Here is a 219789-nt window from a genome sequence, read left to right on the forward strand (position 1 = left end):
CCCAGCCTTCCTCCAGGGGCCTAAATGACTGCCCCTGGAGTCTGCCTTCTCCCTCTTGATATGCAAACAGCCCTGGGCCAGGCCTCCAGGTCTAAGGAGCCTGTGGAAGGGCCCTTCTGCTGTCTCTGGGAGTGCTCTATGTTGGGGGCCCCACAAGGCCTTCAGCCACACAGACTGGGAACTTTTTAAAAAGACAAAAGCCCCAGTGACAGGACGGGTCCAAGATGACGCCAAATGACCTATAAATGTTGTGAGAGCCTGGTCAGGGCTCAGAGCTGGAGTCTGCTCCCCTCCGGGCCTGCTGGAGGGAAACAGAGTCTGGATTCTCCTCTCCCAGCGCTGCTGGTGTTTCTCTGCCGTCTGTTTCCTGCAATGTTTTGGTTCCCTGACCGGAAGTGACAATCACCCTGGCCCCTTGCGCCACTGGTGTTGCTGGCTGCTTATGCCGGAGTGTGCAGTGCCCCTCAAATCAAATGAGATGACGGCACCCGATAGCTTTGGGGTCTCCTTCGCCTGGGGGACTCCCTGGAGAGTTGGACCAGCACCCACAGTGGTCAGGATACAGATAAGTCCTGGGACCTGAGGCCTCAGTCAGGCCTGTCCGTAGGACGGAAGGGGAGCTTGGTCACCTCCGTGCCACCTGCTGGGGAGCCATCAGTATCAGGGGCTCCCACGAGGGAGCTATCAGTATGGGGAACCCAGTGGAAGACAGTGTTTAGAAGTCCTGAGTGTGTGTGTGAGTGTGAAACTATTGCGGCTTCACGGCGTGTGCTGGAGTCCAAATGAGCCCTCACCTGCAGTTCCCGGTGACTTTGTATAGCGAAATGGCAATTCACCCCTGGGATGGCACCTCTAACTGGGCCGAGGTTTACATGGGTGCGCCTTCGGCCTCTTAGTTCCTAAGCTTCCCTCAGGGACACGGCCAGGGGGCGTTTTGTGTGACCTCCTCTTCTGTGTGCCTTGGGACAATGAAGTGGGGGGAACAGAAGAAGAAAAACAAGGTGTCACCTGAAGTCCAAGCTGCTAGGGGACATTCAAGCCTGTTTTCTCCTTTCTTGTCCTCTAGGGTTCTGTCTCTCAGCAAGTTCCTCCCTAAATGATCTCCTCCTCTCTCTCCATACCGCCCAGGGAAGGAAAATGGAGAGATGCCCAAATGGGCAAGTTTTCTTTTTCTTGGGACTTCACAGACTCCCACGTTCTTTAAATACCTGGGCTGACCGTGATCTGACCTGAAGGTGCCCTCTGGTCTGATACAGCTGTTCTCTGTGTGTGCCCTTTCTGTAGTCGTCATATTTTTCTGAGCCCAAGTTTATTTTTTATGGTAAATTCACCTTTTCTCCTGAACCAATTAGCCTTGTTTTGTGTAACTGAAGTTTATTGCCCTCTGTTTTTCTTTACGCTGTGTCTACTCAGAAGCCAGTTGTTCAAGGGTTAACTTTCACTAGAGGAAGGGTCCCAAGCAGGAAAATAAAGAGTGGTAATGGGCCAGTGAATCGGCCTCAGGAAGCCAGCTGAACCTTGGCATCCACCATGACTGTCAAGACTTTATTCCCAGGGTTCAACTTCACAGCTCTATTTTAATCTCGAAAGCACTGAATCTGACAGTCTGTATAATAAACCCATATAGCTTTTTTGTATCCTACCTGTGGAAGTCATACCTAGCCAAAAAACCCCACAAAACTATAAAATCTTTGTTTTCTGCTAATTTCAGGTACATGTGTGCACACTTGTGTATTCTAAGTTGTGTCTACATGTGTGCTTGTGTCTACATATCATGCACCTGGTACCAAAAATTGGCATTAAAGAGTGCTCATAAAATTAAAAATATGGATCCAAATACATTTTAGCTCATGTGACTTAAAGTGGTTAAAGAGACAAAAATTTTATAAAAAGTCTTTGAAGTGACTAACCCACACATTTTTTCCCAGGGGATTAGCCAGAGAAGGGTATTGTTTTCTATAAAAATGTTTAAGTACAATGTCCATTGCTTCTAGGATTTTTCTTGAACAGAAAAGAATGGCTTACAATGTTAACTAAATTTGGTTTTCATGGGAAACTTAAGTTAAAAATGGGTAAATCAGATTTAACATAAATGGGATATACTTTATAAATGTGTTTTTTAAATTGTTGGTCAATGGAAAGACAGATTAAGATTGCTTTGTTTCTGGGTCTTCACTAAAAGCAAAATGATTAAGGGTCAAAATTCTACTTTCATGTATTGTTCTAAAACAAGCATTAAAAAAATAAAAACTCAAAAGATGACAAAATACCGTTGTTTATTTGGGTCCAAGTATTCTGACTCAAACTTCAGGCGGCCTGAAGGCCAACACTCCTGGACTTCCGACTCCAGCTGATGCCAACAAGGAGGGTGAGAGAGGAATCAGAGCCGGTGCCAAGGCTCCCGCTCCTGCGCCCGCCCAGATCCTTCACTGCCACTGACGGAAGGAACTGGGGCAATGCCAAAGAGTATTCAGATTTGATTTTGGGGGAAAAATAAGGAATGATTTGAAGGACAGCAATAACCACTTGGGAATAATTATGTCCATGTCATTTTTTATTCAAAACCTCTGTCTTGTTGAGTCTCAAGGTTTCTACGGTAAACTCACATTTGGTCCTGTGAGCCTAAATTAGTACATTTTGTTCCAATTAGTCTTGTTTTGCCCAACTGAAGTTTTTAATCCTGTTTTTCCTATTGTCTTTGTGCAGAGGTCAATCATTCAAGAAAAGCTATAAAATCTGTTTCCTGATCATTTTTAAATATTTGTGTACATCTGTGTGTATGTTGTGTTTATATATATATATCACGTGTAGTATCAAAGTTGGCTTATAGATAAATGAGCACTCTTAAATTTGATAAATGAATCCAAATAGTTTTTAGTCCATATGTCTTAAACATTTTTTTAAAAGGTTCAGTTTAAATTGGTTAAACAGATAAGAATAAAAATGTCTTTAGAATTACTAACCCACACATTTTTCTAAGTGGTCAGTCAGTAGAGTGTTGATTTCTATAAAATGTTTGACGTGTACTATCCACTGCTTCTAGGTCTTTCTCTGGAAGAACAGAGGCTAGAACTGTTACCTACAATTGTCCAATGTCTTGGTTTATGGATAACCTAAAATTAACAATTAAAATCGAGTAAATTGGATTAAACATAGATGAGATTGTGGGGTAGTATTTGAGTATTATCTGCATTTTTATCAGTTGGTAAATAAAATGAAAGATGCCCCTAACACTTCCAAGGGAAGCCACAGGTGGCCAACAAGACCTGGCCCCTCCTGGCAGATGGCACATGGTGAAGGAGACCAAACCTCCCTCTGTGTGACCCATGTATCCAGTAACTGGATCAAACCAGAAAACGACATGGAACTTGAGTAACTATTGTTTACAAACCGAGGATACAGGAAGATTATAGAAAAGGTCACAGAGGTCATGTGGTAAGCATTGCCCATGTGCCTGTGCAGACTTGGAAAAATGGGATCCAGAAACCCTTTTTGGAGGGTGGTTCTCCTGGGTAAGAGGAATTAAGATGATACTTGGCGTGACTGCGGCTGTTTGCTAGGTGCTTGCTTATTCCTTGCTCTTCCTAAGGAGTTTCCTAAAAACAGTGGTTAACAAAAAGACAGCCTCTCGCGTGTTACTCAGGAGAGGAGACCAACGTGGTAAGGACGGTGCCGCTGCAGGCTGCAGGTGTTCCCTGAGCATCAAGAGGTGGGAAAGGAAGCACAACTCCTTCCCAAGGTGCCCGCTCTACCTGTGTTGATAGCTGAGAGCTCCTGGGCTGTGGTCTGTCATCAGGCAGCTCAGCCGCTACGGCGGGAAGCAGAGCTGCTGGAAAAGGAGGGACGGCAAGGAGACTCCCCCGAGAAAGTCTGGAAACCCAGGAGTTCGCACTGTGAGAGTCCCGAGGACAGAGAGCAGTGCTCTGTCTTTGGAAAAGACGCCCCTGAGCCTGCCCTGGCTGGATAGATCTCGCATTTCCACGCCTCCCAATCTGCTTGTCTCTTTCCAGTGCCATGATTTCTCGAATTTCCATGGCACCACTGGTCCTAGGGCCACACTCTGAGACTGCAGAGCCTGGTTCAGTGACCATTACTACCCCTGTCACAACAATCCTAAAAAATCAAATCTCAGGAAAAGGGAGAGTAAATATCTTCAACCTCGCTTTGGAAACAATCTTAACTCCAATTCTGAAAATACATATCGAAAATACCTACTTCATGTGTTTTCTATGTATAAGCCCAAGAGCAATGAGCATGTCTGCCCACTAAGATACACGTACAAGGATGCGCTCACCAGACTTTTTGACAGAACCCTCCGACTCAACTCAAATGTCTGCTGACAGCAGGAGGGATGCACAAAGTTCTCTGTGTCCACACAATGGAACGTGGCCCAGAAGGGTTTTCAACAAGAGCTTGTGCTACGTGTGCTATGGGCAAGTCTCTCGGTGTCGTGCTGAGCCACAGGAGCCAGACGAACCCGCACACACTTAGAAAGTCTCCGACAGGCAACACTGAGGAGCGCGGGGAGGACTGATGGGGATCGGGGGACCCTGTGTGCATGCTGACACGTCCCTCATACTCCGTCAGTCTTGGCTACACGGGACCATCACTGTAAAAACCCCCAGAGCTACTCCCTGAAGATCCGGGTTGAACCCCAGGACAGACTTTCCCATTAGGCACAAGAAGCCCAGCACTCGGGGTCCATATGCCACAGGGACCCAGGACAATGCTTTAATAACTTCTAAGATCAAAGAGAAAACAGGAACGTGGTCCAGCCTGGACTCACTGTCCTCTACACAGTCATGAAGTACAGTGTCCAGTGCTGTCATGGGGAAAGGGTCCAAATGGCAAATGTCCCTGTGCAAGAGTCACACACAGCCCTGCCCCCACACGTGAAGTCCCTCAGCCCTGCCCCCACACGTGAAGTCCCTCAGCCCTGCCACCACATGTAAAGTCACACACAGCCCTGCCCCCACACGTGAAGTCCCTCAGCCCTGCCACCACATGTAAAGTCACAAGCAGCCCTGCCACCACACGTGAAGTCCCTCAGCCCTGCCCCCACACGTGAAGTCCCTCAGCCCTGACCCACACATAAAGTCCCTCAGCCCTGCCACCACACGTGAAGTCACACACAGCCCTGCCACCACACGTGAAGTCCCTCACAACTGCATGCACTTTCCCACATCCATGTGGCCATGGAAGACCTGCGTCTGGCCCGTCGCCAAGGGGCTCCAGTCTCGAGCAGCTTCTGCTCGCTGTGATGACGCTCTAAGGACTCCGTGACGCCCTACCCACGTCAGATCAGAGGGGCTGGAAGGCTGGGGCAGGACGCGCTCCCTCTGCCTGGAGGTGGAGAGGAGGGTCCGTCTGAAAAGCGTCAGATTAGAGGGCTTTTGAAGTAGGTTGGCCTGGGCAGGAGCTTCAGGAACACTGGGAAGATGAGGCACTGTCTGTGCCACCTGGTCCCCCGACCCCAGAGAGGACAGCAGTGACAAAGGGATGTTGGAGGACAGACAGAGGTTCCCAGATCAGGTGGCTCTGGGCTTTGCAGTGACTCCGTGGGGCAGTGGGCTTGGAGGAGAGGCCCAGGGTGTCTCAGATGTGCTCCCTACCGCCCTGGCCTACCGCTGGGAGGCAGGCCCTCTGAGCACCTGACGTCAGCCAAGCCACCTCTGCTGGCACGTGGAAGACTGCTCAGGGTCCCTCAGATGTCACCATCCAGCTGCTGGGGAGGGCGCACACATGAGAGCAGGGAGACTTCAAGGGCTCAGCCAGTGGGCAACTGGGTGGATGCTTTGGGAAGAACAGATCCAAGCAGGCCCTTGGGATTCTCTAAAGCTCTAGTCAAAGTATAAAAAATGGGATGGGACTCAGAGGTGGGTCACCAACTCTGCCAACGTGACCTCAGGACCTCAGAGCAAACAGTGCATTTCAGCCCTCATTCTGGTCCTAGGCCATTGTGCGACTGCATAGGCAACTTAGCAAGGCCCAAGGCAACTTGGTGAGACCCCGTCTCATGATTTAAACTATAAATAAGTAAAAAGGGCTGGGACGGAGCTCAGTGGTTCAGTGCACCGGGGTTCTATCCCAGTTCTCAAACACCCCCACACAAGACTAAACTAACCCACCGGGTGGGGCCAGCAGGTCCTGGTTCTCTGAGAGACTTCTGTTAACCGTGGTTCACTCCCTGCCCACCAGGGGGCACCATAATGAGTCTGGGCTCTCAGGACCTGACAGGGTGGAGTCCTCCCGGGCCTCAGGACTGGCCTCCTTTCAGGCTCACCTTCCAGCAGACATGCAGCTTTCTGGATTCCCTGCCCCTCTCAGGGTCTAAACCAGGGGAAGGAAGTCCAACAGGAGAGGTGCTGTTATGCTCAAATTCGGGACCCCCAAAGACCACCAGAGACCCAAGATCGATGTAAGCAGCAAAGAGGTGTTTATTGCGAGCTAGCTCGGTCCTCTGCGCGCACACACAGCAACTGGTGACGCTGAGAGGCCCCGAGCCCAGGTTTGCAGTAGTTTTATACATTCTTTGGAGAGGACAGGGACTTCACATACATCATAGCAAATCATCACACACCGCGGGAAAATCAAATAACAACTCTAAAACATGATTAGCACATTCACTGGCGGGAACAAGTTGGGTCGGGTGATTGGTCAGTACAAAAGGGGTATTCATTTGAACTGATTGGTTTAAGCCATGAGGGGTGTACGTGCTGAACTACATGGATTCCCAACATGTTATCAACCACCATAAACTACTGGGAGGGTCATCTGGCATCCCAGGTATTTCCCTGTCTCACGCTGATTGGTGGCTGCTAGGGGGTTGCTATGGGTCCCTCCTAGCCTGACTGAGTCAGGGACACCTGGGGCAGCAGATATCTCCTGTTATTTGTAGATAAACAACTTAGCAGGGTGGGGATGTGCTTAGGAGTGCTCTGTGGGTTTTTCCAAGGACAAAGGCCATGTTCCTTCCTTGGACAGGCTTGGCTCTGAGATAGAGGCTGGTTTTTCAGTGCCGCCCCCAGCCCCCGATTCAGGAGTTCTGCGTGGTCTGCACCAGGCCTGGGAAAAGCTGCTCAGGGCTCTAAGAGAGAATGTTCTGGAGTGGCTGGAGTCACTCCCCACGATGAGAGTCATTTCGATTCAGGCCTGGAAAATGATGTGGAAGAAAGGAATCTCTTGTTCCTGAGTTGGACATGAGACTATAGAACGTGTGGGATGCCTCTGCCATCTCCGATTTTAAAATTAATTGTATATGTTAGCTATGATGCTCACATATTGGCCAAATATTACTCTGGTAATTACTCTGGTGTTTTGGGGTGAGATTTACTTTTGAATCGGGGACTTTTAATTAAATAGATTGCGTTCTGTAATGGAGCGAGACCTCACCTTGTCAACTGAATGCAACTGAAAGCAACAAAAAATCCACCTCTCCCAGACAAGAGGGAACTGTCCAGTGAACTACCTTTGGATTTCAACTACAACATTGATTCTTCGTGGGAGTGCCTTTGGACTCAAACTAGGACACTTTCCTGTATCTCTAGCTCCTCCCAGCCAACCCTGCCCAATCCTGTGAGCCAATAGCTGACAGGCAAGTGCAGGGAAGAAGCAGAGGCCCTGCAGGGGGTGAGTGTGCTACTGGCTGCCAGCCCCCGGTCAAAGCCCAGGACCGGCTTCTGAGTTTAGAGGCAGGGAGGGATGGTTGGTATTGGTGGAGCCCCAGGAACCTCGCGCTGTGAGGAATTCTGAGCGCTTGGGTCATAATTGACCCTAGCAACGCTGGAGGACGTTCGGGGCAGAGAAGTGGACGGTGATGGACGCGGTGTTTGGAGCTGGTCCGATGGATCACTGAAGTGGCGGCGATGTCGTCCTGGTTTGGAGGCCTGGTCTCAGGCTTGGGCCACTTCTTGGGTCAGGTGGGGAGCAGCTTGGCTTCCCTCACTGGCCATATCTCCAGCTTCACCAGGGAAATACTTCTGGATGACTTAGGAGACCCAGAAGCAGCATTACATCATTGCTGGGAAGAGGAAATGGAAACTACTGATTCCACACTAAGATGTGAGAATGAAAGACTGAAAAAGGATTGTACTGATCTGGAAGAAAAGCATGAAGCATCAGAGCTGCAAATAAACCATCAGTCTGTAAGTTACCAATATCAACTGCAACAGAAAGAGGTAGAGATCAGCCACCATCTTAAAGCAAGACAGATTGTACTGCAAAATCAAGTGTTTCAACTACAGGCAGCTGCTCAATGGGTACCTTCAGGAGCTGGTGGCGTACCAACAACAACTGCTCTGGCTCCATTCGGTTCCGGGATCAGTAGTCATTTTTCCGCCTTCCGTGATGATGACATGGATTTTAGTGACATAATTTTATCACGACAAGAAACAAGCAGATTGTCAATTAAAGTTGCAAGATATGAACCTGAAGTTGGTCACTCGAGGCAGATTGCTGAGGCTCAGGGAAAATATCATTCTGACACAAGTGAAATCTGCAAAGTACAAAATGCTATCAAGACTCTTCAACCAAACCAAAGTCCAGACATAGATGATCATCAGCATGAAATGTCAGTTTTGGAGCAGAGTTCTACTGTGGCAGAAAAGGGAAAAATCCTTCCTCAGAGTTCAGCAGTGGAAGAAGTGTTCAGGCTAAAACAAGCCCTGGCTGATGCTGAGAAGGAAATCAAGAGACTAAATGGCTTAAACCAGGATAACCGTCTTGCTGAAGACAATCTGAAACTTAAAATGCATGTTGAAGCTTTAGAAAAAGAGAAGTCATCATTGAGTCAAGAAAAAGAGGAACTTCAGATGTCACTGTCAAAATTGAGCTGTGACCATCAAGTCATGAAAAACAGAGCTTCAACAGACATGAATTTGAATGTACGATTACTAGACTTACAAGTTCACTTGAAGGCAAAGGAGGAAGAACTGAATGAGACTATCAATGAAGAGAAAATGCTGATAGCTGAATTAGAAGAACTGGATCATCCGAATCAGGAAGCTACAAAGCACATGATTTTGATAAAAGATGAGCTATCCAAACAACAAAATGAAGGAGACCTTGTCATCAAGAAGTTGGAACAAGAACTAGATGATGAAAAAAAGAGAGTTCATCAACTTGAGGAAGATCAAATGAACATATCCCAAGAGTTGCATGTGCAGAAGGAGAAGTTGACTGGGAATGCACAGAGCCTCAGTGATTTGCATTTAACCAAGCAGAAGCTTGAAGGTAAAGTAGAAGATTTAGTAGATCAGCTAAATCAGTCACCAAAAAATAGTTTAAACATCCAGCAGGAAAACCTTGGGCTTAAGGATCCCATTAGACAAATTGAAGATGAGCTGTCTGGATTTAAGAGTAAGTACCGAAGTTCTCTGAATGAAGACTCTAACAGTCATTGTAAGGATGACATGCTTAAAGAACGGGAAGCTGAAATTGGCAACTTAAGGCAAAATCTTTCTGAAGTAGAACAGCTCAATGAAAATTTAAAGAAAGTTGCTATTGATCTCAAAACAGAAAATGAAATGTTGATTTTAGCACGTGAAGATGTAAGGCGTAAGTTGGAAGAATCTATTGCTGCTAACAATCAAATCTCTCAAGAAAAAGACACTATCATGGAGACTCTAAAAAGAGACAAAGAAGAGATAGAAGCCAAACTTCACCAGGCAGAAAAAAGACTGTTGGAAGAAGCAAATAATCACAGGCAGACTATTCAGGAACTCTCCAATGCACATCATTTGAATACCTCTGCCTTACAGCTGAAACACGAGTGTGTAGTGCAACTCAATCAAGAGAAGGACTTTGAAATAGCAGGACTCAAAAAGAATATTGAGCAAATGACTGCTGATGAAAAAGAAATGGAGGAAATTTTGGCATCTTATATAGAAGACGAGGAGCAATTGAAACAAGTCCTAAATGAGAAAGAAGTTTTTATTGAAAAACTCGAAGAAAAAAATTCAGAACTACAAAAGGATTTAGATAAGTGTTCTCAGGCCTTAAGAGAAAATGAAACTTTAAGGCAAGTCATTGAAAGAAAGGACAGAAATCTTACCTACATGAAAGCAGAAAACAACTATCTGCAATTCGAACTGGAAACACTTAGGGAACAGCAAAATCAAGCTGTACCAGTGGCTGAGCCTAAAGCTCTTGATGCTATCACAGAACTAGAATTGGAGGTATCTCAACTGAATATAGTCAAAAATCATCTGGAAGATGAAATTGAAGACCATCTGAATATAATTGAAAATCAAAACCAGCGTAAAATGCAACTACTTCAGTCTTTACAGGAGCAGAAGGAGGAAATGGATGAATTGAAGTACCAATATGAGCAGATGAATGCTGCGCATAGCCAGTTACTTTTAGACAAAGAGGAGGAGATTAAGAACTTGCAGACAACTATTGAAAAAATAAAAGCCCAGTTGCCTGGAGAAAGAGGAGATGCTCAAACATTGAATTCTGATATTTTTCAAGAGACCAAAGTAAAATTCCTAAGAACAAAAGAGGTTCAACACTTACAGGACCAAGAATTACGCCTAAACCGGGAGCTAGAAAGGCTACGCAGCCAGCTCTTGGAATCAGAAGAGTCTTACGCCCAGGAAATATTGGCTGCGGAAGACAAAGAGATTCAACTGAGACAGAAAGTCACACTCTTGGAGGAGAAGCTAGCTACATCTTCTAAGGCAAGTCATCAAGCCAGGGTGCAGATAGAGTCCCTGCAGGAACAGTTGAGTCTGGTCTCTCAACAGAGGGATGAGAATGCACTGCAGCTTTCGCTCTGCCAGGAACGAGTAAGGCAGTGTGCCCTGTCATCAAGTAACCTAGAGCACTCCCAAGAAGAAGAGAAAGCTATGCATTCCGCTGAACTAGCCAAAGAAAAACAGTTGGTAGCTGAATGGAAGAACAAGGCCGAAAAGCTAGAAGGAGAAGTATCATCATTGCAGGAACGTTTGCATGAAGCAAATGCTATGTTGGATTCTGCTTCCAAACTGAGAGAAGACTTAGATCTCAAGGAAGAAGAGATGGAAGAACTGAAAAAACAAAACGAGCTCCGAAAAGAAATGTTGGACCATGCACAACAGAAATTGTCCACTTTGGTCAACAGCACAGAAGGAAAACTAGACAAGGTCCTCATGAGAAACCTTTTGATCGGTCATTTCAAGGCACCAAAAGGCAAACGTCTTGAAGTATTGCAGTTGATGGGGAGCATTCTGGACATTCCAAAGGACACAATGGAGCAGTTGTTGCATAAAGATCATGGTGGTGTCAGTAAGAGAAAGCAAAAAAGCGGGTGTATGTAAGTGTATAGGTACTAGGCATTTTATTTTATTTTTTGAGTTCTTGTTGTTGTGATTTTTTGCCATAGTACTTTTTTAAAAATTTGTTTTGTTTTTTGTAGCACTTTTTGTTTATAGAATTTTGTTCCAATGTAGCAGTTAATCATCACCAGTCATCAATTCTGATGTAATTTTGTGAGCAACTGTACAGAGCAGCATTCTTGAACCATTAGTTCCAACCTCTTTTTTTAAAAAAAGAATAATATTTCTTAAATTTAATGGCATTAAGATAAAAATGATACATGTAATTACAGGAAACAAGAACAATCCAACCCATAAGAAGGAGGTCTCAGATTTAGAGTACATGAAAACCAAATATAATGTTGCAAAAAGTTGAGAATATTTATTTTATCCAAGATAACATTGTACAACTACCAAGGGAAAATTCCAACGGGGAGGACCTAAACATGAAGCTTAGTGGATAAATTCTAAGATGCTTTGAATCCCAATTCTATGACCCCTATCCATTTTGCTTATTTCCACTTCTACAGAAAAGTCACTTCACATTAATCCAGTTTTCCAGATGTTAAATATGTCCAGAAGGAAGAGTATTTTTATGAGTCAACCCCAAAGTGGGATCACATGATCCATTGCCAATGCAAAAGTTAATTAGTAAGAATGCATCATTAAATATCTGGACTGTTTATCTACATACTATTGGGGGCTCTACAATAATTCTTATAAACACATTTTATACAACAGTAGATCAAAACAAGTTGGGGAGAGAAAGAAGCTAACAACAGTTTTTGAAAGATGAAAAGCTTAAAATAGTAGTAGTTACAAACTTTTGATAAATTAAGGTAAAAGATGAATCAAAAGTTTCTATCTTAAGTAGGTGAAATCAGAGAAGAGAAAAAGCAGATTGCATAGCACATACTTCTCTGACACCTGTCGTCTCTAAAACCACTCAGAACATTTTTATTAAAATTAATTTAAATTAAATTTAATATATTTTTAAATATAAATTATATTATCATTTAATATAAATTAATCGAATTTAAATTTACTTTATTAATTAGTATTGTTTAAATTTCTTTTATTAATACTATTGTTTGATTTACATTTATTTTATTAACTGATATTGTTTATTAACTTGAATTATAGTATGATTTATATTTAAAAATTCATTAAATTTCATTTAAATTAATACAATTTAACAAAGTAAATTTAAATAATATAATATAGATTGAATTATTTAATATTTACTCTATAATTTAATATACATGTCAACAAAGTTAATTTTAATAAAAATGCTCTTAGTTGTTTTAGAAATTACAGGTGGCAGTGAAGTATTAGCTATATTATCTTCTTTTTTCTCCTCTTTGATTTTACCTAACTTAAGATAGAAACTTTTGGTTTATCTTTTGTTTCACTTTACAAAAATAAAAAAAAGGAAGACAAAACACCCAGTAGCTACCCATATCAGCTTTTCCTTTCTTATTTCTAAATTTCACCTTAACATTTACATTATTTTACCAAAATTAAGATGCCATCAGTTGTTAGGCATGAAGAAAATCACTGAGACAACAACTGGAAGATGCATCCCAAAGTCAGATTGGCTAAGTATTCAAAACATATAAATATCTGAGAACTGATGACCTCTGAGAGTAAAGTTTCCAACCTATGGAAAGTTTCCAAATGCTATGGAAAATGATGACATTTCTTTTTTTTGTGTTTTTAAGTTGAGAACCTTCTAAGTACCAAGGTACGTTCTCAGAAATTGTAGGTAACTCAAGTCTTGAAATTTCTTATTTTTCCTGTACTATAGAAAAAGGGACTCACAATTCCTTGAGCTCTGCTAGCATTTTAGTGACAGGAAAAACTTCAATGATGCATAGTTTTTTGTTTGCATTCAATGTCTACCGATCTTACATACTTTGGGAAGGGTCACAAGCCACAGACCTTATGCCTTCTGCTCTATTTCGAAGCTTCCAGCATCAGTTGCAACAATTCTAGGAAACACTGGGAATACTCTATGGTACAAAATGCACAATTAATTTTTTTTGAAACCATCCCTAAGACATGAGTCATTAGGTGACTTTCTTGTTCTAAGTATATTTACTGAATTATTATTAAATGATAACATGTTAAGCCAAAATGAAAAATGAAAGCACATGCTTCACATCAGAGCAAGGAAGAAGGAAGAAGGTCTGATGTGTGGTAAAATGCATGAACATGCAAATATTATCCAGCCTTCTGAAGTCTAATTTTCTCCCTTTATAATTTATTTTTTGGAGGTTACATTCTTGCATGATATGCCTGGAACAACTTTTGGGGGGATACAATCAGAAATTCAGCACTAAAATCTGCCTTCCTGCAACATAACATGGCTAACTCCCGAGAAGAATATCAAAGTATATATTTTGCTTCGACGTGCCAAATTACTTGGAATCTTCTTCCAATAGACTTCACATGGTTGGGAAAAGCAGAGTTCAGATTTGTCAGGAGAGATTTTTATGTATTCTGCTCACTCCATTGTGTCTAGGTGAGCCTTTGGGTTTCAATGCCTGGAAACACACTTCTTATATTTCAGAATTGAAGAGCTCTTGGAAACAGCGACCTCACTGCATGCTTGAGAAAAACATGTTATATAGGTAGCCAGAAAATTACAAAGATTAATATAGATTCAAGATTTTTAAGACAGGGGTTTAATGGAGAAAACAGCAAGAGAGCCTTAGAAATTTCATACTCCCTGCATTCTTAGGAAAAGCTTCTATGTTGTAAAGAAGATAACACCAAACAGAAAAGTTCCTAAGAAAATATTGTGCTTTCAGTTTCCTTGTCTCATAAATTTTATTAAAGTTTCATTAAAGACCCTGAATTTGCTAGCCTTTTTATTAAATACTTATTTGAGATATTCTATTAATGTCTATCCCTGGATTTGATTTGGTCTCACATTAATGTCGCTCCCTGTGACAAAGGGTACACGGGAGGCAGGCAGGATCAGCCTGTCCTCTCCAAGGCACCAGCTGTGGGAACCACCCTCTGACAGAGGTAGTGAAGCACACTAGCTTCTCCTGGGCTGAGCTAGAGGGTAAGTATCTCAACCTGGCCTGCCACCCAACCTGGCCCACAATCACACTGAGTCGGGAGAGGAGACAACCAAGAAGGTGCAACAGTCTCAACTTTATTTTGTCAGGGACAAGTTTATATAGTGATAGAAGGAGGGAGTAGGAAGAGACAGTAGGAAGAACGAAGAAGGGGCAGGTACGTCACTATCACTAAGGGGCCTAGGAAGATTTCAGATTCAACCATTAGGCAGCACGAAGGTCAAAAGCCCATGCAGAGGCTAAAAGCCTGCGAACACCAATCCAGCCAGGTCATGTATACGGAAATGCTCTGGAAGAACCCATGAGGCCACCTCAGCCACCAACCAATAATGGCCTCGGTCCCAAGAGAGGTAAAAGGTTCCAACAATTAAAATGTGTCTACTTTTTATGAGCACAGATGAAATAGTATTTGAGATGATTTATTGCAAACCTTTAGTGCCACAGTCCGGCTGCAGCAAAATAACCGGGGTGTGAGGAGCAACTTGTGTACATTGATACAGCAGGAGTGGGAGCTGTTTATTGTAGGACAGGAGGGGTATATATACATTCCACACAGCTTATCTTAATCAACATAAACTAGATACAGCAGTCAACCAATAAGGAATCTCCACACTTATAGGCTCCCTGGCGTTCCTTCACAAACCACTCCCTCTGGCAAAATGCCAGGCGCCATCCTGACTTGTTTACAGACCCTAACACTTTAGTAGTTTATGGACATGGAGTGAGTATCAAATGATATAAAAAAATGGAGTTTCCTTTCATGTCTATCATAAGTCTTTGTTTCCTCAGTTGCTGGGGAGGAACATTAGGATGATTTGCTTAGAGTAAGAAAGACTAGACTGGACAGAAGGGACTGGAGCAGCTTTTCTGGTTAGCTTGTCCATTTGAAAAACTTTTATCTGGGACAGGCAAAATATAACAAAGACCAAAATCCATTGAACTGATCAAACCCTGCAACAGTTAACCAGAGTAGATTCCTCTTCTCTGCCCCCAATTTTGGAGCAATGCACTGTAGGAGATACTTTGAATGATCCTTGGCACTGAGGAACTGTCATCCAGCAATTTATTTCCTTTTTTCATGTCCTTCTCAGGGATGATAATAAGTGATTTCCAGACATGAGGAGAGGGAGGAGTAAGAGAAGGTACTGGGAAATCTAATAACCCAAATTAGGTTATGTGAAGGTACCAATGTGTAATAACAAAGGCCATTATTTTGAACAATTGTAATGCACCAAACAATGATGTTACTAAAAGAAACAAAAAGAATAATATGATTTCTATAACTTCAAAATAATCTGATCTTTAGGAAAACTATTTTAAAAATAGTTTGTGCTTATCTATCGGACTTTTTACCTGTTTATCAAGGCTTAGTCTTATGAGGACATGGATTAAAAAAAAAAAAATCTTGTAAACTTAGCAGGGTGTGGTGACAGATTCCTTTAATTCCAGGGGTTCCAAGCCAGCCTCAGCAATTTACAGACACTCTGTAACAAAATAAAATAAATACAACTGGGAATGTGGCTCAGTGGTTAAGCATCCCTGGGTTTAATCCCATACCTAAACAAACAAACAAAAATCATATAAACAATCTTTTTTTAAACCTATGCAATTGAGATTGATCACAAAGTCATTCAAATCACCAGTGGCACAAACACATAATGAATTTGAATTTGAGTTTTAGATACCAATGAATCTTATGCAAAATGACTGTCCTAACAAAAAATGTGTGGACTTTCATCTGTGTATGTGCAGAGATTCATGTATCTTCGGGTCTATAAAGAAATTCAGTAACCTCATGAGGCAGTTTTTCAACAATCTAATTTCACAAGTGCTAATCTCTTGCTGTAATATATGGGCTAAAAATAACATTTCTAACTCCATATTCTACCTGTTATGGTTTCCTAGAGATGCTGAGTCTATGTAATCTTATTTAGTCAGCTTAGTAACTACTTTAAAAAACAATGACAACTCTGAAGGTATGTTAATTAGGGAACTGGTTGGAAATAGTGCTGTATCCTTCCTATCCTGGTAGAGCAAGAGAAAGAGGTTCAATTGTTGCTTCTAAAGACCTAAGTTGGATTCAGGCTTAGGAAGCCCTTTGATTTACTTCTCTAGCAGCCACGCTGAGAGTTTCCAAGTCATTTATGTGAAAGTAACAGTACTGAAATTTTGATATAAAGTCATTTTATCCTATGTTGTATGATGAGGAAGTAAGAAAGGAAGGAAAACACAGATGTCTGCTAAACATAAATACACATTTAAATGGGTCGTAACTGCACATGTGCCATTTGTGTTTTGGTTCCCTTGACCTGAAACCTTTCTGCTTGTAGAGATCAAGGAAGGATTTAGTAGGCTTCCGATCTACCTCGTCTCTGACAGCACCACCACCATCTAGCGAGTGCCACGAGTGTGGGTGCGTCAGACTCTCCAGAGTGCTGTCCATCGAGGTCCACCTCACTGTTGGCTACTGAGTGCTGTCCCTGCCATCCGGATCTACTACTTCCATTACATTTAGAACTGTCAGTTGAGTGGTTGTGGCTACCCCTGGAAGGTCTGGTCTCCAGAAAAGAGTTATTACAGAGCTCTCCCAGCATGCCGGGGCTCCCCTCACAACTCATTTCTCAAAGGTACACCTTCTGGACCCTCCCAGTGTGGGCGAGTAGGTCTCACATGACAAATCCACTCCCATGCCGTGTTTCCTCAGCTCTCCCAGCTCAATCACCACAGGAGACTTCTGTGACCTTGACTGGTGTGGCGCCTTCTCCCACCCGCCAGCCAGCCAGCCGTTCTGCAGCAGTGGACACCCGTTCTGACACCTTCTACCTGGTGATAGAATCAGATCCCACAGGCTGAGGGCTGTGTCCCCCCCACACCCACCCACAATACACACTTCATTTGCTGCTCCCAGGCTCCAGGTTGCTTTTGATGTGTTTCTGACCCACAGCTGCCAATCAAGTTCCCACAACCTCACCTCAATTTCAGTTAATTTGCCCGAATGACTCACAGAACGCAGCAAAGCACGTTTACCAGTTTATTATAAAGGATGTAGATGGAGAGCCGCACAGGGCAAGGTGTGGAGAAGAGGGGCCGAGCTTCCACACCCACTCTGGCTCACCACTCTCCAGGGACTCCAGGTATCCAAAGCTCTCTGCGCGTCTGTGGAGAACTCATTTCGTATGCGCGATTGATTGAATCCTTGGCCATTCATGATCCTGAAGTTGCCAAGGGACTTCCCGCCATTCATTGACTCGTTAACTTGGAAAGAGTCTATCACTTTGGAGAGTCTAAGTATGTTCAGAGTTTCAGGCCAGGAAACAAGAGAAAGACTAAATATACATTCCGTGGTATCACACCTTCCCATCTTCCAAAGCATTGAAATCCCTTCATCTACAGGAAACCCAAGGAGATGAGTGTTTTCAGTTCACAGTGGGCCTTTTTGATTCGTGTTCCAGCCAACCAACCAAGCACACCGTCAGCACTCTGCCCACTCTCTAAGCCGTGATGCTAAATCCAGAATCCCTTCTTGGGGGCCCACAGGAGTAAACTTGGCCAATCCAAGTTCACGTTCCTCCCCTAAGTATGCCCATTCCCACATTCATTCCCTGGTTTCCATCTCTGAAAAAAAAGGAAGTCATTCTTTTGCAGAATAGCACACCTCATCATGGATCACGCTTGGTACCTTTCTCTGGGGACTTGAGGAACCAGAACTAGTTACAAGCCTAGAAGCCAAGAGAGATGGCAGTGGTCCTGAGGAGAATCCCTAGGGTCTTACAGGTGGGCACCTGAAGAGGTCATTACCATGCTCTCTCAGAGGAACTGGCAAGGTTGACCCACTTGGGGTGGGAAGGTCCTGTCCCAGGGGTTGGGGAAGCTGCTTCTGCTGGAAGCGGGGCAAATAATTCCACCAGCAAAGACTCATCAGAATTTAGGGGCTTGAGATCCCCAGCGTCATCAGGGTCTTCCCATACATTCCCATCCCAACTGGAAATGTCCTCTTCCTTCTTAATCAAGGCCCTCACTGAAACTGTGGCCCCTTCACCCAGCTGGGAGTTCAACTTGCTTGTAATTCATCCAAACCCCTCCAACGTCAGTCAGTTGGGCCTGCTATTTATTATTGATTTCTTTTCTTTTTTTTTTTTCTGTGCACTGGTTGGACAGGTGGGCTTCATGCTGAAAGCCAAAGGGGCACAGTGTAACCTCTGTCTTTGACTAGTGCCCACATGGCTAGCTCTAGGCCCACAGAGCAGGACTTCTCCCTGCCAGCTCCACATTCTTTCCACTCCTCTGGGCTGGCAGGTTCTCAGAGCACAAGGCCTGGAGGCATGCCAGCTCCTGCCAGACCAGGAAGACACACCCCAAAAGGAAGGACCCAGAAAAGAGTTCAATCAGGGAGGGTGTCATCAAGTCAGGATCTGATTGCCGCAAGATGGTTATTCTTGGTTTCAAAAATCTCAATCCAACAAGTACTTGTTGAGCTCCTTTCAGGGTGAGCACTCTCCTAAGTGCCACCAATCCATTCAGAACACAAGGATGTTCCAGGGGTGTCCTATGTGATGGGGAAGATAGGTGCACAAATAATCACACTTCCAAGTTCACGTTTATTTTCCCTTATTCAAAGCTTTGGTAAATGAGGTTACTTAGAGAGCCTGTACTAAGACCATTTAGGGTCAATTGTCTAACAGGGAATCCTACAGTGGAAAAATAAAATGTACATTTCAGGGTTGCACAGAAACTTTGTTACAGCCTGATTTGGTCCTGATTGTACCACTTGCCCCACCTGGTGGCCATTTGTTTGAACTGCAGAATCAGTTCTCCAGCAGAGGCCCTCCTAAAAGAGTCTGCAAATCTTAATGTATTTTGATAGGTTAGCAAATGCCCTAGAGGACTATCTACTCACTGTTGAATGGGACATCTTCCTCACTTTGGAACACAGACAACCTATCCCTGGCATTCTGCCGATCTTGGTTGAAATTGTGAAAATGAATACATTCGGACTTAGATTTCAGTGAACTGATGTCTAAGGAGCAGGGTTTCCTTCATGTTTTCCAACCATGTTTTGGTGGACCAAACTAACCAGAGAGGGTCGAGGAGGAAAGGGGAGAGATGGGGGGAATTAAACCTAATAAAACACAAGCATTAAAAAACAACACCAAAAAAACCCTCAGAAATATTTCTGAAAGTGCTAAATCTGAAACAGCACAAAAAGTAAAATATATCATCCCAATATATAGGGAAGGAATGTATATAGAGATCCCACTTTTTAACTACTTTAGAATACTATATATTCACCTGATAAAAATATGTTTATTATGTACTTTATTTAAAATAAAGTGAATTATGAAGATTGTGTTGATTCTGAAAGCTTAAAATAACAATGTCATCATTAAGAGTTACCACTATTCCAGGAGGGGGTGAAACCAAAAAACTCAGTGGTTTGTTTGAGGTGGTTACGTGGAGGCGTCAGCAGTGGAGGCCAGGAGCTGGGGCACGGGGAGACCTCGCTTGCCCTGCAGAGTGTCAGCCTGTCTCCATTCTAGGATGTCGACATTTGATATTTTCTCCCCAAATTCAGCCTCAGGTCCTGTCTTCCAACCAAATAGCTGCATCCAATTCTCTTCAATAGACATTCTGAGGCTATGGACACTTAGGCTTGGCCTTACACCTCTTCCAGAAGCTAGCCCAAGGTCTCCCCAGTGCTAGCTCTGTGATGTGAGTTTGGTCCCTGAAGAGGGCTGATGGTATCTAGTAGGAGGACTGAAGAACCCTCTGGCAGGTGGCGGCCACTTTGACAAGGTGCTCATCAACGGGGTGAGTGAGCTGGTTAATTACACTAGTGGGCCTCACAGACCTGCCAGTCACTAAACAAAGCAGCCCATTCATGGAGTCGAGCCACGTGGTCTGCAAGACTCCACACTAAGGTTGGTTTCCTTCAGCTGGAAATTCCATGCAGTTCAGATTTCCAATTCCCATGACCCTAAGACTTCAGCCCAAAGTGAGGTCAAAAAGCAGCCAAGATTCTAGGTGGGAATGCATAATTCATACGTAAAACAAAGCCTTAGTAGAAAGAAGGAAGGAAATCATCTGAAAGGGGTGGGTTGACTGTAGGGTCTATCAAAATGTAGCAAATAGCACCCCCGAGTGCAGCCACCTACAAGAACTAAGATGGGAAACTTAAAGACGGGTAAAGGAGAAGGTTATTTTATTATGCAGCAGAAAAAATTATCTCATTGATAGATGACAGATGTGAAAGCTAAATCAGATGGGCTCACAGACAGAGCAGAGCAGAGAACTGAGGAGAAAAGAGAGCGTAGCACATTCATCCGTTCAGTCATTCTGTTCAGCATTTATGTGAATGCCAAGTCCTCTGCAAGGCAAGAGTGATGGCCAAGCCAGACAGTCTCTGTGTTTGTGGACTCTAGGCTCAGGCCCAGGGGAGACAGGGTGTGTATGCTTGAAATCTCCAAACTAACTGGAATTTGGTTCCTACAAATGCAACCAAAATAATATGCAGGAAAGGAGGTGGAGAGGCAGCTTCCTCCTCTGTGCTATTTGAGCATAGACCATGGAGTAGCTCCAGAGGGTAGGCAGGAGGTTGGCTATTCTTGCCTTTGGGGAGGGGACATGTGACAAGGTAGATACATTTCTTGGCTCTTGGTCCTTTGAATTTTAGTCACATGTATCTCTTACTTGTTTTCAAAAATGTGCAAACTGTAAAAAAGTCTAGCACTAGTAGAGATGGATTCATACACTTTGGGTAAGGTATTTTATTTGTTTTGGCAGAAAATAACTTAGAACCTGGTGTTTTCACCAAGGGCCACCAAGCTGCCTTATTTGGGGGACCACAGGGCAACCTCCTGTATTTAAGACTTTACTATTTCTTTGTACCTAAATTGTTGGTAAGCTATTTTAAATTCTTTTGTAGAGACTGGAAAAAAAACTAAATAAATAAAATCTTATTTAAACTTTCTAAAACATTCTCTATCATCACCAGAAATATAAATGTATTCTCATCCGAATCAAAGTCTGCTCCATATCTTTCTAAAGAAGTAGGGGATTCTCGCTCTTTCTCATTTCTCAGTTCTACTGTAATGATGGTATATGGTATATGTTTTATTTTTGATAATTATTTAATTATACCATATTCAAATTCTCCAGTTAAAATAGAATACTGACAGGCACCGTGGTAATGGAAAATGCTGAGAAACATTCATGGCATCAGGAACAGAGTTTTGCTCCACTGCCCTTTAAAGAGGCATGGAACCTTGGAACATCATTCTGGGAGGAACATGTCACTTGCTCTGGGGGTAGCAACAGTGAGGTTGCAGTGGCTCAGTTACTCACTGACTGATGGAAGGTGTCTTATAAAGAGATGGTTGGACTGACTCTCCTTGGGTGGGATTCTAAGTGATTTAAAATATATGGACCTTCATCTCAGATATAACCTCCAGAGATTTAAGTTATTTGCAAGTGACATCAAAAATTAGGCTACAGATCAACATATAGACTGGGCTGTGGCCACACTGAGTCTGCTTTGACACTGGTGTGCAGGAGCAACTGGACTTCACTATCCCAACTGAGCTATATCCCCAGCCCAGATCTCCTCCGTTGTCTCACTTGAAAGAACCATTCATAAGGATCCAACAAGATCACTTTTTTTTATTAAACTTACCATTCTAGGGCTGGGGGTATAGCTCAGTGGTAGACAACTTGCCTCACATGCATGGGGCCCTGGGTTTGATCCCCAGCACTGCAAAATAAATAAATAAATAAAATAAAAATTTACCACATTTTACAAAGGAAATCATAGTCTGTAAACTGAATTTGTTACTTAGAAATACATAAACATCAGGGATCTCCTGTTGTGCCATTGAATGAGACACAGTTGAGGGTCTCTAAGTTCCCTTCTCTTAGTACTAAGTATCTTTAATTTCTGAATTGTGTCCCTCCAAATTCATATAGTCAAGCTCTAACCCTCAGCACTCCAAAATGTGACTATTTAGAGATAGGGCCTTTAAAGATGTCACTAAGTTGAAGCAGGGCCATTAGGGTGACCAATACACCCCGTGTCCTTGTAGGAAGGGGAATTTTGGGCAGACATGTGCATACCCAGAGGGAGGACCCTGTGAGGAGATGATGAGAAGATGACCTTCTAAGAGCCAAGGAGAGAAACCTCAGAACAAACCCTGCTGGTACCTCAGTCTTGGATTTCTAGCTTCTAGGACTGTGAAATAAATTTCTGCAATATCCAGGCAGTGGTATTTTGTTATAGCAGCTCTGACAGACTCATACACCTTCCAACACTAAAATTCATTGGTTGTAGAAACCCCTTTCCTAATGCAGTAAGTAGCACAAGAATATATTTTTACCTTCCTACTCATACACACAAAAATACATAATTATTTTTATCCAACTAAGAAACTACTTGAGAGTCCTGGCTGCACCTGGAATCTATGGGATCCATAAGGTTGTTCCCGGTTTAGATCGATACAGTATTATACCATCTTGGTACAGTCAGGATCCATTATAGGATCCTTTTGCCTTCAGGCTTGTTTTTGCAACTACTTCCACTAACAAGCAAGTAGGTGGAATAGCTTCAAGGAATGATAAAATATACAAATGTGTGTGATTGCATGGTAATTTCTGGAAATGACATTCCAATTTGATGTAAATGTATGAGGTATAAACAAGATAATATTCTTTGAGCAAACTCAATTGACCTTTTTTCCCTGCCTAAAAAAAAAAAAATAGATGTTTTCATATAGAATAGAAGGCAAAATATAAGAATAAAAATACTGCCAGTACAGTGGCACATTCATGTACTCACAGCACTCTGGAGGCTGAGGCAGGAGGATTGCAAGTTGGAGGTCATCTTTGGCAATTTGGTAAGACCCTGTCTCAAAAAAAAAAAAAAAAAAAAAAAGAGAGAAAAGAAAAGAAAATGATTGGGGATGTAACTCAGCGGTAAAGTGCCCCTGGATTTAATTCATACTTCTATATAGTTCTATATCTGTGGTTTTTCTATCTGTTCTTAGGCTCCAAAGAGGGACCTCAAGAATCTCTAGTAAAATGAGAGATACCAGATTGGCTATGTAATTCATTTGGGCTTCAAGTAAGATTTTTTTAAATAAATGATTACATTGCTAAATAATTTGAATCATGAATGCTCCCTATTCATTCATTTATTCTGTCGATAAACACTTGCTGATGCCTATTGTGGCAGGCACTACGCCAGGGGACTCCCAGCTCCTCTGTTTAAGGGGAATCCACTCTCAGTCTGGCTTTGGGATAAAAGATGACCCAGCAATAATGCTTCTTTATTGTTAAGTGTTTTAAATGGAAGCTACTATTGGGATTATTTTACAGAGGGAAATGAACTGAGGAGGAGCAAGTAACTCTCCTTGCTCCTACATTTTAGGTTAAGGTGCAAGTCTGGCTAGAAGATGAGCAATGGGAACAGTGGTGGGGGGGGTGCCTTGTGTCCGCCATGCTTTCTCTTTTGCCTTTAGGCAGGTGCTAGTGGCGGGTGGAGCTTCCTGGAGGTGGGGAAAGGGAAGTGGTGCCAAGTTTCTTCTCAGGAAGTTTGATAGCAAAACTGATGGAATCAATTCTGATGTATCTGCTGCCCAGCAGCCTGGCATTCCTAACCATGTCACACTCGGCAAGGTAAGGTCTTTTAAAAAAAGACCCAAAGTTTGAGTATTTTGGCTACTGTCTTTCTATCAGGAACTCAGGAATGCTGGGGCCTACATCATGTCTTTATTCTCTGCAGAGGGGGTCCCACTCACAGAAAGGAAGTCCTGTCTACGGAGAGGGATCTCACGCTGAGCTTCTGTCCTCATCTTCATTTTTGAATAAGAAAACAAAGATTGGAGAGGTTCCGTGATTTGCCCAAGGTCATGCAGCCTGAAGGTGGCTAACAGAAATTTAGTTGAAGAACACTGACTTGGGGTCCAGAGACATGGTCAGTGTTTTAGATCTGCCTGGGCAGCTGGTGAAGTCCACTTGTCAACTGGAAGTAGGAAGTTGGCTTCCCTGAGAGGTCCCTGAAGTTCTGTGCTGCTCTCTGATGGTGGGATGTGTGTCTGTCCATCACCACCTCCCAATGTCTCAAGGTATGGGAATTAGGACTACAGGTTAGTAATTTCCAGTGAGCTTTCATTTCTTTCCTGTAACTACAGACATAAGTACAATATAAGGGAATTATCAAAGTCCCTCAGTATTCCCAAACCTCCTTAAGCAATTTGTGCTGCTTAAATCCAAAATTAAGCTCTGGCTTTGTTCTGGGCTGTTGGCAAGGTTCCTAATTACAAGACGATGGGGATCTCCTTATGTCTTACGGAACTGCGAGCTTTACCTGCGATTCATTTCAGAGTGTGGGCAAAGAGCTGGTGTTCCAAAGGCTGAACACTGGGTGTTGTAGATACTTTGGACTTCACGTCACCACCTGAAGCCACCTCCACATTTCTTTTGGTAACCTTCCTGGCAAAATTTCTGATCCTACAAATGGACCTGTTCCCCATCAGTAATGAGATTCAGCTTCCTGAATTACTGAATTTTCATGGTAACCCACCCATCCACCAAGAAGGGACAAAGAAAGAAAGAAATACACTCTCAGCATCTAAGCTGTTTATCAAACCTGGGTGAAGAAATGGATTTGTTTGGGTGAGGCAGCCACCATCCTCCATTCCCTGGAGTCCTGAGTGCCACCTGTCCTCAGCAACACCCTCCTCTTCTCCTGGGACTACCATGCTTTTAGCATCCGCTGTTCTTCCTAGTTTTACTGGTGGCAATTGGTGTTAATGCCCTATTCAGCTGACAGAAGGATGAGCCAGAGGCATTTTAGTTGAAAGACAGTTCAGTTCTGTCAGGTGTGTTGGAACCCGCTGCTGCCCTCCCACTTAATTTCATTCTGCTGGAATCCAAGGGATGACAGCTCTGGATTCTCTGCTGCCATTCACAAGGGTACACTCTCCAGAAAAGAGAGAAGACTGCCCTCGGGCCCTTTGTTCCACGCAGATTAGGTGGTGAGGTGAGGGTCTGAGGAGTTCTCTGTTGCCAGACAAATGGGTGGTCAGCCTGACTGACGGGCAGGTGACGAGAGAGAGAGGAAGAAGTCGTCACAGACAACTAAACCTTAGATGGTACCCAGCCAGAATCAAAGGTTCCACTGCTCACCCTCCAACCAACACTCAGGAGAGGGAAGTTGGTGGAAGAAAACAGGTGTACTCAAGCCAGCCGAGGAAGACAGGAGACTTATGCCCCAAATCTCTACTTCAGGGGCTCTTTGGGGTGTGAACAACTTTTGTGAGAGGAAAGAGGGCACAGAGGGACAAAAGGCAGGAAACATGCCTATGGAGATCCAGCCAGGCTGGGATAGAGAATCACGCACGAATTCTGGTTTTCTACCCCGGCTGGTGCCTGCCCATGCAGTTTCTTAGTTTCTATTCTCAGCAGGAGGAATCGGGATCTAGAAAAACAGGCAATTAGGAAAAGAGAAGCAAACGAACAAACAAACAAACAAACAATTTGGGAATTTTAATTTCGTCTGAGCCCTACAGAGGTTTTTCTCTGAAATATGATCTGAGTGTTCAACTTCTTCCTTTCTTCAGGGATACCTGAATGTAGACTGGAATAAGTAGACACAAAAGAATAGGGTAGAAAAGGGACCAGCACATATTTTTGTTAGGATCACTTCTTCTAAGTAATATTCTAGGTCAGTGAGTCTCCAACCATTGATTTCTTAGGCCTTTGGGACACTTTAGGGAAATTGTTATTCTTTTGTTTTTTTTTTTTTCTTTTAGCCTTTGAAATCTTAATTTTAGCCTTTAAAAAAAAGTTGTATTAATTTTGAGATAATTATAGATTCATATACAGTTATTTGAAATAATAGAGAGAAATCCCATCTACCCTTTACCCACTTCCCACAATTGATAACATTTTGCAAACAGGATATTAATTTTTTATGATATGATTTTTAATTGGTGTATTATATTTATACATAAAAGTGGAATCCCTTGTGATATGTTCAGACATGCACATGATACAGCTTGGTGAATCTTACTCTGCTCCTCTTCCCTTTGTCATCTCTCTCCCTCCGCCACCTGCTTCTTCCTCTACTCCATTTGATCTCCCTTCTGTGGTCATGAGATTCCTCCAGGCCCATTTTTTTTCTTTTTTTAAAAATTTTAATTTGTTATATGTGACAGCAGAATGCACTACAATTCATATTACACATATCTTTTTTTTTTTTTTAAATTCCTCATTTCTCTCTAGCTTCTGCATAGAAGAGGAAACATTTGACTCTGACCTCTGACTTTCAGAGTGACTCTTGAGATGTATATTTATTTCTTGGGGCTACTATAACAAAGTAGCACAAGTTGGGTGGCTTAAAATGAAAAAAAAATTATTGTCTCACATTTCTGGAAGCTGGAAGTCTAAAATCGAGACATCGACAGGGCCATGTTCCCTCTAAAACTTGTAAAGGAGAACCTTGCCTTGTCCAGTTTTGGTGACAACTGGCAATCTTTGGGTGGTCCTTGGCTTCTATCTGTACCACCGTAATCTCTGCCTCTGCCCTCACATGACCCTAGGACAGAGAACTAGAAACTGCTTTTGCTAAGGCGCTGACTCATCATTGAGGCGTGCACATGCCCAGTGGGTAACTGAAAGCAGGCTAGAGCTTGGCATCTGTCTTCATTTTGGATTTCAGGAGCAGACAGATTACCCCATGATGCGCTCACTCCACTAAAGGGAAGCACCGACCCCACGGCAGGAACTGAGCTGCCCCCCTAAGCAGGAGCAGTGGTCTCCTGGGAACCAGATTGTCCCTCACATGACAAGGACTTGTCCAGAGCCACCTGAGATAACAATGACTTGCTCTTCCAACCATGCAAATCCCCAGGTATGCAAGCCCCCAGGTCTTGTCCGGGCATGTCCCTCTTTTCATAAAACTTCAAAGTTTCTCTCAGCCCCTTTCAGGCAGGTCACTGGACCCATTTGTCCATTGTTTCCAACGTGGCCAGGCTGACTCCATCTCCTCTCCTGCACTTTCCCACGGCTCCTCACTTTGATTGGCATATTGGGACAGGTGGGAGAGCCCGATGGGTTGGAACCACCACTGCTGGTTAAGATTACAGCGTAATCTTAATCTAATTACATCTTCAATGGCCCTGTTTCAACATAAAGGCATATTCTGAGGTATTGGGGGCTCGGACTTCAGCATACCTTTTTAAGGAACAGAGTTTAAATCATAATAAAAGAGATTACAGAATCCAAAGTTTCCTGGACTTATATGTCCAGTATGTCCAGAGAACTTTCTTTTTCTTTCCTTCTTTCTTTCTTTCTTTTTTTTTTTTTTTTTTTTTTTTTGAATTCAGGGGTGCTTAACCACTGAGCCATATCCCCAGCCCTTTTTTATATTTTATTTGGAGACAGGGCCTCACTGAGTTGCTTAGAGCTTTGCTAAGATGCTGAGTCTGGCTTTGAATTTGTAATTCCTGTGCCTCAGCCTCCCAATCTGGGATTAGAGGCCTGTGTCACCCCACCTGGTGTCCAGAGAACTTTCAGTTCAAAGAAAATGCAGGGCTCAGGGTTGTGGCTCAGTGGTAGAGGGCTTGCCTAGCATGCAAGAGGCACTGGGTTCCATCCATGGCATCACATTAAACAAACAAACAAACAAATAAACAACTAAAATGAAGGTGTTGTGTCCATCTACAACTAAGAAAAGATTTTTTAAAAGAATGCGGCGGCACTCCTGCCCCGTGGACCGCATGGCCGCTGCCATGCAGGCTCAGATTTCCCCAGAATGTTAGCACCAACGCTGCCTCCAGGTCTCCAAGGCTCTGACATTATTATGGTGCATTTCAAATTCCTGGGGAACCATGGCACTTGCCAAGCATGGAAATGCTCCTGCTGAGCTTGCCAACTCCTGGGATCCTCTCTAGATGTGAGTCTGCCATCTTGTGGTAGGGTCTGGATTTTTCTTTTTGTTTGTTGTTTTAAAGCAAAACAGAGCATGTTACCTCTGCTGAGGTTGATGTTGCATCAAAGCCCAAACTATCTGAGGTAGCTCTTGACTCTAGTTGCTCTCTGTCCTTCTGAGCATGCTCCAACCTCCATACTGGTCTCTCAAAGTCTAGCCTGTTCTGTCATGCAACTAGGGGTGTCTCTGACCCACTGAACACTCTGGGGCATTACACTCCCTCTGTTCTGTGCTGCTCTTAGCTCCTTCTTGAGACACCTTTTTCTGGTCCTGACACCTAACCAATCACCACAAGACCAGTGGCTTTCAAACTTTGGTGAGAAAAAATTATAGGAAGAAGTCTGCTTTTAATCTGGAATATATACAAAAATAGTTTAAGCTACATTAAGTGGCATGAAACAGTATTTATTCTTACAGAGTGCCAGGTCCAAAATTTTTTTTTCTATTTTATTCTATTCTCATCTGGCTATTTCACTTACTACAGCTGGCAGAAGACGCTACCGGTGTCCCTGATGTTTGGTCATTTTCAATGCCAATAACTAAGCTACAATGGTTCTCCCACACCTGGAGGCTGATGAATAATGAGCACCATTAAGGCTTATTTCAAATGTAAAAAAACCTTGAGATAATGTACTAAATTGTTCAGAAGGTTGTTTTCTTAGTGGAATGCTACAGGATTTTCTTTAGCCAGCATTGCCGGAGTTCCTGTCTTTGTCCCAGTGCCCATGAGGATGAGGGTGGAAGAATTTCCAGTGTTGCTGAGAACCGGACGAGACTTCGGATCAAGCTAGCTGCCTACAGAACTTACCTGGACTGTGATTTAAGCTAGCTGCCTGCAGAACTTACCTGGACTGTGATTTACCTGGACTGAGACAACAAACTGTAATCCACAACAAATTGTAACTCGGTATCTTTGCTAACGGTGTCATTGCTGGTATAATTTTTCCAAGGGCTTCTTGCATGGAGCCATCAATTGGCTTGGTATTGTGGCATTTTATATCCTCCCCTTCTGCTTGTAGCAGATTGTTTGTGTAAAAACCATTATGGTCGTTATTTAAATTAAACAAAAGGGGGAAATGTTAGGGTCTGTAAATAAGTCAAGATGGTGCCTGGCATTTTGCCAGAGGGAGTGGTTTGTGAAGTAACGCCAGTGAGCCATTAAGTGTGGAGATTCCTTACTGGTTGACTGCTGTATCTAGTTTATGTTAATTAAGATAAGCTGTGTGGAAAGTATATATACCCCTCCTGTCCTACAATAAACGGCTCCCACTCCTGCTGTATCAAAGTACACAAGTTGCTCGTCACCCCCGGGTTATTTTGCTGCAGCCGGACTTACAACTTACAAATGATAAAAAATAAAATTTGATTTACTGCCTATAAGAGGCTGCAGCTTACACTCAGAGAAGCAGTGTTGGGGATTAAGGCAGAGATCTTACATCTCCTCTTAACTTCTCTCCAGTCACTTTCTGCTCAATGGCAAGGGCGATCTTCACAACCTAAATTAGATCAGGTCTCTCAGCACTTAAAGCCTTCCAGCCCACTTAGAGTAAAGCTCAAACTCTTGACCATGGCCTGAAAGCTCATTCATGGAAAGATACTGTTAGTCCCGTTTTTGTTCCTGTGACCAAAATATTTGAAAATAACAATTTAGAGGAGAAGTTTATTTTGGCTCACAGTGTCTGAGGTCTCAGTTCATGGTTGGCCAACTTCACTCTGGGGCCCGAGGTAAGAATAACCTAGTGGAAGGGTGTATCTGTTCAGCTCATAGAAGGAGAGAGAGAGAGAGAGAGAGAGAGAGAGAGAGAGAGAGAATGAATTAATCCACTGATTAAGTTACAGCTCTCAAAATCTAATCATTTCACCCTCTGAACATCCCTGCACTGCCTAACATGAGCTTTTGGGGGACACCTCACATCCAGAACCTAACAGGCCCCCGTCTAACTTCACCTTATGCCACACTCAGCTTGGCTTTCTCTCCTGCAGTGGGCAGCCTCCTGTCACTCAGTGATTAGTCCCAAGGTCTTCTCAGAGAGGCCTTCCTGACCACTTGATCCAATTCTTGTTAGAGCTCAATAATTTACCTTAGTTTATGTTCCTCCTAGTATAAGTTGTCCCTCAGCATCCCTGAAGGATTGGTTCCAGGATCCCCCTCCCAGATGCTTGGATTTGAGGGCCCTCGAGCCCCCCGTGTAGAATGGTGTGGAATTTACACAGAGCCTGGGCGCATCCTCCCATATACTTCAATCATCTCTAGATTATTTACAATACCTAATACAATACAAAGGCTAAGCCTTAATGGTTCTGCAATATTGTTTAGTGGATAATGAAAATAATAAGGTCTGTACCAATTCAGTACGGGTAGGTTTATTCCCTGAATGTTTTCAGTCCATTGTTGGCTGGCCCCGGGATGCGGAACCCATGGAAATCGAGGGATGACCATGCTGACTGCCTTGTTTCCCTCTGGCTCTTCACTAAGGTGTCAGCTCCACGGGAGGAGGACTGTCCTAGGGCACAGACCTTGACCAGGTTGAGCTGCTGGGGTCAGCAAGTGAAGGGAAGGGAAAGCAGAACTGGGCAGAAGATGCTCCAGCCCCCTTACAGGGAGATCTGAAGTTGGGTGACCCTGCGGAGCTGTCCAGATCTGGGCTCAGGTCTGGGCCTTTTCATCTCTTTGGTGACCTATAGCTGGCTTCAGGCTGCCCCAGGAAGGGGACATGATGTGGACAAATCCCCCAGGTCTTCAGTTAGGCAAGACCCAGTAGGGGTGGCAGCTGGGCTGAGTGGCAGTAGCACTTCCAGTACCTGGAGGGGAACATGTTACACCTTGACCTGGGGTTCCAAACTAATTTTGACATGTTCCCTCCGCCACTTCAGTTCCCTATTTCCCATTACCAGCCTCAATATGCCCTTGCTCTCTCCAAGATGCCAGCATCGTCGCTTGAATGTGACCCTTCTCCCCTTCTAGGCACTAGCTTTTAAGGTCAGGAACAGATACTTCCAACACTTCCTCAGGCCCATGCTAGGATTCCTGGGCCTGCCCTTACCTCTCCCTTCCTACAACCTATAGCTCTTGGCTATGTAGTAGTTCCCTGATGTTTCCAGAAGGTGTCGCTGTTGCTTCAAGGGCAAAAGAACAGCATTACAATTAAGAGCCTAGTGGCTTTGTTTGGGACTCATTAACATTTTATTGCTCATGTTATATAATAATCGTACTACTTTTTAATAATAATGCCATCATGATAATGTTGATTCTACCAATGCACGTATTCCACAGACGGTCTACGCTGGGCAAGTCACTTCTGACACCAAATGCTATAAAAGAAGTTAAGATGCCACTCACTAGTCTCTTGCTTTACAAGCATGTAGCATCTCTCTCAAGTATGGTGAAGCGGGGGTCTTTGTGGGGGTGCGGGGATCAGTGGGGTGGAGGTAATTATAATTATAATAATCAGAAAGTGGCTGGGGATATAGCTCAGCTGGTACAGTGCTTGCCTATCATGCACAAGGCCCTGGGTTCAATGCCCAGCACCAGTAATAATAATAATAATAATAATAATAATAATAATAATAATAATATCATAATAATTAGAGTCAGAAAGTAACAAAAGATGACTAAGCACATGTCTTTATATAGGATTAATTGTTCAAGTGACTTCTCTTTATTCTCCTTTTCACTTTTAGTTCATAACACAAAGAAAACTAATGACTCAAAAATTCAATGTAAGTAAACAGTGTAGGGGAATCAAATGCTCACCTGAAAGCAATCAAAATTGTGTTTTGAAATCTCCTGATAATTCTCCTGAATGACTGACTTAACTTATCTGAAATTATTCATCATTTTATCCAACCAATATTTACTAGCACTCATGTGTCTTTACTAAGCTAGCACTGTGTAAGACTCTCGGAGTCCATGACACATAAAATATATTTGATGCTCTTAAGAGACTTAAAATAGAGTAGACAGAGACAAAATTGTAAAATGCTTAATGTTTCCTTAAAAATTTTTAAAAAAAGAAATGATCTCTGTGGTTCAGAAGGGTTAACTCTCTGAACTATTTTAAATATTTTCTTGATAATTCAAATTCATGACTAGAAAAGAGAAAGCAAGAGAAAGACGGAGAGATAGTAGTTGAAAGCAATGGTCTATACATAAAAGTTACTCAGGACATTTTGTTCATTTGCTCTATCATTTTCTCTAAATAAGGTGATGTGCTTTTGGCTAATGAAAATGGTTGTATCTATTGTGTACTGTATGTATGTATTTGCATGTCTTTGTTACTTAATAACTAACCAGCCCCACACATTGCACATAATGGTTTTATCAGTTACCTTTATAGTACTTTTCTTTTTTCATTTCCCATTTGAGATTTGATAATCAGAAAAATTCTTCTGGGATAAGCTGAAGAGTGTCCCTGCCCCAAATTAATATGTTGGGGTTCTAATCCCCAGTGCCTCTGAAGGTATCTGTATTTGGAGAGAACATTTTAAAGAGAGGATTAAATTAACACAAGATTATTAGGATGACTTCTAATTTGCTAGGATTGGAAATCTTATAAGGTGAAATTTGAATATAGATGTGTATAAGGGAAAGAATTTTTAAAGACACCAGGAGAAAATGAACATCAACAAGCCAGGGAGCCTGGCTTCAAAACAGAGCTGCTTATCTCATAAAGATATCATAGAGATAAAAAAAAAAAAAAAAAAAAAAAAAAAAAAAAAAAACAGGGAAAGAAAGATCTGAGGAATGAGATGTCCCCTTCTAGGGAATCAACTCCAATGACCTACCCTCCCATTGGGAGTTGGTAACAAATGTATGCCCTACTGCCTACAGTTTTTACCAACTCCCAATAATCCTGTCAAATTATAAACCCATCAGTGGATTGATCCACTGATGAGGTTAGACCTCATGATCCAATTCATCTTTCTGTGGAGCCACCTGGGCCACCAACTGCAAGTTACACTTCACCTGTCTTTTGTCCACCTTTCTATTTGGATTACAGATTAACACTCTCAGCTCTGAGATAGAAGCCAAAATTTATGTATCCGTTATACTGTTTAAACAACAACAGATAATATTTATGTCACTATAATATACTAAGCATTTACATAATAGATAAGAGAGCAGATGTCTTTTTTTTTGGGGGGAGTGGCTATTAGGGATTGAATCAGGGACTCTGGACCCACATCCCCAGCCCTGTTTGGTATTTTATTTAGAGACAGGATCTCACTGTTTGGTATTTTATTTAGAGACAGGATCATCAGGAGTTCAAAGAAAGCCTCAGCGATTTTGTGAGTCTTTATACAAGTTAGAAAGACCCTGTCTCAAAAGAAAAAGTTAAAAAAGGGTTGGGAATGTGACTCAGTGTTTAATGCCCCTAGGTTCAATCCTATATACCAGAAAAAAAAAAAAAATTCAACCTGAGCTACTCTAAATGCCTTTGATGCCTTGTCTTTTCCACTCCCCCAGCCTCCACTGGGATCTCAGATCTGCCTCCCTTTATTCTGACGTTCCAATCCACCCGTCTTGTTTCAGTTTGTCAATGCAGAAAAAACTCTTTCCTGATACAGTTCACACATCAGTTTTCTTTGCCTAGAACTATAAATTTCTTCATAATTTACCTGCTAAGCATACTTAATGCTGCAAGAAACAGATGATATTTCATTTACTCAGACTCTTTTTGGATAATCTATTGCAAAGCAAGCATTTCAGTTCTGCTTTCTTGCAATAATTGTACATTTTGAGTAGAGTATATTTTAAAATATGTACTTATTCATCTAGTTATTCACTTATTTATTCTTTCTTCTAAATTAGTTTTCTAATTGGACAGAACTTATGTCTGTTTGTTCCTCACGAATTCCTTTGCTGAGATAGTACCAAGAACCTTGTCAGTGTTAAAAGTATACTTTTAGAGTGAGGTAATAATATTGGCCGTATATAGTTGCACATTCTATGTATACTTTAGGAGAGCAAAGGAACACTATGAGGCTTATTTTCCAGATAAATAGAACACATGATTTTAAAGCACTGTTCCTATTGTGAGAACTTAGAAAAAGCATAAGAGCTACAAGCTATAAAGTGCCAGGCATTTTATATTCACTATAGTTAATTTTTACAATGACACTGAGCTCTACAGATGAATTAACTCCAGATTAGGGAAGTCAAGAAATCTACCCAAGATCAAGTTATGAATAATAACTTAGTCAAGATTCAAAACTAGACGTTTTATTTCTAAGACCTCCCTTTTCTTTGCACTACTATCCTGTATTGTATGCAACATCTGTTGATCTAAGAAATACTATTAATATTTTTACAAGTTTTACAAGTAATTTGTTTTATGGATATTAAAGTGACATTTCTTGCTTTGAACTTGATTTACAGTAAGACAGACATAAAATATAATTTCTAATTATAATATAATTTCTAATGTACGTGTTAAGCATACTTATGCTTCAAGAAACAGATGATATTTCATTGACTCAGACTCTTCTTGGACTATCTATTGCAAAGCAGGCATTTCAGTTCTGCTTCCTTGCAGTAATTGTACATTTTGAGTAGAGTGTATTTTATAATATGTACTTATTCATCTAGTTATTCACTTATTTATTCTTTCTTCTAAATTAGTTTTCTAATTGGACAGAACTTATGTCTGTTTGTTCCTCACGAATTCCTTTGCTGAGATAGTACCAAGAACCTTGTCGGTGTTAAAAGTATACTTTTGGAGTAAGGTAATAATATTGGCCCTACAGAGTTGCACATTCTATGTATACTTTAGGAGAGCAAAGGAACACTATGAGGCTTATTTTCCAGATAAATAGAACTCATGATTTTAAAGCACTGTACCTATTGTGAGAACTTAGAAAAAGCATAAGAGCTATAAGCTATAAAGTGCCAGGCATTTTATATTCACTATAGTTAATTTTTACAATGACACTGAGCTCTACAGATGAATTAACTTCAGATTAGGAAAGTCAAGAAATCTACCCAAGATCAAGTTATGAATAATAACTTAGTTGAGATTCAAAACTAGATGGTTTGTTTCTAAGACCTCCATATTCTTTGCACTACTATCCTGTATTGTATGCAACATCTGTTGACCTAAGAAATACTATTAATATTTTTACAAGTTTTACAAGTAATTTGTTTTACGGAAATTAAAGTGACATTTCATGCTTTGAACTTGATTTACAGTAAGACAGACATACAATATAATTACTAATTCACATTATTTTTCCAATTTATACAACTGAAGAAATATTCAAAATATCACCTTATACTAAAGCCTTAGATTCTGTGAACAAAACAAATTTTGTTGAGTTCAAATTATCACTGTAAATAAGCATGACCATAAGAATTGATGGGTGTGTGTTAGTTTCTATTTCTTTGTTAAGGTTGTATGGAAGGGTTCTATTCAATACTTTCCATAGTTCAATTCTTCTATACATTATAATAACAAGTCACTTTGGGGCATTAAATTATTTCACATAGAGTTGACAAAAATATCTGAATGTTTGATTAAACATCTGGATGATTGATTAAATCGGTGACTACTCTACTGGAACATTTGTACACTATAAAATCACACAAAGAGCTGTCATTGTCTTACTGTGCAAGACAGAAATGGGAAAAAAAAATCAACCTTTCCCTTTAAGACCTTTCTTCACCTGCCTAATAATCTAAATGTGTCTCACAGGGCCATAAGCATTGTGTGTGTTACATTCCTGTCTTCCCTAGAGGGGTGTTGTTTGTTTAGTTTCTGTGGCTGTAAATTGAAACAGAAACCAAGAGAATAACTTAGAAAGATTTTCAGAAAAACAATAGACTCATTCCACTCTTATTATAACATTATTTTCATTTAGCCTGTATTAAGCAGTTTGGCAATAGAAGCAAGAAAGAAATGATATAAAAACCTAGCACCCACTAGATTATAAATATTAGGAAAGAAAAATCAAAGAAAATGTAATGCATCAGTATAAAGTATATCTGCCTAAGAAAAAGTTCCATGATAAACCCATGAAATCAATGCAAAACAGGAGATAACCCAACCATATATCAATTACTGACTACCTTAATGTACATCAACAAAAACTCTCAAGGTAAGAATTAACACTTGTCTTGAACTAGTGATTTTTCACAGATTAAATTTAAATGACATTTTTTTTTCAAAATCACCAATTTATACATATATAAAAGGGAAGAGTCTCTGACATAAAGAAAATATTCAGAACTACTAGAAAGGAAAATACTTCATTGTTCCCTTTTCAGCATTCAGTATATGAATGGATTCTATAAATATGTGCTTAATGAGGATCAGGGTCCAAGGGTCCTCTTTTTCAGAGAGAGAAACATGGAAGGAAATGAGACAGAAGACCACAGGAGAAAGTTACAAGAGATAAAGTATGAGGGGAAGTAGGACTTGTTCTGTAGCGTGAAGGGGATATGAAGGAAAAGGCACTATCTTTGTTGAATGCTGACTTGAACCTTTGAGCAGCTCATCCTGACTACCTTGAAATCCCACTTTCACTCCCCATGAACCACAAAGATCATCAATAACCAACTTCCTCAGGTTTCATCCTCAATGTGCCCCTCATGCAGCATCTGACCATGTACACCAACCTTTGCCCCCACCCTCTTTCCTTTTGCCTTAATCACAAACAATATCATGATTTTTCTTTATCCATTTCTCCTCTCATGTTCTTTCTTCTTCAAATCCTTCTCCTCTTTTTTTTTTCTTCCAGTTCTTCTACTAGATATTCCAACCCAAATTTTTATACTAAATAAATAAAATACTGTCTAGGAAAGAACAAACCAATGCTGAAACATAATAAGCAATTGAAAAACTGAAGCTTCCTTTTCCTCCATGTGCCTTCTTTTCTCAGTGAAATCCTCCATCCTCATGACTTTAACAATCGCTTCCACATAGGCAAGACTTAACTTTCTTTATGATATTGGTGATTTATTTTGATCATTTTATACACAGCAGAACTACATTTAATTCTTTGTCCTAGTTATAAAAGTCACTAGATGCGAAAGCATCTAATTTCACAGTTTGTATAACATTTATGGACATTTTAAATTCTTTTTTAAAAAAATATTTATTATTTAGCCTTTATTGGACACAACATCTTTATTTTTTTTTATGTAGTGCCTTCTAAAACACACACACACACACCGACACCCAAACACAACCCCCCCCCACCACACACACACACACACAGGAGGAATGGTCAAAAGGGAGAAAAGGATACTTGGTATTGTTGATGGCTTCTTCAACAGTAGACACAGCTAGGATATAGCATGGATTCTCAACTTCAGCAGATGCTGAAAGGGGCTTAAATTTTTATATTAGTCTTTTATGAAGAAAGATTGACTAATACAGGCCTGATTTCTCTCTCAGATTTGGAGATGAATAAGAAAGACAAAGAAGATTTCCTTTTCTAGCACAAGACACAAATGCAGTCACTAGTTTCTGATAGCAATCTGAGGAATTATGTCTACTTGCTCTATCTTGAAGGCAAGAGACATTATGAGGTGATTAATATAATCCTTAGAATCTATTTAACCATTAATTTTCCTAAAATTCTTCATTCTTAAAATTTTATTTCTGCCACCTTGAGTATTTGCTCCCTGAATACACATATAGAAAGAAGAGCTCAAGGAAAAGAGTCTCCTGAATATGGGCTCTGGGAAGTGAGTAATGGGAGCAAACCCAAACCCCTTCTAAAGGGTAATAAGGAAAATGATCCTAAACAAAACAAAAAGCAAATATGAACAAAATGGCAGCAGGCTCTATTTGTTGGCCACTTTCTCTGCACCAGCCATCAGGTGAGAACTACACACTATGTTCTCATTTACTCTTCAACTCTTGCAAGTGAGAGAGGTTTTATAAATGCATTCTGTCAGTTTAGCTCCAAAATTGCTTTGGTCCCAATTGGTATGCCTGTTACATCCCATGTGCTTCATCTCTTTGCTTTGTCCCCAACTCTACAAAACTGCCTCTTCATTAACTTGTTGGAATTTAAACACCTTGGAAAGCAGGGCCTTATCTTAACTCCTTCTGATCCTTAACTTTAGGTATGGGATTTAAATTTAGGATTGTTCCTCCATAGTAGAAAATTTCTCAACTTTTTATTTCACTCTGCACTGTTCAAACCTGGATTATATTTGGCATTGATAAACAACAATAGGTTAAGTGAACATCAACCTTTTGGCTCAAAAACAAAGTTTCTTAAGTGCAATTGAAGTGGAATTTTTGAGCACTTAAATGAACTTCAATCAGAACTTACAAGGACCATATAATGTTAAAATGAACTCAAACATTTATAGATTAAGAGCAAAAAATTATTTTTGGAAAGGGTAAAGATGGTTCTTTAGTGACATTTAATCCATATTATAATCTGAATTCTGAGAATGATTAAGACTTTGTGATGGTTAATTTTATATGTTAAATAAAATTAACCATCTGAGCTATGATGCTCACATATTTGGCCAAATATTACTCTGGTAATTACTCTGGTGTTTTGGGGTGAGATTTACTTTTGAATCGGGGACTTTTAATTAAATAGATTGCGTTCTGTAATGGAGCGAGACCTCACCTTGTCAACTGAATGCAACTGAAAGCAACAAAAAATCCACCTCTCCCAGACAAGAGGGAACTGTCCAGTGAACTACCTTTGGATTTCAACTACAACATTGATTCTTCGTGGGAGTGCCTTTGGACTCAAACTAGGACACTTTCCTGTATCTCTAGCTCCTCCCAGCCAACCCTGCCCAATCCTGTGAGCCAATAGCTGACAGGCAAGTGCAGGGAAGAAGCAGAGGCCCTGCAGGGGGTGAGTGTGCTACTGGCTGCCAGCCCCCGGTCAAAGCCCAGGACCGGCTTCTGAGTTTAGAGGCAGGGAGGGATGGTTGGTATTGGTGGAGCCCCAGGAACCTCGCGCTGTGAGGAATTCTGAGCGCTTGGGTCATAATTGACCCTAGCAACGCTGGAGGACGTTCGGGGCAGAGAAGTGGACGGTGATGGACGCGGTGTTTGGAGCTGGTCCGATGGATCACTGAAGTGGCGGCGATGTCGTCCTGGTTTGGAGGCCTGGTCTCAGGCTTGGGCCACTTCTTGGGTCAGGTGGGGAGCAGCTTGGCTTCCCTCACTGGCCATATCTCCAGCTTCACCAGGGAAATACTTCTGGATGACTTAGGAGACCCAGAAGCAGCATTACATCATTGCTGGGAAGAGGAAATGGAAACTACTGATTCCACACTAAGATGTGAGAATGAAAGACTGAAAAAGGATTGTACTGATCTGGAAGAAAAGCATGAAGCATCAGAGCTGCAAATAAACCATCAGTCTGTAAGTTACCAATATCAACTGCAACAGAAAGAGGTAGAGATCAGCCGCCATCTTAAAGCAAGACAGATTGTACTGCAAAATCAAGTGTTTCAACTACAGGCAGCTGCTCAATGGGTACCTTCAGGAGCTGGTGGCGTACCAACAACAACTGCTCTGGCTCCATTCGGTTCCGGGATCAGTAGTCATTTTTCCGCCTTCCGTGATGATGACATGGATTTTAGTGACATAATTTTATCACGACAAGAAACAAGCAGATTGTCAATTAAAGTTGCAAGATATGAACCTGAAGTTGGTCACTCGAGGCAGATTGCTGAGGCTCAGGGAAAATATCATTCTGACACAAGTGAAATCTGCAAAGTACAAAATGCTATCAAGACTCTTCAACCAAACCAAAGTCCAGACATAGATGATCATCAGCATGAAATGTCAGTTTTGGAGCAGAGTTCTACTGTGGCAGAAAAGGGAAAAATCCTTCCTCAGAGTTCAGCAGTGGAAGAAGTGTTCAGGCTAAAACAAGCCCTGGCTGATGCTGAGAAGGAAATCAAGAGACTAAATGGCTTAAACCAGGATAACCGTCTTGCTGAAGACAATCTGAAACTTAAAATGCATGTTGAAGCTTTAGAAAAAGAGAAGTCATCATTGAGTCAAGAAAAAGAGGAACTTCAGATGTCACTGTCAAAATTGAGCTGTGACCATCAAGTCATGAAAAACAGAGCTTCAACAGACATGAATTTGAATGTACGATTACTAGACTTACAAGTTCACTTGAAGGCAAAGGAGGAAGAACTGAATGAGACTATCAATGAAGAGAAAATGCTGATAGCTGAGTTAGAAGAACTGGATCATCCGAATCAGGAAGCTACAAAGCACATGATTTTGATAAAAGATGAGCTATCCAAACAACAAAATGAAGGAGACCTTGTCATCAAGAAGTTGGAACAAGAACTAGATGATGAAAAAAAGAGAGTTCATCAACTTGAGGATGATCAAATGAACATATCCCAAGAGTTGCATGTGCAGAAGGAGAAGTTGACTGGGAATGCACAGAGCCTCAGTGATTTGCATTTAACCAAGCAGAAGCTTGAAGGTAAAGTAGAAGATTTAGTAGATCAGCTAAATCAGTCACCAAAAAATAGTTTAAACATCCAGCAGGAAAACCTTGGGCTTAAGGATCCCATTAGACAAATTGAAGATGAGCTGTCTGGATTTAAGAGTAAGTACCGAAGTTCTCTGAATGAAGACTCTAACAGTCATTGTAAGGATGACATGCTTAAAGAACGGGAAGCTGAAATTGGCAACTTAAGGCAAAATCTTTCTGAAGTAGAACAGCTCAATGAAAATTTAAAGAAAGTTGCTATTGATCTCAAAACAGAAAATGAAATGTTGATTTTAGCACGTGAAGATGTAAGGCGTAAGTTGGAAGAATCTATTGCTGCTAACAATCAAATCTCTCAAGAAAAAGACACTATCATGGAGACTCTAAAAAGAGACAAAGAAGAGATAGAAGCCAAACTTCACCAGGCAGAAAAAAGACTGTTGGAAGAAGCAAATAATCACAGGCAGACTATTCAGGAACTCTCCAATGCACATCATTTGAATACCTCTGCCTTACAGCTGAAACACGAGTGTGTAGTGCAACTCAATCAAGAGAAGGACTTTGAAATAGCAGGACTCAAAAAGAATATTGAGCAAATGACTGCTGATGAAAAAGAAATGGAGGAAATTTTGGCATCTTATATAGAAGACGAGGAGCAATTGAAACAAGTCCTAAATGAGAAAGAAGTTTTTATTGAAAAACTCGAAGAAAAAAATTCAGAACTACAAAAGGATTTAGATAAGTGTTCTCAGGCCTTAAGAGAAAATGAAACTTTAAGGCAAGTCATTGAAAGAAAGGACAGAAATCTTACCTACATGAAAGCAGAAAACAACTATCTGCAATTCGAACTGGAAACACTTAGGGAACAGCAAAATCAAGCTGTACCAGTGGCTGAGCCTAAAGCTCTTGATGCTATCACAGAACTAGAATTGGAGGTATCTCAACTGAATATAGTCAAAAATCATCTGGAAGATGAAATTGAAGACCATCTGAATATAATTGAAAATCAAAACCAGCGTAAAATGCAACTACTTCAGTCTTTACAGGAGCAGAAGGAGGAAATGGATGAATTGAAGTACCAATATGAGCAGATGAATGCTGCGCATAGCCAGTTACTTTTAGACAAAGAGGAGGAGATTAAGAACTTGCAGACAACTATTGAAAAAATAAAAGCCCAGTTGCCTGGAGAAAGAGGAGATGCTCAAACATTGAATTCTGATATTTTTCAAGAGACCAAAGTAAAAATCCTAAGAACAAAAGAGGTTCAACACTTACAGGACCAAGAATTACGCCTAAACCGGGAGCTAGAAAGGCTACGCAGCCAGCTCTTGGAATCAGAAGAGTCTTACGCCCAGGAAATATTGGCTGCGGAAGACAAAGAGATTCAACTGAGACAGAAAGTCACACTCTTGGAGGAGAAGCTAGCTACATCTTCTAAGGCAAGTCATCAAGCCAGTGTGCAGATAGAGTCCCTGCAGGAACAGTTGAGTCTGGTCTCTCAACAGAGGGATGAGAATGCACTGCAGCTTTCGCTCTGCCAGGAACGAGTAAGGCAGTGTGCCCTGTCATCAAGTAACCTAGAGCACTCCCAAGAAGAAGAGAAAGCTATGCATTCTGCTGAACTAGCCAAAGAAAAACAGTTGGTAGCTGAATGGAAGAACAAGGCCGAAAAGCTAGAAGGAGAAGTATCATCATTGCAGGAACGTTTGCATGAAGCAAATGCTATGTTGGATTCTGCTTCCAAACTGAGAGAAGACTTAGATCTCAAGGAAGAAGAGATGGAAGAACTGAAAAAACAAAACGAGCTCCGAAAAGAAATGTTGGACCATGCACAACAGAAATTGTCCACTTTGGTCAACAGCACAGAAGGAAAACTAGACAAGGTCCTCATGAGAAACCTTTTGATCGGTCATTTCAAGGCACCAAAAGGCAAACGTCTTGAAGTATTGCAGTTGATGGGGAGCATTCTGGACATTCCAAAGGACAAAATGGAGCAGTTGTTGCATAAAGATCATGGTGGTGTCAGTAAGAGAAAGCAAAAAAGCGGGTGTATGTAAGTGTATAGGTACTAGGCATTTTATTTTATTTTTTGAGTTCTTGTTGTTGTGATTTTTTGCCATAGTACTTTTTTAAAAATTTGTTTTGTTTTTTGTAGCACTTTTTGTTTATAGAATTTTGTTCCAATGTAGCAGTTAATCATCACCAGTCATCAATTCTGATGTAATTTTGTGAGCAACTGTACAGAGCAGCATTCTTGAACCATTAGTTCCAACCTCTTTTTTTAAAAAAAGAATAATATTTCTTAAATTTAATGGCATTAAGATAAAAATGATACATGTAATTACAGGAAACAAGAACAATCCAACCCATAAGAAGGAGGTCTCAGATTTAGAGTACATGAAAACCAAATATAATGTTGCAAAAAGTTGAGAATATTTATTTTATCCAAGATAACATTGTACAACTACCAAGGGAAAATTCCAACGGGGAGGACCTAAACATGAAGCTTAGTGGATAAATTCTAAGATGCTTTGAATCCCAATTCTATGACCCCTATCCATTTTGCTTATTTCCACTTCTACAGAAAAGTCACTTCACATTAATCCAGTTTTCCAGATGTTAAATATGTCCAGAAGGAAGAGTATTTTTATGAGTCAACCCCAAAGTGGGATCACATGATCCATTGCCAATGCAAAAGTTAATTAGTAAGAATGCATCATTAAATATCTGGACTGTTTATCTACATACTATTGGGGGCTCTACAATAATTCTTATAAACACATTTTATACAACAGTAGATCAAAACAAGTTGGGGAGAGAAAGAAGCTAACAACAGTTTTTGAAAGATGAAAAGCTTAAAATAGTAGTAGTTACAAACTTTTGATAAATTAAGGTAAAAGATGAATCAAAAGTTTCTATCTTAAGTAGGTGAAATCAGAGAAGAGAAAAAGCAGATTGCATAGCACATACTTCTCTGACACCTGTCGTCTCTAAAACCACTCAGAACATTTTTATTAAAATTAATTTAAATTAAATTTAATATATTTTTAAATATAAATTATATTATCATTTAATATAAATTAATCGAATTTAAATTTACTTTATTAATTAGTATTGTTTAAATTTCTTTTATTAATACTATTGTTTGATTTACATTTATTTTATTAACTGATATTGTTTATTAACTTGAATTATAGTATGATTTATATTTAAAAATTCATTAAATTTCATTTAAATTAATACAATTTAACAAAGTAAATTTAAATAATATAATATAGATTGAATTATTTAATATTTACTCTATAATTTAATATACATGTCAACAAAGTTAATTTTAATAAAAATGCTCTTAGTTGTTTTAGAAATTACAGGTGGCAGTGAAGTATTAGCTATATTATCTTCTTTTTTCTCCTCTTTGATTTTACCTAACTTAAGATAGAAACTTTTGGTTTATCTTTTGTTTCACTTTACAAAAATAAAAAAAAGGAAGACAAAACACCCAGTAGCTACCCATATCAGCTTTTCCTTTCTTATTTCTAAATTTCACCTTAACATTTACATTATTTTACCAAAATTAAGATGCCATCAGTTGTTAGGCATGAACAAAATCACTGAGACAACAACTGGAAGATGCATCCCAAAGTCAGATTGGCTAAGTATTCAAAACATATAAATATCTGAGAACTGATGACCTCTGAGAGTAAAGTTTCCAACCTATGGAAAGTTTCCAAATGCTATGGAAAATGATGACATTTCTTTTTTTTGTGTTTTTAAGTTGAGAACCTTCTAAGTACCAAGGTACGTTCTCAGAAATTGTAGGTAACTCAAGTCTTGAAATTTCTTATTTTTCCTGTACTATAGAAAAAGGGACTCACAATTCCTTGAGCTCTGCTAGCATTTTAGTGACAGGAAAAACTTCAATGATGCATAGTTTTTTGTTTGCATTCAATGTCTACCGATCTTACATACTTTGGGAAGGGTCACAAGCCACAGACCTTATGCCTTCTGCTCTATTTCGAAGCTTCCAGCATCAGTTGCAACAATTCTAGGAAACACTGGGAATACTCTATGGTACAAAATGCACAATTAATTTTTTTTGAAACCATCCCTAAGACATGAGTCATTAGGTGGCTTTCTTGTTCTAAGTATATTTACTGAATTATTATTAAATGATAACATGTTAAGCCAAAATGAAAAATGAAAGCACATGCTTCACATCAGAGCAAGGAAGAAGGAAGAAGGTCTGATGTGTGGTAAAATGCATGAACATGCAAATATTATCCAGCCTTCTGAAGTCTAATTTTCTCCCTTTATAATTTATTTTTTGGAGGTTACATTCTTGCATGATATGCCTGGAACAACTTTTGGGGGGATACAATCAGAAATTCAGCACTAAAATCTGCCTTCCTGCAACATAACATGGCTAACTCCTGAGAAGAATATCAAAGTATATATTTTGCTTCGACGTGCCAAATTACTTGGGATCTTCTTCCAATAGACTTCACATGGTTGGGAAAAGCAGAGTTCAGATTTGTCAGGAGAGATTTTTATGTATTCTGCTCACTCCATTGTGTCTAGGTGAGCCTTTGGGTTTCAATGCCTGGAAACACACTTCTTATATTTCAGAATTGAAGAGCTCTTGGAAACAGCGACCTCACTGCATGCTTGAGAAAAACATGTTATATAGGTAGCCAGAAAATTACAAAGATTAATATAGATTCAAGATTTTTAAGACAGGGGTTTAATGGAGAAAACAGCAAGAGAGCCTTAGAAATTTCATACTCCCTGCATTCTTAGGAAAAGCTTCTATGTTGTAAAGAAGATAACACCAAACAGAAAAGTTCCTAAGAAAATATTGTGCTTTCAGTTTCCTTGTCTCATAAATTTTATTAAAGTTTCATTAAAGACCCTGAATTTGCTAGCCTTTTTATTAAATACTTATTTGAGATATTCTATTAATGTCTATCCCTGGATTTGATTTGGTCTCACATTAATGTCGCTCCCTGTGACAAAGGGTACACGGGAGGCAGGCAGGATCAGCCTGTCCTCTCCAAGGCACCAGCTGTGGGAACCACCCTCTGACAGAGGTAGTGAAGCACACTAGCTTCTCCTGGGCTGAGCTAGAGGGTAAGTATCTCAACCTGGCCTGCCACCCAACCTGGCCCACAATCACACTGAGTCGGGAGAGGAGACAACCAAGAAGGTGCAACAGTCTCAACTTTATTTTGTCAGGGACAAGTTTATATAGTGATAGAAGGAGGGAGTAGGAAGAGACAGTAGGAAGAACAAAGAAGGGGCAGGTACGTCACTATCACTAAGGGGCCTAGGAAGATTTCAGATTCAACCATTAGGCAGCACGAAGGTCAAAAGCCCATGCAGAGGCTAAAAGCCTGCGAACACCAATCCAGCCAGGTCATGTATACGGAAATGCTCTGGAAGAACCCATGAGGCCACCTCAGCCACCAACCAATAATGGCCTCGGTCCCAAGAGAGGTAAAAGGTTCCAACAATTAAAATGTGTCTACTTTTTATGAGCACAGATGAAATAGTATTTGAGATGATTTATTGCAAACCTTTAGTGCCACAGTCCGGCTGCAGCAAAATAACCGGGGTGTGAGGAGAACTTGTGTACATTGATACAGCAGGAGTGGGAGCTGTTTATTGTAGGACAGGAGGGGTATATATACATTCCACACAGCTTATCTTAATCAACATAAACTAGATACAGCAGTCAACCAATAAGGAATCTCCACACTTAAAGGCTCCCTGGCGTTCCTTCACAAACCACTCCCTCTGGCAAAATGCCAGGCGCCATCCTGACTTGTTTACAGACCCTAACACTTTAGTAGTTTATGGACATGGAGTGAGTATCAAATGACATAAAAAATGGAGTTTTCTTTCATGTCTATCATAAGTCTTTGTTTCCTCAGTTGCTGGGGAGGAACATTAGGATGATTTGCTTAGAGTAAGAAAGACTAGACTGGACAGAAGGGACTGGAGCAGCTTTTCTGGTTAGCTTGTCCATTTGAAAAACTTTTATCTGGGACAGGCAAAATATAACAAAGACCAAAATCCATTGAACTGATCAAACCCTGCAACAGTTAACCAGAGTAGCTTCCTTGTCTCTGGCCCCAATTTTGGAGCAATGCACTGTAGGTGATACTTTGAATGATCCTTGGCACTGAAGAACTGTCATCCAGCAATTTATTTCCTTTTTTCATGTCCTTCTCAGGGATGATAATAAGTGATTTCCAGACATGAGGAGAGGGAGGAGTAAGAGAAGGTACTGGGAAATCTAATAACCCAAATTAGGTTATGTGAAGGTACCAATGTGTAATAACAAAGGCCGTTATTTTGAACAATTGTAATGCACCAAACAATGATGTTACTAAAAGAAACAAAAAGAATAATATGATTTCTATAACTTCAAAATAATCTGATCTTTAGGAAAACTATTTTAAAAATAGTTTGTGCCTATCTATCGGACTTTTTACCTGTTTATCAAGGCTTAGTCTTATGAGGACATGGATTAAAAAAAAAAAAATCTTGTAAACTTAGCAGGGTGTGGTGACAGATTCCTTTAATTCCAGGGGTTCCAAGCCAGCCTCAGCAATTTACAGACACTCTGTAACAAAATAAAATAAATACAACTGGGAATGTGGCTCAGTGGTTAAGCATCCCTGGGTTTAATCCCATACCTAAACAAACAAACAAAAATCATATAAACAATCTTTTTTTAAACCTATGCAATTGAGATTGATCACAAAGTCATTCAAATCACCAGTGGCACAAACACATAATGAATTTGAATTTGAGTTTTAGATACCAATGAATCTTATGCAAAATGACTGTCCTAACAAAAAATGTGTGGACTTTCATCTGTGTATGTGCAGAGATTCATGTATCTTCGGGTCTATAAAGAAATTCAGTAACCTCATGAGGCAGTTTTTCAACAATCTAATTTCACAAGTGCTAATCTCTTGCTGTAATATATGGGCTAAAAATAACATTTCTAACTCCATATTCTACCTGTTATGGTTTCCTAGAGATGCTGAGTCTATGTAATCTTATTTAGTCAGCTTAGTAACTACTTTAAAAAACACTGACAACTCTGAAGGTATTTTAATTAGGGAACTGGTTGGAAATAGTGCTGTATCCTTCCTATCCGGGTAGAGCAAGAGAAAGAGGTTCAATTGTTGCTTCTAAAGACCTAAGTTGGATTCAGGCTTAGGAAGCCCTTTGATTTACTTCTCTAGCAGCCACGCTGAGAGTTTCCAAGTCATTTATGTGTACACAGAACAAAATCAGATCAAGATGAATAAGCAAATGAGGGTATGGAATCCTGGAGTGCCCATCCACCTGAGGATGTGTGTGGGAGCCACAGAGAGTTCCTCTCATTGACAAGCAGAGGGAGTGCTTCATTGAATCCTTGGGTCCATCTGTGTTGACACACACCTTGTGGTCTTCAGGCAAGGACAATGATAGAGTTGACAACTGAAAAACTAGTCAGGTGACTTTAACTAATGGGACTTAAGAACCAACTGATAAGCTTGATGGAACTTTCACAGTAACTAATGAAATGTGGACTTATTCTATCTTATTTTTGGAGCTCTGGGCAACTTGCCAGACAACAATATTTGAACATATATTCACCACTGACATTTTAAGATGTTCTGGAAAATGCCAAAGCAACAGGACTTCAAACCAATATTTCTATCTATTTCACAGTGCCAATCTCAGCTCTTAGCTAGGGCTGGTTACATAAAGACATGAGCTAATGGTCTTTGGCGGTAATGTGTGTGTGTGCATGAGGATTAAGAGTAGTGGTGGTGGAGAGATGTGGAATGTCCATTCAGTAGTTTAATTACTTCAGGATTTTTGAGTGATTATACATGCTTTACCTGGCAATTTCCATTAACCAGTAAGAAAGGGATGATATTCTCCTTCCCATTGGAAGGAAATCTGGGTCACTAAGTTAAGAAATACATTTTCTATTTTATGTAAGGCTTAGGGCTAAATGCAGCTTTTATTTTTTTATACAAGAGTAGGCCAGTGCTGAGCACAGGGAGCATATGAAGCTGGAGGTGGCACTTACAGTGAGCAAGGCTGAGCCACACTAAGGAAGGCTAAACCACAGTAGTCTTTGGCCTAGGACCTTAGCTCACCTTGGCTACAAGAATAGTATTGTCACATGGCAACACATTTCTTCTCCTTTCATATTCAGGATTAATGCTTCTAAAGGAATTTGATGGTTTGGGTACAGAAGTAATAGCAACTTCATCTTGAATATCCCCCATACAGGCCACTTCATCCTCAGGATTATGGACTCTGGAGCTTTGTTCTCATGGAATTTATTAAGGGGCATATCATATCATGAAAAGAAAGACTGAAAAACAGCTCCAAGAACAATACAGCACTTTAAGCTCCATGTAAAGTACATAATACACTTGAAGCTAAAAGGAAAAGTATTTGTTGAAATAGTTTTGCTAAAATATATACTTCTGCACATAAGAATAGCCAAGAATTGAAGATGATAAAAGTAATAATATAAACGTTGCTTTATTATATACAAAGGGGCCTTAATAAGTTTTAATAAGTTTCTTACAGGAACACTTTTTATATTTTATCTCATAAAGACATTTAACAAATATATACAGAGAGAGAAGTATAAAAATCTTTTTAGAGCAAATGTTCATATGCAGAAATGTATAACAATTTAAGTGTTCTATCAGAATTCTCCTTGGGATGTTGATTTTTTAGTTTTTGTGAGAGACTGAAAGAATTTTGACAAATAAGGTGATCCCTTAGGCTTTATAAGGAAAAATCATAAATTAATTAGATTTCTTGGTATACAGTTGACAGTTTATTCTCTAAACTTGTGACCTAAGCCAAGTATCTCTAGTGGATAAATATCTCACTGTTTATTTCAAAAATTTTCCCAATCATCCCTGAATAGTGCTTTCTAGGATACTTTAGCACTAAAAATAGTAGTTAAAAAGTATATCCTCTGTATCACACTGAGAATAATTGATGGCTAGATATCTCAGATTTCAAGTCAAGTTTCTTCCAGACACATCTGTGCAACAAATGAAAATGCAAAGCATTTCATTGTATAGTGTTTCATTTGATTGGGGAATAAATTGAAAATTTATTCCTGTTTACTTTTCTGTTCACATTAAATATGTGATATAGAATATGAAAGCAAGTTACAATTTTGTAATGTCTTGAGTATAACCAACTTGTCAAAAGCGAAGATTTATATATTTCTAAAAATAGATAGCTATCACTACTTCAGCTATTTGATACAATATTTTGAATGTTTATCTTAAAAATAAATTTTCCTTCTATGTAAGCATATCTGTTTCCTGAATGAACATACTATGTTCTGTGTATTAATTAGCCTTATGCTTGAGTACAGAGATTGCAAAACTTTTTCTTCATAACATCGTATTTACTGTTACAAAAGCAGAAAACATTGCTGAGAAAGCTCAATCTAGTGAGTTTTGAAACCCACCAGAACGTAACAATGGTAACATAAAATAATGGAAAATTGCATTGAGGAAAGACAGAGAAAATAGTGTATTGCCTCTTTTAGAACTCAATTCAAGATGGAAAGAAATAAGTGAAGGGATTTTGTTGTTTTGAAAAATTATAGAGTCACAGAAAGTGTTCAAGGAAGTATAGAACAGTAGTATGTACCTTCCACTCGGTTTCCCCAATGGTTTCTTCTTATACAACTGTAGTGCAATATCAAAACTAGGAAGACCAACCAATGTTAGAACAATGTGTTGTAGTTCTACGACACTGTATCATCTGTGTAGTGACCAATACAAACCAGATAGAGAACTATTCCATTACCACTAAAATTTCTCTTTCCACTTTCTATTTTCTGTTGTGTGTATGTCTGTGTGTATGTGTAGAGTTTACATATGGTAATCATAGCATGTAATATATGTATACAGTGGCATTTCAATATATAAATACAATGTATAATAATCATGTCATGGGCATATCTCTCACAGAGGACATGCCAATTCTTTGTGTGGGGAACATTCAAAATTCTCATTATTAGCTGTTCTGAAATATTACTTATTGTGAGCCGTAGTTATCCTACATGTTACACAAAATAAGGAGTCATTCCATCCATCTGCACCCCTGCACCTATTAATCATTCTCTGCCTACACACCCACACACACCTGTCCCAGGCTCTGTTACCACTATTCTTTCTTGTACTTCTTTGAGATCACCTTTAGTTTCCACATGTAAGTGTGAACAGGCAGTATTTGTCTTTCTGTGCCTCACTTGTTTTGCTTAATATAATGTCCTCCAGTTCTCCTCCCTCTTGCTACCTTTTTACAACATCACTGCCAACACCACCCCCATCACTATCCACTAACTTTTTCTCCCTCTCCATAATTTTGTCATCTCAAGAATGTTTTATGAATGGAATCATGCACTATATGACTTTTTGAGATTGGCCTTTTTCCATGCAGCATGATATCCTTGGGATTCACCTGAGTTGCTGCATGGGTGAACATTTCATTCCTTTTTATTGGAATAAACATCCACCAGAGTCAGAGCTGGGCCCTGTGATAAGGGTAGGTTTACTTGTTTAAGAAACTAGTGACCTGTTTTCAGAGTGGCTGTACCATTCTCAGTATTCACCAGCAAGGTATGAGAGATCCAGTTTCTCTGCGTCCTGTATCATCTGTATCTGGTATTACCACTTTGGTTTTCTTTGTTTAACCTGTGAAGTGTGATGATGCCTCAAGATGGTCTCAGATTGCATCTCCCTAATGCTAATGATTTCCAACATCTTTTCAGATCGTTATAGTCATCTTTATATCGTCTTCAAAAAAACTATATGTCTTCTTATTTTAACTATATTCATAGGTACCGAGGCTATTGCCAAGCACCAAGTGATTTCTTCAAGTAGTAAGAGCATTTTTAAATTAAATGTTAGTTTTCCTACAGAGGACCCTTTAGCAAGATACCCTAGGAAGTGTATAGAATAAAATTACAATGCATATATACCATTCTATAGTTAATGATTATGAGTAAAATTTAAGAATCACTTTCAAATTGCCAAAGATACAAATAATATAAACTTCTCAAACAAAGTGAAACAGACAATTACATAACATTTTTCAAATTTTAAAATATTAGGTAAGATTATAGTTGTAGTAGAATACAATGGAAAGGATTATAATTTTTTTTTCTGGGTAAATCTGTATAGAATAATATCATGTAATGAATATGGTTATAATAATCAGAAAGTGGCTGGGGATATAGCTCAGCTGGTACAGTGCTTGCCTATCATGCACAAGGCCCTGGGTTCAATGCCCAGCACCAGTAATAATAATAATAATAATAATAATAATAATAATAATAATATCATAATAATTATAGTCGGAAAGTAAGAAAAGATGACTAAGCACATGTCTTTATATAGGATTAATTGTTCAAGTGACTTCTCTTTATTCTCCTTTTCACTTTTAGTTCATAACACAAAGAAAACTACTGACTCAAAAATTCAATGTAAGTAAACAGTGTAGGGGAATCAAATGCTCACCTGAAAGCAATCAAAATTGTGTTTTGAAATCTCCTGATAATTCTCCTGAATGACTCACTTAACTTATCTGAAATTATTCATCATTTTATCCAACCAATATTTACTAGCACTCATGTGTCTTTACTAAGCTAGCACTGTGTAAGACTCTTGGAGTCCATGACACATAAAATATATTTGATGCTCTTAAGAGACTTAAAATAGAGTAGACAGAGACAAAATTGTAAAATGCTTAATGTTTCCTTAAAAATTTTTAAAAAAAGAAATGATCTCTGTGGTTCAGAAGGGTTAACTCTCTGAACTATTTTAAATATTTTCTTGATAATTCAAATTCATGACTAGAAAAGAGAAAGCAAGAGAAAGACGGAGAGATAGTAGTTGAAAGCAATGGTCTATACATAAAAGTTACTCGGGACATTTTGTTCATTTGCTCTATCATTTTCTCTAAATAAGGCAATGTGCTTTTGGCTAATGAAAATGGTTGTATATATTGTGTACTCTATGTATGTATATGCATGTCTTTGTTACTTAATAACTAACCAGCCCCACACATTGCACATAATGGTTTTATCAGTTACCTTTAGAGTACTTTTTTTTTTTTTCTTTCCCATTTGAGATTTGATAATCAGAAAAATTCTTCTGGAATAAGCTGAAGAGTGTCCCTGCCCCAAATTAATATGTTGGGGTTCTAATCCCCAGTGCCTCTGAAGGTATCTGTATTTGGAGAGAACATTTTAAAGAGAGGATTAAATTAACACAAGATTATTAGGATGACTTCTAATTTGCTAGGATTGGAAATCTTATAAGGTGAAATTTGAATATAGATGTGTATAAGGGAAAGTATATTTAAAGACACCAGGAGAAAATGAACATCAACAAGGCAGTGAGCCTGGCTTCAAAACAGAGCTGCATATCTCATAGAGATAAAAAAAACAACAACAACAACAACAAAAAACCAGTGAGGGAAAGAAAGATCTGAGGAATGAGATGTCCCCTTCTAGGGAATCAACTCCAATGACCTACCCTCCCATTGGGAGTTGGTAACAAATGTATGCCCTACTGCCTACAGTTTTTACCAACTCCCAATAATCCTGTCAAATTATAAACCCATCAGTGGATTGATCCACTGATGAGATTTGACCTCATGATCCAATTCACCTTTCTGTGGAGCCACCTGGGCCACCAACTGCAAGTTACCCTTCACCTGTCTTCTGTCCACCTTTCTATTTGGATTACAGATTAACACTCTCAGCTCTGAGATAGAAGCCAAAATTTATGTATCCTTTATACTGTTTAAACAACAACAGATAACATTTATGTCACTATACTAATCATTTACATAATAGATAAGAGAGCAGATGTCTTTTTTTTTTGGGGGGGGGAGTGGCTATTAGGGATTGAATCAGGGACTCTGGACCCACATCCCCAGCCCTGTTTGGTATTTTATTTAGAGACAGGATCTCACTGTTTGGTATTTTATTTAGAGACAGGATCATCAGGAGTTCAAAGAAAGCCCCAGCGATTTTGTGAGTCTTTATACAAGTTAGAAAGACCCTGTCTCAAAAGAAAAAGTTAAAAAAGGGTTGCGAATGTGACTCAGTGTTTAATGGCCCTAGGTCCAATCCTATATACCAGAAAAAAAAAAAAAAAACATTAAACCTAAGCTACTCTAAATGCCTTTGATGCCTTGTCTTTTCCACTCCCCCAGCCTCCACTGGGATCTCAGATCTGCCTCCCCTTATTCTGACGTTCCAATCCACCCGTCTTGTATCAGTTTGTCAATACAGAAAAAAACTCTTTCCTGATACAGTTCACACATCAGTTTTCTTTGCCTAGAACTGTAAATTTCTTCATAATTTTCCTGCTAAGCATACTTAATGCTGCAAGAAACAGATGATATTTCATTTACTCAGACTCTTTTTGGATAATCTATTGCAAAGCAAGCATTTCAGTTCTGCTTTCTTGCAATAATTGTACATTTTGAGTAGAGTATATTTTAAAATATGTACTTATTCATCTAGTTATTCACTTATTTATTCTTTCTTCTAAATTAGTTTTCTAATTGGACAGAACTTATGTCTGTTTGTTCCTCATGAATTCCTTTGCTGAGATAGTACCAAGAACCTTGTCAGTGTTAAAAGTATACTTTTGGAGTGAGGTAATAATATTGGCCGTATATAGTTGCACATTCTATGTATACTTTAGGAGAGCAAAGGAACACTATGAGGCTTATTTTCCAGATAAATAGAACACATGATTTTAAAGCACTGTTCCTATTGTGAGAACTTAGAAAAAGCATAAGAGCTACAAGCTATAAAGTGCCAGGCATTTTATATTCACTATAGTTAATTTTTACAATGACACTGAGCTCTACAGATGAATTAACTCCAGATTAGGGAAGTCAAGAAATCTACCCAAGATCAAGTTATGAATAATAACTTAGTCAAGATTCAAAACTAGACGTTTTATTTCTAAGACCTCCCTTTTCTTTGCACTACTATCCTGTATTGTATGCAACATCTGTTGATCTAAGAAATACTATTAATATTTTTACAAGTTTTACAAGTAATTTGTTTTATGGATATTAAAGTGACATTTCTTGCTTTGAACTTGATTTACAGTAAGACAGACATAAAATATAATTTCTAATTATAATATAATTTCTAATGTACGTGTTAAGCATACTTATGCTTCAAGAAACAGATGATATTTCATTGACTCAGACTCTTCTTGGACTATCTATTGCAAAGCAGGCATTTCAGTTCTGCTTCCTTGCAGTAATTGTACATTTTGAGTAGAGTGTATTTTATAATATGTACTTATTCATCTAGTTATTCACTTATTTATTCTTTCTTCTAAATTAGTTTTCTAATTGGACAGAACTTATGTCTGTTTGTTCCTCACGAATTCCTTTGCTGAGATAGTACCAAGAACCTTGTCGGTGTTAAAAGTATACTTTTGGAGTAAGGTAATAATATTGGCCCTACAGAGTTGCACATTCTATGTATACTTTAGGAGAGCAAAGGAACACTATGAGGCTTATTTTCCAGATAAATAGAACTCATGATTTTAAAGCACTGTACCTATTGTGAGAACTTAGAAAAAGCATAAGAGCTATAAGCTATAAAGTGCCAGGCATTTTATATTCACTATAGTTAATTTTTACAATGACACTGAGCTCTACAGATGAATTAACTTCAGATTAGGAAAGTCAAGAAATCTACCCAAGATCAAGTTATGAATAATAACTTAGTTGAGATTCAAAACTAGATGGTTTGTTTCTAAGACCTCCATATTCTTTGCACTACTATCCTGTATTGTATGCAACATCTGTTGACCTAAGAAATACTATTAATATTTTTACAAGTTTTACAAGTAATTTGTTTTACGGAAATTAAAGTGACATTTCATGCTTTGAACTTGATTTACAGTAAGACAGACATACAATATAATTACTAATTCACATTATTTTTCCAATTTATACAACTGAAGAAATATTCAAAATATCACCTTATACTAAAGCCTTAGATTCTGTGAACAAAACAAATTTTGTTGAGTTCAAATTATCACTGTAAATAAGCATGACCATAAGAATTGATGGGTGTGTGTTAGTTTCTATTTCTTTGTTAAGGTTGTATGGAAGGGTTCTATTCAATACTTTCCATAGTTCAATTCTTCTATACATTATAATAACAAGTCACTTTGGGGCATTAAATTATTTCACATAGAGTTGACAAAAATATCTGAATGTTTGATTAAACATCTGGATGATTGATTAAATCGGTGACTACTCTACTGGAACATTTGTACACTATAAAATCACACAAAGAGCTGTCATTGTCTTACTGTGCAAGACAGAAATGGGAAAAAAAATCAACCTTTCCCTTTAAGACCTTTCTTCACCTGCCTAATAATCTAAATGTGTCTCACAGGGCCATAAGCATTGTGTGTGTTACATTCCTGTCTTCCCTAGAGGGGTGTTGTTTGTTTAGTTTCTGTGGCTGTAAATTGAAACAGAAACCAAGAGAATAACTTAGAAAGATTTTCAGAAAAACAATAGACTCATTCCACTCTTATTATAACATTATTTTCATTTAGCCTGTATTAAGCAGTTTGGCAATAGAAGCAAGAAAGAAATGATATAAAAACCTAGCACCCACTAGATTATAAATATTAGGAAAGAAAAATCAAAGAAAATGTAATGCATCAGTATAAAGTATATCTGCCTAAGAAAAAGTTCCATGATAAACCCATGAAATCAATGCAAAACAGGAGATAACCCAACCATATATCAATTACTGACTACCTTAATGTACATCAACAAAAACTCTCAAGGTAAGAATTAACACTTGTCTTGAACTAGTGATTTTTCACAGATTAAATTTAAATGACATTTTTTTTTCAAAATCACCAATTTATACATATATAAAAGGGAAGAGTCTCTGACATAAAGAAAATATTCAGAACTACTAGAAAGGAAAATACTTCATTGTTCCCTTTTCAGCATTCAGTATATGAATGGATTCTATAAATATGTGCTTAATGAGGATCAGGGTCCAAGGGTCCTCTTTTTCAGAGAGAGAAACATGGAAGGAAATGAGACAGAAGACCACAGGAGAAAGTTACAAGAGATAAAGTATGAGGGGAAGTAGGACTTGTTCTGTAGCGTGAAGGGGATATGAAGGAAAAGGCACTATCTTTGTTGAATGCTGACTTGAACCTTTGAGCAGCTCATCCTGACTACCTTGAAATCCCACTTTCACTCCCCATGAACCACAAAGATCATCAATAACCAACTTCCTCAGGTTTCATCCTCAATGTGCCCCTCATGCAGCATCTGACCATGTACACCAACCTTTGCCCCCACCCTCTTTCCTTTTGCCTTAATCACAAACAATATCATGATTTTTCTTTATCCATTTCTCCTCTCATGTTCTTTCTTCTTCAAATCCTTCTCCTCTTTTTTTTTTCTTCCAGTTCTTCTACTAGATATTCCAACCCAAATTTTTATACTAAATAAATAAAATACTGTCTAGGAAAGAACAAACCAATGCTGAAACATAATAAGCAATTGAAAAACTGAAGCTTCCTTTTCCTCCATGTGCCTTCTTTTCTCAGTGAAATCCTCCATCCTCATGACTTTAACAATCGCTTCCACATAGGCAAGACTTAACTTTCTTTATGATATTGGTGATTTATTTTGATCATTTTATACACAGCAGAACTACATTTAATTCTTTGTCCTAGTTATAAAAGTCACTAGATGCGAAAGCATCTAATTTCACAGTTTGTATAACATTTATGGACATTTTAAATTCTTTTTTAAAAAATATTTATTATTTAGCCTTTATTGGACACAACATCTTTATTTTTTTTTATGTAGTGCCTTCTAAAACGCACACACACACACCGACACCCAAACACAACCCCCCCCCACCACACACACACACACACAGGAGGAATGGTCAAAAGGGAGAAAAGGATACTTGGTATTGTTGATGGCTTCTTCAACAGTAGACACAGCTAGGATATAGCATGGATTCTCAACTTCAGCAGATGCTGAAAGGGGCTTAAATTTTTATATTAGTCTTTTATGAAGAAAGATTGACTAATACAGGCCTGATTTCTCTCTCAGATTTGGAGATGAATAAGAAAGACAAAGAAGATTTCCTTTTCTAGCACAAGACACAAATGCAGTCACTAGTTTCTGATAGCAATCTGAGGAATTATGTCTACTTGCTCTATCTTGAAGGCAAGAGACATTATGAGGTGATTAATATAATCCTTAGAATCTATTTAACCATTAATTTTCCTAAAATTCTTCATTCTTAAAATTTTATTTCTGCCACCTTGAGTATTTGCTCCCTGAATACACATATAGAAAGAAGAGCTCAAGGAAAAGAGTCTCCTGAATATGGGCTCTGGGAAGTGAATAATGGGAGCAAACCCAAACCCCTTCTAAAGGGTAATAAGGAAAATGATCCTAAACAAAACAAAAAGCAAATATGAACAAAATGGCAGCAGGCTCTATTTGTTGGCCACTTTCTCTGCACCAGCCATCAGGTGAGAACTACACACTATGTTCTCATTTACTCTTCAACTCTTGCAAGTGAGAGAGGTTTTATAAATGCATTCTGTCAGTTTAGCTCCAAAATTGCTTTGGTCCCAATTGGTATGCCTGTTACATCCCATGTGCTTCATCTCTTTGCTTTGTCCCCAACACTACAAAACTGCCTCTTCATTAACTTGTTGGAATTTAAACACCTTGGAAAGCAGGGCCTTATCTTAACTCCTTCTGATCCTTAACTTTAGGTATGGGATTTAAATTTAGGATTGTTCCTCCATAGTAGAAAATTTCTCAACTTTTTATTTCACTCTGCACTGTTCAAACCTGGATTATATTTGGCATTGATAAACAACAATAGGTTAAGTGAACATCAACCTTTTGGCTCAAAAACAAAGTTTCTTAAGTGCAATTGAAGTGGAATTTTTGAGCACTTAAATGAACTTCAATCAGAACTTACAAGGACCATATAATGTTAAAATGAACTCAAACATTTATAGATTAAGAGCAAAAAATTATTTTTGGAAAGGGTAAAGATGGTTCTTTAGTGACATTTAATCCATATTATAATCTGAATTCTGAGAATGATTAAGACTTTGTGATGGTTAATTTTATATGTTAAATAAAATTAACCATCTGAGCTATGATGCTCACATATTTGGCCAAATATTACTCTGGTAATTACTCTGGTGTTTTGGGGTGAGATTTACTTTTGAATCGGGGACTTTTAATTAAATAGATTGCGTTCTGTAATGGAGCGAGACCTCACCTTGTCAACTGAATGCAACTGAAAGCAACAAAAAATCCACCTCTCCCAGACAAGAGGGAACTGTCCAGTGAACTACCTTTGGATTTCAACTACAACATTGATTCTTCGTGGGAGTGCCTTTGGACTCAAACTAGGACACTTTCCTGTATCTCTAGCTCCTCCCAGCCAACCCTGCCCAATCCTGTGAGCCAATAGCTGACAGGCAAGTGCAGGGAAGAAGCAGAGGCCCTGCAGGGGGTGAGTGTGCTACTGGCTGCCAGCCCCCGGTCAAAGCCCAGGACCGGCTTCTGAGTTTAGAGGCAGGGAGGGATGGTTGGTATTGGTGGAGCCCCAGGAACCTCGCGCTGTGAGGAATTCTGAGCGCTTGGGTCATAATTGACCCTAGCAACGCTGGAGGACGTTCGGGGCAGAGAAGTGGACGGTGATGGACGCGGTGTTTGGAGCTGGTCCGATGGATCACTGAAGTGGCGGCGATGTCGTCCTGGTTTGGAGGCCTGGTCTCAGGCTTGGGCCACTTCTTGGGTCAGGTGGGGAGCAGCTTGGCTTCCCTCACTGGCCATATCTCCAGCTTCACCAGGGAAATACTTCTGGATGACTTAGGAGACCCAGAAGCAGCATTACATCATTGCTGGGAAGAGGAAATGGAAACTACTGATTCCACACTAAGATGTGAGAATGAAAGACTGAAAAAGGATTGTACTGATCTGGAAGAAAAGCATGAAGCATCAGAGCTGCAAATAAACCATCAGTCTGTAAGTTACCAATATCAACTGCAACAGAAAGAGGTAGAGATCAGCCGCCATCTTAAAGCAAGACAGATTGTACTGCAAAATCAAGTGTTTCAACTACAGGCAGCTGCTCAATGGGTACCTTCAGGAGCTGGTGGCGTACCAACAACAACTGCTCTGGCTCCATTCGGTTCCGGGATCAGTAGTCATTTTTCCGCCTTCCGTGATGATGACATGGATTTTAGTGACATAATTTTATCACGACAAGAAACAAGCAGATTGTCAATTAAAGTTGCAAGATATGAACCTGAAGTTGGTCACTCGAGGCAGATTGCTGAGGCTCAGGGAAAATATCATTCTGACACAAGTGAAATCTGCAAAGTACAAAATGCTATCAAGACTCTTCAACCAAACCAAAGTCCAGACATAGATGATCATCAGCATGAAATGTCAGTTTTGGAGCAGAGTTCTACTGTGGCAGAAAAGGGAAAAATCCTTCCTCAGAGTTCAGCAGTGGAAGAAGTGTTCAGGCTAAAACAAGCCCTGGCTGATGCTGAGAAGGAAATCAAGAGACTAAATGGCTTAAACCAGGATAACCGTCTTGCTGAAGACAATCTGAAACTTAAAATGCATGTTGAAGCTTTAGAAAAAGAAAAGTCATCATTGAGTCAAGAAAAAGAGGAACTTCAGATGTCACTGTCAAAATTGAGCTGTGACCATCAAGTCATGAAAAACAGAGCTTCAACAGACATGAATTTGAATGTACGATTACTAGACTTACAAGTTCACTTGAAGGCAAAGGAGGAAGAACTGAATGAGACTATCAATGAAGAGAAAATGCTGATAGCTGAGTTAGAAGAACTGGATCATCCGAATCAGGAAGCTACAAAGCACATGATTTTGATAAAAGATGAGCTATCCAAACAACAAAATGAAGGAGACCTTGTCATCAAGAAGTTGGAACAAGAACTAGATGATGAAAAAAAGAGAGTTCATCAACTTGAGGATGATCAAATGAACATATCCCAAGAGTTGCATGTGCAGAAGGAGAAGTTGACTGGGAATGCACAGAGCCTCAGTGATTTGCATTTAACCAAGCAGAAGCTTGAAGGTAAAGTAGAAGATTTAGTAGATCAGCTAAATCAGTCACCAAAAAATAGTTTAAACATCCAGCAGGAAAACCTTGGGCTTAAGGATCCCATTAGACAAATTGAAGATGAGCTGTCTGGATTTAAGAGTAAGTACCGAAGTTCTCTGAATGAAGACTCTAACAGTCATTGTAAGGATGACATGCTTAAAGAACGGGAAGCTGAAATTGGCAACTTAAGGCAAAATCTTTCTGAAGTAGAACAGCTCAATGAAAATTTAAAGAAAGTTGCTATTGATCTCAAAACAGAAAATGAAATGTTGATTTTAGCACGTGAAGATGTAAGGCGTAAGTTGGAAGAATCTATTGCTGCTAACAATCAAATCTCTCAAGAAAAAGACACTATCATGGAGACTCTAAAAAGAGACAAAGAAGAGATAGAAGCCAAACTTCACCAGGCAGAAAAAAGACTGTTGGAAGAAGCAAATAATCACAGGCAGACTATTCAGGAACTCTCCAATGCACATCATTTGAATACCTCTGCCTTACAGCTGAAACACGAGTGTGTAGTGCAACTCAATCAAGAGAAGGACTTTGAAATAGCAGGACTCAAAAAGAATATTGAGCAAATGACTGCTGATGAAAAAGAAATGGAGGAAATTTTGGCATCTTATATAGAAGACGAGGAGCAATTGAAACAAGTCCTAAATGAGAAAGAAGTTTTTATTGAAAAACTCGAAGAAAAAAATTCAGAACTACAAAAGGATTTAGATAAGTGTTCTCAGGCCTTAAGAGAAAATGAAACTTTAAGGCAAGTCATTGAAAGAAAGGACAGAAATCTTACCTACATGAAAGCAGAAAACAACTATCTGCAATTCGAACTGGAAACACTTAGGGAACAGCAAAATCAAGCTGTACCAGTGGCTGAGCCTAAAGCTCTTGATGCTATCACAGAACTAGAATTGGAGGTATCTCAACTGAATATAGTCAAAAATCATCTGGAAGATGAAATTGAAGACCATCTGAATATAATTGAAAATCAAAACCAGCGTAAAATGCAACTACTTCAGTCTTTACAGGAGCAGAAGGAGGAAATGGATGAATTGAAGTACCAATATGAGCAGATGAATGCTGCGCATAGCCAGTTACTTTTAGACAAAGAGGAGGAGATTAAGAACTTGCAGACAACTATTGAAAAAATAAAAGCCCAGTTGCCTGGAGAAAGAGGAGATGCTCAAACATTGAATTCTGATATTTTTCAAGAGACCAAAGTAAAAATCCTAAGAACTAAAGAGGTTCAACACTTACAGGACCAAGAATTACGCCTAAACCGGGAGCTAGAAAGGCTACGCAGCCAGCTCTTGGAATCAGAAGAGTCTTACGCCCAGGAAATATTGGCTGCGGAAGACAAAGAGATTCAACTGAGACAGAAAGTCACACTCTTGGAGGAGAAGCTAGCTACATCTTCTAAGGCAAGTCATCAAGCCAGTGTGCAGATAGAGTCCCTGCAGGAACAGTTGAGTCTGGTCTCTCAACAGAGGGATGAGAATGCACTGCAGCTTTCGCTCTGCCAGGAACGAGTAAGGCAGTGTGCCCTGTCATCAAGTAACCTAGAGCACTCCCAAGAAGAAGAGAAAGCTATGCATTCTGCTGAACTAGCCAAAGAAAAACAGTTGGTAGCTGAATGGAAGAACAAGGCCGAAAAGCTAGAAGGAGAAGTATCATCATTGCAGGAACGTTTGCATGAAGCAAATGCTATGTTGGATTCTGCTTCCAAACTGAGAGAAGACTTAGATCTCAAGGAAGAAGAGATGGAAGAACTGAAAAAACAAAACGAGCTCCGAAAAGAAATGTTGGACCATGCACAACAGAAATTGTCCACTTTGGTCAACAGCACAGAAGGAAAACTAGACAAGGTCCTCATGAGAAACCTTTTGATCGGTCATTTCAAGGCACCAAAAGGCAAACGTCTTGAAGTATTGCAGTTGATGGGGAGCATTCTGGACATTCCAAAGGACAAAATGGAGCAGTTGTTGCATAAAGATCATGGTGGTGTCAGTAAGAGAAAGCAAAAAAGCGGGTGTATGTAAGTGTATAGGTACTAGGCATTTTATTTTATTTTTTGAGTTCTTGTTGTTGTGATTTTTTGCCATAGTACTTTTTTAAAAATTTGTTTTGTTTTTTGTAGCACTTTTTGTTTATAGAATTTTGTTCCAATGTAGCAGTTAATCATCACCAGTCATCAATTCTGATGTAATTTTGTGAGCAACTGTACAGAGCAGCATTCTTGAACCATTAGTTCCAACCTCTTTTTTTAAAAAAAGAATAATATTTCTTAAATTTAATGGCATTAAGATAAAAATGATACATGTAATTACAGGAAACAAGAACAATCCAACCCATAAGAAGGAGGTCTCAGATTTAGAGTACATGAAAACCAAATATAATGTTGCAAAAAGTTGAGAATATTTATTCTATCCAAGATAACATTGTACAACTACCAAGGGAAAATTCCAACGGGGAGGACCTAAACATGAAGCTTAGTGGATAAATTCTAAGATGCTTTGAATCCCAATTCTATGACCCCTATCCATTTTGCTTATTTCCACTTCTACAGAAAAGTCACTTCACATTAATCCAGTTTTCCAGATGTTAAATATGTCCAGAAGGAAGAGTATTTTTATGAGTCAACCCCAAAGTGGGATCACATGATCCATTGCCAATGCAAAAGTTAATTAGTAAGAATGCATCATTAAATATCTGGACTGTTTATCTACATACTATTGGGGGCTCTACAATAATTCTTATAAACACATTTTATACAACAGTAGATCAAAACAAGTTGGGGAGAGAAAGAAGCTAACAACAGTTTTTGAAAGATGAAAAGCTTAAAATAGTAGTAGTTACAAACTTTTGATAAATTAAGGTAAAAGATGAATCAAAAGTTTCTATCTTAAGTAGGTGAAATCAGAGAAGAGAAAAAGCAGATTGCATAGCACATACTTCTCTGACACCTGTCGTCTCTAAAACCACTCAGAACATTTTTATTAAAATTAATTTAAATGAAATTTAATATATTTTAAAATATAAATTATATTATCATTTAATATAAATTAATCGAATTTAAATTTACTTTATTAATTAGTATTGTTTAAATTTCTTTTATTAATACTATTGTTTGATTTACATTTATTTTATTAACTGATATTGTTTATTAACTTGAATTATAGTATGATTTATATTTAAAAATTCATTAAATTTCATTTAAATTAATACAATTTAACAAAGTAAATTTAAATAATATAATATAGATTGAATTATTTAATATTTACTCTATAATTTAATATACATGTCAACAAAGTTAATTTTAATAAAAATGCTCTTAGTTGTTTTAGAAATTACAGGTGGCAGTGAAGTATTAGCTATATTATCTTCTTTTTTCTCCTCTTTGATTTTACCTAACTTAAGATAGAAACTTTTGGTTTATCTTTTGTTTCACTTTACAAAAATAAAAAAAAGGAAGACAAAACACCCAGTAGCTACCCATATCAGCTTTTCCTTTCTTATTTCTAAATTTCACCTTAACATTTACATTATTTTACCAAAATTAAGATGCCATCAGTTGTTAGGCATGAACAAAATCACTGAGACAACAACTGGAAGATGCATCCCAAAGTCAGATTGGCTAAGTATTCAAAACATATAAATATCTGAGAACTGATGACCTCTGAGAGTAAAGTTTCCAACCTATGGAAAGTTTCCAAATGCTATGGAAAATGATGACATTTCTTTTTTTTGTGTTTTTAAGTTGAGAACCTTCTAAGTACCAAGGTACGTTCTCAGAAATTGTAGGTAACTCAAGTCTTGAAATTTCTTATTTTTCCTGTACTATAGAAAAAGGGACTCACAATTCCTTGAGCTCTGCTAGCATTTTAGTGACAGGAAAAACTTCAATGATGCATAGTTTTTTGTTTGCATTCAATGTCTACCGATCTTACATACTTTGGGAAGGGTCACAAGCCACAGACCTTATGCCTTCTGCTCTATTTCGAAGCTTCCAGCATCAGTTGCAACAATTCTAGGAAACACTGGGAATACTCTATGGTACAAAATGCACAATTAATTTTTTTTGAAACCATCCCTAAGACATGAGTCATTAGGTGACTTTCTTGTTCTAAGTATATTTACTGAATTATTATTAAATGATAACATGTTAAGCCAAAATGAAAAATGGAAGCACATGCTTCACATCAGAGCAAGGAAGAAGGAAGAAGGTCTGATGTGTGGTAAAATGCATGAACATGCAAATATTATCCAGCCTTCTGAAGTCCAATTTTCTCTCTTTATAATTTATTTTTTGGAGGTTACATTCTTGCATGATATGCCTGGAACAACTTTTGGGGGGATACAATCAGAAATTCAGCACTAAAATCTGCCTTCCTGCAACATAACATGGCTAACTCCCGAGAAGAATATCAAAGTATATATTTTGCTTCGACGTGCCAAATTACTTGGAATCTTCTTCCAATAGACTTCACATGGTTGGGAAAAGCAGAGTTCAGATTTGTCAGGAGAGATTTTTATGTATTCTGCTCACTCCATTGTGTCTAGGTGAGCCTTTGGGTTTCAATGCCTGGAAACACACTTCTTATATTTCAGAATTGAAGAGCTCTTGGAAACAGCGACCTCACTGCATGCTTGAGAAAAACATGTTATATAGGTAGCCAGAAAATTACAAAGATTAATATAGATTCAAGATTTTTAAGACAGGGGTTTAATGGAGAAAACAGCAAGAGAGCCTTAGAAATTTCATACTCCCTGCATTCTTAGGAAAAGCTTCTATGTTGTAAAGAAGATAACACCAAACAGAAAAGTTCCTAAGAAAATATTGTGCTTTCAGTTTCCTTGTCTCATAAATTTTATTAAAGTTTCATTAAAGACCCTGAATTTGCTAGCCTTTTTATTAAATACTTATTTGAGATATTCTATTAATGTCTATCCCTGGATTTGATTTGGTCTCACATTAATGTCGCTCCCTGTGACAAAGGGTACACGGGAGGCAGGCAGGATCAGCCTGTCCTCTCCAAGGCACCAGCTGTGGGAACCACCCTCTGACAGAGGTAGTGAAGCACACTAGCTTCTCCTGGGCTGAGCTAGAGGGTAAGTATCTCAACCTGGCCTGCCACCCAACCTGGCCCACAATCACACTGAGTCGGGAGAGGAGACAACCAAGAAGGTGCAACAGTCTCAACTTTATTTTGTCAGGGACAAGTTTATATAGTGATAGAAGGAGGGAGTAGGAAGAGACAGTAGGAAGAACGAAGAAGGGGCAGGTACGTCACTATCACTAAGGGGCCTAGGAAGATTTCAGATTCAACCATTAGGCAGCACGAAGGTCAAAAGCCCATGCAGAGGCTAAAAGCCTGCGAACACCAATCCACCCAGGTCATGTATACGGAAATGCTCTGGAAGAACCCATGAGGCCACCTCAGCCACCAACCAATAATGGCCTCGGTCCCAAGAGAGGTAAAAGGTTCCAACAATTAAAATGTGTCTACTTTTTATGAGCACAGATGAAATAGTATTTGAGATGATTTATTGCAAACCTTTAGTGCCACAGTCCGGCTGCAGCAAAATAACCGGGGTGTGAGGAGCAACTTGTGTACATTGATACAGCAGGAGTGGGAGCTGTTTATTGTAGGACAGGAGGGGTATATATACATTCCACACAGCTTATCTTAATCAACATAAACTAGATACAGCAGTCAACCAATAAGGAATCTCCACACTTAAAGGCTCCCTGGCGTTCCTTCACAAACCACTCCCTCTGGCAAAATGCCAGGCGCCATCCTGACTTGTTTACAGACCCTAACACTTTAGTAGTTTATGGACATGGAGTGAGTATCAAATGATATAAAAAAATGGAGTTTCCTTTCATGTCTATCATAAGTCTTTGTTTCCTCAGTTGCTGGGGAGGAACATTAGGATGATTTGCTTAGAGTAAGAAAGACTAGACTGGACAGAAGGGACTGGAGCAGCTTTTCTGGTTAGCTTGTCCATTTGAAAAACTTTTATCTGGGACAGGCAAAGTATAACAAAGACCAAAATCCATTGAACTGATCAAACCCTGCAACAGTTAACCAGAGTAGCTTCCTCTTCTCTGCCCCCAATTTTGGAGCAATGCACTGTAGGAGATACTTTGAATGATCCTTGGCACTGAGGAACTGTCATCCAGCAATTTATTTCCTTTTTTCATGTCCTTCTCAGGGATGATAATAAGTGATTTCCAGACATGAGGAGAGGGAGGAGTAAGAGAAGGTACTGGGAAATCTAATAACCCAAATTAGGTTATGTGAAGGTACCAATGTGTAATAACAAAGGCCGTTATTTTGAACAATTGTAATGCACCAAACAATGATGTTACTAAAAGAAACAAAAAGAATAATATGATTTCTATAACTTCAAAATAATCTGATCTTTAGGAAAACTATTTTAAAAATAGTTTGTGCCTATCTATCGGACTTTTTACCTGTTTATCAAGGCTTAGTCTTATGAGGACATGGATTAAAAAAAAAAAAATCTTGTAAACTTAGCAGGGTGTGGTGACAGATTCCTTTAATTCCAGGGGTTCCAAGCCAGCCTCAGCAATTTACAGACACTCTGTAACAAAATAAAATAAATACAACTGGGAATGTGGCTCAGTGGTTAAGCATCCCTGGGTTTAATCCCATACCTAAACAAACAAACAAAAATCATATAAACAATCTTTTTTTAAACCTATGCAATTGAGATTGATCACAAAGTCATTCAAATCACCAGTGGCACAAACACATAATGAATTTGAATTTGAGTTTTAGATACCAATGAATCTTATGCAAAATGACTGTCCTGACAAAAAACGTGTGGACTTTCATCTGTGTATGTGCAGAGATTCATGTATCTTCGGGTCTATAAAGAAATTCAGTAACCTCATGAGGCAGTTTTTCAACAATCTAATTTCACAAGTGCTAATCTCTTGCTGTAATATATGGGCTAAAAATAACATTTCTAACTCCATATTCTACCTGTTATGGTTTCCTAGAGATGCTGAGTCTATGTAATCTTATTTAGTCAGCTTAGTAACTACTTTAAAAAACAATGACAACTCTGAAGGTATTTTAATTAGGGAACTGGTTGGAAATAGTGCTGTATCCTTCCTATCCTGGTAGAGCAAGAGAAAGAGGTTCAATTGTTGCTTCTAAAGACCTAAGTTGGATTCAGGCTTAGGAAGCCCTTTGATTTACTTCTCTAGCAGCCACGCTGAGAGTTTCCAAGTCATTTATGTGTATACAGAACAAAATCAGATCAAGATGAATAAGCAAATGAGGGTATGGAATCCTGGAGTGCCCATCCACCTGAGGATGTGTGTGGGAGCCACAGAGAGTTCCTCTCATTGACAAGCAGAGGGAGTGCTTCATTGAATCCTTGGGTCCATCTGTGTTGACACACACCTTGTGGTCTTCAGGCAAGGACAATGATAGAGTTGACAACTGAAAAACTAGTCAGGTGACTTTAACTAATGGGACTTAAGAACAAACTGATAAGCTTGATGGAACTTTCACAGTAACTAATGAAATGTGGACTTATTCTATCTTATTTTTGGAGCTCTGGGCAACTTGCCAGACAACAATATTTGAACATATATTCACCACTGACATTTTAAGATGTTCTGGAAAATGCCAAAGCAACAGGACATCAAACCAATATTTCTATCTATTTCACAGTGCCAATCTCAGCTCTTAGCTAGGGCTGGTTACATAAAGACATGAGCTAATGGTCTTTGGCGGTAATGTGTGTGTGTGCATGAGGATTAAGAGTAGTGGTGGTGGAGAGATGTGGAATGTCCATTCAGTAGTTTAATTACTTCAGGATTTTTGAGTGATTATACATGCTTTACCTGGCAATTTCCATTAACCAGTAAGAAAGGGATGATATTCTCCTTCCCATTGGAAGGAAATCTGGGTCACTAAGTTAAGAAATACATTTTCTATTTTATGTAAGGCTTAGGGCTAAATGCAGCTTTTATTTTTTTATACAAGAGTAGGCCAGTGCTGAGCACAGGGAGCATATGAAGCTGGAGGTGGCACTTACAGTGAGCAAGGCTGAGCCACACTAAGGAAGGCTAAACCACAGTAGTCTTTGGCCTAGGACCTTAGCTCACCTTGGCTACAAGAATAGTATTGTCACATGGCAACACATTTCTTCTCCTTTCATATTCAGGATTAATGCTTCTAAAGGAATTTGATGGTTTGGGTACAGAAGTAATAGCAACTTCATCTTGAATATCCCCCATACAGGCCACTTCATCCTCAGGATTATGGACTCTGGAGCTTTGTTCTCATGGAATTTATTAAGGGGCATATCATATCATGAAAAGAAAGACTGAAAAACAGCTCCAAGAACAATACAGCACTTTAAGCTCCATGTAAAGTATATAATAACCTTGAAGCTAAAAGGAAAAGTATTTGTTGAAATAGTTTTGCTAAAATATACACTTCTGCACATAAGAATAGCCAAGAATTGAAGATGATAAAAGTAATACTATAAATGTTGCTTTATTATATAGAAAGGGGCCTTAATAAGTTTTAAAAAGTTTCTTACAGGAACACTTTTTATATTTTATCTCATAAAGACATTTAACAAATCTATACAGAGAGGGAAGTATAAAAATCTTTTTAGAGCAAATGTTCATATGCAGAAATGTTTAACAATTTAAGTGTTCTATCAGAATTCTCCTTGGGATGTTGATTTTTTAATTTTGTGAGAGACTGAAAGAATTTTGACAAATAAGGTGATCCCTTAGGCTTTATAAGGAAAAATCATAAATTAATTAGATTTCTTGGTATACAGTTGACAGTTTATTCTCTAAACTTGTGACCTAAGCCAAGTATCTCTAGTGGATAAATATCTGTTTATCTCAAAAATTTTCCCAATCATCCCTGAATAGTGCTTTCAAGGATCCTTTAGCACTAAAAATAGTAGTTAAAAAGTATATCCTCTGTATCACACTGAGAATAATTGATGGCTAGATATCCCAGATTTCAAGTCAAGTTTCTTCCAGACACATCTGTGCAACAAATGAAAATGCAAAGCATTTCATTGTATAGTGTTTCATTTGATTGGGGAATAAATTGAAAATTTATTCCTGTTTATTTTTCTGTTCACATTAAATATGTGATATAGAATATGAAAGCAAGTTACAATTTGGTAATGTCTTGAGTATAACCAACTTGTCAAAAGCGAGGATTTATATATTTCTAAAAATAGATAGCTATCACTACTTCAGCTATTTGATACAATATTTTGAATGTTTATCTTAAAAATAAATTTTCCTTCTATGTAAGCATATCTGTTTCCTGAATAAACATACAATGTTCTGTGTATTAATTAGCCTTATGCTTGAGTACAGAGATTGCAAAACTTTTTCTTCATAACATTGTATTTACTGTTACAAAAGCAGAAAACATTGCTGAGAAAGCTCAATCCTAGTGAGTTTTGAAACCCACCAGAACGTAACAATGGTAACATAAAATAATGGAAAATTGCATTGAGGAAAGAAAGAGAAAATAGTGTATTGCCTCTTTTAGAACTCAATTCAAGATGGGAAGAAATAAGTGAAGGGATTTTGTTGTTTTGAAAAATTATAGAGTCACAGAAAGTGTTCAAGGAAGTATAGAACAGTAGTATGTACCTTCCACTCGGTTTCCCCAATGGTTTCTTCTTATACAACTGTAGTGCAATATCAAAACTAGGAAGACCAACCAATGTTAGAACAATGTGTTGTAGTTCTATGACATTGTATCATCTGTGTAGTGACCAATACAAACCAGATAGAGAACTATTCCATTACCACTAAAATTTCTCTTTCCACTTTCTATTTTCTGTTGTGTGTATGTCTGTGTGTATGTGTAGAGTTTACATATGGTAATCATAGCATGTAATATATGTATACAGTGGCATTTCAATATATAAATACAATGTATAATAATCATGTCATGGGCATATCTCTCACAGAGGACATGCCAATTCTTTGTGTGGGGAACATTCAAAATTCTCATTATTAGCTGTTCTGAAATATTACTTATTGCGAGCCGTAGTTATCCTACATGTTACACAAAATAAGGAGTCATTCCATCCATCTGCACCCCTGCACCTATTAATCATTCTCTGCCTACACACCCACACACACCTCTCCCAGGCTCTGTTACCACTATTCTTTCTTGTACTTCTTTGAGATCACCTTTAGTTTCCACATGTAAGTGTGAACAGGCAGTATTTGTCTTTCTGTGCCTCACTTGTTTTGCTTAATATAATGTCCTCCAGTTCTCTTCCCTCTTGCTACCCTTTTACAACATCACTGCCAACACCACCCCCATCACTATCCACTAACTTTTTCTCCCTCTCCATAATTTTGTCATCTCAAGAATGTTTTATGAATGGAATCATGCACTATATGACTTTTTGAGATTGGCCTTTTTCCATGCAGCATGATATCCTTGGGATTCACCTGAGTTGCTGCATGGGTGAACATTTCATTCCTTTTTATTGGAATAAACATCCACCAGAGTCAGAGCTGGGCCCTGTGATAAGGGTAGGTTTACTTGTTTAAGAAACTAGTGACCTGTTTTCAGAGTGGCTGTACCATTCTCAGTATTCATGAGCAAGGTATGAGAGATCCAGTTTCTCTGCGTCCTGTATCATCTGTATCTGGTATTACCACTTTGGTTTTCTTTGTTTAACCTATGAAGTGTGATGATGCCTCAAGATGGTCTCAGATTGCATCTCCCTAATGCTAATGATTTCCAACATCTTTTCAGATCGTTATAGTCATCTTTATATCGTCTTCAAAAAAACTATATGTCTTCTTATTTTAACTATATTCATAGGTACCGAGTGCTATTGCCAAGCACCAAGTGATTTCTTCAAGTAGTAAGAGCATTTTTAAATTAAATGTTAGTTTTCCTACAGAGGACCCTTTAGCAAGATACCCTAGGAAGTGTATAGAATAAAATTACAATGTATTTATACCATTCTATAGTTAATGATTATGAGTAAAATTTAAGAATCACTTTCAAATTGCCAAAGATACAAATAATGTAAATTTCTCAAACAAAGTGAAACAGACAATTACATAACATTTTTCAAATTTTAAAATAATAGGTAAGATTATAGTTGTAGTAGAATACAATGGAAAGGATTATAATTTTTTTTCTGGGTAAATCTGTATAGAATAATATCATGTAATGAATATGGTTATAATAATCAGAAAGTGGCTGGGGATATAGCTCAGCTGGTACAGTGCTTGCCTATCATGCACAAGGCCCTGGGTTCAATGCCCAGCACCAGTAATAATAATAATAATAATAATAATAATAATAATAATAATAATATCATAATAATCATAGTCGGAAAGTAAGAAAAGATGACTAAGCACATGTCTTTATATAGGATTAATTGTTCAAGTGACTTCTCTTTATTCTCCTTTTCACTTTTAGTTCATAACACAAAGAAAACGACTGACTCAAAAATTCAATGTAAGTAAACAGTGTAGGGGAATCAAATGCTCACCTGAAAGCAATCAAAATTGTGTTTTGAAATCTCCTGATAATTCTCCTGAATGACTCACTTAACTTATCTGAAATTATTCATCATTTTATCCAACCAATATTTACTAGCACTCATGTGTCTTTACTAAGCTAGCACTGTGTAAGACTCTTGGAGTCCATGACACATAAAATATATTTGATGCTCTTAAGAGACTTAAAATAGAGTAGACAGAGACAAAATTGTAAAATGCTTAATGTTTCCTTAAAAATTAAAAAAAAAGAAATGATCTCTGTGGTTCAGAAGGGTTAACTCTCTGAACTATTTTAAATATTTTCTTGATAATTCAAATTCGTGACTAGAAAAGAGAAAGCAAGAGAAAGACGGAGAGATAGTAGTTGAAAGCAATGGTCTATACATAAAAGTTACTCAGGACATTTTGTTCATTTGCTCTATCATTTTCTCTAAATAAGGCGATGTGCTTTTGGCTAATGAAAATGGTTGTATCTATTGTGTACTGTATGCATGTATTTGCATGTCTTTGTTACTTAATAACTAACCAGCCCCACACATTGCACATAATGGTTTTATCAGTTACCTTTAGAGTACTTTTTTTTTTTCATTTCCCATTTGAGATTTGATAATCAGAAAAATTCTTCTGGGATAAGCTGAAGAGTGTCCCTGCCCCAAATTAATATGTTGGGGTTCTAATCCCCAGTGCCTCTGAAGGTATCTGTATTTGGAGAGAACATTTTAAAGAGAGGATTAAATTAACACGAGATTATTAGGATGACTTCTAATTTGCTAGGATTGGAAATCTTATAAGGTGAAATTTGAATATAGATGTGTATAAGGGAAAGAATATTTAAAGACACCAGGAGAAAATGAACATCAACAAGCCAGGGAGCCTGGCTTCAAAACAGAGCTGCTTACCTCATAGAGATAAAAAAAAAAAAAAAAAAAAAAAAAAAAAAAACAGTGAGGGAAAGAAAGATCTGAGCAATGAGATGTCCCCTTCTAGGGAATCAAATCCAATGACCTACCCTCCCATTGGGAGTTGGTAACAAATGTATGCCCTACTGCCTACAGTTTTTACCAACTCCCAATAATCCTGTCAAATTATAAACCCATCAGTGGATTGATCCACTGATGAGGTTTGACCTCATGATCCAATTCACCTTTCTGTGGAGCCACCTGGGCCACCAACTGCAAGTTACCCTTCACCTGTCTTTTGTCCACCTTTCTATTTGGATTACAGATTAACACTCTCAGCTCTGAGATAGAATCCAATATTTATGTATCCTTTATACTGTTTAAACAACAACAGATAACATTTATGTCACTATACTAAGCATTTACATAATAGATAAGAGAGCAGATGCCCGATATAGTTGCACATTCTATGTATACTTTAGAAGAGCAAAGGAACACTATGAGGCTTATTTTCCAGATAAATATAACACATGATTTTAAAGCACTGTACCTATTGTGAGAACTTAGAAAAAGCATAAGAGCTACAAGCTATAAAGTGCCAGGCATTTTATATTTACTATAGTTAATTTTTACAATGACACTGAGCTCTACAGATGAATTAACTCCAGATTAGGGAAGTCAAGAAATCTACCCAAGATCAAGTTATGAATAATAACTTAGTCAAGATTCAAAACTAGACGTTTTATTTCTAAGACCTCCCTTTTCTTTGCACTACTATCCTGTATTGTATGCAACATCTGTTGATCTAAGAAATACTATTAATATTTTTACAAGTTTTACAAGTAATTTGTTTTACGGATATCAAAGTGACACTTCTTGCTTTGAACTTGATTTACAGTAAGACAGACATAAAATATAATTTCTAATTCTAATATAATTTCTAATGTACGTGTTAAGCATACTTATGCTTCAAGAAACAGATTATATTTCATTGACTCAGACTCTTCTTGGACAATCTATTGCAACACAGGCATTTCAGTTCTGCTTTCTTGCAGTAATTGTACATTTTGAGTAGAGTGTATTTTATAATATGTACTTATTCATCTAGTTATTCACTTATTTTTCTTTCTTCTAAATTAGTTTTCTAATTGGACAGAACTTATGTCTGTTTGTTCCTCACGATGTCCTTTGCTAAGATAGTACCAAGAATGTTGTCAGTGTTAAAAGTATACTTTTGGAGTAAGGTAATAATATTGGCCCTATATAGTTGCACATTCTATGTCTACATTACGAGAGCAAAAGAACCAGAGGCTTAAATTCCAGGTAAATATAACACATGATTTTAAAGTGCTGTACCTATTGTGAGAACTTAGAAAAAGCATAAGAGCTACAAGCTATAAAGTGCCAGGCATTTTATATTCACTATAGTTAATTTTTACAATGACACTGAGCTCTACAGATGAATTAACTTCAGATTAGGAAAATCAAGAAATCTACCCAAGATCAAGTTATGAATAATAACTTAGTTAAGATTCAAAACTAGACGGTTTGTTTCTAAGACCTCCCTTTTCTTTGCACTACTATCCTGTATTGTATGCAACATTTGTTGACCTAAGAAATACTATTAATATTTTTACAAGTTTTACAAGTAATTTTTTTACGGAAATTAAGGTGATGGTAATTATTTTTCAAAGTACATGTATGAAAATATGAATTGGAGTGAATAAACTTTGCATAGAACCATAGATATGAAAAATTTATGCTCTATATGTATAATATAAATTCTAATTCATTCTGCTGTTATATATTAATTAAAAATCAATTTTAAAAAGTTCAAATGAGAATTAAACATTATTGGCTGAGCTGCCAAATTTGAATGCTTTAAAAAAAGATATGGACTAGAATATAATACAGTGTAATTTATCTGCAAGTTTTTCAATTTATTAAATGTATTTTATGTACCTAGAAGTTTTCTTTGTAAGAAACATTTGATAAATATCACATTCTCAACAGTGCAATAAAAATTAAAAGTTACAAATTTCTTTTGGTAATCTCAAAATTGGAGAATTATATTTATAAACTATTAAAATAAATAAGTAGTGTGACAAAATGGTTTCCCACTGAAATTTTTTAACTAAATGCTCTGAGGGAGATAACTCAGAAAAAAAGACAATAAGATATAGTTCAAGATAAATTAAAAGTAAAATGGTTATTAATGTTATTAAATCAAAACAAAGTAGGCTTGTTCAACAACATCAAAATTTTGTGCTTTCAAAAAGATCAATATAAAAAATGAATCATGCTTATGCAATTTAACATTATAAATGAGAATATCATAGTAACAGGAGGAGTATCGAAAATATCATCTGACTTCTTGCTGTCTACAATAATTATGTTGTAGAAAAAAAGAAGATAAGGAATAAACCATTTAACCTAAAGATGCCAAGTCTTGTAAGTTTTAAAATAAATTAATAACTTTTAATTTTTTCAGGTTTTTTTCTCTGAGAGCAAATGATTCTAAAATTAAGAAATGGCTTTGGACAAAGATCAAATTCAGATAGTGAAGGAAAACATAGTTTAAAGATTAAGTTTATGTGCACCATTCAACCCAGCTATCTCACTCCTTGCTTTATACCCAAAGGACTTAAAAACAAAATACTACAGGGACACAGCCACATCAATATTTATAGCAGCACAAGTCACAATAGCTCTGGAATCAACCTAGATGCCCTTCAGGAGATTAATGGATAAGGAAACATTGGTTTATTACACACAATAAACATTACTCAACATTGAATATAAAATAATGGCATTTGCCAATAAATGGATGAAGTTGGAAAATATAATGCAAAGTGAAGCAAGCCAATCCCCCAAACCAAAGACCTAATGATTTCTTTGATATGAAACTCATAATGACGATGTGGGGGGAGCATGGGAGAAATGGAGGAACTTTACATAAGGCAAAGGGGAGGAAGGGAAATGGAGGGGAGAAGGTAGTAGGAATGATGGTGGAATGAGTTAGACATCATTACCTGAAGCACATGTATGAAGACACGAATGGTGTGAAAATACTTTGTGTACAATCAATGACTTGAAAAATTGTGCTCTGTATGTGTAATATGAAATGAATTGCATTCTGCTATCATGTATAACAAATTAGAATAAATAAATAATCAAACAGAAAAAAAAGATGAAGTTCATATGAAGACTCCCAAATAACTAAAAAGGACATCTCACAGATCCTTTCAGAGGCAAAAGCCCCTGTAAGGATCTTAAGGTCATGTCTATCCTACCTCTGTGACTACACAGTAGGATATCTGAGAATCTTAGAGGTGATGTTCCTTCTGCAGGCTTACAAAGATTGCAAGAAACAAGGATTTATTTTAAAGAGTTTTCTGGGTGAATTAAATAAAGGATTCTATTACAAACTGACATACAAAACTTTTGAAGTTTTCTAAAAGAACCACACCAGCTTGGACTAAAAGAATCTGGGAGAATACAAAAGTAAAAGAGGACTTTGAGATCCTTTTTCTATGGGTAGGATGCATAATTCAAGACCTCTTCTACCAAAATTTAGGATAAATTTTATGTAAAAGGTAGGGTGACTCAGAGGTAAATCTGAGATTACCTTAATTTTTGAGGAGAAATTTTATAAAGTAGACCAAGTGCAGAATATTTAGGTAACAATGTCAATAAAAAATAAAATCAGCAAATGGCATTTTCAGTGTACTTTGAATATATTTATCTCTTAAACAGTTATTTGATTTCAGTATTAGAAATAAGAAATCAGTTAATACACTTGAATTCAATTACACAATGATCATTCAAACCACACAGTCCCCAAATAGATAATAGTTTTCTACCAGGGTAGGGAATAAAATTCTAGTCTCCTCTGTCAATTTAAACGCCTTCTTTTAAGCTATCTGGGGCTTTTTTACTTTTCCCAGCCTACTTCTTCTGTCTTAGTAGTACCAAAACACCTGTTAATCATTCAAAAAATACATACTGATTGAAGAGATGAATTAGCACTGATAGGCTAGGGTGCCACACTTGAGTAACCTAGGATTCTCATCCACAAGAACCAGCATCTCAACAGAGTACTGAATATTTTTAAGGAATTTATCTTTTTCTGAATTATCAGAGCTGTCAACCCTTTTCATAATATTATTTCAATGTTTGGTGATAACCCAGTTTTCTTACCAAAAACATCTCTTAGAAGGACAAAAATTTCTTCTGAATCAACTTTGCAAACTTAAAAAAAAAAAAAAAAAAGAATGTTCATTTCCCTCCTCACAATATGCTTGACTTTATTTAATGGTAAATATCTTATGTATTTTACATTTTCATACAAATGAAGTCTCGTTTGAAGTATCTATTTTGTCATGTCTAAAAATAAGTAAGTAATATAGTTATTAGAATTTTTTAAAGTAATTCTTTGTGACACACTACAAGTCAGACTATCACCACAGAATCTCAGATTACAATAGTTTGGCCTTCTACTGAACATGCTCTATAGATAAATGAAATATTTTTATTTTAACATATACCATGCTAAAATGATCAAGAAATAGAAACCCCCAATATAGTGACTGGTTTCACTACTTTCCAATATTTTTCTTTTTGAAGCAATCCTGGGAGTGATTGTTTATCTTCACATCAGGTACAATTTAGAAAGTTGAGGAGTGAAAATCTTTCAAAATGACAATTTGTGGTTTTTAAAGCCTTTATAAATATAACATGGAAATAATCTCCTTAGAGTGGATGGTCTCCAGAATACCCTGGTGACATACTCTGCTTTGCTTTTTGAAGAAAATATAAAATAAAGTGTTCAATAAATTGTTTTAAAATGTATTCGTATGTTGCACAGTAACAAACAAATTCATGATTTCACTAATACAGCACAGAGGGCTGTTTTAAATTTCTTCTGTATTAGCTGCTTGGTCTGCTATACTAAAATGCCTAAACTGTGTGGCTTAATAAACAAATTTTCATGTAGTCGGGAGACTGGAAGTTTGAGATAAGGGTGCCAGTACAGTCAAGCACTCTTGAGGACTCCTTCTGGCTTACAGATTATTCTCTCATGTGATGAAGGAAAAGAGCAAGCTCTCTAGTGTCTATTTTTTTTTTTTTTTGTAAATAAGAATACTAATCTCATAATGATCTCTTCTAAACTATATATCCAAATATATCTCCAATGTATCACACTGAGGCTTAGGGCTTCGGTGTATGAATTTAGAGGGTGATATAATTCAGATGTCTTATTCCACCATCTTCTACAAATCCTCTTCTATTGATGATGTTTTAACTCCATTTGTACTATTTCTTAGATTTTTTTCTAATATGTTATTTTTTCAAAATTTGTTTGAAAATGTTAACTAACTCTTTTGATATACATTTCATGAAGTTATTTGTTTAAAAGTATTTTTTTTCATTTGGCTTCTTTCACTGATTTTGACCTTTGGATATACTTAAAAATTCTAAAATTAGCCAATCATTTATTTACCTTTATACTTTTTTCTAATTTCTATACTTTAAAAGAAATTTAAGGTTTCTAATCATCTAAATTAATGTGGACATAATATATAAGGTTAAGAGTTAAAATTTTTTTTCCAAGCTGCTAGTAAATTTCTTTAGGATATTTGTGAATAATCTTTGTCTAATATAAAATGTTTTCTTTGTCTTCACACACACACACACACACACACACACACACACACACACGGAATCTCTTTAATGCTGTTTATTTAATCTTAAGGCAATAATACCCCCCCCAAACACTGAGTCACATTCCCAGCCCTATTTTGTATTTTATTTAGAGAGAGGGTCTTACTGAATTGCTTAGCACTTTACTTTTGCTGAGTCTGGCTTTGAACTCACCATCCTCCTGCCTTAGCCTCCTGAGCTGCTGGGATTACAGGTGTGCGCCACCAAGCTTCCCTAGTCTCTTACATTCTTTTTTGACACACTTCTTATTTTATGTTCTTGGAATGAACAGATTTGAAATGGGAAGTTTGGAATTATAACTACTAGTCTGGGAAGTTCAGTGAATAAAAGCATGACATAGATCTTACACCGACACTTGATCTCCTTGCTCATCAAAGAAAAACAAAATTGTATTGTTCTTAGCAGATCTTTTGGATGACCTCCTGTTTCCTGATATAAAACAGATGTCTTCCCATCGTCTCTGAAATTGGCTTCACCTTAAAATTCTCCTTCCCTGACATTTTCCCCAGTCTCCTCTTTACTAGCTCATTCCATATATGATGCTTGGGCCCTAATATTAGTTATTTTATATTTCCTAAGAAGGTAAATATCCTTAACAAGCCATTTCCTTCTTAATTACCTGATGATCAATTCAAAGAGGCATGCATTTCTTTTTGGCCATATCCTATCACTTCCCTAAATTCCAATGTCATACATTTCATTTCCTATAAATAATTCCAGTTGGCTATGCCATAGACACATGAAACTACACTGTACAAAGATATCTCTTGAGCTCCTCCAATACCCTCATTCTCACAGTCTGTTCTTCCTCCTGTGTTCTGTGTTTCCCTTGATATTCCAACAAGAAGCCCAAGAGTCCTTCCTATCTCATTGTCATCTCATCTCATTGGCAACATCTTAATGTTCATTTCTACTGACTTGGTTCAAATCCTCATTTTTTTTCTTACTGAATTTCTTTATCAGATTCCTTGTTGATCTCCTTCCTTCAGTTGCTCCTTCCTGAAATCTTTACACTGTAGAGTACCATCAGGATATATCATTTTGGTACCTTCCCTTACACTTCCCAATTCCTCATATAATTTTCCATGTACAAAGGCCCCCTGATTTACAATGAAATCGCTTCCTGAGAAATCCATCATAAGTTTAAAATCTTCTCATCATAAGACAAAGTATTTAATACAATGCATCTACCAACAGTCAAGCTTAGCAACACAATACACTACAGAGTATTGGTTGTTTGCCCTTGTGATGATACAAGTAGCTGGGAGCTGTATCTTAATGCCCATGCCCAACATTGAGAGAGTTTCAGGTTGCATATAGCTGCATAAATTGCATAAACTGCCAGTTTAATTATGTATAATGACTCAAAAAGTAAGTAACCTACTGAATGCACATTCCACATCTCTCCACCACCACTACTCTTGATCCTCATGCGCACACACACACACACACACACACACACACACACACACAAACACACACATTACCACCAAAGACCATTAGCTCTTGTCTTTATATATTAAAAAAAAAAAATTTGAGAGAGAGAGAAAGAGTAAGGGCCAGAAACAAGATATACCATTCCAGGGCATATCCTCAGTGACCTACATCTTCCAACTAGGTCCTACCTCCTACAGTTTCTACCACCTCCCAATAATGCCATCAAATGTGAATCTTGCATTAGATTAATTCACTGATGAGGTCAAAACCATTATGATCCAGTCACTTTCCCAAATCTCTACCCCAAATATTGCTGCAGTGGGGGAATAAGCCCTTAACATGTGAGCCTTGGGGGACATTCCAGATCCAAATCATACCACCATGTAATTAATAATGAATTCATATCTCCTTTACAACTCCTTCACCAAAATGGTTGTCTTTGCTACTTTACAGGGCTTCCTTGGACAGTCTTCCAGAACCAGGGGGAATAAATAAAAAGAGAATAGATGGATCCTGAGACTCTTCTTATATTAGCCCCAGAATTGTATAGAAAGAACATCTTTGGAGAATGTATTATTAACTCAGCTGGGGAAAGGTGTGGAGACATTTCTAAAACCCACCCAGTGTTCCTTCCACCTGGAACCCATATCATTATTTTGCCTGAGAGACCAGCCTGTTTCCTGTTTTATTCCTAATCTATTGCCCTGCCAGGGTCTATACAGGCCTATCTGTCACCCTAATAAGCTGGATAATGTCTGCATCCTGGGATAGATTTTTGCTTTCTCAAAGACACTCTATTCCAAGAATTATAATGCTTTTTTATTAGTTTTTGAACAGTAAATGTATGTACTATTCATAGAGCATGCCAAAATAGTTTAAAAATGACACTATGGAAAATCATTAGCCAAGCACTTTGCAACTTTTTAAGACAGAATTTAAATGCACTTTCAGGCACTCTCATAAAAACAATCTTTTTCTTTTTCTGACTGTGACTGATTTTGACTCTGCTAGGAAAATCTCAAGGTGGAAATTTCCTGAGCTGACAGCAGGTCACACTAAATTAGAGCCATCACTCTTGGGGGGAGGCAGGAGTTAAAGAATATAACTGAATTTATTTCTCCTTAGCTATACATCCATGAAAGCATTGACCAGTAACTTTCTAATTTCCCAGTTTTAAAAATAGTGGATTAGATCTTCCATTCAGCTTCTCCTGTCAGGATGGGAACAAATAGATAACTCACAGTGAAGGTTTCTCACAGTACAGTGCAGAAAACTTTTTTTTTTCCCAAGACAAGATCTTTTCCTTTTATTTCTTTTCCAAGTTTATATTATTTTTCCATGGCACGTGATTGGAATATAAAAACCAGATACACTATACTCTGTAAATGGATCTCTAACATGGAAACCTGATTGAGGGGCACACAGACTTTCACCAGAAGTAGTGATTCATGCGGACTGAATCACAGCCCATGCATTCCCACCCTTCATCTCTCAAATGTTCTTTAGGAAAAATAGACTATTCCTCTGCCTCTAGATAGCTTTTATTTCCTAGTCACATTAATGGACACCCTAAACACTAAAATTTTAGTATGGGTAGATAACTATGAATTTAATCCAGTGTTTGAGAGATTTCCAGGAACTGAAGGCAAAGGGAACACTGGTTTCTATTAATGACTTTCATCCTCCCTCAACTTTTAAAAAGAGAGGTTTTTTCCTGTGCATCTATCCTGACATCACTCTAAACTTTGTTTTTTCTTATCTCTTCTTTTGGCATGTATTTTGTTCCCCAAATCCAAGGTAACTCCATAATCAGCTATAGTGACTAGAACAAACTATACGAAAGTTTAATGCATTGTAGCCCAAAGTATTTGCTTTTCCTTCCTTGTGTCTGTGGTTTGTCTGGGGTGACTGCTGCAAGCTGAAGTTGGGCTGTGCTTGGTCCCAGCCTTATATCGTTTCAAGTGGACTCTGTATGAATACACATACTCCTAAATCCAGAAGCTACACAAAGCACATTCTCAAGGTGGCTTAGAGGAATTCATGAAAGCAAGCACAAATCTATGATTCCTCTTAAGACCTACAGGCCTGTTTAGTTCTCTTTTCAATTTGAATCAACAACAGAATATGACTATGAATAGATAATTATTTTTACTGAAACATTTATTAATAAAAAGCTGTTTCCTCAAATAAAGGAAACAATTATCCTAATTTGTTCTTGATAAGTCAGTGTGAAGTACTACATTAAGGTTATGTCCTCAACTTTTAACAATTTAAGAAAACTATTAAAAATTTGAACTATACACAGAAAAAAGACATTCAAAAAGATGACTTAATTGGAAACTTGTTTATATGAAGAAAAATTGAAAAAAAAATAAAAGGTTTCTATCTTAAATAATAGAGATAATGATTATTTGATGTTTCTTAGTAAGTTTTTAAAAGATAACTGCAGTCCGGTTATTATCTTTGCTATTATTGAGGCCAAAAGTTGGAACAAAACCAGAATCAACTGTCTTTTGTATAGGTATAACTATTATTACTGATGGTTTAACAAGGGAATAGATACCTATATACTTGATATCTCTTTTCCAGGAAATACTCAGGAAAAGTTGGATGGTTTTCAAGCTTATTTGCAAATTAAAATATTAGGATATAATTCTATGCTCTAACGTGTCTAAAGAAAGATGCATAAGTTTTTACCCTTTCATTTACTTATTCATTTTCTTTTTAGTTTAGCAAGCGTTTTTTATTATAGCAAAAATGGAGAAAAACAAAACCTTCATGAACCTTACATTCTAGTGAAGAAAAAAGATGATAAATTTGTCAACAATTTCAGGTTGTGATAAGTTCTATTAAGAAAATAAGTGTTGGACTGGGAATATAACTCAGCAGTAGAGTGCTAACCTAGTATGCTTGAGGTACTGGGTTCAATCCCCAGCACCACCACACACACAGAAAAATTTAAAATTATTTGTTTCAAGAATGTTAAAAGTATAAGTTTTGTTTTTGCCTTTCTATCTCCAACTTCATCAATTTCCATTATCCTTAATTTCCATGGTCAAAACCAAATATTGAAGTCATGATATGGTAAAGCAGAGAAAGATATATAACTATGTACTAGACAAATCTGGTTTCCTTCTTGACTTGACCATTTACTAGGTATGTGATCTTAAATAACTTAGCCAGTTTAACCCTCACTTTTTGCTATAGTTTGGATGATGAAGGTCCCCAAGGGGTCAAAGCTTGGTTTCCAGAGCGATAGTGTTGGGAGGGGATATGGATCTTCAAGAAGTAATGTTTCATGGGAGCCATTTGAGTCACTGTTCTGACCTCAACCTGTCATCTTTCCTTCTGCTTCTCACCTTGAGATATTAACACTTACTTCAGCATATGCTTACATCATTATGTGCCATTTTCTCCAGAAATTAAAAATTTTCACATTAGGAACTGATCAATTTTGGATATGAACCTCCAGAACCATGAGCCATAATAAATCCTGTATGCTGTTTCAGGTATTTTGTTATAGTAAAAAGAAGTTGACTAATGAATTTTCTGTATAAAATGTGGGGAAACTGATACCAGTCATACAAGGATAAAATGAGATGACATGTGAGATAGCTACCTTTGTTGATAGCTATTTTACTGTAGTTCTCCCCACCCCATGTCCCTCCATCTTTCCCTTCTCTTGCCTCTTTCTGTCAACAGAAGGCTGACCCCCAGGGAGCACATCTCCTGTTTTCCCTTATTGGTTAACATTCACTTCAGCTTAGTTGAGGAATCACTCACAAAAGATTGGGATATGTGAGGAGAGAGGTCAGGGTATTTGTTCCCTGTTGAGTACATGCCTTGGCAGGTGTATTAGTAATAGCTCCAACCTTTCAAAACCAAGCCTTCCACAAGGCAGCCTCCTCTTTATAATTATAGTTCTCATTGGGCTCTTCTGGATCAAAAGGTCACTCTTTGGTAAGTGGTATGCATTCCTACTGACCTTTGTCTATGGATGACTTACTATCCTGACACCCTATACACATATTCATAAGTAATCCATTATTAAAGCTTCTTCATTTAAACCATCTGAGTAAAATTCTGTTTCCCATAGGGATTCTGACTGATAAAGGACTTAATACCAAAAATAACCACACAAAGTAGATCCTCAATTTGGTATTCTGAGACTGTGTTTGTTAAATTATTTGATAAATGCATGCTCTTCTTCAAAGAAAATGCTATGCCATGATGTAAGAATTACTCAGATATTACCAGTGTCCACATGGCACAGAAGGCCAGATATCATACATTTTGCATTTGGTTTCTATGGCAATATAAGAATTTAAAAGACTGTAGGAGTAGTGTTGGGATTATGGCTCAGGGGTAGAATGCTTGCCTAGCATGTGTGAGGTACTGGTTTTAATTCTCAGCACCACATATAAATAAATAAAATAAATATCCATTGACTTTTAAACAATATACAAAAAGTTTGACTTTAAAAAAAAAGACTGTAGGCGTGACTGTTTATGACTATTCTGGAGAACTTAACCTAAAAAAGAGGAAGTAAAAAACAAAAAGGATAAGTGGAAGAACTTACTTTAAAAACCAAAGCTTTAGTAGAAAACTATAAAACTCCTATAATGACCTCAAAAGAATCCATTTATATTAATAACTACAGGACAGACATGACTGAGAATTTGCCAAAAATATAATTGTGCCAGTGGTAGAATTGCTACATTTGGTAAACACACAACACTAACAAGGCCCTTTTAATAAAGTCAGAGCATTGGTTGAGAGGTTGCACTGTGAGACTTGTGATGAAGATATCTGGGTTGATTTGAAAATGTGAACTTTAATTTCCCACATCAACCCAAGATCATTTTGCAGAAGAAGTAGCCTCTCTTCCCTGTATAAGAAAAATAATCTTAGAGGCTGGAGTTGTGGTTCAGTGGTAGAGCCACAACTCTTGCCTGGTGTGAGGCCCTGGGTTCCATCCTCAGCACCTCATTATAAATACATAAATAAAATAAAATAAAATAAAAGATCCATTTACAACTAAAAAAAATTAAAATAAAAAAATAACCTTTATATACATAAAGATGCTTCAATGACCTCATTTGGTATTCTGACTCACAAAGAAATACCAGATCTTCTGAAGACACATCTCCATCAGCTCTCAAGAAAGCTAGATCCCAGCATCCATCAGTTGGAAAATTACTAAGCCTATTTCCAGAGGAAACAAAGTATGCCTATTAGGATTGAAAAAATCTTTCAAAATTGCATCATCAGGAACCTGATGAATTGTGTAGGAATGTTTTCTAAAAGAGTTAAACTGGAATAGATAAAACATATTGAAGAACTGAGCCAAATTTTCCATGGAGATATACTTACCCAGTATTCTGAATTTAGTGTACCATCCCAAACAGTTTTAAGCATCTCTAGTGTTTTCCTTTGTTGGTTACTCAATCCTGGATTCAAAGAAAACCAATATTTCATGAGGTGAAGATGCTAAAACTTCCTTGTTCTTATGTGAAAGAAGGTATCCAGTAGCTTAGAGAATTGAGAACCTCCAGGTAGATTTATTATAGACAACATGTCCATCAGGAATTGCCAAAAAACAGACAATCTCTCAGGGTAATATAGGAGACACTATCCTAGAAAAGCTCTATCTATGTTAGCTTTCTTCAGTGAATTGAAAATAAAAGTGGGATGCTAACTTTTTATTAGGATCTCTCATTTTAATGGGAATAATTTTGGAGTGGGAAAGGCCATGTGGTAATGCTTAACCTTCAAAGCAAAGGTGGTTGCAATTACCATAATTAGCCATAGAGGTGGATGGCAGTCAATGTTTTGACCTGCAGACATCTGGTTGTTTAATGACAATTCTACAGAATAAGAGTAGATGGGCAGCTGACAACTATTACTTGGTCTGTGTAATTGGAAAAAAATATATGTCAGGTTAACAGAAATATAACTGGAATCACCAAAGGGAGAGTTCACAATTTGTAGCCTCCCACTCAAGTTTGCAGACCTAGGAATTTCCTGAAGAAGGACTATGCAAGTCAGCCCCTAGTAATAAGTTTATATGGATCTTACAGAATTATTATGAATTACCCAAAACTTTCAATAATTGTAGCAACTATTCCAAATATATTGGAATATATTGACTGGTGAAAATTATCATAGCCTCAGTTTCCTAGCATAGAAACTATTAACATGACAAAATGTTTTTTTCTCAGTCTCTGGAGATGCTATATGAAGCCATTGAATTTGGGGACAAGAAACCATCTCCGTTTGAGAAGCAGATTTCTGGAGCATTGTTTTCACTATAGAAAGTTGTTAATGCATGGAGAAAAGATTTGTTTCCTTTTTCATTGCAAAATTTTTTGCCAAGACCCCTGGAAAAAAAAAAAGATTAACAAGAGAAAAACTTAAATATTTATTTAATATAGTTTTATTTTTCATGAGCCCCTTCAGAAATTAAGACCCAAAGATAAAGGAAAAGTGATTTTTATGGACAATTGTACAGAAATACGATTGAAAGCAAAAATGGTATGATCTAATGGTAAGACAACTTGGGGGAAACCTTACGAAGGCCTGCACTTTTGTTGAGATTTTTTTCTATGACCTTCCTCTCTTTTAGGCATAGGAAAGACCACTCTAGATTGAGGTTCTTATGATCTATTTTAGAGGAAGAGCAGAGAATTCTTTTATAAACTGCTTCAGAAGGAAAGGTGGAAGGAAGCCAGACTGGCTTGCCTGGTTCTGCTGTTTTCTCAAATGCCAAAAGCTGTGTTTTGGGGTAGTGTATCCTAAACTCCATCACTAAAATCTATTTATAGACATCTAGCTGGAAATCATACTTATCATTTTCTCTTTTAGGTAGGTCTATCCTACAGACAAACTTGTATAGCTATGCAGAAACCCATCTTCCACCCTGCAGATAAGGGTAATACACAAGAGGTTACAAATGCTATGTGAGTCCCTACATAGCCACTGGAATACAGCTGGCCTACCAGTCCAGACTGGTCAAGGTTTCATGAAAGAAGAGATAGAAATAGAGATAGAGATGTGGGGGGGGGGCAGGGAGTAGGGGAGGGGGGACAGAGGGAAGGAGAGAAAAAAAGGAGAGGGGTTGAAGAAGGGAGGGGAGGGAGAAGGGTTGAAGGAGGGAGGGGGGAGGGGCTGAGACAGAGAGCTTACAAACTATTTAAGCTTTTGTATTTGGGGGTCGCCTTTTCCAGCTAAACATTACCTTAACTACTATACTTTGAAAACTGAATGTTGCTGTTGCCCCATGCCCCCTTCCCCTTACTGTTCCTAAATTAATTCTTTATAGCTCCTTCAACTTAACTATTAATCAAATAGATACAAACTAAAGCTTCTGCACATCAAAGGAAACAATTAAGAGCATGAAGAGAGAGCCTGCTGAATGGGAAATCTCTGCCAGCTGCTCCTCTAATAGGGGATTAATAATCTGAATATATGAAGAACTCAAAAAAAAAAAAAACACCAAAAAACAATCAATTAACAAATGGCCAAAAGAACTAAACAGGTACTTTACAAAATAAGAAATACAAATGGCTAACAAATATATGAAAAAGATGTTCAACATCTCTAGAAATCAGAAAAATACAAATCAAAACTTCATTGAGATTTCATCTCACTCCAGTCAGAATGTCATCATAAATACAAATAATAATAAATGCTGGTGAAAATGTGGGGAAAAGGTACACTTATGCACTGTTGGTGGGACTTCAAATAACTACAACTACTCCGGAAAGAAGTATGGAGATTTTCAAAGAACTAGCAATGGAACCACCACAAGACCCAGCTATCTTACTCCTTAATATTTCTAAAGAACTGAAATCAGTATACTCTAGTGTTTCAAGCCAAACTTCAATATTTGCAACAGTGCAGTTCACAGTAGTCAAGTTATGAAACCGGCCCAGGTGCCTGTCTGCAGATGAATGGATGAAGAAAATGTGGCATCTATATACAATGAAGTCCTATTTAGCCATAAAAAAGAATGAAATTGTAGCATTCTCTGGTAAATAGATAAAACTGGAGAACAACACACTAAGTGAAATAAACCAGACTCAAAAAGTCAAGGGTTGAATGTTTTCTCTCATATGGGGAAGTTAAAATAAGGGGAAAAAAGTGGATATGAAGAATACAATAAAAATAGAAGGGAGATCAGTGGAGTAGAGGAAGGGGATAGTGGGACAAAGAAAAGAGAGGGGTAAGCACTGGGGACTTAAATGAAGCAAATTATATTCCATGCATGTATAATTATAAAAATGAACCACAATACTATGTATAACTATAATGTACTTATAAAAATATATAAAGAATGTGATGTTTTCATGTATCACTTTATAAAAAACTAATAATATTCACTGAAAGTGCAAATGTGGAAAGTAGCACTTACTAATTGATGGTGGGTTGACAAACTGATACAAGTTCTTTGGAGGAAAATTTGACATAATTAATAAAAAGTATGAAAGCACAGACTCTTTGATCTAACAATAATATCTCTAGGAAGCCATACTATTTATACAGAAAGTTCTGTTTATAAAAACATTCATTGTAGCATTATTTTCAGTGCAAAAAAACTTAAAGCTATTAATAGGAAGAGCATAGATTAGTGTTTGCCTGTATTTTGAAATTCTATACCACAATTAAAATGAGATTGGTCCACATAGAAGAATTGAATAAGTAATATAAAAATGTCCGGAGCTGGGGATGTGGCTCAAGCGGTAGCGCGCTCGCCTGGCATGCGTGCGGCCTGGGTTCGATCCTCAGCACCACATACAAACAAAGATGTTGTATCCGCCAATAACTAAATAATAAATATTAAAAATTCTCTCTCTCTCTCTCTCTCTCTCTCTCTCTCTCTCTCTCTCTCTCCTCTCTCACTCTCTCTTTAAAAAAAAAAATGTCCATAATATCACATGAAACAAATAAGTATTGGTGTGTGAGGACCCAACATGGCGGCCGGCGAGGAGGCAGCACTTTCAATGCCTCTGCAGTAACGGGATCAGAGAAACCCATTCATACACCTACATGTGACCTGCTGAGAAACTTCTAGCAAAATTCCGCTGAAAGGAGACCTGCCGGGAATTACATCAAATAAATTAATAGGAGTAAACAGTAACTCAGCGGTCAAACAGAACAAGAAGCAACATGAGCAGCACGAAAAAGCAAGGAAGAAAAGGAATACAAACAATGCAGGACAGCCTAAATATTCAGGAGGATATAGAGTCATCAGAAAAAATGGTCATATAAAGAACTCAAGGAATACCTTAGACAGATGGAATGGAACCTTAACGAGGATACGAGACAGCAAATTCAAGCAGCGAAAGAACACATTGAGAATGAATTACATAAACAGATAAAAGAAGAAGTTAAGCATCTTTATCAGAAGACAGAGATTATAAAAAAGAATCAAACAATAATCTTAGAAATGAAGGAAATTATAAACCAAATTAAAAACTCAAATGAGAGTATCACTAATAGAGTGAAGCAAGTAGAAGCCAGAACATCAGATAATGAAGACAAAATATATCATCTTGAAAAGAGTCTAGCCAACTCAGATAGGCTGGTTAAAAATCATGAGAGAAACATCCAAGAGATATGGGATAACATAAAAAAACCAAATTTAAGAGTCATTGGGATAGAGGAAGGAATAGAAATTCAAACCAAGGGAATGAGTAACCTGCTACATGAAATAATTACAGAAAACTTTCCAGAAATAAAAAAGGAAACAGATATACAAATTGTAGATGCATACAGGACACCGACCATACAAAATCACAGTAGACCAACGCCAAGACACATTGTTATGAAGATATCCAATATACAGAACAAAGAGAAAATATTAAAAGCTACAAGAGAAAGGAGGCAGATTACATTCAGGGGTAAACCAATAAGGTTAAGAACGGATTCTTCATCACAGACGCTGAAAGCGAGAAGATCCTGGAACAACGTATTTCAAACACTGAAAGACAATGGTTGCCAACCAAGAATTCTGTATCCAGCAAAATTAAGCTTCAGGTATGACAACGAAAGAAAAATCTTTCATGATAAACAAAAGCTAAAAGAATTTGCAGCCAGAAAACCAGCATTGCAAAGCATCTTGAGCAAAACACTACACGAGAAAGAAATGAAAAACAATAACCAAAGCCAACAGTGGGAAGTACCTCAGTAAAGACAGACGGAGAGGGGAAAGCTAATCATGGAGAAACAAACTAAATTAAAAAAAAAAAGAGAGAGAGAGAGATAAATAATCAAACATGGCTGGAAGTACAAACCATATATCAATAGAAGAAACTCTAAACATTAATGGTTTAAACTCTCCAATAAAGCGACGTAGGCTGGTAATATGGATTAAAAAAACAAATCCAACAATATGCTGCCTCCAGGAGACACATCTGACTGGAAAAGACATACACAGGCTGAAGGTGAAAGGCTGGGAAAAAATATACCACGCACACGGTCCTCGCAAGCAAGCAGGGGTGGCCATCCTCATATAGAATAAAATCAACTTCAAGACTAAGTTAACCCAAAGGGATAAGTAAGGACATTATATACTGTTAAAAGGAACCATTCACCAACAAGATATAACAATTATCAATATTTATGCACCAAATAATGGTGCTGCGACATTCATAAAACAAATTCTCCTCAAGTTCAAGAATCAAATAGACCACAACACAATAATTATGGGTGACTTCAACACACCTCTCTCACCATTGGACAGATCCTCCAAACAAAAGTTGAATAAAGAAACTATAGAACTCAATATCACAATCAATAACCTAAACTTAACTGACATATATAGAATATATCAACCATCATCAAGTGGATATACTTTTTTCTCAGCAGCACATGGATCCTTCTCAAAAAGAGACCATATATTATGCCATAGGGCAACCCTCAGTAAATATAAAGGGGTGGAGATAATACCATGCATTTTATCTGATCATAATGGAATGAAACTGGAAATCAATGATAAAAGAAGGAAGGGAAAATCCTATATAACATGGAAAATGAACAATATGTTACTGAATGATCAAGGGGTTACAGAAGACATAAAGGAGGAAATCAAAAAATTCTTAGAGATAAATGAAAATACAGACACAACTTATCGGAATCTATGGGACACAATGAAAGCAGTTTTAAGAGGGAAATTCATCGCCTGGAGGTCATTAGGCAAATCCACTCACCAATACACATATATTTAAATATAAATTTGATGAAAAAATATTAGTGTTCATGAAAAACTGAAATTCAATGTAACTATTATACTAATAATTCTTGTTTAAAAAAAAACCCTACAGATGAAGGTGTATTTTAAGTTAACATTTAATCAAAATTGTGTTTTCTGAAAAATATTAAAGTACATATTAAAATACATGTCTTCTTTTATATCAGATATTCTTAAAAGGGGTATGCATTAGAGACCCCAATAAAAATGTTTAAAACACATATTTAAACTAAACACTTAGATTTGAATTCTCCTATATTCAACCTTCATTTGCACACTGATTAAAAAAAAAAAAGAAGAATCTATTTTGACTACAGACCAAAGGCTGCAATTACTATTTATTTCTGCTCTAAGTTTGCTCCACTAGACCCAGATCCTGTCAGTCACAGACCTATTTTTAGTTCAAGGGCCTTCCAAATAGGAACAAGCTGAAGCTCTCCCCCATCTTCCCATTAAAAAACCTGCAGCTTAGAGTCCATTTACTCATAAGTAAAAAATAGCTACCTTAATTATTTTTATATTTCATCTCTTATTAACAAATGAAAGTTGATATGCAAACATTAAATCAGAAGAACACATTTTAGGTTCAATATAAAATCTAAGAGTCATTTTACAGCATTATGTTAATGATTTTATTTTATTATGGTAATCATTATATTACGATTTTATGCAGAAACTAATAATGGCATCCACTGAAAAATCTTTTTGAATTCTTAATTGGGTCAAATTATTTAAAAATTAACTATGAATATTATAGTAAAAAGTAAGGGGAAATCTCCCACAAAACACAGACTGTTTTATAATAATAATAATAATAATAATAATAATAATAATAATAAAAAGAGGTAAGAAATTGGCTAGTGTATTAATTAAGCTCCCAAGAATAAAGTATCTCAAAATTGTTATGCCAGGTAAAAGCTAATGAGATATTATATGAGAGTATAGAACAACCATCATTATCTATGAGAAATGTTTCTGCTGTTGTTAAAAAGGATATATAACACTTGGCTTAATTTGGTAGTCTTCAAAATTTTACTTTTGTGTACTTAATACATAAAAAACTAAGATCAATTACTAACTACTCAACAGAGGTTTTTTGTGTTACACACATTACTCATTAAACAAATGCAAATGATAGTCACAAGGAAAAGAGCTTCTTACCTCTCAAATAACTTGTTGCTGCTTTGCATGCTTTGCTCTTAATTCAGACACCTCCTTCCAAAGGGACTCATTCTCACTATTATAATTTTAAAAAAAATAAAATAAATAAAAAGATTTAGTCAGAAAACCAAACCCCAGTATCTTTAATTAAGAATACTAGAGAATTAAAAAACACAAACCTAGAGAACTTAACTGTGTTTGTTTTCAGTATGATATGTATTTTTATGAGACCAGAAAGCTGGTTCAATAATACAGGAATGACAACTATCAACACAACTCCAGAATCATTCCTTCTTTTTTTTTTTTTTTTATTTTTAAAATGTGTATTGGATAGTATCCTTATATGACTTTCACAGTGAAAACAGACAGGAATAACACACTTCTGTGTTAAAAAAGGAGGGAGACAGAAGTGGAGTTTTCCAGATGTTACGTGGTATGATACCACAACCAGCGGTGTTCCATTAATCAAGCATTAAAAAGATCTGCAGAAATACAAAACAATGTCACGCTTGCCTAATATGTCACTGTGTTAACGTGGAGTCAGTTTGTTGTTTTTTTGTTTGTTTGTTTGTTTGTTTTTTACAAAAACAAGATACAGCCGTCTTCAGTTTCCTTAAAGTCTGAGCCTGAAAGTGGAAGTGTCAAAATATGGCAGAAGAAATTTAAACCAAGCTGGGTGTGTTTTTACGTGATTTAAAACACGAGCAAAAAAGAATTTCTGAGCACCAACTTCTGCATGATAAATTAGAATGAGTTTTTAATTTCGGGATGGCAGTCTACAAGGATGATCCACCGACTACATGAAACTTGTTTGCAGATTAAAATTATACTTCAGAAAGTAACACTTGCCTGAATTCAACCAGCAACCCAGTGTCCGGAGAGAGAAAATAATTCCACATTATCAAGCCCCCTTCAGAAGTACTGTGCTCTCTGCCCTCCTTTGAACAGATCTCTGCTCGCCACAGTCCAATCAGCTTTGAATCAAAAATTTGTGTACTGAAAACAAGCTTGAAGTGGGACAACACACAAAGCAGGCCAGAATCATCCCTTTGGTTTCAGTTTTCACGATGCACCCTTGAGACTAGGCATGCTGATTCAACACAGTTGGACAGCTTCAACCAAACTCACTAAATATCACACCGATTAACTGTGCCCAGGCAGAGATGACCTGGCAAAAATCTCAATATCTGTCCCGAATCCGTTCTCCTAAGTCCCGGTGACGAAGTCTCTGGGGCAGAAGTCCCGAACATTCAGAACCGCAGGCTTCCTCCCCTCAGGACTCGAGTCCCCGCAGCCCAGGCAGTAGCCGTGGCGGCCCTGCCCGGCACCAGCTGAGCTCTCCCGTTAATCCTGTCCAATTCTGCCGCTCCCACCGCGTCCCGACAGCCTTCCAGCTCTGCGGACCCCACAGCACAGAGCAACAGGGCCAGTCGGCCCTTCCCGCTCAGTAGAGGCCGGCGGGACCATCAGGCCACAGAGACAATGGGGCTGGCGGGCCGGGGGCGGCAGGCGCCGAGGCCGGGCGGCGCCTGCCTCCTTCCCTCTTCCGCCCACGGCCCGCCTTCCAGCGCCCACAGAGTCCCCACTGCCCCGGCACGACCCCATCGCAGCCCCAGGGCCGCAGCTCAGCAGCAGCTAGGCGGGAAGCGCAGGGGAGGCCGCGACATGCCAGGGCCGAGGAGGGGGCATGGGCCGCCACCATGTCTGCCCGCCCCTCCCAGAAGGTGGGTGCCCGGCAGACAAAGCGCTGCGGCGGCGCGGGCGGAGCGGGCGCCCAGGCCGACCCCGTCGACCCCCAGGAATAAGCGGGTCCTGGAGCCCCGGAAACCGGCGCCTAATGCAATAAACAGGAAATCGCGGGGATGATCTTATCATTCCTTCTTAAATGTATTATCTGCTATTCATGGCAAAATAAAAAAAAAAAAACCTTAAACACACTTCTACACCATCTACATTACACAAATGGCCCGATTCCAAAGAATACGTTGCCATTTTCTATTTAATGTTTGAAAAAGCCATTGATGAGCCACAGCCTGCGTTTGAACGTCTACCTACTCCCCTGACAGCTCTCCTCATAAAAGATCCCAGATGCAACGCGCGGGGTGTGTGCGGGTGGTCAGGTCCTAGGGTTCAGATTGCCCCAGCCAACCCCGCGCCCAGAGCCCGGCCGGGATCTCCGGTTCCCATCCCTCCCCAAGCCGATGGAGGACGAGTGGGCAATAACGTGGCCCCCGCGCCCTAGGTACCTCCTCTGCCTAGGCTGCGCGGGGCCGGTTGGAACGCGACCCGGCGGGACCGTTACGGGCCGCCCCTCCCCCACCGAGGCCCGCGGGGAGCGCACGGTGCGGCCAGGCCCAGGCCCCTCGTGAGCGACACCAGGCTCCTCCAGAGGCTGCGCCAAGGCCGCGCAGTGCCTCACAGCCGCCGAGCGCCGCGGGCCGCGAGAGACAACCCCGCGGGAGGGAGGGGGGAGGCGGTTTGGAGGCCGCGGTGCCCCGACCATACCTGGCTCCAGGTGACGAACTCCTTGCTGTGGGCTTCCTCCACAGCTTGCTGAGGAAAGCCGCACGTTCCAGCTCTGCCTCCATGTTAACCGGAGGCGGAACGCAGCGCGGTGCTGGGGCAGGCGGTGCCAGGCGGTGCGGGTCGGAGGCGGTGCGGGGCAGGCGGTGCCGGGGCAGGCGGTGCCGGTCGGAGGCGGTGCCAGGCGCAGGCGGTGCCCGGTGCAGGCGGTGCCGGTCGGAGGCGGTGGCGGCGCAGGCGGTGCCCGGTGCAGCCGGTGCCGGTCGGAGGCGGTGGCGGCGCAGGCGGTGCCGGTCGGAGGCGGTGCCGGGGCAGGCGGTGCAGGCGGCGGTTGCTCCCCGAGACCGCCCACCACGCAGGCGCAGTAGCTCTCGGCCCGCCCCCCACCCAGCCCCGCGGGGCGCTCAGCTAGGCTGGCAGGCCCGGCTACCGCAAGATTACTCAGCAAATACTTAGGAGATTGTGTTTCTTTATTTTTGTATTTTATCCAATACTTTGTTTAACTAGTAATTTGCTTTTGAGGCAGCATCATACAGGCATTTGTCAAAACATTGACCATTGCAAGATATTAACCAGTTGCTAAATTTTAGATGTAATTCAACCAGAGGAACAAATATTTAAACTGAGGGTCAAAAGAACTAGGAAAAATTGTCACATAATATCCTCAAATTTACCAAGACCAGAGTAGATGTATTTACAGAGAATTCGTGACTTTCAGGACTCCTCACACATATAAATTCTCTTTAGAGTTTAAGTCAGGTATAATGACATAGATGAGGCAGCAAAAAGGCAAAAAAAGTACAAAAGTAAACAACTAGTAGTAGGGTGGGTTTGCAGGCTTCCTTCCCCGTACTTCCCCATCCCCATCAATGGCACCCAGGGTGGCCAACCCCACTCCTTTTCAGGCTTATAACTATGCATTGTGCAATCTTCAGGGATTCTGAGATCTTTATGCAATGTTAGTGCTGCCAGAATATGCTCTCTTGGGTTGGTCTTAAGCCATGAGGGATATAGGATTCATATTCCTGTTTAAATATGAACATTCTTCTCTTTTCACCCATGGGTCCCTTCCTTGTCTTTCTTGGTGAGGTGGTATGAGGAGGGCACCATGCAGTCAACGTTACTAGACGATGTGCTGTTCTGCATATATTTTGTAAGATTCTGAAAGATAAATTTAATGTGGCCCATAAATGAAGTATTGTCCAGATTTCCTTCCTCCTCTGTATAAGACAATATTTGTTAATCATCATTATTCTTTGAGAAGAAAAATCAGCAGCTGGATGAAAATATCCATGGGCAGTATGAGGGATATTTCGGAATCATCAGTAATGATGTAACCAGCATTCAGCAAATGGTATTAGGGAGCTGCATAGGTAAGATGTGCATTGTTTCAACACAAACAGGTTCTGATGAGCCATGACATTGGATAATAACAGTCTCACAGTAGGAGATAGTGAAATTAGCACAGTTGAGAACAAAGAACATAAGAGGATGGTTCATAGCTCTGAACAGTAAGAGGTGACATCTGGACAATGTGAGACTTCACATGACTAGATAATAAACATACAAATACTTCTTTTCTACCCATTATTATAATCTTCATCAATACCTTGCTAATTTTACAGTGACCTATTAGATCTGCAATTAATTAATTAATTAATTTGATGCTGAAGACTGAGCCCAGGAGCGCTTGACAACTAAACCACATCCCCAGCCCTCTATAATTTATTTGAAGTCAAATTATTTAGATAGGAATTCTACAAAAATATTTTCCAAGGTCTCAAAAAGCTCACAGGGGTTTACAATTATGTAAGTACTTCCAGTTGCAATTTCAGACTTTTTTCCCCCTAAAGTTTTGATATAATTAATTTTAATACTTAGGAGAGAATAATGAATCAAACAAAATGGGAAAGATAAACTTTGCTGGGCTTCCCTATAGCATGTTTTAATCAGTGCTGAACTTTGGAATTAGGAGTTGGAACTTGAAATTAAGATATAATTGGGTGAGGCCTTAATTCTGCTATGTTTGTGTAATCCTCAGCAAGTCTCTAACTGCAACAAGTCTGTTCCATTTTCCTCATAAAGTTGTTTATGAAGATGGAATAAAAGAATTTTATAAGCAACTAACAGTGTTTTTCAATATTTTCATAAACCATTAAATGGAGAAGACAATGCACCAAAATTGTATGCTAAAGATACTGTCATAATTAATTTATAATTTTTTGTTATATGAAAAAATTTTTTTTGAGTTGTAGATGGACACAATGCCTTTATTTTATTTGTTTATTTTTATGTGGTGCTGAGGATTGAACCCAGTGCCTCACACATGCTAGGCAAGTGCTCTACCACTGAGCCACAACCCCAGCCCTTTTTTTGTTATTTTTTAACATAAAGATAGATAGTAAAATTTTTATTTGTGCTCTTAAAAATAAAAAAAAATCTACTAATATTCAGTAAATCCGTAATTGTTATTATAATTAATCTTGTACTCAGAATCATCACGGGGGTTGACACATAGGTACAATCTGATGTTCTTGTACTTCAGGTAGTGAGTGTAAGAATGAGTCAGTGGAAAAGTAGAAGGAGTCTTTTCACCATCTCTTACTCCAAAAACTTGTAGCTAATTTGAAGGAAAGCAACACTAACTGAATCCCATGCTTCTTTTCATTTAATTCAGATTGCTTGTAATGGATGATACCTTTTTTGAGAGGCTAGGGTTGACCAACACTTTAAGTCCCTTTATATTTCTGGGATTCCACACATAATTGCAGTAGGCCCTCCATATCTTACAGTAGGCCTTTCACATCTGTGGATTCAATCAACTACACATAGAAAATATTCGGAAAAAGGAAAATTGTATCTATACCAAATATATAATGACATTCTTCCTTGTTATTATTTCCCATACAACACAGAATAACAGCTACTTTGATAGCATTTTCATTGCATTAAGTACTATGAATAATCTAAAGATGATTTAAATGTCCAGGAGGATGTGCATAGGTTATATGCAAATATTATGCCATGTTATATAAGGGCCTTGAGCATCTACAAATTTTGGGTTCCACAGGGGGCATGAAGGTGGGATTGTGTGTATAGAGGTGTCCTGGAAGCCAACCCTGTGGATAACAAGGGGATAACTATAGTGTTGGTGACAGATAGAATCTGTCTTGTATAATAGATATTCTCATACTTGATATTTGTATCCCCAGAGATATATGATGTGAGCACATAACCTTTATTCTACAACCTAGACAAATACAGAACCTCTTCTAACTTTTTTCATGTTTCATATTAATTATTCAGAATATTGCATTTCATTGTGGCATATTCATAATGCTTATAACATAGTTTGCTCAGATTAATTTCCTACTACCACCTTTTACTCTCTCTTATACCTCCCCTTTCTCTACAGTTAGTTTCCCTTTTACATTCATGATGTCCCCCTTCACCTCTTCCTTTAAATTTCTCATATGGGAGAAAATATATAATACTTTTGAATCTGACATTTTGCTTAGCACGATGGTCTTCATATCCATCCATTTTCTTGTAAATGACAGGATTTAATTCTTCTTTACAGTTGAATTAAACACCATTATGTATATATACATCATATTTTCTTTATATATTCATTTCTTCACAGATATCTAGACTAATTTCATATCATGGTTATTCTGAATTGTACCACTATAAACATAGGTATGCATGTATCTGTAAAGTATGCTAACTTTGATTCTTTTGTGTAAATGTCTGGATTGGTATAACTGGATCACATGGTAATTTTATTTTTAGTTTTTTGAGGAACCTCCATACTTGTTCTAATTTGTATTCCTACCAACTATGTTTAAGAGTTCATTTCCCCCCCTATCCTTGTCAACATTAATTATTATTTGTGTTTTTGATGACTGCCAGTCTGGTTGGAATGATAACCTCTTTTGACTTTGAATAAGAAGTTACTGATTCAAAGGAGTAAGATTTGGAGAAAATCCATTTTGGAGATGAATAGTGTCAGCAGAAGTGGCAGTAATACTGTTTCTAGCAGTGTTACTATGGTTTTACTACAATATTACTATAGCAGTATTACTATGGCTTTCGATGTTCAGTGCCAAAAGCTATGGCAGACCTGTCTCCAACCTTTAGTGACAGAAGCAGTGGTGACTTTTATGGACTGGTTCTGGAAGTTGGCCTTGCTTTGTTGCCCTCATTTCCTCCTGCTCTCCAATGCAAAGAATTGTGAACAACATTGTAAGTTCTCAAATAATACCCATTTTCGCAAAGTCGGTGTTGGTTTCTGTTGTTTGCAACTTCAAACCTTCTGATGATGAAAGTTCCATGCTGCTTTAACTATTGTTTTATTGTGATACTGGAACCCTTCCCTGATTTTCTTTCCATTTAGGTATCTACTGAGGCTCTTCTCATTCTGATCTCACATTTTTTTTCTGATCTCCTCTCCCACTGGAAGATGAAAACAGTGTGATATTCTTTATTGTTGAACATTTTACATTGGAAATTAGTCCTGTTGCTTCCTGGAGTCAACTTTCTAGAACAGAGGTTGTTGAATGTTGTAGAAAGAAGAGGCCACTATATCTGAATAGATTAAGCTCATTTATAAGTCTTTATCTTTATATCAACATATTTTTATATTCTTTAGCAACTTCATACTTGAGATGCAGAGATTTTGTCATTAAATTATGTGCACTTATTTTTAGGTAATTTTCACTTTGTTGCATAATGAAACTTCCATTATTTAGAAACATAAAATTTCAGAATACTTTTATTGACATCCCTTCCCCCTTCTCTGAGAATTTAAAGATTGTGCATGTATGGGGCCCAATTCCTGATGTTTTTCATTGCAATATTTGTACTGATTCCTTCCAACCAAGATTATAACTAATTTAGAGTTTATTAAAAAGTTATTATGCTGACATTTAAACTTATTTTGGTGGTAAATGTGGCAGAACTTTCTTTAAATACCACAAGGAGAAAAATTTTAACAAAAAAAATCATTTTATAGGTTTTCAATTAGTTTTTTTTAAAAGCACTAATGGTGACACATTCTGAACACATAAAAAACCAACAAAATTTCACACTTAAAAGTCGACTCTACTTAATTAGTTTAAGTAGTAAATCTTACTCTAAAATAAAAATGAAAATCACTAATTTTGAGTACTTTTTAAACAAATTCCAGATGCTCAGTTAGTGCAATAAAGTATATTATATTGTCATACACATGCACGACTGACTCTTACATAAAATGAGTTTCCTTATAGTTTTGAAGCTTGAAAATAAAGTAGCAATTCAGAGGACAAAAGTTTCACTCAAATCTTATCTAATTTTTAAAAAGAGAAACTCATGATATTATGTAGACAATTTGAGTTAGCTCTTTATTCAGTAAAAACATGTGGTATGGAGAATCTATTAGTTTTCTATTGCTTCTATAACAAATTACCACATATATTGGATTAAAACAACTCAAATATGTTATTTTACAATTCAGTAGAAGTATGAAATGAGTCGCATTGAGCTAAAATGAAGATATAAGTAGGACTGCATTCCTTTGTGTAGGCTGTGGAAGAAAACTGGGTTCTGCTTGTAGTCCCAGCAGCTCAGGAGGATGAAGAAGGAAGATTGCAGGTTCCAAGCCAGCTTAGCAATTTAGCTAGACCCTGTCTCTAAATAAAATATAAATAAGGGCTGTGGATGTGGTTCAGTGGTTAAGCACCTTTGGGTTTAATCCCCAGTATCAAAATAAATAAATAAATAAATAAATAAATAAATAAATAAATACTCGGTCCTCATGTTTTCCAGCTTTGAGAGGCTGTCCATATCCCAGAACTACTCCATTGTGTAGTCTGTGGGTAAAAATCTGGGCATCAACTTACAAGATCATCAGAAAGGCAGATTCTTGGGCTTATCACATACCCACTGATCTAGGATCTGCAGTTTAAACAGGATCCTCAGGTGAGATTCATGCACATATTAAAAGTATGTAGAAAATCAATCTCTTCCTTCCTTCCTTCTTTCTTTCCTTCTTTCTTTCTTTCTTTCTTTCTTTCTTTCTTTCTTTCTTTCTTTCTTTCTTTCAATCCAGGTGTATTTACCCACTGAGTCACATTCCTAGCCCTTTTTATTTTTATTTTGAGACAAAGTCTTGATAGGTTGCTTAGGGCTTCATTAAGTTGCAGAGGCTGACTTTGAACTTGTGATCTCCCTGCCTCAGATTCCCAAACGTATGGGATTACAGACATTCACCACCATGCTGTGATGTATTCCTTTTATGCAACCAGAGGCACTTCAATCTTGTCTTCTTCAGTCATTGGACTACCATTAAGTACTAGTAAGTAGTCTTTCATTTGAAGAATCATAAGGGAACTGAAAGGAATCTGAAAACCTCAGGTGTGACCATGCAGAAGCATCTCCTTTCAGCCATTTCTGTTCTCACTGTGAGCCTGTCTTCATTTTTAGCATTAGTAAGTGCCTAGTTCCATAGGAAGAATCATTATTTTCTTGCTAATTGGGAGAAAGGGGAAGGATGGGGGATGAAAAGTGACAGAAATCTGTGAATCAATGGCTTAATTTCCAGAAGATAAAAAGAGGGAACTTGGAAACAATAGACCTGAAAACATAATCTCAATACCTAGAAAAATTATAGAGTGAAGTAATAAAACATTTGTGAGTATTTAGAAGAACTTTGGAGAACTTGACATCACAATATGAGTTTACTGAGAACAAGACGTAAGAAACCTTATATTCATTCATAATGGAATCTTTAACGTGGTAAATCAGAAAAATATGCTCACAGTGTATCCTGAGTAAAGCTCTTGGTATGCTTGGTGAAGCCCTTGATATGATTTGTGAAGCAACTGATACTATGTTGGGTGAGTGACAGCAGTGATGTGTTCTGATCTGGTAATAACCATTGTGCCCACCATGACTTAAGGAGAGCAGAGAGGTGTCTGTCCCAAATGTCCTATTTGCAAAGGCCATTCAAGAAAAAAAAAATAGAACTTTTTTTCTCATCCTCATACAAGTTGAAAGGGATAACAAGCAGACTATATAGTTTGGAAAAGGAGAATAAATTTCCCATTAAAAAAGGAACATTGTGATTAAAGTCAGTGAACTTCACAGTTTGGGAGTAAATTTCTCTGCATAGCAATGTATAGAGGTAGTGATCAGCTTGCAGAAATACATATGCAGAAGTACTAATCATAAACTCTCATGAGTTAATAGGGCAATGCAGCTGTAGGAGGGAAGGAAGGAAGCCTTCTTTGATTTTAAATTCCCAAGGCCTAGCTAAAACTTAGCATTTAGTAGGTACTTGGTGAATCATTTTTTTATACTGTGCATTGAACCCAGGGGTTTTATAACTATGGAGCTATACCACAGCCCTTTTAATTTTGAGATGGAGTCTTGTTAAGTTGCTTTGGGCTTCACTAAGTTGATGAGGTTGCCCTCAAACTTGTGATCCTCCTACCTCAGCCTCCTGAGTTTCTGAGATTACCGGCATGCACCACCATGCCCAGTGATAAATATTTGCTAAATGAACAATCCTTGAATTATACAAGCGTTAGAATTGTGTTTGGTTGCAGTAATAGAAATTTAAAGTCTATGGTATATAAAATGGCTAACATCCAAAATATTACATCTGCTTCTGAGTACCATATTTTTAGTGTTACACTGACAAAATGCTATGCTGTAGGAAAACTTGGAAACCTCTTTGGAGAAAAAAAACTGAAAATTATCTTCTGGGAAATGTTTTAGTGAAGTAAAAAAGTAAAAGGGGATATTTTAATTTTTTGCAGTGCTGGAGATGGTATTCAGGGCCTAGCACATGTTAAGCAAATGCTTTACCACTGAACTGTATCCCCATCCCCTAAGGGGATATTTTAAACAGGCAATAAAAATCCTTAAGTAAATCTAAGGATGGGCTTGTTGTTCTAATAGACACAGAGCAAATGTAGGAAAGCTACAAAGTAGTAAATTGAATTCTAACATAATTTTCTAACCAGTAGAGCTGGCTAATGATGGAATAGGCCTCCCTTGGTGGTGATGCATTTTCTATTTTTGGAGGCTAAATGATCATTGGTTACAGAGATGCTAGAGATAGGAATCTTCATGGCAGGATTTCTTAAAGAAAATTATGATTCTTAAGCATGTTCCTTCATGGGATTCAGATTTTTGTTTTTTTTTTATTCTACTATATTATTCAGGAAACATTTATTGACTTTTCATTTGTTAACTTGTAGAATTAATATCTTCACTTTACTTCTGTCATTTGAATGAGACAAAGCGAGAGATGATGGTGGGAGCAGGGCATAGAAATTATAAGAAACAGGACTCTCTAAGACATTTAGAATATTTACATTTCTAGGTAAACTTCTACTTGCTAGATTTCTTTGCAATTCTTGTATTGATTTCTTTCCTACAGTGAATAAAAATTTTTTTTGATATGTTAATAAAGTAGAAATTTCTCTGAATTTCTTTTAATTCCTAAGTAACTATGGCAGATTTGTATTGTTGGAAAATGTTTTTCTCAGCTATTCACTGATTTTAGGAAGATAAAAATCTTCAGATATCACCCAAAGAATGTGAGGACACAAAACTTACATTTATAAGAGAAAAATGGATATTTAAAGTTCATGGATGTGACGATCATTGCCACTAAAAGTGTTACATTGTTAAAAACAGCTTTGCTTTTCATGTGATATGATAGTGAAATGTTATCATTGAGTGATTTCCTAAGGGAGACAGATGGATATACAAAGAAAGCTTGGCAGGTATAATGGCTCATGGGCTAGGACACTCCAGGAAGGTGAATTAGATGGACCTTATAGCTTAGTGACAAAACCTCTTAAAAGGAGATGAGAAATAATTGGCTCAATATCTAGGTCAATAGTTTCGGCTGATCACACTGAGTCAAAGAGCAAATGTTTTGTGTCACAAGCAGACCACATAAAGTTCTAGAAAAGTTCTTTGTAATGAAATTGCTAAAAAAAAGAGAAAGAAAAATGCTGCAAAATTACATAGAAAAACTAAACAAAAACACTTGAATTGATATTTGTCACAAACCACCCCCTCTGCTTGTCCCTGGTAAATTTGAGGACAAAGCCAGTATTCTGGCTAAACAAAAAGATTGTTTGGGGCATGACAATGTGAAATAAAAGATTTTTTGTCTAATTCTTCCCATATGCTGGACAAACTAAGTCATTGTTCAGAGTACTTTGATGAGGAAAAAAAGTTAATGAAGTAAAAACAAGAAATGAATCCAGCAAAGTCGTTATAATCTTGAATGTCCCACTGTCATATGATGCTATTAGTTGTTATTAACATTGCCATTTCTCTAGGGTAGGACCTACAAATTTTGTCTATGTATAACTCAGTGTTTTTTCCCCTTAAAAAGTTATTTGTAGGCTGTATAATAGGATAAAAAGCAAAAATCTGAATCCCATGCTGTAACACACTTAAGAATCAGCCTACAAATTTTTTTGAACATTTTTGCTTTATAATCACTAAAAATAATAATTGCTACATAAGACTAGGAGTAACATATATTTAAGATATAAAACATATACCACATAATGCACATCAAAAACTTATCATTGCAGTTGACCATACTCTTTTCCAAAGTGGTCATTTTGATTTACTCTTTCTGTCATGTATGCATTGCAGTTGATCCTTCTCCTCTCCAATATTTGATATTGTTAGTCTTCTCAACTTTTGCTAATTGAGTTAGGTTATATTATAAGTGTCAAGATTTATAGACATTTTTAAATAAAAGAGATATTAATAAAATGATAAGTCAGTGAAAAATTGACATTGCTCATTTATTCACCAAATATTGTGTGCCTCATAGTTACCTATCACTAAGAAAACCATTGAAGCATATAAAGAATATTTTTAAAAAAGAAGATACAAATGCTCTTACCGTAGATTACAATATATGCAAAATTGAAGCATTCAAATAGTTCAAAATGACAGTATTATCATTTTTCACTTTTTGGTTTTTCTTCTTCTCTCCCTTCATAGTTTGTTTCTATACCTTTGGACTTTCCAGGAAAGAAACCTAGAAATGACCTCTAAGTCTGTTTATTTTTGTTTTATTCCTGCCATTCATCCTGTTAGCGCATACTTTGATTGCCAGTAATGTTAGTTCTCAGTCGTTATTTAAATACCTGAGGTAATAACTTTATACAGAGTAAAGATTGGCTCAATTGCTTTTGTACCTGTGGTGAGGCTGTACTTCATGGTGGGGTACACATGGCAAAGAAAAGCTGCTTACCTCTCTGGGCATGGTGGTGCTTGCCTGTAATCCCAGCAATGTGGGAGGCTAAGGCAAGAGGAGCTATGATGTTAATTTTATATATGTTAGCTATGTTATTTATACTTTTAAGTTGCTGTTGGAGACTGGGCTTCTCTGCATATCTCCTCCTGATTTTCCAATATCCACTCTGGGTCATTGAGTGAAGTGTGTGGGAGGGAGCACTGTCCAGCACTATCCTAGGCTCAGGGAGAGTAGGGGGTGGCCTCCAGCAGCAGGACTGACCCCTCTCGGCTTCATCCTCCAGGCCATGTCCGTCCACCCATGAGGCTCACTCAGCTCACGACAGGCCGCCCAGAGCATCAGACGTGTCTGTGGGCTCCCCGAGCGTCCCTTAGGCGAGGATTGACAAGTCAGGCTGCCAGATTCGGCTCCTCCCGACCAAGCTCCACGTGTAGGAGCCACGGTCAGTCAGGGACCTTACAAACGAGGGTGCGTGGGGGGGCCTGCATGGGATGGCTGAAAGGGGAGAGCAGAGGTGCTGGGAGGGAAGGAAGAAACGTCTAAGAGAAATTCTGAGGATGAGGTTTGGCCGGGTTTGGCCTAAGGGGGCATCTGATCACTCAGACCTGGTGCTTCCTGGGCAGGAGTCCAGACGGTGAGCGGTGGACAGGAGAGCCCTCTGTGGGCTTGGGCTGTAGCACGATCCTCTTGTTTAGTAGCCCAGGTTGCAGGGAAAATGGTAGGTGTAAGACCAGTGAGAGGGCAGGCGGGCAGGAAGTGAGCAGAGGGGCCCTGCAGGGAGCAGGGAGCCCGAGGCCACCCCACGGGCCGGAGGAGAGGGAACCACAGCTCATGGCAGGTGGCACAGCCAGGCTGAGCCTGGAGACAGCAGGAAGAGCTCTGCCTCCCGGACACGAGGGACACGGGGAATTCTGCAGGGGGGGGTGCCAAGCTCAGCTTGGGGAAAAGTGACACTCCAGGGGCCATGAACGTCCCGTGTGGCAGTGCAGGATGTATTTATTTGCCTGTGCCCTCTTGGCCAGTGCTGGCTGGAGAAGGAAGGTCCACCCCAGCATCTGCCCTTGTTTCATCTGCAGACAGAGGCCACCATCTGTCACGGGGCTCAGGGAGCACTGGGGAGGGGACCATGGATGCAGGGAGCCCGTGGCTGGAACGCATCAGGGCTCTTGGGATGGCCTTCTCTCCACTTGCCATGGCGTGGCAGCTGCTGGAGGGCACACTACACGCTGGGACGCCGAGTTCCACTGGAGACGCTCCTGCCAACCGTGTGTGATGGCGTGGTGAGCCGTCTGCACAGAGGGCACCTGGAGCCCGGGCACAAATTCAAGGGGGCAGGGGGCGGGGCCTGGGCAAAGGTGAAAGGACACAGGACTACTGGGACCAAGAAGGACAGTGTGGAGAGAGTGTGGACAGCATTGCCCGCGGCAAGGAGGAGACACGTAAGGGACAGTGCACCCAGGAAGGAGTGACAGACACCTGTGTGCCCAGCTCAGGCATGGCAAGGTCCTCTGTCCCTGCCCAGTTGGAGGCATTCTGGATGATTCCGCTGGTCTGCAGCACGCCCAGTCACTTCCCCGATTGTCACAACACACGACTAAACATTCAGGGTCCTGCAGGTGAACTGGGCTGGCACGACGCAATGACAGAGAAATCTCTTTCTTTGGGTTCAGCGATGGCCTCTCTGACCCAGCTCCCACCAAGGAGGCAAGACAGGCAAGACAGAGGGGGAGCCTGCCTCAAACCCGGGTTTTATTAATGGGGGGGCTAACCCATGGAACATTCTATCCACAAAAGGGCAAAGGATAGGCTGACAACCCACAGGGGGTGTGATTCAACCCCATCGGGTGACGCCCACCCCCAGAGCTGCACCTTTCTATCCAGGCGGAGGTCAAAACCCCTTGCACTGCAGGTGCAATGCAGTCCAGCACCTCTTTACCCAGGAGGTCCAGGTGTGTGCATGGCCCTGTTCAGGGCGGCCCAGTTCCTGATGGTGTGGGAGCCTCTGGGAGATAAGCATCGGACAGGAAGCAAGTGCTGAATCTGCCATGTGAATGTGGAGACCCTCTGTGGGCTCAGGAGGCTGCCTCCCTGCGTTCAGCTGGCTCGCCGCACCCCTTTGGAACTCGGGTGGTGGAAGTCCCTCACCATGGCCCACTGCTGTCACATCGCTGTCCCCGTCTCTTCCTCCACTGCTTGGCTGGTCTGTGTGGCCGTGAGGGTCTTGACCGGGCTCCTGGATTCCAGGTACTCAACAGTCCCGTAGGAGACCATGGCCACTGCCAGGACGCCCAGCAGGATGTAGAGCTTGACACTGACACAGAGAAAGGAGCTGTAGCCGAAGGCGGCGACGAAGCCCAGGGCCTCCCATATGCGATAACTGGCGAAAGCCGCTTCCTTGTTCCTCGCGAACAGGGTGCCAAAGAGAGCTGCAAGGGGAGGCGGCGTGAAAACCTGCGCCGACCCAGCGCCCGGAGGACGTCGGCGACAGAGCGCTCTGCCGCTGCCCAGTCCCCTCAGAACTGGACTTTCCGACCAGCCCTCCCTACAGACCAGGAACCCCAGCCGACAGAGGGGGCTGCACAGCCAGGCCTGGCCAGGGACAGCACCCTCCCCAGCCAGGAGCCAGCGAGGCCGGGCCCAGCCTGGCTGCTTCACTCAGGGACCTTCTGGGAAGCTGCTGAGGAGCTGGCCAAGCCAGGACCGAAGCGCTGAGTTTTCAGAGGGCAGCAGTAAGGCGACTCCTACATCTGGGATTTTCATTCCAATCCTTGGAGGATTTTTCCCTTTAAGTCACTCTTTTTCTTAACATCTTAAGTGTTTTTTTTAATTTATTCTATGAAAGTTTTATTTTATTTTTTTGGAGGGAGGTAACCAGGGATTGAACTCTCGGACACTCAACCCCTGAGCCACTTCCCAGCCCTATTTTGATCTTATTTAGAGACAGGGTCTCACTGAGTTGCTAAACACCTCACTTCTGCTGAGGCTGGCTTTGAACTTGCGATCCTCCTGCCTCAGCCTCTCAAGCCACTGGGATCACAGAGGTGCGCCACCCCGCCTGGCATGATCTCATTCTTAATGGTCACACAGAAGTAGACATGTTTGGGGGTTATCCTGAGAACTTAGAGCAGAAGAATTCCACCAACAGATCCGGGGTGGAAGGCCCCTGGCCTGGTGAAGGAGCTCGTGTGGATAGGAGGTCCTCACAGGACGGTGCTGATGAGAAAGGCTGCCGAGGATCGGGATGGGGTAACGTGGCTCCCTGGATGGGGATAGGTCACGGTGTCCTGGTAGGATGGGGGTAGATTGATCAATACGAATCCAGGAAAGCCTCATTAAAGTGGCCTCACAGGACCGGTGCTGATTAAGGGCCCCACGGGGCTGGTATAGATCAGAAGGGCCTGACTAGGTGGATGGAGACTACGTTGTCTTCCCAGGCTGGGACCACTTAACCTCTCCCTGGATCCTTATTTTGAAGTCCTAACCCAAGTAGCTCAGAGTGTGCTCCTATTTGGAGACAGGGTCTTGGCAGAGATTACTAAGTTCAATGAGACCACCTAGGTGGCCCTAATCAGACATGGGCAGTGTCCTTACAGCAGAGGAAATCAGGCCACAGACTCCCAGAAGTATCACTTTGAGGACATGGGGAGGGAGGCCATCTGCAAGCTCAGAGATGGGCCTCAGCGGGCAGCAGCCCTGACCACACTGGCTGTCCAACTCAGGCCCCCACAAACGTGAGTGCTGTCAAGTCCCCTGGCTACGGTGGGACTGGCAGCTGCTGCAAACTCACGCAGTCTGATAAAAGCTTGCAGATGAAAGTCAGCCACTCAGCTTCCTGTCCCTCTGGGTGTGATTTTGGACACACCTACATGAGGTCTGCTAGAATCCCATCTCTGGACAGGACAGAGGAGCAGGTGCCTCTGGGAGGCCAGCTTATAAGATGACATGAGGACCTGCCCCAGTGTCTCCAGGTCACTGTCCAGCTCTGCCCAGCCTGCTGCTTCTCCCACCCTCTTCACAAAGACCACCCTTAGCCCCTGAGCTGCCACTGCAGAGCCTTCCCAGTATGCACGAGGCCATCCTGACAGCCTCGACACCTCCCTCCTCCTCCTGCCTAGACACATTCTAGTCTCTCTGCCAGCCCTCCCCCTCCCCCTGCTCCTCCCCCTCTCCTGATATTCCCACGCAGATGGGAGTCCCCACCCGCATGGAGAAGTTGGGTCTTCCCAAGCCCTGTGACAGGGTGTTGCTGAGATGCTGAGGCTGCCTTGAGCTGGTGATCCTCCTGCCTCAGCCTCCTGAGATGCTGGGAATATAGCTGTGCACCACCTTGGATGGGGGGCTGTGCCTTCTAGAGCAGGGCAAGGTCTGGGGAGCTCAGGGGAGCTCAGGGGAGCCAGCAGCAGAGATCCAGAGTTAAAATGCCTCTCCTGGCCATGACGGCTACCTGCAAACACACTCCGGGAGACATCACCAAGTACATGAGAATAACTGTTCTCCCCTAGGAGTTACGTCTTGGGAAAAGAAAACAATGTACCCTACTACAAAATACAGAAGTCATTCCACCTGAAACTACCCCTTATCCAAGGGTCCCTTGTTCTAGTCATTCACTGGACGTCAGCATTTGTTATGCCTGGGCTCTTAGTAACTTTGCCCAATTTTGACTTTTTTTTTTTTTTTTTGCCTGAAAGTATGTTCTATGTCAATATAAAGAAAGGAATTAACACAATTGTTTGTGTGCCTCAGGGAGGAAAAATGCAAACATTCTCACTACAATCCTGTTAAACATCTAGGGAGTGACAGTATGGAAGCTGTGGAGCTGTTTAGCCAGTTCCTTCCTTGACTTGGAGTGCAGAAGTATTTTAGAGGATGCTCCTGCCAGGTGTGGCGGCACATGCCTGTAATCCCAGTGGCTCAGGAGGCTGAAACAGGGGGATTGTAGGTTCACAGCCAGCCTTGGCCACTTAGAGAGGCTGTGAGCAACCTACTGAGACCCTGTCTCAAAGTAAAAATTTAAAAATTTAGATGTGACATGATTATGTCACTCAGTAAATCACATTTGTCTCTGTGGTGCTGGTTTCACCAAAGTCACTGCCTCCACTGAGGTCGTAGGGAGGGTCAGGAGACCAGCTCCGAAGCCCAGGGCTGGCATTGAAGCTGCTCCGTGAACAGGAAGAACATTCGGGTCATGGGAAAGGACCTGTCCTGGGGTCCAGTCCAGGATCTGAGGGGACTGTGTACTTTTATACCAAGTGTCAGGGGAAAGCCGTCCCCTACCTGGCACACTGGGGTGTAGCTGGTTTGCAGATTTTCTTTATTGAATTTCTAATGCCCCAGTGTCTCCTGGGTAAGGGTGGAACAGTGCCGTCTCAAGGTCTTCCCTTGACAGGGCTTTTCTGAGCCATGTCCCTCCAAGGGGCCCTATGATCCCATCACTGCAAGATCTGCCAGACACAGTGCTGTCTGCTTGGGGCACCCTCCTTCCCTGAGGTGGAAATGCAGGCCAGAGGGCTCCCTGCCCTTTTCAGCCACCAGCCAGACATACACCCCTGCTCCCACCCCTATCGCCCAAGAACATCTGCTTCCTGCTCTCCCGAGTGCCCTCCCTGCAAACCTGCTCACTCTCTCTGCAGGAAGCAGAGTCATCCAACTGCACAGAGGCCCACACCCCTGACCTCAGCTGCCACTTCCCCGGGAGCCTCGCCAGCACTACTGCCTGGGTCAGGACACCACTGTCTGGGTCAGGGCTCCACTGTCTGGGTCAGGACACCACTGTCTGCGTCAGGGCTCCACTGTCTGGGTCAGGACACCACTGTCTGCGTCAGGACACCACTGTCTGGGTCAGCACACCACTGTCTGGGTCAGGGCTCCACTGTCTGGGTCAGGACACCACTGTCTGCGTCAGGGCTCCACTGTCTGGGTCAGGACACCACTGTCTGGGTCAGGACACCACTGTCTGCGTCAGGGCTCCACTGTCTGGGTCAGCACACCACTGTCTGGGTCAGCACACCACTGTCTGGGTCAGGACACCACTGTCTGGGTCAGGGCTCCACTGTCTGGGTCAGCACACCACTGTCTGGGTCAGGACACCACTGTCTGGGTCAGGACACCACTGTCTGGGTCAGGACACCACTGTCTGGGTCAGCACACCACTGTCTGGGTCAGGACACCACTGTCTGGGTCAGGGCTCCACTGTCTGGGTCAGGGCTCCACTGTCTGGGTCAGGACACCACTGTCTGCGTCAGGGCTCCACTGTCTGGGTCAGGACACCACTGTCTGGGTCAGGACACCACTGTCTGCGTCAGGGCTCCACTGTCTGGGTCAGGACACCACTGTCTGCGTCAGGGCTCCACTGTCTGGGTCAGGACACCACTGTCTGGGTCAGGGCTCCACTGTCTGGGTCAGGGCTCCACTGTCTGGGTCAGGACACCACTGTCTGGGTCAGGACACCACTGTCTGGGTCAGCGCACCACTGCCTGGGTCAGCACACCACTGTCTGGGTCAGCACACCACTGCCTGGGTCAGCACACCACTGTCTGGGTCAGGGCTCCACTGTCTGGGTCAGGGCTCCACTGTCTGGGTCAGGACACCACTGTCTGGGTCAGGGCTCCACTGTCTGGGTCAGCACACCACTGTCTGGGTCAGGGCTCCACTATCTGGGTCAGGACACCACTGTCTGGGTCAGGGCTCTCTCCATAACCATGGGGGTGGGGACCGAGTTAAATTTCCACTCTCCACGCTGCTTCCCCCGACCCCAGTCCTGCCACCGAACTGGATGAGGACTTAGGCCTGTGACTCCTGCCATCATCATGGGTGTTCTACTTCCTCCCAGTCACCAGTCCCCCAAGTACATCAGGGGTCCCTGGGGACAGTTCTGTGGGGCTGCACCTGGACCCTGTCACCTCTCCTTGGCATTCTGGTCCTGTCCCACATCTGTGCCCGGGTGAGGGGCGGGACCACCAGTGTCTGCCTCACCATTTCCCATGGCCTGGCGTCAAGGTCACCCATCCTGTGATCTGGTGCCTGTATCTGGCCCACTCTCTGAACCCTGCAGGCCTCTCTCCTCCTCCCCCTCTGCTCAGCTTCTGGTCACCCAGGGACCACCAGGCCATGCAGGTGGCTCACCCTGCACAGCTGGAGCTGAACAGACACTCAGAGACATACTGCAGACCCAGAGCTCGGTGAGAAGCCCTCACAGTCCGGGCTCCCTCTCCCTTCCCCCACGCAAGCACCTGGCCTCTGACGGAGCCTTGGGCTGGCTGGGGTCTGGCGGCCACACCAGCGGCTGTCCACTCCCCTGCCATCTGCCCAGTGACTGAGCAAGGGGGCCAAGGGGCTGGGCTCTGCTCACTCACCATTGTTCTGCGTCTGCCAGACAGCGTCCCCCATGCCCCAGAGGCCGGGGAGCAGGAAGAACACTGCCATCTGGGAGGAGCGTGGACGCCACAGCAGGAGGGTCATGATGCAGGAGAGGTGGGTGGCTGCACCTGGGACAGAGGGAGGGGCCAGGACACGCAGTGCTTAGACCCCAGCAGAGGAGCCACATTTCCTCCTCTGCCCCCTGCTTAGCCGTCACCACAGTGTGAGGGGACCGCAGGTCTCTTGAGCAAGCTGGGGCATTGTGCCACCTGATCCGGGTGGACCTCTGGCCTCCAAACCTGCCTCAGAGAACCTGTCCCGTGGACTGCAGCTGCCTCAGCCTGGGGGGTTATAGGCTGTCTTCTCTGGACCTCAGGTGGCTCCTAAGCTGAGGGGACTTAGACTCAGTGACTGCAGAGGGGCTTCTCATGAGGGTGAGCCTAGGGCCCCTGGTCAAATGTTTCTACGGAGTTCCTGGGCCTCCGAGCTACTGGGTGGCACCTGTGCCATCAGTCCCCACCCCCTGTCTGAGCAGTCCCCCCCTTCCACTGCCGAACTGGGAGGGGGCCACCTACCCAGCATGTAGATGGCTCTCCTGCCCGTGTAGTGGGAGAGCCTCCCAAACAACAGAGAGCAGAGCGCAGTGGACGCAGAGAAGCAGATCATCACGTAGCCCACAAACTGGATGCCCAGGACGCAGGTGACGAAGGACTGCAGGAAGCACAGGGGGCCGTCAGCAGGGCCCACGCTCCTCTGTGGCTCCAGCCCCACTCCCTGTGCTGCTGAGAACCACTGGCCCTGGGACAGCAGGCACACTCCTGTCTGCAGGCCCAGCACAGGGGACGACACTCGTGACGTAGGGATATCCCCCCAGGGTCACAGCTGAAAAGAGAGCGAGTGGACAGACTTCTACGTGGAGTCCTCCCCGTTCTGTGCCCGGTGTCACCGTCTAGGCATCGACCCACGGCACTGGGAGGGACAATCGTCCACCAACCCCATCACTTCCTACTGGCCCTAAAGACAGAAGAAGATGGTTTGAAAATGGGGGTCTAGCAGGAGAGGCCAGGAGCTGAGATGCTGCCCTGCCAGTCACAGGAAGTCCCTGGGCACCCTCAGCACACACTGCCATCCTGGGCAGGACCAAGGCAGACACCCAGGAGAAGGGCCGGGCTGACGGCAGCCCACATGGAGACTGCTCACCTGGGCTGGGGCACGGACAGCCCTGATGGCTTTGGGGTGTCCAAAGGCCAAGTGGACTTTGGGTTGTCCTGTTTGCCTCTTTGGAACCTTCGAGACCCTCCCTCCACACCGGAGACTGCCCTCCGTATAGCACTGACACACGCAATTCACCACACCAGACAGTCCTGGGGCACACTCGTCCCTCAAGGATGCTTGTCCTTGATCTGAAATTCAGTCTGAATGGGCAGCTGCCCCAATGGTGCTGGTAGGCAGCTCGGCCAGGGAGGCGGGGTGGTGGGAATGAGGCAGGAGGACCAAGCCCTGGAGGGCAGGCCTAGGTGACCCAGACTAGCCAGTCCAGCCTTGATTGTGGCCCTCTCAAGGTTACATAATGCCCAGAGTGTGGTGGGGACAGGGATGTCAACTCCCACACAGGACCTGAGAGGGCCTGTGGGTCTGAAGGTACTTGGGGCTGAGTCACACGCTCAGCCCTGCCAGGGCCAGGACCTCTGTGGGCTGTTCCCACCCTGGACCTGGGTAGGTGGCCCTGGGACCCTGTGTCCCTTCAGGTGCAGACGGGGCAGGGGCACCAGTCGGGCGGTGACTGCATGAGCTGCTGCAGGGCCTACCCTGGTGTACTCTCCAGAGAGGAACCCCTGCTGCAGTCCACTGTACATCGGCAGCAGGGTCAGGAGGCACAGGCGCTTGTCCCTGAAGAGCTTGAAGGTTGACAGTAAGGTGGACCCAAGGCGTGGTGGCTTCGTCTCGGCCTCGTTCTGGGATTCACTGTCCTCTGTGGCTTCCAGAAACACGGCTGTCAGCAGGATGGCCAGGACGCCAATCGCTGAAAGGGGCAGAGGGGCTTCAGTGTGGACAGGACTCACCCAACTGCTTCCTGCCTTCCCACAGGTTCTCCCAGTCTAGACGCAGGTGCCATCAGACACACCAGACCTCAGCCAAGCCTGGGACCCCACGTGCCTAGCCACACAGACACACATGTTGCTCGTGGTCAACGTGGGGCCTCCAGGCTTCCACGGGGAACCTGCCATGGACCCGCACTGTCTTCACGGGCACAGGAGACACAACAGCTGGAGAGACCCCAGGCCACCGTCTGTCTGAATTCCTGCAGCAATGTCTACCGACAGCAGACTTTTTAGGAAAACAAGTCCCATCAGGGTACCATGTGCTACACTCGTGTTTATTTTGAATCTTTTACCTAAAATACTTTGGTGGGAACTGGTTAAATGGAGTGGATGCCATCACAGTGGGTCACGTTCGCTGCAGGGGATAAGGACAGAACTCTATTACCCAGGTGGAAGAGGCCACCAAGATCAGTAAAGAAGAGACAAAGCAAGTGCTGAGCCAGGTGCTGACCATGCGCCACCCGTGCTCAGCAAGGGGGACATGGGGATTTAGTCCCTATGTGCCCTGAAGGACTGGAGAGAAGCAGACTGGGGCGGAGGGACAGTGCTGAGGGGCTGCACAGCCTTTTATCTGAACCACGTCAACGGGCTGCTGTGTAAACTGCTGTTTCTAACAGTGATGGGATCCGCTCCGAGGGAGCATCCTGGACCCCCAGGTGCCAGGCCTCAGGAGCCAATGAGTCCCCTCCTCCCTGCCTGCCCCTGGCCCGCCCTCCTGTGCCTCAGCCCTGCTCTGGGTGGGGCCAAGCTGCTGCAGGTGGTGTCTCTCCACAGAGTCCCTTTCACTCCCAGCCGGTTCTCGGCTTTCTGGCAACAGGGATGACCCCATGTGGGTGGCACAGGCTAGACGGAGGGAGTCTGGTCTTTCCCTTCCTCCTGGCACCGCTGGCCCTCAGAACACTTTGCAAGGACTCCTTCCCAGGGCGAGTATCTCAGACCTGCCCTCCTTGAAGTTGGTGTGAAGGATTCGTCTCCGTCTCTCTGACCTCGCCACCCCTCCCCTTTCATGACCAAGGGGCACTGGGGAGGCTCACCGAGCTCTGCAGCTGACCAGCCCTCACCAGCCACGTCAGGGCCTTCACCACTCGCCCAACCGACAGCTGGGTGTGGGGCACAGGAGCTCCCTGGCATCCCCAGCTGAACAGGCCCCTCCAGAGGAAGCCTGGAGTCTGGCTGCGTGTGAATCAGGGGGAAATCATGGTTTCCTCTCCTCTGCGGAGACGGGAGCTTGGGAGAGGCAGGTCAGCATGCAGAAGCCACACACCTTTGCTAGGAGCCAAGTGTGTGCAGACACCATGTGACCCAGTTCCCTCAAGGTGGTTGGGGATGTTGTGCAGGTAACGCTCTCACCCTAAAGAAACTGGCTGCCAGAAACTACTTCATGAGTACAAGGTCAGGGAGCCTGAGGTCACTAAGTCACCGTGCTCTGCAGGTGCCAAGTATCTAATGAGCAGCACCTGGGGCTAAGGCAAAGGAGGACTTGAAGGATAGCCTGAGGGTGCCACCCGTGCAGGGCAGGAGGGAAGGAGGGCCGCGAGCCATGGACGCGCTGAGGTGGTCTCCTGTGGTCTGTGCCACTCCTCTAGATCTGGGTCAGCACTCGGCCTGTGGCCACATCCTGCTACCACCTGCTGCCGTTACCGTTGACTGACCCACGTCTCTGGCCTTCCCCGGGTGAAGACAGAACGAGCAGTTTCTTGAGACCAGGGGATGCCAGGAGCCTAATGTCCACTCCCAGATCCATCTCTCAGGGTGGTCACCCCAGGTCTGGAGTCCTGGAGCCATGGTCTCTGCTCTTGGTTGTCCAACTAGAGAGTGCAGAGCAGGGACGTGATCTCAGCTCAGCCTGGACACTGCCGTGAGCTGGGCCTACCTGCTCCCGTGGGGGACAGGGAAGGAAATGCAGGGAAAGCGGAAAGCTCAGGCCTGGCTGACCTCTACCCCTGTCCCCAGCACCAGACCCACAGAACCTGGGAACCCACGGGAAAGCACAGGCCACAGCCCGCTCCTCACCGACTCCCTCCACACCCTCCACTCTCCTTCCCAGCCACTCATCGGGCCTCAGACACCTTGGAGGGTCACCAGTCTCTGCTGTCCAGCCATGCTCCTGAACCTCCAGGCTCTCGGTCCCTCTGACCCTCTCACACCCACTCCCTGCTGCTTCTGCTCTCTTGTGTGCTCTGACTCCCCGTTTGCTCTTCCGTCTTCTGCAGGGCTCCCATGCCCTGGCCAGCCTGTGAGCACTGAGTCGCCCAGGCTATGGACCGTCCTCCCTGAAGTCCTTCCTGCTTCTTCCTCCCTAAAAACTCATCTCCTCCTGAGATCTCAAACTTGGCCCCTAGATGCCCCCAGACCCTCTCCTGTATCTGGTCCCCTGTACACTCTGAAGGGTCACCTGCCCCATCAAGCCAAATGCCTGCAGGCTGGTTGGCCTCAGCCACTTCTCCCTGTGTCTGCACACACACCCACTGGTCTTGTCCTCACTGTCCAGATGCTGCCTGTGCCCCTCGCTGCTCCTCTGGGTTGTGGCTCCCTGCTGGCTGGTCACCACCCAGCTTTCCTGCATCCCCACATCAGGTGGATATGAAAATCTGCCCAGGAAACAGATCTGCCCTTGTCCTTGGGTCTTTCACAGTAGCCTTGACCAGTCTGACCACCTGTCTCAGACAGCCCACAGTGTCCCCCCAGTCGCACCTCCATCAACCCTTCCTGGCCTTTCAGGGTCACCTGGATGGAGTTGGTCCTCAATGCCTTGGTCCCCTGGATGGGGTCTGTGGTAGCTGCTCGCCTAGTGAGCTAGCTGTGGCCAGTGAGCTGGCCAAGTGTGGCTAGGGAGCCTTAGAAACAGACTTTGGGATTTAATTGGTTGGAATGTGGCTGATGGCCAGTCCATGGGGCTCTGGGGATGAGAAGAGATTTAAATGTCACGGGCACCCTGTAGGGTAGCGCTGGCCCACAGGCCTGCTTTCCAAAGAGAAGCCCCTGAAGACCTCCAGACCACACAGGGCAGGGGTGCTGAACGGAGACGGACCACTTAGGAGCTGGGAAGGTGCTCTTCAACCCAGGAAGAGGCTGGGCTTGGCCTTCGTGGGACTCTCTTGGGCTCAGGACACGTACCGGTGTAGATGCCCAGCAGTGTGTAGATCAGCTCCTGGGAGGGGCGGTGGGTGCTGTTGGTGGGTGCTGTGGCCATCAGGCAGTCGTTGGCCCCACAAGACTCGGGGTGCTCCTCTGGGGTGGCCTCTGTGGGGTCAGGAGTGTTAAGGTCTGTAAACAAGTCAGATTGGCACCTGTTATTTTGCGAGAGAAATGTTAAAGTCTGTAAACAAGTCTGGATGGCGCCTGGGCAAATGCCAGAGGGAGTGGTTTGTAAAGTAACAAGAGCGAGCCATTAAGTGTGGAGATTCCTGATTGGTTGACTGCTGTATCTAGTTTATGCTAATTAAGATAAGCTGTGTAAAATGTATAAATACCTCTGTTATCCTACAATAAACGGCTCCTATTCCTGCTGCATCAACATACACAAGTCATTCGTCACCACCACCCCCCCCCACCCCCCCGCCCGCTTATTCTGCTGCAGCCGGACTGCGGCAAGGAGCAAACAGCCTATGAGAGTCCTGGTGATAGAGAGTCCTGGGCGTCGGAATGGGAACAGGGCGCAGGGTGGTGGAGCCTCTGAGGCAGGACGTGGAAGGACCCAGATGTTTGACAAGGACCAGGGCACGTTCACCCTTAGGCACACCCTGATCTCAAGACCCCTCATCAGGGAGGGAGAGGGTCAAATCCGCTTTCTGCCGAGACAGGGAAGAGCACACGCAGCGTGGGCCTGGCTACTTCGTGCCCTCTCCTAACGCACCGCAGTCGGTGTCCAGGGTCTGCATGGCACAGCCTCGTGACAGTGACCTCGCAGCACTGTCTGGCGAGACGTGCAGCACAGGGACGGAAGGCCGTGAGAGCTGAGGGCACCAGGCAGTGGGTGCGGAAACCCCGCTGGCCCTGAGGATGTGTGCCCTGGGTTCCTGCCCTCAGCTCCCAGGCCTGAATGTCCAGTGAGCCTGCTGCTGCACTCGCCAGGGCCCAGACGTAGCCCTCCCTGCTGGGGGACAGCAAGAACCAAGCCCCTGTGGTTTCCCTGTGGGGATGCCAGTAGCCAGTGATGATGGTGCTCTGGAAAGAGCAGGAGGTTTGGCTACAGCTTCCCAAAGCTGGGCTCTACCTGGGAGAGCAGGAGCTGGGCCAGGCTGCAGGACAGGGTCAACCCGACAGCAGCAAGAGGCCAGAGCCTTTCCCCCAGGGCCGGCTCCTGCCCAACTCCTCTGGCCAGACTCAGATCCTCCACACGGTGGTGTGCAAGTCACGTTCCACATCACGGCTGGGCAAGGGACACTTAAGGCAGGTGACGCAGGGCTCCGCCATGAGTGCACCTCTTGTTACAGGAAGGACTGGCCACAGAACTTTAAAAAGCTGCCCATGGATTAATTCCATAGGAAATAGTCAGGCAAACCTGTTCTTTGCCCCCAAGGAAGCCATGACTCCATGGACCCTTGCTCCCTGGGAGGGGGCAACGTGTGGAGATGGATCTTCAGACCCTGACTGTCCTTGGAGGAGCAGGGTCCGCATGTGACTCTGCAGCTGGGGCCAGCTGAGGGCCTCCTCTGGGAACAAGGGCAAGTGCCTACGTGCTGTCCGCCCTCTTGGAGGTCACCAGGGACACCCTGTTCTTCCCTTACCTTGAGTGGGAGTCTGCCCAAACACCAGAGAGGAGATCAAGTTGCCCCACACCCCAGAGGACTGGAAGATGAGGAAGAAGATGCCGAAGTACTGGTTCACCACGTCCTCGCCGAGCTCGCCCACTTCCTGTGCATGCGTGTTCCCCAGGACCGTGAGGTAGGTGCACTGAGCAGACCACAGGGGGGCCGCTCCCAGCCCCAGCAAGATGGAGGTGGGGATCAAGGTGAACCTGCAGAAAGGGCAATGGGTGGCCCCTGCATCCCTGCCCTTGATGCTGGCCACGCCTCCCAGACTCACCCTCCTCAACTGAATTAGGTTCTTCCTGCCATTACTGGGGCCATGGAGCCCGTGGGGTGCAAGGGAAGCTGAGGGCCGTGGACAGATCCCAGGAAGAGGTCAGCACTGGAGGTCAGGAGGAAGAGAGGGAGCCATTGGGAAGGCAGGGAAGTCCTGGTGGGAAAGTGGGGAGGGGGCTGCCAGTCAGCCTTCCGCAGAACCTGAAGGGACCAGCACAGAGGAGCGCAGTCAGGTGCCACCAGAGTCCTGCAAACCAGAAGGTGGGGGGGGCGGGAGGGCGGGTACCAGCTGGCGTAGAAGTTGCCCAGGGAGAAGGCCACATAGCAGCACGTGGAGCCAACAATGGTCCACTTGCAGCCACATCTCTTGATGAGAATGGGTGGAAGGAACATGGAGGACAGGAGGACAGCGCCGTAGAGCGTGCCAAGCGTCGCCACCCCCATGCCGTCCTCGCTGTAGAGGCTGCTCTGTGGAAACAAGACTGGCCTGTCAAGGAGGGGGAGGAATAGGCAGGGGAGGGGTGTGGGTGCGAGGACCTGTGGGCTCAAGGCCACCTCAGGTCCCCAACCTAGCAACAGGCCCTCTTGTGCTAAGGACACTGCAGGTAAGTGGCATAAGGCCAGCAGCCTGTCAACAGCAGGGACGGGCACCCTGCTCCCTGTAAGTGTGGAGGTGGGGACACCCGCCGGCCTCAGCACCTGGGAGGAGGACCAAGAGAAGCTGCTGGAAGGCCTCCCTCTGCGTGGAAGCAGAGGGCCCTTCTCCCGATCCTCCTGCAGTGCTGGAGCAGTACTGAACTCTGGTTCAATACTGGGCATGCAGTAGGAGGCCACTTCTTGACCTGGTTGACAAACCATGGGAGACTGTGGTCATCACCAGAAGTTCCAAAACGGTGTCATTGTATGACAGCCCTGGCCACAAGGTGCAACACTGAGCAAACTGCTCTCAGGGACAGCGATGGCCTGCCTCCTGCCAGTCCATGGAACTCTCTGAAGGTCTAACTGCCAGTGAAAGATCAGACTTGAAGTCATGTCGACTCAACCCAGGTCCATGGCACCAGCACCAGAGCCTTCTGGAAACCATGGGGTTTTGTACGACTCGGACTCAGGAGGAAGCAGTCCATCAGTAGTTCAGAAGGAAGACTGTTCTGCCCAGGTTCACACTTTTGCTTAAAGGCAGCATGGGATCGATGAGGTCTAGCAAGGTTTGATAGATTGTTATTTCTGCACAGAGCACAAAGCCAGGGGCAGGGAGCCATGGAATTCAGGATTTTTCTTGTGTCTCCTTCTGACCACCAAAGGCAAATCATCCTCTAAAGCACTCTCTTGAGACACTGGCTCTGCTTGTCCAAGGGTCACACAGTGTACAGCCCGTGGAAATGTAAGTAGGACTGACGCTGTCAGGTTTGTATTAAAACACAGTCTGTTCTGGAGAATTCAGAGGCACGGGGCGAAGAGAGTCTAGGGTGCATTGACAAAAGAAACGGCCTTGCACTATCTGTTGCCTGTGGCTCTGGAGGCAGGACAAGCTTAGAGGTCAAGGTCATGTTCCAAGGCCCACACCTACCTGCAGGTTCTGCAGACCTCCGTAGGCTGTGAAGAGGAGGAGGAATCCAAAGGAGACCACGAGGACGTTCCTCAGGCTTCTCTCCATGGTGCCAGCTCAGGGTCCACTGGCAGTGGGCACATAGAGGTGGAGCTCCCTGCAAGAAGCAAGTCGGCACAGGGAAGCCACCTGAGCCAGGGTGCCGTCCTCCCTCTGAGTCACAGTGTGCTAGCTGTCAAGGCTGCTACTAGTTAATGAACTTGGTCACACTGGGCCCCGGAGCACCAGGGTGTGTTACTCATTTACCTTCCTGCATCTCACCTCGACCCCTTCCTCTGAGGCAGTGCGGGTGGCTCTTCTCAGCCAGTAAACGATGGCACTTTCACATTACTTTGGATAGGTGTGATCTTATGGCAAAGTGATACACTTCCTATTTTACATGTGCATGTTACCTACCTTCTACCTGGAAAGAAGTTGTCAACAGTGCTGAATGTGGAAGGTTCTTCTGTCCTAAAAAGCAAAGCATAAATGTCAACCCCAAGGCACCGAGTTCAACTTCTGAAAAGGAGCTAATATGAGGACACCCCAGGCCCAGCCTTGGCATTGCAAAGACCCGATGATCTTACACTGTTGAGGCCATTTAAGAAGATTCCATGAGTAGGACTCTTTACAACATGCAGAGCACCCCAATGGGCCCATTTCATCCACACAGCACTCTTCTAACTATCTAAGAAATCTAAGACCTGTTACACACAGGACACAGCTTCAGCCAAGGGGTTGGACATGTCCCTTCTCGAGCAGTGCTGGTTGGGTCAGCAGTCACTGGCCACATGCAACAGCTGAGCTCCTGACCTGCAGCAGGTGGAGCTGTGACACGGAACTCAGAGCTGCATTTTATTTAGTTAATTAAAATTCAAACAGCAGTTACTGAATTGGAGAGGGCAAGTCTGCCCCAAACCTCAGAGCCAAAGCTGGAAAAATCCCTTTGCTACTCATTTGTTAGTAAAGCTAGATGCTTGCGGACTGTTCCCAAAGCTCTGTGACCCTGGTCACCTCTACCTAGTGTGGATCTATGAAGTGAGCCTTCCAGCGTTGGTCAGGGACATGTGGTGGCAACTGTTGAGGGAAGCCACCATCTGAAAACTATGACCCTCAGTCAAGGGGATGAGGTGCTGGAAGCTTAGTCTGATGACAATGAAAGTTTGATGAGATAATAAGTATGTGGAGCACATGTGGGTGACGCTGCTCGTGCAGAACTGAGAGCAGCATGGTGCACAGGGCCTGACCCTGGAAAGGCTCAACCGTTCCCCCTGGTGGGCGTTCTCAGGTGGCCATGTCCTCTCTGCACCTCCACCTCCCTTGAAAAGGGAGGCTGCAGAAATTCAGAAAGTCCCCGCAGCAGCTGGGCGCCGTGGCACACCTGCAATCCCAGCGGCTCGGGAAGCGGAGGCAGGAGGATCACCAGGTCAAAGCCAGACTCAGCAACTTAGCGAGGCCCTCAGCCATTAGTGAGAACTTGTCTCAAAGAGAAAAACATTAAAAAGAGCTGGGATGTGGTTCAGTGGTAAGGCACCTTTGGTTCAGGCCCTAGTTCTGGAAAAAGTAACAATACTCAGCATCACATGGACTTTCCACCTCAGCCTTGTAATCAGTTAATGAACTTTGACCTTCTTTTCAGTTTTGCAAGCCACCTCAGTGACTTCGACTCTGGCCTGTGTATCTTATGCACAGGGCACTTGTCCTTGGTACTGGACGACTTCTGACCTTGTCTTCTGCTACTGCTGCTCTCTGGCCTGGCTGCTCAGGTTGACCTCGACCATCTTCTGGATGGGCCACCAGCCCTGGGAGCATCTTCAGCAGCTGCTTCCCAGCTCCCCACGGAGGACCTGGGACTCCTGACGCATTTTACGCCATGCAGAATCCCCTTGGCCTCCTGTTTCGGTCTTTGCAACCTTCCCCCTCCCTGTCCTGTCCCCTAGCTGGGAACTCACTTCCGACATCACTACTTTGGTCACATGAGCCTCTTCACCACCTCACCCCAGGCCCTGCTTCATGGAGGTTTGGAGAGACTTTTAAGATTATTTTTTATTCATATGTAACAGCAGAGTGCATTGCAATTCTTACTGCACATATAGAGCACAATTTTTCATATCTCAGGTTGTATACAACGTATATTCACACCAATTCATGTCTTTATACATGTACTTTGGATAATAATGTCCATCTCATTCCACCATCATTTCTAACTCTATGCTCCGTCCCTTCCCCTCCCACCCTCTGCCCTATCTATAGTTTGTCTATTCCTCTCATGCTCCCTCTCCTACCTCACTATTCATCAGCCTCCTTATATCAGAGAAAGCATTCGGCGTTTGGTTTTTTGGGGATTGGCTAACTCCATTTAGCATTATCTTCTCTAACTCCATCCATCCATTGACCTGCAAATGCCATGATTTTATTCTCTTTTATTGCTGAGTAACATTCCATTGTGTATATATGTCACTTTTTATCCATTCATCTACTGAAGGGCATCTAGGTTGGTTCCACAGTTTAGCTATTGTGAATTGTGCTGCTATAAACATTGATGTGGCTGTGTCCCTGTATTATGCTGTTTTTAAGTCCTTTGGGTATAGACTGAGGAGAGGGATAGCTGGGTCAAATGGTGGTTCCAATCCCAGTTTTCCAAGGAATCTCCTCCATACTGCTGTCCATATTGGCTGCACCAATTTGCAGTTCCACCAGCAGTGTATGAGTGTGCCTTTTCCCCACATCCTTGCCAACACTTATTGTTGTTTGTCTTCATAATAGCTGCCATTCTGACTGGAGATGGTATCTTAGAGTGGTTTTGATTTGCATTTCTCTAATTGCTAGAGATGTTAAACATTTTTTCATATGTTTATTGCTTGATTATACATCATCTTCTAAGAAGTGTCTGTTCAGGTCCTTGGCCCATTTATTGATTGGGTTATTTGTTTTTTTGATGTTTAGCTTTTTGAGTTCTTTATATACCCTAGAGTTTAGTGGTCTATCTGATGTGTGAGGGGTAAAGATTTTTCTCCCAAGATGTAGGCTCTGTATTCACCTCACAGATTGTTTCTTTGGCTGAGAAGAAACTTTTTAGTTTGAGTCCATCCCATTTATTGCCTCTTGATTTTTAATTCTTGTGCCAAAGGAGTCGTATTAAGGAAGTTGGGGCCTAATGCCACATGAGTACTACTTTTTCTTTTAATAGACGAAGAGTCTCTGGTTTTTTTCCTAGGTCCCTGATCCATTTTGAGTTGAGTTCTGTGCATGCTGAGAGATAGGGGTTTAATTTCGTTTTGTTGCAGATGGATTTCCACTGTTCCCAGCACCATTTGTTGAAGAGGCTGTGTTTTCGGTTTGGGGGGATTTTAAGAGTGTGCAGCGTCTTTACCTTCTGGGAGGCTCCTTACCACAGAAGCCTCCAGCACCCCAGATCCCCGAGGCAGGTTTAGACATGGTCACCCACTGGCTTCCTCGTGTCTTCCCAGACCCTGACAACGGCCCTCATCTGCAGCAGCAGCCCCACAGACATGTGCTTGAACAGGGAAGGGAATGGCAGACCTGGGCACCTAGAAGCTGTCTTGGCTTCCATGCCACTCCAGCATTATGGGCAGAGTGTGCCCAGGAGCTGGGACCCTGCACCAGGGCTACCCTACACAAGACCGAAGAGATTGACACAGATGACCCAAGGTACCCACAATCACCCCACTCCTGGAAACTGGCATCCAGGGGAGTTCCAGTACCTGGGATGGAACAGAAAGGACTTCCGAGGCCTTGAATGTTGGATAACAGATCAAAGGACAGGTAGCTCATCCCAAAGAAAGGAAATGGGTTGCTAACCACTAACCTCGGGATCCACTCCCCCACCCCAACAGCTGCTGACCCCCTGGAGATCCAGCCGCACCTCCCAGCACAAGGAGTGGCTGATGATTCCCCCTGGCTCTTCTTCCCCTGTCTTGGGCACACAGGCAGACAGAAAGAGGAGGAGGGTGGACCGGAAATCTGGGACCCACAAAGGGGCAAGTCAGACTCCTCTCAGGGGCAGCCAGCTGGGCCCTCACTTCTCTCCTGCTCTCTATCTCTGGTTTGTCTGTTTCTTAAATAAAACTGGCTTTCCATGCTCGCCCCTGTGATTCTTGGGGGTCTATCTTCAACACTGGGGGGAATGAGGACCCACCCCAGTTTCCAAGACTGGTACCAACTTCACGGCTAGGTGCCACTGTTTGCCACCACTGGTAGCCGGCTGCTCCCAGGAGTCCAGTGGTAGAGATCTCTGCTTAACTCAGCAGGCTTCCTGCCAAGAAGCTGGGGAGAGCTCTGAATTTCAGGGAAGTGCCGTGAGTGACCAGCTCTGCCCAGGAGAGCGTGCACAGAAGCCGATCAGCCTCAGTGTTCCTGACATGTACCTCTGAAGTCCCCTAGCCCTCATCTGACTCTGACCTGCAGAGGATGGCACTTGCAAGCACAGGGAGGGGCGATGGCTGTGTCCTGAGCAGCTGTCGCACTGGGAGAGGGCTGCACTCAGGGCCTGGGCAACCTTGGGAAGAGCCACGGGTACTAGCACAGCCATGGTGAGCAGAAAGGTTTTCTCTTAGCTGTTATTCCAAAGCACCCATGATCCCAGGACAGGTCGGTGCCAGACTGGACCCCCATGGGCATGTGTGGCCGTGACAGCTGGCACCCAACTGTTCAGATACCTCCTGAGTGGGTGGAGGGTTCACGGGACCAGCGTTTGTCCTCAGTGAGGCAAAGCCTCCAACTGGGGAAGGGGTTTGGGACAAGAAGGCTGTGTTGATCTCTGAAGCCCCTAATTCCACATCCCGCAGAGGGCAGGGACCGCTCAGGACAAGAGCAGAAGCTGCTGACCCTCTCCACTCTTAGGGGCAGCTCCCGGCCCACAACCTCAGAGCTCTCTTGTCCTGGGATTCTGGAGCTTCCTTTCTCTGACGGGTCCTTAGCACACACCTCCTCTGGGGACATTTGAGTCCCCACTAACCACCAGCCAGGCTGCCCAGCCCCCGGCACAGCATCCCACCTGCTGAGGCACCTCTGGGTTCCAGAGTGGGGGGCGTCTGAACCCTGCCTCCTCTCCCCCAGCGCAGCAGCCACAGTTCAGGAAACCGTAACTGCTTCACTCTCACTCCAGGGGTGACGGAGGGCCCTGGATTGGGACACTCATTCACACACACACTCATACCCACACACACACTCACACACACACACACACACGCGTGCGCGCGCACACACAAACACATGCACACGCACACACAAACACGCACACACTCATACACACACTCATACACACACACTCATACACACAGACTCTTACACACGCACACACTCATACACACACACACACTCTGCTCTCCCAGTGCATGGCTCCTTTCCCCTTTCCAATGAGCCCCCCACTGCCTTAGATGTGGAACTGACTCCTGCAGTGCCCGCCGTATTCACAGGGCCTGCCTGGGCCGGGTACTGCTGCCCACCTATGGTAGTGGACCCACCCACAGGATGGCCAGGGCCCCCGTCTCACGTGGCTGAATTCTAGGGGAGAGAACAGGCTGTAAACAAATGAGCAACAGAAGCCACACAAACTGAGAAGACGGCAAGTGCTAGACCAAGAACAAAACAGGCAACACCACCAGGGTGCACACGCCCATCCACACAGTGGGCACAATGGACACTCCCCAATCCACACAGTGGGCACAATGGACACTTCTCCATCCACACAGTGGGCAGACCACCACCCAGCCACGGAGAGCAGCTCTGCAACGCAGAGCTTGTCCAGGGTGGACGCAGGAGGACTGCTTTTCCACCAACGGGAACTGAAAGCCTGTTCTGCACCAGCAGAGCTCATGCTGCTAACAGGAGGGGAGGCTCTGTTTTGAATAAGGTGCAGTCCACCAGCAAGAAGCTGGAGCTGAGGCTCAGCCAAGGGCTGCTACCTTTCTGATCTGCCTGGACAGGGCACAGGAGGGAGTCTTCCAGGTGCTTCCCATCAAGCTGCAGTGAGGTTAAGTGGTGTTGTCAAAGCTCCAGAGATGATCTTGTGCTTTGCAGGAGGAAAGCCAAATACCATTGGCCTTGCGCTCTGTACGCACACGGGTTGGTGTGCCCTGTGTTACTTACCTGGCTGAGTTGCCACCTTCCTTCCTCAGGGTCACTCTTGGGGTGCTCAGCTCTTGAGTCTTGGAGAAGGACAGCGAGGTGTCTTCTAGGCTTGAGCCTGATGCACTACTGGAATGACCGGCTCTTCCCACACTGTGCCAGAGACCTGCTTGTGTCAGCAAGCGGCCAGGCCTGTTTGTTGAGTGCAGCTCTGTGGGGTGCCCTTGGACTGGAAGCCCAGAACTCTCCCTGGGGAGGGATTGGGGCAGGTTGCAGAAAGGTAGTCTGGGAAAGGGCTTCATGTAACTAACCTAGGCAGAAGTTTTAGAAAGGCTTCTATTAAATAAAATGTAGGACCTTCCCACTTTCATGAAGAATCATATGCATAATGTAAAGTGATGTGCTGTAATTCAATTCGTGCACACACGTGATGCACTAATTGTAGACAGTGTGCATGGGAGGACGTGAGTGAGCACACAATGGGTGGACACCTACACACATGACTCTCAGTGGACTCACACCAGGCCCTCCTCGGGATGACAGGAAAGGGGCATGTGTACTTTGTATTTGTTACACCTGTATGTGATTTCTACACTTCTAAGAAGAACATCTAATCTTAAGAAGAAACAAAAATTGAGAAGAAACTTTTATAAAGAAATTCTCTTATGTAGAACTCTAAAACTCAAAGAAAAACACCGACTTACTTCTGGTTACCCTGATTCTGCCTGGGCTTTCTCAGCAAATGGGAATGGGAAGAGCAGCCCTACAGCTTGGGCACTGGCCTGTGCTCTGGGTGGGTGGCCCCCAACCCCGCTCTCCCCCTCGCAGGCCTTGTTAGCCGTGCCTTTGGGGCAGGGGGTTCTGCAGCCGCGACACTGGTCAGTACTCACTGGGGCTCAGGCCAGCTTCCCCTCTGGATGGGCAACTCTGTTTGACCTGGTCTGTTTCTGAGAAGCTGGAAAGAAGGTCCTGGGACCCTGGACAAGCCCCAGCAGAGACCTGGGCAGACCAAGGGTGCACAGGACCGGAACTCTGTGCCCTAGACACTGGTGGCCTGTGACAAGAGCAAGCTGTGGCCCTGCCCTCAACCTGAGCCTGCAGGGCTTCCAGGCTGCTACCAGCTGCCCTTCTTAGGAACAGGCAACCCGACACCTGACCTTCCCACACACTGGCCAGGGAAGGGGCCGTCAGCTGTGGAGAAGATCAGGCTGACCGGTGCCTGAGAACCGGCAGGAGTGTGACTCCCAGGAGGAAGGGAGTCCTGTGCTCGGGAGGTGAGGGGGGTGGTGTTTGCCTTCGTCCTGGGTTACGCCAGCCCAGGCTGTGCTCGCCAAGACAGGGCCAGAGCCGCGTAGCCAGGCCCAGGTGTTCTCGCCCACTGAGCTGGGCAGCACCTCATGGGCCCACCTGCACCGAGCACTCAGCCTGGGGGCGTGGCTGGGGTGCAATCCCCAGACCCGTGTTCCTCCTGCCCACTGTGTTCAGTTGCTGAGATGGTGTTGAGGCCCAAGAGCTTCTGACCCCTCGACTGGGCAGACTGAGCTCTGCTGTGTGAAACAGAAGGGCAGCAAGGGCCCAGCGGGCAGGTGGACACTCCAGCCTTCCCACTGCACTCCTCCCCTTAGGCGCCCCTCCCCATCCTGCAAGGCATTTTAAAGTCGTTTCCAAATAACCTTCCCCTGCATTCAGGCTGACTTTCATTTTGTGGGTCTGACATCTGGACTTGTTGACGCATCAGGTCTTCACTGAGAGCCTGCTGTGTGTCACTGACTGCTGTACAGTCTCTGGGGAGCTCGAGACTCTTCATGGCCCATGGAAAGGCCTGTTCCGTAACATCAGTTCACATCCGAGTGCCTCCAGGGCAGCTCTGTGAGAGTCAGAGGCGGTCCCTGCTCTTCTCTTGAAACCCCCTCCGTCTGCAGGTCTGGGGAGCCTGGAGGGCTGCTCGGCAGGACCGCAGGCCAGGGAGGATGTGATCCAGGGCGGGCAGCCAGGCGCCTGGGACCTCAGCGCTGCCCTGAGCCTGCACTCGCTGGGATGCGGCAATTGCTCGTTGCTGGTAGTGGAAGCACAGACGCCTGCATCTGCGAGCTTCTGGTTCCCCGGGCAGTTGACATTCTGTGAGATTCTGTGAAATCATTTGCTGAGACAAGGAGTCAATTCATCTTTGAAAATTTTCTAAATGACTGTCCTTCCAGCACCTTTTATGGATTTTGCTTTGGAAAGTTCTTTCTCATGACTAACCTCTTTCGATAGCTGGGAGGGTATCATTTCTCTTTGAGCATCACGAGGGGTCTGTTACCTAGACTCTGTGATCCTGCAAACCCACCAGCAACGAAGGAACACCAAGGGGTGTGCGTGTGTGTGCGTGTATGTGTGTGCGTGTGTGTATGTCTGTGTGTGTGTATGTGTGTGTGTATGTGTGTGCGTGTGTGTATGTGCGTGTGTGTATGTGTGTGTGTGCATGTGTGTGCGTGCGTGTGTGTGTAGGTGTGTAGGTGTGTGTGCGTGTGTGTGTATGTGTGTGTCCGTGTGTGTATGTGTGTATGTGTGTGTGCGTGTGTATGTGTGTGTGTGTCCGTGTGTGTATGTGTGTATGTGTGTGTGCGTGTGTGTGTGTGTGCGTGTGTGTGCATGTGTGTGTATGTGTATGTGTGTATGTGTGTGTGTGCGTGTGTGTATGTGTGTGTGCGTGTGCGTGTGTGCGTGTGTGTGTATGTGTGTGTATGTGTATGTGTGTGTGTGCGTGTGTGTATGTGTGTGTGCGTGTGTGTATGTGTGTGTGTATGTGTGTGTGTGCACGTGTGTATGTGTGTGTGTGTATGTGTATGTGTGTATGTGTATGTGTGTGTGTGTGTATGTATGTGTGTGTGTGCGTGTGTGTGTGTGTGGCATACACGCGTGCAGGCCCGTCTCCATTCTGGCGTGTTCCGCGGCCCTCTCTAGCTGCCCGGCAGTGCTCGGGAGTGAGGGGGAAGTTCAGGGCTGGGATTGTGGCACAGTACCCTCCTGGCAAGCCTCCAACACACCTGGCCCCCTCACCCCCCCACTTTCATGTGTGGCGCCCACTTCTGCTGACATGTGGGGAGCAAGAAAACCAACGCTCAAGCCCCCGTCCCTGAACGTGTACCGTGACCTGCGTTGCTGCTCGCCGGCCATGTTGACGTCTTGCTCTAAGAAACGTGGCCATCGTGAGATCCCCCCACCACTCATTTCCCAGTCTCACACCCGCTTCTGTGTTCCAGGAAAGACTCACCCCAAGAAACGGCCTCCCCAAGCTGCTCACTGAGGCTCTCCTGCCCCCAGTGGACACTCGGGTGACCCCTTGGGTCGAGGCTAGACCCAGGCCCTCCAGGTCCCGTCCCTTGTCTCATGGTCAGCTGGTGGGGACTAGAGCATTTGACCTCCTGAAACTGGCAGGACCAGAGGAAACCACGTCCTCACAGCTGGTGCCCTGGGCCTTCCCGCCCCTGGACTCTAGATCACCCTCTGAATCACGCCAGCCCTACCCGAGAGGTTTAAGCAAAGTGGATGCTCCCATCAAGGGCCGTCCCCATCAAAGTCTCCTGGCCCCTCTGCCCTTGTGCAGGACTCCCAGGGAGAGGCCACCAAGGCCTCGGTCTCCTTTCACAGGGGAGGACAGCAGCCTCCGCCCGTCAGTGCCGCTGGGGCGAAGCCGTTTCTCCTCTGGGGGCTGCTCCAGCCTTTCTCTAAACCAGGAGCACCCCACATCTGCTGGGGGGAAGGCGCAGTGGGAGCCCAAGGACCGCAGAGGGCTGACCGAGGTCAGCAGCCCAGCCCAGGACCGGCCCGCGGAGGCGGGGTGTGGGTCAGCACGGAGGGTGCTTTAGCCAGTTTTTGCTGCTGTGACGGAAAGACCTGAGAAAAACAATCTCACAGGAGGAAAAGTTCACTTGGGGGCTCACCGTTTCAGAGGTCTCGGTTCATAGAAGGCTGGCTCCCTTCCTCGGGGCTCGAGGTGAGGCAGAACACGGCAGTGCTGTCCTTGCTGGGCTTCCCCCAGGGACGCTGGACAGGAACTGCTGTGGACCCTGACTCTGGACCCCCTGGGCCTTTCTGTGGGAACCTTGGCGGCCTCGGACCTGCTTCCTGAGTGCTGTTATTGGTTCTTGGAGCAATTAGGTATCAGGTGCCCGTGGTGCTGGGAGGTGACCAGAACCAGAGACAAAGCTGTGAACAGGCATGGTCCTGGCCTCTTGGCTCACAGTTGACGGAGAGATTTGGATGGTTAACGGGGTTTTGTGTCATGGCACAGACACCTTGACAGAGCGTGTACAGGTGCAACTGTGTCGGCCAGAAGGATGTGAGAGGAGATGTGGGGGCAGCACCTGGGAGAAAAACCTGCATAAAGCTGAGGAATGCTGGCTGGAATGAGAGGGTATCCCCAGCAGAGAAAGGTAGGGGACAGCAGAGGGGCCAGAGAGGCACAGCTCCCAGAGCACATGACACAGTCAGCACAGCAGGTTGCAAGGCAGGGATGGGAGTCGGGGTAGGAAGACAGATTGGGGACTGGAGAGGTAAGCAGGGGTGTGGAGAGCAGGCCGTGCCCGAACCTGAGGGACTCCATGGTGTGCAGGACAGCAGTCCTCAGGCTGTGCCTGCCCTGGTGACTCCATGGTGTGTAGAACAGCAGTCCTCAGGCTGCGCCTACCCTAGTGACTCCATGGTGTGTAGCACAGCAGTCCTCAGGCTGTGCCTGCCCTGGTGACTCCATGGTGTGTAGAACAGCAGTCCTCAGGCTGCGCCTACCCTAGTGACTCCATGGTGTGTAGCACAGCAGTCCTCAGGCTGTGCCTGCCCTGGTGACTCCATGGTGTGTGGAACAGCAGTCCTCAGGCTGTGCCTGCCCTGGGGACTCCATGGTGTAGAACAGCTGTCCTCAGGCTGTGCCTGCCCTAGTGACTCCATGGTGTGTAGGACAGCAGTCCTCAGGCTGTGCCTGCCCTGGTGACTCCATGGTGTGTAGGACAGCAGTCCTCAGGCTGTGCCTGCCCTAGTGACTCCATGGTGTGTAGAACAGCAGCTCTCAGGCTGTGCCTGCCCTAGTGACTCCATGGTGTGTAGAACAGCAGCTCTCAGGCTGTGCCTGCCCTGATGGACTCCATGGCATGTGGAACAGCTACTAAACAGGTGTTAGTAGTAAGACCTGACACTTGGAGGGACGCCGAGGTGCTCCGTCCAGGTGAATGACAGCGCTTTCAGGTTCACGACAGGTTTGTCACAGAAGCCCCTGGAAGCCTGGGAAGACCTTGAGCCCTGCTGGTTCCTGAGCAGAGGGGGTGCCAAGACCCGATCCCTGGCCCTTCCTCTGTCTCTGGTTGTGTCTGTCTTAACTCAGAAGCAGAGTCTCGGACACCAGTGGAATTACCCAACACGTTTTCCCCTGGTATTCATGGTGTGAATTAAATAAGAGTCTTGGCCACTTGTCAACACGATTACAGGCAGATTCACCTCATTGTAAGGCAGTAGCAATTTACCTGGTCCCCGCCCTCTCTTATCAGCAGGTGAATTGTTTCCAGCAAATCTAAACAAAATGTGAGCATATACCACCCCACAGCAGTTTTGAAAACGTGTGCAGGTGCCACAGAAGAAATCACAGGAGTGCATGGGTTGCTGAGCAGGCTCGTGTCAACACTGGACTTGGACCAGTGACCAGTCATCCTCTGAAGGTCACCCTGACTTACTCCAGGTCAATGGGGCTGGGCTGGGTGACGCCCATCAGCAGCATCTTCAAGACAGCCACTCCACTACATGAAAAGAGGTAGCCGCTTGCTTACTTCACATTTTTTTTAATTACAGGCAAGACCGAGCATCCATTTCTATGGATAAGTCATTTGATTTTTCTGTTCCTGTTGCTGAGAGCCATGGCTCTCAGCATCCTGTAAGTGGTTTCCTCCTTTCAGTCACGTCCCAGGAGGGAGTTTGGGTCGTGAAGAATGTGCCCTAATACCAGCAGGGTCAGAATGGGTGCCCTGGGCCTTTGGAAGTCAAAGCTGATGTCATCCTGTCCCGCTCCATGTCCAGACCAAGTGGCTGGGCAGCACAGCCATGGCGCTCCCAGGCATCTATGCAAGGGGCAGGTGCTCAGAGGGTAGAGTCCAGGGGCAGCCCATGCCATGAACAAGAATGGTCACCCCACGCTGGCCCACATGGGGTGGTCTGGAGGCTGCTGCCATTGCTGGTCACTGGAATGCCCACTATCAGTGCGGGAATGTGACAGTTTCAGCAGGACGTGAGTCTCTGAGAACTCTGGAGATGACGAGCCAGCTGGGGAGGCGCAGGAGGCAAGTGCTGGCCACAGCTCTGTCCTGGGGAGCAGCAGGGCAGCCTGCTCTGACTCACCAAGCCCAGGGGGCTCAGCGTCTTCCCCACCTGACCCTGCCCCAGAAAACGGCTTCACGTTAGTGAGGCTGAGAGTCAGACACACTGCAGTCATAAAGGGGTCTCAGAGGGTCTGGGATGTGGCTTGGATCTTCCTGGGATGCACTGGCTTTGGGAGCCCTTGGCACCCGAGAAGGAAGGGGAGCCCTCCTGGCCTTGGGCGTCCCTGCCCGGCAGGTGCTGCAGGAAGTCCTTGCAGGAGAGCTCGGAGCTCTCCAGGGAGTGAGTGCTCACACTGTCACCTTCTCTCTCCACTCAACAACAGATGGAAGTCCACGCGTCATTGTAAACATGAACAAGAAACACGATAAGGGGTCGGGCGAGTAAGTGCCATGTGGTGGCCTCGTTGGTTAGAACCCAAACCCCAGGAATGGCTTGGTCTGCACCGGAGCACTGCAGGGGCTGCGGCTCAGGTCAGCCGTGGCCAGCAGAGCTCACGCCAGCCATGTTTGCACACGGGATTGCACACGGGCTTCTTCTAGAAGGCACCTTGGGGAAAGCAAGAAGAAACAGCAGAAGTTAACTCAACGGCACATTTTATGTAGCCCAATTTATCCAACTATTGCCACCCTGATACGACTCGTTGCAAACATGAGCGAGAGGCTGCATCCTACGTTTCTGGATTCCTCCAGAGCCAGGACCTGTTGTACCTCATGCTTGACCTGGGCTTGACACTGTCGAGTGCCCATGGCACTGAGGCTGACTGGGTCTCCCTGCGGGCAGCTCAGCTCTAGCCTGCCAGCCGAGGGTCAGGCCAGCCTGCTGCTCTGAAAAATTCCAGTGCTGAGCCATGGCATGGGCCAGTGGGCACCCATTGGTGGGAGGGATGGGGACACTGTGACCCTCAGGCTGACTCAGCGGCACCCTGCCAAGATGCACCTGCTCAGCGTCCCCAGCAGTCAGGACGGGTCCCCTCCCCATGCTCTGCATGGGGTCGACAGTCAGATTTTGCATGTTGTGATTTGTATTTTTAATTATTAGTGAGCTCAACAGTTGTTCCCGGTTTAAAGGTTATTTTTATTCTTGTCTGTGAAAATCAAATTGGTGAATTAGAAAACGGCCAGATACAATGATGGGAGAGAGTGGGGGATCAACCAGGAAGCCCACTGTCCATCTTGCGCATGGGTAGACACATCTGGCTCCAGGCCCTCCCTGCCCCACACCCTGGGCCGGGTGACTTTGGCTCCCTAACTGGAGCCAGAGTGTAATTCCTGCTCCCATCCTTGCTGATCTTGGCCCTGTGAGAAGGGTGGACAGGGTGGGGGCCAGTGTGCTCCAGACTGGGCTTAAAGGATGTCTTGGTCTCTCCTCCGCTTTGAATGCCTCGAGGAGGACCTGGCCACCGTCCCTGCCGGCAGCAGCTGGAGACACTGAGGAGCAGGGAGTCACCAACCCAAGCCCATGGCCCGAGGGGACCAGGCAGCTCATGCTTTTGGTCATGCCAGAGGCTGGGGTGGCTTGTCACAAAGCACGAGTGTGGCCATACTTGGCAAGGCAGAGCAGACAGAGCTTGGAGAGGGCAGGCCAGGTGTGGATGGGGGTGGGGGTCCCTAACGCCAGCAGAGGCCGGGTCCTCCTGTGGCTGGGGGTGGGGGTCCCTAATGCCAGCAGAGGCCGGGTCCTCCTGTGGATGGCTGGGGGGTCCCTAATGCCAGCAGAGGCCGGGTCCTCCTGTGGATGGCTGGGGGGGTCCCTAAGGCCAGCAGAGGCTGGGTCCTCCTGCGGCTGGGGGTGGGGGTCCCTAATGCCAGCAGAGGCCGGGTCCTCCTGTGGATGGCTGGGGGGTCCCTAATGCCAGCAGAGGCCGGGTCCTCCTGTGGATGGCTGGGGGTCCCTAACACCAGCAGAGGCTGGGTCCTCCTGTGGATGGCTGGGGGGTCCCTAACGCCAGCAGAGACTGGGTCCTCCTGTGGATGGCTGGGGGGTCCCTAACGCCAGCAGAGGCCGGGTCCTCCTGTGGATGGCTGGGGAGTCCCTAACGCCAGCAGAGGCTGGGTCCTCCTGTGGATGGCCGAGGCAGAGCACTGCAGAGAGACACACACACAGATCCAACTGGAAAATCGTCTTCAGTCCAGGTAGAAGGTAAGGCTGTGGTCCTCCTGTGAGGGAGGGGTGACCAGGAGAGGAGAGAGAATCAGAAGTCCCAAGGGCAGCACTCAATTCGGAAACTGTGATTAGAGAGATTTCGAGGGAAAGAATGGCAATACGAGAATTTTACACTCAGCCAAATTATTGTTTGACATTGAGAGCAAAGAAAAACAGCTTACCGCCCAGGCACTTTTTCCAAAAACAAAAATGATTACTCAATGAAATCTACCACCCACATGAAAAATAAAACTCCCAGAGATGTAGATAGAATTGGAATCCAGCTGCAAATTCCATTCTTTTTCACTTCTCAGTGTTTTCAAAACATGCCCTGAACGGCATGAGCCTCACACAGTGGTTCCTTTTTTCTTTCTTTCTTTTTTTAAATTTTATTTATTCTAATTTGTTATACATGACAGCAGAAGGCATTTCAGTTCATAGTACACACACAGAGCACAATGTCCATGTCTCTGGTTGGACACAGAGTCACACCGTTCGTGTCTTCATACATGTACCCAGGGCAATGATGTCCACCTCACTCCACCGTCTTTCCTACCCCCTTTCCCCTCCATTCCTCTCCCTCCCCTTGGCCCTATCTAGAGTTCCTCCATTCCTCCCATGCTCCCCCCTACCCTCACCGTGTCCCCATTATGGATCAGCATCCACATATCAGAGAAAACATTTGGCATTTGGTTTTTTGGGACTGGCTTCCTTTACTTAGCATTATATGCTCCAATTCCATCCATTTACCTGCAAATGCCATGGTTTTATTCTCTTTTATTACTGAGTAATATGCCATTGTGTATATATGCCACAGTTTCCTTATCCATTCATCCACTGAAGGGCACCTAGGTTGGTTCCATAGTTTAGCTGTTGTGAATTGGGCTGCTGTAAACATTGATGTGATTGCATCCCTGAAGTTCTTTGGGTATAAACGGAGCAGTATTGAAGCTGGCCATGTGTCTGGACCAGCCCCATCCACGTTACAAGACAGCAAAATCAGAAACCCACATCCCTGTGAACACAAATGCATAAATTGTCAACCAGCTGTTTGAAAACTGGACCCCAAACCATGCAAAAAAGGCACTGTGTCTTGGCTGTTGTGGGCTGTATTGTGTCCCCAAGACAGATACGTTGTAATCCCCAGGATTGGGGACTGTGGGTTTTTACCTATGTGATTGGGTCACTCTGGAGGGAGGTGGGACCTAAATCCAGGACACCTGGTGTCCCTGTAAGAGGCGGAGAGATGCAGAGGACATCATGGAAGACAGAGACCCCTGTGAGGGCCACTCAGGGCAGAGGTAGAGACACAGCCCTGTGTCTGGGAGACAAGGAAGCCGAGGACGAGGACCGCTGGCAGCCGCCAGGAGCAAGGACACAGGGAGGGGACCCCGGCACCTTGAAATTCCTGTCTCCAGACCATGCTTCTGCTGGGTCCATTCCTAACCCTCATCACAGAAGACTCCGGAAACCAGAGCAGTGGTCCGTGGTGTTGATTCCACATTTGGTTTGATGTATGAAGAGCAAATAATACACCTCTCCGTAATAAGAGAGTAAGAGAAAATGTGCGCCCCCAGCAGATCCAGGAAAACACGTCTGACACGGTGGGTGAGTATGCCAACGGCACCTCTCAGCTCACCAGGGATCAAAGGCGCCTGGAAGGGGCGTCTGTAAGCAGCTTGCAGACAGAGCTGTCTCCAGGAGCAGCTTTCCCGGAGCCTGGACAAGCAGGTGCTGTCCTCACCGCCTGCAGGCAGCCACGCAAGCCACAAGAGGAGCGAGGAAAGCCCCGGGTCAGAAGGACAGCTGTCTCCTTGCAAACGTCTTGAAGGAAGGTTAGAACATCCTAAGGAAGGGCCAAAGCTCCTGGAGCTATCAGGTAACTTCAGCACATTCGGGGACCCCCATGACAAACGGCCCCTGGGGACAGAGGGGTGAACACCTCAGGGCAGAGAAAGAGCAAGTCGGCTCCCAGCCACACCAGAGCACGGGGTGTCGGAAGGTTCCGGGCCCCCAGGCCTCTGGGAGTGAGGCTCCTGGAGTGAGGCCCTGGGAGACGGGCGGCTGGGAAGGTCACTCATCCTTCTGCCACCGTGTGGTCCACAGAAGTGCCAGCTCTGAAGGCAGCAATGTCAGGGATTCCCAGACTGAGGGCAGCACCAGGTGGCAAGGGGCCAACGTGGGCGTGGCACCGTCACCCAGCAGTACACAGCAGCACCCCTGACTGGTGAGGCCCAGGAGCAGGAAGAGGCAGGGCAGCTGGAGCCCGGGAGTGTGACGACCTCCAGGGATGAGCTCCTGTCTGCCTAGATGCCGCAAACTGCACACCTCCCTCGGCCTGAGCCAGGCTGCGGTCTCTGCCCCCCAAGGCTGACCCCTTCTGCCCTGAGCTGGACCCTCAGTAAAGGTGCTGGGTTGAAGGCTTCTTTCCACAAGAACCCAAGGTCAGTAACACTGAGCAAAGCTGCAGGATATGAGGCCAAAATAGCAAACCTCTGTTGTGTCGCTGTACCCTGCAGTGCCAGAAATGCAAAAGAAATGTTAAGAAAACCCTCACAATGGCATAAAAACATGCTTAAGAAAGATTTTAATAAAATAAGAGCAAGACCTGAAAAGTACACAGCAGGCCCAGGGCACCGCTGTACGAGGTCACAGAGGACCTAATAAGTGACAAGTACCAAGTGTGCGGGTTGGATCCGTCAGGACTGTTGGGTGGCCATGCTCTCCCAGGGACACCGTCTATGCGTCCGCAAGTCATGCAGGCCCAAGAGGCTCTGGGCCAGCCCCTGGGCTGCCTGATGAGCAAGCCCCAGCCTGGACTGGCAAACGCAGGATTAGGACCAGATTGCCCTGGACACAGGGAGTCGAGAGGCCAACCAGCCTGCACCACAAGGGCTCCAAGGAGCCACTGCCCAGCCCCTGGCCACCCTCCTGCTTTTGCAGACAAAGGACTGTCAAAGGTGCCACTCTCCACTTCCTCTCACGCCCTCTCCCCAAAGATTAAACTTTTGCTTTCCCTCCTTCTTGCCAATCCAAGAAAAATTTAACTCTCATTGTGTAAATACGAGGGCCCACTGGACATTCCTAATTGGACAAACTTGAACCTGGGAGCCCTCTCCTCCCGGGCTGTCCTTCCCTGACTCCCAGCACAATAGACTTCAGGGGCTCTGCTGAGGCAGCCAGGAGGCTCCCAGCCCAGCCGGGCTCCCTGGGACAAAGGCCTGCAGCTCGCCTTTGTCTCCCCAGCCATCTTTTGTGGTGTGGCCTGGGAAAACCCTTAATGAGCCCGCCCGCTGCTGCAGAGGGTCTCCTCAGATAGAGGCAGCCCCCTTCCACCTGGCAGGGGACACGGAGGGGACAACAGCCCACATCTACTCGGTTCCCTGAAACAATGCCCCTTTAGCTTCCTAGGCAACGAGAAAACACGATACCACAAAAGATGGATTGGATGCAAGAAAACAGACAAGTTAAAGAGCCCAGTGCAGAGGCCGTCCTACAGGACTGCGTGGCTGATGGCAGAGAAAGATGCAGGAAGGCCCCAGCACAGGGCCGCCCAGGCCCCTCCAAACACTTCCTGAATGATGATGGACTTCATTTCAAAACCCGAGTCACTGCGCCTCAGCCGGCTCTGCATGACACAGCAGTAAAGTCATTCACACTGACAGGCCGGCAGACACACTCAGAAACCAAGTCCTACGCAAGGTAAATGGGAAAATGTCGACGCGGACACTTGGGCACACCTAAATAATAATATGTACAAACTGGAGACAAATGTCAAAGAGGTAAAACATTCAGCATTCACTGGGTTCCTTTCAAAGGTTGATAATTTGCTGAAATTTAAATAAAAATAATTGAGCTGTCGTATCTGTCAGCCTCTGGCTCACCGTGGGCTGGCGGGGTCCTCCCTGTGTTGGGCACCACCACTTGGTACATAGGGGCAGGATGCCACCCTGGTGGCTGCATTCCCGGAGATGGTCTCTGGGTCAGAATGCAAGGCTGTCCTTGACAGGAAAGAGCAGATTGGAAAACAAGCCCTGTCCCGGATTTGCAAGGCCTGGAGGTGCAAGGGAAATAATTCTGTAGGTAGCCTACAGAAGAAGTTACATTTTTGTGCCCTTGGTCTTCTGGATGGTGGTCCCTCCAGCCACGTCCCACTCCAGCTACTCAGGACAGACCACAGCTTCTCCAGCCCCTGGTGCTCCCACCACTCACGGCCGTGTTTGCCGAGTGAATAAGCGTTCCCGTCTGGATCAAGGCTCAAGCACAGGCAAGGGGTAGATGGAGATGAGCTGGTGGGGACACCAAGGGCATCCTGAGTGCCACACTGATCAGATGGTCCTCTCAGGCCTGCCAATCTGCTCTCAAAGTCCCACCAGAAGTGACAAGCTTGTGCTCCTTGACATCACTGTGAGGAGCTTGGCATTTGTAGACAGTCACCAACTTTCATCAGCAGCAAGTCTATCGCTAACAGGTTTATCTCAATCCCTGTCAATCTGTGTAAGGTTCAGCTCTTCAACTCCATGGCCCTCTGTCTCTTGACGAGAGACACTGAGAGAAGGTCTTGCAATTCCTCTTGTAGGAGTGGCCTTGTGCAGCTAAGCAGGGAGCAGAGCCCGCCCCGCCTGTCAGTCATGCTCCGGGAGCGCCCGCCTTCCTGGGGGAAGGTAGTGTGTGCATTCACCTGCAGGGAAGGCCCTCTCCTAGGGTGCTCTTCTCCAGGTGTCTCCAGCCTGCAGGACCCTCCGGAGCTCTGCCCAGCCCTTGCCGCCCTGCCCTGGCTCAGCACCTGGTCTCCCCCCTGCACAGAGCAGCCTCTCACTGCACCCAGTTTCCACCCTCTCCTGGCTCTGAGTCAGGGCAGAGCAAGGCTGTGAAGGCCAGCGTCTCACAGGAGCCTGGGCAGAAGCTGCACCAGCTGGGCTTAGTAAAGGGGGGTGCTGAGCTTCCCATCCTCAGGACTGGGCCAGGCCTGCCTGGTACTTTTGTGCCTCCCCCAGGCCACACAGCATGGCTGGACCTCTGTCGGCTTTTGAGGCTCGGTGCCTCTCACCACTTGAGATGGAAGGTGTCAGCCTGCCTTCTGGGTGCTCCTGGCTTTGGTCTCAACCACATCACCAGTTTCCCCGGCTAACCACCACAGAGTGCTGCTTCCTGCATCCTGTGGACCGCCCTCTGAGCAGTCTCTGCGAGGACACGCGGCTCAGAGCTCCTTCACTGAGGACGGTCCTGTGCCTCCTCATGTAAGGCGTCCAGTCACGCAGTGCCTCTGCACCTCACGGGCATTCCCGTGTTCTCAATGCCTCCCCACGAGGCAGGGCAACCTACCTCCTCGCTGTGGTTGGTGACAAGAGCCAGGGTGCAGGAGGGACAGGCACTCTGGGGAGACACTGCTTACGTTGGCCTTGGGAGGGAAGCATCCTGTGAGCCCCAGCCCATGGCCGCCAGTTCCCCGTGGCTGCCAGGTCCTCCCAGCAGGCCCCACTGGCCCAGGAAGCTGCCACGGCCCCAGCACACCTGGCACTGAAGGGAAATTGTGTGGGTGCAGGTCCGCCATATCCTCTTTCCACTGTGTCCTGGTCTCTGCTGCTTCTGACCAAAGGGTGACACTGTGGGGTGAGGCAAAGGGGCGGAGCTCTCCAAGGGAAAGCGGCAGAGGGATGTGTCCCCCAACAGGCTGTGAGCTGAAGGAGACCTGGCACCTGCTTTGATCACAGCTGGTTGGTCCTTGCTGATCTCAACAGATAGACACGCCATGAAATTGAAGAGCTGAACCCTGATGCAGGTTGTCGAGGATCGAGACAAACCCATATAATGTGACCTACTGTGAATGATACTTGGCAATTGTCTACAGATGCCAGGTTCCACGCTGAAGTCAAGGAATGCAAACTTGTCACTTCTTGTTGGGACTGTGAGAGCGGACTGGCAGACCTAATGTATATACAGGCACACACTTGTTGCTGTGCACGTATACAAGCACACACATACTCCAGGAGGTGGATCTGCACAATGCACATTCATGTCAGTACACATAATATGCACACTCATAGCTGTGAAAGCATCTGTATGCGCACACATGTACACACATGCACACATGCATGTCAGTGTACATTCACAGGAGAAAAGAGCAGGTAAGAGAAGGCCCAGCGCTGCTCATGGCACAGGGCAGGTGGTGCAGCCAGACTCACGCCCCCGTGGCTCTGCAGGATCACATCCGACCTGGGATGGAGGGGGTCATGTATGCTGCTCGGCTCCACCACCAGCACTCGGGGCTCTTCAGGGACACCACATGGTGTCTGCAGCCCAGATGGAGCCCATGTCCACCTGGAGTGTATCACAAGGCCAGCCTTCGGTCTTCAGGAGGACAGTAAGGAAACCTCCCCCAGGGAGGCCGTGGGCATCCAGGAATTCTTGGGTTCTTCAGAAACACACCACCCAGCTTCTAATGGGAGACCCAGCGGGGAGGGGATGGGGCGGCTCTGCCCGAGTGTGGGAGAGTCCACACCAGGACTCCTGCTGCCTGCTCAGTCCTGGTCCAGGAGCGACTCAGCAGGGCATCATGCCTCATGGGAGTCTCAGTGGTGGCAGCCCCTGGCAGACGCACCACAGGCTCTTTCCTGAAGCTGCACGGCCCTTCCCTGCGGGAGGCTTCACTCCTGGGGTCCAAGGTGGCTCCCCAGGGCCCTCAGTGTTGGGGGGATGCCTAGGGCCTTGAAGTCCCTGGGACTTGAGTCTGTGCCACGGCAGGACTTTGTGCACTGGCCGCGTGGAGTCCCACTGTCAATTGAGCCAGGGAAAGCGAAGGGCTGTCGCAGGAACAGGCGGAGGGCAGCGATCCTGCTGAGGGAGCTCAGCCACCCAGGCAGGGCCCTGCACTTCTGCCCCTCCCCGGCCCACAGGGCTGCTTTGAGGAGAGCCTTCTGTGAAGGTCCCTTTCAGAGGCAGGGAGCACCTTCTGGCAATAAAGGGCTGGAGATGAGGATGCTGGGGGGAGGGCTCCATGAGACCCCACATGACTGCTGGCTTGGCATCTGTGTGCCAGGCTTCCCTGGGACATGGTCATTGGCACTGTGGCCACAGGGCACCACATCTCCAGTCAGTGCTGGCTTCCTGCCCACCGGCCACTGAGTCCAGATGAAATCTCCAGGATTCCCTGGGAGCCCTGGTCAGCTGTGAGCTCCTACTGCTGGGCATGCCTGCAGCAGCCACCAGGGGGCGGCACCTGCTGCCAGTTCTGCACCAGAGCCTGGTGCAGAAGTCCTGCCCAGATCTGCCCCAGGTGTGGGCCACCTGCACAGCCTTGGGTGCTCTGCATGCTCCGGGGCTTTGCCTCTGAGACTGAAGTTACAAAAACGTCCTGTTTCACAGGGTGCACCGGGCACCCCAGGGGCCCAGAGACTCCCATGAACCCACTTCCTCCTGCAGACCCTTCCTGCAGGTGATCTCGAGAGGCCAGGAAGCAATCTCCTCAAAGCCCCTGGAGGGCAGCCATGCTTGATTCAGGCTCCAGGTTGGCCCACTCTGCCTGAGCCACCTTACTGCTGTGTAGGCAGAAGAAGCCAAGTCAAGGGGATTGTAAAAATGCAAATACCAGGGGCTGCCACTGCAGAGTGACTTCCAGCTCACAAAGCGCTTTCCTGTGTTGATCTGTGTGCTGAGTGTTTATGTCACCTGTCTGCAAGTGCCCGTGAGACCACCCTGACTCTGCGTCGTGCAAATGGGAAACTGGGGGGCAAGGTGCTGTTTAACTGAACCACCTTCCCCAGCTCAGTTGGAAGCACTGAGGCCGTGGACCACATGAGGTTCTTCAACCTCAACGACAGCAGACCCTGCCCACCACACAGGAGCCCATGGGACCAAAGGAAAGATGAAGAACTAAGCCAGGAAGGACAGGAAGCAGCCCATAGAGATGGGTGCAGGACCCCGCTTCTCAGTGCATGGCCCCAAATCTAGCAGTGCCCACCAGGGGGCTGGCAGACCTGCAGGGGAGGGGACGGACACAGGGGAGGGGAGGGACACAGCAGCAGGGGAGCAGAGGAGGGCTGGCTGCTGTGTCTCTTCCCATCTCTGGAGCCCTCTGTCCTCCACATCTAAGACACCCGGAACTTGGAGTGGGAAGGCCTGGGCTCACGTCCAACCCTGACACTAACTCCCAGGTGACCTGGGTACTGGGTCTCAACACCCAAAAATGAGGACAATAATGACATCCCACTGCAAGGGGAAGACCAGGTGTTCTCTTGGCCACAGGTTCCTCTGATGGACCCTCAGACCTGGAATGCGTGATTTTGCGCTAGTGGAAGTGTGTATGGGTCTGCTGGCGATGCTGTAACAAACACCAGGGACCTGGAGGTTAAGCAGCAAAATTCATTCAGCCTGGAAGTCCACCATCACATGTCCGGAAGGCTGGTTCCTCCTGGGCTTCTCTCTCTAGTTCTCCCTGGGTCTCTTCACACCATCTTCCTCTGTACCTCTGTTCATGGTTCTCCTTTTAATAAGAATACTAGTCATGGAGATTACGGCCTAGGTGGTGAGCTCCAACTCGACCACCTCTCTGAACAACCTACCTTCAGATCAGCGCACACCTGGCCATGCTGTGTGCTGTCTTCACTGTGACCGTCCAGCCTGGGTCTGCAGCAGTGCCTGGAAATCTTGGAAGCTATTAGAATAATTCACGGAGGCTGGGCACAGTGGTGCACACCTGTAATCCCAGCGGCTCAGGGGGCTGAGGCAGGAGGACAGCAGGATCCTAGCCAGCCTCAGCAACTTAGCAAGCCTGTAGGCAACCTCCTGAGACCCTGTCTCTACATAGAAAATAAAAGGGGTTGAGGACGCGGCTCAGTGGTTAAGCACCCTTGGATTCAATCCCTAGTATAAAAAAAAAAAAGAAAGAAAGAAAGAAAGAAAAATAGAATCATTCAGGGAGTTTTGGAAAACACCATAGGCCTAAGCCACCCCAGGTGAGTTAAACCAGAATGCTTGGGGTGGAGTCCGGGCTCGGCACCCTTGAGAGCGAGCACCCAAAGCCCCAAGGGAGGGACGATGAACATCAGGGGGCTGAAACTCCTCTCCTGAGGACTCCCACCTCTCCAGGGGCCTTTCAGGCCCATCCGAGTCTTGATTAGGTTTAGATGATCCAAAAATTGGAGTAAAGTTAGAAACATTTTCCATAATAAAGGAACAATCGCTGCTCAGCTCCCTCAGAGGCCTTGGAGAGGAGACCCTGCTCCAGCTTCCGCCGCAGGGAAGGCGCGTCGTCCCTGTGTGCCTGGCCCAGGACAGCTGCCCAGGTCAGCAGCACCTCCTACCTGTGTGGCCAGTGGGCGGGAGAGGGGCCACCTCACCAGGGCCTGTGAAAAGGGGCAGCTGCTGGCCTGGCTGAGGGACCTGGTGCTGTGAAGCCCAGGAGAAGAGACGGTCTCCAGCAGCTGAGCCTGGCCCCCCCTCACCTGGACCTCGGCAACTCCTTCTGAAAGACTCTGATGTCCACGACAGCTTTGCCAACCCTTAGGCGAAGGTCTCAAAGGAAAGCCGCAGGCTCGAGACCTGGAGGGGGCCACAGCAGGACAAAGAGAAAGCCCCTCACTGAAGGTGAAGCCCAGAGGACAAAGGTGGGGCTGCTTGGCCAGCCCTCCCTCCTCGTGAAAGTGTCTGTTGTCGGTCATTCACTTGCCTGTTCACCACCCACCCCCACTCACCCACCCACCCACTCACACATCCACCCCCCACCCACCCATCTAGTCATCCACCCACTCACCCACTCACCCCCACTCACCCACCACTCACCCACCCACCCATCGACTCACTCATCCACTCACCCATTCACACATCCACTCACCCACCCACCACTCATCCACCCACCACTCATCCACCCACTCACAATCCACCCATTCACCCCCCCATCTAGTCCTCCACCCACTCACCCACCCACCACTCACCCACCCCCCACTCACACATCCACCCACTCATCCACTCACACATCCACCTACACATCCATCCACACATCCAACCATCCACCCACCCATCTAGTCATTCATCCACTCACCCACCCCCCACTCACCCATCCACCCACTCACATATCCACCCACTCATCCACCCCCACTCACATATCCACCTATTCACCCACCCATCTAGTCATTCTTCCACTCACCCACCCACCACTCACCCACCCACCACTTATCCACCCACCCACTCACCCACCCACTCACACATCCACCTACACATCCATCCACACATCCAACCATCCACCCAACCATCTAGTCATCCATCTACTTACCCATTCACCCACTCACACTTCCACCCATCCACCCACCCATCTAGTCATGCATCCCCATATCCACTCACCCACCCATTCACCCACCCACTCATCCACCCACTCACCCACCCATTCACCCATCTACTCACCCATCCATTCACCTACCCACTCACATATCCACTCACTCACCCACCCATCTACTCATCCATCCCCACATCTACTCACCCACTCATTCACCCATCCACTCATTCACCAACTCACCTACCCACTCACACATCCACCCAACCACCCACCCATCCACTCATCCATCCACCCATTCACTCACCTATCCACTCACCCACCCACCCATCAACTCACTCATCCACTTACCCATTCACACATCCACTCACCCACCCACTCACTTACCCACTCACACATCCACCCATCCACCCACCCATCTAGTCATCCATTCACTTACCCACCCACCACTCACCCACCCACCACTCACCCACCCACCACTTATCCACCCACCCAATCACCCACCCACTCACACATCCACCTACACATCCATCCGTCCACTTACCCACCCACTCACCCACCCCCACTCACCCACCCACCCACTCACCCACCCACTCACACATCCGCCTACACATCCATCCACACATCCAACCATCCACCACCCATCTAGTCATCCAACCACCCACCCACCCACTCACCCACCCCCCACTCACCCACCCCCCACTCACCCATCCACCCACTCACCCACCCACCCACTCACCCACTCACTCACTCATCCACTCACCCACCCATTCACCTACCCACTCACACTTCCACCCACCCACCCACCCATTTACTCATCCATCCATTCACCCATTCACCCACTCACCCACCCACTCACACATTTACCTACTCATCTACACATACATCCACACATCCACTCACCCACTGACCTACCCACCCATCCACTCACTTATCCACTCACCCACCCACACATCCAGCTACTCACCTACCCACTCACACATCTACTCATCCTCCTACTCACCCACCCACCCACCCACTCGCTCAACCCATCTCCTCCAGAGCGTTCAACATGCCAAGCACTGCTCTGTACCCGTAGACACAGGAACTGCCCCCTCAGGGACATTTACTGGGACAGACACAGAAGCTGATGCACCACTCGACGGCAGCTTCGGGTGGTGAGTGTGCCACGGGGAAAAGCTGACGAGGCCAGCAGAGAGGGCGGGGAGCTGCTCTCTCTCTGGAATTCAGGTCATTTGGTATTTTCCTTGTCAACTTGATACTGTTGTCTGTGAGTGCTTACAGAATTATAACCTCTGATGCAATATCTTGAGATGATTTGAGATAATGCACCATCACCTCTAGGCTAGACAAAACATAAGACTGACTTCCAGTGTGATTCTGACCCCAATAAAATGAAGACTAAATAACTGTAAAATCATAGACGTTAAAGTTAAAACCCAGTACTTCTACTTAGGACTGGCAAAACTGGTCTGCTAGATAATTAAAGCCAAAACTTAGAGATTAAAGATAAAAAGGGTCAAGGAGCATAGCCAATATTTGGCGCTTGTCCTCTGAGGTCAGCTTGAACCCAGGGAACGATGGGGACTTCTCTAAGGGCTTTACAAGTCTGGGCCACATGACCTCTTCATCAGGAGGGTCAATGAGTCAGACCCTAGAGAATAGGGAGCCAACCAAGACACATTCTGCAAAGAGAAGGGTCACTGGGAAGGGAAATGAATGTCCCTAGCGCTTCCAAAGGAAGCCACATGTGGTCAGAAAGACCTTGACCTATCCTAGCAGATGGCCCTAGGGAAGTAAGAGGCTTCTCACAAGTTCCCAGGACTGACCCCCTAAGGAATTTCAGCTGATTCTTAGCAATTTTCACCAAGTTGGTCTAGAACACCTGGCGGAAGGTTTACAAAGCACAGCTGTACATGGGACAGCGTTCATAGCTCCGGTGGCACAATTGGTGGCAAAGACATTAGAGATCACCAGGAAGTTACAACTAAACAGACTGTAACCCACCTGCCCTGGACCAGTGTTGCCAGTTGCTCTGTGCATAATCAGACAGGACCCTCCCCGGGAGATCCTCTGTGGGAGGGCTCCTCTCCTTACAAGAAGTAAAAAGATCCAAAAATAAACATCATGTCACCCCTTTAAACCAGGAGATGCTAATTAGGTAAAAAAATAAAATAGAATGTCCAACTCCTGAAGCTTCTGTGGAGGGGTCCGTTCACTGTCTTTCTGTCCACCCTGCAGCAATGAAGAGGGACAGGCGGCCCCTGGGCTCATCACGGCAGGGTAAAACCAGCCTCTGATGGTTGGGAGTGCACTCCTGAAACACCCAGCGAACTGACCACCCAAGATAGAGGAGCTGCACCCCAAGAGGCCCCAGGACAAGAGCCCTCCAGTCACTCTGGACACTGACTATGGAGGGCAGAAGTCTGACTGCTAGCCCGATGAATGGGCTTCTCCTACTCCCCATATTGGTCTATTTCCTGGGGTACCCCCAGGCACTCCTGTTTGCTAACATACTGACCTGACTTGTCTCCTGCTTAGAGGCCATGAAATTGCACGTGGTCCTCCAGAGTCACCAGTGGTGTAACCAGGAGGACATGGACAAAAGTGACGTCCTTAAAAGGGTATAAAAGGGTCTCAAAATCAGGGGGTGGGATGTGATGGCAAAACCAGACAGCCTGCGCGTGCAGGGCTGCAGTGTGCTTCCGCGGTAATGGAATGGAGGTTTGCAAACTATTAAGGTCTGAACTCTGGGGGAGGGGACAGGTCGCCTACCCAGCACAGCCCTGAACCAAAACCTTTGCCGTCCTGCCTGGCTCTGGTGGCTGTGCTGCCCAAGGCCCTCAGTCCCTAACTCAGGCTCCCAGACTACGTAAAACCAAGGGCCACAAAATAAGAAGAGGGGAGTGAAACCAGGGATGGTACAGTGTTGAGGATAAATCAGGGTCCGGACCGTTCCCCCAGTTGGAGATTGAACACTGGAGAAACACGGAGGCGAGAGCAGAGGGTTAGGATAGCAGGAGAGAGCAGGGAGGGACGGAGACCCCCTGCAGAGGAGGGGACCAGGCTGGTGCTGGGGAGTGGGCCTCCTGCCCCTTTAGCCTCTCTTCTTGAGCCCCTCCTCCCCTTTCCTTGCCTGGGAGGTCAGAAGGGAAAAGCCTCCCAGGTGCTGCTCATCTGCCCAGAGGCTGGCAGGGGCCACAGGAGGTGCTTCCTGAACAGCTCCTGGGGAGGGCCACTCCCTGGAGCAGTCACCTTGCAAAGGGGGGGGGGGGCAGCTCTGCTGGTTTCAGCATTTTATGTCCTCTTGACTCATCCCCACCCCCATCTTCCTGACCCAACCATTCACCACCTACACTGACTGTCCTTTGTCCCCCTCGGGAGGGGGCATAAACCTGGCAGCTTTCACTTTACCAAAGAGGGACATTAGAGCTTTAGAAGGTATTACTGCCAACGTAAGCACCTTAGAGAAAGTTTTGAAATTAAGTTAAATTAAATTTATTTATTTATAGATACTGGGGATTGAACCCAGGCACACTTTACCACTGAGCCACACCCCCAGTACTTTTTATCTTTTAAATTTTGAGACAGGGTCTTGCTAAATTGCTGAGGCTGGCTTTGAACTTGTGATCCTCCTGCCTCAGCCTCCTGAGTCACTGGGATTATAGGTGTGTGCCACAGCATCCATCTCCTTAGAACAAATTGCAAGAAAAGACATCATCTCAGTCTGAAGGATAGTCTTTTAAAGTAAACATTTTTACTCATTTCTCATTTATTTAATCTAATTTTACCAAAAACTTTTGAAAAACCACTATTCTGGATGAAATTGGGTCCTCCCAACATTCAAACGTTGAGGTTCTGACCTCCAGTACCTCAGAACGTGACCTTATTTGGAAACAGCTTCAGTGCAAATGTAACTAGTTAAGCTGGGGTCACACTTCCGGAGTGTGGGTCCCAACCAACCTGGCCTGTGTCCTTATGGAAAGAGGAAGGAAGAATGGACACACACACACCATGTGCAGGTGGACGCCGAGCTCGAGGGACACTTCTAGAGACCAAGGTCACCCAGGAGGCCAGCCAACCCCCAGAGGCTGGGGCTGGGGCAGGGGCCCCTTGCAGCCCCCCACCCCACCCCACTTTTTAGGTCTGCAGGCCTCAGATCACACCCAAGAAACACCAACAGTCACAGAATCAAAGCAGATTCAGCATTTTGTGTCAAAGCTTGTATCTGCATAAATACAAAATTCTGAGACGTGGGAAATCCGGCCCTGGTAAATACAAATCACACCAACCACGCCTCTGCCAACCTGGGATTGCAGGAAAGACCTGATGATCCCCCATCCATTTCTCACCAGCAAATACTTGCAGGAGCACATTCTGGCACATTGCAGAGACAGCCCCCTTGAGCGCCAGGCTGGGACTGTGCCCGGCGGATTTCTCCAACCTGAGCTGCCAGCCTCAAGCGTGATGAGGCGTGTGCTGCCATGCGCTGGCCGTGGCTGTGGGTCTGCAGGAGTCAAGCAGGAGGACTTCGAGTCAACACGCCACATTTCCATTTGAGAGCAACTTGCTTGCTCTAACAAACTCAGAGAATTTTAGATGGAAGGCCATCACGTGTTTAAGCCCAAAGGAATTAATTATTTTCTAAACAGCAAGCCATTCACCGGAAAGAGAACTTGTTTGGCAGTCACAACTTTTTATTAAAAATGTAATGCAGAAAACAGAATTTTTAGTTCTAATTTTTATTGTTAACATCTTAATGTATTTCTTTCCACTTACCAAAGATAAAGTTTGGACAATATTATATAGTTTTGTATCCTGTACTTTTACATAACAAAAAAACTCACATGTGGAAAAAAACATTCTAAAATAGTTTTTACGATCTTCAAAAATAGTCTGTTGTCTTGATGCAAAGCAACGTTTTCAAACCAATTCTACATTGTCAGCCATAAATGGTTTTCCAAATTCTTAATCTCATAGTCTTCAAATCACAGTGCAGCGTGCATTCTTCTGTGTAATAATCTGGGTAAGCAGGTGTTGAGACTTGAGATGTGGGTAGCACTGTCAACCACTGGGCCACTGCTATGCAGCTTTGCATTCTGTACTTTGTGGCATTTGTTCTGGTGGAGAGTGTGAAGGAAGAACCTACCTTTCATATGCTCCAAAGGTTCTGTGTCCTCAGGGGTCAGTCTGGTCTGCATCTGGGACCTGCTTCTCCACAGGGGGCAGGAGCACGTGCCAGAGACCTCTTCAGCCTTCCACGGGCTGCAGCTGCAGGGTCCTCCCACAGCGACCGTGGCCCGTCCCTGTCCCTGTCTCCTCCAGCCTTCCCAGGGTTGTTTTTATCTGCTTGTTTCTTGCAACATTTTTTAAAATTGATTTTTAAAATCAGAAACTCTGTGCACCTCCAGGCTGTTTGTGTGAAGAGGTAGACCCTGGAGCTCCCTGCCCAGCTGAGTGACGGAGTGATCATGTTGCCTGCAACCGTCTACAGTCTGGGTTCTTCCTCCCAGTGGTGGTGCCAGGACTTCTTTCTCACATTTGATGGCCTTTCTAGAAGCTCCAGGACCGGGTGACGGCTGGTCGGTCACGGTCATAAACACAGTTCCTCCTGAACTTCAAAGTGTCCATAGCAGGTACCTCACTCTCCAGATGATGTCACCTGGCTAAAAGAGTCTTCTGTTGAGGAGAGTGTCCTTCTCTTCCAACTCTGCCAGAGGCTTGTATCAGAAAACATTTGAAACCTTCACAAGTAGCCGTAGAACAGGTGACAAATAACCACACAATGTCAAGCCTTGTCCTGTTACTCTAAGTTACTGGATTAAAGCACTGTCCCACAATGAGCCGCACTCATAATCTGGACAGAGTCATAGTAGATTGTTCTTTGAATACACTGAAGGGTTTTAAAAGCACATTACTGTACACAAATGTACAGTCTACAGCAGGCATGTGTACAGGGCATACATGTGTGTATGTGTCCATGCATGTGCATGCACCTGTGCAGGAATCAAGTGCATGTGGGTGCATGCATGGGAGTGCATGCACATACAGTCATGTGCATGTGAGTGAGTGTGTTACATGTGCATGTGTGTGTCCCTGTGCAAGAATGCATGCACATATACTCATGATGGGTGTGCATGTGCTCGTGTGTGCTCTGTTCACAGGGGCTTATCTATTCTGCAAGCACATGTGCACACAAGCCAACAGGACACAGCTCCATAGACAGTTCTGGAATCCTCTTGACTCAGGTTTTTTATTTTTATTTTTTTGGTACTGGGGATTGAACTCAGGGGCACTCAACCACTGAGCCACACCGCCAAACCTATTTTTTTTTTTTTTTTTGTATTTATGTAGAGACAGGGTCTCACTGAGTTGCTTAGCAACTTGCTTTTGCCAACAGGGCTTTGAATTCACAAGCCTCCTGCCTCTGCCCCCCGGGCTGCTGGGATCACAGGCGTCGACACTGCACCTGGTTTGACTCAGTTTTTATTTCACTTTATAAAAACAGTTTTGTATATGAGAAACTTCTATAAAATAAGAAGTTTTTAGGGAAATAAAACTACCACATTTTTTCCCAACATTATTTGGCCTGGGTCTGTCAGCTCTTCACTCTCTGTGAACACATTTTCACATAACTTTAACGACAGCTAGGCGTGTGCAGAATCCAGCTGTGCCCCTTTCCCTTGCAATTGTTATGCATGACTTTCAACCTTCATCGTGAGCCATTGTCCTCATATTTTAATTCTAAACACTGCATGATGTTCCATTGCTATTTTATACTGTAACTACATAATGTTCCCACTGTTAGCAAGTTTATTACTGCCTTAGAAACTTCAATTTCATGAGCATCTTTGTGTATGTAATTTTTTAAAGGTTTCGTTATGTTATTTGCTGAGGATAAATATCCAGAAGTGGATTGGTGTGTCAGAGTGTGGACATTTTAATGGCTCTTTGCAATTGCCAGCTTGTCCCCAAATAGGACTGTGCTGGTCCACTAGGTGTCCCTAACAGAACACCAACAGACAGTGTTTCCAGTCATAGAAACCATTCCTCAAGGTCCCGGAGGCTGGAAGTGGAGACCAAGGTGCCAATAGGGCTGGTTCCTTCTGAGGGCCTCTGGGCCGTGGACGACCGTAAGTCACCCTTCCATGAGGACACCAGCCGCTGGTTCAAGGCCACTCAAGTGACCTCATTTTACCTAATGACCCTTTTTGCCTAATTTGCCTTGCAAGGCTACATTCCGAGGAGCTCTGGACTGGGACTTCAGCACATGAATCCGGGGACAGGATTCAGCATGTGACCAGTACTGCGCACTGGTCATCTCGCCTCTGACTTCCACCAACGCACCTCTTCTGCAGGGCCTGGTCAGAGCTAGGGGGTTCAATGCAGCAGTAGAATAAACAGTAGAATGTTCCTTCCCATCAGCCCCCTTCCTTTTAGTCCAGATTTGGGGAAAGGCCACCAACCCCACGCAGAGCAAGGGCCCTCGGCAGTGGGGCCCCAGCAACTGCAGCTCCCGAGGCACCTGCCCCAGGCCCCTGTGTCTGGGAACGAGACACCTGCCTTCTCCTCACCTCCTTGGGGCCCAGTCCGAGAGCCTGAAGCTCACTTTCCAGAAGCTTCCCTGTTCCTACCCTCACCCTCGTCGGTTCCCTTGGGAGCATCCCTGTGCTGAGTCTGTGCGTCATACAGGTAGTGTTGGGGTCCCCTGGGCAGGGGACAGTCCTGGGGTAACAAAGGTGCCATTCTTTCTCCCCAGAAACTTCCATATGAATCCTGCGGCAGATACTCCCAGGAGGTGTGGTGTGTCCCCACATGGCAGAGGGCAGACCACCTGGGCTGGGAGTGGAGGCAGGGAGTGGAGGCCCGGCAGCAACGTCCAGCCTCCTCAGGCTCTGCTTGCCCCTCTCACTTCATGAGGGGAGACTGGAGGAGGACGAGCCTCTGCTGGCCTTGCAGCCCACTCTGGGGTAGAGTGACCCCAGCCTCCACCTGGGAACTGGGGCTGCAGGGCCATGATCCCCGAGCCACCAGGCTGCAGGATAGACGTAAGAAGGGCCAAGGAGGCGCAAGCAGGAGCCCAGCCAGGCGAGGGCACCTGAAAGGAACCTCAGGACACCAAAGCGCCGAGCACAGGTGTCCTTCCCAGACCCACAGCTTCCCGGCCCATCACGCCCAGACCCAGGTGGACTCCCAGCAAAGGCTGAGAGGTTTTTGTTTGTTTGGCCAAAGCCCCCTGCAGAGCCTGTGGAGTCAGGAATCAGCCACTGAGGGGGAGGGCACGGATGTCACTGTCCTCAGTCAGGGACGGTCTCCTCCAGAGTGGTGGAGCCTCTGTTCTGCCCTGCCCTGCCCTTGACCTCATCACATTGCTCTGACTTGACTTCAGCCAACTGCAGGGATTTCTCTGGGTCACTGAGCTGCACTCAAGCGCTGGGGGGAGAGGGGCCCACGTGGGCTATGCAAGGGGGGACCCAGTGCTTCCGGAGTTCGCGGAGCCTGATGACCGTGTCATCGTGGAAAGCATCGGACTCACTGGCCGGGTCTTCCACCGCTCTCCCCGCAGGTCCAACTGGTCTAGGAGCCTCTCTTGCCAGGCCCAGGGTCAGCAGGCACGTCCACACGTTGGACGTGAGGGGGACCTTGGTCCTTTGGATGCCATCCCACCCCTCTGAATTGTCCAGCTTTCCAAAGAGCACCCCTGAGTCAGGGCCACTGAGGTGGGGCCCCTCTCTGTGGTGCAGACAAGGGCAGCACACACGGGGCCTCTTGTGGGTGTCCCTCATGCTGCCCCTGGCACCCAGCTGTCACCCAGAGCACATGGGGGACCACAACATCCTGCCCCGGCAACCAGCCGGGACTGTGAGGCTGATGTTGGTGGAATAACGGGAGCAGAGGCTGTAACCCGCAGGCCACTCTCCACCTGCCCCTGGCCACGTGGCAGCCACGCTCCAGGTAGCACTGGGGGCTTGAGCCTGAGCCAGACCCTGCATGCCAAGGTCACTCTGAGGCCACATCACAGGGGGGTGGGGTGCCAGGACAAGGAGGCCAGCAGGCTGGACAGACGCGGGCCATGAGGCACCTCCCCAGCGCAGACTCCCGTCCTCCTTGGGCTCCTGGGAGGCTGCCACAGGCGGTGGACACCCACGGGGGAGCCCCCACAGCTGCCGGGGCTATCCCTGAAGGAAAACCTCCTCCAGGAAGCTGTGGCCTCCCCAGGCCTGTGACATGCTCTTGTTCCACGGTGACAGCCGGTGTGACCTCACTGCTCTCTCTGGCCCACCCCTACTGTCAACCAGAGGCCTCAAGATGTTTGATTCCAAAATAGTCCACCTATGTCACTCTTTAAGTCATTCTTCTGGGGAGTCCTGGAACCTGGCCCTGCGGGGCCCTCGCCGTGAGCTCTCCCATCCGCCCTTGGTCTTGGTTTTCTCAGGTGACTTTCTGTCTCTGCTCCTTCCTGCTGCCTCAGAGGGGGCTTTCACTCCTCCTCCAACCACGTGCCTCCCAGCTCTTCTCCTCCGCTCCTGAGAGTTCATGCCCCACAACTGGCTCTCTCCTGTGGTTTCCTGTTTTTATTTCGCAGTCGTAATGTCTTTTTAGCTGATTTGATATTTTATGATTATCTTAGATTATTGGCCGATTTATTTTGATGATTCTGCTTCAGATTAGAAGGCTGTCTATTTCAGGGTGGTGACCGCTGGCCCCATTATTACGACATACAAAGTCTTTCTGCATGAAGTATGCAGGCTAGATCACTAAACTTAGGAAAATAGAAAATTTTAATTTTAGTCACGGTAATAAACTCAAAGTCATATTTTATAATATGTTATAAAAATGTCTTGCTTTCATTAGCGTTCTTTAAATTCACTTCTTGGTTTACTGGCTTCAATATGACATTTTACAAGTTGCTCAAAATAATAATAATAGCAATAATGTTATTAATATTAATAATATTTTTAAACATAGTCCTTTCCTTTTCTTAAAATAATTTCATAATCTTTCCTTGATTCTCAGGGCACTGTGGATGTTGAAGTCTGCTTCTTGCTGAACTTTGTATAATGTTCGTTCTATTGGAAGCAGCGTGCCAGATTAGAGCTGAACAGAAAACGCTGAAGGTGGGTGGAGGTGTAATCTGGGCCATGTGGAGCCTGCAGCCTCCTGTCCTCAGTCTCCAGAGGAGCATGTGTGCATCGCCACACAAGTCCATAGCTGTCTTGCCAGAGCCCGAAAGCAAGGCCTGGGGAGGTCAGCTCAAATCCTGATGGATGTCCAGGGTCTGCAGCCACCCAGCTGGCGATGTGCCCCCTCCACCCCGCCCAGGCGCCCCGGTGACTATCCCTGACTGAGTCCTGTGAGGAGCCCTTTCTGGGTGCCATTGTCTGGATCCTGTGTCCCCCAAGAAATCTAGTGTTAAAGGCTTGGTCCCCAGCATGGTGTCTGGAGGTGGGGGACATTTAGGGGGCCAGTTGGCAGGTCTTTAGGTCCCTGGGGGATCTGGGGCCCTGCCCCTGCTCTGCTGTTTTGTGTGAGGCCAGCAGTTTTGCTCTGCCCTGAGCTTATGGGGGAAGGGTTGCCTGGCCACAGGGACAGAGCCGTGGGGCCCACTGGTCATGACCGCAACTTCCAGAGCTGAGCCAAAGTAAGTGATTGTCTCAGGTGCCTGTGTGGCCACGTGAAGCTGACCAACGCCCAGGTTGTTTGTGTCTGCCAGAGGCCTGCGGGAAGGAACTGGACCCTGTTGCAGCCCCTAACAGCTGTCTGTGTGATTTCTACATTGATGAACAAGACTGGGGACTCATTTACAGACCAGGGGCCAAGTTTCATTTTCTGTGACAAATCTAGGTAGGTTCCCCTGCTACTTTCCATCTCGCTTCCTCCAGATTTCTCCCTGATAGTACAATGAACCAAGAGCCCAGCACTGCGTTATTTCTTGCCAAGATTCTTGTGTTGAAACGATCGAGCCCCTGGGATTGGGACGGTGCCCCTTTGCTGGGTGCAGCAGAGCAAATGGTCGCACTGAAAACATTGCTGCTGGCCTGGAAAGAGCACGGGCTGGCATGGGCTGGGGGAGCCCAATGCCGGCCAACATCATGCCCTCTGCCCTTGGGCAAGCGCAGCCCCCAGCACTCAGCCGAGAATAAGACATAGTCCAGAAGCCTTTTTAACATGAAGGGTGTTCATTTCACACAGCCAAACGCAGCTGGTCGTTTGCTCAGAGCCAAACCCCACCTCAGGTCCAGCTCGATGGCCTTCCTGGGTTGATTTGCCAGGCGGCAGCAGAGTAGAAGGGCAGGTGAAGAGGGGAGAGGAGAGGTGCTGATTACCCACAGGCTAACAGTGGGGGAAAGACAGCTAGGGCAAAAAGAATATTTTTAAGAAGCAAGAGCCTCCTGGGGCCATTTGGGCGAGCACGTTCTGTGCAAGACACCCTGCTAACCTCTGAAGGCCTCGGAGCAAACTTGTGAAAATTAGCCCAATTAATGAAAGGGTTGATACCAAGTACCTGTGTGTGTCTGCCAGAGGCCTGCGGGAAGGAACCTGGACCCTGGTTGCAGCCAGGGGGATTGTGGGCCCACTCCTGCCGTCTCTCACGGACAGTGGCGGTTAAGTCCTGAGCCTGTGAGACTCCGTGTCCTGGTGGAGGAGTCGGTCAGTCTCCTGGGGACGCCTGAGACAAGCTTTCTGCTCTGGACACGAGGCTGGAGGTGAGCTCCATCTGGCTTGTTTCTGAGTCCCACGGAAGCTCAGACCCGGCCTCAGCCTGACGCTCCTCTCTGTGGCAGGACAATGAGGCTGCCTTCCCCACACGGCCACTCTGGAGCCCACCTCGGCCCCTGAGCGCAGAACTGGAGTTTCACTTGGAACCTTGCCTTTGCACCTGGGCACTTGCTGGGATCTGATGGTGTTGATGACGTCATTCTCAGCTGGCAGTGTCACCCTATGCCACCTATCCTATGGGCCAACTGAAGAGGTGAAGGCGGTACCCCTATCACAACCAAGGAGCCGCCAGCTCCGGAGCCATCCACTAGCCATGGAATCCTCTGACAGCTGACCGCTCAGCTCAGCTGGCCAGAAGCCAGGTCCATTCCTAGAAAATCCTGTCAAACGTCCACTTGGCCTGGGAGATATGGGGGCACCTGACTTGTGGTACTGCTGACAAATTTCTGCTGTGAGCCTGAAAATGAGGGAAATCAAAAATGGGCCTTTCCCCTCTAGCCTGCCCCCCGCCGACTCTTGACCCTGTACCAGCAAGCCATCCCAGGACTTCAGAACAGGCCCTTCCGGGACGCGATCACTTAGGGTGAGGGCACTGACCCAGGGTGGCCTTTTGTCCAGTGCGACAGCATCCCTGTCGGGGGGAAAGAGACACAGAAGGCCTTGGTCCTGGGATGAGGGAGGAGACTACGATCAAGACACCCGAGGCGGTGAGGAGCATCCTCCTGAGGACCTGGCAGGGAGCGCGCCTCACCACAGCCTGACCCCACTCCTGCCTGCAGCACACAGGGGTGTGTACTCCCGCTGCTTTAAGCCACCTGATTTGGGGTCCTTTGTCACAGCAGCCACAGGAGACTAATGCCATGTGCCACCAATTATAGTTTGCATCTGTGAGGTCAAAGCAAGGCTTCTCCCAGGACAGTAACTTAAAGAACCGGAAACTGTGGCTGGTTTCCCAGAATCTGAAGGGTGACCACCTCCCTTCCCAATTTGAGCAGTGCCCTCACCATCCCTGCAGCTTGGCCAAGCTGCCCACTTCCGCACTGCGCACAGAGGACCTGGACCTTGGGCCTGCATCCTCAGACCTGTCAGAATGGCCACAGTCTCCACTGCTCCACCCCAGGCGCCCAGTCCATGAGAACTAGTCTTGACCATCGAGGCCACCTGACCTTGCAGAGTGTTCTCGTTCTCTCCCTCTCTCTCTCTCTCTCTCTCCCTCCCTCCCTCTCCCTCTGTTTCTCTCTACCCCCCCACAACCCCCATCAGTGTCTCCCTCTTTTCAAAACATTGTTTGCAGACTCAGAAGTTTTCTCTAGTAGAAATCTATTTTTACTATTTTCCACTTACTATTCTAAATTAAGAGTTTGTGAAATCCTGTTTTATTAAAACCCAGAAGCCTGGTCAATAAACCTTTAAAATACTGAGGGAGATGGACCCGTCTGTCCCTAGGTGGACTCCCTTCCTTGTTTCATGGCTTCGGATGGCCACCGGCTCTTCCTGAAAGCCCTTGGCTTGTAAACAGGTCACTGCAGTCTCTGCTGCCACCACATGGCCCTGGCCCCCAGTGTTCAGGTTGGTTTGAGTGTCTCTCTGCTTTTAGGACACAGTTCAATAGAAATACAGTATACTACCATTCAACACGTAGCAATATCTTAACATAAACAACAACATTCTACGATCTGTTTTCATACTGAATCTTCAAAATCTGTTCCATTTACATGCATCTCAACTTGGACCAGTTGCAAATGTTCAAGAGCAACATGCGGCCAGCAGCCATTGCTGGGGACAGTGCCAACTTAGAGATAATGGAATACAGCTGGATGACAGCGGGGTTTAAAGGCCCATCTGTAAGTCCTTCGCTATCCCTCCCAAAGCCTGCACTCCGGGTGCCCCCCCGAAAGCCTGTGGGACTGGGACAGGTCCTGCTCCACCCGCGTAGATGACACAGCCCTGAGCATGACTCCAGGGGAGAGGGTCAGGAGGGCCAGTCCAGGCCAGAGTCCACCCTGGTCCTCACGTCCCCATGCTGCCCAGGGACCCCACACCCTGTCCTCAGGTCTTGAATGCCAGTCCCAGAGTCCCCGTGCCCTGTCTCTGTAAGCAAGGACATGGCAGCAAGCGGGGGTTCTCGTCCTCCTCCCTTGGCCTCTCGGACACTCCGATGTGCTCAGCCTCACAGCCGCCCGCCTCTCTCAGACATGGCTGCCCTGGTGCCTGTAGCAGGCAGCTGCTGCCTTCCTCCACCCCTTAGAAAATGCTGCCCTCTGACCAGGCACCCATTCCACCCCTAGTGATGGGTCCAGATGCCTGGACACTTAAGTGCCACCCGAGGGGCAGGTGACCTGGGCTCTCTGTCACTTGGCATGGTTCCTGGAGGCAGACCCTATCTTCTGTAGGTCCAGGAGAGGAGCTGGCCTGTCGACTCCGTCCAGCAGAGTCGAACAAAAGAAAGACAAGGACCCGATGGAACTGTGTCAGGTTTTATTGAAGGCGCAACAAGAGGAACCTGGTACCAAGAAAGTGCGTAGTATATATAGGACATAGGAGCCAATCACAGAGGAGGTCACATCTCAACCTTGTGGACACATAATAGGAAAGACAGGAAGCATTTACTGGGCCCGAGCTCTTGTGGTTTCTACCGGCCAATGGGGTGGACTTCCTGGTACAGGCACAAACTTGTTTACGCCAAAGGCGGCTGATTTGGCCCAAAACCAAGCCCCATCTTTCCTTGGACAGGGGACAGCCCTAGGCCACAGGAACTGTCCCCGACACTGGCCCCTCAGCGGCTCTGCAGTCCCTGTCCTGTGGGGGCAGGTCCTGCCCACGGCACTCCCACCTGCAGGGAAGGAGGGTGGCCAGCCAGGTGAACAGGGATGTGAATGTCACACCTGCTGACCTCTGTCCACAGCAGGGCTGACCCCTGTGGGACCTCTCCCAGCCCTGCCACTGCGGTCAGTTAGAAAGGCAGAGGCAGCTCCAGGGGCAGGACAGCCAGGGCTGTGGGGGGCCCATCCTGCTCGTGGGACCTTGGGTTGTCACTGGGGCCGAGGGGCCTGATCAGGTCTGTGTAGGCAGGAGACAAACACCGGGCCCTGCCCATGGCGCCGGCACAGTCCCTGGGTGGCTCTTTCCTGCGGGCAACCTCGTCCCCAGCCCCAAACGTGAGCCGCGACTCAGGACTGAAGATTGAGGACTCCCCAGCCCGGGGCTCCTGCACCCTTCTGGAAGGTCCTGCCCAGCCCGGAGGGTCCAAGGGAGGCGCGTGGGAGTCGGAGCCCACCCGCGGATGCCCCCATGGAGCCTTGTGGACCTGCGAGGTTGTCCAGCTCAGGTTAGGGCACCTGGTTAGTGCAGTCCCCACATGTGACCTGTCCTGTTGGCTGCTGCCCTCTTGGCATGGCAGTCTCAGTCCGCCACGGGAGTTCAGAGCACCCCCTTCCTTTGTCTTTCTGAAAGGTATTCCCGTGTTGCTTTTTCAAAGCCTATCCCTCATGGGCGTAAAGAACTGAGAAGCTTGAGTTCTAGAACATTCTCAGCAAGCCCATCTACAAGATGACACCACTGTCCAGAAGAAGGGAGAACTGGGTGGAGGAGGACTGAGTGCCCGTCTGGAAAGAGGCCTGGCATCTGCCTTGGCATCTCCATGTGGAGCCCCTCACACCTGAAATCCCAGCCGTGGCCAGTAACTGAACAAGAGTCCAGGGGACAGTGCACCCCGTCAGCACAGGGCTCCTGTGTCCCCACATCTGTGCACCAGCCAAGTTTGGATCAAGGATATTTGGGAAGCACTGCGTTTGGCCGGGAGGTGGAGGCTTCCTGGCCTCTCTTCCTAGCCCTGCGGTCCCAGCTATCGGCACAGTCACTCTGCATCAGGCTTTATAAGTCACCTCAAAGTGATTAGTTATTCACAAAATGAGTGCCATTTTAAGCAAGGAGCTTGACTGTCACCAACTTGGGGCTCTGGGCAGTGTGTGGAACCCGTTCCTGCAGATAGCAAGGCCAACTAACTGTACCTACAAGTGCTGTGGATTTGGGGTATCTTGCCATGTTTCTGTTTTCTCAAAGGACAGAAAGCTGTTGTCTTCTTGATGAAGTGTCCCCTGACTGTCCCTCAGAGGTGTTGCTGGGCTGTAGGGCATTCTGGGTAGCCCGTGCAGCTCTGGGTTCTGGGCCTGAGACATGCCACTGTGCTGGGGTCCATGGATTGTTTATCAGTGACGACACACGTTTCTCTTCCTTTTGGCTCGGAGAAGACACCACCTATGACACATGGGCACCCACACCCACCACAGGGCTCTGTGGCCGTCGACCACCCCCGCCCAGCCGTCCTGGCTCTCTCCCCATCACTACCTCCTGTGTTCCCACAGCCTCGGGGGCCTCCTGTGCTCAGACACTGCAGGAAGACAGTAGCTGCTTCCTCTGTGATGCTGCGGCAGGCGTCCGTCCACCTCCTGACCAGCATCCAGCCAGCAGTTAGCCTGAAGTGAGGATCAGAACCCAGTGTCCACCTTCCGGAGCAGTTGGCCTTGGCTGAAGGGACGCGTGCTCTCCTGTGACAAGGAGCCTCGCATTACCCTGCAGAGAAAGCAGGCCCGGGCGGGAGGGCTCAGCCTGAGTGCAGGGGGCGGTGGGCAGACATGAGGTGGAGCCCCCTGTCCCTGGGCCTGCTAATCTTCCAAAGCCCTGGATAGCCCTGAGGGTGCTGGAGTGTGGACCTCCTGAGACCAGCCAGCTGCCCCTTAGGACCCTCCTGGGTTCCTCCACCAGCAGCCTCTCGGGATCAGTAAGAGGGACTTCTCCAAGGAGGTCCTGAGACTCAGGGACGGGAAAGAGGCCCCCCAACCCTGGCTGAGGACAGAGGTCCACAAGCCAGGCCCATGGGTCCAAAATCTCCTGGACCTGAAATGCCCCCAGGGTTGGCTGCCCCGGCCAGTGGCCTCCGGGGCCTCTGCTAGTGCCTGGAGAGTCCACGGTGCCTCAGACTGATGGCAGAGGTCCCACTGCTGGCTTCTGAGAGTCCACACCCTCAATGTGCCTGCCATGGCCCACTTCTAGCTGTCCCGGCCTGCTGCAGGGGGCCGATGAGCTGGCTCTGGCCGGAGGAGTCCTCAGCTCCCAGCTAGCGGAACAGAAAGGGCCCCGCGGCAAGGTCCCTCCAGGAGCTGTGACTCCAGCACGTTCCTGGCTCTGGGGCCAGTACAAGCAGGAGGTGTTGTCTTGGGACTGGGGCACGTTCCTCTCCCATTGCCTCTTGTCCTCCTGGCCCTCCTGCTGCTCCAGTGACCAGGGGCCACCCTGGTTCTGGAGTCTATGTCCAGGGGTCTGTGTGGCCCCTCTGTCCTCTGAGAGCTGCAGGAGACATCTTGTGGTGCAGGGGTCCTGGCCCTTCCTATAGGGGCCACACAGTGGTCCCTGTCTATGGCCTGGAGTGGAGCTGCCCCTGCCCAGGTACAGTGAGGTGGCCACAGGACCGTGCATCCAGTCATCCTCCACACGCCCAGCTCACAGCCTGACCCTTGTCCTGCACAGCCACCAAGTTCCTGGCCCTTTATGGCGAGTGCCAGAGACACCAGCACAGAAGGCACAGCTGGGAGTGGGAGGGCCAGTGTCCACCTGAGCTGATGACCAGGGGAGACCAGAGACGGTGGTGCGGAGATGCCACCCAGAGGAGGCGGGGCTCCAGCCGCTCACTCCCCCTGGACAACCCTGACTCCTCTCCCCTACAGGAGCTTGGCCGGCAGAGGCTGGTCCTGAGAGAGGCTTGTATGCAGCCCAGTGGAGCCAACCCTGGGGACAGCAAGATGACCTCAGAGCACAGGGATGTCCTCGTGCTGCTGCCCGCCCAGAAGCAGCTGCGGCTGGCAGTAGGGGTGAGCAGGGCATGTGCCCAGGGGGTGGCCAGGAGAACAGTTGGGTTGTGTGTCCAGAGGGTGACTGGGGGACAGTGGGGACCACATGTCCAGAGAGTGATATGGGGACAGAAGGAGCTATGCACTGGGGGCACCTGGACTAGGGGAGACATCAAATGACCACTTCACTATGATGCGGGCCAAAGTAGCATGCTGGGGCTGAGAGCTGCCCAGTCCCCTTTAGCGTCCAGAGTCCTGGGCTGCCTGGCCCTCCCACAGCGTCCATGCCTCCCTGGGTTGACTTTGTCCCAGGGTACCTGTCTGATCCCTGGGTGTCCCTCCTGTGGGAGAAGCTGGACTGGAAAGGCTGATGAAGAAACGGTGCCTCGGGAGCAGGAAACTGGTGGCACAGTTCACCCGGGAAGCGGCCTCCCTCTGGAGGCCCTGGGTGGCTCTGCGTGCCCCCCCGCCCTGCCGCCCTCCGGTCCTGCCCTGTCCTCCACACTGGGCTTTAGTGAAATGTTGGCTTCTCCGAGTTTTCACTCCAGGGCCCCTCTGAAATCCCTGCATCGTCATCCGGCTGTGACTGTCACGGGCAGGGCCTCTTCCCCCGGGACCCCTGCCTCTCTTCCCACTCTGCAACCTCTGCCCCACCCTTCGGCCTCCCCCTCCACTTGGTGAGGACCCTCATGGCTGGACCATCCCCCTGGGGATGATGGATCACATTGTCACCCTCAGAAGTGGGGACGCCCTCACTGGCTGATAGAAAGCCCCTCCCCTTCCATCTGAGGACAGCGCCGAGGGCTGTGCCCAAAGTCACCAGAGTTACCAGATTCCCCTCAAGAGAGCGTCTGGTGAGAGAACTAAGCTAGGAGCAGCGCTTGCCGGCCCCAGAGGAGGCCTGGCCCGCAGGACAGAGCCGGCGTGGTCCAGGGACCCCGGACACAGCCTCCACAGACGGCTTTGGATCAAACTTCAGGTTGTGAAACCACACAGAGGAGCGGAAGGCTGCCAGAAGTCACTGGGGACCCTGTAGCTCTGCACAACCTGGTCACGTCCCGGCATTTAGGGTCTGAGAGGGACACTAAGAAGCAGGCCGTCTCCTTGGCACAGATGACCTCCAGCCAGCGCGTGACCCTTCTGTGAGGACTTTGGCATCCTGGGTGGATGCAGTCTCGACGCCTGCAGCTCCCCCCTGCGGCCCATCACGGGGCAGTGTGGCCAGGTCATGGTCCTCAGGTCACTGTGACCTGAGGGACAGCAGGGTCATGCAGTTTGCTGCAGACCCGGCCCTTCCCCACTCCCTGCCCTGGGGAGGAAGGGAAGTGTCCGGGCTCGGGCCCTGAACTAATCCAGACACTCACTGGTCCAGGTCCAGGGTCCCTGCGGTTGGCTTCCTTCTGGGGCCCTCTGGGCGAGCCGCGGCGGCCTAGGGGAGGCTCTTCCTCAGGCCGTCTGAGCAGGAAGAAGCTGTCAGTTCCCAGCTTTTAGCTGGACCAGGAGCAGTCCTTCCACCTTTGTAAGTGTGAATGGTGAAAATGGGGATTGAAATGCAGGTGTCTGACAGAGTGACAGGTCCCTCCAGGGGGAATTTGTTGAGGCTCCTTGTGGACAGCTTGGTGCTCTCTGAGGCAGTGACGGGCTGTGACATCACGGTTCGGGTCCCCTGGGAACCTGGTGTCTGCCTGGGGCTGCGTTTCCGTAGGAAGTGCTGGCACTTAGGTTTGTGGCAGTGCCCCAAGCACTGGAGTTCCCACCTGAGGAGGGGATGTCAGGGTCCTGGGGCCCTCTGAGGCCTGCAGTGGACGTGCTGGGGCCTCCTCCTGTGTGACCAGGACGTCTTCTACCTGTTTCCCTCCCTGAGCTGTACTGTGAGATTCAGCCGGAGGTTGCACCCAGAACACAGTGTGAGGTCACGCTCGGGGCTTCATGGAGCCCCGGAGGGGTGTCTCCTGCTCCTACCTCCCCTCCCTACCACCCTCTGGCCCCAGAGGGGTGTCTCCTGCTCCTACCTCCCCAGTCGGGCCCTCTGCTTGGTAAGGACACAGCTGGCCAGCCCTCAGGTGCGAGCCAGGCACTGTGGACCATGGGAGCCATCGTGGGCGTCCATGTCCCCCTGTGTGTGGCTCCACTGCAGTCATCAGAAGAGCGTGGGCTGAGAAGACCTTCCCAGTGCACGTCCCAGTCCCGGTGGCCCTCACCACGTTAACTGATGCTAATGAGCCAACCTTTCGGTAACTTGTCATCGAAAAGCAGGAACAGGCCGTGCCGCTCCGGTGACACAGAGGCACAGGTAGCAGACGGCCAGGCCACGGGGCTCTGGGTTTCTAGTGGAGGCCAGGTCAGGGGCCTCACAGGGGCCCGGGGCCACCGCCACACACCTCTACCATAGCCAGCTGGCACACACGGTGTCTCTGAGTCACCAGCAGGAGATGTGTGGCTGTCCCCTGGCCGAGAGGCGCAGGGGTGAGGACAGCACTGCCAGCCTGGAGCCGAGTCTGTCAGGAAGTTGAGCAGAAGCAGTGGCTGAGGTGCCACGGTGTTGTCCGCCCGCGTACACGGTGGCATCTGAGGGGATTCCACGCAGGAAGCTCAAGGTTGGATTGGAGCAGGGACGTCACCCAGGCCAGCACGGGAGCTTCTGTAGGCTTGGAGTCAATAAATAGGCATAAGGGGTTGGCACGGGACCAGGGGTTTGAGGAGATCGCTGTGAAGTGTCCGTCAGGGAGCCATGCTGGGACCACATGAAGCAGACCGCAGGACGTGCCATAAAGAGAGGCCTCACCTGCGCGCAGAGGAAAGCACCCTCCTGGGCAGCAGCATGGACACTGGCCCTGGGCGTGAGGCCTGCCCAGTGGTGTCTGGGGGTGCAGTGTAGGATCCCCCAGGGCCAGCTGTAGGAGTCGTGTGCCCAATGGATAAGCTGGCCGAGGCACAGACTGCACAGTGAAACATGTCCTCAGGGGCCCAGGGCCCGGCTCAGACTGTGCACGGGGACTGCTAGTTAGATCTGCAGAGCGCTGGGCAGGCAGTGTGTTCCTGAGTGTTGTCAGCCCCTCCTCGGCCCCCTCCCCTGAACATCAGGTGTCTTCCCCACCTACAGATGCCCATTCCCGGGTGGTCAGGGCCATGCTTTCTGGGGTAAGGAGGATCTAGCAGGCGGCCCCCAGGGGGTGCACATTATGGGGAGGGTGGAGGGTGCTCTGTCCAATCCAGGCGCACCCCTCCACCTCCCTCTCCCAAGCAGCTCTGTGGGGTTGGGAATGACCCTGGCCCTGAGCACAAGCCACTGCTCACGTCCTGAAGCGGGGTCCCCTGAGCCTGTCCAGGGCAGTCCTGGACGCCCTGAGCACCGCCCCTGTTGCAGGTGAGGGCCAGGGCGCGGGAGCTGTTCCAGCAGGTGTGCAGCGTGCTGGGCCTCCGGGAGGCCCGCTTCTCCGGCCTCAGCGTGGTCAGAGGTGAGCAGTGCTGCCGTCCCACCTTCAGGCCCCCCTGCTCCTTCCACCCCACCCCGTTGTTGCTGGGCTTCTGGGGTCAGGCTCTGGGCGGACAACCACAGACAGGGTGTTGGGTGTGTCAGTGTGTGTGGTGTGTGCACGTGTGCTGCAAAGTGGGTGGTCAGTAGTGTGCAGTGTGCTGAGTGTGCCGTGTGAGGTGTGCCTGTGGGATGCCTGTGGCGTGTGGCATGTGTACATGTGGTGTGTCCATGCGTGGCCTGTGGTGTGTGCTCGTGTGGTGTGGTCGTGTGTGGCCTGAGGTATGTGCATGTGTGACGTGTGAGCCTGTGGTCTAAGGTGGGTGGTGCTCACATGCGTGTGTGAGGTGTACATTTCTGTGCACCCGCACATTCAGATGACACACAGAGCTGCCCGCTCAGCTTGTTGGCCTCTGTCATGTGGGGAGTGTGACAGTTACGGGGCCAAGGCGGGTGCCTGTGCAGATGCAGCCTGATTTCAAGGACCTGAGGGTAGGGCCTGGAGTGCCGGGGCGGCCCCCCAGGAAGGAGGTGGCCAGTCACAGTGGGCAGGGGAACCCGCACATGCTGTAGGACGGGGTGCTTCTCCCTGGTGGCCCAGAGGTGCTCGGCTTCCTGCTGGTTAGGGACTCCCCAGGCCTCAAAGCGAAGAGTGAATCAAAGCCCTGGTGATACCGCGCTAGGCCCCGGAGGCCGCCCCTGCAGGGGGCCAGAGCCCGCAGTGTGAACACAGCCAGCAGCTCAGGACCTTTGTCCTTCTGATTGAGGCTCAAGGTCCATACCGTGAGCTGCCCACACCTTAGGGACCAGCTCACAGGTCTTCAGCATGTGTGTGTACCATGGAGCACACACCTGTGAGGTGGACGAGTGGGGTGAGCGGGGATGAGTCATGGGAGGCCCTCAGCCAGGCTCAGCCCAAGTCGAGGCCTTGCAGCAGAACTGCCGAGGGAGCCCCCAGCCTCTCCCCTCCAGCTTCCACAGGAAACCACTGTCCTGCCCCAGTGTCACAGCAAGGCTTCCCTCAGCAAAAGCGTCCCCAGCACCCTCCCAGCCACTGGGCCCACGGTGCACTTGGTGGTCGGCGTCTGTTGGCGTGGGCAGGCTATAGGGTCCCTCTTGTTCTGTGGCTGGGCCAGGGAGCCTGGGGTGCAGGGAAGGTCTGCGGGCCCCGCTGCTCATCCTCATGCCTCCCAGAAGGCTGAGAGTGCGCCAGCCCTCCCTGGGAAGGCCATGCAGGTAACCAGCAGCGGTTGACAGGGCTGTCCCCGCAGCCAGCCCAAGGGAGCAGCCCGCACCAGGTCAGCTAGAGAAGAAGCTGCCTGGCTCGAGGCCCTCGGGAGTGAAGGTGAGTTGCTGACGAAGCCCGTCCTTTCTAGACAATGAGCACGTGTTCATGGACTTGGAGCTCAGGCTCAGCAAGTACTTCTCAGAGGACTGGAAGAGAGGAACTCAAGTAAGTGGGCTGCAGGCCAGGCTGAGCCCGTGTGGGCCTGCGGCTCCCTGCTGGGGCCCCGCCTCATCTGGGCTTGTCTGGCAGGCACACTGCTGTCCCCACGTCCTCGGTGCCACACCCCACTTGGCCCTTCTCCCCGTAAAAGTAGGATGAAATACTGAGTGTCGCGGCTCCTAAGATCCTGGCGAAGGCCGGGCGCCGGGAGGTGCCCCAGGCCCGCTCTTCCTCACCCTCTCCCAACAGGGAGGCTGGAGGCCCCGCGCGCCCTTCGTCACCTCCCTCAGAGTGCAGTACTACGTGGAGCACGGGAGGGTCATGAGGTAACTGCTCCTGGTGTCCAGGACCTTGCCTGGAAGGACACCCAAGTCCAGGAGCCAAGCCATCTGCCTGTGCCTCAGAACAGCCATGTTGGCGCAGTGTGGGGCCTGACTGGGCCTTTACCTGAAGCATCTGTGCAGACGTGGCAGGAGGGGCTCCCGGGACAGGGGCGGTGGCCTCCCTCAGATGGCCACCTCGGAGCTGGCAGGACAACCAGGAACCCTGATGTTCAGCAAGACAGAGAGAGGGCTGGGGACCCTGAGAAGGCAGGTGGTCGCTGATCCCAGAGGGGGAGGGGAGGGTGCAGGTTTTGGGGAACCGGGAGGTGGGCTGAGGGCAGTGCCCAACTGTATTAGAAGACCTAGGGGAGGCCCCCTGGGCAGCCCGCCTTGTCCTGGAGCTGTGTGTGGCTGACGGCATTGGGCAGTGGGCTCAGGGAACCGGGTTCAGTGCCGCTGTGCCTGAGCCCTTGGGCAGGCCCTTCCCTCCGGGGTCCAGGCTGCTGAAGGCTGCAGCCAGGCCTGGCTGGGCCCCGCTGGGGGCAGCAGCTCTCTGCTCACGGAGAAGGGTGCGCCCGGCACTGCCCTGGGTCAGATCAGGCTGTGAACAGGGGAGGCTGGGTGCCCTGGACCAGGCTGGGGCGGGCGGCTGTGCAGACCCCATCCAGGTCCAGCCACTGGACCCCACCCAGCTCTGCTGCCTTCCAGCGACCAGGTGGCCCGGCACCTGTACTACTGCAGCCTGAAGGAGCGGGTGCTGCAGTCCCAGTGCGCACACAGGGAGGAGGCCTACTTCCTGCTGGCCGCCCTCGCGCTGCAGGCCGACCTGGGCAGCCACCGCAAGCCGCCGCACGTCGGGCGGTACTTCGAGCCGCAGGCCTATTTCCCACAGTGGGTAAGGACCCCTTGGCACCCTCCTGGGGGGTCACTGACACTGTCCCCAACAGGACTCTACGGGGTCCATGCAGAGGGGAGGCTGCAGAGCTGGGAGGGGCAGGGGGGGGAACCTGGGGGAGCCCAAGGCAGGCGTGTGGCCGCGTGGACCAGTACCCAGGGCCGACTCCGGTGCTCCTGCACACACTTGGCCAGCTGTGCGACCTGGAGCCAGGGGCTCTCCTCCTCTGAGCCTCTGGACCTGCCCAGCTGTGAAGAACAGCCCACCTGCCCCTTCTCTCCAGGTATCCCAGGGCCCTTTAGGGGCCACTCACGTCCGTGCTTCAGCCCTTCAGTGCCCTGGGAGGGGGGGTCAGGGAGCAGAGGAGTCCACCTTGTGTTCCCAGCCCCGGGCACTGTGCCTGGCTTCGTGGGGGCACTGAGCACTGGGTTGTCCCTCCAGGGACAGTGGCCCCTGCCCTGGGCAGAGTCCTAGTTTCCCTCCCTGTGGGCGTCTCCTTGTTCCTTGTCTGCCCCAAGCAGCTGGAAACTGTCCGCTCTGCACATTGGTCACTGTGCCCAGGGCTGGGTCCAGTCCTCCAGGTACCCCGTCCCTCTGGACATGGCTGGCCCTCCTCAGATGCACGTCCCTCAGGTTTCACCCCATGCACAGACGTAGCCTCCTCCTGGGCTGCTGGGAGCCCTACGGGGAGTCGTGGCTTGTTGGGCGCACACTGCCACCTGGAATCAGCTTGTTTCTGGGTCTCTGTGGTGGGCACTGGGGGGCCCAGAAAGAGAGGGGCTTTCCTTGGGTGCTTTGGGGAACTCCACACACTCATCTCTGTGTCCCCAGCTTGGACAGCAGGCCCAGTCCTCCCGCTGGACAGCTGCAGCTGGGGAGGTCCCCTGCAATGGCAGGAGGCTGGGAGGCTTCCCAAGAAGGAGGCCAACTCAGGGGAGGGGAGGGAAGGAGGGTGGAGCTGACCTGGGCCCGTCCTCAGGTCATTGCCAAGAGGGGTGTCGACTATATCCTCCGGCACGTGCCCACCGTGCACCGCGAGCAGCAGGAGCTGAGCCCCCAGGCAGCTGTGCTGAGGTTCATCAGGGACGCCTGTCAGCTCGAGGACGTGCCTGTCCACTTCTTCAGGCTGTACAAGGTTGAGCCCAGAGCGCTGGGGCCCAGGACAGGGGAGGGACAGAGCCCCCGTGCTGACAGCGTGCTGGGACCCTAGGACAGGGCAGGCAGAGTCCCCTGCAGAGGACACTGTAACCTGGATCCCAGAGCAGAGCTGGACCAAGTCCCCACAGGTGACGGTGTGACCAACCATCCTGGGGACGGAGGTCCTCAGGACAGGCTGGTGTGGTGAGGGAGGGAATGTGTTCCCTGGTGGCTGTCCAGAGGTGGTGTGCAGCGCTTCCACAGGGTTCCAGCGAACCCCGAGGGACTGGGGACCCGAGCCTGCTGGCTCAGCCACGGTTGTTCTGACTTGGGTCTAGTGCTGGGGCCTCGGGCCTGGACTCTGTGTCCACCCGGCCAGGCACACAGGTGACACAGCGCTCAGTCTTTGCGGAGAGGACTGGGTGGAGGTTTCTTGGGGCAGGTTAAGGGGTTCAGGCACGTTTGGGGAATGGAGACTGAGGCAATTGGCAGGGACAGCTCCAGCACACAGAGGGCCAGGGGAGGGTCCAGGACAGAGCTGGGTGGGGCATGGTGGTCTCTGGCCACCCCAGGCCCAGGGCCTCCACCTCTTGCACCTTTCAGGATAAGAAGCCTGAGCACCCCACTTTCCTCCTGGGACTCACCCTCAAGGGAATGCATATCTATCAGGTGAGAGAGGGACTCGCCCCTCCCTGAGACTCGCCCTGGCTGCCCTCCTGGACACAGTGCCTCTGTCTTGCAGGAGGTGAGCCACGCTCCGCAGCTGCTGCATGACTTGCCCTGGCCCTGCATCAGGAAGCTGGCCTTTCTGGTGGGTGTCTGCAAGGGCCCTCAACACTCTAGAGCCCCGGGGCAGATGCATCTCCGTCCTTCGGGGCACGTGCAGGCTCCCTTCCTGCTGGCTCCCGACAGCCCTGGAGGCTCTGGACATGCTCACCCTCGCAGCTGTGCTGGCAAGGCCCTGCCGGGACGGGGCGAGTAGCCGAGATGTGAAGGGAGGTCCTGATGCCCTTCTCATTCCATGTGACTCCTGGCTCCCGAGTGGGTCCTAGAGGCACATCTGTGCCCCTCTCATCCGGCTCCAGAGCTGTCACCCTGGGCCCCCTGTGACTGAGAGTGAGGGCCACTGGGTAGAATGGACAGGGAGACTCAGCCCTTTAGGTCCCACCCTGGACACTTGCACCCTCACCCAGCCAAGGCAGGGGTCTGCATAGAGGGCTGCCTTCTCATGGCTAAGGTCAGACAGCCTCCTGATCACAGTGACCAAGAGATCCGTTTGCTCACGGAAGTCAAATCTTTAAAGGGGACCTTGGCCATCGCCCAGTTAGAGGGCCATGTGATGTCTTTCCTATTGCTGGAAGGGTTTTTCAATGTATAAAGCCACATCTATTGTCCCTTCTGTCTACTCAGGGAAAGAAGCTGGAGATCCATCCCGCTGGGCTGCCCCCATCCCGGAAGCTGGTTTTCTACACGGGTTTTCCCTGGCGCTCCCGGCACCTGCTCCGGCTGCTCCGCTCCAGCCACCAGTTCTACCTCAGTGTGAAGCCCCTGCTGCAGCGGCTGCAGCTGCTGGATGAGGCTGAAGGTAGGCACCTCCCGGCCGGGGTCTGGGCACCTAGCAGATAGCTGCTCACCCCCTCTGAGGGGTGGCGATGAAGCAGATTGCCCCTAGAACTTGCCCAGGACCTGGGCCACCCACTCTGGGCTCAGCAAAAGGGTTCTCCCGTAATGGACAGTGGCCTTTCAGCTCCTGTCCCCCAGGCGCTCCGGGTGAAGTGTGGTGGTGACCTGAGCAGAAGCCTAGAGATGGGGGCGGGGTGCAGTCAAGGTGAGGGCTGCTCAGCTCTGTCCGGGCTCCGGAAGCCCCCTTTCCGACTCCTCACATCGTCCCTTGTGCAGAATTTAGGCCACGTGAAGACCTGCTGCAGTGCTGTGCCAGGCCTGGTCTCACTCTCCCAGTCTTCACCTGGGGGCTGTTCTCACTGTGTCCTTAGAGAGCACCTGGAGACAGCCACGTGTGCACACTGCAGTCACAGAGCACGGGTGGGCGTGTGTGTGAGCACGTGTGTGAGCACATGTGTGTCTGCATAGGGGGGTGAGCTTGCACAGATGTGTTTGTCCCTGTGTAACGAGGCAGCCCTAGGGAACACCTGCCCTCAGAACAGGCTGACAGTCTGTTCTCTCCCACCCAGCCCTGTCCTGGGTGGCCGTGACATCAGGGATGCTCAGGATGAGCCTGTAGCCTGAGACAGCGAGGAAGCCCCAGGAATAGCCTTATGGGCCATGTCCCTGGGGCCAGGCCTTCCTCCACGCCTGGGCTCCGCCTGCCTCCAAACCCAGCTCTGCATCTGTCCCCCACGCCCTGCAGAGAAGAAGCACTACCAGGAGGCCTACATCAGCGACCCGCTGGAGCTGGACCCAGAGCTGGCCAGCAGGCACAAGAGAGACACTGGCCCGCACCACCACCACCGCCTCTCGCTCAGCTCTGCTGACAGCCACGGCAGTGCCCACACACTGGGCACAGAGGCCGACTCTCAGCATGCAGAATCTGGGGAGGTGTCTGTGGATGAGCCCGTAGAGGCTGAGGGCCTCTGCAGGAAGATGCCGTCCATCAGCTTCAGGGACAGCGGGGGCAGCAAAGGTGGGCGGAGAAGAATGAGGCAGCAAAGAGCCTGGCCTGCCCCAAGTGCCAGACTGCTGGGAGAGGCCAGGCTGCGTGTCACAGTGCCTCTCTGGGAACATGCCCGAATGTACCACCCAGGTCCACCTGGTGTCACCTAAGGCCAGCCAGAGTCATCTGGGGTTGCCCAGGGTTGGCAGATCTGTCACTAACCAGTGTCCACTGCTGGCCTTCACCTCTGATGTCTGGACAAGTTTTGGTCTAGACCCAGTAGAAATGACCACAGCACCCCGCTGGCCTGGAGAAGTCTGTTCTGACATTGGAGCAGACAGGGTGTCTCGGCCACAGGACAGGGAGGGCTGCTGGGGAAAAGTGGCCACCACGGCCCAGGCCTGGCTTCTCCCAGCCTCAACACAGACGTGCGCTGGGCAGGCTGTGGCCCCAGCTCTGTGGGGAGGTCCTGGGCCTCCTGGGGCAGCTCACCTTCCTCCCCTGATGGAGCCAGGTGGGCAGGGAGAGGGGCCCTGTGTCAGGTGGAACCCGATGCCCTGGGCTCTCTGGGGCACACAGGACCACCTCGCAGTGGACACTGTGTGAGGTCACAGACCACCTCGCCTGCGGGCCACGAGGAGTCGGGGCTCCAGGACACAGCACTGGGGCGGGCAGCTGCAGCCCAGCTGCAGGTGCAGGACGGGCCCTGCCAACCCCCGCTCAGGCCCCTTCCTCCTCCTCAGCCTCCTGCTCGGGGCCCTTCACAGTGGTGCAGGTCCCGCTGGCCAGGACCAGAGGCCAGAGCACCGAGGTCCTACACAAGGTAGGGCCCCCTAGGTCCAGGTTGGGCAGTGTGACCTGCATGTGACCCACGTGTGGCCCACAGGTGGGCATCAATGTGACTGTCCCCATTCTTCCCTCCATCCCCCTCTGCCACGAGTGGGATCTCTGTGGGACAGCCGTCGGTTGGGCCCACACCCCTGATTGCCGCAGCAGAGGCCAGCCAGGGGCTGTGTGATGGTAGCAGAGGACCTGGTGGCGGAGGGTGGTGGGGTGGGGAGGCGCAGCAGGGTTGAAGCAGAACTGCTGCTGCTGGAGTCAGGGGCCTCGAGCGCCTGGAGCAGAGCACCCTGGGCGGGGGCAGGTGGGCCTCAGGCCATGCCAGACAGTGGGAGCCCTGCAGGGGTCCAGTCCTCCTGCCAGAGGCAGAGCACACCCAGCAGGGAGCACAGGCTTGTGACAGCAGCTGGCCTGGCGCCCGCTGCTGAGTAAAGAGCCATGGGTGGCTTCTCCCTGCAGGTCCGGGAGGCGGAGCCCAGCGGCAGGGAGGCCCTGCACAGCCACAGCCTGGACCACACGCATCAGCTCCAGCCAGCCCCTTGCCCTGCACCTGCCTCTCACACCTGTGCCTTCAGCTGCTCCCTGGCAGGGCTGCTGGTGCCCCAGGAGGCCAGGGCTGCCCTCTGTGGCAAGAGGTCCATGAACTGTCTCTCCCTGGACCTGCTCAGGGAGGGCGCGTCCTTGCAGGAGTTTGTGGTGTAGACACTGTCCACAGGCGCCTCCGTCTGTGCCTGCCAGCCTGAGGGTGGCTCACCCCACACCACTGCCCCGTGGCCAGCCCGGGGCAGGGCGGTCTTGGCCCTTGCCTCTTCTATCTTCCAACCCCCACTTCCTGGCCAGCTTCCAACGGTCTCCCCCTGTGGGAGGTGTGCAGCCAGCTCGGACGTCAGCCCAGGGTGACGGGGGTCCTCCTTGTGCCTGTCTGTGGCCCATAAGCTCCTTCCCCGAATGATAAGTCAGGGCCTGGACATCCAGCGTCCAGGAGAGCCAGGAGTCAGTGGTGTTGACCCTGGGGCAGCACAGCAGCCTATGTGAAGGGTGTCTGGCCAGCCTCAGGCCCTGGGGGAGCCTGGCCTCCTGCACTTACACTCCCGCATGGGCCCTAAACCCAAGGCTGCAGCTCACCGCTGCACCACTGCGCCATGACCTCTCCTGGACCTTGCTTTTTGTGATTCTGCTCAGAAGTTCAGGGTCCTGCAGATGCAGGCCTCTCCTGCACTCTGGGCCCAGCTGTCTCCCAGGCCCACCCAGAGACCCTGTCACCTCCTGCACAGACACACCACCAGGTAGAGGGTGGCTCCCTGCACAGACCCCTGCCCTGAGGCTGAGGCCCCTCCTGCCCCAGGCCTCACACAGCTGGCACAGGCTGCCTTCCCCAAGACAGGGAAAGAAGGGGTAGAGAAGGGGTTCACCTGGCCTGGGGAGGGTCAGACCAGCTCCCTTCAGCTCGAGGAGCAAAAGCCCAGCCCACGTAGGGCAGGAACGTGCCCACTGAGGGAGCAGGCGTGGTGAGGGCCTGGACAGGATCCTGCCCACACAGAGATGTCCTCACATGTGCCTGCGCACCCCACACGCAGTCACACCCCACGGCAGGCGCAGGAATGCGGAGGACGAGGCCAGCGAGGCTCTCATGGGGTCAGGCGCGCTCCCAGCCACCGGCCTCGACTTCCCGGCACTGCAAGTGTTCCTGGAGAAAGGGCCCGGGGCCGGCCCTCCCGGCACAGCACCCACAGCCGAGGTGGAGGCAGCCGGGGCTTGGGTTCCCGTTCACCGACAGGGACGGCACGGCCACTGCGTCTCCTCTTCTTCCCTGGCTGCTGGGGGTCGAGGGTTGACCTGTCAGGCCGGGGTCTCTCAGCATCATCAGTGTCATCGTCACCACCAGGGCTCCCATGGGTCCCTGAGTCCTCTGCTGAGGGTGAGCAGGCACCATGGGCCATGAGGCCATGGCTGAGGGTGGGGACCCAGTGCCTGCTGTGAGGACAGTGGCCAGGACCAGGGCCTCACACAGTGAGTCCTCCCTGAGTAGCCAGGGTGACCTGTCCAGCGCCCACCCACGGTGGGGTTACCTTTTTGTTCTGGCTACTTCTCATGTCTGGGATGGGCCGGGAGCCCTAGCTGATCTCTGCCAGCCCTCCCAGAGCCGGTCACAGCCTCTCTTCAAGACGTCCCCTGCCAGTCCCCTTGGTCCTGCCCTGTGTGTCCTGCTTCTCAGCAGAGCTGTGGGCAGCAGCAGAAGGTCACAGGGAGGCTGGGACCTGCACCCTAGGTCCTTCCCGATGGGAGGCAGAGGGGGCTGCCTTCTATTTCTGTCCTTCCTCTGGGCCTGGGGCCCATGGAGAGTTGAGCCAAGTGACCTCAACCACCAGGCAGCCCTGCTGCGGCTGCAATCTCTGGTCTGCGAGGTGGGTGGAGAGGACACTTAGAGGTCGACGGGTCAGCCCCAGGCCAGGGTCTCACTTCTTGCCTCACCCAGATGCAGCATGGACGCTCCACACTCTGACTCCTAGCTAGCACACTCACTTTGTAAATGCTGCTTCTTGGGGAGCAGAGCCTGCTCTTGTGTTCCCGTCCTCTGTGCCCTGGTCAGCACCCCCACTGGAGGATGGAGACTGCCAGCTGGAGTCCAGCCTTCTGGGACAGCCTGCACAGCTCCATGACAATGCGGCCTGGACGGCTGCTCTGTGGCTGGAGACAGGAGGAGTTGGGCCTCCAGTGCCTTCCAGGGTCCAGAGAGGGTCCTCCACGCCAAGCAGCAGGGCTCAGGCAGCAGCCCGTGCAGCAGCCCCAGAAGCAGGTTAAGCTGTGGGCTCAGCAATGTGCGCATGCAGTTACAGCTTCATAAATGTGCAGGCGACTTTGCAGCTGTAGGGGGCTGGGACCCCATCCTTTTCCACTGGGCACCACCGCCCTCCTCATCATGGCTGACCACATGGAGCCTGAGGCATGCAGGGGACTCGTGCAACCCTGGGGCCACAGCTGCAGACCATCTAACTCGGGCCTGGCCGGAGGCATCCAGGGCTCAGGCCAGGTTGCAGGGGTGGTAAACTTCTGGGACTGGACAGCACAGGGCAGAGGCCATGTCACAGGGTGGGCGTGTCCTCCCCAAAGCAGAGTACCAGGGGGCAGCAGAAACACCTCCCAATCCCGCAGCCCCTTTCTCAGCCCTGGGTCCTCATCATGTCACCAGTTACCCGGCGCAGGGGACATGCCTCAGGCTCACTGCTGGGAGCTGGCCTGCCAAGCCAGGAGAGCCACGTGGTTCAGAGAGTGGTTCACAGGACCGTCTGCAAAGGCCCCAGGTTGTGTGTGGCTCGTTACTCAGGCAACCAGTTCATAAAAGTGCTGCCTCGAAATCTTGGGATTATTAGTGTTATTTTCCAGCTTTTGAAAGTTGGGATTTGATGGTTTTTAATTTTTCTCTGAACTTCCTTCAGACCTACTTCAGATTTCCCAGCCTTAATCCCACCCTCCTGGCAGAGGGTGCCCATGACCACCTGGAGGTTTCCGGCCTCAGAGTCAGGCTCAAGCTGGGGATGCTGATGTCAGGCCCTCTGGTCACAGGGCTGACTCCCAGGGACATGTGTCATGCCCAGCTCTCAGCTCACAGCCCTCCTGCTGGAGAATGGAGGCCCCTGGCTGCAGGACAGGCCTCAGACTGGAGCTCCTTTGGGCTCCTCACCTGCCTAAGCCTCCATGGCCCCCATGGCTTGCCACTTCCCCAGTGTCCCCAGCGCCCCCAGCAGCCCTTGGCCTGGGTGTTGGCCTGCACCTAACACTGCACGTGCCCGACTCCTGTGGACCTGCTGGGGCTGCTGGCAGCATGTGGCTTCTCCCATCTGCCCTTTGCTGCTGTCACCATGTGCACCTGAAGTAGGCAGCCAAGGGTTCAGGCTCCGTAGAAACTGGAGTCACCATCACAGAGCATCTGGGACCACGGGCAGTGTCCTGAACGGTATGATTTCCCTGGTGCTGGGGCCTGGTCTTCTGGGTGCCAGAGGCCGCGAGGCCTGAGTGGTGCTGGAGCAGGAGGAAGAGGCCATCTGGAGCAGGGCGGGGCATCACCCAGCATGCAGGGCCAGCTGACTCCCAGGCGGACCTCGGCCACCCACAAGGGACTCAGGATGGGCACCACTCTGGGAGGTGTGATGGGGTTGTGACCAGACCAATCCCCATTGTGGTGACAGGTCCATGAAGTGATGCCCCTGGCCCAGAGACAGGGCCCTGGAGGTCGGTGGCCACCCGGCTGCAGCCTTGCCTTGCACATGGCTTCTCATGAGAGGTGGCCTGCAGGCACCTGGTCTCTGGGGAGGCAGCTGTCATGCAGTCTTCGCTTGGCTCCTGCAGCAAATCACGGGCACAGAAATTGTTCAGGCAGAGACACGTCTGGGGACTGGACACCCAGGCCCAAGGCCCAGGCCAACTGGACTCTGGTCAAGGGCCTCACACAGTAGAAGGGGTAGGACCCCTGGGATCTCTAATAACATCATTAATCCTGTCGTGGCCCTCCACCTCCTAACCAATCACCTGCCAAACCCCAGCCTCCCAGCCCTCGTCACCTTGGCAAGAAGAGCTTTGGGGACACATTTTATCTGCAGCTTGTGGAATAATCGACTATTTTTACACTTGGGGGCAGGACACGCCTGGGGGAACGTGGCTCTCCCGCCCAGTTCTGCAATCTCCCAGGGCAGGAGCTTCGTGTGTCCTCTGTGGCATCTCCAGTGCCCAGAACACAGCTGGACATGAAGTAGGCATCCAGGAAATGGATGTGTGCTGACCGTGTGGCTCTTTACACACCAGAGCTGGGGCCGAGCTGGAGGCTGGCAGTGGGACAAAGCCCTGCCAAGGCACAGCTGCAGTCCAACGCCAACTCGCCCCACCACATGCCCACTCTCGCTCCCCCCAGGGCCGCGCTCACTAAGGCCGTCTCACCCAGCTCACTGGATACTGCAGCAGACGCCACGTGTCCTGGAGCAAGGGGACACAATGAGGCAGTGGTCAGCTGGGCCTCGTCCTGAGCAGACAGCTTGCTGGCACCCCCAGTGACATGGGGGGGGGGGCCAGAATCCATTTCCTCTTTCTCCCCAAGGCAGCGCGTCCCTTTCTGCTGACAAACCAGGGCTGGAGCCTGGCTCTGTCTTACCCTGCCAGTCGCAGAACACACAGGCACACGGCCCCTTTGAGGGTCACTGGCCCCTGGCTTCAACCCTGTGCTGACAAAGCCCTGTCCACCCTCCAGGTTAGCAGTTTCCCTCTGGCTCTGAGGCCTGTGGCCCACACACTCTGTGTATGGGAAATCATCCCTCACAGGTTTGGGCATGAGATAGGATGGGGTGACCACCAGGGGACAGCACAGCACCCACACCACTCAGCCCCCGTGTCCTCCCCAGTGTCGCTGACCTCCTCCACGCTCTGCTCGGAGCCAGGTCCTCAGGGAACCTCCCCAGCAGAGGCACTGGACCCCTCTACGCCCTGACACCCACGTCCTGTCCTCGCTGTCACTCAGTGGTCAGGAAGTCTCTGCCTCCCCTCATGGTCCATCCCTCAACGCAGCCATTACGTGCTTCTTAAGCTGCTGCTGAATCCTTTTCTTCCAACAAATCAGCACAAAGCATCTTTAAAACCAGGGACCTTAGACCTCCTACAGGTTTGAAGAGAGGGGGATGCAACTCCGGCCTTGCATGAAGGAGCTCCCGGAGGGACCACAGGGTTTCAGAGCTGGGGGTCAGCCTCTGGCCATGTTACATTCCCCTGGGCAGGCTATCTTTGGGATGTGTGCCACTCTGTCGCCACCCAGAACAGGGGCTCCTTGCCCTCCCGGAGATGTTTGGGGACACACTGCAGCTGCCCGCTGCTGGGCGTCAGGGGCTGAAGCTGGGGATACACACTGTACCCCCGCTTTCCTGGGCTGCCCGAGTCACTGCTGGGCACTGAGTCACCTATGGGCAGCAGATCCAGAGAGGCCTGAGCCTCCCTGTCCGAGGACTGACACCCACATCCTGTCCACACTCCATATTCAGTGTTAAGCAGGGTCTGCACTGACCCAGATCCAGTTCAGCCTTGCACCAGTCCTGAGAGCTTCTCACCTGAGGTCAGGCCTGTCCAGGGTCAAGGGAGGCACAGGGGGCTGTCACTGTCTCAGGTCACACCTCCTCCCACCCTGGCTGAGTGAGGGCCAGCCTACTCCCGACACCACCAGACCTGGTTCTTTCATGTGTGGGGGGTACTTGAGGGTCCTGGGAACTATGAGACTCACTCCCCTTTACCAATCTCCCCGCAGCCTCCCCCGTGGAGCATACAGTTCCTGCTCACAGCCTTCCCCAGCAGGAGTCCCTCCTGGGCAGGGGCCTCCCCCGATGGATGGCCAGATGGTGGCCCACCCTCCTGCCCCAGCTAGCCTCTACTCTCCACATACTTGGGTGGAAAGTTCAATCAGGAACCAGGTGGGCCCCCCTTGCCCCCTCCTGTCCCACAGAGCCCTAAGCCCCAGCACCAGGGGTTGGGGAAAACACAAGGTGACTTCAAACTGCTCTTCCGACCACTGCTCTATGGGCCTCCGGGTCTAGCCATTCCCCACAGGCCTGCGGGCAGGGTCTCCTGCACTTCTCTGTCGGCCTGGTACAGCGGAGCTCTGCCCAGAAGGTCAGAAACAAGGAATGCAGCTCTCAGGTTGCAACTGGGTCCTGCGACGTGGCTCCCAGCACACGTGGACACCAGCAGCGGGCAGATCCCCAGCCCCCCAGGCCCTACTACTGCCCTGGCATCAAGTCCCCAGATGCTCTGGTTGGTTTCCCACACATGGAGCTGCGTGAGTTCAGAGGCTGGTGGACATGAAATGGGCTGTTTCCTCCTCGGTGCCCAGAGCCCTGACTACTCATAGACCCCTGGCCAAGAGCTGGAGGTCTCGTTACCTCCCCTGCCACTGTGCCCAGCCTGGGCCCTCACTTGGCCAGAGAAGCAACGTACAGATACCTCGGGGCAGTGTGCTGTGAGTAATGCACCTGTTCTGCTCCACCAAGCCTCACTGCCCCTACTGTCCACCCTGATCTTCACCAGCTCACAGACAAGGAAATGGGGCCTTCCCTCTCCGGGACACAAAGCCGGCAGGAGGCAGAGCCCAAGTCTGTCTAGTTCCGAAGCCTGTGCGCAGAGCTCCTGGGTCTGTGGCCTCGTTTGTGTCTAAGGAGGCACAGCACGCAGAGCTGGGCCTCCTGGGGGGCCGCGGGCCTGCCGCACAGTCAGCACAGCTCCTCACCTACCTGAGCACCTGCTGCCCATCTGCTCCGGGAGGAGGCTCCTTGGACGAGCCGTCCTCTCTCTGGGCCTCCTGTGCCGGGTGATTTGGCCTGAGCTGTGTGGGGATCTCCCGGCCAGCCAGCCACAGGTCCCTGGGGCACCACAGGCTCATCAAATCCAAACACATTTATTCCTCAGGCACCCACCCTAGAAAACAGGGACAGAGAGCACACTTCCGGGGAAGAGGACTCATCGAGATGCTGAGCCCACGCACGACTTCCTCACCTGGGCGCAGGAAGGCCTCTTCCCAGCCTGTCCCCGCTCAGCCTGCCGAGCTCGGGCCCCAAACCCCAGGCCCTGCAGTGTCTCTGCCACGTGCTTCTGCCCCGGGGACACACAGAGGATCACCAGGAGCTTCGCATCACCCCCTTAAATAAAAGGAACAAGATGTGAGCTGAGTAGGAGTCATGACAAATGGCATCTACATGTCCCAAAGCACTGGACGGGGTCCAGCTGCCTACACAAAGTCCACTGGCACTTGGAGCAGAGTGTGGTCCCCAAAAAGGTGGGTGATACAGGCTCTGAGGCTGCACCAAGTGCCCTCACCCCACTCAGCAGAGCTGCAGCTCCCACAGCTTGGGGACCCATGGAGCAGGTGACCCTGGCTGCTGCTGAGTCCAGCGTGGTGGAGGGAGCCCTGAGCCTAGCTGGATGGCCAGGGGTGCACCCCTGAAGGCACACACCAGCCAGCCCTACCCAAGACTGTGGAGGGCACAAGTGCAGTTGTCACCAAGTGCCAGGGACGTTGGAGAGGGGACCTCCCAGAAGCCCAGCAGACTTGGGTAGGCCCCAAGGACAATCTGGACCAGGGACAGCTCCCCCAGGCGGAGCTCACAGTGTTCTCTATTCTGGGTTCATCTGAGGGGGACGAACCGATGGTGTCCTGGAGCAGGTGGGTAAGCTTGCTGTTCCGATAAGGCATGTGGCCACGGCGCTCCGACAGGGCACCCAGGACATCTGCCAGGGCTGCGAGGCTCCGGTTGATGAACGAGGTCTCCCTTAGTGCCAGGCCAGTCACCCCAGATGCACCTGCAAGGCACAGAAGCCCCCTCAGCCACCCTGCACTTCCAAGCGCCCAGGAGTAAGGAGGCTCTGGGCGGAGGGCCTCTCGGCAGCTGGTGGGGAGGCACCTCCTGGGAGTCCTTACAGTGGACTCTGCCATCGCGCCAGCATGGCTCCTCCAGGGGCCAGAGCTGCTCCTGGAAACCGAGGAGGAAGAACGTGACCTCTGATTGCCCTGGGGAGACCTCTGATGGCCCGATGTGACAGGGCTTCGAGTCACCTGAGCAGAGGTGCCAGGCTCAGAGCTTCCTGGTGGCCGGTCAAGCCTGGCTGTGGGCACCCCCAGGTGAGGGCCAGCTCCTGCTCACCTGCACACTCACTGCCGGCCAGGTCCACCAGCTGCAGCTTGGCCCGCGCTTGCCTCGCAGAACCCGTGTGGTCCACAGGAAGGGGCTGGAGAGGCGGAGCCTGGGGAGAGGTGCTCCACCTCTTCCCTGCCCCAGCGTGACCCCGCAGGGGGGCTGGATGGTGCTGCTGGCCTGGTGGGAGGGGAGGACAGAGGACAGAGGGCAGGGAGTCAGTGCGGAGGCCTCTTGCAGCTCCACCCTCCAGGCCTCACCCACCAGCGAGAAGCTGGTTCTGCCTCTCTCTTCCTCTTAGAAACAAACTGGGCAGAGGGACAGTCGGTGGGTTCTGTAGGGGACTATAACAAGAAAAGGAGGCGGGTAGCATGCTTCACATTGGGAAGTCTAACGAACGCCCAGTCCATCCCAAGAAAACTAAATAATGCTTCCTAGTAGTCCGGGTGACGACGGTGACTGGAACCCTGGGAAAACCCATGCCCTCCTGGAAATCCATCCATCAGCTTCACAGAAGCCCGAAGAAGTGCTGTGTCCATGGGTCTGAAGTCTCGCCCTGCGAAGTTCCAGAACAGACCCACGAGACCTCAAGAGCTTATGCTCATCCCCCAAAACAGAAAACACAGAGATTTTCGAAGGAGAGCCCAGAACCCCTGCACAGAGGCCACCTCTGTGTCTGTGTCTTGTGGCAGCACTCACAGGATCAGCAGAGTGCCTGGCGCTACCTGGGCCCTACCTGTGCCCAGTCCTGTGCCGGGCAGTAGTGTGCTGGCTGGTGGAGTGGCTCGAGGAGTGAGTATGCTGCCCCCCGCCCTCCCTTGTCCGGGGACCACAGTGTGGAGTGTCCTTGTGACAAGATGCACCACATCTGTCTACACTGGCCTTCGGGATGCACCACATCTGTCTATACTGGCCTTCCAGGCAAGAAGGAAATGAGCTGGAGCAGGATGCAGGGCTTCCCTGGGGCTGCATGGGGGGCGGGGCCAGAGCGGGCTCTGCAGGACACACCCTCTGCACCATGGACTTCCACACGCCATGCGGGGCCTAGCCTTTCCTTGCCCCCTGGCGCCCTGCCGTGCACCCGTGCACAGGCACGTGTGGGCCTCTGTGACTGGAGTCCAGGAGCTGCTGCTCTGGACGCCGTGGGCCTCTGTGGCATGACATGGTCTTTCTGACAAGCCGGGAGTTGATCTCTCTCCCACTGTGCAGTCCCCTCAGGACACTGTCCCGCGCCCCCAGGTGCCGCATGCCCTGTTGCCCATGTCCCTAGCAGATGCTTCCTCCCGCCCACCTCCCTCTCTCTCCCCAGCCTGTGCCCTAGGGCCTCCTGTGTTCAGGTCCCAGATGCCAGGTCCTTGGAGGGTGTGGCTGCAATTCCTGCTGCAGACCCCGGGTGACCCCGGGATTTTTCCTCTTGGTGGATTTCTGTTACTTGAACTGACCCGGCGCCAATAGCAGCTCTCCAGTGCTGTCTGAGGGGGACACCACGGTCAGAGTCACCGTCACCACCAGGTGAGATCTGGAAGAAGCCATGTGCACCAAGGTGGGGTGCCTCGCTCTGAGCTGCAGACCTCCGTGGACAAGTGCCACCAGCTCTGCGGCGCTGGCGACGGCCCTGGCAGGGGAGAGGTGTTAGAGGGCACCCAATGGCAGGTAGCAAACACCACCAGCTGTCCCCAGGCCAACACAGCGGACCACCGCTAACAGACACCGCTCCCAGACATGGGTACGGCAATTCCAGAGGAGACTGAAGCTGATTTAGGCAAAACAGAACATAAGCAATTACAAATAACCAGTGGTTTCACCAAATCCAAGGTCAGTAACCCCCAGTTCCCATCTTCCTCCATCCATTTCACCCTCACGGACCCACGCTTTTAGAATATTCTATCAAATTAAATTCAGGAGATGATAAGAGCCCATGTCCGTGGATGGGGCTGTTGCTCAGGCTCCGCAGGGAAGGCTGCATTTGGATCACAGTCCGTCAGCCAACAGCTGAGAGTCTGGGTTACTTCTGCAAACATGTCACCACCAAATGCCTGGCACCTCAGGCTTCTGGAAACAGGACCAGCCGCCGGCACAGCCTTCTCTTGCTGAGTCTGAGTCCTCCCCGGCTGGGCAGCCCCGCCGTGGCCTCAGGTGGGAATTCCTCCTGTCACTCCCTGGTGGTGGGGCAGGTGCTGACCCACACAGGGATTTCACAATAACTGGAGAACCCAGGCCATGTGAGGAGTGCACCTTCACAAGACGCTGCGTCCCTGCGCTCTACAACATGCTGATGTTCAAGTGTGAGGAAGTTCACTGTCCTCGACTGACCGTGGGCAGTGAGGTCCCTTCATCTGCTTTTCCTCTCCTTCAAGGTGGGGCTGAGGAGGATGGAAGACACAAGCACAGTGGACAGGGGAGTACAGCAGGATCGGGCTGTGACTTCACCCCAAGATGCCCCACGAGCAGCCCTGCACTCCCCAGCCTGTGCCCCCAGGTCTGAGTCTTAAGCAGCCCAGGGCCTCAGAGTGTCGGGCCCAGTGAGCCGGCGCCCCAACACATTGCTACCTTGCACAACCTATTTTCTTTAGACTAAGTAAAGCCAAGGGAAAAAATGTTGCTAGTGACTTATGAGGGGGGAATGTTGCAAAAGTCATCCATAAACGCCCAACAATGTCAGCCTGGAGATCCCGAAGAGAACCAGGCCCCCGCCCTGAGCTCCGAGATTAAAGGAGCCTGGGCTCCCTGTTTACAGTCTCCTTTAAGAGAAGAGCCCTAGGCCCGTTTCATTCTTGAGATGGCCTGCGCTCTGTCCCTCCGCTGAGTGCCCCTTGCCTTCCTAAATGAATCTCTGCTATGCCTCTTCCCGACAGGTCCCCAAATTATTTTTCTGCAACAAATGTCAAGAGCCAACAAAAGCTGAGTTAGGTCCCTGTCCCCTCCTGACCCCTTTGGTGACAGGATGACACCCTCCCATGGACTCTGATGAAGACTTTTAAAGAGACATTTATTATATACCTTTTAAAAAGCCTTTTCTATTTCTTTCTCTTGGGCTGAGGACTGAACCCAGGGCCCTACATGCACAGGCTGGCATTCCACCACCCGGCTCTACCCCTTTTTTATTTTCAACAGCTTTATTAACATATTATCAACATATAAAATTATTGAACACCTTGATGTTTTGACAGACTCACACACTGTGACACAGTCACAGCATTCCAGCTGATTAACGTATCTGTCACCACTGCACAGTTCCCAGTAAAAAAGGCCACTTTGGGCTGGGGGTGTACCTCAGTGGTGGAGCGCTTGCCTGGCACACATAAGGCCCTGGGCCTGCTTGATCCCCAGCACCATGAGAGAGAAAGAAGGAAGGAAGGAAGGAGGGAGGGAGGGAGGGAGGGAGGGAGGAAGGGAGGAGGGAGGGAGGGAGGGAGGTAGGAAGGAGGGAAGGGAGGGAGGGAGGAAGGAAGGAGGGAGGGAGGGAGGAAGGAAGAGAGGGAGGGAGGAAGGAGGGAAGGAGGAAGGAAGGAGGGAAGGAAGGAAGGGAGAGAGGGAGGGAGGAAGGAAGGAAGGAGGGAGGGAGGGAGGGAGGGATAAAGGAAGGAGGGAAGGGAGGGAAGGGGGAGAGAGGGAGGAAAGGAGGAGGGAGGGAGGGAAGGAAGAAACATTCTTAAACTAAAAATTGGGCGACATGCACTGAACCCTGAACCCTATGTGGCCGTCCCGCTGACCACCAGCCTGATCCTTCTGCACAGCTGGCTCTGCTTGGGCCATGGCCGGTCAGCACCTGGGCGGTAACTGTCCCTCGGGGGCCAGGGGACCTCTGTCCTGAACTCACGTGCAGATCAGACCCGGGACCTCTGTGCATCCTTCCTGGGTTGTCACGACGTCACGCTTGACCCCAACCACTGCTCCAGAACCCTCTTTGGTCAGGAGATCAAAAATGTCGTTATTGTAAATCTCCACTATGGACACCTCAGCCGTGGGGCTTCTCGGTGGACTTTCTGAAATGAGCCTGGGGAAGCACACACGGGATTAACCAACAGAGGACAGCCCGGCCCCATGGCAGATGGCCGCAGCCACAGATACTCAGCAGGAATCCTGCAGCAGGGTGCAGGGCAGGTCTCACAGCACCCAGGTCACTGCGAAGGGAGTCCCATCTAACCTGGAGGGAGAATCGTGCCTGGGGACAAAGTGGCTTCATGGGAGTCTTGCTTAAATCAGCTGCTGCACAGCCCTACCCTCAGGCCCGGTGGCCCAGGTGGAGAAGAAGGAAGGATTCACAACCAGGAGCAGAGACCCGCAGCCAGCTCACCCTGGGGCACGAGCCTGGGGCAAGCTGTAGACCCCAGGGCTCCTTTGTCTGAACCCCCTGCTTCAGGGAGGCTTGGTCAGCGGCATGGAGGCCAATCCACTCATGAGGTCCAGCCAATGTCCCCTGGCCTCCTGCACGCCCACTCAGCTCTCAAACACCACCACGAGTCTCACAATGCTTCAGCTTTTAAAGTGTGGTGTGCTGACCACTGGAGAACTGGAACTAAGGGGGCTGCTCACCTAGCGGGGAGCCCACCCCACCACTGCCCGCCCTCCTACATCCCTCCTGATCCTGCTCTGCCCCCTGACCTGTCCCAGGCCAAAGGACAAATGAAGCTGCTTCATGGTCCAGATTCCCGCCTCCCTGACACAGCACAGTTGGGTCAGCTGATCCCCATCCTGCATTGCTCTCGCCCAGGAGGACAGGCCCAGGGAGGGCATTGACGGTGGGCTTGAGGCAAGTCCTGTGAGATTTTCCCGTCCGAGCTTTGCCAGAAGGAGTCGTTAGTCCAGATCTAGAGACAGTTGTGGGTAAAACAAGCAATCGATGTCTTCTCATGGCAAACAACAGACCTAGGCAACAGAGCAAAGGTGAAGAGGAGGCAAGGGTCCAGACGCCAGCCGTGCGCACACTGGAGTCTGTGGGGACCGTGCCAGGAACAGGGTCTGGAAGATGCCAGAGGAGCTCACTAAGCCGGCAGCTGGGTGGACCTGGCCGATGCAGACGTGGCCTTTCCTGGCAGGGGCCAAGTGTTTCAGGGTCATGGGCCCCGAAGCAGGTGCTTCTCATCCACAGAATTCCCCAGAGTTCATTTAAAATGCTCATCGACTCGTCCTCTGGATTCCAGAAGTGGTCGGAAACTGCATCTTCTCTTTCAGCCTTTAAGCAGCTAAGTTTCTCGGGCAAGATATGCGGTCGTCACGGAGAGCAGTGTCCTGTGGTCAGCCCAGGCGACCCCAGCCCAGGCTCCTGGGTTACATGGGCAGGCCCCGCAGAGACCCCTTTCCCTCCTGCGTGCCCTCGGCTGCTCTGTGTCCTGTCCAGTGGTCCTGCCCACGTCCTCCTGCTGCCACCCACGGTCTCTTTCCACTCTAGGCTTCTTGAGGGCTGAAGTCATCACACTCACCTCACGTTCTCCGTGCCTCTGACGGTGTTGGGGAAAGCATGAGGGTGAGCAGAGACCCGGCCCGGGAGGCGGTGTCAACAGAAGCTTAGAAGGAGCGGGGAGATGCAGAACAGAGTCCCCGAATCTCACTTCAAAAGGCAGCAATGGCTTCTCTGGTAAGTGCACTCTGGCAGGACCCTGTTTTAGGGTGAAGGGTCCTCAGACACTCCCTGATACGCGGCCCCGTGTTGTAAGTTTGTCTTTTGGCGGGAGGACAGAGCACATGTTAACTCCGGCACACCCATGCTGCCCCCGACCAGTGCGGGCAGCTGAACTTAAGGTCACTCGTGTGAATTTCCTGGGACCCCAAATAAAACACAGACACACACTTTACCTTTAAATCAAGCTCCAGGACGGCTCCTCCGCTCTCGACCTCAAGCTCCCCAAATGGGAGCGAGGAAAGTCACGAGAGGCTGGCAAGAGTGAGTGAGCACGTTTGGAAGTGGGCTTTTATTGGGGGGACCCTCGTCCTTAGAAAGTTCCATCAAAAAAGACCAGGAGGGGCAGGGTTACAAGGACAGGTGACAGTGATTCGACCCTGGGGCTGCAGGACGGCGCGCCTATGTCTGAGGACATATTCTGCTACTTCCAGGATCCGGGCAATATCCAGGTAACTACAAAAGGGACCCACAGAGCCTCTCGGATCACGGGAAGGAGAGTGCCAGTCATTCAGCAGGACCGCCCCCCCCGACTCACCCCCACGTCTGGCTGAACAATGTCTAGAGCTCGTCTGAGGTGACCAGCTGGGGTCTCAGCTCCGAGAGATCAACCTCATCAGTTTACACTTGGACTACGATCTCGCGGTGGCTGTCCTTCTGAGCTGGGCTTAGTTCTCCTGGCACAGTGTCTCCAGGTCCATCTTCTTGTACACGACAGGATCGTCCTTCTGTGGCCGACTCGCGTGCTCCATAGTGCACATGGCCCGCCCCTTCTCTGTCCACCCTCAGCTGACGGACACTCAGACCTTCTGTGACTAGAGCTGCGATGACCCAGGGAGAGCCGGTGTCCCTCAGCACACTGATCCTCTCCTCTGGACGTGGGCCTGGCAGTGGGATTGCTGGGTCACGTGCTGGTTCTACTGCTGGTGTTTCAGGGAATCTCCGTGTGGTTTTCCACGCTGGCTGTGCTGATTACACTCCCACAACAGTGCAAGGGCCCCTTTCCTCCACCTCCTCGCCAGCGGTCACCTTCAGTCTTCTTGGCAATGGCCATTCTCACTGGAGCCTGGTGAGGGCTCACGGTGGTTCTGACTCGCGTTTCCCCGACTGGTGGTGTGGAGCATTTGTATGCCTGTTGGCCATTTGCATGAACTGACCGGTCAGGCCTGTTGCCCATCTCTAGTCAATTCTCTAAGGATTTGAGCCCTCCACGCCGTCTGCTCCGGTGGTCCAGATGGCTTGGTGGTCTGGGTACAGATGCCGAGAGGCTGCCTGCACAGGTCCTTCACAGTGAAGGAGGAGCAGGAGGACCGAGCAGGCAGAGGGCAGACGCTCCCCCGGAGGAAATCCCCTCTGCAGGCCTTCTCAGCCCTCAGCCTCCAAAGGAAGTGAGGAGTCTCACGCTCCAGCCAGCAGTCCTGTGGCTCCCAGCTGCAGCTGGCCGTGCCTGGGGGCTCAGACCCGCACTCCCCTCACCCTGGAGGTTCTGATCTGCTTCTCCACCTGGATGGGCACTGTCCACCTCATCTCTGAGCTCTTCTGCAACCCACAGCTGAGCAGTGTCTACGGACACCGAGACTCCCCCAAAGCTGGACCCCAAGAACTAAGCTCAGCATTGGTGAGGCAGCTCTTGGTGTGTGTCTGTGGTGGGGCCTGATGCTATTCCCAGGGCCCTGTTCTGCTCAGCCGAGGAGATGGGGAAGGATGGACGCCTGTGCCCTGGGGGATCCCTGAGGGCACGTGCATAGCTTCCCTCCCCTCACACACAGGCACAGGCTGGGAAGTCTGATCTCCAGGGCCTGTCACTGCAGCACAACATTATGCAAAGGGCATGTGTCCCAGGACAGGTGGCCAATGACAGAAAATACGGAAGGACTTGGCAGCATGTACCCAGAAGTACTTAGTCCAAGTAAATTGGTAGACACGTGAGTTTGACAAAGATTTAAGGAATACCAGTTTGAAGACACTAAAGCACCCGGCTTGGTGGGGTTGCTACATCATGGTTCATCCCTGGTTTTAGGACACAAAAGGACAACACAAGGAAATAGAGACAAAAGTCGAGTCTCAGGGTGGGGAGCACAGAGGCCGCTGGCTGTGCTGTCTGTCCCCTCGGGGCAGGGCCCGGGCTGGCTGGGTGGGCAGCCATGGTGCCTGCAGAGCAGCGTGAGAACCAGAGGGGAGTGCAGAGGCCAAGCCCGGCGTGGGCTGGAGAGCCTCACCGTCGCCATGGGCCCTGCCAACCTGGGCGGCTGAGGACCTTATGGTTTTCTCCTAGGACTAATTTAGGTGGGGACATCCTGACCATGGCCACAGGTCTCCTGTGGGGACCCGTTAATGGAACAGGAGACCCTCCATCAGGAGGCATTTGCTCCCTGCGGGGGAAAGGAGCCCAGGGATCTTGGTCAAGAGCTCTGTCCTCAGGAGACTTTCGTGAGCTGAGGGAACGGCTGTCCAGAGTGAGCTGACCCTGGGCCTGCTCTCCATCCCTCCCGCCCCGTCTCATCCCACACAGCACCGAGGTTCTGTGCTCGGAGTCACCACCATCCAAGTACCTGAAGAGCTCCTGGGACCGTCTGTGGCCAGCACGTGCGCTCCCCTTTCCCAGGGCCATCCTCACCCTCGGGGGCACATCTCTGTGTCCCCATCCAGGCCCTGATTGTGGGCTGTGGGGGCTGGCCAGGACCCTGTGCTCCTGCGATGCCCCCCAGGGTGAGCGTGGAACAGAAGACACCCCTCCTTGAAGAAGGGCCTGAAATCTCCTCTCAAGTGTCTGTTGAAGCAGGGAAGGGCGTGTTCCTGGCGGGGTTTGCGTGTCTGAGGCCGAGGAGGGGCCCCATGGGGTTCCTGGCTTCTGCTGTCGTAGATTCTTGTGCTTCCACACTGAATGGAAGACGGGAGCACTGAGCTGGCTACCTACGAGTGTGCAAGCATGTGTCGGAGGTAACCGGCCACTGAGTGGGAACAGCACACCCCTGTGCCTGACACTCCCCACGGCCCGCAGCTTTGAACAGCACAGAGGCCGACACTCGCTGACCTTGTCCTTGGTGAACTCAGTGCTAAGCCTTTTCTTTCACTGTGGTGCCGACCCTTCCCTACACTATGGACCACAGTGGCCCCAAGTTCCAGGGTCACACGGGCAGCTGTAAGGTGGGAGGGGGAGGTACACTGTGCAGGCATGAAGACAGGGTTGTCATCGTCTGGATTCTGTGAGAGCCAGCACCGTGAACTGACTCAGATTTTCAGATGATCTGATTGCTATTAACACAAAATACCCACCTTTACTTTTAGCCAATAAGCATAAAACTAGGAAGAACCAACCCAGAGAAAACAGCAACACAGGAAGACAGACCCAGAGCTCCTCACGGGAGTCTGCAAGACAGGACTGCCGCTGGTCCCCTGGAAGAGGCACCCCCGCAGGTGGGGAAGGTGACCCTGAGAACCCGCACTGCTTTACAGGGGCCGTGTTCACAGCTCAGATGTAGATGAGCCTCCAGGTAGATGGAAGGAGTTCTCCACCTGTGGGTCACTCATAGACCTGGTGATTTTATTTAAAATAATTATGTTTTTCATAGAAAAAACCTTGAATTTCTCCAACCATGTCTTCATGCTTGAAAGATGAACTAAGTCAATAGAGTTAAAAAAAAATTCTCTACCATTCTCTGTAGCTGGTATTTTCTTCCCATATTTAAAAAACCCTCTCAGTGCTCAGTGCCATGCTTAGGGTGTTGGGCTGTGGCTGGAGAGCCCTGGCAGCTGGAGACGGCTGCGTGCAGGACCAGGGCTCCTGCCAGCACTAGGGGAATGACTCGCAGCTTTGTGTCTTCATGCCCAGGATATGCACCACCTTCTGCAAAAATCCAGGGGCAGGCAGTTACCAGCGCCCGCCTCTGCTGTCGGGTTCCAGGGCCCCAAGGCAGTGGCCGGAGAGGACCAGGGTAAGCACCGTGGCCATGCAGGGCACTTGGAGCTCCCTGACTCCTGGCCACGGCTCATCTGACCCTGTGCAGGGTCCTTTGCATGCCTCTGGCCCCCTCCTCGTCTCCCCCCACACAGCCCACTGCTGGTCCTCCACAGGTTCCTCCAGGAACAAGGCTGACACCTCGGCCCCCCGGGGTGGCAGCACAGACTCCTGCCTTCTGGTCCAGGCAGGCCTGGCCTCCTGGCTCTCCGAGGGGCTCTCCTTCCACTTCCACTTACTGTTTGTGCCTTTGCTCTTTCTGTGGAATCCCTCCACCCTTGTGAAGGCTGCCCTCAACCTGCAGGCTGGCCTCAGCCAATGGGGCCTTCCTGGACAGCCCCCTGCTCTCCTGGAAGCCCGCAGAGCTCCTCCCCACTGCCTGGTCTCTTTCCACGTATCCAGCAGGCCAGTTTTCCTGTGTCCACCTCCTTGTTGGTCACAGGCAGCTTCAGGGCAGATGCTGGTTCTCTCGGGTTTATCTGGTCAGTGCTGCACTGGATGCACGTGTCCAGTGGCTGAGCTCTGAACGCACTCAGCCTGCACACCTCCCAGGACCAGCCACTCCTCCCTGACCTGACCGTGGCACTCTGGAGAGAAGAGAGCGCTCTCTGCTCAGCAGGATGTGAAGTCAGGCTGGGTCAGTGCTGCTCCTGGGCTGGAAACCCACCTTCTCTGCTCTTTCAGAAGTGCCCTTGCTCACTGCAGATACTCCGGAAGTTGGGCTCCCCATCGCGGGCCACGCTGGCGGCCTCCCTCATCCTTGGCCTTTCATCCAGGGGCCGCAGGTAGGTGGGTTGAGTCCAGCTCTGAAGTCAGCCGCTGGGTCCCAGGGACTTGAAGGTGGTGGCCAGAGGCTGTCCCAGCTTCCCCAGGAGTGCAGGAGCCCGGCGTGCCAACGCCTCCTAGGCCAGCTGGCCCTGCCTTGCCAACAAGGGACCCCAAGGGAGGGAGCACAGTCCGAACCCGAGCCATGTTCTTATGACTTAGTTGTTCCCCAACACAAAGTTTCATTACATTATTTTCTACTATTCTCAATGGAAATAAATGGAATCAAAGGTAAATAGAGCGAAATTACCAGTGAGCTGTAGCTAGTGGTCCACTCCGCTTTATTTAATAAGAAATGTCAAAAGAATGAAACAGTCTCTCCAAGGGAGCAAATCCAGACTGTGAGCTTGCGAGGTTGAAGTAGGAGCCTGGAGAGGAAGCACGGGAGTGGGGCCCGGAACCCACACTCCAGCCCCCTTTCTGAGGCCTTGGTCCAGCCAGTGGGCGGTGCTTTCCTCTGGGTCTCAGTGTCCAGGGTTCGGGTGGCTGGGCTCCAGGCCTCGGCGACCTGCCTTCCAGGATCGGCTGTGGGATGTGGCAGCTGCCACCATGGTGGTCCTGGCCCTCAGCTGAGAAGCCCCAGGGGACACCCGTCCTGAAGGCAGGTGTAGTCCCAGCCCCGAGCTGGTGCCCTGCGGTTTTCTGGGCCGCTCTGGAGACATTGGCTCTGCACCTTTTGGAGAAGCAGCACACCTCACGAACACCACGAGAGGAGAGCAGGAAGTGGAGGAGAAGCAGTACCCAGACGGCAAGGTGGGTGTCCCAGCACCAGGCTCCCAACCACACCCCGTGCTCTGATCCCCGTGGCCTGTGGCTGACCCGAGGGCCACCAGGCAGCGTCAGGCAAGGCTGACAGCCAGTGGCTCTCCACATGTGCTTGAGAGCAGACTTCTCTCCTGCGCCCACATCCTCACCTTGGGGGCTGCCTGTATTCCAGAAGGATTCATTTTCAGGGACATTGTTGTTGACCCCAGAAGGGCCACAAGAGGAGAGAGCTGTGTGGCCGCATGGCAGTCTGTAGGCTCTGCAGAGAGCCTTGGAGTGGTGCCCACCCGCTCCTTGGTCAGCCCAGTACCACGCGGTAGGAGCCTCTCTCCTGGTCCTGTTAGGAGCAGGGTCTTCCTCCTTCTGACTTCTTTGAATGTTTTCTGGCCTAAAGAAACGTGGAATTTGTTCTTGCAAGTGGACACAATGTTTGGTGGGCTGGTCAGGGAGTGCTGGTGCCATGAGCCTGAGTCACTGAGAGCCCCTCTCTGGCACCGTGCTCGCTCGGGGGCCTCAGGGACCAGAGTCCACTGGCGTGCCTCGTCCTCCCATCTCAGTAGCTCAGGCCCCAAGAGGGTGACATGGCTGGTGTGCGTGACTCAGCACTAGGAAACATAAAGGCGGACATGCAAGAGGCAGGGCCACCCCTCCAGCCCAGCACGCACCACTCCTCCCTACACTGGGTGACTGCTGTCTGGTCCCTGGCTCCCCACCACCTGCTGCTGTCCCGTGCTTGCTACTTCTGATCTCTGCCACTGTGTCCTGTGCGTCCTACACTGGAGGTGCTCAATTCTTCTGTTTAGTTGATTTTTTGTATAATACAAAGAACTACACAATCACGTATCACTTGGTGGCAGTGACGTCTTCTCCGGGCCGCTTGGCCAGTCCTTATCCTCAGGGTGCTCATGGCAGCGCACACCCACCCACTGGGCTCCGTCTAGCACCTGATGCCGTCAGGACCTGGGGACAGCAGGTGTGTGACAGTGGGCTCTTCTCTAAGTGCAAGGAGACCCTTCGACAACAGTGAGGCAACGTCCAGCACAGCAACCACACAGGCCAGTGCCACCGTCCTCACATGCAGTGTCATGAGCACAAGGCCACCAGGGCAGGGGCCTTCTCCAGCTCCATCAGTCCTCTCGGCTGCTGTGCCTGTGTCTAGCACTGACCGAAACCCTGCGGGCTGAGGGGCTGCCGTGCCTGTCGCTGACGCATGGAGACCTCGGAATCACACAGGCTTCTCTGTACCTGGAGGCAGCTGGCCCTTTGACGTTGCTGTGGTTGCCCTGCTGGTGGAGAGCTGGCCTTCTAGTTCTGAACCGTGCCCTCCTGCTCCACTCCCTCCGGGCTGCCCTGGGCACCCAGGGTCCTGGTTCACGCCTCCCACGGGGTGGAGCCCCGCAGCAGGTTTCCTGGGGGTCCCAGGAGGCCTTTCAGAGGTAGTTGAGCTATACTGAGGGTTACCAAGCGGCATGAGCAGAAATGCCATGAGTCAAGTCTGCAGGCCCTATTGGGTGGCCTTCTCCCTCATTCTGATCATCCAGTGAGTAGGAGTTTCCATCTGAGGACAAAGATACTCGTGCCTGAATTTCAACACTTAGAGACAGTAGCCTAGTACCATGCCTAGGAAACTACCGATTTACCGATTCTTCTTTGGAATCAGCATGGGGGTCGGCAGGATGGCATGGGAAGGAAACTCACTTGTGTGGAGAGTGTGTTACGTGGCCATCCCGCAGTTGGCACGGCCCTGAGCCCCACCAAGCACAGTGTCACACCATGTGGGTGGAAGGCAAGGCACGTGACCTCATGAGAGCAGGCCGCAGAGCAAGCCCTAGTATTTATTATTCACATCCCGATTCAGGGAGGGGGTTTGGGCGAGTGTTGGGGAAATGCCCAGTGGGCAGTGAATGTGTGGGGGTTTTGAATGGAAGGAAAAGTGATGGGGCCACCTGATGGTGACTGCAGGTTCTAATTCTGGAACTGCTGTGCTTCTGTGAAGGTGGAACAGACACTCAGTGACGGCCGCACAATCGTCACCTTCCCCAATGGCACCAAGAAGGAGATCAGCGCAGACAGGAAGACCATCACCACCAGGTTTTATAATGGTGATGTGAAGAAGGTGAAGCCAGATCAGACAGTGGTGTGTGTCTTGTGCTTTCTTAACTCAAATCAGCCCGATTATTAGCAAGCGTTTTGGACATGGGTGCCCTTTATTCCCTGGGTGTTGGGGGACGAGAGAAGGAAAGGGCAGGCCACGGCTCTGCAGTCAGACCCGCTGCTCCGCAGCTGTGGGCTGCTCTGCAGCTGTGGGCACCTGACCAGTGAGAGCCCCCATGATCTGAGACCTCTTATTTCCACCTGGGTGCTGCTCACCAGCACCCACCCCGTTCCCAGTGCTCATTTAGCGGTGTTTTTAAGGCTCTGTCAACGTGGCTTCTAATTAAGACCTAACTTAGATGGTTTTGAAGATTAAATAGACAAAAGTGTTCCTCAGCGGCCCCCACGGTACTGTCTGGAAACACAAGGGCACAGACGCTGGTGAGTGAGTTGGAGCTGGAGTGTCACCTCAGCACACCCTCAGGTAGGCAGGAGCAGGGCCAGTGCAGGCTAGAGGTCAGGTGGCCAGAGGGCTGGCTCGGTCCTCCCCCTGGCCCAGCTCTCACACAGCTGAGGAAGAGGTGCTGGGCTGCAGCCACCCCACTGGGGGGCAGGAAGCCCTGTCAGACCAGCCGTGCCTTCTGGGCAGCTTTCCCTTTCTGCATCGGTTCTCAAGTGGGGTGACCCTCCACACGTGCTGTGTCTGGGGACCTTTTGGCTGTCAATACTGGGGGTGGCAGGGATGCTGCTGGCATCTAGCGGTGGGGGCCAGGGATGCTGCTGGACCTCCCCAGAGCCCAGGAGAATCACCCAGCCGCACTGTCGGCAGAGGTGAGGTGGGGAGACCCCCGCCGGCTCTTGTGCTTCTCCAGGGCTCCGTCCCTGACATCCGGTCACCATGGCTCTGAGTGGTGACGGCCGTGACTGAATGTGGAGGAAAGCAGGAGATCACAGACCTGGGCCCTGCCTGGGCTGGGGAGCCTTGAAACCCTGGGTCAGCTCTGTCCGCGGAGCCTGGGTGGGGAAGCCGGGCCGGCAGGTGTGGAGAAGGGTCTCCAGGGTGGAGACCGCCAGGAGGAGCAGGCTGAGCAACCCGGGAAGCTGGCGCTCTGTCCTGGAGAGTCAGGCTGGGGACCAGGGGAGGGTCTGCAGGCGGAGAACAGGCGACCATTGTTGCTAAACTGGTCTGGACGGCCAGCTCCCATTCCACCAGGCTTCAGGCTAGTGACGCAGCCTCCTCTGGGCCACTGTCCCTGCTTCACATTTTTATGAGAAGCAAGTTGCTTGTGCTGCTTGAATTTGGCCCCTGTTGAGGCTTCTGGCTCTTCCTGGGGGGGTGTCAGCCCCTGGGTGTGGACTGTCTTCTGCCAGCCCCCGCATTGTCCTGCTGTGAGCCTATGTCCCCTGTTTGTGCTGGGAAATGTGGGCCTGGAGAGGCACCGAGGGGGGTTTCTGTCACGTCCTGGCCAGGAGCAGCGGGAGGTGGCGTCCCTGTCCTCACCGACCACAGCCCCGGGTTCCCCTTGCCCTAGAGTAACAGGTAGCAGACTTGGGGTGGAGACGTGCAGAGAGGGTGACCAATCTAAGGTCCCTGAGATGAGGACAGGATTGCAGGAGACAGCGGGACCCCAGAGCAGGCCTGGGAAGGAGGCGCCTGGGCTTCCACTCACCAGGGAGCCTCTGGGCTCCATGTCCCCAGCCACGTCTTCCAGGGAACAGGGGAGACTTAGAGCAGTGTGGAGAAAGGAGCGTTCCCTGACCCTGCCTGGCGTTTGGACGCAGCATCCGCAGGAGAAGAACGCCACCAAAGTTAGGGGCAAAGCCACCCTGGGGTCTCAGCACTGCATTTTCCAGCGGGTGGCAACGCCCTGTCCTGTGCCCCCTCTGCTACCGCAGGTGACCAAGGTGAGGTGGCTGCTGCACTCCCGGGCCAGCAGGGAAATGTCCTCCTCCTGCCTCCTGGCTGTGAAGGCTGGTGACTGAGTTGGCTGCTGTTTGTCTCTGGCCCTCCACGTCACCAAGGCTTAGGGCCCCTGCTTTGGGGTGGGAGGCCCTTCCCGCTCCCTCTGCTCTATCTCCTCCTCTGGAACCACCAGGCATCGGGACTGTTGAAACCTCGCCATCTGTGGCAGTTCAGGGCACAGGGTGGGGACATCTAACACACAGGGGCGAATCTGCCCCTCCAGCTGCGTCAGCCCTGGCCTGAGCTGGGGAGCTCACCACGCGGGGCATGTGGCTCGTGGCTCCTGTCACCCACAGGTGCTGGGGCCTGGAGGCCACAGGCTTCAGCTCTGAGGGGCAGGAGTGAGAGCTACCCCCATCCCATAACCTGTGGCACTGTCACCATTTCTGGGGCCTTGGTGACAGCTCCTCTTTCTACTCATGGCTGTGTGGATCTGTGCATTGTGCTGGGCCTTGCAACTGTGGGGGGGGCAACCTCGGCCACCCTCCCGCTGAAATCCAGGGGCGCAGTGAGTGCACACTTCCTCCCAACGCAGGTCTCTCTGGTGCTTACAGATCTATTACTACGCGGAAGCTCAGACGACACACACGACCTACCCCAACGGTGTGGAAGTTGTGCAGTTTCCCAACAAGCAGACAGGTGAGTGGCGTGGCCCCCCAAGAGGCCCAGGTGGCTTCTCATGCAACCGTCAGGCAGGTGATCTGAAGTTTAAGCTTCTTCATTAAAAACCCAGCGTGCATTTCCCTGGACTTCCCCAAGGGCTCTGGGCTGCTGCTGCGGTGTGGGCACACAGGTGTGCCTGTCCTGTCCTGGGTGGCTTCACAAGGGCCACCTGTGGGCAGGTTTCAACTGCAGTTTCCTGTGAGTTTCCTGGCTGAGTATGAGAGGCTGTGACGCCAGGGGGCCGCAGGGCGGGGTTCCGGTGGTCGGCCTCAGCGCGCCTGGAGCCGCCAAGTTCTCCGTGGAAGCACCTGGACTCTGAAACCCCGACCTCGGGGACTCGTTTTCTGCTCTGTGAGATTGCTTTGCCTCCTTGTAACTTAATTCCACTCTCATTTGAATCTCTGTTTTTAAAAATAGTGATGTGGATGTCCTCTCACAGAACTCAGCTCTCTGGGGGTGCAAACTGGCCGATAGTCTCCCTCCCAGAGGACACTCAGTGCTAACAGCACCATCAACTCGCCGCCGCCCTCCAGGACCTGGCTGGGGTTTGCACTCTCTGGGAGTCTTAATAAAGATGGGTTGCTTCCTGACCTCTTCATGTGCCTGTGGTTGTCACCACGCGGGAGAGTCCCAGGTGTCGCCGTCTTCCTCGGTGGCATCTCCGTGTGGACGCTGAGTGCCTAGTGGGCTGAAAGGTGGTGTCCAGGGCAGTGAGTGGCCTCCTGGTGACAGACCAGCTGTCTCCCCAAGTGGCCAAGCAGTGGAAGGGCCCAGCCAGCAGTCCCTTTCCCCACACTGACCTCTGCCAGCCCAGTGCCAGCAAGCAGGGGCAGTAGGGAGTGCCCAGATCCCAAAACAAAGGCCGGCGTTTAGATCAGGAGGTGGGGCAGGCCCTTCAGTGGACATTTCCCTGAGAGGAAGCTGCTGGGCCCCTTTTAACACAGAAAGCCACGGCGCTCAGCCCCACTGTGGGAAACCCACAGGCTGGTAGCTCGTCCTCAGGGGGCGGCCGGGAGGGCTGGGGTCAGACACATTCTGACCAGTAGGTGGAGCCCTTGTGGCTGTTCCTATGAAGTCTCCTTAATCAAGCAGGTGGCGTGATTTCTGGAAAATAAATATTTTGGTCTGGATTTCATTCCTTAGTTTTCTTATTCTATTTTAAGAAGTCTAGCCATATAATTGTAAAGCAAAATAAAAACAAAAACCTAACATCAGACTTTGCACACAAGAGCACGTGGCTTTTTTTGCTGTAGCAGCATTGGTGGGGACAGTTGATCCGACAGGGCAGCACCGTGCGGGAGATAGATTCAGAGAGCCGACCCAAGGCTCTGCCGTTAGGACCACCGTGAGCCCCTCTGGGTGACCCGGGGAAGGTCACCGCCTCTGCCTCCATTTCATCCTGGAGAGCGAGTGAGTCAGAGGACCAGTCCATGGGCCATTGCTGAGGCCCCCATGAGCCAGTTCACTCGGGGCACCCCAGGGCTCTGTGGTGGGTTTCCTTGGGGTACCCCAGGGTCTCTGGGGGTTCTCGTGGGACACCCTAGGGCTCTTGGGGGTTCACTCAGATACCCCAGGGCTCCATGGGGGTTCACTCAGTGCACCCCAGGGCTCCTGAGGGTTCTGCAGGTGCTCAGCAGTGTCTGACACACCACCGGCTGCAGACAGGTAAGGTGTTGGTGGTGGTGATGGTCTGACAGCACAGGTCTCTACAAGGGGCCGTGTACTGGTCCCCAGGTGGTGGCCGTGACAGTGATGGGTAATCTATCTACATCCATATTTCCCCAAATCATTCTCAGTCTGTGGACAGCAACAGCACACGTGTTCTGTGGCTTGACAAATTTATCTGGGAAGTGATGGATCATGTGAGGCTGATCTTCCTGAGGTTCTTAGGGTCTTTAAGAGTCTGTGGGTCAGCACCTCTTGGCGAGGGACGCAAGGCACTATCATGTTGCCCCATGCATGCTGAACATGCCAGGGTGCCTCTTCTCAGGGACTGTGTGTTAACACGCTCCCTGGCACGAGGTTTGGGAAAATCCATAGGGCTCAATAACCAGGGAGGCCTGTTGTTGACTTCTGATGAGGGCCCTCGAAAGTCCAACAAAGGGGTCACTTGATTACCAGCAAAACTACCTGTGAATCAGGTCTGATGTGACTTTCTAGGTGTGGCACTGGGGTGGCACTCTCTTTGGGTCATTCTTACTGTCCACGTCCAAGCTGATCCTGAGCACTGGGGGTCCCGTGTTCTCCTCCCAGGTCTGGGGCGGCAAGGCCGGCTTCCTGCCTGCCAGACCCTCACTGTGAGCGCTGCCTTCTTTCCCACCCTCTGCAGTGGCTGGGGTTTGCATTTTCAGTGAGTTTTGTCACTTGTAATGCCAAGGAAGCCCAGGAAGCTTGCAGCCCAACACGTGGGGGGAAAATGCTTTGCAGCTAATGCCATATGAACTTGGTAGTGAACTTGGGTGAATGCCACTCTCTCTGCAGCCTCCCTCTGACGTTCTCTGCCCAGCTGCCAGCATTCTTTGTGACAAATGCCCTCTGGATTCTGTATGTGTGTACTTTTCTTCCTGATTTGCAGTAACAGGAATGGCTGAACAGGCCTCTTGGCTCAGGAAAAGCAAAACTTCCTGCTTCAAGGTTGGTTTGAAAATCGTCCCGCACTGCGCTCATCTGTGGGTGCATGATCCTGCCTACCCAGTCCCACCAAATACCCTCCCAGGCTCTGCAGACGGCCCTGAAACTGCTTTCAGAGCCAGTTTCCAGTCCCCAGGGAAGGGGCTGTGGAGACAGGTCCTCAGCAGCAGCCCACCAGGTGACCGTGCACCAGTGTGTTTGTTTAAGAAGGCGCATTGTTCCATTCCAAGTTTTCTAAGGACTCTCCATCCTGCTGTCCATATTGGCTGCACCAATCTGCAGCCCCACCAGCAGTGTGTGAATGTGCCCTTTCCCCACATCCTCACCAACACTTATTGGTGCTTGTATTCTTGATGATTGCCATTCTGTCTGGAGTGAGATGAACTCTTAGATAAGTTTTGATTTGCATTTCTCTATTACTAGAGAAGTTGAACATTTTTTTTTTATATATTTGTTGATTGATTGTAGATCCTCTTCTGAGAAGAGTCTGTTCAGCTCCTTGGCCCATTTATTGATTGGGTTGTTTTCTGCTTTATTTGTGTACAGTGAATCGAAGAACTTCCTACTGTCATGTATAACTGTTTAGAGCTCATAAAAAATTGGAAAAAAAAAAAAGAGAAGGCATGTTGTTCTGTTTGCATGACTTTAAGCCACAAAAGCATTTTACATTTGGTTAAAAAAATAGCCTGCACTGGGCTCCAGCTCATTCCTGGGCTAGTTTCCTTACAATTGATGTTGCTTTTTTCTGTCTAGGAAACATGGATAACCAAACCAGATTGGGTCTGTAGAGCCCAGCTAGTGTTCTGTAGAAATACTGAGTGGGTGGGCAGAGAAACCTCTGGGGCTCAACATTTCAGAGAGTGTGGGTCAGAAGGATACCAAATATATGTGATACTGGAAGATGATCTTTATGTAATCGCCCATAATATTTTAATTTTGTTAATTTAATTTTTTCCTATTGGTAATTAGTGCATATGCTGTATTCGGAAGCATGGTCACACAATACCATTTCCTCTGGATTGCACTATTTCAAACGCAGGCGTGCTGAGAGGGGCGTGGCCTCCAACACTCTAGTACAAGATCCAACTCTCTGTGGTTCCACTTCTTTGCTTTAGGCTTACTTTAGATTTTTTTTTACTCTTTTTATCTGTTCACTTTAATGTAATTTCAAAGTTACAGAAAGTTTCCAGGAAGGCACGGAGGTCTCCTGCGTGTCCCGTGCTGGGAGTCACTGGTTCTAACATTTTGTCGCGTTCCTTGGTCTTTCTTTCCCCTGGTGCGTGTGTGTAAAGGAGGCTTATCTGAGCACAGTTGGGAGAATCTGAATTTTGTGTTGGGGTGAGACTGGGGCGATCACTCTGCCTGGAGCACGATGCTCCAACATGCATAGAAAGTGCTGGAGTGGTCCGCAGAGCCGGTCTGGAAGCTGGTCCTAGTCCTGCATGGAGGTGTCTTGGTGCCCTTGGGTGGTTGCAACCCTCACCCAGGGGCTGACGACCAGGAAACGCATTGCTCACAGCTCTGGAGGCTGCGAGTGTGTGACCACAGCCCACAGGTTCAAGGGCTGGTGTCTGTGCTTCCCGTGGAGGGGAGGTCATTCTGTGGTCACTCTTCTAAGGGCATTAATCCTTCCTGAGGACTCCTCAAAATCAAATCCTCCCCAAAGACCCCACCTCCTACACTGTCACTGAGGGGGAGGGTTTCAACACATGAATTTTGAGGAGACCCAAACATCCAGACCATAGCAAATGAGTCACTGTCAAATAGATTTGAGCCGCCGAGTGACCCGGGAAGGTCCTGGTTTAGGAAGATACTGTGCTGAAGGGCCAGCATACGTGTGCCCATTGTTCACGCCCCGGCTACAACGGAGAACTTGACAAGCATGCTCCCACCATGGGGGTGTCAGGGGAAGAGTCTTGATTATTCCCATATGATATTTAAGTCCTTGAACTGTTTTCATGAGTAGGGGCACCAGATGTAGCCCCGGGGCCAGGCTGACTGGCAGCTGCAGCCCCTGCCTCTGCCCGGCACGGGGAGAGGGCCGTGCTGTGCACAGCTGGCCTGCAGAAAGAGCAAGACTCAGAATTCACACGCAGCTCGTACGTGAAGGAGGATCACTTCCACATCGCCATAAAATCAAAAAAGATAGCTCAAGCCGTTCTACTTATGCTAAAAGTTATTCAGTTATCTAAAATTCAAGTTTAATGGGCATTTTGTAGTATATCTGCCGACCCTAGTTATCAACACCTATAATTAGGAAATAGTATCTTTTCTATGAACCTCAACAATACCTTGTATAAAGATCATTTACATGTAACATGGTTTCTGAATACATTCAAGGTAACATGCATTTTTAAAAAATGTATTCTGCAGAAAAATTCCACCCTGATGGCTCCAAAGAAACTGTGTTTCCTGATGGGACAGTGACGCAGCTCAAGGGTGGGCGTGAGGAGATCGTGTTTCCAGATGGGACAGTGGTCATCGTGAAAAGGTCAGGATCATGTCAGGCCATGTGAATCCAAAGCACCCCCAGTCTTTGATTTGTGTATTCAACAGTGTCTTCATGTTAGTTTAGGGTTTTGGCAAAATTTAAGTGTTTATTTAAATGCAACAGTAGAAAAATCAAGTCCTTGGCCCTAGAAATTGCCTGTGACCTTGATCAAATCCCTTCATAGAGAATAAATGTTGAACTGGAATTTTCAGGGTCAGTCCCGTGCCACATAATGATGTTGTCTGCAATGGTCTCATGGGACTGCAGCGCCCAGGGATGCCCTAGCTTTGTGTGTTGGTGTCTAAACCTCCTAGCGACACACTGCTCAGAACATGTCTCCATTGTTAGTGACACAAGACTGTATTTAATTCCTGGAAGCTGCCATGCTTGAATTGTGATCACAGGACAGTTCCAGTCCCAGGTGCAAGTGTCCATCAGCCCAGGTCTAGTGTAGAGCACGTGGAAATGAGCAGTTTGGGTACCGAGGCCGTGCAGCTGGGGTCTGCTCTCTGGGTGTTGGTGTATGTGGAGAGCAGAGACGAGGCCTGTCCACCCAGTGGCCTAACTCTTCCCTGTCCTCCACCTGGCGTCCACAAGGCTGCAGGAGTCCTGCTGTTCTCCTGTTGGTTCTCTTGGTCTGCTGCAGTGGACATCTCCCATCACCTGGGGCACTTTTCTTGGTGCTCACCATACTCCCTGGGTGAACACCTCTCACCTCCCTCCCAGGCTGTCAGCCCAGGTCTCAGGCTCTCTGCCCACAGATCTGCCCCCCTGCATCGTGGCCCATCCCGTCACTCCCCACCTTCCTGTCAGTGCCCCAGGCCCCTGGCATCTTCCTGTGCCTCTGTGTCCTGGCCTCCAGGGCCTGGAGGAGGAAGCCAGGAGTCCAGACCCTGTCTGCCACCACTCTCCTGCGGGTACCACACTTGTGGCCTTGGCTAGGGCACTGCCCAGCTTACCGGGGTGTTTCTCCTCTACCAGGAATGGCGACAAAACCATCCTGTTCAGCAACGGGCAGAAAGAAATCCACACAGCCCAGTTCAAGAGGAGGGAGTTCCCCGATGGCACCGTCAAGACTGTGTACTGCAATGGCTGCCAGGAGACCAAGTACGCCACGGGGAGGGTCAAGGTCAAGGATGAGACTGGGAGCGTCATCCTGGATGGGAAGTGGAGCCACCCACAGACCCACCGCTGTGCGTGAAACCCGGTGACAGTGTTGGCTAAAACAGAGACAGAAGCTAATGTCATGTTAGCTGCCCCAGATGACCCCGGAGAGCCCCAGGACTTTAGGAGAACCCTAGAACTTGTAAAGGGAAAGACATTCTAGTCTCTGCTTAGGGACAGTGGTCAGAACTGCGCTAGTCAGATGGGGCTCACAAACCACTTCCAGGCACCCCCCCATGGCACCCTCTGCCACCAGGAAGCAGTTCCACCATGTACCTGGGTGGCAGGTAGAGATGGCAGGCCAGGCAGCTTCCTGCCCAGTCCCTCCAGCTCTGCTACCAACTCCAGCCTTGCTTATGCCCCAGAACCACCGCACTCAGCCTGACCCGTTCCCCTCAGTTCTGTGCCCTTGTCAGGCCACATGGCCACAGCCAGGGGGCCCCTGGGAGGCTGCTCAGGGCTGGAGCAGTGCTGTCATCCTGGCCCCAGGCTGCCTGGGAAGTGGGCCACCTCTTGAGACTCTCCACTCTTCGTCCTGGTTTAAGAACAAAGTCCAGTCACCTTTTCTATTGTTTTGCAGGATGCCCGGAAGACACAAAAGCAATTGCTATTCAACCAATTTTTACCCTAACATGTAGAATCCCACCCCAAAACAAGAAAGAAATAATTTCTTGAAAATCTCATCATAAGATATATGCTTATTCATTTTTTTCAGTACATACACGTGTTTTTATGTGAAGGAGGACATGAAATATAATGTTTTGGTGCCAGCAATTATTTTGACCTTAAAATACACGGTGCATACATGATTATAATCTTCAGAACTTTGGTAATGCCATTTAAAATAACTCAAAAATAATGTGCTATCTTGAGTTTTCAAGGGGAAAAAATTCTACTGCAATTTCGCTGGATGGAGGCCTGCCTGTTCTTTTCAAATAAATGTCAAGCCAAGACGAGGACATTTGTCACACAACTGTCCAAACAGACCCATGGTTGGAAACCCACTTTAGGTTTGGCTGAAAAAACTGGACTTTTTTTTTTAATCACCTTATACTAGGAATTACCATTAAAGCCAACAAGACAAAACCCTGCTCCGCATAACAAAGTGCCTTCCAGCTGTTTGACAGGTGGTAAGTTCTGGAGTCAGTGCGCTCCATGTGGGGTAGCCATGCTGGGCCCTTAGAAATTAGCTTATGAAAACAACATTTCCTACTGGTTTGCAAAAAGCCAGGTCTACCTTTGAACTCTGCACACACAGGATGTGCACTCTGATCACTCAGTTGTCTCTCGGTGCTTGTGTTGAAGATGGGGTGACGCCCTGGGTGGGGGGTAGAACCCTGGGAGAGGGCCTCTGGGAGGGCCTGGTCCCCGTGTGCTCTTCCTCTTTCACCTCCTGAGAGGTGGCGAGGGGTCTGCCAAGTGCTGCTACATGCTGGGGCTGCCTGGTCACAGGCCCCAAAGCACGGAGCCGGCAGACCGCAGGCCAACGCCTGTGAACTGTGAGCAGAATAGGCCTTTCCTCTCGATAGGCCTCAGGGTTTACCATAGTGATGAAAACCCAACCAACTCATTCAGACCCACAGGGGATGGGCCCAGGACCCCTTGAAGACCAAACAAACCACAGATGCTCAAGTCCCTTCAATAAAATGGCACAGCGGTTGCATGTGACCTACACACACCCTCCATGTGCTTTAAATCATCTCTGGGTTATTTACAATATGAATTACATCACAGGTGCTATGTTACTTAGGAAACGGCAAGAGAAAAGTCTATATTTTTTCAGAACAGATGCAATTTCTAAAATTATTTCCACTCTGCAGTTGGTTCAACCTCAGCTGCAGAACCCACAGAACCTGAGGACTGGCACACATATAAAACTCACCTTGAGGGGTGGTGCATCCCCACACGCGGGCAGACTGTACCTGAGTGCATGTGGGGTCAGGAGGGGGCCTTAAGGAAATCGAGGATCGGTGAGAACAGAGGGAGGCCGGGGAGGGGAGGGAGTCAGGGCAACTGCAGAGCGCAGGCAGTGGGGAGCCAGAGGCCGGCTGTCCCTGACGGGCATGGAAAAGCCACTGCACTGCTCCATTCCCTGAGCATGTGACCCTTCACTCTGTGAGGTGGGTTGAGGAGAGCAGAGGCCAGCCAGGGCCCTGGGCCCCTTCTCCCTGGGGCGGCTGCTGAAGGATGGGTCGCTACAGTCACTGGGTGGCTCCATGGTTGGAAACAGGACCCTCTGCAGAGCATGCTGCCAGCCTTCCTTGCCGCAGTCTGGCTGGGCACAAAATCACGAGCCACTCAAGCAGGAACAAACTTTATTTCCCAAACTCCCGCGAATGTCAAGCACGTGGCCTTCTCCCGGGACACACCACACCAACTGGAAATCCCTCCTCCGGAGATCCCTCCTCTGGCACTTCCCCAACCAATGGGAACTCTCGGGGAGCAGGGGTCTAATATCCAATTGAATGCAGATCTTAACATGATCATCATCATCTCAATGGCTTGCTGGCATCACCTTTCAACCAAAAATGCCATGCCTCATTCCGACTCCACTATGGCTCTTAGCATCTCCCCCCTTCTGTTTAATTAAGCACCAAGCATGTGGCTTAGGGACCCTGCCTGGTAGGCTGTCCAATACTACATATGGCCCTTACCGTTCATCGGATGAGCTGACCTCAAGGTGTCAGCCTCCTGTCTTAGGTTGGTACCACTGCAATTGGATCATTCCCATCACTGACTACCGGTCCAGCATACAGTCATACTTGTGGATAGGCCTTTGCACCAGTGGGGGGGTGAGGTTCTTTGCCTCACCTCTGTTGGCCCCCAAATTTTAGACCATCACTATCAGAAGGGAGGAGGATACAGAAATGCCACAACACTAAGCCAATTGACGGCTCCTGTGAAAAATTGTACCACCGGTGACACCATCAGCAAAGATACTCCAGCACTACCACAATTCGCTGCACCAACAGATAGTTCACAATGCATAAAAGTGATACATAGTCCAGGCAAGTTCTGCAAGCAGTTCAAAGCAGAGGAATCTATCAATATGTCCATTTCCTCCCAAAGTAAATCGACTCCTTGATTGAGCATCACTTGTTGAGTTATTATTCACTGATGCATCAGTTTATACAGTTTGTTATGATAGCTATTAAAGAAGCTGTAGTTTGGTTTTATCTATGTCTTCACTGGCACTGGGATGAAGATAGGAATTCTGGCAATGATGGCTAAAAAAAATATGTAACTTTCCAACAGGCACTAAGAAAACAATTTTCTGAACAATTTACATTATCCTGAACAGAATTATTAAATATAATGAAAAGGAAAGGTGAAAGTAAACAAACAGATCTGTTAACCTCCTTGTTTGTTCACATATTAAAGCAATCCTCAACAGCTGTTTACCCAATTTTAATTAAACCATTTAAATCACATGAATAATAAAAATATTAGGATCCATTTTTTCATGAGTGCTCCTCATTTATGAAATATGGACATATGCACACACAGACATACAGCACAAAACACAAGTGTGCACACATAACATACAACACATAAGACAATAGTAAAGGCCTTGTAGCTTTACACAGGTGAAATCTCCATTGCAATGTTTAAAAACTTCACAGACAAAAAATAAAACTGTTAGTAGCAGCCTCCTGTTGTAACTTTTCCCCTGATGGCTTTTTCTGCTCTAAACTTTCTTCCCCTTTCTGACTATCTCGAGAGGTCTCCTCTTTTTCCTGATCTAATATGTCTTCTACCATAATCTGAACTGAAAGGTTTGGACTAGGCAAACAAAATCGTATCATCACCCACGATGGCAATATGCCACCTGGCAGAGTTCCTGGGTTTTTCTTTTCCCTGTCCCTTCAATCTTCACCATGATGGTCCCATTGTGATATAGTCAACAACTCCTCCTTAAAAAGCCATGGGCTGCATTTTTGTATTGTATCAACATATGCCCTGACTCTTTTTGGTTTTACTGGGTGCCTCCTTCCTCTAACAATTTACTTAGCATTCTTTCAGTTAGTTTTTTGCTAATTTCTGACCCCACATTTCTGCTACGAGGATAACGCAACTCAAACAGATAAAACAAAACCGAAGCAAAACGAAACAAAAAATCGTTGTATCAATTTTCTCTTCCTCAGGGCCGAACAACTTCAAACCTTGAGCCAACCATTTTTCCCAGTTTGCCTGAGAAAGTTCTAGGGATAGGCAGCTTGAAACAAAAACAAAACAAATCAAAACAAAAACACATTGTTTTTTGAAATGGTCACCCATTCTCTCGCCTTCCCACAGGGACAAGGCATAGTTGAAAGAGCTCATCAAACTATTAAAATGTACTTATTAAAGCAAAAATAGGGAATTGGAAAAGGGGTATATATCCCCCAAAGATAAACTTAAAATAACCCTTTTTACTCTAACCTTTTTAAATTTGGATTCATCAGGGCTTAGTGCTGAGGAAAGGCATATGTGTCCAAAAAATGTACATAAACCCAAGGTACTTTGGAAGGATATTCTAACAGGACAATGGAAAGGTCCTGACCCAGTGATTGTCTGGAGTCGGAGTTCTGTTTGTGTGTTTCCACAAGGAGAACAGCAGCCGATTTGGATTCCAGAGAGACTAACCAAAGTGATTTCTACAGTCCAAAAAGAAGATGATTTGACTCAAATCCATAACTGCTGATATCCAGAGCTCCAACTTGGCTATTCTTACATCTGCAACAGTGGTTCTCCCACACCTGGAGGCTAATGAATAATGAACACCATTAAAGCCTATTTCAAATGTAAAAAACCTGGGGCTTGCTTGTGGGTATGTCAGACCCATTATGGAAGTTACAGGAAAAAGGATGGGATATCCAGAGAAGAATCAAACCCAGGTGGTAACCAGGATGACTTTTTCAATATCTATTTTATTATTGCCTTTTCCCATGCCATGAAGTTCTATTTTATTTTTTGAGCTCATACAGACCTAGGTTAATGATTTTCTGATCAGTTCTATTTTTTGACTGTGGAGTTTTTAAACATTGCAATGGAGATTTCATCTGTGTAAAGCTACAAGGCCTTTACTATTGTCTTATGTGTTGCATGTTATGTGTACACACTTGTGTTTTGTGTTGTCTTATGTGTTGTATGTTATGTGTGCACACTTGTGTTTTGTGTTGTATGTCTGTATGTGCGTATGTCCATATATCATATATGAAGAGTGCTCATGAAAAAATGGATCCAAATATTTTTATTATTCACGTGATTTAAATGGTTTAATTTAAATTGGGTAAACAGCTGTTGAGGATTGTTTTAATATGTGAACAAATAAGGAGGTTAACAGATCTGTTTGTTTACTTTCACCTTTCCTTTTCATTATATCTAATTCTATTCAGGATAATAAATTGTTTAGAAAATTGCTTTCTTTTAGTGCCTGTTGGAATGTTACATAATTTTTTTTTAGCCATCATTGCCAGAATTCCTATCTTCATCCCAGTGCCGGTGAAGACAAAGATAAAACCAAACTACAGCTTCTGGATATTTATCACAACAAACTATATAAACTGATGCATCAATGAATAATAACTCAACAAGTAATGCTCAATCAAGGAGTCGATTTACTTTGGGAGGAAATGGACATATTAATAGATTCCTCCGCTTTGAACTGCTTGCAGAACTTGCCTGGACTATGTATCACTTGTATGCATTGTGAACTATCTGTTGGTGCAACAAATTGTGGTAGTGCTGGAGTATCTTTGCTGATGGTGTCACCGGTGGTACCATTTTTCCAAAGGAGCTGTCAATTGGCTTGGTGTCCTGGCATTTCTGTATCCTCCTCCCTTCTGCTAGTGACGGTCTAAAATTGGGGGCCAACAGAGGTGAGGCAAAGAACCTCACCCCCCCCCACTGGTGCAAAGGCCTATCCACAAGTATGACTGTATGCTGGACCGGTAGTCAGTGACGGGTATGATCCAATTGCAGTGGTACCAACCTAAGACAGGAGGCTGACGCCTTGAGGTCAGCTCATTCGATGACAGGTAAGGATCATATGTAGTATTGGACAACCTACCAGGCAGGGTCCCTAAGCCTCATTGCTTGTTGTTTAATTAAACAGAAGGGGGGAGATGTTGAGAGCCATGGCTGGTCAGAATGACTCCTGGCATTTGCCAGAGGGAATGTTTGAAAGGTGACACCAGGAAACCATTGAGATGATGATTTGAGTTAAGCTATATATAATTGCTGTGATGCTGGATTGATTGTATTGTATATTTGACCTTTACTGTCGGGCAATGGGGTGGCTCTTGCTGCCTCGGGCACCTGCTACTTTGGAGTTCTTGCAGGGATTCCCGGAGAGTTCCCATTGGTTGGGGAAGTGCCAGAGGAGGGATTTCTGGAGGAGGGATTTCCGGTTGGTGTGTGGTGTGTCCCGGGAGAAGGCCATGTGGGTGGCGTTGGTGGAAAAGCACGCTGGTAAGAGTTGAAATAAAGTAGTTGCTGTTTGAACCTACAAGGTTTGTGGCAGCTCGGATATTCATGCCCAGGCAGACTGCGGCACTGGACACTGACTTTAAAACTGTAAACACACGGCAGAAGATGAGCAGAGTCCAGGAAGGGGACAGAGGTGGGAGGAAGAGACAGAGAGGGAAAGTACTGCGGACTGAATCAAAGTAAAATCCATTCCATGATTTTATGATTATGTTCCAGTGAGTTCAAATGTTATGCATGACTAAAAAGAACCGATAAAGATGAATAAACTGATTAAGCACAAAAAAAATAAATTGCCATATTTAATTGCTGAACTGGACACAGACAGTGACCATGTACTGGGTTAGAGACGAGTGCCTTTTCAATATATGGACTTTGATTAGGAGCTGACCCCCCACCTCCTCTTGTGGGCAATGCCCTGCTTGGCTAGCAGGGAAATATTCCCTGAAGACACAGAGTAGGCCCTAACTTAGGAACGAGGAGCTGGAGGAGGACTTTCCAGATTGGCACAGGATTTTATTTTAATGGTCATCGGTGAAGAAGGAGATGGTGAAAATAAGGCCTGGAGCCGTGTCACCCACAAGAGCCCTGCTCCAGCTGCTCCGGCCACGGGCTGAGGCGAGAAGGAGCAGATGGAGGCCGCAGAAGCGAGAAGGCTTCCGTGAGCACTGTCCTTGGCAAAAGCCTGTTGTCCTCACAGTTTCCAGTTCCGGGGGGTGGAGACCAGGTCCTGCTGCAGTGCTGACCACTGGATGGGGCAGGTGCAGTCTGGGACTCCCTGGGTGCCCGGTCAGCAGGACTGTGGCCTTGCAGGCTTTCACTGTCTGAGAAAATCCAGACCCAATGTGAGCCGCCTTGTTTGGGTAGAAGCTCCACCAGGTGGGCACGCGCAGCTGGGCAGCTGTGGAAACTCTGCGCCTGTTTTCTCATCCACAAAGGGGAGAGAACACTGATGTTGGCACCCAGGAAGGTGGCTCAGGCCACAGGGGCACACAATCTCACAAGTGTCACGTTGTGTCTGGGTTTTCTCAGGCATGTGTACATGATTTTGTTTTTATGTATCAGTTAAAAATAAATTTAATTTTAAAAATACAGATAGAATGTATTACGAAGCTTATAAGGTAGCTCAAATAAAGCTGAGTTTTAAAGATTTTGTTCTTGAATATTCTACCCAGTGTGTTACCTTTCTGAGAACTTTGAGAGATGGGAAGCTCACAGGCTAGGAGGGGCAGGGTGGAGTGTCCTTGGAGCACTTTCAGTCCCTGCCTGGCTACAGGCACCATGTGTGGTCACGGGCTAAGTATATTTCACTTTTTTGGTGGTGCTGAGGATGGAACCCAGGGCCTTGTGCATGTGAGGCAGGCACTCTACCAACTGAGCTATGTCTCAGCCCCCATATGTTTCTCTGTTAAAGAACTTTTAGGGTGGACTTTTTGGGATAACAGTTACATTGGGACAGCTCCTCAGGCAGACCAACACATTAAAAAACAGCCATTTCAGTCCCACAGAATCCCTCAGCTGGACATTGACCAAAGCATCCCTATGTCAGGAGGAGGCAGCCGGAGCACGTGCCCACTGGTGTCACCCTTGCGTGGCAGACTGGCTTTCAAGCACCCGGCACCTCTCTCCTGTGGTGACAATGCTGGGGAGCAATCGGCCCCAGGATGGAGTGTCTGAAACACGGACCCTCAGCTGGGTGGCAGCTGGTCTAAACATGTCTAGGTAGGGGAAGAAATGGCCAGCCATGTGGATGGTCAGGAAGGAAAAGCAAAGGGGAAGAAGTAAGGGTCCCCGGAGGGCCCATCCACCTGCAGGGGTGCCAAGCCTGGGGAGGCAAGGTCAGCACAAATGACATTGGTGCCCAGAGTCAGGGGGAGAGCCCGTTGTCTGTGAGGGGCGTACCAGCTCTGGAAGCTCAGGGGAGGAGAAGCAGGGGTTTGGGCCAGCCAGAAGCCCACTGTGCACCTTGAGCTTGTGGGGTTGGAAAGGGTGGTGGCTGACCCTGCAATCCAAGGTGCAGAACATGCAACCCAGAACCCAAAATGTGGACGTGGACGAGGTGGTCCCGCAGCTGCAGAGTGTGGGGGCTGCACGCACCGGGGATGGTGTGCTCGCCTGAGGCTCGTGGGTTGGATCCAGGTGAAGGCGTGCTGCCCAGTGACCAACAGGGGAGGGCTCCGACTCCTCGCGATGCCTTCTTCCACCCCAGCTGTCCCCTGTCCCCTCTCTGAGAGCAAAGAACGCCGACATCACAGGCCTTGCCTTCCAGGTGACAGGCGCTATGTGAGACCATCCTGAGCACGTGGACAGGCTGCTCCTCTGCCCCCTACCTCCCACCAATCCTGTGGGCCAGAGTCCATCCACCTTGGTGGCTGCCCACTAGTCCTGCTTCTCTGCTGTGGATCCTCAGTCAGGGGCCAGGGCTCCTGAGCTGCTGAGGCAAAGTGTGAATGAGCCGGGGGGGGGCCATCCCCCACCCCACCCCACCCCACCCCCGCTTTCTGAGCCCCTCGCTGGGCGCCAGGCAGACACAGGCAGACGGCTCTCTGATTCCCACTGTCCTTAGGTATTTTGCCCCCTGGGGAAGGCACTGCACCAGGGAAGAGCAGTGGTCCCTAGCGATGGTCCCTCAAGGCTCATCAAGTCACGGCTCTGTGACTCAGATGGCTGTGGAATGGAGGGTCCACAGAGAGTCCCGTGTCAGGGGGATTTAAGACAGCAGTGTGGCCCAGAACTTGCTGATCCCCAAGGCAATGCCTGGGGACCTGAGGGGAGACCCCACCAGGGCCTCAGAAATGGGAGGAGGGTTAGGGAGGGGAGTGACCATCACCCAATCTCAGAGACCCATGAACCATGGCCAGGGCTCCATGCACAGCAGTGGCTGCCGCAGACAGGCTCATCAGTGAGCAGGAGCAGGAGGCGGGAGGCTGGCACTGGGGCACCAAGAGAGGACAGAGGGAATGGGGTTGGGGGGACGATGGCCTCCAGGGCCTCCCTGGAGCGCTCCTCAGTGCCTCTCACCCCCCCCCCTCCTTCCAGTGCACCTCCTGCCGCAGCAGCGCACCAGGCTCAGGTGGCTGTGTGGCCTCCCCCTGAAAACACTCAGCAGCTCCCTTCCAGCCGACAGCAGCCTGCGTCCTCAGTGGGCACTTAAAGATGCCTGCAATGGCGTCCACAGCTGCCTCCTTACTCCCTCCCACACAGTCCTGGAGAGGCTTCTGCTCCTGTTTACGACTCGCCCCCCAAGCACCCTGTCTCCCCAGCTGCACCTCATCTCCCAGCATCCACCTGTCCCGTGGTCAGCGCTTGGAGAGTTTCCACCTGATACACTTTCTGTGGGTTTTTATTTAGGAACATTTTCCCATGACATTGGGACTTAAATAAGCAATACTGTGAGGCACTTAACTTTTAGAAATAATGATTCGGCCCTGCCTGGGCTGTCTGAGGTCCTCCTAATCCCCCACAAATAAAGAACAGAGCAGAGGCGCAGGACAGGGGCTGGGCTGTGTGCCTGGTGTGGCCCGAGCTCCGCAGGCTCCTCTGCCCGCAGACCTCTCAGTGTCCCTGGCTGTGGCTTAGCTTGGGGAATTTCACCTGGATCTTGTTAAGAGGAGAAAATGGTGTTAGGCTGCGGGCTTTTCATGCCACCTATAATTAAAAATGTTTCAGGATAAGGCAGAACTCCCAGCTAGAGGGAAAGCCGTGCTTACAGACTTAGGCGCTTAAAAACAAATTTCCGGACGGATGATCATCTGAGCACAGCTCTCAGAGGCCATGGCTAATGGAGTCCAGCAGGAAGAGCAAACCACCCTTTCTGTGCAGCATTCCCGTGGCCGAGTCACAGGGACTGCACGTCCTCACTCTCAGCTCAGTGTGGGCAGTGTGGGGTCAAACACATGTCCAGATGTTTAAAGAGAGTGGCCAGGGACCACCCTAGGTCTCAGCATGCAGGCTTGCCCCTCAGAGGCAGACACATGTGGCCCTCCTGTCCACCCAGGGCACCCCCCAGGGCCACAGCTTGACCCTGGTGGAGTTCTTCAATTCCCACCTCGTGCTGCTCAAAATCTGGGCTTCGATTTGGGGTGGGAGGGGTGGAGTATGGGAAAGGAAAAGCTAGGATTTTTTTAATGAAGGGGCAACACTCGTGAGAAGTTAACAGGCTGTCCCTGGGGTGCTCCGGGGACATTCTCACCATGCAAATGTGGCATCTGAGGACACTCCCATGGAGCACTCAGAACGGTCTGTGTCCTGCCAACGAGGAGCCCACAGAGCACAGGCTAGACAGGAAGACCCCTGACGGCCACCGTCTTCCTGCAGCACAGCGGGTCCCCAGGGCTGAAGGGCCCCCGGCGGCTCTGGCACTGCCCCCCTCCATCTGAATATGTTCACCTGAAAAACGTGATGCCAACCGTGTCTCTCCAGCTCTGTAAACAGAGGCAACTTGCAGTCACTGAGCCTTCTCTTGTCCTGAGGGTTCGTGCTAGCCCCCTTCAGATCCACGCCTCCTGCAAGGACTCAGGAGGCCCTGGCCCACAGCCCACAGGAGCCTGGCAGCGGGGATGTATCCAAGACACGTCAGGCCATGCCAGGCAAGTGCCAACCACATTGCTAACGTCACAAATATCGTCAGCACTTATGGAGTGCCTACTACTAAGAAAATGCCAGCTGCCTTGAAGGGCACCTGCACATCGCCTCCTCTAGACACCCTGCAGGTCCCGAACTTGGGGACTGCCAGGTGTCCCTGTCTCCCCACCTGCCCTCAGCCCTGTGCTGCAATGAGTGGGCCTCAGAACCTCATCTGCACTTGCCCTACTCCTGAGCACCCACCAAAGGCCTCCTGCCACACCAGCCACTGACCACATAAAGCCAGGTGGAGCCCAGTCCCAAGTTCAAACAGGAAGACAGAGCATGTGAGCGGATCTGCAGCAGCACAGGAAGTGGGAGGCAGTGGGAAGTTCCGAGGGACATGGAGGGCAGGCAGGTCCAGAGGGGTTTACACAGTAACTGTCCTTTGTACATACAAATGTAATACAGCGAGGCATAGATTTTTACAGAAATTTGAAAAGACAGTTCTTTCAAAGATTTCAATTCAAAAAAGAAAAATGAGGCATGAAATTGTAAGGCTCTTACAGACAGCAAAATAGCTAATTTTTTGTCAAAAAAGGAAAGATATTACAAGAAATGATTTACTACCTAATCCATTGTTTTGCAAAGAGAAAATAAAAGCCTCTTGTCCCTTTTACAGTCCCACTTGGAAATCCTGACTTGTGCTCAGTGGGAATGGCAAGGCAACTTGGTCCAGAAACAAGAATTCACCTGTCTGAAAGGCTCCCGGAGTCAGCCCAGCGGCCACATCCTGGCCCCACTGCCCCTGGGACATGCCGGAGCTGGTTCTGCATGAGCAGCCACCTAGGGCCAGATGCACTGCAGCACAGCTGACCGCGGAGATGTCCAGTTTCATGGGGCATCAGTATTAATACAAGACACCAAACATTCCCCGGGGAATTGGATTCCTCCGTGGCATGGTGAGAGCAGGGTGGAGAAGCCCCCCATCCCATCCTGGGCCTGATCTCAGACCTCTGACTTAGGAAACTTCCGCAGCCATATTCCCAGGGTGGATGCTGTGGACCACTTCAAGGAAGAGGGCTGAGGCCAGAAAATCCTGTACCGTTTTGTAGGTGTCACCCAGCAGCTGAGGTCCCCTGGCTGGTGAGCCCCCTGCATCCTGAGTTCACCTTCTTCCTTCTGGCCCAGAGCCTGGTGAGTAAGCCCCAGAATGGATAGCCTCTCAGATGGGCCTAGCTGCCACTTAAGACGGGTGTAGAAAAGGGATTCCAAACGATTCCTTCCCACCTGGAGGAGTGAAAGAGCTCGGAAGGGCTATGGGGGGCCACGTGAAGGCCAGTCAACAAGAACCAGGCCTCTGTGGAAAGCTGCACGGCTTGCACAGGCGCCGGTGAGAGCCAGAGTCCCTGAGGCTGAGCCAACGGGGGTGTGGAGAGAACGTTGGCATGTGCTTGAGTCGACCCTCGGTGGCCTGACCACCTTGACATTGCTCAGGAAGTCCTCTTCTCATACTCAGTGTGACACTGTCAGCCTCAAAGCAAAACCAATACTCTTCTACCAGTTTTCAGTGATTTTATGAGCTTCTGAAAACAAACTTTGGCACATGTCTGCATTTAGTTAGCCTGAGAAGCTCGCCACAAGGGCAGCAGGTTGGCCCTTGCATTCAGCCCCAACAGGTGTACACCCTGCAGAGTGAGGGGTGCGACAGGGAGCTGGCAACGCACCCCTGACCCTGCAGGACCTGCTCTCCCATCTGGGCATGCCTTCTTCCTCACTCTTCCCTGTGCTCAGCCGGGTGTCCGGGAGCCATTCTGCCGCCTGAAGTCAACGTGCAGCTTGGCTCAGTCCAGGCTACGTCCACCAGGAGAGAGACCCTCCAAGACTGTCAGTCCATTCATTTCAGGACTTTCTGGAGGGCCTCCTGGGGCACATGGGAGGTGTCCCCTGAGCTCCCACTTCTTATGAGCTGATGATGACAGTTACCCAGATGGGATCTCAGCAGATGTGGGAGATGTTTCTCTGGCCTATTGCCACGTTAAGATCCAAGCATTCTACCCAAAGTCAGAAGTGCTTTTCTGTTCTTCTTCCTTCTCTCCTGCTCCTCAGGACATGGTAGTGAGGTAGCAAAGAGAAGCACCTGTGGCCTGGAACATGCAAATCCAGCTCCACATCTTGCTAGAGGACATAAGGTAAGATCTGTGGCTTCTCCATACCTGAACCTCAACACAGCTTGGGAATCGACAAGATCCTGTCCTTCCACAGTTCTGCATTTTGAGCAGGAAGGTTGCATGTGATCACAAAGCACAGCACCGCACCAGTCACATGGGCAGACACTCAGAAAACATTGGCCACTGTCCCCAGTGAGACCTCTGGGAGGTACAGGGGACCCAGAACCACGTGGAGCCCCTTCCTCAGGGCTCCTGTGCGAGGCTCTCCACTTCCTGGGTTCCCCCCGACTCCCCAGGGTTTCCTCCCTGCAGCCTGTCTGAGCTCCCGTCTCCACGGACAGTGTGCATCTTTAACACGCGCTTTCAGGCCCCAGGGTGTAAAAAGTGCAATTTTACTGCTGCTTTGGGGAAAACATTCAAACCTGCACCTCACTTGGTGCCAATTCAGGCTTAATCAGTAGAGTGAGCTGCCACCCCTGAGGGCTGCACTTGGCTGTGTGTCCTAAGTGCCTGTGAGCCCCTCCAGCGTCCAGGAAGGGCACAGTCACCGTTATGCTGCCTGCTCTGTCCTTGGAAACACAGGCAAATGCTCCCTCATTTGAGGCAAAAGGGGATGCTTGTTCCTCTGTC

General features: G+C 47.6%; 2 protein-coding genes and 1 long non-coding RNA gene across 4 annotated transcripts; 1 reads left to right on the plus strand and 2 right to left on the minus strand.

Annotated features, from left to right (window-relative positions):
- Positions 1–17290: 17290 nt before the first annotated feature.
- Positions 17291–95724, minus strand: LOC143401063 (uncharacterized). Of its 2 annotated transcripts, XR_013091579.2 has the most exons (5): positions 95618–95724; positions 93113–93188; positions 23208–23273; positions 22053–22130; positions 17291–18929 (listed from the first exon to the last, which is right to left on the minus strand). It is a non-coding gene; the product is annotated as an uncharacterized LOC143401063 (long non-coding RNA). The 2 variants fall into 2 exon arrangements; XR_013091580.2 differs by lacking the exons at positions 93113–93188; positions 95618–95724 and adding an exon at positions 24169–25713.
- A 12353-nt stretch (positions 95725–108077) lies between these two features.
- On the minus strand, positions 108078–122056 carry LOC143402249 (protein unc-93 homolog A-like). The gene is made up of 8 exons (XM_077109543.1): positions 121970–122056; positions 120689–120870; positions 120106–120335; positions 118493–118618; positions 115082–115296; positions 113849–113984; positions 113270–113401; positions 108078–108343 (listed from the first exon to the last, which is right to left on the minus strand). The coding sequence occupies exons 1-8, from the start codon at positions 122054–122056 to the stop codon at positions 108078–108080; spliced, it is 1374 nt and encodes a 457-aa protein (XP_076965658.1).
- A 39591-nt stretch (positions 122057–161647) lies between these two features.
- LOC143401721 (FERM domain-containing protein 1-like) lies at positions 161648–175828 on the plus strand. The gene is made up of 13 exons (XM_077109631.1): positions 161648–161880; positions 163605–163758; positions 164276–164419; positions 167766–167856; positions 169250–169326; positions 169570–169646; positions 170352–170538; positions 171518–171673; positions 172279–172344; positions 173086–173260; positions 174044–174316; positions 175030–175109; positions 175586–175828. Exons 1-13 carry the CDS (start codon positions 161648–161650, stop codon positions 175826–175828), a joined length of 1956 nt encoding a protein of 651 aa, XP_076965746.1.
- The last annotated feature ends 43961 nt before the right edge of the window (positions 175829–219789 follow it).

This window comes from Callospermophilus lateralis, chromosome 6 (assembly GCF_048772815.1).
Source record: "Callospermophilus lateralis isolate mCalLat2 chromosome 6, mCalLat2.hap1, whole genome shotgun sequence".
NCBI lineage: Eukaryota > Metazoa > Chordata > Mammalia > Rodentia > Sciuridae > Callospermophilus > Callospermophilus lateralis.

Excerpts from the sequence above, each read along its gene's own strand:
- LOC143402249 (XM_077109543.1), bottom strand. The coding sequence starts at position 122,056 with ATGGAGAGAAGCCTGAGGAACGTCCTCGTGGTCTCCTTTGGATTCCTC. Across the intron at positions 120,871-121,969 it reads GAGGTCTGCAGAACCTGCAG|AGCAGCCTCTACAGCGAGGA; the intron begins GTAGGTGTGGGC and ends TTGTTTCCACAG. Across the intron at positions 118,619-120,105 it reads TGGGCAGACTCCCACTCAAG|AGGCCACCCCAGAGGAGCAC; the intron begins GTAAGGGAAGAA and ends CTGACCCCACAG.
- LOC143401721 (XM_077109631.1), top strand. The coding sequence starts at position 161,648 with ATGGCGCCGGCACAGTCCCTGGGTGGCTCTTTCCTGCGGGCAACCTCG. Across the intron at positions 167,857-169,249 it reads CGGCCTCAGCGTGGTCAGAG|ACAATGAGCACGTGTTCATG; the intron begins GTGAGCAGTGCT and ends CGTCCTTTCTAG. Across the intron at positions 173,261-174,043 it reads GCTGCTGGATGAGGCTGAAG|AGAAGAAGCACTACCAGGAG; the intron begins GTAGGCACCTCC and ends CACGCCCTGCAG.